Here is a 288,358-nt window from a genome sequence, read left to right on the forward strand (position 1 = left end):
CAGCTGTGACAGTGAGTTTCAGCAACATCCGTTCCTTCACATGAAGGATTCAAGTAAAAACCTGAGCAGGAGTCACTGCTGTCAGGCCACTATTCACACATTAGCAAGCATTTGAAGGAAATACATACTCCCTTCTTGCAGTTGTTTCCCTTTGCTGACATTAGAGTGAAATTTTCCAGCTGGGAAATCAAACTTCATTTCCCTCAGGGCAGCTCAGGTGAGAACTGCTTAGCCACGAGCAAACATTATTATACCAAGGGGTATTCTCCTGTTTTCCATCAAGCTGATTTTCCAGCTCTATTCTGTACCAGTCAATGCATTTGCTTCTCTACCTCTTGCTTGACAGCTGTGCTACACTGTGCTTCATGTGAAGGTGCGAGAACCATGAAGCAAAGCTGAGTGCTGCAGTCACCTGAAGGGACACAGACAGGGCAGATGCTTGTGGAAGTAATGCATGTGTTAAAATATTAACAATCATCTGGGCTTTGGGTGTGCTTTCAGAGTTCATGGCCATCCAGAGGCAATGATGCATTAGGCTGGAAAGCTATTTTATGTAATATTGGAAAGGTGGTTTGCCAGCACATAAAGGGTGGCGGACTCCTGAGCTTCACCACTGGCACAAGGACAATTCAGACAATTGATTGACTCCCAGTGTCCTGGCATTTTTAACTGAATCAATGCATGTAAGTAAAGAGATAGACGACTCTTTTCCCCCCAGTTAAAGCAAAGCCTAGACTTCACCGTGCGTACTCCACTTGCATCATTTCTAGCCACGACACTGCAATCACAGATTGTATCACAAGCACAACAAAGAAAGGCAGCCTGATCAGGGCAAGGATATGAGCATGGTTAAATCTAAGCTGGCAAGGAAAGTCACACATTAGCAGAACACCACCATTTCTAAGCAGGTAACAGGGCTTGGTGGTGCAGTGCAACAAGACTCAGCTCCCCCCCTAACCCATCACCATCTTCAAGCCTAAGATCGGGAATAAAGGGTCCTGCTGTTCTTGACATGTATAGGTTATATACCTAACCTATGTGGTTAGGTATAAGCACATAACCTAACCAGACACATCAGACAGTCCTGTGAGACAGCAGACACCATATCGACATCACATACAAACCTCCAGGGGGTAAATCATTTGCCCAGATCACCTAGAAATCTTGGAGGAAGATGGACAATTCAAGTCAGCTCCCCTAGACCCCTTCTTAGTGCTCCCTGCCCTTCCTCTGCACATTCCCAGCCTATGCCTAGAGAATCCTTGAGTCCCCCTCTCAGGGCTCAGCCCCAGGAACACAGAATAAGCGGCAGGTTCCTCGTAGGACCGCTGGCTGCTCTGCCATCTATTTGCCTTTTTATTACCTCTGAGGAGCTAAAAGCCTCCCAGAGCTGGGATTTTTCAAGACACTTCATTTTCATAGTGACTGCCTTAAAGGTAAAAGCCTCACCAGGGAGCACCCCTGAACACAGAGGACAAACAGCAGACTTGCTCTTCCCAACCTGTGTGTGTAAGCATTGCTCAGGCTGCTGGGTTTTTTCTTGGAGAGCCCAAATATTGACTGTGCTCAAGTGCCACTGAAATAACACTCAGTGCTTGTGCAATCACTTCAGGCTGGGGAAGCTCTCGGAGAATAAACATTTTGCTGCAGTGCTGCTTTAAAAAAAGCTATTAAAAACCCTTTGAGAAGAATCCAACCAGCCCACGGTCAGTTTTAGAGCAGGACCTGGGGACATGGAGACTGGTCTCCCAGCAAGGAGAATTCCAGAGGCCAGGGTAAACCCACAAGGCTGCAGATTTCCAGAAATAAGGAACTTCCAATGCAATGAGCAGGGCTGGTGCCACCAAGACCATCTAAGGAACCTTTTTGCTGGTACTGGTGCAAGCCTGATGCACAGCATCGCAGGCTGATGCATCCTTCTGAGTATTTTTGTTAAGTTAAAGATGAGTTTTAAAGAAAACTTTCAAGCAAAGCACGAATTTCTGCTGCTCCTGAGGCTCTCTAAGGCTCAAATCCTTCCCTTTGATGTACCAAGCAGAAGGAGAGGTAAAACAACATGGATAATGAAGAACAGGAACATAAATAATAAGGAACAGGAAAATGAATGAGGGAAATAATTCTTCCATTGTTAGAACAGTGCTAGTGGCAGCTTTATAGCAATTTATAATTTCTATTAAAAGCCTGGTTTGGGGGCTATAATCTCTCAGCTGTTTTCTGAAGCATCTGGCTAAAACTTAGCCTAAAATCTGTTATCTCAGAGATAAATGAATTCTTTTCCCCTTATCAAAACTGCAGTATTTCGGCAAGTAAACCAAGATACAGAGATCCACACTCAGGAGCGTTTTGATCACCTAAAGGCAATCTTCCCTTTCAAAATAGCTCGTTGAGATAATCTGGACATGGCAATGACATCCAATTCATCCTCGGTGTTTTTCAACATTATCTGTCTATGCTCTACAAGTGCCACATGTGAAGCCTCAAAGCGAGATGCTCTGAAACAGCCCCCCTAGAAGCTGCAGGACAGTGCTGTACCCAGGAGGACATCCTGCTGCATCCCCTGAGCCACTTGCCAGGGCTCACGAGCAGAAGCCCCATGGTCCAAGCTGAGGTCTGGCTGCTGTGAGAAAACAGCACAGCCGGTGCTTGGGAAAGCTTCTGGAAGGAAACCATGGGCACATCTGTGCAAATCCAGCAATTCACAGCTACTGCATGTGCTGCCTGGCCCTACCTTCCAGCTTTGGCTTTGTCCCAGGCTTACTTATTACATGGTCCTGGTCCTGTCACTTCACCCCTCTCACTCCGCTATACTCATTGCAGGGAAGCATTCTGAGATACCCAAGAGGGAGAGCTTTGCTGCACTGCTGCCACATGCTGCTGTACTTGCCAAGGATGGACAACACACTCCAACGTCCCTTCTTGCTCCATTTCCAGGCCATTACACTTGGGAGACTGCACACCCTGGAGGCAGCACAGGCTGGTTATGAGCAGCCCTGGGATACAGCTCTCAAGTCAGTGGCTTCTTACATGCTCTATCACCATGTGTTAATCTGAACAAGAGCTTCTTCGAGCCCTGCCCAGCTAACAGGGGCAGGAGTTACCACATACCCATTTGCCCCAGGAAGTACATTAACTCCCATTTCACAGGCTGGGGATGCTATAGCTCCGTTTTCATGCTTCACAGCTGAACATTCCTTTTTCCATTAAACCCTAGGCAGCTACTTTCTAATTCATTTTACATTTACTTGATTATTTCCATGTTCTGTACTGCTTCACCCCACTATCATCTTCAGCTATCCTTTGAGTTAAAGGTGTAGAGCTTTATCTGCTGAATGAAGTCTCTATTTTCCAGTCTGGACTTCAATTATGCAGCAAATAATACAGCTCAGTGGAGGAAGGATGTTGAAATAATTTGTATCTTTTATACAAACTGGTAATAAAAATTTAGGTTCTTGATGTATTTTTCTCCCTTAAACTGTAGTTATGTTTCCTTGAATAGATAAATGCAAGATAAATTCAATTACAGCATAATTTCTCCCAGGATGAATAACCTTTAAATCAGCTCTGATCTCAAAACACATTATGAGATAACATACTGTCCATTACATTGTTGAAATTGGGGCTATGGCAGTGCCTAGAGTTGTCAGTACGAATATCAAATTATTTATGTTCCTCTTTGCATCCTTGAATACCAAATAAGCTCAGGAACACTGACAGCAAGAAGCCCTATTTAAACACTGAGTTCTAGCAGAGGCAACGGGCACTTGCTTGACAGCTCTTCAAATTGCTGAGCACTATTAATCACAGAGATGTGCAGCTGCACCATGAGCTCCCACTCTGCTGTCACCTTGCCGAGAGCTTCTTCTCCTCTTGGGGAACAGCTCAGAAGAGAAAGCTCACTTAAGTCTTCCACTCGGCTGCCTCTATTGCTGCTGCTCGGAGCTGGTGCTGAAATAAAAGGGGAACCATTCAAACATTCCAAGTGGGCTCTCTGGCTTTGAGCTGTTAATCAAGAGCAGTCTTGAAGTCCACGCTTTTCCCCATCATCCCAGACACAAAGTTAAGAGTTCTTTACCTACTCTTCTATTTTGCAAGCCTGAATATGTAACACACCTATTGTCTGCTTTCAGAGGATGCTTTTGTCAAGACAGTATTCAGTCTGAAAGCAACATGCCTTAATGTAATCCCTCTCCAAGGTTAGCAGTGTCACACTCTGGAGCTTGAGTGCTCAAGGAGAGCTGCAATGACGCTGCACCATCTAAACACAGGGTGCTCTATGCCTTGAGATCTCCTTCCTGCAAATCAAGTTAACTCTACATTAAGCATTTACTGAGAACAAACAATCCACTGTGATTTTAAGTGCAGAACTGGGAGAGGGATGGGATTTCTCTTTCTTTATAAGCAGAAGATAGGCCTGGTTTCACTCAGGGCACAAGAGGAGAAGGGTCTTCTGCAAGCTATAAATCTGCCAGGTCACATTCTGCAAAGCAACCTCTCTACAGGTTTGAGACCTCTCCTTCTGGAAAGCCACCATCCCACAGATACCATTAAAAAAGGCAAAGCCATTCAGAGTTTTGGAGATCAAAATCTACATCAAAATAATAGCTGTGCTTGTCAGTGTTCTTAGTTTAAACAAGAGGAAGTTTAATAGTGCATTTCGCACCAAAAAACAGACCAAATAATGAACGTACAGCAGACTTCTTTTAGTGAGATGGATGGCCACCTGATGATTCAGTTTGGTCAGTGAGTGAAAACTAGAACTGAATTACTAACAAAACCTTACCAACCAGTGCTAGGACATGCTGGAGCTTTAGAAAGCAACTTTTTAGCTCTCTAGCAGTTGTTTTCCTTCCTAATTTTTAAGGCCATCAGCATGTCAAGCAGAAAATTCAGTCAGATTTAGACAGCTGTAAGTGTTACCAAGAGTGTTTACAAGAAGCTTTGATGGCAACAAGCCTCTTGTACAGGAAAGAGTTTACCACTGAAACAATGAGTGTCAAAGTCTCCAACTCAAGTGCCCGGATGGCTTGTTACTACCTAATGAAACAATGGGGCAGAACAAAAGGTGCTGTTAGAGCTGCTTGAGGCAAATGAGCATGAAAGAGAAGCCTTGGGCGAGGAGTGTGCATCACCAGCTTCACTAAACCTGAAGCACTGGCAGTGAGCTGAGCAGCCAGATCTGACCCCAGCAGCATTCCCCAAGCAGGCACCTGGCCATGAGAGCTCCCTCGAGTTCAGCACAGCCAAAAGATACTCCGAGCTTGTCAACAGCTGACCTCAATGAAGAAATTGTACATCAGTGAAGATGATTGTACATCATGCCAGCCAAGGAGAGGAAAATAATATGGGCAAAGGAATTATTAGTGAATACAAGAAATGCTTAGAGAGAATGGAGAAGGGCAGGATGCTTCTGGGAAGGAACAGTGGTTTGTTTAATGCTCAGACAAGAGGCAAAATGATTATTCAACACAAGTTCCTGAAAGCTCCTATTCCTGGTTTTGTTGCAATTTGCATTTTCTTTTGTTAAATACTTTACAACAAAAATAACCTCCTGGGAACTCAGAACAATTCAGGCACGCTATTCATGTGAATAAGGTTGCGCTTTACTTGCGATTATCCTGGATACCCATTAGATTTGGGTTTTCTTTTTAAAGACCCAACCTAAAAGTGAATTCAAATGTAAACACCCAACCCAGCCAACACAACTGCAGAGGATGGGCCTCCCCGTGGGCTCAGAGCACGGAGCTGCAGCACCTCTCTCCTTGGCCTCCTGAGACAAGCACCAAACACATCTGCCTCACTTGGTACTAGACAGCCTTCTGCAAGCCACTTGCAATGTGTTTGCTATCTCCTCCAAGACAGAGTTATCTCCTCAGTCAAAGCCTTGGTGTTTATTTCAATACATGCCTCTGATGCCACTTGCAGGGGGAATACAGGGTGCTCTCGGAAGAACACGCTGCAGGAGCTGAGCTTGACAATACAAAAAGCTCCTGTTGGACACAACCCAGCAAAAGGCCCACTTTTATCACTGGGATTTAGATGGTCCCATCTGACAAGCCTCCGAAGCGACTCCACAAATCACATTACATTTATCTGCCTTGTTCTCCTCCAGCCAAGGCGAGTCACTGTGTAAAAACAACAGCTGTTAGTCACAACCTTCCAGTCCCAGGGAGTCAGCATAAGTTATGAAATAAGCCTGCCGGGTGTCATTTACCAAAGAGAGAAACCCACTTACATTTCCTCGACACAACCAACGATCATCATTCTGTCCGTCTGCGTTTTATTAATATCTGTGCATTGCTGGTGATGATGTATGAAGGAGACAGCCGACGATGCTTTGAAGCTGGGAAATGAGGCTGGCCCTGTGGGGCTGAGGAAGTATCTGTGTCAGAAACACACATGTACCACAGAAGGTGTCGGTTTTATGGCACAGTGAAGCCTCTGTGACAGAAAGCAGAATTGCTGTGGCAGTAATCTTGCTGAAGAGACTCTCAGGTGGGGTGGAGAAGGAAGAGATCTTCTGATTAGATGGAGTCATTCAGCAGCTGAACCTCAGGGTATTGCTCAGAGAAAATACATTCATAGGGATCACCTCCACATGCTGTAAAGGCATTTTGCTCTAGGCCAGCTACAGGAATCCAAACACATTTTTGCAGCCAGAGGCAGCATTGCTCAAGGCATATGGAGAGGGCACAGGAACCAGGCACACCCCCTCATCCTACAGCAGCTCTGGACCATCTGATGCTGAGTGAAGTCATTTTGTATTTTAGCCTCAGTTTCCCTTCATTTTAAAGATGACAAACAGTTGCTTTTCATGCTATTTAATGAACTGTGTTTTAAAGCCCCTAATACAAGCATCTTTGCACAGGAGAAACTGAAACAGAGACTAAGCTGACCATGACACAAGGCTACAACCCTGGAGATAAACAGACAGTAAAGGCAAAGCCTGGTCTCAGGTATCACATCTGTGGTGCATTTGCTATGGCAGAGCTCTCACAACTGCCAAGAGGGAGTTGAGCATGAGCAAGGCTGAGGAATACTGCATAGAAAATAGTAGCAGATCACATCAGCCAAGCCAGAACTCTCCTGACCTTGGGGGGATTGAGCCAAAGTAGCCCCATGTAGCTCTGCCCTATTTGCACAAGTGATCTCCCATGGCCAGGCAGAGGTTGTGTACAGAGGGGAGCAGGCAGGCACAGACCAAGACCTACCCTCAGCATTTAATGCTCTTCCTTGTCACCTCCTCCATTCAGATGGGTGACTTTGGCTGCTCCAGCAGCTCAAGAGCACGGCAGCTCACACCAGGCAAAGTGGCAGTCTCTGCACAGAGGATGTGCTCAGCCTATGTAATTACACAGCTTTCACATCTTTGACTGGCTGAATGTTATATAGACACTCTTGGCATAAAGCATGAGACCAGACTGAAGCAGGGTCAGAGCTGGCAGACCCATAACCCTGCCTGCCCTCCACAGTATCTATTTTCCTCTGAGAAGGTCAGTCCTGTGATTAGGACTTCACAGGGAGGTCTAGATTCTTCCTGAAGCCACGGGAAAGTGACTTCCACTAACATCTGCCAACTTGTTAGAGACCTTTAAATCCTGCAGAGGAGAAAACATGATCAAAACCCCTTCCTACTCCTCTGTGTTTTGTTTTATTATGAGAAGCAGCAGGGGAGCTGCCTGCCTGCCTCCCCTCAAGCCTTCTTAATTCTGCAACAACCTCTCTGGGAAAAGCTTTCCTCCCGTGCATATCCCTAACGATCCACCAGCATCCTTTCCAGGGAGGTGGCTCCTGGGCATAGCAGTCATGATAGAGTAGAACAGCATGAGCCAGAGATGCCCAAGGACCCCACAAACGCATTCACTGCCTGAACCATCAGAGATCCCTAAAGACTAAACAAATAAAATACCCATAGAGTAATAAAACCAGAATCAAGCCTAAAGCATTCACCTGCTGCACAGAACCTATCCAAAACCATGCTCTGTCATGCTAGCCACTTGCTACGCACTGGAGAGGTTCAAAACCTCCAGGTTTACAATAAACAGAACTTTCCCAAACAGCTTTTGTTTTATTCAAAGTTTTGGTTCAAGGCAGGCATTTTTCATTCACGAAGATCTTAGATGCAAGCCAAGCCAGATTCAAAAAGGCACTTACTGAGGAAGCTTCATCAAGGAGAATTATACCTTTAGACAAACCATTGCTTTACTTCTATTACCTAATGCACCATTTAAGATTTAAGAAAGACCGTGTAGAACTGCCACTACAGAAATTAGTCTTCCTTATGACAGCAGATTGCTCTACAATCCTTTTCAGAAAGGACTTGCACAATAATTAAGCTAATACCGACACGACCAACAACACACCATCTATTTTATCCATTAAGTTGTTTCTCCTTTAATTGCCAATGTTTTCCATTCTTACTTCACAGCTATTTATAACACAAAAGGAAACAAACCCCAGTATAATATCTGCCACACAGAGCATTTGGCAGTTCCCTTTCTGTCTTGGTTACTAAACACAACAGAATCACTCTCCAAGAGCAGCCCTCTCTCTATGCCTGCAGTGTTCTGTTGCTTGGTTTTGGCAAGTTCTCTGCTTTTATGAGATAGGCAAGGGGGAACCCCACTATGCTGCTGCATGATCATCCTTCCCTTTGAAGGCAGTGCAGTGAAGACAATAGCAAAGTTTGGTATTTATTGTACATGATGATAAAAATATAAGTGATAGTAGACATCTATGAAAGTCATATGCAAGACTTGGGGTGTTTTGGTAAACCTGTGAGTTTTCCCTATTAAGGCAGTGCTGTAGTTGTGATCCTCAAATTGGAAATAAAGGTTTCTCATATTTCCAAGTAAATCTGGAAGCGATCAGAGATTTAGGACTCTCATTTCTGCTTGCAAGAGCCATTGAAACCATATTCTAATACTGCTTTGTACACAACAAGAAGGACAGAGCAAGATTTCTGAATCATTCCTGAAAAAAACCTGAAGTATTTCCAAGCAGTGGTGTGCTTCTTGCACCGTGGTCTCCTGGATCACTTTAAATTATTACCTCACCTCCTACATGATGCATGGCTTTCTCCTGGAATTGACAGAGCCTGTTGGATGTGTGCTGCAGGTGCACTTAGCCTCTGCCGCCCTTTGAGCTCAGCAGAGTTAAACGTGCATGTAACAGGGCACTGGAAGTAGATGTGGTTTATTTACCCTACTGCAAGCTTTCCAAACACATACAGATGTAGAGATAGAACCATGTGTGAAAGCACTTACAGGCAGTGTCCAGGGCAGAGCTATGCAGGAGAGACCAACACAGCAACGAGGATAACTGAATAGAGCCTTGCAGTAGTAGAAGGAAGGAGCCAGACAAATGTATCAGTGCTCAGGTCCCAGCCTTCATGTTCCATTATCTACAGGCACTGCCTGAATAATCCTGCCTATGACGCCCTTTGAAACACCCCAAGAGATGCTGTTGACAAGATTAAACTAAGAGCTGGGTATGGGGACAGAGTGGCTGTCCCCATAATAAGCCTCAAACGGTGACCAAATGTCGTAAGAACTGTCACCAAGGCTGGGACTCAAAGGCGGGTTCCATGTGTCAGAGAGGCTAGAAACAACACTGGAACTGGTGGGACTTCTACCCAAACGGCATCCAAATGTTTCAGCCAACATCTATATTCAAAAACCAAACCCCAGAAGGTTTTAATGGAAGAAAGAGAGTAAGAATGTAAAATTATTCAGGATTTTAGTCAGGAAAAAGGAGAAAAGAGATCCTAGCAGCTGGGGCAGAGATCAGATGATGGACATATATGAAGTCACGAAGATGAAACACAATCAACAAGTATTAGAAGTGGCAGCCAATCTTCAGAAGACTGATCACAGTTCAGTCTTCTTGAAAAGGTCATGGTATTTCTTTTACATTTCATACTCTGTCCAGTCCTGATTTGCCTCATTCTTGATCTTCCCTTCCTCTGTAACACAGCATCTCACTTCATTTGTTCCAAAGTTTGTTTTTTTCAGGTACCATGAAGGCTTGAATGCTGCTAGAGTACCCAAAGGAAAAAGCCTGCTCAGATATGTGGATTATTGTAGAAAAATCACTGCCCCCAGTTCAGAATACACAGTCACATACGCTCTCAGAAAAATTAAATCCATCCATTAGGCCAAATAGATGTTTAAGAAGGACTAAGTAGCTGTGAACCTGCAGGGAAGCCATGGGTCATCAGTGACACAGTTACAGCTTCAGCTGTAATGACAGAGTAGGGCTCTCTGCCATTCTACCAAGCAGACAGCCTAGTGGAAGCTCATGCTCTGCTGTAGCCTAAAGCTGACAAATCCTTGATACCCCAGCGGTGTGTTTTTACCATTACCTTACTTTGCAAGTTGTACTTCAGTCTGCTCACAATTGAGCTTAAAGAACTAACTGGGGGAGGAACTGTTTCTGTCTCACTTCTCCAGCTCATGAGCATCCAGGTATAATTGACATCAGTACTAGTTTCATGGAGCCTGAGCACATCTTCTTCTCCTCAAGGACCACAGCAGAGCTCCCTACACCCAAACCCTCAGAGGCAGCAGAACTATCCCAAATCCACTCAAAACCACAGTACGAGAAGCCAACACATGAGACTCCAGTAAGGTGGCACATTGCAGCTTGACGACTGTGCGATCCATTAAGAGCTTAATAAGTTGTGGGAAGTGCATAAGCATAAAGGGAACCCTGAGGTGTACAATCAGAGGCAGGCTCCCTGACGAATTAAGGGAAAATGAGATCTGCGTTTCAGCTGTCATCCTGATGCAGTGGCTTGGAGAGCAGCCAGGGATTCCCAGCGACTCAGCCACGTCAGGATGCTCCAATTAGCAACCCGGCTCTCCCACAGGCCTGGGGATGCAGCTCTGTCTGCCAGGGCTCTTCAATGCTGCCCCTTGCACTCCTGAGTAGGCAGAGGGTGAATCTGTGTTGAGGCATGGGTTTATATGTAGTCATTCAGGCTGTTTATATAGGGAAAACAGAAAGGAGAATTATGCACCCTAAGGAGAGAAGTGTAGCAGCACTAGAAGTGAACCCTAACCCAAGGCTGTTCCCCATGCACTAGCACACAAGATATCTCACCCTTGGTATAATCCAAGGCAGGAATTAGGGCTCTGGCAGCACTTAGCTAAACCAAGCAGTGATAAGAGGTTAAAAACACACAACTGAAGTTCACAGACCCACATTAACTTTGCAATAGGTGGAATTGGCTGCTCTGATGGATTACCCTTCCTGGGATTCCTCAGTGGGTGTGCTTGGATCTGGAGAAGGTTTCCAGAATAATAATTTGGAACTTAATGCCTCTTTTGGCTTAAGCTGATCTTTGTCCTTCATAGGTCCCAGCCTCACCAGCTCCTCATTCAAATGAGCCACTTGACCCGTCTTTACTCTGTAATCAGAGGAGTATGCGGGAATCAGAATGAGCCAAGGCTGCTCACTAGCTTTCTGTAATGTCAGTAAGCTCTGTGGTGTGATAAAAGGAAATCCATGGAATTGGTATTAGCAATACTGAGGCCACTGGCTGGCATTTTGTTTTCTTAAATTCAGCCTCAGAAGAATGGTTTTCAGATAGGAAAATTAAAGCATGACAGCACTGTGACAACGGGATTATGTCCCCAAGTACTGAAGGAAGAAGAAAAAGGAAAAAAATTAAGAGAATCATTAATATTTGGGCTTATGCACAATGGAAGCATCTGCTGGTAAAGGATGAGGGAGAGAAGTGCAGATTTGGCACTTTCTGGGTTGTAAATACTGCACAGCTGTGCTCACCCACATGGCCAATGAGCTCTGGACTGAGTTCACAGTTCTTTTATTGCCCCGATATGAAAAGATTAACTTATTCCCCTTAACTACAACTCTGCTTGATGCTGAAGGGCAAAAAAAAAGATTTTAATCACACTTGCAAAGCAAAATAAACCTCTTCCACACTCACAAACTTTATGTTCTTTTAGCTTAAGGGAAGTCTGCATGAACGGACCATAACGCAAGAGAGGAACAGTGTGGAGGGAAGTGGGCTGCTAAGGAGAGAAGAGGCACCTGTGCTAGAACTTCCACTGCTTAATCTCCAAGAAGAAAGGCTCAGTTACTCCTGGAGCATTCCCTGGGAAAACATCTGGTATGAAAGTTGGTCCTGCATCTCCTAGATTGCTCACAGCTGTCAATCAAGGAGTGGAATTGATGCTCCACTGCTGAGCAGTGATCTCTCGCATCCTGATCTCTACTGTCATGGAAAACCACCCGCTGATACACTCATGCCCCAGCCACAGCTTCAGGCTCTGCTCCATCGCATGCTTGAAACATAGCAACAGGAGATTCTGTACAGAAATCTATGCACGATACCCAGTCCTGTGTAATGTTTTCCTTAAACTGCTTACCTTCAGCCCTCCCCCAGGAGGATTGTACAGAGCTGTCTCTGTCACTGTCAGAAGTGCTCACAGTGTAGCAAGGCACCATCCAGCCCTGCACTATTTACTCAGACACTCCGTTTCTGCCCACTCCCCCTGCAGTTATTCCAGGAGATCACAAAGCTTGTATATGCCTGTTATATTCAAGGGGCAGCTATGAAGATTGACAGTACTGTATGCCTATGTGCAGACACAGGAATTACACTGCAGTAGAACCCTGCTATCCAAGGGCATATCCCTCTCTTGAAGAGATATGTAGTGATGTTAGAATTGTGCAACAAACCCCAAATCACTCCACAGAGCTTGCGAGACACCAACATAAATGTTTCAGCAATGACTTCTTGTTTGCTGAACTCCCCCCCCCCCATTTTTCTGGATCACAGACCTCTTTGAGGCATAAGGATGTAGCTGCTTATAAAACCTTAGGCTGTATTGATTACATAGAACTCTGTCAACTTTGGGTCTGCAAGTGCATAAACTATTACCCAATAGATCAGGAGCAAGCAGAGAGCACTCTGAAACATGCAGCATGCCATACTTGGAGTGCCATCTTCTGGCAAAAAGCACTGCATGCCTGCATCTATAATACAGAGCAGCTGTACACCACCAATGATGTCTTGACTGGCTAAACAGCTAATCACCTTTTAAGACTTGGCCAAGATTTCTGCTAGGTGAGCGCTTGGTATTTTCCCTTTACTGTATCAGGTTAGCACTTACATTCCCTAGAAACGCCTTCTTGGCTGTTTAGGAATACACCAGCTCCTGATCTTCCCCACTATGAGCCTCATTTTAATTAACCTTGAAATCTTAGGACTATCTTTTTCTTATAATAGATGCATTGGAATTCTTCTTCATAAACATCTCAATGACGGAAGCCCTGGATGGAAGCCCAGGACAGACAGTGCCTAGTCCTACAGGGCACTGCACAACGCCAAATGAATCCAAGCTCTCCTGGCTTGAAGATTTGCTGCCAGGTAATTGCTAATATTTCTGCTAGATGGAGAGCTCAGAGATGAGCTCAAGGATCAAGATTCTTCTGGAACTGAATTTTACTGACTCAGAACTGGGTTCTTGGCATGATTTTAATGATTTTCTAATAGATCACATCCTTGAATCCAGAAACACCAAGTTCCCATTTAAACCAAAGGATTTAAGCAATTGCAAGTGAAAGATTTCACATCTAAAACAGCCCTCACAGCATTCAGCAGCATTCCTAATGCACCCAAACTTTTATCAACAGCCCAAGGCTGAAAAGAGGCATCTCCTACAGCTCTGTGCTAACTGGAGCTGGAAAAGCCTACAAATTGCATTTTTAACCACTGTGTCACCAATATGGGAGGGAGATTCAGGATTTCCTATTCTTGCAGATTAGCAATGCTGCATGGAACTGAACTAATTAAACCAGTTTAATTAAGCCACGGGGCTCTGATGGGGAATTGCTAGCAAGCATATTTGCAAGCCTTTTTAGAAACGAAATTGCATCAGGCCTCGTTCAACCATTCATTTTCATTTAAACATACAAATGCAGTGGCTTGTGTGCCACCTCCACGTGACTGCTTCTCCCTGGGGCAATTCCTGCATTACCTGCAAATGAATTCCTGCTTTCCAATAAAGACTGTTTTGAATTGCATTATTATTTTGGCTGCCTTATCCTAAAGGGCCATAGATATATTTCTGACTCTAGGGTTCACTAAGGCAGCTTAGTGCAATGAAATTCCCTAGTCCATACAGATACAAAGTGGACAGAATTGAAGTGAATTTATTCTAAAGAGCAAGACAACTTGTTCTAATAAATCCAAACCACAAGCAATGGTATTACCTGTATTAGTTTCCTAGTTTAAGGCAGGAAATAACTGTTGGTAGAAAGATGCTTGATGAGAGAAGAGACAAATGGGCTAATTAGGTTAATACTTTTTCTTAAAGTGACTTCTCAGCATATGGAGATTTTTATGTCCATTACCTCAGCTAGAAGGCTGACATCAAGCTTCCTGGCTGGCCTCCTCCTCTCTGCCCTCATCCTGCTATCAGAGTGTTTCTGAAAGAACATATGCTTAATGCTAGCTGAGCAGGTTTTGTGAAGTAGAAAGGTCATTTATTATTGCCTTTGCTATGCCATGGAAGGATCCTGCTGACAGTGCGGTATCCTACTTCACAGAGACCCCTGTCTGGAAGCAGGGGAGGTGGGAAATAGACACCTTGTCTCCCTTCACACTTCTCTAAACATTACCATGATACCTGAAGACACCCCAGGTCACGATGGTCTCTGGCTCTCCTCCTTCCCCCATGCACACCCCTTTCTGCTATGAATGCATCTGTAGCACAGACTGGCATTTCTGTGTTCAGTAGCAGTACCTTAGAAGGTGACTTGAGGCTGGGAAATTCTCCCTTTCTCAGGCACCAAGAGGTCTGAAGAGAAACTGGGCTGTCTGCAATCCTACCACTGTCTCTGGAGGAAGCCTGGAGAAGATTCCATGGTACTGAAGGCAAGAGAATAGGACTGGGAGAAGAGAACAAGACCCAAAAGGACCATGTGTTTGAGGCAGATGCTGATAATTTCATGCAAGATACACACATAAATCAATCCTCTGCATTTGTCTGCTGTGAGGTACTTTCCTGGGAAGGCTTTAATGTCCTCTCTGTACCTACTTCCCATGTGCTTATGCCATTCACCAGCTTAAGGCCTATACTGGCCAAAGCACTGGTTTATGTCATCAGCAGAAAGGATTTGGCTTCCCCATGTGTCTTTCCAATGAGACCAACACAGCAATTCCTCTTAGCATCAATTTTACGCTGAATTTAATTACCTACAGGTTTAATTTGGAGAATTGTTAATTTGAATCCACTGATTTATGGATTCAGTTTTAATAGCACCTTTTGATTGCTGCATTATTCCATTCCAGTAGTTCAGTGAAATTGTACTGGATTAGTTTAGCAATATGCCTGTTCATTTTATATTTATTTGCTCATCTTTACAATAAAACCTGTAAGTACATCGACCAGGCTATATTATCAGAGCATAGCTTTGGATTTATGAACCAGGTTAAGGGCAATTTAAGCCAGGGTATTAAAAATACTGAACTAAAATAAGACATGACAAGCAGAACTTCTCTCCTCCTCCTGCCCTTTAGACACACGCTTTCACCTCCCCACTACTCCACAGTAGCTTATGCAAGTGGAAATGTTATGTCAACCTACTTAGGGACCACATGAATGCAGGAATATAAATACTGCAGCTGGCCATGCCTGACACAAGGAGCTGCCATGCCACTGCCTTGGCCCCATAGGTCCTGGGCTTACCAGGCAATCCTCGGATCACTGAAAATCTGTGGGGCATCCCCACACCAGCTCTGGTGGAAAGAATGGCACCGAGAAGAGGCACAGAACATAGAACCATAGACTGGTTTGGGCTGGAATAGACCTTAAAGATCATTCAGTTCCAACCCCCTGCCACAGGCAGGAACACTTTCCACCAGACCAGGTTGCTCTAATCCCCATCAAATCTGGCCTTGCTCTTGCTCTCAGTACCATAGTTTGCATTTGCTAATACCACCACCTTTAGCCTTGTCCTTCCAACTACCTTGGTTTAACTACACTAGATTTTCTAGCCCAGCTTACTCCCATGGGGGGGGGGGGTGAAGACACCACTGTGTGTTTAGCTTTTTCTAAACAGAAAAACTGTGTTTTGATCCGCTCCTATTACAGGTAGCAGGTGAATAAATACAAACCCTATTATAGCAGTTACTACATGGACAGATGATGCTGCTGACAGGCCTGCCAGGAAGGAACTTGAAACATGGAGGGCTCTCCAGAAACCTGTATTACAAGAGATTTGTACTCACAGACCTGCATAAACATGAAGCTCTGCTAAATGTAATGGGAAATGGTACATTTCACAACCATTCACTGCTGTGACCCACAGCACTCGCTCACAATTGCACATTATCACAGGTGATTATTCACTGCAGCCACTTCTACCAAGTGACACACTCATAATCCTATAGATTTTTAACTTCTTCCTGCCCGAGATGAGCTTGCTCTCTCATCAGCACATGCCTAGGATTTTCCCTTTAGCCACAAGTGTCAGGCCAGTGCCAGCTTGTATCACCACAGTCCACAGGCTTTTGTTCAGAGCAGGAACAAGGGCGGCCTCATGAGGGGTATATGAAGTCAGGACACAGGCATTCAGGCTCCCTCATCTCCTCGGAGACACTTCCAACTCACACAGCAACAAACCCCTCACTCACACATGCCTGACTGTAGCTACTTGGCTCCCACTGGTACTACCCGAGGGAAGGTGCAGGTCTAAAAACAACACTGCGGAGTTGTGGTAGATCAGAATGGACAACAGCACATCTTGTGCAGGGGAGGACAGCTGGATTTGTAATGGTTGTCTCTTCCCAGCTGGGAACAAATCCCTTTCGCTCCACATTTGGGGAAAACTTCCATTTTAGTCTGCTTGGTGGGTTTCCAAAAAGCCGTGAAGTTGTCAGTTATCAGACCCGCTCATTTTCCTCTTCCCCCAACATGAAATTGCATATTATTTTTGCAGTAGTAGGCTTTCAAATAACAAGACACAATGCACCACAAAGCAGAGGAGACATTCTTGGAGCACTCTAAAAAGAAGGATGTAAAACTCATGTCATGCTGATGGATGTGGTATGACGAACCTAGAGGCATGATGGAAAAAGTAAATGGCAGATCCCAAAATGCAGGGGTGGAGTGGAAGAATGGGAAATGGTGACTTGATTTGCCAAAGTGTTTCTGTTAAAGAATATTAATCTTTTCAGACAATCCATGAAAAGGCCCTGTAGCAATATCAAATTAAATCAATAGAGTCTCATCATTACGGTAACCTCAGCTCAGTTTTGTAAGATGTATAGTGTCATCATAACCAAAGAAGAGTCCCCAGATAATTCTACTCTGTAGCAATTGCTACTAAATGACACTGAAGTGACAATCGTTAGCTATGCAGCATTTTGGGTGTTCATCTGTCTCACATGGAGTTTTCTGCCTGCAGAAACCATCCAGCCAGAGCCTCATAAGCTCTACAATTCAGCTTGGGAACCAAAACCTTCCCCGTCATCAGAAAACGCACAATTACGACCTGCTCCTAGAATAAGTCTCCATCACATACAGCCAGATTATCAATTATATAGACAGCCCTTAGCAACAGCACTGTTCATCATATAGATCCTCACGTGTCAGCAGATTGTCAGAGTGGAAGCTCTGGTACCTGCAGTGCTGCTCCCACTCCATATAATGACAGCCAGGCAATGTTGCCAGAAGCCTCAGGGGGTGTGTGCAGATCTTACCCCCAGACCAAGACCACAACAGTCAGTGAAATTATACGTATGTTACAGAAACAAACTAAAATAAGGAATCGTAGCCTTTATACAACTGAAGTCTTCATCTTTCCTCTCCTAGGACTTTGCTCTCATCAGCTGTCCATGTCTCCATCTACCCTCCCCTTCCCCACAGTCCACAGGAGATCTGAGTAATGTCACTTTCTAGCAGTGGCTTTTCATCATTAATGCTGAAGGTTAAATCAGCAATCTCAGAAAGCTTAAAACATTGACCCTCAAAAGAAACAAGTACTGAATGAGCAGAGCTTGATACAGCTGACGGCACAACAGGCATTTCTCAGCCAGGTGCCTCTTCTGCTAGGCCATGTGTGAGACAGTGGCACAACTACCAAAAGCCTTCTGTAAGACTCCCCCTCCTACCCTGCATTTGCAGCCACACAGAAGTGCCCAGATAATTATGGTGCTGCAATCTGTTTATGAAGGATTCCAACCTAAACTGGGGATTCCAGGAATTCAGTTGTTACTCATGCTATTTGAATTCAGAGGGTTAAAGTGACCCTTGTGTATTGTAGTATCACAGTATGTTAGAGATTGGAAGGGACCTCAAAAGATCACCTAGTCCAATCCCCCTGCCGGAGCAGGAACACCTAGATAAGGTTACACAGGAACGTGTCCAGGCGGGTTTTGAATGTCTCCAAACAAGGAGATTCCACAACCTCCCTGGGCAGCCTGTTCCAGTGTTCCGTCACCCTCACTGAGAAGAAGTTTCTTCTCAGGTTTAAGTGGAACCTCTTGTGCTCCAATTTGTACCCATTGCCCCTTGTCCTTTCATTGTTTGCCACTGAGAAGAGCCTGGCTCCATCCTCATGACACTCCTCCTTTATATATTTATATACACTAATAAGGTCACCCCTCAATCTCCTCTTCTCCAAACTATAGAGACCCAGCTCCCTCAGTCTTTCCTCATAAGGGAGATGCTCCACTCCCTTAATCATCTTAGTTGCCCTGCGCTGGACTCTCCCCAGCAGGTCCCTGTCCTTTTTAAACTGAGGGGCCCAGAACTGGACACAGTATTCCAGATGAGGTCTCACCAGGGCAGAGTAGAGGGGAAGGAGGACCTCTCTCGACCTACTAACCACCCCCCTTCTAATACACCCCAGGATGCCATTGGCCTTCTTGGCCACAAGGGCACAGTGTCGGCTCATGGTCACCCTGTCATCCACCAGGACCCCCAGGTCCCTCTCCCCTACACTGCTCTCTAAGAGGTCATTCCCCAGCCCAAAAGAGTTGAAAGGTACAAGGCCCAAAAGAGTTGAAAAGCTACTCCAGCACCCACCATCTTAAATAGCCATAGAGCATGCTGGAAACTGGCTACCTGAAAAACCTTTAGACACAGGCTCAAGAGGGAAATAACCCTATCTTTAGACATGCTACTGAAGAAATATGCATGATTGGCTGCAACGTTCCTGTCTGTGCACAGAGCAGCCAAGGGGGTGATTAGTACAGAGCATCTTTGCAACTTGATATGGCTCAGCTGAACATCAGACAGATTGTCTCCAAGATGCTCACGACTGGCTTTGACACTGTCATTTCACACAAAAAGCTTTAATTCCTCAGTAGCATAAGCATAAAAAGAATGGGTCTGAGTTTTTCCAAAATAAGTAATCAAGAGGGAGAGTTATTTGGTAATTTACATCATTATCTCTGTCTGCTGCTCCATCTTTGCCAACGGCTTATTTTTAAGCACTGAAATACAGCTTAGGAGCCTCTCAAAACAAAGCAAACCCTTGCTGCTGTGTCTACTTGATCTTGGAACTTGGAAAGAAGAAATATAAGTGCAAACATTAGGGCTCATTATCCTATTTCCAAACCAGAAAGTTCAGTGTGGCACCATGAACTAACTGTTTTTCAGAAGAGCGAGCCTTTTTCATTTAATCCCTCAAATTTAATCAACAGAAAAGTATTTACAGAAGCTGAAGGCAATTCAGCATGCTCACTTGTTGAAGGACTTCATAGCAGTTAAGCCATGTCAGAAGGATTCATAATCCAGTTTCTAATCCAGGATATACCATGCTGACTTTGCACTATGAGGTGCTTCCTTTAGCAGTGACCTTCCCCATGCCAAAGACATAAGAAACACACAGCTTCTCTTGCTGGTTCCCAAACCTGGGATACTCAAACAAACAAAAAGACTTATCCTCCCCTTCAGACACAACCAAGTAACAAATAAAACACCCAAACAAAGCAAACTCACTTTTTCACCAAGGTGCACTCCATACCAGGAGCCTCACAGCACCAAGAGACTTTCCCTTCTCTAACCTTCCCCACTTCCTCCTCCTGCAACCATTTATCTCCCATCCACAGCTGCCTCTCATCAAACACAGCACCATCCCACCAAAGCATGGCTTTCACACCAAGCTCGAACTTCATCAAATGCTCTCCTTGCCCCACACGTTAGGCTCCTCATTGCTGCTTGCACCAGGTGATTTCACTGATTCTCTCCCCTAGCAGAGAACGCAGCCCTCACACAGGTACACTTCCTAGCCTTGAGAAGGGCAGTGTGTTCACTTGGCATGGTCTCATCTGAGAGAACAGGACCACTTGAGCCTGCTCACCTTTTCATCCTTTAGCAACCACTGGAAGTCACTGAGCTTCCCAGATGAAAGGCTCCCCTCTAAGTGCAAATTATTATTAATGATTTTCCATCTTGGCTCCTTGACAGAAGAATGTACCTTGCAGTGTGTTATCTCTGCAGCCACGCACCCCTGGCACTCATAGATTCCCTCACCTGGCACCTAAGGCGCATTGACAAGTGATGTTCAGAGCAGCTCTCTGCACCCTATGCCGCTGCCTTTGGAACTGCAGCACAGCAAAGCTTAAGAAATGTAAATCCTGACATTTGACCCAATGTGAATTTCTCAAATAAATGATATTTCACAGCTCAGTGCTTTCCTCCCTCCTGAGATGATCATTTGTGGTGGCTCGCTCAGAATTGGGCTTTGATGGAATATTTGGTCAGTGGAAGATAAATTGAAAAATCTCAGTACCTGCCTCTGTCTCTGAAGCACCACATTCTGTAGCTTCAGAAAAATTAAATGTGAAGGCAGGGCTGAGTATCCCTTTTTTTAATTCCCTCTGTTATCTCTTCAAATACAGCCTGTCTTCCTTCGCGAAGACCATGCAATTTTGAAGACATGGTCCTGTTCAGCCGTAAGTTTACAGGAGTCAAAATCAATGGCCTCTTCTAAGCTTCCTCTGGGCTTAAGACTTACAAAGAGCACAGTGAAGCACAGTGCCAAGATTTCCAGGGAAGACAGCATGCCCCTTGGCAGCTGAGCCAGCCTGACTGAGGCAGCAGGTACCTGCAGCAGCAGGAGATGCTCTCCCTGCTTTGTTTGAAGGAACATCCTGAACTGCCAGGCTGGCAGGGGTTAGTAAAGGAAATATCAAGATGCATGAAGCAATTTCTGATGCTGAGGAAGAGAGCAGGCTGTGCTAGGAGAGGCAGGCATTGCCCCGATCCCACTTAGATCTCCAGAGCAGTCCTGATAGCCTTATCTCTTTCTATTTTCATGGCAGGGGCAAACAAACCCCTCATCCTGGGAAGCACACAAATTCAGTTCTATCATGTGGTAAAACACCTTTAAAACTCTTCCTAAACAGTCTGGGACTTCTCATATAGATATATTAATTTAAAAGTCCAGCATGGCTCTACCAGATGGCTTCAAACCACACAGATTTACAACAGGGGTGGATACTGACAGAAATGCCATAGCTGTGACCAACAGAAACAGTTGAAATCTTGGGACTGGAGAGGCTTCCCAAGCTTTCCTCCCCCCAGCCATCACAGGCCTTGCATTATGTGGGCCTGTTAAAGACACTATGCCCTGTCTGAACATGTTTTCCACATCTCAACTACTATCACATATATGGTACAGAACCTGGAGCAGTGGTTCTTCTTCTTCTCTATGATTTGATGTCATATTACGATAGGCAGAACATCAGGTGTCTTCCTCTTACAGCTTTAAAACCTCACCGTGTTGCCAGTGTGGAGATTAGCTGAAGTCCATTAGTTGATAACTCAGGAACTAAAAGACATCAATAACAGGCATGTGTTAGTAAAAAAAACCACCAGAGAAAACAATTTGATGTGCTTCAGGGATGTTATGCTGCCGTTTAATTTGCTTTGGCCAAGTGACCACGCTGACTGCCCCGAGTCCTGCAGCATTTAAGAAACTGCGCTTAAGCCTCTCCCTTTGGCCATGCGTGTGCTCATGTTGGCAGCTGTGATTATCAGCTTTTGCAAAGTGATTATTATGATACAGACAAGATAAAGAGTAAGTCAGAACTGTAACAAATGTCCATGGTAATCTACAGTGTGTGAAATGCTGTATGTATTTATGAATGGCAAGTGTCCAGCCCAGTGTTAAAGGCTGCTGTCTATGGACATGTGCAAGCCTCTGAAACCACCCACTCTGGAGAGACTCAGCAGAAACTATATTTTCTAACTTAAATATAATGCCAAAATCATGCCACTGAGAACTGACACATGGCTAATCATCAATGAAATATTGCTCCCAAGGAGGCATCAGGAGTGTATAGGTCAAGGTCAATATAACAGAGAACTATACATACAGTCCACAAATAAAAAGCAAAAAATAGTGATCATTCCAATGAATACTGAAATAATGAATAAGATATAACTTTCCTATTCATGACAGAAGAGCTCTGCTCCTCTTTGGGAATGCTGAATCCAATCTGAGTTGCATTAATACAGGAGTGTGTCTTTCCACAAAAAAATTACATCACTGCTTTTGAAAAGGAATTGCAAAATAGTTTCTCATGGGAAACTTGGATTTTCCTCCACTTTTAATTTAAATGAAGACACATTTTTCTTGTTTGAAAAAGCACTTTTGGAGAGGAGGTGAATTAGGAATAGCGTTTTCATTCACTGTGGAATACTTTTCTTAGATAATGTTGTGAGATAGCGGGAGGAGACAGACATGCACATGTCACCATGGAAATACTGAGCAAGATGGATTCTCCTCACAAGGCTTTCCCTCAGTAGCCAACTTTTATGTTAGATAGAGATACCCTTTTCTCTTCTGATCCTATCAAGCCTCAGCTGCCAAAAGCAAAGAGCAAAGTCAGGGTGTATGGACTAGCAACACTGATGTAGTTATTACCCCTTTCCTCTCCAGCCAGTGCTGTACCTATATTGCAGAAAGCACTTGGGAGCACTGAGTTACTGGAGATGCCATTCTTCACACGTGCTCAGCACATTACTGCTTTCTTAAAAATGCACTTCAATTAGATCCTGTGCTACCACGGTGTATTATTTTTGCTCCATACTGTTTTTCTTGTTCCTCTGCTCTTGCACTTTGCAGCTCCGTGCTGTAAATGTCTTTTTTAGCTCAGAGACACCTGTGTTTTCCCAGGAAGATACACTGATCCCTGAGGTGTGGTTGGTGCATCACTGTGCTTAGCTTGTAAAGTAGCTTGGAGTCCTCTGGGATACAGGGTGCTTTGTATATGTCAGTTGTGATTCAGTGAAACTTGCTTCCATCTGAACCTACTGTATCAATCAGAGAAGCAACATAATTAATTATGACTGGGCTGCACCAAAGTTGCACACATCAGAAGCAAGAGTCCTGGAGTTGTTCATGCTGATGGTAGGCATGAAGATGAACAAGATGAATAGTGACACTGCCCTGAACTGTGCCTGGCTGCTGTCTTCTCCTGCCATCCATCATCATCACGGCATGTTGGGTGGGAAGGGAAAGCGGCTCACAAAGGAAGGGTCAGAGCAGGGAAAAACCTTCATACATCTCTATTCTCTCTGCAGAAAGTGTCTTAAGTTTTGTTTCAGCTGATAGGCAGTGGATGCAGTACTGCAACACAGAAATGACAGAAGGAGCACCCTCCCCGCAGAAAAGAGAGCTTCATTTGTCAAGCCATGTAAAGCATTTTAATTACAATTCGTATAACATGTATAAATAAATATTACATTCTTTCAGTCTACAATGCATACTAGGCATATCTTGTTAAAACGTCCATCTATGTTACTGGGTGGCAGGATTGATTTTGTCCAAGTAAAAAAACCCAAACTACTGAGTTTAGTAATAAAAATAAAAAAAAGAGATACATGGTAAAGACAGGACAATGCAAGTGCTTCTGGCTAACAGTCAGAACATAATACTGCTTTCCAAAAGGCTGGATATACCATCTTCCTTTTAGTTACAAAAGGTTTCGGATGACAGTGGCTTCCTTGTAGAGATTTTAATCTGTGTCCTCCTTTAGTGTAAACTGGCCCTGAGTCAACACAGTTCTGCCACTTTACACAACGGATCTACGTCTCTCTTTTGTATTCGCTTCAGATTTATTACTGGTTTTGTATTTGCTCATTCAAAACATCAGCTTTAAATCTAGTCTAAAATGTGCAGTCTTAGCTGGTCCAATGGCAAAAAGAAAAATATCTATAAAATAGCTCCAGATATTTCTTGATCTTGCTTCTGCAGTATTTCCCTCCCAACAGTCTGTCCAGAGGCCAGCTCTCCCAGGAAAAGGAAATAAAAGTTTGGGGACAATCAATGTCTTTCTGTCCATTCTTCTTCTTGCGTTCAGAGTTTGATGAGAGCTGGTGAAATCAGAATGAACAGAAAATTACAGCACAAAATGATGAATTCATGGACTTAGCAATAAAAGCCCCCCAAATCCAGGCTCTGTGTATTTGGCCTGTGATGGTCTCAGTTCCAGGTACGCTGAAAATGCACCAGTGGGGCACTCCCATTGATTGTTACTTCTAAAAGCTAACATAAAACAGCACCTTCTTCCCTTGGTGAAACATGGGAACTTTGGTTGTGGAAATTTAAAACAAACAACTAAATAACAATCCAAACCTGAAAGTAAAATGAATACTTCTTCCAAACAGAACATATTTCTAGCTAGGGGGAAACAATGGAGGCCTAACCTTTCACAAGAGACACCACATGGGAATTAGTTGTCAATACTTATCCCCTGAATTCTTTAAATGACAGGAGATTATTTATGGCTAAGAAACAAAATATTCTTGGTCCACTGTGAACTTAGTGAATTTCAAATTCTTCTGTTTTCAAGAGAGTTAAAGGAAAAATACAAGAGGGAAAATTATTCTGTTTCAACGTACAAGACAAACAGGAAAGCAAAAGTAAAAACACTTGGTAATTTCTTCCTCCTTCATATGTAATGCCAAAGACACGTCTTCTCTTCAGATGAGGAAATAAAAGAAATAGCTTGAGTAGCATTCTAAAGAGTCTCCTTGTGGGTCATATGTCCTTAATTACGATGTTTTATTAGAAATACAGAAAAATTGTTGTTTGTCTCTTGCTCATCCTTTCCATGCTCTTATATTCTCATTTCACAAATATTTTTGGTACTTTGAAACATTACTACCATTATCTGTATGACCCAATTGACATTTTTTCACAACCTCATCTTGCCCAGTTCATCCTACCGGTCATACCATTTCCTTATTCCTTTCTATTTATATTCCACTTCCTAAATCCATGAGTAGCAGAATAACTGCTGGAAAACAAAACAGAACCGAACAGAACAAAGTGAAAACCAAAAACAAACCATGGACAGTTTGGCAAAATTCTTTCCCTGATTATAAAAACTGCCTCATCATTTCTCCTGGTGATTCCTTCCCCTCCCCATCTTCTGTCCCAATATATACTGTAGAACTGAAGGCATCAAGGTGTGGTTAAATCCAGAAAACCAGCAAGGAGTTACACTTTGTCTTTGAACTTCTCCATGTAGTTTCGTATCTCTTTGGAGTCCCCCAGGTCCATGTCCTGGCACACCCACTTAATGTCATCGTCATTGCTACCTAGGATTGAGTTGACAGTAGGACAACCGTCGTCAGGGGGGATGGTAGTGAATGTTGTGAATTTTACCCGCTTCCGTTTAGATGTTGGCGAATGTAAAGGTTCAGATTTCTGTTCCTTTCCGTGCTTGCCCCCTGAGTCAGCACATCTGTGAACCTGGCTCTGGATGTTCTTCTGAGCACTGCCATTAAGGAGCTGGTTGCTCTCCTCGCTACCCGAGCCTCGGTCAATAATTGTTGTGTGCTCATCCTGCTGAGGTGATGAATCCGCTGTGTTCTCCAGCAGTTCTGCTTCATTTCCCAGCCAGACCCAGTCATGGGAATGGGTCATGGTGGCCTGTCCTTCCACCAGAACCTGCTTGTGACGGTACTTCAGTGCAAATGTCGCACAGTTTATTAGGAAAACTAGAATTGCCAGGCAGAAGACCCCAAGCAGAGCATACATCCCAATCTCCAAATCGCTAAGGCCCCTGGGTGTTTGCACAAGGTCATTTTCCTCCATGCCTGCATTGCCTTTTGGTAGGTCTACTTGAGCAGGGAAGTTGGTGAAGTCTATAGGAATGTTCTGCAGCTGGCTATCATCCGAGAGTTTGCCACCATCCAGCCTACTGTTTTTAATTACTTTATTTTTTATCACAGATTTTGCTGTGGTGCTGACTTTCCTGATGGCTCCTTCCTCTCGCTCTGCTGAAGAGCTACCATAATAGCGTCCATCCTGGCCATACCGCTCCTGATCTGACACTTTGTGCCGCCGGTCACTAGCATGGTTTTCAATCTCATCAGCATCATAATCTCCACCTGTATCGGAGTCTGCATCATTCTGGCCAAACTTGACTTTGATGTTGCCATTCCCCACAGCCAGGACACTTTTCCTCTTGGACTTTTGGCAGGCTTCAGAAATCATCATGTCCACCTTGATTAATGTGCCTTGACCTTCACCTTCTGCTGCCACAACTGGCCATTTTAAGGCAGCATTCTGGTGGATTGAGACAACACCTTCGTCTAATGATACAGCAGAAAGGGAGAAGTCCTTAGAGTCATAAATGTCCAGCGGAGTAACAGAGCTGTCACTGAACTGAATCCAGGTGCTTACTACAGCTTCCTGAAAGGAGAGTGATATGGTTAAAGACAGGGTCTTAAATAAAACAGCTCACACCATTGCAGCTCATCAATCTCTCAGCTCTGAACAGCAGCTGGAGAAAATGGAAGACAATGGCTCTGCACTGAATTTAAAGCAAACCAAGCTTCAACTGATGGGGCAGAAAATTGGTCATATTTTTCACTAAAGGTTCCACTGCTATCCTTCCTGCTAATGTTTTGCAAAAGAACATAGAAAATAATCAATATGAAATGGGTACCAAAGTGTACCCATTAACAAGCTACAATTTACATGATTTATAAAGAAAGTCATTCCTGTCATGCAAAAGCTGAAAGAGACAAACCAGAAAAATTACTACAGGCTCTTGACAGAACACTTATTTTCCTCATGTTCTCCATGTACAGGTGTCACAGGGAGCTGTCAAATTAAGCAAGGCATAAATATCTTAGCAGGAATAAGGAGCTACCACAGTATCTTGGAAATGGTTGGAGCAGAAGATTCAACTGAAAAGAAAAAGACTCATGGAAGAATTACTATTTTGCTGGAGAAACATTTATTTTAAGTAAAACACACTTTATCTTTGAGATAATTAAAAAGTCTACCACATTTCTATGTCAAGGAGGAGAGGCCGGGGTTTCTGGTATGATGTCTATGATAAAAATACAAATGGCCTGGATTTAATTGGACTGTCTTTGCTCTCTGCAGGTAGCACAGTTCGAAGTCATCATTAGACGAAAACACAAAGCTAGAGGTCAGCTCTTTGCCATTTGAAATCCCATCCAGATGATACAGATATTTACTTCTCCACGTCTCAGTAGCTTGCTTTGCAGGAGATTTCTTTAGTGTTTCATTTGCTCTCTGTCTTGCCTGTTTAGGCAGCAGACATGCAGGCAGATTGCCTGAGTGCAACTTCACACAAACCTGAAGTTCTTTTCTTCCCAGACTTAAACTGCAGATGGCCCTAATAACTTTACACTTGGGTACATCAGAACAACTGGGCTGAAAATCACCATCAGGGAAAAACACTGCCACCCTCCAAATGGCCAGTCATAATGCAAATTTACAACCTAATATGGTTTTCAATTGGCTACAATTTGTTATGCTATGGTTATAAACTAAGGGAATTGCTACCCTTCTAGTTAAATTTAAAGCTCTTCAATGAAAACAGCAAGGGGCATTTAGCTGTGCAGAAGGTTGGGCTGTACCGAATATTTAATTTACAAAGCACTATCAGCAAGTTCTTGAGGGACTGAAAGAGGAAAAATAAGAGGAAAAGTAAGTTGGCACAACAGGAAAGAAGGCAAAGTTCTTGGTGATTCAAATGCACTTCAAGCAGCTGAAAGAGCCAGGGTAGCTCAGAAGCTGTGAAGGGAAGGGTGAACTGTGTATGGAAATTAAAACAGATGATCTTTTGTTAGAGAAAAACCCTGAAATGGCTGAAGAGACAGAAACATAAAGCTGCAGGGCACAGCTTAGATTTATATCATAGAAATCTATATTAGAGCAAATCCAGTCATGGGAAAGTAAAGGATTTTTTTTTTCTAGTGGATATGCGTAGAGATGCATCTCCTCTGGCGACTGCCTCCCTTCTGGCTAAAACAAAAGGACAGCCCTGCATACCACTGGGGAGGTGTGTAAGGTACACTTGTTTTTCATCAGCCTATGGAAGTCAAAAACACCAGCATCATCTGAAACACACATCACAACAGGCTGGATACTACCTGCTAGTACTGCTCTCATTTGGAGAGCAGAATAAGATTAAGTGCAGAATTCTGTACAGTTAAGATTGGAAATTAAGGAGGCCTGTGCCTCCTCCCATCTCAGATGGGGGGGGGGCTTCCATAGTTCCACATCCTTACAAAAGGATTTACATTACTAAATCCTTTGTGCATTCCTTAATAGCCAAACACAGCATACCTAACACTGCAAAGCCCCACATCTGATTATGGCCCTTAATATGCAAATAGGTTTTACTAGTGGTAGAACAGCATCTCTGAGGAATCCAGGGTACCCATCCAGACCCTAGAGAGGAGCATGTCTGAGAAGCCACATATTCTTTCTTGCCTTCTTCAAGATATCCACATCCCTGTTTGGCTTTCTTACCTCAATGCCTTTCTGCTTTAACAGCCGTCAGGCACCTTCTAGGTTAAGAGAGGTAGCCAGCATGCAGAAAGTCAGTCCAAATGGCTAGAATTTGATGAAGTTAAGCAACTTCAAAACAACTTTTATTTTTCATACTATTTCTCCACTATTCTGCATTCCTGGTTTTTATGAAGCAGAAATACAGAAAAATGAAACAGCAAGTCAGCTGAAATCTGCAGGCACACATGTGATTTACTACAGGTAACAGAGGTGTGCAATAGCTTAGCCATTATTTTCAACCAGCATTGGCATTTTTTATTTCCAAGAGACCCTTTTTTTGTAGGAAGAACCAATTTTCTTGCAACACAACACAACACAACATTGTCATGCTTATACTATGGACACCATTAATTAAAGGGAAACAAAACAAACGAGAGAAAGAGGCAGGGAATTTAAAATCCTGCCAAAGTATATTGTATCAGGCAAATACTCTATTTGGCAAGAGATCATCTCCTCTCATTCACATCGCTAAAGGAAAGCTGAAAGCAGGGGAAGGAAGTGAATTTCTCAAATGATTATAAATTCTGAAAAGCTGTAAAGAAAAAGAAATGATTTAGTACCACGTCCTTCAAAGAGCTGTTTCTGCAAATCCTATGTACTGCATCAATAAATCCCCTCCAAATCTCTGACAAGGTCCTCCAATTACTATCACCAGATGAAGATGGATTGGAGACTACTTACCTGGAAAGTTGTTGCCCCTAGTTTGATACCCTCAGCACTGAGGTGACAAATACTTGTGTTCACTAATTAACAAGCATAAGCATTACTTCTGCCTCTCCAGTCTTTCTTTCCTCCACTTTTCCTCTTTCACATGTGCACACAGACATACACACATTCAGTTGCACTCCAGAACAAAAGAACCACTATTGGCCATTAGTGCCAGTGTCTCTTAGAGAACAGATGGTTTGTATGGTGACTGTGATGATGTGAAGTGGGTCAGATAATGTGCATTAGATCGTGTTAATGACAGCAAAATCCAGTCCAGAGGAGATGAAGAAACTGCTTCCTACAACCACTGTCAATTATTAAACATCATGCATACAAAAAACTTTATTTATCAAGACACGTTTTGTCTACATTTTCCCTTGTTTTTTTTCTGGTCCCTTCCTCTCTTCCAGGTATAACTTCAGCAAGTGGGCCAGTTCTTGATCTGTTGTAATTCCACCACCTTTTCTGGCCTTGAATTACATTGCTGCTTGTCAGTCCAAATATGCCACTTGATAAATTTTCTTCAATGTTGCATTTTGCTTTTTTGTTAAAATGCAAACAATATCTCCCTCATTATCCACTTGTTACATTTAGGTGGGTATAACAAAGGGGAAATTACAAGGGTACAGGAGTAACATGGCACACTAATGGAAACCAACAGTCCCCAAGGAACTCAGTGTTGCCTGACCTGGAATACTTCAAACCCTGCTGTATGAGTCACCACAAACACCATTGTTTGCTGTCTATGTCTGTTCCACCCAGATAAAACAAGGAGGCTCACACTCCAAAAGGCAACCTGAATGCAGGAAGCAGAGCTGGTTTGGAAGCTCAGAAGAAAGCCTGTCATACAGAGATCTAATGAGTCCCTCTGTGCTGGGACTCACACAAGTTACCTGTGAAAATCTGGGAGCCACACTGGTGATTATTCTGCCCTCTAAAGCATACAGCATTTGAAAATCTGCTTGTCCTAGGATGTTCCACTGAGCCCATCTGTAACATCAGAGTGTCCCCTTCAATACCTCCTCAAAAAAGCTGGGGTCAGCTTGATACCAGGGCATGCTATTTTGTATTCTTCAAACAAAAAATAGGGGAATAAAGTCTGTAGGACTGGTTGTATTTTAGAGAATTCTGCTGCTTAGAAACACAGATGTGAGGAGTTATCAGTATATTTGATTCTATTCCATGCTCAGAATAAAGAGGTCTTTTAATGGTCTCCATTCACTAAAGCACAAATAAAAGTATTTGTGAATAAGCCCTCAATTGCTGGGGTCAGCTGCAATAGTCCTGGAGTGAGGCAGGACACCAAAGGAAAGAAATGGCTGGCTGGATGGCTCTGCAGAAAACAAATACATCCCTCTCCCTAATAAAGGCAAGGGAATACAGTTCTCAGCAGCTTCTATTAGAACAGCTCTGATTGTTCTGTCTGGGGACTTGAATGCTGAAATGGGTTTCCCTAACAATTTTGTCACATGAAATATCAAAGTATTACATGTGCATTTATTTTTAAACTTGGGGGTTGTGTAGTAAAAATTGGGCTTGATCGTTACGATGTGGAAATGAAAGGCAGCCAAGACTCAGATCTTAATTCAAACCATGCATTCCCCTACTGTGTATTTCTTTCTCTCCTTTTTGTCCAATCTGCTAAAGTGACATTCCTTTCCAGTGGGAATTTGCTTGTATTTGCAAGGGAAGAATTCAGATTCTTATCTAACAATACATCCTTTCTCTCTTTCCCATGCTGCTTAATTCCTTTGTCATCCTTGTGAGCCATTACATCGCTCTGTCAGCTTAAAGAAGATATAAATACAATGTAAGTGTAATTTATACTGCCAGAATGTGGTAATGAATCCACACCATAAAAATGATCCTAATATCCGTTACTTAACTGTGTGATGCCAGTGAACCCTCAGAACTAGTTTGCGTGAAGGACGTAAGCTAAAACAGGACATACTGCATCGATCCAAGAGGCAGGGATACGCAAGTAACTCTAGCTAGTCATCTTAACTCAGGTAGTGGTACTGAGCACCTTCACCTATCAGAATGACAGCAGACCTCTGGGGGGACACTCCCTGAGGTTACAGATGATCTTGCAGGGTTGGCTCTTGCCACTGATGTCAACAGGAGCTACACATGTGAAAGAGAAGAACTTGGCCTTTAGGAAGCATTAGCATTGCTCTTTTCCCCAGAGAAATGGTCTTCAGTTTTCCAGTAGCACTGGAGATACATTAATGCCCACAGCTGTTTATTTAAGGCTCTATTTTTTCCTTTCTTCACTCTCCCATATCAGCTCATTAGACTACATGTAATACCCTACAGTGATGAAAAAGCCGATATATGACTGTGAGTTTCCCTGCAGAGCTGATTGAAATTTGAGAGTCCTTGAAGCTCACTCAGACCAGAAAACACTTAAACACTCTAGGTTTTCTTTTATTTACATTTTGGAGAAGTCTTTAGGATGGAAATACTGATTTTAGGAACCATCAGCAAGCCAAATGGAACAGCTTTCCTACCTGAGCAGATGGCCACTAAAACAAGACTGCTCACAGCCACAGATTCCAAATTTTCTGGAGATACATCAACTTTGCTATTTAAAAGTTGGTCAACCTGCATTTATTTTTAGGTACCTAAATCATTGATCTGCTTTCCAGTGCCAACTGACTCAAAACAAAAAGGAAGTATGGGCTCAGCATCCCTCAAGGTCATCTCAGGTAATTAGTTGCCCAACTACAGATAAAGTTAGCTCACTTACGCAGACATGGTGCGGCCATTATGATCAAGGAACTAATCCAGTCATTAAATTCATTGAAAGAATGTCACAGAAAAAAATACTGAATTCATTCCTATGATACTGAAAGATGTGTAATAGCACAACCTGTATAACACTTTATGCCTTCCATTGCACTCTGCCGGTGTCCTGCTTGATCTGTTAGGGACAATATTGTGCCTGCAGAGTACCAATTACCCAAGGACATTCACTAATCTGTATTGAAGCTTGGCTATTGAAGGTGCCAAAGTGAAGCCAAGGAAAACATCTGACTAAGAACACATTGGCTGTTTTTTTCCATACAGCAGTGCTGAGACATATGCAATCTTTCCTGAGAAAAATAAACCCTTCAGCTATCTGAACTGTTTTTCAGTTGCATCAGCAAGGTTTGCATGAGTTATCTGGGCCTTTTTATAAACTTGTTTGAGAGTAAAAGACACAAATAATGAAACCTTTGCAACATTCAAGTCAATGCTTACTTCTCGGCTGTCCCCTTGAAAAAAACCCTCTTTCAAAAGGGCTTGATTTTCAGAAAACACTCAGCACTTGCCTTCTGAAATTCCAGCTCCATGAGGATCTCAGCTGATACACTCCAAATCATGAGTCACTGCTTGCAAAATTTAGCCACAAGCATTCCTACCCTTGCATTAATTAATCTGAGGGCAAGAGACTTAAATGTTATACCCTTCATTCAAACTGCAAATTAAAAGATGTTTGTGACTCTAAAAGTGACTCCTGTGCTAACACTATTTCCTTTGATGCATTTTCCACTGTGAAATCTATTCCTGTCTTCTTATTTTAGTGGTGCAAATGCAAAGTCCCTAAGGTCTCTTTTCAATGCCCTTCCTTGGGCAAGCTCTGTCTACAGGCTGAGTAAGATTTAGGCCTCAGAACAAATGAATGTCTTATAATAAGGGAAGAAATGTGAATTGTACATAATGTGGAATTAGTTCAGGCTTCCGGGATGAAGGCATTGCCAAAATGCCCCAGTAACTAGGACTGTGCTCAGGATCCACGCTGACCCAGCACAACCAGGATCAGGACTGCAAACACTCACAGTGCTTGAGCAGGAACTGATCCTCACGAATTCCCCACAGTGAGGAGTGATGCTCCCAACAAAGCCTTCAGCTGGGAAGCAGGCAGGATGCTCCCCTACTCTGGTGAAGAAGAAGTGGTAGGAAGACAAGCACACGCAATGGGAGTGGGCAGGCTCCAGACTGGAGGAACTAGAAGGAGAGGCAGAGAAAGTGGGATTCCACAAGATCATGCTACTGCTCCGTGTCTGCAGGAAACTGGGACAGAAGGCTCCGTGCACTGAAGGAGTGGGAAAAACTGACTAATCTGGGACTAATGCTAAGCAACCAGATTTCTCTGGGTGTTCCGGATCCTTGCGTAGAGAAGGTTTTCCACTGCCTTCTAATAAAGTCTAGTCTCAGAATGACAGCCTGATATGCCCAGGCACTTCAGTACCAGAAGTGTGCTACTCTGAGGAAAATGGAATTGTCTTGCAAAATAGTACCAACTAAAACAAAATATGTCACTAAAATTGTTCCATAACACAGATGCTGGGAAAAATAATTCCAAACCAAACCACATTTACACATTTTTACTCTTTTGTATGACTTAATAACTTGCCAATTGTACTGATATATAATGACATGTCATATTATATTGCCATATCATAATACAATAGGAGATGTCATGTTGTGCACTACTGAAATGCCCTGTCATAATATGGCATAACCTGATGTTGATGAATATCTTTGCATACTCTGGACAGACAGTCTATAAATCTAAGAAGCTAACAATATATCTGTACAACCTTTCCAGATCCACAAGTTCTTTTATCTGCAATCAAAGCCATTATTCTTCCAATCATGCTGCAGGACAAATGGTGCTCTGTCCTACATAACAGAATTGGGTTAGGCAGGCTTTAGCTTTTGCTTTTACAGTCTTTGTCTAAAGACAATATGTCAAACATGGTTTCTAAGCCCTGGAGAAGGTTATAAATGGGTTAATTACATAAGATTCTTATGTTTACAGGATGCAGTAAATGGAACAGATGGGCAGCATGTCCTTCTAGTTTGGACGTTTTCCTGTCACTAAGTTATAAAGAGTCTGAATTATTTTTATGTTACAGAAAATTAGGTGGCAATAATGATGGAAATGAGTCATAAAACTTGAGATCTCTCCCTGTCTACGCAAGACAAAATACAGCTTCTGTGAAAGGAGAAGCTGTGGACAGACTTAACTGCATGGTCCCCAGTCCCACTCTTCAAGTTAACTGACTGAAAGAGCAATGAACATATATAGTTTGTTCCACTGCTACTGACCCTGGGTTTTAATCTGTTCCAGAGCAACTGTTTGCCTTGATCTGGGGGTGTTCTCCAATCTTCTTTTCCATGTGGGTTGTGACCTGAAACATGCTGCTTCAAAGACTCCCTTCACAGATATAGGAATTTGCTGGCTTAAATTAAGTAGGATTGGCACATGAACTGAATGATAACCCCCTATAAAGCCATCTAAAAAAATAGGAGAGAGAGGAGCCTTGCAATCTGCTGTGGCTCCAGGAGGAAAAAGAAATGTATTTGGCTATCTTCTGCCTCTGTTTCATAGCTCTTAAAAATATTAAGTTGTTGTGACACAGAGAGCTCTCTGCTCTCTGGCATGGAAAACAAGGGCATGCTCATATAGCAAACATGGATCACTGTCCAAAGACTGCCTGTGTTGTGAAAATAACAGATGTTGCATCATCTAAAGAAAAGGCATTAAAAATTTAAATGATATAAAATATATTTTGGTATAGCCAGAAATTTTGCTGCAGATTAAATTCATATCTGAAGGGAAGACATGAGAAGACAACTCCAGAGTACCTCTAGAGGAAAAACAACTGACATGGACAAGTATTACACCTACATTTTAAGTCTAACTTCCAAACTTTGTATGAATTATCATCTATATGTCATGCTGATAAAACACTGCCCCATCCCAAAAGGCAACAACAGTAAATATGGAGTATACACTACCTGCTTAGGGGTATGAAGCAACTCTTGGGCAACAGTTGTAGCCACAATAGCCCGACTACTTGATGCACTTGGCTGAAGAAAGAGCGAAAGCCCAGCCACCATCTGTACTCCAAGGTCTGTTATGGTCACTTTGTCATCTAGCACAGTCACTGTCTTCTCTGCCAGGATGGAGTCAGAAAGAGGAGACAAAACCTTTGGAGAAACACAGAAGAGTCAACTTAGGAAAATTAAAAACCCCTTTCTTGAGGTCATCATCCCTTCTCGTCTCCAAAGCTTTATGCACAGAAATGAAATGGCAGAGCACACTGAAAATGCAGTCTGATTTCATTAGCAGGGTCAGAAACACATTCAGTAGAGAGGCCATGGCCACGAACATTGCATTCAGTACCGAGAGTTGTACTATCTCAGTTGTGTTATTTGCATCACTTCACTTGAAGAGTCGACTTGAAACTTTCTGCCCCTGCTATTGTGTCCCAGTATGGTTAAGCTCATCACACATCCCAGTCACTGCAAAGGGAGGTTAGCAACATCTAGGATTTGTCCTTCGCTTCTTTGGTTGGAAATTCTTATTTCTCTGTCTTTTCTGTTTCTGATGGACCATCAAGGTTGTAGGATACTCTTCCCTTTAATGAAACTAAGGGCCATACTGATGTCTTTAGGGAACTAAGGATAACCACTTCATGCGCATGCTTGTCTTCTCCACCTTCCTCATTTCAGATCTACAGCCTACACTAGCGGTGCATTTATGTATTGACTTTAGTCAGGATTCAGCAGTGGCAGAACCGCGACGTGGTGTTGGCCATTTGTGCCTTTCCGGGTTATTAAACCAGGTTGTAATTTTCCCCCCTGAATTAATGTTTAAATAAATCTAAAGTAACTTGGCACAATCTAAAGATCTCTGTCTCAGAAAGTCAAAATGGCGCCCATCAGCTGACTTGTGGTAACCTACATCCACGTGGGGCAAGAGTTCTGCCTGGAAATGCTGCCTCTCCTAACCATCTCTGCAGGCTCTATGGCTTCCAGCTTCTGGCCATGCTGCATGCCTTGGACCCCCTGTAGTTTGAATCACTGTCGTTGGATAATGCTCTGTGTGACACTCTATAAGGTCATGGAAACATAATGGGAAATTACCCTCTTTCAAGACAGCAGAACACTACTGGATTTATTTATACCCCCCAACACTAGTTCTCTAAGGGAATAGCAGAACGTGGCAGTCTAGAGCACAGTACCTGCATCGTTGTCATTCCCACTTCCCGTCCAATCAAAACCCTGCCTTCCTGCAGCTTGGCAATGTGAGGATCTTCCAGTTTCATAAAATCCATCACCAGGTCTGTAATGTCAAACTGCCAATCCGAGCCCAGCAGGTAGTTCAGCTGACCCCAAGGGCTAGAATCCTCAGCTACAAATTGTGTGAGGACTCGCACCATGGCATGCTGGTACTGCAGAGTGCATCCTCTTCCTTTCCGCTCGTCTTCATCCTCATCATCACTGTCCCTTGTGGGTCTGTTTTCATAAGAAAATGAAGCGTAAAGAATTGTTTTCAAGGACATCAGTGAAAACTAACATTAAGGGTGTTCATGGAGAGTATCCCTTTAAATAACAGCCCTCCCTTCTGGTTTTTTTTGGACCACTGTTGATTCATGGTTACCTAACATGATGAAGAACCATACAAATGGACTAACCACTGGTATATGCAAACAACAACTACTCTGTAAGTGGACCTTACCAGAGTCCCACACTGTACTCTGTTGCACAGGACAGACAAATGCACAGAAGCAAAACTCCCACAGATTTTGAAAGCTTTATTTCATCTGCAGATGTCCGGTGCAAAGCTGGGAATTCAGTAATGCTGTTCCTCAGGGGAAGACGCTTCATTTTGGGTGCAGATCCTGCAGCTGTTGTTGTTTGCTGAGAGTTAAAATCAACTCCACTCATTTTACAAAAACACCCAAGAAATTTAACAACTCAAACCCACCTTCTGTTGGAAACAACTGGGACTCGCCAGCCTTTTATTTGGCTCAGTTCTGTGTCCGAAATGTCAATCTGAAGCGGCAGGCGTGGAACCCAGACTGTGATTTGCAGAGGAGCACTGAGATACTGATACGTGAAGTTCACAAGCGCATTCACCTTGCCTTTCATTTCTTTGCCATTGACAAAAACATAGTCACATCTGTCAGAAACCTAAGGGGGGGAGAGGGAAGAGAGAAAGAAAGAAGAAAGGGTAATCACTGTGCCAAAACAAGCTCAAAGTGTAACCCTGGCATCTCAAAATCCAAACCAAACAGAAAATGCTCCCTTCTCTTTATGCATGTTAATGATGGCCTCTTACAATGGGAGCAGCTGAACACAAAAATCCTTCATTGACTCAGGAGGCATAATTATGCTGGAGATGCCTAAAGACTGGATAGTATTTATGAAGCTGGTGGTTGATTTTCTGTTTGTTATGCAGTGAGCCACTAGCTGATCACAGTGCTGTGGAATTTATACTGAGCAAGGCTCCTTTGTGGCTTGGTCAAGAGGAGCCCAATAAACCAAAACAGGTCTCAACAGAGGCAAGCAGCAAATCAAAGCTCTACCCTGATGAGTACCTTCATCAGGGGATGACGCTTTCAGTCATCAAGACAAAGCTGCCTCTGGAGTGGATTTCATCCATTGAAGAGTAAGGGAAGTCTACTCACTTCCCCCACAATAAACACTATCTGTTTATAAATGTTTACATTTTGATTAAAGCTGTAATATATTTCTGAAAACTGCAGTAGATTTATCATTAACATGTAAATGCTGTCCTGAAATATAAGCAAGCATTATGACAGTCATGTAAGAGTTACATCAGTAATCACTTCTTTAATCAATGTTGTAATTTACAGACCATTGAATTTTCTCATTTATTACGTTACTGAGTACTAGTGATAAAATCACTTCTGAATATATAAATCACTAGGAGAGATGCAGATAGTATGAAGTGACTCCATGCTATAAAGTCATTGTCATATCTATTCCTAAAGGTGTCATAAATGTCTGGGGAAATCCTATAGCACATTCATCATACATTAACTGGCGGGCAATGAGAGCTGTAACAGCACTAAATGAGCTGGTATGCCTGCAGAAATTAACAGTAAACCCAGCAGATCTCAACTCCTACTCTTGCTCCCATCCTGTCAGAATTCTATTTCATCACCCATAGTGAATATCATTAGTGGTAGCAATGCATCTCTCCACTTGAACATATATTTATACTATCATCTGCTCCTTTTTATCCCCACTCCCATTCCCAATCTAATTTTATTCAAATGAAGATTATCAGCTGGAAATGCTTATGTCCCCAGGCTAATCAAACAGATGGATGTCCTCTGTGACCACAGACACAAAAGCTAAACTGTTCCCAGCCCTGTTTGTATCCTCTGTCAGGTTTAGGCACTGTTCACATTCTGGCAAAATATGTGGTGGCGAGATTGCAAAAAGGAAACTTCAGAGAACATAACACAGACATTTCTATGACTCATTCCCTAGGAGGGTTATGCTGTAACTAGGCTCTGTTGACTGAAAGCGGTACTATGCACTACAATACCTGACCCATCTGTCTGGTTAGGTTTCTCCCTCACACCATCCAAGACAGGTTTAAAAGTCTGAATGTGGCAGAAATGTCTTCATTTTATCAGTATGAACGGCATGACCTATTTTAACATCCATTAACTTGAATGGCAATACAGAAAAAGGTTTACTTCACACTAGGCTGTTTAAGAATGACCATTTCATCTCATCTAAAAGTACTATGCAGCAAAGGTCCATAATATAATACCATGCAGTAATTCAGAACTGTTTCATAGATGGGTTGCTCTTTTTTTTCTATGTTGCCATTGCATCAGCTTCACCCTGAGAAAGGAAACATCATTAATATGTTTCTCATGAAAACTCCAACTGCACAGGCAAGCAAGGGCTACATGTCATGAGTTACAACCTTGGCTTCCTGATCATGGAGACATTTCTGCCTACAGCAGTATACAGCTGGTAAGACATATCAGGGGCATTCAGCTCCTGTGTTTGAGCTGCTGATGTCTAACACATGCCTTGCTGCGTCTCAGTTGCATGGAAACAGGAATGGCCAGGGGGTGATTTTCCTCTCGTGATGCTTGGCAGTGCTGCTACTTCTCTCCCTGAAGCTGCCCGTGTTTCTCTACCAGAAATGGAAACCCTATGAAGTATCTTAGACCACAGACCTAATTCTTAGATGGCTAAAACTAAAAAGAATTCACATCTAAATAATATACCACATATGAATGCTACCTATGGCACAACATCCTCAACGAAGGTCAGGTACAAGGAAGTCCTGGCTGACATAGACCCTCATTTCTGTCTCGCTCTGTAACCTCAGGAAAGACAATTCAGTTCTCTGTCCATCTTCCCCCACTAGTGTAAATAACACAACCTAGGGAGCCTTGGTCAGCAACAGAGAACTTGCACTGCACTTGAAGCACTGAACAGCTTCTAGAGCTGAATGGGAGGTTGCGAATGTGCCTAGGGGAAGGACCCTGTGACTGGAACATTTGACAAAGCAGCTTCAGGTACAGCTCTTTGTTCTTTAGCCCTGCCTTCCTCTGAGCAGAAGCTTTTTGGAGGCTTGTCAGTAAGATCTATTGCTGCTTGGAGCAGCAGCCATTGCCATCCTGCACTGGGGTCCATCCCATTCATTTCTATGGAGTTCATCCCAAAGACAAATGAACAAACCTTCTGAGGTAGCTGTACAAGTTGCTTATTTATGTGCCTAGTAAACCACAGGCACATGCTGATAAAAGATTTCTAATAACATACTCAACTTCAGACTGACCAAGTCTGGTCTGGATGTATGATTTAATATTATCTAAAGCCCAGTGTTGTCAGAAGCAGAACAAATGCAACTGTCAGGGAAAAAAACCACAGTAACAATAGTAGTAAAACTGCAATTCCTAAATGGTTCTGGGCTCAGATCCAATCTCCATCTGTATTTGTAAAGCTGCTATATGCCTTCATGGGCATGTGACAAACAAATGGCTAAACAAATATATGCAGCATCCTAAGGAGGTGGCTGCTGTAGCTACCATGCAGCCTTTAAAATGGCTACAGGTTAATATTTATTACTGGACATGCATCAGCAATAGTGGCAGGTCTTTATGGGTTGCACTGAGAAAAACATTACTCTCTTCCCCAAGTACAAGCATTGCTAATGTCCTTACACATGCTCTTTCTTCTGTTCCTGTATTTCTGATGAAAAGGTAGCACACAGAGAGTACAGGAGGAGCGAAGCCTGTACTGTATTGTAACACTGTATGCATTTTAACTGTTGTGCTTTTGGGTATCCATTCTTGAAGCAGAACTGCTTGCTTCTGACAAAGAAAGGCAACAGACTTCCTAACTAGTGCTATACAGGGGATGAAAGGGAGAAAGTATCTCAGCGTCTAATTCAAATTGTCTGCGTGTGTGCTCCATATCTATGGGATTAAGGATACTCCTAAAGAAACATTCAGTTGAAGCTTTTCCGTAGTATACAGCTCATGCAAGCAATACAGCTTAGCTAAGGCTTGCTATAGCAGGCTAGCAGAATGAGTGCACATGGGTTTGCTTCCCTTGACCTTGTCTCACCCAGTGTCACTTACAAAAAAGTATTTCTCAGCTCTGTGTTTTCCTCCAGGGTTTTGACAGGCTTCTCAAAGGTCCAGTGCTCGGCTCTCATCTGTGAGCCCTGCCCACAGCAGTCTAAGGAAGTTGCTAATAGGAGCTGCAGACTGTGAGCAGTGATCTCTCTCCCATCTCCTGTAGTATTTCTGCTTTTACTATGAACACATCTTCCCTCTGAAAGCGCTGTTTATCTTTGGCATCAGAAGAGGAGAGAGACGATGAAGGGAAAGCCTGCTTAGCCACCACCTTTAAGTGGTTGGGGTTTTTCTACTCTGCATAGCAGATCAGCAAGAAGTTTTGCATTTTAAAGAGTTTTCTGACGCTATTTCAGCAGTTTCTTCCATTATTAAGCTGTATTCAGCTACTTTCCCCCTTTTTTCTACTTTTCTGACTTCTCTTGCCACATTAAAACTAAAATAAAGAATCTAGACAGCAAAAGACAGGACTAAGCATAATTCCCTAGAGGTTTCTTTGTCTTTCTTTTTTTTCTGGCACTGTATTTTTGTGCCCCTTTGTAACAAAGGCCATTGCTTTCCAAATGACTTGCATAGGTTCTCTCTGCAACAAATCATGTTTTATTGAACTGACAGAGAAAACTACTGCCTGGAAATCAAGAGTCACTCCTGAATCACTACCCATGTCACTATGTGACTTTGTGATCTGGGGAGTGAATGCACCTTTCCATCTGGTAACAAACGGACTAGCTGCCGTGGATAGTAAGCAGATTATTAGTGCCAGTTAAAGCAGAACCTCTGGGTCTTCCTTTACGTAGATTAAGGTCTTGATTCCACCATTGCAGACTTGCAAGAAGAGGGCATGAACTGCGTGAGGTCACCACAAAGGATGACTGCATAGTGCTTGGACTCTGCAGCCATCCAAGGGCTGTTGATACTTCTTTAGGAATCGGTTTTGCTGGGTTAAATTTTACAACAGATTCCTAAAAAAATCTTCATTCATCTACTGGTGGAGGCAGATAGTTTCTAAAAAACAAATTTCATCTCAAATACAGGCTAAGACTGTGTTTCAGAAGATGGTGAGCTCAAAACACTGTCTGTTCTGTTTCCTATCTGTTGTACACAGGAGTGGAAATAACAACAACAATAAGACCTAAAAACAAAGTGGTACTGGCTGTGTGAGCCTGGTCTAGTCTAAGCTTGTTTATTCTCCTGGTGGTTTTTCACCTCTGGAGATACCAGCCAGCCTCTGAAGGACAGTTCAGAAGGACAGAAAGAGAAGTTTTTAATACGGCAATCCTGTCAAGTTTATATGAACACTGAAAATTGGTGAGGCATCAGTCCATTTCCTAGGTAGGAGTCTGTGTGGTTTGACCTTAATTTGACACCCCGAGGTTTCAAAAGTCTCAGAAATTTGAGACTGAACATAAATGAGGAGATACTGTAATGGTAGATGTCCTGCTTGTATTCAGCATGTTCAAAATCTTGTATTTTGGTGTGTAAACTCATTTTTTCATTTCTGTTATACAAATGTAAATGCTGCTAAAATATTCAAAGGTTACATAGATGTTTAAATAATTACAGAGGCCTTTCTAGGAGCGAAAGGATTTTTTTCCAGTATCTCCTAAAGGAGTATCAATTTCAATGAAAAACGTTACAGGGTAATTGGTAAGGAATAGGGATGTTCAAAGCTTTTCAAATAGGAAAATACTCCTAGTATTTCAGCTCAGCATCATCACTCTTACACAGCAGAAAGGCAGTTGAAGCTTGTGGAGGTTAAGATTTGTGAACAAAGTCATTCATTCCATTAAGGAATACAGAGCACCAGAATGACTTATCCACTGAATATACTGACATGCAATATATAGCAAATATTAGGCAGTGATAATCCTTTCACAAGCTTTTTGGACAACCCTTTAGAATTTTGTAATATTCATGTCCTTGCTATAGAATTTCTTCTGAGATATTTTTTAAACAACATCCTCTGTAGAAAGGGAATTATCCTCTATTAAATTCTGGATGTTTTGAGAGAGACTCCATATAGCTCTCTGGCCTTGATTCCAATTAAACACTATGGTTTTATGTATAAAGGAAATCCCATGCTACATGAACAGCAGGCAATGGCAACGATTTCAAAGCCTGCCTACATAAGCCTGAATGATCAGTAACTTACTACTTGAGAACGGAAGGTGTCCCAAGGCCCACACTACTCATTTTTTCATGTTAAACTGCTGAAGTCTGTAAGAGTTAAAGCTTCAGACCTGAGCTCTTCCAGGATCTCTGAAATTTATATTTACAGTTTGGTGACACTGTCTGAGCAGCCTTTAAATTGGAAGCATCCATTAGAGGAGCTGCTAATTGCTAGTGTGACTTGGCTTACCAGAGCCACCCCTTCGTTCCCACTGACTACAACTGGAACTGACTCAGTGATTTGGAAAGTGAAGCCAAAAGCCCCACACACAGGGTGAGCATAAAGGTAAATACAGTAACGCAAGCTTAACACTGATAGGACTGTAATCTTAATAAATGAAAGGTATGATTTTTCACATTATGTGCAAAAATAACCCTGAGAGTTGTTTTTACCTATCACCCACCAAAAGAAAAAGAATGAATTTGCTTCTTGTATAGTTGAGGAATAATTACTCCCATTCTGGAAGCTGTAATAAGGGAGTAGAGCAGGCACTGCACTTTAATAACTGATTTAAGCCTTATTCTGCCTTGCTTAGAACTAACTCTCCATAGTTTTCAATGGATAACACAGCTTGTGCACTGGTGTTGCTTTGTGCTTGTAAAAAGCTGCCACATTCCAAATGTGGTTTCAATCCCTGCAATCAGTCCTCAGGCAAAGATCCCAGCAACCCACACTAATACCATCGGGATTGAGCCCCGAGTGCTGGAGAACTCTGTAAAATCAGGACCATAGTTTAGAAGCAATTTGGCCTCCCTCTGATGAGAAGGGTCTGCATTTTCAGTATCGGCAGCCAGATTAGCAAAACTAAGCAGAAAGCCCCCAAAGCTAGAGAGCATTTCTTAGGGAAAAGGCTGTACATTATCTAATCTCATTACAAGGATTTTGCTGGCAGCTTTACAGAGTAGAAGCAATACATTTAACTAACTGAATCTCATTCACTACGACAGAACTGAGAGAGTAAAAGGGGCACAAAATGCCAGCTGAGACCGGAGGGCATCTACTTGCTCCCAGATGACCAGCTTTTGAAGCTGAATGGTAGCTGCAGTGAGGCACAGGAGCTCTCTGCAGCTAGCATTATCACGTAGACCAAAATCTGTCTTGTTTTGTGCACTCTTGAGTCAAGTAATTTCTGAAAATGGGGCTGAACAGAGAGTTTGGCTCCTACTCACAAGGGATATGCCAGACTATATATGGAGCGTGGGCCTAAATAATCTTGCTTGGCAAAGCAGGATAACAGGGTGAATGCAGGGACTTTTAATTCCATCTACACACTTTGGACAGTAGTTGTGCATTCGAAAACATCCCAATGCTTTAATATTTCTAACTTGATATGTATCTACAATATACAAATATACACTATGTAAATTACAGCTTTCAGCAGAGAAGGAAAGGAGAAGCAAATCATTGTTTCTTCTGACTGTATTACTCAAAAGGCCTGGATAACACTGTTTATCTCCCCAACATATCTACAGCTGTCATAAGACTAATGTTATTTCTTCCATTTTCTTCCCCAGTCTTGATCTTGCAGCTTTGAAACCATTTTCAAAGCACTTTCTGTGGAACTGGGGGCACTGCTCTTGCCACTCCACTTTGTTTTCTCATTTGGGATATATAGGTCCTCCCCACTGACATCAGTAACACAGGTAGTGAGCTGGGCTAAGCCATGTGATGATGGGGAAAGAAATCTGCAAGGATACGGTTCAGAAGTCTCTTTAGCTGCCCTTGAAGTTTTTGCATATTGTGTGATGGCAAAGTAGTTGCAACTTTTATTGCTGAATTTGAGTACCTCAGACCATGTCGATTTTGAGTTTCAATTTCCGTAAAGGCTGACTTCTTGGGAAGCAGTGGTATACATTAATGATACATCTCCCAAGAAAGCTCCATGTATTACTGGCCTATGTGCTGTATTTGCATCTGACAGAAACATGTACTAAAGCTTTATTTTTCTAAAGCTCCTCTGAAGTTTTTCCTCTCTACTGATGTATATTGACCCCAGTAAATCACAGGACTATGAAGGAGTACAATGAGGTGGACTTCCTATTTGCAATTCTATTCAGAAGGTAACGTAACACATTTACCCAAAGAAAAGCTACAAAATCACAGGCCTTCAGAACAGCAGCATGATGTCATTTCCATGCTGAGATTTTCCTTCCTGTTTTTAATGCTTTTCAGTTTTTAACGCTTTTCAGTTTCACACAAACCACAGGAACACACAGAATCAGAAGAGGAAAGAAGAGCCACCAGAGAAACAAGTTGTGGGGTTTGGACGCACAGAGATACAGCTTTTGCTTTTGAGGACTTTCAAAGCTATATTTAGGGTATGGTGTGTAGGAACTGTATTTGCAGCTCATCAGCTACCAAATATAAAATCCAGGAAGGTCATTTGTGGTGGCCCCGGGGGTATCTGCACCATGGAGTAGATGTGACAGAGATCCCATGCTTGTTCTGAGCCTGCTGGTGAGTCCCTATAGCCCCTGGCTCAGGACCCAAAAGCAGCGTAGCTTAGAATGAACACACAGGCACTTTACAGGTAGTCCAACTTTTCTACATTCCTTCTAGAAAGTTACACACCGCTTTATTTATTAAAATGAGAGCACTGCTACAATTCTGACTGTGTGGGCTGAAGCACCTGAAAGATGCATCAGCCTCCCATGAGTAACTGCCACGTACCACACTGGAGGAGGACTGGCTGTAGCAGCTGCTGTTTAGATTGACCCCTCATGCTCTCACTGAATCTTGCAGGACTGCCATAAAACCACAGAAGTGAGCATTACATTGAAGTGACTGCACAGAGTATGGCCTGTCTATTATTAGACAGCACTGGATTCCTGGAAACCCCATCTAGTATGACTTCTCATTTCTCCCTTTGCTTTGCAATGGGGGTCGCATTAGGAATGAGACTGGTTTTAATTGGAAGTTTATCCACTTCCTCATTATTCAGCATGCTCATCTGTACAACAGTTGCACCTAGCTAACAAACTCCAAATAGAGTTTTATTCGACCTAAGTCAAAAATGAGCAATAAATCAACTGCATTGTATTCCCTGAAGGATCTTTTTATTGGAAGTTAGTGTTCTCCTTTGATCAAAATAGCTGGTAGAAACAACCAGATCTTTCTAGACAGCCCCTTGTTTTTATTTTCTCCTATAACCTGCACTAAAAGAATAATGTGAAGCCTTAAAGCCTCTGAGTTTTGAAGGCTTTGCAGTAAAACACCATACAAAGAATATATGTGCATGCTGAGGTGCAGAAATGTGATGCAAGTTTGGACGCTTACCCTGCTGTATGCAGCAGGAATTGAAAGGTATGAGGGAAGACGTAATGTGCCTGTGGCATGCCAGGGTTTCTAATGGGATGAGATCTTCTGAAACCCCGCTTCCCCTTGAAATCACCATCTGTATCACACTTCATCACAAACCACCACATCATTTTCTGCCTCCAGATGCTGCTGGTCCAAAAGGCACAGGGAAGAAGCCTTAGATGCTATGGGAAGATTTGTTTTAAGCAGGCTTAGTTTTCCTGACAGACTCTTATGAGAGTCCTTATTTTCATATTTGGCCATATCTCTTACAATGTTTTGCTGAAGCAAGTACAATTACTTCCAAGCTTAGACTAGAACCAGAAGCACCGATTCTCTATGAGATCAGTTCTGCAATACTCATGTAATACCTTAGTGTTGAGAAGAAAATGGCCAGATCTTGAATTACCCTTGTGGAAAGCAACATACCAGACATTTAGGCCTTTCCTCAGCAATCTCAAGCATTTCCATATTCTTTAGCACTGCAGTACACCAGGTAAGGGCAGGCACATCCTGATTGATATACATCTTCATGCAGGTTTTGACGGACCAATGCATTTTGGCGCTAGCACTTTCTTTAACATAACACTTTACACTTTTCCATCATGCCAGTGTTTCTGTCATCACCTGTCCACATCTCACCATTCCCTGGGCGCCCGTTTTACTCTCTCTTGCTTGCATGTTTGGAAAGTTCAAAAGGATCCAGGGACCAGTTAAGCCCTTCCAGTAAGTAGATCAGGTAGCAGAAACTGGTCCTGCAGCAGTGTATTATCACCCATCAGTCCATCAGCTGCAGGGAGAAGCTGATCCCCACTCAGGTCGATGTATTTACAAAGTATGGGGACCTCTGCTCTCACTAACAGCCTGGCTTACATGGATAACTGCACTTTTCCAGGCAGGGCTAATACAAATGATAGGCAGGATGGTTTCCCTTAGTGGTGCAAACCTGTTTTTGAATTACAAAGTCTGGAATCCAGCCCTATATCATCATAATTTTTCGAGTCATCTTTCTATTTGGTGACTAAACAATAAGATAAAAGGGCATCCCTAAATCTTATTTTTGATAAGGCTTTTTTTTTCTGGAATATCCATAATGAAACATCAAGGAGCCTGAGGGAATCTCCCCATACCACTAAAAATTCAGGGTGAGCTTTCCTGATGGCTTTTAGTGAGGGCAGCACTTTAATGAGTGCAGGACTGAGGCTCAAGAGTTCGATTCTTTAATAGCTGCCTGTAGCTTGGCAACTCTGCTTGGAGCTGTATTCAACCTACCAGCAGAAAAATGCACAACTCAACTGTTAATAAAAATACCTATGCATGCTGCCTATCAAAGAGAAAACAGTGCTTCTATATTCAATTTTAAGACACATTTTAAGGTTTGCAAGTATGGAAAAGCAAGGAAGAGCAGTGAAATTTCTTTGTGGTTAAATAAACAACCAAAGATGTTGAAGCATAGCTATTTGTGTAAGATTGGTTATATTAAGACAATAGCAAAGTAGCATGTAAACAATGAAGTGCTGATTACTTTTCATTAGGAAACAGGGTATTGTCATATAGTTCTAGAAATGCAATTTCAAAAAGAAATTCCTACTATTAGTATTTAACTATTTATTAAACTCTCATATGTCCATATGTTAGCTCCCTTATTGGCAAACTGCAACATTCCTGCATCACGCGTTACACAGCATCCAGACTGACCTTCCATCTGAACAGATTCACAAATGGACAGCAGACATTTCAACATGAGCATGTGTCTATTTACTAAAAATTAATTTCATTTCATAAAGCGTTTCCACCACAAATAGCAAAATCTCTGAAAAACTGCAAATCCTAAAAGACTCTTTCATCATGTGGGCATGTTCCCTGGTGTCAGTCATATTCACAGTAAAGTTACCCATGTGTGTAAATAATTACCGGACTGGCTCTTTAAACAGTATCTGTAACCTTGACAGGTATCTGTAAGTCCCATCACTGTTGCTTTGGAAGTGTTGATTCCAGCAGTAGTTCCAGTCTTTTCTAGCTATTCAACCATAAAACCCCCTAGGCAGATTTTCAGCCCCCAACAGTTCACTGCTGCTTTGATCTGGGATTTTGTTTCAAGTTCCTGTGATAAGTCAGGGTCAGCTGTGACACTCTGTCCTGGATCTCAGCTCCTCACAGAAATTCCTACCATTCTTGCAGTGGCCTTTACCTACGGTTAATGTCATCCTTTACTCATCAGTCCTTATGAAACCAGGATCCCACTGTTCATTAACAGTTACTGAGGGACATCTGAAAGGTAAGATTTGTGGTTCTGTTTCCAGTGACAACCACAGCAGCTGCATGGGCAGACTGCTGTTATCTGAATCCATGTTTTGATCTGAATACATCTCAAAGCTGTTAATGCATTTTAAAATGAAAAGAAGCTAGTAAATGAGGCCTTTAGAGTATGGGTCAAGGCTAATATACTGAGACTAAGTATCTAGCTTTTAATTTGCCAATCATAAATAACAGCAATACAAAAAAGAACACACTACCATGTATACAGCATCCTCTCGTGTAGCAACAGGATAAAAGCTTGATGAAATACAAACCCAAAATGTTTACAGTAGCTTCTGAAATACACACAACATTGAAGATTCCTGATTGTCATTCTCAAGTTCATAAACAAGAGTTTTCAAACTGGCAACTTCACAAGGTATTGCAAGTCCCCTAAAACTGTCCTCTTATTCAGAGCATGAAATCTCATCTGTCCTAGAAGCCATGTAACCCAGGAACCTGGAGCTGCATTTGTTCTTGAGCAAACTGTGGAAAAGCACCAGCAAAAGCAGTCACATTCCACTTGAACTTCCAAGAGATGAAAAGAAGCCTACGTGTGCAACTGCAACTGCTATTAATGGATCCAGATATATGGATCCGATTGGTAAATTCCAGCTTAGCAAAGTAAAATTTGGCTGTTGTTTCATTTTTAGTGCCATAATAAATTACGTGTCCGTTCTTAAAAGGTTGCACCACTGTGTGAAGGTCTAGAGCATTCAAAGACTTTTAAAGTTCATGAAATCAACTGTAAATTTGGCAACAAAGCACTGAAACGATGAGACAATAAAAAAGTAAAAGGAGTAGTAGTCAGCAGATTAAGACAGGACACAAACCATGCACTGAGCTGCCTCGAGACCATGCTATCACTGGGGAAACCGTTACATGGTATTTGCAGATATTCGTAGGTTTAGAATTCCACTGGGCTCTGTTACTGAGAACAATGTAACTGCAGCCAAACAAGGCACTTTAAAAATTCATATAAATAAGCTTTTATCTAATGGCCATTCAAATTGCTAGGCAGAAGCACTACCTTTAGGCTCTTTACATGAGCTATACAAATAGACACTTATTTACTCGACTAAATATGCCAAGCCAAGTGCTAATAGGCACCAATCATCTTCAACTTCTAGCCTAATTCTAGTATGTTTGCCTGAATCCAAAGTTACCAGGAGTTCCACACAACTGAAATCTGACAAAGATATCTGTGTGAACCTTTAGGTAATAATGAATCTAAATATTAAATAGCTCTCATCAATAACTCCTTTATTTTCTTAGTTTGTGGTTTAAATTATTGTACAGGTTTTCATACCTGTAAACATGTTTTGGTTCTGCTGGGAGAGCTATGCTTAGGAACATGAACTGGAAACACATATGAACATTCTTAGTTTAACACAGTATGATCTGTTCCCAACAGATATAATCTATGATGACTGGACTTCAAAAAGCCCCAACAAATGGATCAAAAACCAGAAAGGTTACTTCCAACAAGGTCTCTAAAACAGGTTTTACAAAGGAAGATGATTTAACATAAAAGCTTGATGAGGAATTTCAAAATGAATTAAGGATGAAAGGCCTTTGTGTTCCATCTGAGGCTTTCTGAGTGCTTTATAAAAATCAAAACCACTATGAACACCTCAATTTGACTTGAACCCCAAACTTCATTTCCCCATGTAAAGAAATCTCCCAGAAATGGGAACATTCTAGATGGAAAAAAAGCCCTTTTTCCTTCATGATGATATAACCTTTTTGTTCAAAGCATTTCACGGAACTCTGTTTTTTAAGTAGCTGTATGTTTTATAGCAGTTAGCAGTCATGTCACAGATGCACTCCTCCAGAGATTCTGCATGTAGTTCTAAAGACACAGAAGATAGTTCTCTATTTATCTGAGCAATTTCAAAACATTGCTGAAGAGAAAGAAATTACACATGAAAAACTTCTCTGTCTGATTCCAATAAACACTGTGTGTCAGCCTCCAGTTATTTGTTTCACTTCCACTTCAGAGCGGCTAGACAGGGAGGCTTCTAGAAGCCACTTAAAAGTGTTCCACTAGTGCAAAAAGGCTCCATTTTAAGCAACCTTTTTAGAGGAGATAAATTATTTCTGTATAAAATAAGAGCAGAGCACCGCAGGGTCCCAAGTGCTAATCAAAGGACACAGGGCTTCAAGAAAACATTCTTTCCAAACAAATTGTTGGAGAACTGGAATAGTGCAGGCTGTACCGCACTTACTGCATGAACACTTTCTTTGTAAGGCTTGGGAATTTCACTTCTCCTCGATCAATATACTCCAGAGCTATAAAACCCAGGAGCCGCTTTTGCAGAGGGATTTTTATTTGGGAAATCACTGTGCTGTCATTTTCCATGCATCATCTGGTAACGTATAACAAATGCCCACCAGATACAGCTTTTTCCCCCCTGAATGGAAGAACTTAACGCTGGCCATTTTCACTGTTGGAAAGAATAAATCCCCATGGGGCTGGAATTATTTGGTGAACTTCTGTAAACTGTTTAAGCAAGATGGCTAATCTGGATGAGCACAGTAGCTCTTTTCTGAATTTGTATTTTTTATCTTGTGATTGCTACCTTGAAGGTTTTTTTCTTCCTCTGGAATGTGATTTCCAATAATGTTACAATCAGGATGATCCCTAAACTAAATTTCAGCTTCTGCTTTGATTTGTAGTTAGGTGGCTACCTTAGGAAAAAGGTTAATGTGAATTCTTTGAGATTAAAAGCTCTGTAAAGCAGCTGATATATGGGAGCACTTCAAGCTCCAGCACACTGGAGAGATTTGTTTGGCTCTGAAGGATCCACTGAAAGCAGAAAGCTTTCTGTAAAAGTCTTCTATAATGGCTTCATTAGTTCAAAGTATGACTATTTTTCCCACCTACTTGGTTACTGGTATAAAAAATGCTTCTACATAAATTCTACAATAGTGCAGCAAATTGCTAGATCCTGCAAACTGACCAGAGTTTTATTGCTTTCCATAAACCTACAACCAAACTGACTCTAATACATAACACTGCTGCAATGGTATTTGTATACTAGACATCAAGAGAGCTAATAGCATATTAAAGACACCTAAAGAATATCATCACAAAGCCCACTGCACTATATGCTGTAAAAAAATGTAATATAATACATACAAAGAGCATATAGACCAAGGGTAAAATCATCCTTGCTGAAAGACCATGCATCATGGAAGTCCTGTGTGAAAAGTGCAAGGGGATTCATGCAGAGCATTGTCTTTGTACTGATTCCCTGCAAAACTGTGAATTTCCTTGAGGTCTTTGACTACACAGTCATAGCAGAAAAGGAGCTGTGTTGCCTTAAGACAATACTACTCCACTGGTGTTTGCTACTATGCAACATTAAGCTGTTGGTGCTGAATTGATGGACCGGCCATGTGAATGCTTTCTGGCCACTTCTGTGCAGAATCAAGTTGTCAATTCAAAACAGCTCTCAGCAGAATGTGAAGTCAACCAGGATGACTTTGCATTGCAGTTGCTGGGGAACACTCATCCAATCCATTTCACTGCTGCAGCTGTGGAGGTGATAATCACAGCTGGAAAGGTGACAAGAAACATCTGGAGAGGCAGGATTAACAGCAGAGCTGTTTTTGCAATGAATTAACTCTGTGCACAGGAGACTTGAGGTGACATTACCAAAATTTAGAATTAGGAGATAAAAAATAAACACTGAAATTCTACTGAAACTCAGTGTGATGGCTGTACTGTGGCACCTAACTCTCTTCATAAAAACCCCTCTCTTTTTGAAACAGTTGTTCCCAGGCTATTATCCTTCTGTGAATAAAAAGACATGAAATTTCAGAAGCCAATACACGGCATGAACTTACTTTAATGACGTCTTCATCAGGGGATTTGCACTCAACTGATTCAGAGATGTCTGTGACAGCACTGTTCTCCTCAATGGAGACCACTTTGACGGGCACTGCCACTGTTTTCCCTGTGAGAATCGCGGTGTTCAGGATTTCCGTGTCCTGTACACAAAACAAAGCACAGTGCTGATTAGAGATGGCCAAAGAGATTTCCAAAAGGCAAGTGTCAGCTCTTCAACTGGAACTTATACTCAAGAAAGATGCATTATTTCTCAGTAGTTAATGATCTAGTCTCATCTTCAAATAGGTGCAACTTGGTAAAACATAGTAACCCCAATCTATTTTATCTGCTACATAAACACGGCTGCATTGCACACTGTTAAACAGTGAGCAAAGTGACTGCAACTAAATACAGTCCAGGCAAGCACACAACACAGATAGCTTCTACATTTTAAGTATGTAGAACTTTTCCCAGTATTTGCCTTCCAAAACGTGAGTTCGGAGTGTTTACAAAACTGGATTTGATTGGCAATGTTTGGGACACGATACAAAAGCCTCGAAAGTAATATCGTTCTTTGAATCTAAGCCCACTGTAAAAATGAAGCCTCTCTGTGAACTCCATACCTGGAACTGTTTCAAGATTGTTTAATTTCCTTTGATATGGCCAATGAAGCAGTGTAAGGAGTCCAGAAGGAGTTAGTGATGCTATTAACTACAGGGAAAATAACAAGGAAATTTCAAGTCTAAACTTGGGCCATGGCATATAAAAGCCCTTCAACGCACCATCAGCTAAGCTAACTCTTCTAACTCCTGAACTGTTTCAGCATTGCTGTATTCCCAAGATTCCAATGCAGGAAGAACTTAGCTGTTCACTCCAACTTCTAATTCTATAAAGTGTATAAAATATTCAGCAAAATCCTCAGCACCAAAGCCATGAGGACTCCAGCCACTGATGCCAACAGCAACAAAATGAGGCATGGATGCTGTGGATACTGTTTTCAATTAAAGCTTAATGAGTTTGAAATCTTGGTCAGATTTTGCTTTCATCTGGAAACTTGGTCTCTCTCAGGTTCTCCTACAGCTCTCATAAGAAATCCCACCAAACCTAAAAAACCCTCCAAACCTCTTAGAGAAGCAAGAACTCTAAATAAATCCTATGGCATACATAAAAACAAAGCTACCCAACATAGTAAATCAGATTTACTGGAAATTGGAAAGCCTAAGGCCGTTCTTGGGAACTCCTGACTTTCAAAGGTGGAGACCACCACCAGCCATCCCCAACACAAATCCTGCCAGGTACATAGCATTTCTGAGCAAGGGTGCTGTAGTGAAATGCATGGCTTTTGGAGGTTGTTCCACCAGTATTTATTTCCATGTATTGGCATTCTGATAAGCCCAGACACGTCTCAACATTTGTGAAATGAACTCGGTCACAAACCCAACTACTCTTCTCTCTGCAGACTTCCAAAGCAATAAGCACTGAATAACCCACATAAGTTCACCAAAAGCAGGTTTAAAGATACTTTCTGTTGTGTATTTGGCTACTGCAAGTGCTGTATGTCCTTTTAAATTAATCTTCTGCCTCGATCCCTTTAAGCCTTATATTTTGTGACTCTGGGTGTTAAACACTGCGAACTAAGGACTCAAGGGCGAAGGAGCAGCAAGGAAGTTTGTGGAAGTGACAGGGCAGCTTTTCAGGCTATCTTAGCTGTGCTTTGAAATGATTCTATTCGGATTCAGTTTTTCCTTAGCAACTGATACGTATTACTGATAGAGAAATCTAATTTAAAGAGACAGGTGCAGAGGAAGAGAAATCCTATAAATAGAAACAAGTTTCTGATATAAAACCTACCTTGTGGCATGGATATTTACCTATATCTGCATTTAATGCTAATTTATTAAGTTCAAGACAAATTAGAAAACCATACACAAAACAAAACCAGAAACAAGCCCTGTACCACTGCCAAGAGGATAAAAACAGAGACCTGATTATGCAATGAGGTAGAACTTCTGTGCCACAAGCAGCTGAATAAATTCATCATCCAGGTTTAGCTTTCAACAGACTGCCTGGGAGTCACTAGAACTCCCTCCAGCTCAGCTTTGCTCATGTCTGCAGTGTTGAGAAATCAGTGGCTTCAACATGAAGTGAAATATTAAGCAATACAGAAGAGAAGACAAGTGGGAAGCCCAGCAGAGACGACCACAAGGCACTCTGGCATGCATGTTGATCCTCTGCTCCGGATTTCCCAGCCCTGCATATCACCAGGATGAGAACAGCTGCTCAGTGTGCTCTGGCATCACCCTGGGTGATGGCGAGTCTGCCAGCAGCATCATCTAAATCGTGTTTGCTGCTCCACCAGCCAAGGCTGCAGCTAAGCTCTTAGCCTGCACCACAACACCACAAGAACACCAGAGGATTAAAATCTGGTACTGGAGATAGGGTTTAAAAACATGGGATGCAATAATGTTAAATGCAGATTGCTTCGTTTCTGTAGGAACAGCTGATCTGACAGAAAAGATTCAACAGGAAAAGTGGCTCTCAGATAAGCATTTGGGACCTGTAGTAGATCACAAAGTGAACATAAGTGAGCAATTGCATGCTGCTGTCATTAAAAACCAAAACCAGATCAACCTAAGAGTCCTCCTGTGACAAACTGTATACAGAGGAGCATCATCTGTAAGATGTGAGGTGCTCCTACTCAGCACTAGCAAGGCTGCGGCAAAAAGACTATGTCTGATTCTGAGCACTCTACTGCCAAGAAAAACTTTCTTAAGTGAAAACAATTAAATAAGAACAAGGAGAATAAATCAAAGACTAGAAAATAAGATCCATGAGGAATGACTGAAAGAACTGGGATTGTTTAGTTTAAAAAACATTATGGGGGAAGATGATTACTGTCTCCATATACATAAAAGTCTCCAAAAAATGAGGAAGAATCAATTACATTCCATGTTCATGGACAGGGCCTGAGGTAATGGGCTTAAACTGCAAGGAAGATTTGTTTGACATTAAGGCAATCTTTATTATAAAAATGGTAGAGACTTGACAAAATAGGCTGTCTGTGGCAGAAGAAAATGTACAGACTAGACTAATATCTTGGAAGAATTAGCTGTAGACATGGATCAGAAATAACACAGGTTGAGTCAGGAAAAAGAGGAAAGGGAGCAGATGACCTCTTGTGGTTCCCTCCATCCCTTTATATCAGTCTCATTTTTTTCCAAAACTGAGTGATAACACGATAACCTATGTATCTTGTATTTGAAACAACCCTATCCTGCTTCTCCTATCCCAAATAAAATGATCCTTCTTCACTGGACAAAATTACCTGTATCTTCAAAACGGAAAAGCCTGGCAGGCAAATGTCACTGATATTCCTGTTTTCTGCACTACACAGAGCAGAGCTAATGTACCAATTGTTAAGTAATAATCTCTCACTTCTGTTTCTCTCTTTCCAGTAGGTCATTATTGCTGTATCTGAATTCTAAGTGGCTTTGATATAAAGCCATTATTAAAAAGGTTAAGAAACCTTTTCAAATTTCCCAAGACCTTTCTGGAGAGAAGACAGAAAATTTGCCTACTGGCACATTATCAGCAATTAGAAACCTCAATCCTCTGCCCCTTGCTAATGGTTTCATTAAAGGAAGTACTGTGCATTTGAATGAATTTATTTCCATTAATTACTTCAGAGATGCATCTCCCTCAAAACTGTAAAAGGCGTCATCTGCCATGATTAAGGGCTACTGTAATTTTACATCCCTTCTCTGTAGCCCAATATGAACTTCAGGAATTTCAAACTTGTGACGTTCACAAAAGAGATGGAAACATTGTGGATGTTATCCTACGGCCTCATAGCTAGCACCATCACAGTCACTGGAGATGCTCAGCACTGGGAAGCCACCAGTAGCCACCCACCTACAGCTTTGAGCAGAGATGGAAAGCTTCATATTTCATCTCCACTGAAAGTGCTCATAACTCATTAGTACTACAGAGATTAAGAAATACTGAACTATAAGCAATTAATATATTGCACACTATATTAAAAGCAACCTTGAAATCTGCCACTTCCCTTACTCAGTCTCTAAGTGCCTCATGCAATTCAACTGTGATAGGTAAAAAAAAAGCCAAAGGACAAAGTCCTGATTCCACTGTCTTTTTGATTAGAACTAAAATAGAAAAATGTGTCCCCTATATCCCTGTATACGGAATAGCCTTATGGCACAACTTCTGCCTCCTCTGTGTTTCCTTTATATTGCTGCAATAAAGCCAAAGGCTTTAATGTAACACAGAATTGACCCATTGTCTGCACCCATACACAAGCTGTTAGGCAGAAAACTCTAAATAATGTATGAAAGGATCCATGGTCCAAGGCTCCCCAAAAGCTGAACTGAAAGTCAGAAATAAAAGCAGCTTAAATAGAACTCTGTCCATCCGTCTGCTCTGCAATGCTGAGCTCTCTGAACGTGCACCACAGACAAGAGGGCTCTGATTCAGCAACGAACCCATTTCCCTTGCATTCTGCACCTTCTGGAATACCCTTGATTATCCACTGATAAGCAGAAATAGAAGTTGAATCATTAAGGATATGTCAAGCAACATTAAGAAAACAGTTGTTCTCACATTAGAACAGGAAACACAACAGCTGATATAGGTGGTGATATTTATGTTCTATTTTTAAACACAACATAGTATTCTGTTTGCAAGCTAATTTGGGAGTATGCAAACAAGATTACTAAGAAACCTTTGGAGAGACTAAGAACTCATTTAAAATGCAGATGCTTTTCAAAATCATACTATCTCGGCCATTTCCATGTTCTTTAATTTTTAAAATCCCCCAAGAACTAATCTACTTTCTGTGCAAGCAGCAACTCAAGTTTCAAAATCAAATCTATTTTTGTGTGACAAAAGACTGAAAGCATCTGATAGCAATGCTTGGACTTGCTTCCTGTAGATTAAAAAATGGGGAAAGCAGTGTAAACTGAAAAAAACCACCAAAACCAGAAAAAGGATGAGTGATAAGCATCAGTATCCAAGTTGGAAAGAAGTTTCTGTAAGCATATTACAAGCTGTAAAAAAGCAAGGGCTGCCATTTCAAAGTCAAAATGAAGAACTATACATACAATTCTTATTGACATAAAAGGGAGATTTGAGCTCTGAACTTCTGCGGAAGCCTCAAACTGTCTCTGCAGCACAATGACCGAATTCCAACAACATCTGACTCTGATATTGCAGAGGGTTGGGTTTTTTGTATGAAGGACTACCTAATCCTGATTAGAATGGTTCTCTCTTGTTATCAGGGCATCCCTTCAATGAATAAGGCATATGAAGGAAATAATTACTATTTAAACATATTTAACTAGCAAACAGTAGCACTAAAGAACCTTTTTTCTTGTTCTTCTAATGGTTAGAGGAAGACTTCAGAAGTTAGACATAGGCTTTAATCAAAGAAGATATTCAAAAACAAACCATTGAATTGTGTAAGAAATTACTTCAAAAGTTTATTGGTGAGTTTTAACATCAAGCTAGATCTCACAAGCAGAACTGAGTACATGTCTTTACTGAACATAGCATTTTCATTACCCACTAACAAAACATCGACTCTTTCCCAGCCCAGACAATATCTTGTGTACTAGCTCAAATCAGCACTATATTTGCTCAAAATGCCAGCTTTTGCAATGGCCCTGAACCATCAGGCTCTGCATCAAGGACACAGAATTATACCTGTCTACACAAACCTTCAGCATGCTTCAGAAATGAAGGCATGAGGTCACAACCTGATACCTACCACAGATAAAGAAAAGCCTCTCTGCTGACATATATACAGCAAATCTGGTACACAATGTTCATTGCAGGAGCAGCTTCCACTGTTCACAGTTCTATTAGCCTAGTGGTTTGGAACTCCCTTGTGTATGTCTGCAGCAAGTTACCACCATTACAAATCTTGCTATTACATTAGAGTAGATCAGAAAGAGATTTAATTGGCATCTAAGAATTAAAATGGTGAGATTGGAGTCAGGCAGGGAGGCAGGCACTACATTATATCACACTAAGACCTGAGCTCAGTGAGACAGCTCTAACAGGGCTTGGTGCAAGTATCACCATGCTACAGGAATCAGAGTTCCATCAGAGTTAATTTGGATAAAGTCCACTAGCAGTAGTATTGGTCTAAACATTTTCTTCCACAGCAGCACTCATTGTGCTACTTCATCCAAAACTCAGCAGAAGTGATTTTCATAAAAATCAGTAGTCTCTTTTGAAAGGGAAAATAACATCCATAAAGCTAATGTATTCAATACAGAGCTGAGGAGAAGCGTGTGCTCACATCTGGTCATTTGAAGTTAGGGAATACTACAGCTGACTCTTCAGGAATCTCACATCTTACTCCTTCCCTGTTACAATCAAGGAACTTCCACTGATGTCCGTGGGAGTTGTGTGCAAAGAGCAAGAATACAGGATATGAGCCTTAGTTACTAGAATTTAGCTGAAGAGTAAACCTTATGTTCATCCAACCTCTCAGTTGTAAGAAGGCAAGCATTCAGCCATGACTAATTTAGGAACTAATTCAACATTAAATTGCAGCAGAATGAGGAAGCAAAGTGACAGCTGTTTAATTAAACTGTAAATCCGATTAGATGGTGTTATCAAGAGAAATCCATGGGAGCCCGAGGTCATGAGAATGGTCCTGTTTACAGGCTGAAAATTCTCCTAGTATAATCTCATAGAATGATGTTAATCATAGCTTAGCATTGTGATTTCTCCCTCACGCAAACATACCACCCCATGAGTAACAAACCTATGCTTGTAGACCTGAAGGAATGACACAGTTATGCCAAATACGTTTTAATTTATAAGGAAAGTTTCTTGAAAAAGTCTGTGGAAAAGAGGCAGTTGGGCACTGCCTGCCTTAAAATCAAACCAGTATTTGTCTTAGGGAAAAAGGATAGAAGCCAGCAAGTCCCTGCATGCTGCTGACAGCACTTGAATCAGTGGAGACAATGCCTATGCAGGAGAGCTCCAGGAGCTGTACTGTGCTTCCAACTACTGTTCAACCCATCACCCTTGATGAACAGTGACACCTTGGCAACACAGTTACAAGAGAAAAAGATGGAGATGAGTGAGATAGAAAGTAAACTCCACATGCGCCAGTTGCAAACACCATAAATAGTCTACTGATGAGCACTAAGTTATGCATCACAAGTTTCCAGGGCATCCTAGTTAGAGCGAAGCACAGGGCTGTACTGCACTGCAGACAACTGTTAGGTTGATCGGTGGGTCTAATAACACAATGGTTGCAGATTTGAGTTATTAATACTACTAAGATTACAGCTGATTAACAAAATAACATTGTTAGGCAGCAGGCTGTTTATCTACATAATCCTATGATTAAAAGTGAATTATACACTGTGCTTTCTGTCAACTGGATTTTCTGAAACTCCACGTTCATGGACAGTATATACAAGAAAGGAAAGAAGCTGACATTCTGTTTGCAAATTCTTAGCACACATTTCAGAAGAACAGGATTGTTTTTACAGACCAAAGAATGCACGATTGAGGACTCCCCTGAGGCAGTCACTCCATAGCAGGCAGTGGGGAAGGGTAAATTCTGTTGGTGGGAATATGATTTGCTCTTTCTTTCACTTAAGGTCCTTTCCAACCCTAAGTATTCTATGATTCCACTTGTACTGCCCATCACATGTAAATCTTGCTCTGCTTCCCTCACCAATTTATAACATGGTAACTTTTACTTCATGAATACTATCACACTGCAAAAGAATTTGTGTAATGCCATTAAGCAGTAAACCCAAAGGGGAACAACCTGCTTACTTAATCCATCCCTCAGTATTCAAATATGGATCTAAATGGAATCCAGGTTACTCCATGATTCTCAGATTCATACTGCAAGGGGAAATGTAAACTAATGAACAAATCAACAGTGGTGAAAAATTAGGCCATTCAAAATGTGTATATAAAAGAGACAGACTTATTCAATAAAAGCTGCCATTTCTGCAATCTTGTTTCTGATGAAGGCAACGTAACAAAGGATCTCAAAGGTTCTCTTTTGGATGATAATTCTTTTCGACACATGACAACACTGCAAGGTATCTTCTCTTCATTAAATCTTTGTTAAATGGCCAACAATGTACATGGCACAAAAATTAAGGACAATACCTGCCCTGAAGAGCAAATAATGCAGAAGTCAAACAGATAAAACATTACCCATGGGAAGACTCAAAGGTGGACACTGGCATTGTTCTGTCCTTAGCATGCACAACATTTGTTTGAAGACCTTGATCAACATGATGTCTGTAGGTCTCAACGAGTCTTAAATGGAGGAAATGTGGAAACAAGGACATAAGGAAGGGATTCAGACTCGTATTTCTCACCCCCCAGAAGAGTGGCTTTGACCATCATCACTACACAGGTAAAACAGTAGCAGATTCCCGAGGCCAGAAGGAGAGAAAGCAAATGGCACTCAGCTGGCATGGAAATGTCCTGGACCCAGCACAACCTCATCTGTAGTTTTTCTGAACCATGTAATTTATGACAAAGATCTGAGTGTCTTCAAAATGGGAACTCGGTGTTCTGCAAATGCAATGTCTTTTTAATCAATGATCTTGTCTCTGTTCAGTCTCCATATTGAGATAAATCTTACTCACTGGCCCCCTACATTAGCAACAAACTGTTCCATTTGCTTCCTTGTTTGTGCAGCTTTCAAATACCCTGCTAGTGGAATTTTTGAGTCTGATAAATTATGCTCTGCAGATAGAAAAGGGGAATGTAGAATATATTAACGGATAGGGATGCAGAAAAATATCTTTGGATTATTGGATGACTAATCTACACTTTCCTTGCAGTGAATCTACTGTTAGCATTCAAACATGCAAAAGGGAACATAGCCAATGATTACTTTGATTTAACGGATGAAGGCTGTATTGCTAAATGTAATTCCATCATCACTCAAAAGTGAGCATCTCTCTTTAAAAAGGAGAAGCTGAACAGAATTAACCATGCCTTTAATTGCTTTCCTCTGTTTACAGTCAGCGAGGTAAAATGAAAATGTTAGAAAGCCATTACTCAGATCTGTGTATCGGTACAAAGGCCACATTGACTTAAGGTCAGGTACAGAGGTCTGGACTCTACCCAGATAATTATGGCAACAGGATATCACTTCTCATTGCTTATGATTTTGAATAAAAATGTAAAATCTGACCAGCATAAAGTTCCCATTTGCAAAGCCCATGAACAGTATTCTGGCTAGCAGAAAAATGAGCAATAGACATACCCTATTTATAATAAGGATTAATCCTCCAAAAAGAACAGTGAGAGACATTTTGCTTCAAGCTGCAGGCTAACGAATGCCCTTTCTTCAGAGCTTATGGAAACCGCAATTATACTAGCAGACAAGGTAGCTTTCTGTGACCTGCTGAAGAGGGATAACCAGTCTCTGTCTCTTAATTTCCTACGGGTTTGAAAGTAGAGGGAATAAAGAAACCTTATTAGCTAGTAGGTCCAGACAGGTGTAACACCTCCAAAGGTCCTGTCACTGCTGCTTCTGACCAACTGAAAATCAAATTCATATTTCTTGTAAAAAAATTGTTTCTGAACCAAATATTTCCTTTACTGTATTTGTCATACTAAGTTTATCACATGCAGTTCATAATGCCAATTCAGAGCTTCATGTCAGAGCTGTAATAGTTTGCCACAGGCACTGAGACTAACCAAGAAATCTTATTTCCTCTCCCTTACGGAATCAGGATTCAAGCGTTTCCATTAAAACTTCTACCAGTAAGGTTCCACTGTCTGAATATTAATGCTACCTGTATTTATTAATTCCATAATAGTGACCCCATTCCAGCTCCACATGATAGCTGGATGTCAATATGCTGAGCAGTGACTGTAAAAAGAGACTGCTTCCACCCCAAATAGTAAAAAAGAGCAACCAGATCAACTGATTCTCAGCACATCTTGGTGAGTAACTGATTCTTCTTGTTTTCTGAACAGATCTAGGAATGAGAAAAATCATTTCCACACCATCTGACACAGTTTGGGTTTGGTTTTCTTGCTGAATAAAATGCTCAAAAAATACTGAAGTGTTCTAGTTTTCTTTCTATTTCATTTTCAAAAAAGATTTGGGGAAATATATAATCCCAATGTTATATACATATAAAATCAGATTACTTTTATTTATAAAATATTCAAATGCCATTTTGGCTAAATGGGTCTTGATTTGATCTCTTATGGCTGTTTTAATTATTTTATATATAAACCCTTTGTTTTGTCTTATCTTACAACCTGTCTTTACCTAGCATAAAGCAATGTGGAATGAGAAATGTATGGTCCTTTTCCCACAGACAGCATCCATGAAGGAGCTTAGCAGATCCAGCTACATAAAATGTGAGGAACTAAACTATAGTTACCAAGTATGCTGGAGAGACATTCCCTACAGCAGCCTTCTGCAAGGAAAGAGATGTCAGGCAGATTCCCCCAAGACTGAAGACAGCAACTAGAGTGAAACAGAGTGTCTTAAATTCCTTCTTCCACCTGTCACAAGAACTGTTACGCTGCTTGAACCAGGCAGAGTAACATGCTTAGCTCACGCATGATGATGTATTACACCTGCAGTCAACACTGCTTTCAATGAGTCAAGTCCTCAAGAAATAGCTTCAAACCATTCGTACCACCCTAAATTACTCCAACAGAAGTCTTACTATATAATCTAACCCTATAGGTGATGGAAACTGCAAATTAATAAGGACATGAAATAAAAACAACTGAATGTTTTCATGCTTGTGCCTTCCTGTACCATCTTAAAAGTGGCAAATGCACAGTGTGTCCTTTGCAAGTGTCTGTCATGATCAATGTGTATCAACAGTAACTGAGTCTCTAGCTGGGGGCCTCTCTGTTTTGCAGAAGCTGTGACAATAAATTCAACTAGGAACAGCCCAAGTATTATGTTAAAGCTGTCTCTATTTCCTGTTTATTAGAGCAGATCTGTCAGGATCCAGTGGCCAATATGCATTTTCAAAGAAAGATGGTATTTCCTGCTGGGTGGAGGAAGAGTTTGTAACTGAAAATGACTTCAAAGGGGACAATTCTGGAATCACTTAAAACATAGAAAAAGTTTTAAGGACCACTGCAGGAGATGGGAAGCAGAAGCCCGCATTTCATCTTTCTATAACCACTTAGAATGCAGAATAAAGACACAAAGGCGACTGAAGAAGATGAGAAGCAGAAGCCTGCATTTTATTTCTCTATACTTAGACATAAATGAAACAAAAAAAATGATATTTTTAAAATATGTGTATGTGTAACACAGGAAACTACCTGCTCCTCTTGGTGAAATTTCATTCCTTACTTCCACTATTTTGCTAAATCGACTTAGAAATGAAAGCACTTACATAGGAAATACATTATCTAGAGAGCAAAAATTGTAGTTATGGGTTGAAATGCGAGTGATTACCTGAGCTATTCCACCTCCAGCACCACTATCAGTTATTTTGAGCATATAAAATGCAAACAGATGAAAAGCTGTAAAGTGACAGGTTAAAAGCCCTTATTCTGAGACAGACACAGTTGAGAACCATTGCCACTGTTGCTTTAGAGCACTGCTACTTATGGATGTAAGTATACTTACGAATACTTATGAATACATTTACACCTAATGAAGACAAGAAATAAACTGTCCTAAGTTCTCTTGAAAGCTTATGTTTCCATACATTTATGTAGTGCATAAATTATGCATATTTCATCTGTAGTAGACATATGACAACATCTAAAATACGCAGTCATATAAATATTTTTTTATCTAACAAGCACTCTTAGAAGAGTAGCCACTTGAAAAATCAAGAGTAACATATTAAGACTATTACTTCAGTGACTGTAGCCACTAACTGCCTTCCCAGGAAAGGATAAATATTTGCTACAGATACCAAAAGCTATGTCAATAAAATGGCCTCAGAAACTGCAACACATTCTATCCTTTGTAATCACAAAAATAGCTTTTCATTTACTCAAACATCTAAGGAATCATTGACCGAGAAAGCCTTCAGCTATGATGAACACCTCTCATGTTTTCTCCATTGCTGAATGGTCCTATTAAGTTTATCACAGCTGGGAGTGGAAATATTGGTAAAGCCTGAATGGAAGAGAAAGGCAATAGCCACCTGGTGATCTTGTAATGGAATAGTTCATGGATGCTTAAGCAGCCATGGATGGAGCTGTATAGTATTTTCTTGCTGAAATAATTTCATGGCTTACAGTTCTCTTTTGTTGCAAAAGGATTAATATGTGAAATTTGTCAATTCAAGGGCATTTTCTGGGCTCAAGATCTGTCAGTCATTTACTTTCCTTTTTCATGAGTCCAAGGAAGTTATTTGGAAATGGACTGTCAGTTAAATTGGGTTTGCTCCACCATTAGGCAGAACCAGCAGAGCTCTGGTGATGTCTCCTGTCTGTGACGACAGTGGGAATATAGCTGGTAGTAAAAAGGCAATTTTCATTAGCAATTTGAAATTCTTCCCATGTTCAGTCCAATTAAACCCGCGGCCCTGTTATATAGTTGGCTATATATCTATAATAATACTGCTGTAATAGCTGTAATCAATAGACAGTTGCAGATCAAAAATATACAAGCATATTAGGGCATATGCACGGATGCACACACAATTACACACTACATGTATATATGTGAGTAATCTATGTGCATACAAATACACCCACAATGATAGTGGAAATGAGATTAGGAGACATTCCATGTTAATAGAAGCCACATACTTGATTTTAGGCAGACAGGGGCAGTACTTTTAATTTCATCTATAACTCATTTCTATCTTCAGAAAAAAAACAGATTGATTTAATTGGCTGTTATGCTAACAAGATATGACAGATACCAAGGGTTTTCCGCCACTTAATGGTGATCTGGATCACACTGATACTTTTGTTGTTGTTTATCCCTTAGCATGTTGCAGATGTTCACTGTGGTCAATATGAAACCAGCATCATCACTGGCACTGGTGGAGCCTGTAAGGACGCAGTGTACAGCAGTAGCACAAAGTCATGCTGGGCAGCAGAGATGGAAATCTTAATGTGGTTTCTGAATGATGGGAGTCAAGAAAAGCTTAAAGAAGCCTTACAGTGAGGGTCTGATGTTTACAAATACTTATGTACACTTTTTAATTGTTTCAGCTTGTAATGCTGCATTATTCATCAGTAGCAGGAAAAGCTACTGATGTCAAGGAAGTATAGTTTGATAAATTAAACGATATGCTAAAGAGATCCACATAGGTGTATTTCTGAGGATGTGCTTCCCAACAGATCCAATTCACAATTTGCAGTTCTGGGAAAAGACTGAAGTGCCTAAGAACAGAGTGCTATTTACATGCTCTGAGGTATCATGCCTGGCCTCCAGATGCTCTTCTGTAAGGGTACAGCTCTCCTGTAGGTCCTGTGTCATACCTGGTAGTCATGGATGGATGGCTCAGGCTTTATAGCATCTTTAATGGAATTAAACACCTATACGTCTAATTAGACACTTGGATCACCTCTTTCTTCCTCCTCCTTGGATTACCTTGTTTCCAGTCTGCCTTCTTTGTGCTTCAGCTCCCCATTTACAGAAGGGCAACCGTGCTTACTCCATTTGTTTACAGCAGAAGTTGAAACTCTTTTAGAGTGAAGGAAAATATAGTGCCAACTCCTGGAATTTCAGCTGGAGTCCCCGGATTCTATCAAATATGAGCCGAGTTTTATACAGTGCTCCAAGCCTGCACTGATGATGACTAAACCTTGGAAAACTGAGGTAAAATCTTACCTAGCCTGATTGCTTCAAGCGAATGGCACAGCACTGCGCACTGTGTGGGGTGGCATGCAGTCTGTGCACCTATATAGTCTATAGGTGAAGCAATTTTAAATGCTTTATGGACTTTAAGGATTAAGTCCCAAGAACAATTTCTTTTTTTTAAGTAACAGGGTACTGTGCATGATACATGCATGATTTCTATGGCCGCTCTGGAGGGTTGTGAACTTGTTTTATTTGTGTAGATTAATATGTCATGGATTATTAATGAGTTACTTTCTCCTTCTAATAGGCAGTATTCATCTTCTACAAGTTATGTAAGGTCCTCAGCTTTTGGCTGTGGAGTGCACATGAGCACTCAGCTCAAGTTTGTGGATATCAGAACTATTTAAACAATAGTGGAAGTGAAGCAGGCAGTTTCTGCTATGTTATTTTGATTTAATTTAGTCACTTTCAAATCAGGAAAAGAAAATGTTTTCTTGCTCTTTTATTCTGGCAGTACAGTTTCAATTTTTGATAAGCAAAATGTGTAAGACACAACAAAGACTCTTACGGTCTGCTATGGAGAAGTAGTAATAAAAATGCAGAAAACAGTCATTATCATTTCCTATCCTTGCTAGAATGTTCTTCCTTTTCAAATAGTTTATTGATTTCACTGACTTCATAGCAGGTCTGCATAAGCAAAGCACATAGAGGGCAGGAATGAGATTATTACATTAATGAGAGCAGATGCTGAGCAGACATCAGAAACTTACTACAGTTAAAAAGATGAGAGAGTGACATGGGAAAATTAAATTATTGATCAGATACATGTCTAACAGACTGGTGAGCCTGATAATAGATAGGAAGTAAACCCAGCATATATCTAGATGAAGGCAAAGTAAATATATAAGGTATATATAATCACAGATGAAATCACTTCCTCCTTATTCAAGGAAAAATGTTTTACCTTCAGGGTTTGCTTTGCAATATCATGCTGGCTAGAGGGTCATGGCTAAAGAAACATCCTTGAAATAGGTTGTTATGACCATTGTATAGGTCAGTGATATGAAGGACAAAGGGATCAAATCAATTTGTTTAAAGCAGTATTATTATTTGTTAGTATAACCTGGAGCAACCACAGTGACATTACCTTTATCTGAGCATCTCACAGCAACTTACTCAATTGAAAGTGGCTTGAAAAAAAGATCTGTGTGCTTAAAAGCATGGCTGCTTTTTCTAACTCTGTTGGATGGCCTAATAAAAGACATCACCTCTAGCCACAAACCTTGCTTCACTTACGTTTTACTCTTCTGGACTAGAACAACATTGCTAATATTGAGTAGAGGAAGACTGACATTCATGTTTAAGCAGGGAACTGTCCTTTCTAATCAGCAGCACAGAATGATCCATAAACCAAATAACTTATGAAATATTAACTACTGTGTCCATTGCAAAGATGAGTGAACTGCTGTGGACCTGAGTATTGCCAAAGATTCCAAAAAGGCAGAAACTAACTCCAGACATGTGGCTCCCAGTCCATCGGACAATTCCTATTTTTGCCTATCGGAATTTCCCAGTCCTTAATGAGCAGCCCATACTTTGAATGAGGTAAGAGCAGTGAGGAGGAATTACTGAGTCTCCAATGACTTATTTATTACCACACGAAGCTCACTCCTGAAGCTTCCAGGCATTCTTAAAACATATGCCGCAGGATACCTCGTGCCAGCTGGCAGCTCCGCTGTTAGTCACTGCTTTTCAATGCCTGCAATTGACATTTTGTCCCAGATCCAGAATCTAAAACATAGTCTTCTCTGCTGGCTCAATTGAAGCTTCAAGCCATATAAAAACTTCTTGGTATTGGCAGACAGACGTGTAGTACCCTATACAAGATGATTCCAAAGTACATCCAGGTCTTAGACTGATCGCTTTAGTTTCTTCTACTGACATAATATATGCAGCGGGAGGCCTTCTACCTTCTGTTAGCTCTCCAAAATGAGAACTCAAGATCACAAAGAGGTTATACCAAGCCTTTTGGATTCCATTCAGTTGTGCACTGTTTCAGGACATAAAAGGAAAGGAATTCACCTTTAAATCACACAAGGTGATTTTGTCCACATGCTCTTTCCCCAGCTAAGCCCTGGTAAAATCTGGCTTGTGCAAATGAAAATAAAAGTGCTATGCCAAGGTAACAAAATCTCCACATTAATGAAAAAGAAGGTATCAATTAGTTCTCTCTGCAATGGCATATTAATGAGGAACCTGAAGGTTTGACCTGTCAGAAGTAGTTTGGGGTAGAAGGTATAGATAAACAGGCTATGCTGCAGAACCATACTATACGTAAGCACATTATGTGGTGCAGTTACACACTGATGTGATTTTCCAATACGGAATTTAAAGGCTAATGTTTCCCTCTATCATTTTCTCAAACTCTCCAGTGAACTTGAATTACTTTCTTACACTTATTTAGTTTAATCGAAATACTAATTTTACCACTTCAAAACATTCACAGCTCTGGTCCTATAGGGCCTTGGAGAGCAGAGTACAACACAGTCACTAATCCTGGCAGCTGCAGTCACCATTCAATACTCAACTACTGTAATTAGTAAAACCGTACTGTTGATATTTTTCAGTAATAGAGGATTTCCAAAAGCAAATTACAGCCATAAATTACATCATTACAGCCTAGATTAATGTTCTGTGAGGTAACAAATCTTGCAGAAAGACAATCAGCTTTGCTAGAGAAAAAAATACAGAGGACAAACTAGATGACTGGGACCTGACTAATGTCAGCTGTACTTCTGTTTCCATTTGCTGCTGAAGTTCCCTCTCTTGCCAATGTGCTGGCTTGCTGATGCTCGTGCTATGGTGCTGGTGCTTTAAATATCAGCCATGATTTGTTTCTGAGGGGAAAACCAATCTTGATAGGCTCACAGTCTGTGTTGATTCCCACTGCCAGGCCCTGCAGTTTAACTATGGTCTGAAGCACACACCACAGCAATGGGGCGCTGCCACAGTGTAGAAGTTTGGGTCTGTTAATTCATTTAGCATATGTGCATCGATCTGGACAGCTTGGGCACTGCAGAAAGACCCCTGAAAACAGCCTCTCTAGCTTAGCAAAGTAGATTCTGTTAGTAGTCCAAGCTCTGGTATGCTCTTTGTACCCTTTTGGTGCTGGGACAATGAATAGTTCAAATCCCATCACCACCGCTGCTCCCCACGTCCTTTTAGCAGCTGCTACACAAACAGAGCCAGAAGCAGAGTGCTAGCTTTCTCTCCAAGACTGTACTGAATCCTGTCCTAGCTTTTAGTGTTTTACCTCCCTCAAGCAGAACTACTGAGTTTGAATTAGATAGTCCTAAAGTATTCCATGACAAACATCCTCAGTGATGAGAGTCTGGCTAAATATGGGAATGTAAACTGAAAGCAGGGTAAGGCAAACATGCATCTATAGCAAACTGAAGGTGAAAAGTTGCTAGTATTTTTAATGCTTGAGGTAGCTCATTATAACACTGAGGCTTATAAAAGTCCTGGTGATTATTTTTCCCCTCATGCTCACTCATTACCTTCCATTAGAGTAAAGCATATTCCTGTTGTCTAGACAGGTTCACTGTCCAAGCTGGAGCACCTCAGAGCCTCATTAAGAGTCCAGCCTAAACAATTCCTGATTCTGCTAGGTGAGTATTTCACCTGATTGTGAATGTGAAGAATGAGGTAATCCCCAGAAACAGAGAAGCTTTATGGATCAAAATCATCATTAGAAGCTGCCAACTATCAGAAACTGCTCCTGTTCTTCAGTGTAAGTCACAGCTAACCCACTTCATGCTCAAGCTGGCTGTTTGCAGACACACCTGCTCTGCTCTGCAGATGTGGTTCAGCCTGTCACTCTTAAGTGACAGCATGCGAAGGTGGAAACCGTTCACTGTTTAGGGTAAACAAGTTTGTCTCCTGGAATAAGCTTGGGCAGTGCCTGGACTTACATTTATCAGTTAAGACAACTGAATGTTACCTAAAGCTAATGAGAAAGCACTAGTTCAGATGCAAACTAGTACTTCCATAAGTGAACTTGCATAGTATAGAGCATAATCTAACAATCAAGACTGCTGTGTTCAATTCACCTTCCAGCACCTTGGGAACAAAGTCATCAATGTTCTTCCATTTCCTTTTACCTTTCTTTCCAATCGTTCACAGTGCTGGGGGAGGTTCAGAATCAGACACAGCATTTGCCCCATTGCTGGCCATGGTCAAAGTCTGAACTGCTTAACAAACACACTACAGTCTTACAAATTGGTAACTTTTCTGCCTTGACATTACAGCTCTGTTTCAGCTGCAAACTTCTGCTGAATATCAGCCTCTGAAACAGATCTCCTGCTGAGAAGTGTTTCTCTGCCCTCCTCTATCCGATCTGGCAGTGAAGGCAGCAGGGGAGGGCACACAGGGTGAATACAGTCCTTAACAGCTACAGCATCAAAATACACAGCCCTGGAATGTCCCTCTTAAGCACTGTCAACTGGGTTCTGAGCTTGCTTTCTGCTGGCTAGTCATTTTGGCTCTGCATGGGCTCTGCTCACATGTGTATGGCAGCTGTGAAATTGCCTTTGTGCTTGTGTTAAACAAAGAAAATTTTAATCAGCTGTCATTTCAAATATAAACTTGTTATTTAAGATATCTTCTTCTGATGGAGCAGTGTCACAAACCGGAACCAATACTTAAAGCAGTCCAAAATCCTGCCCAATAAATCACAAGGATAAAAGAATCTCTGGACAACGCAGTGCCATGAAAGAGTATCAAAATAATCTGCAGCAGAATGTGGGCTTGACTCAGGATAACCTGCAGTGCTGAGAATCAGCATGGAAGCACCTGACTATCTCCATGCAGCCCTGCACTGTGCCATGCTGTCAGAAGGAAGAGCCCACAAGCAGTACTCTGCTAACACACGCAAGTGATCAGCATCCAGCACAGACTAACAGCATCCTGTGTCCCAGTGTCAGCTGTGCTGTCCCTGCTTTCCTGTTAGTGGAGCTCACTTTCATCCAACCTTGAACAACACCTTGACTTTGATTAGCTTGGCTTGCAGACTGAGAATATTCTAGAGGTTTCTGACCTGTCAGTCATTTGTTTGTGCAGCATTTGGTGCTGTGACACACTCCTGTTCAGTGTTCAGGGGAGCATTCAGGTATTACCACAACACCAAGCATCCAATAACTGAGTCACTGGCTGTCTGATGCTCATTATCATTGTTCTGCAATTTTGCATTTAGTTTGCAGGATATCTCTCCCGACAAGGCTGAGAAGCACATCTATTAAGGCTCATATTAATATCTCTCTACTACAGACAGGAAAATCAGCAAAGAAACCCAGAAGTTTTCTGTATGTCAGGGATCTTTAAAAATCTGGAAGCTAGCTGACCCCAGCTCTCCTCAGCATTTTAAAAATCTCAGAATAATCCATTCAACAGCATTGTCAGATATGAGGGATGCTGGGAGAGGAAATGATACATATTGTTGTGCTGCACAGAAAATGACATACAACTCGATCCAATGGAAAAATTAATTCCAGCCAGCTGAGATAGCCTTATTGATCCATTCTCATTTCCTGAAAAAAGGTAGGACTGTGTGTGTTTGTAGTAAGGAAAAGGAAAACAGAAGCTAGAAGCAAAAGCACAAGGGTTGTAGAAATGATAACTGGGACTTAAGGCACCATTAAATTGAGCCATATTGAATTCTTTATGTTGTCTGCATCTTCTGACCACTTTAAGATCAATGAGCAACAGTTCTTTTTTTTTTTTTTTGCTTCTGTTTCCTGATGAGCAGACAACAAAAAAGCCAATTCTTAACAGATAAGATTAATCGATGAACATTGCTAGTCACAGCTCAACGCACTACGTGAGGCAGCCAATTTATAAGCAGGTATGCATGATCCTGAGTTCATCTGCTATAAATACAGAGCAATGACACAAACTTTAGTGGAATTACAGCCACCATAAATCTAAAGAGGGGAATGCTATCCTCATTTAAACAATTGCAACCTGCCCTGATGGAAGTTGTAGGTATACAAGTGATCTCAGTTACTGCTTCTCCCTTAACAACAGAAGACTAGAACTCTGGTCTTTCACGCAGAGCACTCCATCTTGTAACTGAACTATAAAACCTCTTGACTTCATGGTATTATTTAGGGCTTCACAGTTCATTTAAGTTGTCCCAGTTATTAACAATAATAGGATGGTTTTACATCAAATAAGTTTCCCTCAACTCACAGTGTTTATTTGATGTGATTCATAATTAAAAGATCTGACACAATACCTGTCAGCTGAAAAGCTGATACGTAGACTACCTGTTTCTTTGTTTGTCATAATCAAGTCAGGAAATGGATGGGTTTATATAGCCTCAGCTTTTATCTTCTGGAACATTCCCAGTGCCTGTTGCATCCTGCTTAATTCAAGATTGAAAGATTAACAGGAGGGAGAATTCTGCACTTCTGTGACCTTGAAGCAGTTAGAGCTTTACAGTGGGAAGTCAAGAGTGTGCAGGGATAAAAACTATTTATTTAGGTCCATATTTTAAAATGGTGTTACAGGGACTTCATTACAAAGAAATACCTTAAAAAATCTTTACTTTAGGGAACATCATACTCAAATGTGCTAAATATTTGATCCTCTGTGTTTTAATGGAGAGCAAGTTAACAAGCATACATAAAAACGTCCAAAAGTGGTTTTGGCTGAGTCACAGCTCTGCATCTTTCATGGCATTCACTTACTTATGCAGCAGAACTGTCAATACGCTGAGTTCTGAATATAAAGAAAGATACATGGAAACCAGGCACTTTTTTGAAGGACTACCACTTTGGTTTTATATACAGGGATCCAGACAGTCTTGCATAAATATTAAACCATTGATTCCCCATCTTGCTCCCATGAAGGAGTTCTCCTTTAATATTAATGTGTCTTCCTGGCATCAAACAATGAACTTATACGTAGGTCTTCTACTTTGTTCTATGCCAAAGTAAAATTTTATAGTATTAAAAATACATATTATACATTTAAAGCATTAAATTTCTTGCCAGATTTCCTAAAACACGGACTCGTGTTGGACACAAACATACAGCCTTCTTCAGTGGGATCTGTGTGTGTGCACGTGCTAGAAAGGTGAACAATTTTGGGTTTGCTTTTTAATCTACTCAAGAGGTAAAATCAATATAATTGGCTATATTTGCTTGTGTCAGGATACAAACTGCGGGAACATGAGGAAAGCAAGGTAACCTGCCTTCTACACCTTAACTGACAAGTTCTGACTTACTTGTGATTAATGGAGGAGGTTTTCAAAAGCAGCTTAGCAGACGATTAATTAAGTTCCTATGAAAACACCTTTCCTAATTGATCCTGCAATAAGTAATATGAAGTAAAAAATGCCAGAACAGGGCATAACTCATGCAGTAGATTTTCCCTACTGGAAGATTGAATCTTTGGGGTAGATTTTTCCTGCCAGCAGACACTGGGATATATTTTCCATTTTGCCTTAAGAAATCTTATTTACTTATTTAACTCTCATACCTGATGAATTTTACTGCCCCTAGTTTCTGTAGCTATTTCACACCTGCTATGATTTAAGTGAGTCAAGAGATCTGAAGGAAGGATTGTGTGCCTGAAACAGCGCCTATCTTTTTCCGTGTGTATCAGATGGTCTAATAAATGACATTACCTCTTTGCAATTCTTGCCTCAGTTAATTATTGCTATTCAATGATGGAAATATAACATACAAATCTCATCTTAGAAATCCATATTTTGAGTGAGACATACAGAATCTGAAACAGCCTGCATGAAAGAGATACTGAGTGGACGGTTGCACCAAGTGCCATACTCAAGAGTTTGGTAGTGAGAGCACTACATATGACTGACTAGGATCTATTTTTGATGCATCACTTCCCATAGCAATTATTTAACTAAAATTCTGGTACGTGAAAGTTAGAAAGCAGCAGAATCAGACAGAATTACATTTTTCTCACTTTTCTGTCTCATTTTTCTCCCTAAATACCTTGAAGGGTGAAATGTCCTCCAAAATTACTCGGATTGACTAACTTCTGAGCTCAGGAAAAAAAATATACTTACCTCAAGTGTACACATCTTTTTTTTTTTTTTCTGGGAAGAAGTTATTACACTTATTTTTCACCCAGTAGTTTTGATATCTCTTGCTCCTTTTATTTCATTGCAGTGTTTGCTGTAGTAGCATCAATGCATTGTTGCTTCTTGCGTACACTATTTAGTGTAGTAGTTAGGCACACAGAATACAAATTCTACTAAAACCATCTCTTTTGACTGTATGATACATTCCCATTGATATTTCAGCAGCTGCATCCTATCACTTGCTCCAGTGATCCGAGTAAGGCTCTTATAACATTCCAGGTTCACTTCTTACTGACAATGTCAACTCTCTGATATCTTTCATTCCAAAATACTGTAGCAACAATTGCACTAATCTTTTGAAGACCTGCTTGTTTTTCATCTTACTACTTGTTGGTAACGTAATCAGGCATAGGGCAATAAGACATACATGATCCTTCTTGCTTTGTAAGCTTGGAATGGCTCACAAGAGACATGCATTACTCTGTGGGTCAGAGACAATCCTCATGCTATACTCAACCCAAGCAAACATTAGCTGCTTTCATCCTCAAAAGACTGACTAGGGTGCCCGTCAGGCTAATGGCAGAGACTCAGTCAGTTCCCTCCATCCTAATCCACTACAATATCTCTGGGCAGCTTGTTCTTCCCCTTTATTTGGGGATACCAGATCTTACTTTTGATGTCAGCAGTTTTGCTGTAGGAACACTCTATGCTTAAATCAACAAAATCTACTTTACCCTCTAGAGGATTATGAAACACACTTGCTGATAAATGCTGAAGTCTAATTTCTGTGCAAAATAATGTACTGTTGCTTTACAGTGTGTAGTTGAGATAAAGACTGTGGTCTGACTTCTTAGCAGATACAGAATCACCCTCTTACTTTTCAGTGTGACTCTTGTTTCAGAGCAGAACTGCCAGGTAAGCAGCTCAGCCAGAGATTAATGCCTAAATAAAGAAAGCACCCTGGCTGGATATGCCATGTTAGCTAACAGGAAACTCTGAAAATTCCCTTTATCTACTAATATCCTGCTAGCAAAGCCAATTTTGCATTAGTATCCCATCTGACTGGATTCTGTTAACACAGTATATTTTGGCTCCAGCCGAGTGTTATCACAAGGTACAGAAATGAGATAAACAAACACAAGAAAGCTTTGCAAAGAGAAAGGTTTAATGATTTCAGTGGTTGAACCCTTTGCACAACCCAGAGGGCCTAATGGTGCACCTGGTGGGAACAAAGGATCTTACTTGACACGATTTAAACAATGCTAAGATAATTCATTTAGACCTCCAGTTCTTAAAGGAACCCACATATACAGAAGAATTTTAATCTAGAATAGACACAAGTCTGCAGGTAAATCTCGAACCTTCTATGCAAGTGCAAAAGCAAGAGACCCTGATAGAGATACTAGATTCCCCAGCTGCTGAATACAGAGTAGAAGATGTTAAGTCTGCCAGTAGACAGGAGTCTATCATTTGGTACTGGAAGGCACCTATCTCAAAATAACATCTGACCAGAGAAGCTTACACACATTCTCAAGTCTATAGAGGACAGAAGCTCAATTATGTATTCCCTGTTCAACTCTACAGGTAATGAAGACAATTATTACCCTCTCAGATCTACAACGTAGCACAGGCTTTCTGCTGACTTCACAGACTTTGGATCAGGAAATTGCTGGTCATGATCTCATTTGATACGAGCAGCAGTTTTACTCATCAAACGGAAAGACTATATTGAGACTAGGACTTCCAGGAAATAATACTCATCTAATTATCTGCTGCAAACCACTGAAAACCCTTCAAAGAAAAGACTGCCAGAATCTCCTCACCAAGATTATGCACAGGAGAGGCAAAATTCACAAGTGAGACAGGTTTAACTCCTCTCCCAGATCCAGAGCTCTAATGATAGGATGTGCAGCTCCTCTATGAATTGCCACCCGGTGCCGTTCTAGGCAGCTTTGCGCTTCTCCCCTTTTCTGAGCTTTGTCAGGACTTCCAAAATAAATGCTCTGCACCTACTTCACCTGTGAGCATGGAAAAAGTTCTCAGCATGTACTGAAATCCTATAGAAAATAAAATGCCCACCCAGCAGTGCACCTGAGATGCTGAAGACTCCAGTGAAATTCCTTGTTTGCTTGACTCAGAGGCAGGGAAATAATCCTAGGTTGTTCACTCACAGGAGGGAGCACTAACTGATAAGTCTCAGTGCTCCCACAGTCCCAGCCTTGCTTTGCAGTACTAACTGCATCTTCACTGGGCTAAAGAAAAGGTGACACTGCTTCCACAAATCATCTTGTAAAGATAAGCAACAGGTATGATTTCACAGGGAGGAAGGTAACCCACAAATGGTGCTACAACACTGAGCAGAGCACATATTTAACCCAAAGCATTTTTCCATATGAAAGTCTGTACTACATTTTTCTTAAGTACATTATCGAGGCTATTATTATTTTCTGTTTCCCTTAAAGCCACAGGTTCTTACACTATTAGGGAAACAGTCAGTAAAATCTGTATCAGCCTCAGCCTACCAAGGACCAAGCAAGCAAAAGGTGCTCTAGGCCCAATAAAGTTTCTCTACAGCTTGCAAGTTGGACCTATGTAATGTCAATTAGAAATAGGAATGTAAATCTACTTGGCTTTTCCTTACCAGCTGGTGGCCTGGAGGGAACCATGGGTGTCAGAAATTCAGGATTTAAAAGTCAGAGAGATTTTAAAGGTGGCAGCATCCCTTTCCTGTGTGGTAAGTTTATAAGAACTGAAACAGTGTGATGTGTACAGACCATTAAATGAGGGTATGATTTTAGCAAGCAAGGGAGGCAGGGCAGACAGCACTCCTTTGCCAGTCTCTCTGAGGCCTGGTATGTGTTTTCTCAGACCACATACAGATTGTATGGAGCAACATGCTAAAACAGTTTCTTACCATTGCCAGTGGAACAATTCCAACAAGATCCTTCTGGCAGATGAAGATTTCAGACAAGGTTATGTCTGTTGTCCCCTTCCGAGGGTATTCCACCTGCCAGGTGATGGGCTGTGTTCCAGAAAGGCTGCTGAAACTGGCTATTTCAAAGTTCATCTGCACGACCTCATTGAATAAACTGTTACTTCTGAAAAGAGGAAAACAGGGAAAGGGAAGAGCTATTACTTCCACTGAAGAAGGCAAATGAAGTGAATCATATTAGCTACTGGAAAATGCAGCTATTTATATGCAGATAGAACACTAGGCCTTTTCCAATCTTCAACTTCTTCAGAGCATACAAACTGGAATTACTCAAAATAAGTCAGCTGCTCTTACTATGAACACTATGTGGAGGGATAAAATCCAGGATATTGTATCAGGTGAAAGCAAAGTATACTTATTCCATTACAAGTTTTTTATGATTTTACAAGTATGATTCAACCCAACTGCAAGATAGGTTTGACCCAAATCAACCAAACCCCAGTGCCGCTCACGGAGACTGAAGAGCCCAAAATTAGTGCGGACAAAAAGAAAACCAAGATTCACTGTATACGTCCACTATCAAAATCATATAAAGCCTTAGGAATGAAACTCAGTGTAACTGAAGGTCTTATATACTGCATGGAAGCTGTTAAAAATATTAACCTGATTAAATGGCAAAATGACAAGATTAGTCTAAACTTAGAGGTAAGCTTTGGTATTAAGAAACCCAACCAGCTGAGACCAACTAGGAAGAACAAATCTATGGCAGGTAAAATATACTATGAAGTCAGGAGGCAGAAGGTAATATGAAAAGACATGCTGAAATTTCTTTATATCAGAAATAAAAAGATTCTATGGAAGAAACTGGCCACACTATCTGCCAGTTTAATTAAAAAAACCCCAAACATAAAACCCAACAAATTACCTGCATCAGAAATTATACATTGATTTTTCTGGAACTTTCCAAAAGTCTTCCCACAGTGTAGAAAGTCTTACTATTTCACAGAATATTACTTCAACCTAACTCTACACTGTAGTAATTTTAAAATGAAGAGGAAGACAGGCATCTTCCTAGCTTCAGTAACCCAATCCCAGCTTCATCACACCTTTGGATGCATTCATCATATAACAGCTTCAATTTTCCCTCTTTTTTTATGTACAATATACAAAGGCCCATTTCTGAGAAAATCCATCGAGAACTGATCATGTACAAAGCACTTTTATCTTCAAGTGCTAGACTTTCTTCTTACCTCCGAACAGAAATCACCATTTTTTATTACTTAAGACATATTCCATGCTTTACTTTGCATGATTACTTTGAAAGCAAATGCATTCCCCTGATAATTATTATTTTGATTATGGGTTTTCATTTGGATGGCTTGCTCTGAAAAGTCTTAATATTGGCCAATGCTTTAAATTTATTTCCTTGCTGTTTTCTTGCTGTGTCAAAAAGAGACATAGGAATACATATCTGCAATAGCGGTATACTTCCTCCATGCATTTAAAGAGTGATTTTGTGTAGTAATTTGATAGATGGATGAGTTTAGCAATTCATAACTCAAGATCAGGCTATTCCCATTTGAAGAGTTCCTACTAAATAAATCTTAGAGCTTGTAAATATAAGGCAACTGTGCTAACTGCAGTTTACACACTTCTGGGACATCTCAAAATGAATACATACTGGATTGAACTTTGCAATTTATTTGAAAGCATGATTATATGCAAAGACACCTGAATTACCTGAGCTACAGTGTTCATTTAGCTGTTAAAGGCACCATTATGCCTCAGATTAATGACACCTGAAATGCCATTATTTTCACCATTTCTAGATCTGATGCTTAGTAACTGACAGAGAGAAAGTTTTTACATGTGATTGACTACCTCAGTGCTTTCAGTTACGCTAAATAGAGAATACATTTTTGCACATATCAAAGCAGTTCTAAGAGATGCTATATGTCATTAAAGTTTTCCTGATCAGGAAGTCTGCACTTCTCTACATAGCCTCTGAGCAGATGTGAAATGTGCAGCTTTACAACAGAAGACCCACAACTCTCCTAGCAGGATCACAGAGCTCTAGTTGTGAAGCTGAGGTTCATTTCCAGCCAGCCTACTGATTCCTGACGCTCTGACTTAGGTGAGGACTGATCACCTCTCTGGATCACAGCACTCAATTCGTACCTAATTTTCCTTGGTCCTTCAGACAGTTCCTTAGAGTTGCCTTGTGTTCTGCTCATGAGCTGTCTATACTGTTTACCAGCAGCACACACTCGAGCCTAGCTTTGAGCTACCCAGGGGAAAAAGCCAGAACAGAACCTCTGGGCATCCTGTTTATGTGGTGCATTTCACAGCACACCTAACTGCAGTGTGGACAGATTTTGATTACATCAATCAAAGAAAATGTCAACGTTCTTTTATCTATTACACACACACGTACACATTTGGAGAACTTCACAGCAAACTGCACAAGTGGAAGAATATAAACCACACTCGGCTGCTATTGCCTCAGTTGCACTCTCAGCAATATTAGCTTCACTGGAGACACAAACAGCCCGCATCAATAAGAAGCACTAAACTCCACCATAAACAAGTCTGACATAAACTGACTTCCTTCCTCCCAAATGTAGAATTATCAGAATCAATCTCCCACCACTGACAGTTGCATCTACCACTGTGTGATCTTCTAGGAGTAAAATGAGGGACTTAGCGCCCATGCTCTGTTTATACACCATCTGTTGCAGTGAGGCTTGAGGGTCATCCACTCCTAAATCTCTTCTCCATTCTGCTGTAGACATAGCTATCTCAATTTTGCACATGAGGGCTGAAGGAGAGGCACTGTGACAATAACGAGGTCATACAGAAGACTGGAACAAGGCAAGGAACTGATCTGTGTTTTTCCAAATCTCTTGTTAACCACTGGACCATCATTCCGGTATCAGTGGAAATAGGAACCACAGCACTTGATTCCAGTTTTAAATGGCCTTCAGCGTATCCACCTTTTATTCCACCATCATTCTGTACATGAGGCATATTTTGATGAGCTGTTCTGTGGAAGAAATCACTGCTATTGCCTTTCACAACGCTGCCTCAAAACACATGTTTAGTTTGGATTTCCAGTTCTCACTGAGCACTTGGTACCACTCACTGAGCTATTTCAGCCAAGTATCCTTATGACCCAGGACAAAGGTAGGCTGCTTCTTCCCAGTGTATCAAGCTGTAGTGGTGAAGAGATATAAATACCAGTACTAAAATTCTTTTACAGAATTCTGTATAACATGGGTAAATTATTTCTTTTGTAAAATAAGTGATAGGAAAATGCTCAAAACTGCATGGTGTAAGATAAAAGGTTTTACTGGCACTTTTTCAGGATCACCTGCATAATTATTTCAGCGCCTGCATTTGTGAGTAATGCACCCATCTCCCTCCATAGTAATAAAGCCTTTATACAATGTCACAGTATCATCAGTTTCCTCCTTCTCTCTTCATACAGAAGAAACAGAGAGATGATCAACAGCTGGGAAAGCATCCACTTGAAAAAAAATATGCCTTCAGAGATGTGTAATGGCTGAGAAAAAAACTTCTCATGAAGCACATTTAATGTTCAGAGCTTGTTCACTGACTGAAACAGCAATTCCTTAATATCTAACATTTAGAACTGCTCAGCTGCTGGAACAGCAAGTAATTATCAAACTTTTCTAAAGTACACAGCACGTAGTGATTACAAATGAAGCTTCATGAAGGCAGGGTTTCCAAGGAATTGCTCTGGGGTGGATATATGAGTCTAATTTGATTGGATTGAGAGCTCCCCATATTTTAATTTATAAATATGCTAATCATTCAGCGTTAGACTGGACCATGTGCTGGCACAGGGGAGTAAGGACTCCCTTTGATCTGCTAAACAGCCACTCTGGCTCTGGGTCTGAGCACACAGGCGTAAGTGAGGAGCACTGAACCCATAGTTATTCCTTTGCTGGAGCAGATGGGCAATGATTAGGAACTACTTACTGGTTACAGTGGCTGAGCCAGCAAGTTAGTGATGGGGTTAGTAATTTGCTACTGGCATAGGCTAGTAGTAAATTACTACCCCAGGAGAATGAGGAGGAACTGTGCTGCAGAGCTGTGTGAATGCTTCTGAGGAGCAATTTTAGCAAAAGAAGGTGGAACAGAAATATTCTGTTAATGGAAAGATAATAAAAAATGCATAAAAGGCAAAACAAAAGTGACAGAGGGAGAAACTGCCATGGAAGTCACCAGCTCTTGCCAACACTATGAACAGAACACACACTTTTGATATCAGCTACTGTTAATTTAACCAGGATTTTTGATTTTAGAATATTTTTGAGTATGGTATTAAGCATTCCTTTGCAACTGCTTATGGATCACTCAGATGTTCAGTGCCCTGAGAAATATCTACCCTTGGAAGGAATTTTTTCTTGCATGGATACCCAGGACTGGCTGCATCAAAGCTGTATTTAAGCCTCTCTTCAACACAGGAGATTTAAAACATGGTATCATGGACACACAACCCACACGTAAGCCCACAGATAGACGCATAATGTGGGTAATACTACAGATGCTAGAATGCAAAATAGATTCTGTTTCTCTGCAGAGGTCTAGTAAGGAGTGGAAGGATGTTAAACCTGTCAATGCTGAAATGCTTGTGCTGGCCACGCATGGCCAGGGCCCAGCTGAGCCCAGAAACAGTGAACCACAGGCCCAGTGCTGCAAAGGCTTTCACAGGGTGCAGTGGAGAGGAAGGCAGATAATTACTAAGAAAAGCAGTGCCCAGATCTCAGCTGATGCAAGATCCATAAACAAACGGAAATCTTTGTTGAATGCCCGTCTGTATGTGTGGACCAATAATCTCTGATGAGAGATTTCAAAGTGTTGGGTTATTGCTCTGAGTAATAGAGCAGTTTCGACTCTTAAATGAGTGAATCTTAGGAGTGCTACAGGCAAAATCAATAATTTTGATTTACTGCAGCGGCTCTCAAAAGAGAAATTTTAAAAAGCCTAGATTAAAACCATTTTTTAGCCATCCTTTATTCCAACAGATTTTTACTGGAAGTGCCTAGGGATCCAAGAACACTTCGACCTGCTGAAAATTTAGCAACTCCTTTCCTCTTTAATGCTATCCAGTTTGACAGTGACATCTTAATGCAAGATCAGCACTTACTCAATGACATAATATACCGAAAAGAGGACAAACCCCATTATCCCTCAATTACACTGCACATCTTATTCTTCACTAAAATTAATGTCTTGATGTATGTTATTACCATGTACAGAGACAAACTCTCATCAAAACCCAACAGTCAAACTGAACCCCAGAGAAATCTGTACTTCAGCCCATTTTGATGTATACACCAATGCCTCTTCCCATCTTGGAAAAGATTATAATGGGGTACAGGGCACATGTTCCCCTATTTCTGCCAGTTTCAAGTTCTTGTTCCTCCTGCACCTTTTCCTAATCACATCTGATAACTGGGCCATCTTCAAAGGACACACCCTCAGATCAGGATGAGTCACAGCAATTTAAGAAAAAATAATAAAACACGGGAGATTAGAACCTGATCTGGAAAGTGACTGATGATAACTGCGATGAAATTACGTGGGCAGCTCTTTACACATCAATTAACGTCCATATTCAGCACTCAATGCTACCAGTGGGTGGGTCATTAGCAACCCTTTGAATCTGGTCCCTGTGAGCTAAATGCTGCAATATCCACCACTCAGACCTTAAACCACCAGTTTTCTTTCTGAAACACTTGATCAAATGGAGTACAAATGCTTAATGTAGGTTTCTTTCAGCAGGTCCTTCATACGCGCTGTTACGAAGTTAATCTCATTGGAAAACTGTAGAAAGAAGGCAGTAATTAAGGAAGAATGCCAACTACGAGACACAAATGCAGTTTAAATTTCTTATTTTGCAGTATTAGCCTAGCTTTCATCTTTCAACCATAAAAGCCAGCAGAGGAGAAAGAAATGGATGATCTGTTTTGGCAATTAACAGATAGAGAGGACATAATTTCATGGAAAACTACCACATTGAAAGTATTATGAAGGTCTTCAAAGGAAAATATTCAAGATACAACTTAGCAAACTCTTGAGCAACATAATATACATATACATCTTCAAAAGGATGATATAATGCTGCACTTATTTCTTCATACAGTCCAGATGAGAGTTAGATTAGTTAATAAGGTTTCTTAGCTTTCTTGTCATAAGCTGTGATATAAAACATAGCTTTTTGATTAAGGTATTGGACTGAGACAGGAAATCTCATTTTACTTCCCAGCTCTTCCATAGCACCCTTTAATGACCTCAGGCAAGACATAAAGATACAGGTCCTTACAGCTAAAATAAAATCAATAGGAATTAGGTATCATAGAACTTTAAGAAAAGAGCCCTGGTGCCTGTCTGCTACTTTAGGCACCTGAATATGGTGCCTTTACCATGTCAGCCCTGAACCTCAGGATGTCTGCTGGGCTCAACCACATGCCATGAAGGAAAGAGAAGACCACTTATGGCTCAACTGGGCTACGTTCCCACTTGCAAGGGAAATTCTTAGCTGACAAAACATGCACTATCTGGGTGTAAGGTAGAAAGAGTCTGGTCTTTCTGTGCCTTTATTTCCCAGTTTAATAAGGTCAATAATATTTTTTTCTTCTAGTCTCAAAAAAAACCCTCAAACCACTAAAGGGCATGTGGTGCCTATCTGACTTCTTTGTACAAGCCTTGCCCACAGATGCTAATCTAAGTGCTACCCTATGACAAACAGCAAAAGTCAGCTTGCTAATTAGAGTAAATAAAGGCAGAAATGCTCCTCCCTTGGACAGGCTGAAAGCTGAATGAGACTGTCCCTAAAGGAGGGAGACCTGACTGGGGATTGCAATAACTCACCAGTTTCTTCATTTTATTCAGAGCATTTTTGTGGAGTCACTAATCACTAATAAATGCTGCAGTCAGGGTAGCAGGCTCATTAGTCTTCTCTGATACAACATCACATCCAGGCACAAGGTAGATAAAACTGTTTTTTCCCTTTCCCAAAGGAAGCAGGCGTGCCACCCTCTGCCTCAGACTGCTGGCATCATAGAAAGGCTCCGTGCGCATCCCAGTAGTGAGCTACCATCATCTCCCACCTTTATTTCATTTTCCATTCAGTTTGCGCAAGATATTAGTCTGCTAATGTCTTCATTATAATTTCAGATAACAAAAGGCATTGGCAGATTGGTCAAGAAATAAGTTTTCACAGTGATTCATCATCTCTTCCTGCCTCTGAGAAGGACATTTTCTACTTAGTATTCATTCAGTGCTGGAATCTCTCCAGAATCACTGTAAGTAAGCAGTATTTTCCTCTTTTGGAGACAGCAAATGTGTAAGCACTGAAAATCTTCCAAGGGACGCCACTGGAAGAGAGACTCTGAGCAGAGATTTTGCGAGAGATTCACTCCAAAACCAGCGCTTTCAAATGGAGAAAGGAAGTCAGAGTCATTCCCATTATCAGCATTAGATTATACTGCTCTTTCAGCCTGCTAAAAGCAGCAAGCAGAGATCAAATACACAAAAGCATGTTTTATTATTCATTATTAATTGCTTGCTTTAATAGTTTGGGAGCAGCTAGTGAAATAAACATATTCAGAGTCAGGAGAACACCTTTGAAAAACCAGCTTATGTAACAGATTTTTCAATTACAGATATCTGGCATGGGTGCTTTATTCCATTTATGATCAACAGTACCCCTGGAATTGGTACAGAACAAGGCCCTCCATTTGCTAAATCCATTTATGAGATGGACAGACTTGGCCTCCTGGGTCTGATTACTGGAGTAGCCCCAAACAGGCTACCCCTTCTAGTGAAGAGGTGTCAGTTGCTGTTGACATGATCAGTCGATTTCTGTAATAACTGGTTACTAATACTGGACTGTGCCAGGCATCTGTGGTCTGTTATGGTCTCAAATGAATTGAGAGAGATGCAGCCTAGCTGCAGATTTCTATGCCTAACATCCCTCCAGGTATTGCTCACACAGGTCTAAGTGTATCAGGCATTTGCACCTGTGTTGAAACAAGCTGAAGATGAAACTGCATTATGAATCAGGTGGCAAGACTAATCACATTTATGTATATGTATTTACTGCATATGTAAATCAGATGTGTGATATACCTACAAAGTTAACCAGGCATATAAAGCTGATAAAAAACCTGCATTTTGTAGAGGGCAATGGATGGAAAGAAAGCACACATTTAAAGGCATAATAAAGGGGAAAAAAATCCAAAACATAAAAGTATTGAATATTATGATGAATAAAAGAACCCAAAGGTGAACTAAAGCACTTTTTCAAACTTGCTGGCTAGAATAAAGTCTGTGGGGCAATGATACGTCAAGCCTATGGGTGAGAGCCCCATGCTCTTCCCTATGTTCCTTGGGCATGATTGCAGCTTTTCAAGTTCAAATGCACAAAGAAGGTAAAGGGATTTTTCAGATCAGAGGCAAACTGGTTGGTAGCAACTATCTGAAGGGACCTCCAGTTTAACTGGAGACCTTTTCGAGGTGTCCGTGAAGCTGCTTGAATAGAGAGTAAAAGACCTTAAAATGAGCTGCATCCTTTGAGAAATCAGCTCAACGCCTGCAATTTCATCTCCAAGCAAACTCAGCTTGTGTGGAGTCCCTCAGAGTAGAAGCTGCAGAGAACTGAACAGAACAGCGCACAATCTAGAGTGAGAGAGTATCAGCCTGGCGGAGGCAGAAAAGCAGTTTTCCAGAAAGTCAATGTATTTTTCAAGCTTCACTAAGGAGCAGTCTGCAGCAGGAATATATTCCTTTTCCCCAGTCTCAAGTCGTATCTCCTGTCTCAGACCATATTATTGCCCTTATTAGTATTTGTACAACATATGATATACTCTTTTAATTCTACCCTTTCCTTGCAAATTCTCTTTAACATGGTATGCTGCTCACATGGTCTTTACTATGCTAAAGTAAAATACAATCAGGGTAAAGCAGAAACCCAATCTAGTCTAAGGAAAAGACAATATGAGCAGTAACAGCAGGATAAATATTGAGCTCAGCTGAAATTCCATGTAAATGGGAATGACATAGGTGAAAAGTGACAGGAGAGCACAGCTATAGTAGCCTAATTCAGATCTACTGGTTATTTATTTGCAGGTATACATACACTTTAGGACACTGTCCTGGATAACTGTAAAGACTGATCCACTCTAAATACATATACTCAAAAGTTGTCATCACAATGGTGAGTAACAGCATTTTGTTCCTTCACAATCTCTGTAAACTGGAACTATTCAGCATGATCTTGCAAGGTCAGCCTTGCAACGGAACATTTTACCATCTCTTGGCATAGCTTTGCTGCAGTGCATTGAAGGTTTATACTGTAAAACTGTGACCAGCACTGTAAAACGAAGGCGTTGCATGAGAAGTGTGAAGGACAGGAGGGCAGGGGAGTTTAGAAAGTGTTGCTTACATTAAACTTTCCATCCCCCAACTCACTCTTTTGGCATCGCCAAGCTGGCCTTTACACAATGGCTGTAAGAAAAACAAGGAAGTTTAGGTATCCAGGAAGAACACACGTTTAATATCCCTCAATGTACATTATGCATGCAGTTTACCAGATGTGTCCTCAGAAGATATGAAAGGAAATAAACCCAACCCAAAGCCAGAAGTGTAGGATAAGATGCACACTGACTTCAAAAAACTCCACCAAGATGGAGTAAACAGTAAGGTGTCACTTCTGATGATGCAAGCACCCCATCATAAGGAGGAAAGTTTCATAAAGTAAGATAGAGGCAATATAGATTAGACAGCAATAAGAAAGGAAGCTTTATCTTCTCTCTGAAGAAGAGTTAAGAGGGAGAGGAAGTTGCAGGAGCCATCTTAGACAAAGAATCTCCATTTTGAGTTCACAGTAGAAAATCCTAACACCCAGTGGCTGGGATGTTTTATTCCACTTTCCCTTTCCCTTCTTCTTTCCTGTCTGTTTTCCCTTCCCCTTCTTTCTGCATGTTTAAAACAAATGCATGATGGAGTGAGCTGCTACTAGTGAATATCCTGCAGAAATTAGACGAAAACATCTTCAGTCTGCAGACAGAAACACAGGTTTTATTCAAATTTACAGAAATCATGGGCCCCAGGGTGTTCAGCATCTGTAGTTCTGCCGTCTTATGGACAAACCTTTATTATACAGTTCATAAAGCAAAGCTTAACAACACTGCCTTTCTAATACCATCCACAGCTCTCCCTCATTGTGATCTTAAAAAGAAGCTTATTAAAAGCAGAACCAACATAAATATAGGAGGTAGGTCCATCACATGATACAGTTATTTGGTGGCTAGCTCAGGTAGTTCACTTCTGTTCAAGGATAATAAAAGGAAAAATGTCCCCATGACACTCAGTGGCAGAAATGTCATTGCTGAAGTGCCTATGATGTGCAATTAACATTTTTAAGGAGTCATTTAAAAGGATACTGTCAAGAGTGATAGATTTGAGATTATACCAACTATCTGTTTGGATTCTGCGTAATTCAGCATCTCCCTAGCAAGCTCACTTTCTTTAACTTCTGGATTTTTACAGTCTTCTATCTCTTTATATCTAGTGTATTCAGGGTACCCTACGTATTTATCATTGACTTCTACCCCATTGTGACACAATAAAGCTCTGTTACAACCACCAGAGTTTCCATCCAAAAAGGTTTAACTTTTTAATGTTTTGCTTTTCCCTAAGCAAGTTCTAAATTTTGTAATTAAAAGTATTTTGGTTTGGAGCAAAAAAGTAAGTTGTGGAGCAAAAGCAGTTCAGTGGTAGGGTGGAGTTACAAAAAAAGTCATTCTGTACTGCTAATGAAGACATTGTCACCAGCAGGATGGAGACTTCTAGTCTAGACTCTGTGCTTGCATGGAGAAAAGAAGTCCTGAATCTTTGTTTCTTGGCAGTCATATCTGACACTTCTCCTTAATAAAAGGAAAAGGCAGGAAAATATGCAAGATATTCACTATAGTAGAAAAGCTGTCTTTACCCAAAGTGTTCATCAAAGTTTCTCAGAGATGCAGCTACTTTTTAAAGATTTCATTGGATGACAACAGAATGTTTGTATTTGCAGGTAAAATGAGCTGATAGGGGACAGCAGCTTTCAGGCAGAGTGCAGACGTTCCTGTCTGACTGTCAGGCACATGAAGAGCAATGTGCCCTCAATATTTCAAGAAGACAAATGAAGGAGACACGATCCTAATGTTAAATGGCCTGTGAGAAAAGCAAGTGCCTACCGGACTGACAAAACACTTACAGATAAACTCCAAGAGCAACTTCGAACTGATGACTCTGACATCTTTGGTTCAGTCCAAAGCTGGTTTTTCCCTACAACACCTCAATTAGAAAATAGCTATGTCTAATTTGGTGGGAAGTCTCTGTTTCAAATTCACTAAATGAGGCCCCAGTTCCAAGGAAGAAAATACAATGGATATTGCTGAGGCTTTTGAGAGAGATGATGCTTCACAGAGATGACTTTCCATCAACAGGAAAAAATGTTCATCTTAACTTGACCCCCAGGAAGACTGGAGGAGTGCTAGAGGGAACCATAGGCTGCACGATATCAGAATACTCTTTCAACACCAGCGAGCTTTTTACTGCAGAAAGTAATAAACAAGAGTCTAGCACAGAGTCTCTCCATGCACCATAGAGTTATATGTTTGTCTCGCAGCCCAAAGCAAAGATTTAAAAATCTAGTGTCAGTTTTTTCCAAAGAAGCATTACTGCCTTTTTATACCCTTCTTTCCATGTCTTTCTGCACTAGGTGAATTGAAATAGGTTTCTGTGTAATTATACAAATGACATTTAGGGGACACAGTCAAAAATAAGGAATAAAGTTTCTACAGAATAAGCCTTCCCTTTGTTATTGAAGTTTCCAGCAATATTAGTCACCACTCCTGCTCTTTGCTGACTTTTTTGACATTTGTTTGATCAGACAATTGGGATTAGACTGATTAAAGCCCAGCTTTGCCAAGGTTCCAAAGAAATGCAAAGCCAACAGCAAAAGCCCATCTGCACACATAGCGTGCGCATGTGGGATGAGAGGGGTGCAATGCTCAGTGAGGATGAGCACAAAGAAGCAGGAGTAACCATATTCACAAGGAATACACACATTTAAGATAATGTACCTGTGATAACATTATTTCTTACGAAACAGTAATCTGCCATCAGAAGGCTGGTGGCAGCACAGCTCTGAAATAGCTAGCTGGAATGCATGGAAGAAGTAGTGGAAACGAAGGACTTGCAGTCATGTGGGGTGAAATTCACCACTGTGTGAATTTGTCCTACCCGAATCCATGTACCAGAGCTGAACTCTGAGAGTCGGACTGCAGGGAAGGAGAACATCTGCTGACTCACTCCTGAATCATGGATCGGCTTCCTTCTGCTGCTTCAATCTAACCAGTAGGTAAGGATGTCCAGTTAGTTTAATCTCAAAACTAAAATTGAGGGTTGTCTTCTTTCTAAGTGAAAATGGAACAGGAAAAAGTAGAAAATCAATCCTAGAGGGAATTCCTGACAAAAGTGGACATTATCAGATTCACAGTCCTCTTCTGGAAGGCACTTGCAGGAGGCGATAAAGCTTGATGAGATTCGCAGGGGTGAGAGTGCCACATGCTCAGGCTCTTTTCCAATTTCTAAGGGTGAAGTTTATTTTCAAAGCACTGCCCATGTCCCACTCTGCACTTTACACTGTAGACGGTCTGAAATGGTGTGAGTTTCATACAGAAATTTTCTTTTATTTAGAAACAAGATTTAATTTGGATGAGTGGAAACTACTTGCTAATGAACTTCCTACTAAACCTCTAGATCTCAAATCCTATCTTTCTATCAGCCATCTCTTGGCCCAATCTGTCTGTCTGTACTGCTGCCTCAACTGCTTTGTCAGGGAGCAAAAGCTTGATGCTATTGGACACTTTAACAATTACAAAAGTCATTAATAATTTCTTTGTTAGCCTCAAGCCAGAAGGCTTGGCCTTACAAGTGCAAACGACCACGTTCCTTTGGACTGGTGCAGTAGCACAGGTCAGCTGAACCCCAGTAGCTCATCTCAGCATGCAGTTCAGCTGGGGTAATGCAATTGCATTTACACCTTTGTCTGTACGTTAGGAAATCTTCTTACACTTATTAATTGCTCCTGGATGAGAACACCAGCAGAACTGACTCCACAGCTGTGTGAGTATCAGATAAGAGAAAACTCTTAAAGACAACCATTAGACGTCTGTCAGCCCAAGCTGTGCTACACTCTCATCTGAAGTGCCAATGGGAAAACACACGTACAGCTGTATGCAGAGAAAATCCAAGAATGCTGTCATGGCTTCTTATTTGATAAAGCAGCCTGCTAGGAGCATTATGGAAAAAAGGTTAAAAGGGGGGAAGGATAACAGTCAACTAGACAGGGTGGTCTTGGAAATTAACAGCACAAATATAAAGGAGTTTGCCCCTTCCGGCCTCTTCCCATCTAGTTCAATTTTCCTGGGGTAGCAATCTGTCAGATGCATCCCCTTCAGAACAAGATTATAAAAGGAGTGAATCATGGCCACATTATTATTCCCTTCAGCATGCGGCACTTCTTCTTTAAATAGAGGAACTGTAGTGTGCAGGAAATGATCCATCTATTAAAATCTGTGTCAACATCTCTCCAAACTCTCGAAGCTGTACAGCGAATACCGCTCACCGTTCTCCTGTGCCTGAAAAAGCAGCACGATGACAACACTGAAATATGTTACACTCGACACTTTGGTCCTGACCTTACTTTTACTCAAGTCAATCGATGTTCTACTTTTGATTTTGATGGGAGTGGGGCCACTGTTCCATTGTCACCTCGCTTGTACCCTCAGGCACTCTCTCCAGCAGCACTGTCAACTTAGAGAAGACAGGGTGACTTCAAAGTATTTTCTGATGCCCAAGGCAAACCAAGAGATGACCTTTTCCACCAGCAGAGAGCTGCTTATAGGCTGCTATTGAATATTCCACCAACTGTAATGCTCTGCTCCCAGAGCTGACCTGGCTGCACTCCCCAGGAGATGGGTTTTCCCTCTCCTCCCCCTAACTCAATGAATTTGGGTCATGGTCTGATTCTCCTCTGTCTTGCACCTTTGTTATTACCTTCACCTGGGATAAGCCCTATGCTTTAGCATGGCTTGGCAGATTATTCAACATCAGGCTGCAAAGGACTGGACAACAAACAGGAACCCTTTCTTTGGGGATTATTTCAACAGAGATTTCAGGAATGCACATGGCTGACTGAGCATGGTCCATGCTTGGCTGTCAGAAGTACATGTTTGTGCCCAAAATTTTTCGGTCACAAAATAAGGAAACAGTTGTAGCTGAAGTGACCTGAATCATGAGGCGACCTGAATTGTTCAGGTCACCTGGAATACCCATCAATATGATGCCTTGTTATCACAACAGAAATGCAGGTGGTGTTGGTTCAATGGAATTCATGTTAAAATCCCTGAACAAAAGCTTTCACTTCCAGAGATTTTAAATTCTGGCTAATGCAGAGAGAAAAATCTCTGTAGAGCAACCTGACATTAAGAATTGAATTTTCAGCAGGGTTCAACTCTGCTGCTGTGAGGAGGGAGCAGTGCTAAGCCATCATGGTACATATACACTATCAAACACAGCTTATAAATCACTGCAAATATCCTGCTGTTGCTGTTGCAAAACATGCAGTTTGCACCAGAAAGGAAGAGGTTGATGTCTTCTGGATGTTCAGCATCTGTTATACTTTCTAACCGTGCTCATATCTACATGACATTCAAACTAAAAAAAGCCTTGAAAATGGGCAAATATTTTCTTAATAATTTTCAGCAGCATCACCATCTCTTCCAAGAATTCCATTTCACCAGGAAGTTAGCTGTTAGTTTGGCAGATTTGGTGACTCTGCTATCCAGTTATTTCTATAAAGAGACTTGGCCTTTATGACTAATTTAAAGGGTTTCCCAAAGCAGATGGAGCATTTTGAATATAGAAAAAGGGATTTACAGGAATATTGAGCTCCAAGTACTCAAATATAAAGACAAAATTGTGTCTAAAGTAATACTGTGAGGTAAGAGGTGCTCTGGGCTATTGGAGATTGTCTCCTCATCCTCAGCAGTTGTCACATAGTGTATACTGACATTATTTCCTGACATCAGTGGATTTTTATTTGATTCCTCTTGCTGATGATCTGGTTCACAGAATGAAAATGTCTTGGTGAAATGGACAGAGAAAGGGAAGAGAAAAAACAGAGAATATCTTAGCTGGCTGTATTAAATTATCGTATTCCATTCCATGTTCTACCTATGCCAGCAGGCAAAAAAAAAAAAGAGGCTTCTGGAATCATTGATGTAATTTACTGGCAAGCACAAAACATCTGTGACAAGCCAAAGAACTGAGAGCAGAACTTGTGAATGAAATGCTGTGTGTATGTGTGTATACATATATATACAGCAGGAAGTAATAGAGACACAAGAAGGCATGTTGGACAGGCTGAGTTTGTCAAGCTTAAATTACACTTACATCCCTTGCCCATTCTCAGTTCTCAAATTCTACATTAGATTTACGTTACCCTTAGCTAGCCAAGATCTACCGTCAACCTCCTATGATATTAACCACACAACCTGGGCCCCTTCCATGCAGGGGAACATTGCCAAAGGGGATTCAGAGCAGAACTTCTATTTACAGATGAATTCTTTTGCTCACTTGCTGCCCCTTTCTCTCTCCCTACTTCAAAGCTCTGTAACTAGCCCTGGGTTAAGCGACAGGAATCTCTGTTAGCTGTGTGCTGCTGGCTTATGAAGTACCACGTGGTCTAGTGTTAAGAGTCTGTGTCAAAGCCCTTTCTGGGGTCATGGACTAACTGTATGATCTCACACCAGTCATTTGTCTTGCCTGTCCTTCTATTAAAGCCTGTCAAGAGAATTGGCTCAATAAAAGAAAAAACAGGAGCTCCTTAAAAATGTATTGGCACATCTAAGTTGAACTTTTTTGGGTGAAGAAGCTATAAAAAATGACTCTGAAGTGAACTTTGAAATACCAATTTGTTAAAGAGGCAGTGATTTCCCTTCCTGAACAATGCTGCTCATGGTGTGAAGACTTGCCAAGGGAAAATGAGGTGCATTTAGAAACATTTTCAGAAGTAGTTCTATGAAGGACTGGCTGATGAGAAATGTTTCAAAACCTATTACGGCTGCCTAAAGATGTGCTCTCCAGCAAGCCCAAGTTACACTTTAAATCCTGGCAACATATTTATCAACATTTTCATTCCTGCTGCATTTCCTGACATTTATGCCAAAACAAAATTCTGTAAAAGGTCATAACAGGACTCAAGTGGTTTTCAGTGTAAGATCCAACAAACAAAACAAATGACCTTCATTCACACTTGCCTGATCATTCCATGAACTCACAAATAATAGATCCTGACCACTTGCTCAGACTCAAAGAAATATCCATCTTGGGTGAAATCATCCATATGCAGAGAGTCAGCAGAAGCTTTAAATGCCTCTACTATACTTCAAAGCAGGACTGAATTATGGCTTAGGCTCTTTGTAACTATTTTCTTTTCTTTCTCTTTACAGTATTTTGCTGAATACTGGCACACCATTGTGCTAAGTGGTATATTAACACAGTAAAAGATGGTTTCACAGAGCACAAGACCTTGTGGCCTGCACGGACAAAACAAACAAGAGGAAGAGTGAAAGGGGGTTTATTAGCTGCACTTATAAATGGCAAAATGAGGCCCAGGGAAAATAGAGTGACTTGTTCACAGCAGCAGCTAGAAACTGGACCTTGCCCTCATTACTGAGCCTGGATTGCAAAGGCTGCCCCTTCCTTACACACTCCTGACTAGCACTTACAAAGTTAACACAGAATACCTGTGGGTAATGTGCAAACTGAAGCTCCATCTTCTAACTCTGTTTGGTGCCTTTGCCACAAGACTATCCTTGTACTTCCTTTTCCATTGGTACACTTAACTTCATTTCTCCCACACTGCATCTCAGACTTTTGGGAAATTTCATAATACCCCACCAAAAGCTCCCAATAGCAGCCAGAATTGCTTTTAGTGCTGTTTAACTCAGTATTGAATTTAAATAGCTAATGTATATGACTCTCTCACACATGAATACAAACTGCTGCATAGCAAAACTTTAATTTATCAAATTAAAATGCACTATAGCACGAATTTATTGTATCAGCGCTCGTAAATGTTTTTATGAATTTGATTTTTTTTTTTGCCTTTTATGGCTTTGGCAGTAGATGGAAAGCAATCAAGGTTCCATTTGAAGCAGCCGTGTAAGCAATTCTCATTTAACAGAAGACAATGAAAAATTAATCTAAGATGAGTGTAACTAAGTTTTCATAGAAACAACAAAACCACTCAGACATTATCATCTTCAACAGCTGTTTACTGTCTTCATTTACCAAATTACCTGTCAAATTCTACTATTTTCTCCAGGAGAAATAAAAAAGCCAACCCCAAGTGCCTCTCTGAGTTAATAAAATGTTCCGCATGTAACAGGGATATTAAGGATCCCTTTCTTGCCATCATAATACTTAGCAGGGATGATTGAGGTGAAGTAATGTTCAACACTCCTTCTACTGCAGGTTTCAATTTTACACTTTCAGTTACAGGAAAAATGATCAAACTTGGGTGACAGGTAAAAGCCTGGGTATTTTCCTGTCTCCTACTACAAGGAACATCTGTCTCATCTTCTCAATGGGCAAAGCAACATTTGTCATTCCTGGAAAGCTGTTTACTGCAAAACGATCACAACTTAACATAAAATGAAAACACTTCAAGGAAATACAAAAAGGGATAATAGTAGAACAGAATATTTTTCTAGTGGAAAACTTTATCATCTGGGGATGCATCACCCAGTATCAGTTTGTTTCAGTGATGAATTTGGGCTGAAGAGTTTGTTTAGCTGGGAGAACACATGCAGTTGGTTAATACTATACAATGTGTATGATGGGAAAGATGCCAAATAGACATCAGAAGGAAACCAAAAGGTGCAGGGAATGTGATGCCTGGAAGCCTGATCCCCTAGCACAGAGGTCAAGAGGGGATGGTACTTTCGGGTAACTGCTGCTTAGCCAGCAACAACAAAGTCAGCAGCTTAGCATCTCAGGGAAGTACCTAAGAAGACAAATGCAAACTGGCTGAATTAATTGTCCCTCACATGCATATTCCCAGGCTGAATGCTCTCAAAGGCTGTCTCAAGTGCTGTTGCTGTGCCTGACTCCATATTTAGGGGATGGGAAGGAGTTAACTATTGAAGGGCAGCTACAGTGAGCGGGATGCACAGCTCTTATTGACTTCCTTAATGGTGGTAAAATGTGCAAATCCTGTGGACTGTAGCGGAATTTAAATTACAATGATTACAAAATATAAAGCCTAAAAAAGAGGATTTATACATGAGCAGATTTAGCAGAGACACAGGCTCCCTCAAGACCTACATTTTGTTTACATGCAAAGTAGACTATGCTGCCTGAATGACTTTAAATCCTGATGGCAATTATTTATATATATATACCCACCCTCCTAACATGGTTCTGAACCATAATTCCCGCTGCTAAATGCCTTGGGGAACATCTACTACTTATAGGTTCATCCCTATTTTCTGGCCAATGTCCAGCAAACCACTTTCATTGTGTAAACAGTCCTGCTGCCTTCGGTGGGTCTACTCATGTGATGCATAAGACCATAAAGGACATGTTGCTTAAATAGATATATCAACAACAATAGCAATACCTTTCTCTTACTGCTTTTGGACAGAATTTTTATGCACAGCTCTTAAGAGTACAGTACTATTAGCCTATTTTATGATATGCAAGCTTGGGAAGAGATAAATGAAGTGACTTGCCCAAGGTCATATAGGAGTTCATCAGAGAAATGAGGACACAAACAGTAAGTGCATGTTTAAATTGAGTCCTGAGGATTCTGCAGAGCTCTGCCTACTTTATGAGCGAGGCTTTGAGGATTCTGACATTATTATCAAGGAAATCAGTGATGTTATATAGTAGGAATCAAATCTTTTACAAATAATTTACATCTACTATTATGTTAATCAGTCCAGATCCATCTTATCCAGAAAGTGTAATGAATATTCAATTCATGTTAAAGCTAAGAAATCACAAAACAAAGGCTGTTATACACTCCTGATCCAGCTGCAGGCATAAGATTGAACACTTCTGTGGTTCTAAATTCCTTAACAACAATCAATATACAATTAATTATAATGGATTCAAACAAACAAACCAAGCAGTACCATTTTTAAACAAAAAACAGTAGCTTAAAAGGTTTTAAATGCTGAAAGTGGGAAATATTTCTTCAGAAAATGGCAACACACTCTCACAGCTTCCTACAAAAACATTTCTATCCACAGTCATATCCATATGGATTTTATATTCTCTCTCAACCACACTTACCAAAGGCTTTGTCTATGGCCAAGCTGACTGGTTTGGGAAATGTTAACAGGAAAACTGCTACAATCTAGGCAGTAAAATGAACCAGAGGTAGACTGAGACCACTGCTCTGTCTGGCTTCCACTGTCATAGTCCTGTAATAAGCCTTGGCAACTTGTATCCATCTCCTCTGGATCCAGGATTAAGAAGTGAGCTGAAATTTGCCAGCTGAGTTTTTGTCTTTAAAAACTGCACTGGCATCAAATTAGAGCTGTTTCCATCAAGCATTACGAGCATATATATATATTAAAAAAAAAGCTCAAAATTGTATGGACTTCCAGATTTTATTGCCTTTTTGGTAAAAGAAAAGCACAGGGGAGAACCAGCAAGAAGCTGCTGCTGCTGCTATTTATGTTTTTGACAAAACTCTCTACAGTCTCCCAAGCTTTCAGAACAGACACTTCTCAGCAGCATCAAATCCACTCTTAAACTGAAAAAAGGAAGGTGACATGATCCTCTAAAGTTATGGAGACCATCACAAATAAAACTGAGTATGGAAACATTACAAAGCTAGACCAGGGCACTGAGACCTCTCATTATGAGTCTCCCTTGATGTTAAACGGCCTGAGGATGGTTGTTCAAATTGCACTATGTGCTGTTTCCCTGGGCTACTCATTTCCTTCAAGGCACAAAATTAAAGTATGATGGATGGACTACTCTGCTGTTTATTTGGTCCAGTTTCCAAATGTGGCAGCGAGGAACCGTTGAGCTCCAGTTAAAACAAAAGAGGTGCAATAAGAAGTTTCTATGAACATCCTGATTGAGCTTAAAGGAAGAGTTTATTATTGCTAAGTCACACAGCAAAGAATGAAAGATGAGAATGAGGGCTGTCACCTGCTTATACTGGAAAGGAACAAGAACAAACATGACTATTGTTTTCACATTCACTTTGCTATTTTGCAGCTGCCTCCCTGCTTGATGTTCCCAGTGTGGACATCAGCCAGGGCACTCTGGGCAGCCAATGCAGGAGTGATCCACTGCTCCCAGAGCCCTGCTTTCCCCATGGCTCCCTGTGGCAGCTCCAGAGCAGGCCCCTGCATCTCCAATCTTACTTCCTCCGTCTGAAAGGCACAGCTACTTCTTTGAGCTTCTGCTGCTTTGATTCATGTGGCTCCACCTCTCATGCATCTCATGGATGTTGCTACCACTTTTCCTAAGCTAGACTTCTAAACCATCTATTCTTTTATGTCCTCTACTCCTCAATCTCAAGTCTTCTGTTCTCTCTTGTTGTCAAAGAGCTCTTAATACAAAGTTCTTCCCAAATGATTCTTGCTGTTCATCCCATGCCAGAGCACTGATCCAAGGCTGGCATACTCTATGCTGGACTATAGCCGTATCTGCATTTCCTGCCTATGTTCACCTTAAACCACTAAGAGAAACAGCTCTCCTGGTGCTCCAAATGCCCATATTTTTAGTCTCAGCTGTGTCCTCCCTGAACATTCTCAGAATCTATAGACAAATTTGTAATAGGAAGTTCCTACTGTATGTGTGACCACCTTATATCTCACTTTTCAACCCCATTTTAAGGAATACTCCTCACTTTCAGGTTCTGTTGGTGTTGTCAGACATCTGGTTAGGATGACTGGTGAAATTTCTGGAAGTACCTCAGCTCCACTTCCAAAAGCAGTAGGGTAGCTCTGGGGTTTTCAAAAGCACAAGTTCCTTTTAAAGTCGGATTGCTTTCAAACACATCTGCTTTCTCCCAGGCAGTGGGTATTTGAGGCCCCAGAACGTCTGAAAATTCTAATAGGTGTCAGGCTGTTAGAATAATTGCTTTTTTTTTCTAAATTTAGGAACTACAAACTATAGTCATCAAAGTATTTATGCATTGTTTCACTAGGCACTGCAAAGCCTAAGTGAAACAGATGGCCAACTCAGGTTTCCAAAAGTGACTCAGATACTCAGGAGCCCAACTCACACAGGAAGTCAATACCAGTTAATCGTCTAAATGTCAAATGGCACTTTTGAAAACAGCACTTTCCATTACCAATAAGGACCTGAAACTTTGTGCTTTTTAAATGTTTGCTTTGTACCAAGTAATACCCCAGGCTCCACCTGTCTCTTTGTGTTCAAAGGACAAGTGAGTACTTGAGTAATGCAGTCCTCAGGCAGGTCACCAGCAAATCAGCCAGCTCTACAAGCACTATACATTTTTTTCTTCTAAAGGGCGTTTTTAGGCAACAAGCTTAAAAGGCTTGGTGAAGGGGAGAGAGCTAAAGGACATATATATTTTGAATTAGCAGCACAGCTTTGCCTTGCTTGCCATAGCTTTAGTAGTAAAGTGCAGAGGCTACAACCACCCCACATAAGAGCAAAGTTTTTATCTATGGGGGCTTAACCAGTGTTCAACAGAAATTTAAGCTGCATGAGGGCTGTGTTAGACAAGCCTGGATAGCTGTAATGACAATGGGTCATTAATACATGGGCACTGCTGAGTCTCCTTCTGGATCCCCTGTGACATACAACGCAGCACAACACTTCTTCTGTAACACAGCACTCCCAGGGCATGGACAGCTTTCTGGTCAGTGTTTCACAGTGGCAGATGCCACGACTCTGATAGGAGAGGTTAAAACACTAAGAATTAAGAAATGTTTGGATGCTATACCCCTATGCAGCACCTAGGAGAAAGTGCATGGGGTTTACAGTAAATGTTATGGGTACAAGATACCAACCATTTCCCCCCTGTGACACCATGCAACCTGAGAATGTCGCAGGCCAAAGCTCTGCTTGTGATGGAGAGTTCCCATGCATCAGCCATTAGATGATCTAGAGGTCACCCAGGCAGCTTCCATGCTGCAAACAGGTAATCAATCAAATCAATGTTCTCCCCAGAAATTGACTGAAACTAGAGGGAGAACTGACTTGAGTGCATTTGGCATTTTTAACCTGGAATGTCAAGCAGACGGATAATGGCCATTATCTCCAGTATAGATCTCAGAAGAGGGAGAAGTTAGGGAGGTGATTTCTACTCACATCAGTAAGTCTAAGACAGAGTAAAAAGACAGATGAATGTAAAGACTGGTTTACAGAAGAGACTAGAGGGACACCAGTCCTACAAAGACTTTGAAGGTTAACCTTACACACTGTCAGGAAACTCTAGAAAAGCCTTCAAGATCCAGACTTGCAAACTTGACTTTTCAGGTATCACCACAGTTTATTTCATTTTCAGTGGAAACAGATTTGGAGTTCGATATATACATTCCTTTGTACAGATGTCAAAATACTGTCAATGGTTGCAACACGGGAACTTCATTTCCAGAGCCTTGTGGGTAGGAATGCACAGAAGGAAGCCAACACCAGAAATGGTATACTATAAAATCATGTATTTAAAGTATATATATATATATATATCTTTAATAACTTAGATCTTTATTCTTTACTTAGCACCATGCTGATTTTCACTACAAAGAGCCTTATGGTATATGGGGTATTAGATCGAAGGAGAAATGTGATTTCCCTTAAAAAGAAGAACAATCACTACAGTTTTGGATTCACTCCAAAGAGTAGTAATTTCAATACCTTCTTCTAAAATTAAAATTACATCTAGTTAGCAAAGAGACAATGACTTTTGGCATATTTTTTCTGCATCTAATAATCACTTCTGTGCACTATATTTGTCCCTACAGAGTATTATTGTCATTAAGCTACTCAGAGTGTGACAATAATTGAGAGGTTTTGGCTATTGCAGTCAGAAGCATTAAGATTTCAGAAGGAGCAATAGAGAGACATGGAAGACAGAAGCTGAAATGCTCACATGATCTACACTTGATTTTAATTGGAGACAGAAAACTTTTAAAGGCTCAGGAGAGTCTTGGTCTGCATGAGCATCTCTTCTCTCTGTCCTACTCAGTTACAGAGTCCTCCTCCTTCCTTCCTTCCTGCCCGCCAAGCCTGACCACTTGGTGACCCAGCTAATTAGCCCCTCATTGTTTTTTTCCTTCAGTTCTCACTGTTGAGATGAGGTACAGCAGGGCTGGTGACTTAGGGCACAGTTCAGTGCTAATCCGTAGAGCATCTTAGGCTCTGAACTGTGGAAAGCCTTGGGATACGACGACCCAAGCTCTGAACTCTTCGTTTAGTGCATGTTTTGTACAGTGAGAAGGATGTAATGCAGGCAGACTGCAAGCAAGTTTCCTGTAAGCTCCACAGGGACTGTCAGAGCTGTCTGTTTCCTGTCTTTGATCCCTCATAATCATTCATGCCCATCTTCTCTCACGTCAGTGTTTCCACACATGAGAATTTTGACTGTTAGATCCCACAAGAAAACAGATAGCACTTACCCACCAAGGTGTTCACAAGGAGCACAGCCCTGCTTTGTACGTGTGAAATGAGGGAGCTATGTTGTTGGAAAGAGCGGGTGTCCCCTAACAAAGCACAGATCAGAACGGGGTCCTACAGAAACAAGGTGGTGACTACTACCAGTAGCTGGTAGCCCCTGAAATTTAGGGGCAAGGACCTCAGCACTTCAGAGACTAGGAAAATCTCATCTCTTTCCCTGCTTAAGATGAAAAACTGGCAGCAACTACACAAATAAATAGAAGGGTTACAGACTTTCCTGAATCTGTCTTCAGGGATATCTGGAATAGTTCTAATAAACATCACTGACTAATTATATGTATAGATGTTTAAATAGCAGCATTCCTAAACCTTGTGGGGTACACAGTGTAAAGCTTTCAATTTGCATAGAAAGGAATCCTCAAACCCTCTTTAACATCTTTATTGGAACAAAAGATCTTTCTGTATGCTCTTTGGCGTTACTCAGGAAACAGCAAATTATCTTATTAAACTGGATCATGAGTAAAATGGGATGCAGTGATCAACCCTTTAGAAACCAAATCCCTGTAATGAGAGGATTTATTAGAAAAAGTGTTCACTATGTAATAAACTCAGAAATACACAGAAATAAATAGAAATGTTGGGAAAGTAAGAAAATATAAGAAAAAGATAAGAAAAATATTCTTAAATATAAGAAAAATTTCTCATGCAAGACTGAGCTACTCAGCAGTCATTAACATTACAAAGGGATGACATCTCCAACAATCTGAGCAATCTGAACAGTTAAGTCACCCACCACAGCCTACAAAGACGTGGCTTGAAAGTAGGGAGGATTAATGGTCTTGCTTCCTGGCAAAATGAACTCATGTTTGTATATATGTGAATAATTTTACAGAATGCAGGAACAGCTATAATGGAGCCTGACACATACTTCAGTCAACTGTTTGCTACAAATAAAGTAGGCTTTCAATCTTGAGTGTCGCTGAAATTAAGTCTTCCCTCTGGGGAACTGAAAGCTGGAACCACAGAACATATGATAGATATTGTTGAATACAAATGATTTACTACACTTTGGTACTTAAAGCATCTGTCCATCCTATGTGCGGGTCAAGGCTAAACTGTGAGGCCTGGAAACACTGTCTTGCTTGTGTGCCTGCACATGCCCATTGCTCATCCTTGCTCCACTTGGGTCAGAGTTTGTGACCCAAGGGAAAATCTTTCCTTCTGTATCCAAATTTTACATGGAGTGATCCAGGCCACAGGCCAGAAGAAGCCTATAATGTGCTCCAGTCAGTTATCTCACCTTGCTCATGAGACCCTGCCAAGAGCTGTGTGTGCTTTCTTAGGAGAACCCCTGTGTGGGTTCAGACGGTCCAAGAGGAAAGGGATAAAACACTGGGCTCCCATAGTTGCCGATGATCTCCCCACAGGAGCTGCTGCCAGTGGCTCCATGGTGCACACTGAGGGTAGCACTAGACACCTGATTATTCTTCAATGCAAAGGTAAATTTGCAGAGCTGTAGAAGCCAGGAATATCCTTTCTAACCTCAGAATTACTTGAGAACTTGGCAAAGGAACAAACAGATCACTGGCATGATGACAAGTTGACATTATAATCCTTGCAAATACAAATAATAAATATATGTATAGTCAAATACACAAATCTTAAAGCTTCTAATGTGAAAGGCATGTTGCTGTATTACTTACATGAGGGGAAATCACCACAAACTTTTCCCCCCTTCCAGGATCCATAATTCCAAACTAAGAGTTGATTAATACTGTGAAAGAACTCAATGCAAGTATCTAAGAGGACTTGGGTAGGGAAGCCTGAAGAAAACAACTGAGAGTTGCTGAAGGATGTCTTTTTCATCTTCTGTCCTTTAGGTAGCAATAACTTGTCCTCAGTGGTGTGCATCATTAGCAGTTGTACTCTTAAACACATTTTAGAGCAGTACAAGCTGTTCTAAAGTTGTTCAAGAGCAGGACAGGACTCAAAACTAATGGACAGTCTTCTCCAAACTTCACTGAATGCTGAATCAGGCTCCAAATTCAAAATGCAGTTATTTCTTTCTGTCTTGATACTTGGGTATTAACTCCTATTGCCAATTAGAGACACATCTTTGCAAAACCAATTGCTGAAGTGTAGCACTCAAAGCAAAGCCTTTGAAATCAGTATTCCTCTGGGGTGGGTAATGGTGAAGAATTCCCACTTTTGAAACCATTTACAAAGCCAGAGCCTATTTATTCACAACACGGTTAGCAGGATCTGTAAAAACCACTGCTCTTGCATGTCCTGGGTTCTGCTCTAAGTGGAAGTCTGTTCTGTGACTCTGGGTATCTTGATTTTCCTTTTTAAATAAACCCACATGGTTAATTTATGTGATCCACAGAGAACCACGACAAATCTCTACTGACTTGTATCACTGAAGGATGCGGCAATTATATTGGATGACTACGTGTTTCGTCTCACCTCCACAATTCTACCAGCCCCAGGAACACTGAAAAGAGCAGGAGAGGCTTCCTGTCAAAGTAATTAACAGAACTTTGATTAACAGAACATGGCAACAATCCCCTTCTCAGATGCTTCTGCAAGTAACGTTAGGAAAAGCTGAGTTTCCAGCCAATTCTTTGTCATCAAGTCCCCTATGCTTACCATGACATTTCTAGGTTAACTTTTCTAAGTAAGAGTACTGTTGGGAATAGCCTATATTTACTATGCATTTAAACAGAGTTCATCTGTAATGCATAGGAGTTTACTAGCTCGTCGGGAGGAAATCACAGCAGGTAAAACCAAACTGCGGAACTATGCATGTATAGGTAACAAACAGATATGCAGTTGTGGTTTGAAATACACCGTCCCAGTCAGTCTCATTACATTCCTGAACATTTTTCAAGGTAAAAATTGACAAACAGCATCTCCAAGTGGAGAGCCACATCCTTCTATTGCACTTGTCCAGAGACGGCAAAAACACCGTAAGAAATAACAACCAAATACAGTTAAAACCTCTAAACCTAGCTGAACAATTGCTGAACTAATCAGAGAGACTGTATTCTTTCGGGGATTGCCCATGGTATTTGCTGAGCTCTGATGTGGCTGCAATCTTGAAGTTATAATAGATTATTTCAGGAAGATCAGAAATTTCTTCTGCTTAATACATTCTAATGAACACTGCCATACAGAAGTAATGTATTTTGGGCAAGAGGAGATAAAAACATCTCAATTCTTGTTGTCTGGTCTATCAGTAACACTCTGACAGGGCACTTTGCTTTCAAGCCAAGTGAACCAAAGTGACAGGCACTGCTAAACATGCCATTCTCATTAAAAATAGTCGGAATCGGAATGAAACCAGTGGCTGAGGTCACTCAAGTACTCTGGCAGAGTCATTATTGAATTTCTAGTAGTGCGATTATGAAGAGTGCATGCCCAGTCCATTAATTTACAACACGGAAACCAAAAGTCAATGGGGTGCTACTTCGAATTCCTTTTGTAATGATTACCGTCATGTATGCAGGTATACACATGGAAGGGGAGCACATCAGCCGCTGTTTGCAGCCTTGAATAGGGAAGAGATTACCTAGCTTTCTGAGCTGTACATCCCAGAGAAGGAAGGAGAGAAGAATAAAACTTTAGCCTAAACTTGGGGTGAAATTTTGCCATTTGCTTCAGTGAAGCTAAGGTTTCTTCCCTGGAAATTTAACTGGAACTGAAATTCCTGGCAAGCAATCAGGAATTCAGCACTGATTTATCCAAAAGCTCTCTACAATAAGCGTATCAGTTTTCTTTAACAAACTTCCTTCCCCATGAAACTACCAGCATCTTGGTAAAGTAATAACAGGAAAGTTGGAGGAGTTCTTTGTGAATGAGAGTGCAACAAACTGGTATATGTTGTTTCAGCAGACTAACACTGATTTATACCAGTCCTTGACTCCCCTCGTACTGACCCTTCAAAGAAATAAGGTCACATCATAGATGTTTCCAGGAATATGTTAAGGATTTCCTTAAGGAAAAAGGACATTGAAAAAACATTGGTAACTTGTAGAATACTGTTACTCCTATTTCATTTTTCATTCTTAATTTTGGAAGTGTTAGAAAAGAATATATGCTTACAGATCTTAATTGTCCAATATTGTCCACTCAGAGAAACAGAACCTCAGGGATCTTATTTAGCCAGGATTTGATGGAGTATAACCACTGCATTTGAGATCTCAAAGACCTTTCAAAAGAGAAGACCACCTCTACCTTGTTCAATTGCCAGGAAATACACAGGATCCCGCAAACACTTCCTATGTCCCCTCTGACCCACAAATTAATGCAACAAAACCCAACTCAAACCAGGTGATTTGAACAAGCACTTGACATAGCAAGACAAATCCTACATTTAAGGAGCTGTAGCTGCACAGCCCTGAAAAAAAAAAGTTGCCTTTTAAAATGTCAGATTTTGCTGATACTTACCATGAAGTGATAGTGAAAAAACCCAAGATCTTCCTTCAGTCCCAGAATGTGAAATACCAGAGGTCTCCCTGCAGCATGAATTGTAGATAAATTATGACTTGCAAATGATGACTTATAGAAACCAAAAGAGTAACTACTCATTCTTGTGCAAGTCAGTTACGTGTGGAGAACTGCAATGATCTCTGATACAGGGTTGTTTTTCAGACTGCAGGAGTTGCTTCACCTACACAACAGGCAAAGATTTTTACTTTCTAAGCTCATAAAAAACCACATATTATCTCTACATACTATGCAAAATGTGCAGAGGGAATTGAATGGAATCCATCATAACAGGATGTGAGAAGCCCATGGTTTTGCTGAGTTATGTTCTGTCCAGCTTGAATTATGTAAACTGTTGTGTTTGCTGACAGTGCTCATTTGCTGTAAAGTGTCTGCAGAACAATAATGATGCTGCTTCGTTCAGTCTGGAGCACTGGCAACATGGCCTATTAGTAGCTATGCAACAAATTACTATTATCTCTGTATCAGCCTGCACAAGTTTAAAACATGCTTCACAGCAGGAAATGGATCCATTCAACTATTTTCAGGAGGAGACACAGAACTAACCAGATAATGCAGCCCAGCTACTGCAGCAAACATTCCCCTAAGAAGGTAACTGAAGAAGCACAAGGTTTCCTGAGCCCGAGATGTGTCTCAAAGACACAAACACACCTGGATGGATGCATTAACACCACCTGACACATGAGGTTTGCTATTCAAACCAATGTATTTGGAATCACAGAACTGGATACTATGAATGAGTTTAAACAAACATCTTATGATTGTGTAAGGCTCGATCCTGGTTTAAATTACAAAAGTGAGAATCAGTAGATTAATTTCATTCAACTCAGTGGAGCTAAACCAACACAAAAATGGTGCTAATGAGACAGTTAGGTCTGCCAAGTGTTCATGAATACTCAACTTCCTCTATAAACACTGTATCAAACATCTAAGTGATTTTAAGTGATAATTTTAACGTGCTTATAATGTTACTTTTTGTTACAACTATCTCCAACTGGAGGATACGCAAAGGAATGTAATGGCAGAGGCTAATGAAATGCATTTAAACTCATGAATTTTTAAAAAGGTGGAAAAAATGCAGTGTGTAAAACCCATCCAAGTTCTGTCTTTCTATTATTTAGGCCCAGTGGGATGTACAACAATAAAAGACAAACAATGTGGTCTCGAAATGAAAAAGGCCACAGGAGAATAGTGTTTAACCATCCCTCACTGGAGGTATACAAGTAACATCACTTATTTAATTACATACACAAGTCAACAGGGAACAGAATTTAACAACCTGAACCAAAGTGACAGCCAGGAGTGATGATAGGGGAGATCTCTGCTATGAGCAGGGAGTAGGACCCCAAAGGACCAGCAACATGCTGTAAAATCCTCCAGGTCAGCAGTCACCAAGATGTGCTGGTTAACTCATAAGACTCACCACAAAGACAGCATCTGTATTATAATTTTCCACCTGTTTCATAATCGCCCTTATTGTATACCAAGAAAAAAATAGAGAAGAGACTTCTATCTGTACTTTAAATAAGCAGGAACACATCAAACTAAAGTAACTTTGAGTGGGAAGGCAAATCTTGGTAAGCCAGCGCAGAAACAAATGGTTCACCTGCCTAATAGATTGTACTTTGTCTAAGGAAATGTCTACATTTCAGATAAACAGTGATACTTCACTGCTGTCAGTTACCTGCTACTGATCTGACAGAGGCATGAGATTGGAACAATGTTTAAAATCATCTAATTCTCTTTATGAGACTGTAGCCTATTTTCCAGAGGTCTCTCTGGACCAGTTTTAAGTATCTTGAGTTCAGAGGGGTTTTGTTATCATGAAATTCCTCAAGCAGCAATGGTACACAGGGCTTAGGTGTGTAAGAAACATATTTCAATTTGCTCTGCCAAATACTAACAAAGATATTATTCACTTTATTCTAGAAAGGTTTGGCTTTTGGCACTTTTTCCTGAATTTTATTCATTCTTTATTGCCTGACTGATTTATTTCCTCTGCTGTGAAAGTTACAGAGGAAAGCAGAGTTGTTTGGCAGCATGATGTGGTATTGCTGAACTCAGCTGTTTATGGCTTTCAGCAGATATTTCTGCTTCAAAGACAGTGTGAGAAAAAACCACACATACACAAATTCCTCCTCCCCAATTCTGCATCTTTTGTCTCTTATCTCCCACTGCCTCCAAACTGCAAGGAAAGCTACATTACAATAGCCGCTAAAACGTCCAAACCATGCCAACTGTCACGGATAAAGAAGAGCTGACCTCACCCCAAATCAGAACTCACGATTTGAAGTGCAAAGAGAAGAAAGTTAACGGATGAGTCAGTCTTTGAATGTGCTACACCAGAAGGAGATTTTCATGGGTAACTTCACTATGAATTACAGCTTATTAACATGGAAAGTAATAGGGATTGCTGTGTGCAAGAGGCAAGAACGCAGTGGGACAGCAGCCTTTCCTAGTGCATATTCCAGGAACTCTGCAGAACACATGCTGAGACATAAGTAAAAGGCTCAAGAGGAGACTGTATGTTTCGTAGTCACTCTCTGAGAAATTATTACTTTGTCAGATACCAAAACCAATCTCACTCTGGACATCAGGAATTAATGATTATTGAACCCGTCTATCAATGTGGAATGGATATAAAGCTGTTCCATTATTCCACAACTGCATATCATTCTATTTAATGTGTGGGGCTCTGCTCTATTTATGGAATAATGCAATAAAACAATATATCCAACCTGACTGGAAAGCAGGGAAGCACCACCGGCAGCTTTCGCAGCAAGGCTGGGTCGCTGCACGCATTGGCTAAGCCTCCTGCATTTGGTTTTGATAAGCATGTGAAAAGCTTTTCCAAACTATGCAGATTTGCTGAGCAAACAAATTTGGCGCTTTCATTTGGGCAAGAAGTCTGTGACAAATGGCCTTTCTCTTGTTGCTTCAGCCCTTCTGCTTCCCAGTAGAGCCAGGAACTCCAAAGAAGACAAAAAATATAAAGAATTCATTTATTGCAACTGGGCTGGAAGCTCTGTAGAGATCATGGACTGATCTGGTTTTATGCATTTTCTTATCTCAGTTAATTAATTTTTTTTTCTTGGAGAGAAAACTCATGGGAATGCCTTACATCTTGGCTAATACTACATTATGTTATCTAAAAAGACTAATGTAGTACTTTTAGAATGGTCAGGACTGAGTCTAACACTTGGTTCTGTTGAAATCCAACAGGAAAATTGATTTCAGTAGTAAATCTAACAAGAGGCTTTCAAAACCTCATCTTAGATTATAATACCTTGCTTTGAATTTCAAACAGAAAGAGAGAATGTTGCAACATACTTGATAAGAAAGAAAATACTTCCCATTTAGTATCTTCCACAACACTTGTGCAGACCTTGTTGGGTTTCTGACTTAGCCTTTATCTGTTAGAAAGCAGGTATTTAGGCTGATGACAACTTAACCACAAATTTCTACTGAAAAAATTGACTGATAATAATGTTGTTGGATTACAGTAGGGCCAGTGCTGTAGTTATGGATGAGGGTCTTGCTGCGGTAGATGCTAGATGAAAACTAGACAGACGTCTGTTGTTGCCATGACAATTGCTATAGTTATCTCAAATTTGATCTTTCTGAACTTCCATTACTGAAAGTATTGAAAAGAAAGGGTCCTTCAGGCTCAGTGAGAGTCCTTGTCCATGAGGGCTCCCGTGGAATTTTCTTTTCCTTAATGCAAGTGAGTGCTGCCCATTAAGTCTAAACCACTCAGGATTCACAAGGTTCAACAAGTTGCCCTGCTCCCACAAGTACCTGGTAAGACACTAAAGTGTAAGAAACAAATATTCCCTCTCAAGACAGTTTACGCAGACACTTGCTTAGACGCTGCGGCAGACAGTGAGTGAGGCAACAGCAACAGAGCATCCGCCTCCTTCCTGCAGGCAGCCTACTCCTGAAAGAGACACGAGAGACATTCTTCACCCTTCCTCCCTCCCGAGTTCAGGGCTTTAATAAACACTCCTGACATTCAAAGCAGCAAGAGAGGAGCCATATGAAAGGCTCCTTTGGGAAGCAACCTTCTAACCCAGTCTTCTGTGCCCTAGAAAAGATATTGTTACAAGGCACAGCTGGCTGATCCTGCACCATATGTGCAGATGTCCAGTGTGTCTTTGGCACTTACACTCTATGATGGAGACATCCGTGCCCTAATTTGACCTGAAACAGGCATCCTAGCATACAGTGAAATCTTAAAAGTCTGCAAAAAGCAGACACAGATAAATTATTTGGGAAATTAGAAAAGAAAGGGTGAAGGGAAAGGATCTTTAAAGCAGTAAGTACAGGCTTAGCTATATTATATATTACTCCTGATACTGTTATTGACAGCTGCATGCATACATTCCCGTGTGTCATTTTAAGCAGACAGATGCACATCACAAAATGACTCACCTTGGAAGCTCTGAGGGTTGCGCTGGTAATTTGCCAGCAGACTAAAACAGTGCAACTGATTTGCACCAAAATACACATGATGCTTAAAACAAAATACTCAGGAGGCCATAATGGTAGAGTTCTTTAGGTTAGGAAAGATATTTAAGATCATTCAGTTCAACTTTTAACCTAGCACTGCCAAGTTCGCCCCTAAACCATGTCCTCAGGTGCCACATCTATGCATCTCTTAAATACCTCCAGGGATGGTGACTTTCCTGCGCAGTCTGTTCCAAAGCTTGACAACAGTTTCAGTGAAGATTTTTTTCCCTAATATCCAATCTAAACCTCCGCTGGGCAACTTGAGGCCATTTCCTCTTGTGCCATTGCTTGTTCCTTGGAGCAGAGACTGACCCCACCTCACTACAACCTCCTTCCAGGTAGTTGTAGACAGCAGTAAGGTCCCCTGGGCCTTCTCTTCTCCAGACTAAACCCCTCCTGTCCCTCAGCTGCTCCCCATCACACTTGTGCTCCAGGCCCTGCACCACCTCCACTGCCCTGCTCTGCATCCGCTCCAGCACCACAATATCTCTCTTGTATGAAATGAAACGAATACAGGATGCAGGATGCGGCCTCACCAGTGCCCAGTACAGGGGGACGATCACTGCTCTGGGCCTGCTGGCTACACTGTTGCTGATACAGGCCAGGATGCTGTTGGTCTTGTCTGCCTGGGCACAAGCTGGCTCATATTCAGCTGGCTGTAAACCAACACCAAACCTCTGAGTCCTTGTGAAAATCCTGTCCCCTGCTCAGACTGGATGGTTTTCAGGTCAGCAGGCTACACTGCCACACTGCTGAGCTCTGCAAACCACTGTGCCAGGGAAAGATGACCCAGATTCTAGAGAATTAATAACATCTATCCTGGTCATAATGTGTGAATACTCTTCTCTGTGTCCATATATTGGGCACAGAATGACTGTCCTCAGGTATAGTCAGCCACACACACTGCACGACTTCTGGTTTTTCCAAGTCAGAGCCTGTTGTACACATATGCTTTACTTTTATTTTTCAATGGCAAGACAATTCACTTCACTGACATCCCTTGGCAGCATATGGTGCTGCCAGACAGGGGAGGGACCCGCACGGAACTGTAACAGCTTCGTTGCTTTTCTCCATGCCCCGATGATATGAAACACAACGTGGTAAGCTCATTAGCTGTCTCCATGTGAATGTAATGATATCCAGAGAGTGTTAAAACAAAAAGGAAAACAAAAAAAACAACCCCCAAAAATGTGTGCACGTGTGGTGAGGGGGAATAAGTGATTGTGACACAGCCTGAAACATAAGCATTAACATTGGGAAGCACTCTTCCCCAGTCTGTCTCTTTATCAGACAGATGGCTGGAGAGCTGTGAGCGCATGGGCCTCTCAAAAGGTTCAAGACCAAGAGGATAAAGTGCTACATCACAGCAGTTTTCCATTATGTCAGTTTTTCTAAATGCCTCTTCACTCTCCAACACTCCATTTCTCTACCCGGCTGACAGGAATCAAAAGTGCAGGGTGACTCCATTCCTCCGCAGACACAGTACAACACCCACAGGCAGAAACATCAGCCTAAGAACAGACTGAAGGCAGCTTGCTCCAGCACAATTCCAGGTCTCAAGGAGCAAGGGGAGTTAGGCCTAGATTAGCTCTAGTAGTTGCTTCTTAGTTCTTGATACCGTAGTTACAGGATGCTCTGGCTTTGGCAGAGCAGCTAGCCTAACTGATTCTAACCCTCCTTGCTCCTACTCTTAATGTATCTGTCTCATCCCCACATTTGACAGCATACCAGCTGGTGGAGGTATGCTGTTAAAAAAAGACAATGAAAATGACTTTGGTTAAAAATAAACCTTACTCTGTATTGGAATAGCTCCTGTACCCTGTGGTGGCAATCCAGAATGAGCTACACAGCAAATGAACTACACAGCAAATACGAGCCCTTTCACTGAAGCTGTTCTCAGGGAAGATGTACATCATAAATTAACCACATCAGCCTTAGGCTGGAACCAGAGGTAGTACTAGGAATGGGAATGGTTATAATAATAACCAAAAATATCTCTTGATCTACTCTGAGGACACATTTCACACCTACCAGCTTTCCCCCAGAATAGGAAACAAGGGAAAACAAGTGACCAAGCAGCAATCTAAGGCTTGTTTTCACTAATCAACACTGTTGTTATCCTCATCAATAGCTACTTGAATCTCAGAACAAATTGCATTATGAGGCACACAAACATTGCTGATTTCCAGCTGTTTGCAGTTACTTGCTGTAGTGTTGCAGTCTTTTTGAATAAATCTAAGTTCAGAAGCTATGGCTCTTGGCTTCAGCAGCACAAATTCAAAAGAAAAAGAAAACTTAAAACCTCAAAATGTAATGCTCAACAGTTACTGATATGATGTATCTAAAATATGTCCCTTGAATTTTATTGTTTAAATGTGAAAGGGATATTAGATGCTAAGTCGTGTGACATTCAGATATAAACTGCTTGTTTCAAAGTGCTTACAATGTAATTATATCCATAGACTAATAACAGTAAAAATATGCAAAAGAAAATAAAAGCAACTAGGCAAAGAAAAAGAGTACTTTTGAGTATGGGCATTTGTTTCTAGGACATGAAGGGGAAAGAATGAAATGGCTCTCCATGGTACACCAGGGAGATTTCCAAGTAAATAAGAGCACAAAGAGAAAGGCCAGAATTTCCTGTTCATGTGCTTAACAACTCCACAGGTCACTCTCCCCATTATGACCAGAATGAATCCTGGATCCAGTTTTATCTGGCTACTGCAAAATACTTTGTAGGAGGCAGCACTCCAATACACTGAGAATCTATTCTGAATTTAAGTAATATCCTGACTTACTCCACAACCAGCTGGGGACCTGTGACAATTGAAAGAGAGAACCAAATTACTCCTGTTGGTTGCAAAAGAAGAATAGGGCACAGCTACAGAAGGTTTTTCATTCTCCTTTCCTGCTAAGCTGATTCTCTGAGCTGTGCTAGACATAGCTGGTCATGTAAAGAAAAATAACACATCATCATCATCTTAACACGCTGTGTGAATGTTCATAAAGCATCCAAGAACTACAACCTTTCATTTACTTGATTTTCAGAAGCTCCTTTGCAAAGACAGTGGAAAACACCTCCCTCTGCTTAAATTAGCCAAGATATTTATGAGTTGGCTGAGTTTGCTGCAGCAGATCAGCCTGTGTTGATGCTGGAACTCCGGAACAGTACCTTACATCAACGCTGACCTTGCTACAGCTTGCACATCACCCAAATGAACTGCACTGCTAAACCAGCCCGAAAAAGCTGGTGGCAGCACAGAAAGATCCCATTAGGGACCTGCAATTCTCAACTAAATTAAATTAGCTTAATAGAATATTTGTGCTCTGCACAGAGGGCTTCCAAGTGACACTTGGAATCTCAGTAACTGTATGCCCACAACATCTATGCTTTCCCACTGGGATCTCAGTACACACACGCCCAGGTTTCCCTATCCAGCTCTTCCTTGTACATAGACGTTGCATTCAAGCCTCGGTTCGTCATGCTTTCAGAAGACAGAAACTATTTACATACACAAATGAAAGAAGCACTGAAACATTGACTTTTATTCCTGTAATTAGTACTAAAAATATTTTTATGGTTTAATTAGACTTTATGCAAATTTGATTGAGAAGATTTAATTTGGGGTTTGATAACCTGACTATTATAGTTCTGCAGTTGCAAATACACTCAAGAGTTCCATGCTGTTCTAAAGCTATGTCCTCCCCTTCAAACTGTTTTGTTTTTTACTTCTGGCAGGTTTAAACAAGATATTTTTCCTTTCCATTTCCACAGGGTACAGTCCTTCAGCAACAGACTGTACCAGTGCGGATTCCCTGCAGGGTCCAAGTCCTGCAGCAAACCTGCTCCAGCGAGGGTTCCTGTCTTCACGGGGCCACACATCCTGCTAGGAGGCTGCTCCAGCAGAGGATTCCCATGGTGTCACAGCCTCCTTTGGGCATCCCTTGCTCTGGCATGGGGTCCTCCCCAGGCTGCAAATGGATATCAGCTCCACCAGGGACCTTCACGGGCTACAGGAGGACAGCCTGCCTCACCCATAGTCTGCACCACAGGCTGCAGGGGAATCTGCTCTGCTGCCTGGAGCACCTCCTTCTTCACTGACCTTTGTGTCAGCAGAATTGCTCCTCTCACATATTCTCACCCCCCTCTCTGCATTTCCTCCTGCTCCTTCTTAAATACCTTATTCCAGAGGTGCTACCACAATCAGTGATGGGCTCAAGCCTTGGTCAGTGTTGGGTCTGTCCTGGAGGTGGCTGGCAACGGCTCTATCAGACATGGGGGAAGCTTCTAGGAACCTCTCAGAAGCTGCCCCTGTAGCCACCCCCACCACACTCCACTGCTACCAAAACCTTTCCATGCAAAACCAGTACCCACCCCCAACTCTCCACTGAAAATCTCACTAACTGCAATGACATCCAGTGTAAATACGTTGCATCAGTGAGCTGCTCATGTCAGGAGGAATTTCTGTACTTTACAGGAGTCTAATATTTCCCAGGCACTCTGACTGGGAACAGAACACAAATGTTAAAAACTGCTCAGGTTTTCTGTGCCTGAAGATAATACAAACCAGCTGAATGGGAAAGCAATAACCAACCCAGCATCCACCAAAGATTTTATGATACTCTTCAATAACCCTGGGTGTGAGGCTAATAAGGGAAGCACTGGTCAGATCTGTGCAATGAAAACACTCTGTGTGGACTAACATACAGCAGTGTGGTGAGAATTTGTTAAGATGATACCCAGCAAGAGCAAAACAATTTCCACTGAAAGCAGCAATACACAACTTTAGTATATGCTGTGGAAAACAATACTTACCAAAAAAGCACTGCTTTTATGTCTCAGTCGCAGTAAAACATGCAAAATAGGAAAGCAGGAACTGGCAGGCCAGTTCAAACCATGCTTTGCCTCTGACAGTTACCAGCATATGATTTAGCAAAGGAACCTCCATTTCTACAAGAAGTAACCATTTGCAAAAGGGGATTCTTTTGTGTTACATGGAAGACACTAAAAACTGAAAGGTTTGAATTATCCTGTACCAATGCTTGAAAGTTGGAGTGGCTCACTGTAGAAGGATTCATTGCTTGCCTAATGAACCAACCACAGAGGTTGTGATATGTGCAGAGAAACAAGGTCGAAAATATCAAGCAAAAAAAAAAAAATGTTCAGTAAAAGCCTTTAAAATTAAGGATATTCATATTCATGCCAAATGACACTCCCCCAGTCCCTCCTTCCAATGTAGGCCTATTCTATTCATTTTTTAATTTAAACTGATGAATTTTATTACCTGGAAATTGAGATGCCCTGTTACAGATCAGCAGATGGTACCGTAGTTAACATAAGTGTCTCCAGATTTCCAGGCTACAGCTTTAATGGCTATGAGTAGTGGTAATATGAGCCCTAAGTCTTTCAACCAATGAATGGTATCATGGATATAAATGAGCTTAATGTGCCGAGAATATGAGGTTTCATACCTGTTTCTTGAACTTGGTGCTATCCTTTGACAAATAACTGTTGTGGTCGAATGCTTTCCACCATTCCCCACCTCTTGTTTCACGTCCCACTGTCGGGGGTCACTTGTCTTTGCACTGAGAATGTTTACACCTTTCTTCACCTTTGCCCTGTTGGAAACAGCAGTTGGAAAAAGTTTACAAGAGAGTCATTCAGGACCATGATCTTCTGACTCAAGATTCTTTTCTCTATTCTGGCAATAAGTTTTTCCAAAGAGAAACTCATCCCGACCCAGAAGACTCAGGCAGGTTCTGCTCATCTGTATCAAGACGAACTTGTGCTACATCACTGCACAGAGAAATACTTCACTGCAGTTTTTTAAAGAACCCATTTTTATCCCATATGATATCCTTCTGGATATCAGTGGACTGGTTGTTGCTCTTCTGCGGGGCAATTCCCTTTGGGATTCCAAAGGCAATTTCCATTTGAAATCTCCAGCCTAGAGAGAATACAGATGTTGGCTAAGACGAGACTTTGTAACTTGGAGATGTTCTTATAGGATACAAATTTCTGCCACTGTTAGTTGTTAAGCCTGTGGAAAAGTTACCAGGCATTACCTAGTGATGCTAATATTGCTAATGACATCAGGAGTAACTGAATGGAGGATTAATTACAGAGCACTTCCTTTATTAAGGAGCATTTGTATAAAGATCTCCCAGCAAAGAAGTTATTTGGGTGCAGAACGCTTAACTGCTGATCTTCAGGTCTATTACAAAGTATCAGGAATAAGGAAGGGAGATATTTCTGCAGCTTTGCTCTTCAAAAGACACTGAGGGACAAATTCCACCACCCCACCAGTCACACAGGACTATGAGTATGAGGAGAAGGATTACAGTTAGGAGCACATGGTCTGTCAGTAGCTTGGCCTCAGCCTTGGATGGTGAAGGCAAAGGGCTGCTTAACTTCATGCTGTCAGAGTACAGTTATCACGGCCTCTACCCAGCAGGAGCTGCTTCCCCATAGCAAAAACGCTAAAGCATGGTGAAAAACTGTACTTTTAAGAAGTACTTACGCAACACAAAATGTTAGTTATTGAACAAATATCATCATCTTGTCAGATGTCGATATCTTCTTGACATTTATGAGCACTCAGCACCTAAGTTCCTTGTAAAAAACAGTCTTTTTGCATCTTTAGACACTAAAACACTTTAAAATATAGTCATGAATGGTTGAGAGTATTTGTCTTCTTGTTGCAGTTTTCCAACAGCGAGACAAAACACAATTAGTGAAAGGCATTGAAAAAGAAAACATTTTTTTTCTCAGTATTAAAGTGTAAGTGCTTAATTCTCTCATTTGTAACAGGAAACATCGTGGAGCTTCACAGATTACTGTCTTGCTCCAGCAAAACCAGCACAAACCTGATGCCTCTCTAATGCTTTCAGTTGAATTACTCAGAAATGAAAACAGAAAAAGTAAAAGGAGAACCAAACCCATTATTGAAGGTTCATTAAAGCTTTAAGTTCCATTAAGTTTTCCTGCATATTACAGTTCAAATAAATGAACAATAAATAAACATTTTGAGTAATAAGGAAACACTACTACCGATCTTGGAATCTGTATGGTTTTGGTAGTATGTATTTTAGGTGATGTTTGCATGTATGTTAGGATATACTGGAGAGAAATAAAAACTGATCATTTAGGCACTTTGTTGAGTTGTTCCTTGAGAAGGGCTCTGAAATGTCACAACATCAGTGAAAATGAGGTTCCTCCTGTTTGGATTTTCAACAGAATTACAACTTTGCCAGGAGCTGCAAACTCCTCTTTCACCATGTAGGTTGACATAGTCAATACCTGGGCTCCTGTTAATTAGGACAGACATTTTGTATAGCCAAGGTTAGTGGTAAAATACACTGCCAGAGGATGAAAGACCATGGGTACAATGCCATTTTGTTAATTAACTACACTATGGGGCGTTAAGTTGAGTGGTTTTCACATATGCCATTATATAAAGCCCATTAAAAGGAAAAAAAATCCCTTCATCCCAGAGTAAAGTAGGTTATGTTTAGCGAGAAAAAAATCAATGTTGTGATTGCACTTAGCACTGGAATTAGGGTATGAACACCCAGAAGATTGAACTTCCTATATAAATATGCAGAAGCACAATTTGCAACTCTCTCTCTTAAAAGGGCGTTGAGTTTTACATAACAAGGTCAATGGATGAATCAGAATTAAGTCAGTACCGAGCCCCGTACATTTTTAAATGCAGTCTGTACACACATGCTACAAATGTTTTCACTTAAATTTTTATTTACTTGGTGTTTGAGTGCCAGCAAGGAAAAGTCTATTTAATTCTTTACCCAAGATTTGTTGACCTTGTTGTATGCTTGTGATTAAATATTAATTTTTTAAATCAATCGTGCCAACTTCATACATAAAAATCTGCAAGTTACATTACCTCAGTAAACCCGGAGCCTGAGGACCTGGAGGCCAAATTACTTGACAGCCTCCTGTATTTACCCACCTAATCAAGGCAGTATATATACATTTACCATGTTTGCTTAAGGGAGGCAGGCACGGTGACAATAAATGGAGCTGACAAACAGCTGAAGTACTCCAGGTTTCCTTAGTGTGCGGTTCCCCACTCCAACTGGAAATCTGTCCCCTTTGCCATGCGTGCTTACTCATGAGTAGATGGTTGGCCTTGCACAAAGGCTTTGCTGTACAGCTTTACAACCTGCAAGCACTCACTGGCTGTAACTTGTCAGCCTGGACTTGAACCCCGAGTGGACTCAAAATCTTCCCCTCAAATGTTATTCTCCAAAACTATGGTATTTTCTGTGGGTGTTTCTAAACTGCCTCTGTCCCTTGAGCTATGTGCACTCCATGGTAGTAGTAACTAAATCCCAGCCCCAGGTCCACTGCCCAGTAACAAAACCCATCTAAGAATCCTGCTAAGCAAGTCACCTACATATGCACAAAACCTCAGGGCAGCAGCTCATTTATTTGAGTTTGATTGATTGTCTATGTGCTGAAAGTTAAGCACAGTTTTTGATCTTCTGACAAAAGCAGACCTTGCAATGGGAAGATGAAGGAGAGACTGTCATTAAGAACGGCACAGAATGCCAGAGGTCAGCTTCAATCCCACACTAGATAGAGGACTCCATCTGAACAGGGTTTTGAAGCTTTATGAACACATGCTAGCCAGATCAGTGAGACTTTCTTGCTTGAACGTCTAAGGTTATTAATTCATAACACAGGAAATGTCTGCCTCAGCTTTGTCTCCAAATAACTGTCTCTATAAAACTCTCAGATGGAGAATTAAAACATTGTGCTGGCATGCAGAACAAGCAGCACCTCAAAGACATTACAGAAAGTGTCTCTAGCAGCACACCTAGAAATCATTACTTATTTTGTTTCAAGACCAAGTAAAAACATTTAATTACACAATCTCACAGCACTCACAGCAAATCATTTGTGCAAACGTGCAACTTTCAAGCAAATATTTCGTTTGCAAATTGAAGCTTTCAGTTGTATACAAAGATTTCCACTTAGCACTTTATCTTCCTAACACGTCAAACTCAGAAATGATGCTTCTAATGAATACATTCTGATCAAGTACAGATGAAAATGTAGCTGTTCCATTTCACCGTCCTCAAATTACAAGAAATCTCATCAGTATTTAGACATAATACTATATAGCTGATAAAGACAGTAACTGAAATGCAGTTGAATCAACAACAGCCAGAGGTGGAGATGTGATTTATGATTTAAGGAGCTCAAACTATAGTTTCCTATTTCAATTTAAATTTTAATCTTGAAAAACTGCTATGGCCATAGAAGGGTCCTGCTACCTGCAGCAGTGCTAGAGAGAGGGTAGACTGCTGAGGACTCCACAGAGTTCTTCACATGCTCTATGATTTTGCTGATGTACGCTAAGCCTAGAGAGCATCATCTCTCTTATCCCACCGAAAGTCATCCTCAAAGCACTGATCCAAGTAGGGCTGCATTGCCTGGGTGTGCTGTGATACAGATAAGTAATCCACCAGCAAAGGAAGAATCTGAAGCTACAGGTAAGCTAACACTGCTGATTAGGAGCCCCTGACTCCCTCATTCCCTTTAGCCTAGCGCTAACAGCAGCTGAATCACTGGCCAGCTAAGTTGGTAGCATTAATCAGTGAATGATTTAGCTTCCTTGATGGCTCACAGCAAGATCAAATAAGCAGCAATGGCAGTGCCAGGGAAGCACAGAAGCACAAAGTGAGGGACAGAAGGAAGACCTTCTGCAGCAGCAGGTACCTCCTACGTGGGCTTAGCAGTATTGTCAAACCTACATAGCCGTGTGGGTAGACAAAGCTGCATAAAAGAATAAAAAGGTAAATCAGTACTAAATTCCTATAATCGGTGAGCTCCATAATATCTGGAATAGTTTTTCAGACACTAAGCCTTCTGTTTCCTGTAAGACTGTTTTCAGAGGCTTACACTGAGCTGTGCATCTTCTGTGCTCCTCATAAATGCCATGCTATTGTCAGCAGGCTGGACTTTGATCTGAGAGCAGTCTGGTTTTAGATCAGTGACCACTGCTCTATACAGACAGACTCTTGAGCTCACATCTGTTGTCCAAGCTGCTGTGCTGGAAGACTTTCATTTAGGAAGCATTCAGAATGTAAATATTAGAGACAGATGTGGGCTCAGTCTCACCAGGGGATCGGCTCCTCCATAAGGTAGTCCCTGGGTCACACAAGCTGAGCATGGGCATGCTGTCTCTCACCATGCTGGGCAAGGGAAAGGATGCTCTTGCTAAATCCTCTGCATTTCCAAATGAAAATCCTTGTCTGTTTATATTTGTCAAGTTGGTTTTTCAGCTTAACAAATACTGACCCCTTTTGGTCAGTCTTCTCTGGAGTCTCAATGTATTTGCAACTGCTAATCCTCCCTTAGTTGCCCAGACTTGTAGAAGACCTTGACATTACTGACTGTAAAGGTCACGTTGTAAGATATTACTGTATCTCCTGAACCCAGTCAGCCTCTCCTGGTGGCTGGTTTCTGGGCTGCACTTTACAGTAAGCCTCCAACCTTCCTGAGTTCTGCCAAAAAAATTTCAACTTCCTGCCATGATTTAAGTTTGCTCCTTTCCTTCTTTGTTCCCAGAGTAAATCAGGAGATTAAAGCCAGCTGCAGGAACCCATAAAATCCAGGCAGGAGACTAACCACAGCAATTAAGCAAGATTTGTTTTATTAAGTAAATCTTTTTCCTTTCATCTTTCTACGTGAAACGAGTTGATAGATCTCAGCTCAGGTCTGAATGAACAGGGCAGACGTCTGCCTGGCTAAACAACGCTCATTAGAAGCCTCATTGCTGGCTTTAGGTGAGAAGCCAAAAGCAGAACGGTAGAATATGACGTGGTTAGCCATGCTGACCTTTCAAATACACCCCTTTGATTTGCAAAATACATGGACGGAGTAAGTGTGATTAAGTAGCTATGGGTCTGCTTAGGGAATATGGGGGATCAAGTATCAGCATGACTCTGTACATGCCCTCGGAGCCCTGTTTGCCTCCGTCCTACTCCAGCAAGCAGATTTCCACCAGTGTGTTATGTGGCCACCTCATCTCTGCAGAGGTTTTCATTTACAAGCCATATGCACAGGTAAGCAGCAAAAGAGAGCTCCATCTCAATGGGGGAAGAATTTAGGTACTAAATTTATTAGGTAATAAATCACTGCTGATAGTAGTATTTCAGATTTGATTCCCATTAAGAAGGTCAGTACAAAGGGCCATCCATGCAAGCCTTTTGTTTTCTTTGATTTCTACATTTACAACGTGGGCTAACCATTAGCAAAAGCGAAGATCTTGCTCTTCAGAGCACACTTTTCTCCTTCAGGCATTTTCTTTCTCATGGAGTATCCAGAAAAGGCCTTTAGGAAACAGCTTTTGCAGAAAAGGGAAAACCCCCTGTCCAAACAGCTCATCTCTAGGTATTTTGTTCTTATTCTTCACTCTTTCCCCTTTTCCTTTCACTTCTCAGCACGCTGATCTATTTGAAACAACTCTGAAAAACTGACATGCCAAAACAAAAAAAAAAAAAGAAGTATTTTCCTTTGAAAACACAGAAACCAAATCCTGAAAAACCTCCAAAGCGGAACACTTAAGCTTCCGGAATATAGGTGTAATTCCATGAGCAGCTGAGCCAGATTTCAGTATTTCTGAAACCTCCTCTGTCAGCTGAATTGGACTGAATTCAGCTTTCCTAAAACAGCATATTCTGGTGACTTTACTGTCCATCAAAATTACATAAATTCCCTTCCATTGCCAGTGAGGAATTCTGGGATTCAAAATTGCGCAGGAGCTGTTCTTTTGTAGTGTTTCTTACATAACTGAAATTCCCTGAGACCCTAGGAAAAACAGCTGTCTTTCATTTCAATGGAATAGGTGCTTCGTATCCATTAGGAAGCTCTCAAGAGCTCAGCTGCAAGGCACAAGATGGATGCTGTCAGCTGGGTTTTGTTCTCCCCTAAAAAGAAATCCAGCGTGCTTTAGGATGTTCCAGTGACAGTCTGGTTTGGGCTGGTTTCTGTGGTTAACTCTTTGTGAGCATTACAGTCCTCTGCAGATGTCAGGTATTCCATTATGTATTTGAAAAGAAAACGAAAGAGAGATGCTTTCTGTGAAGCTTGGATACCATTACTTATGCCACAGAGGTAGTAATTTTAACCTCCTAATATATCTCATGGCAAAGCTGCTTTCTTCAAGCACTGAATGTTAATAGTTAAGGGATTATAAGAAAGGCAGGAGGAATAAAAACTAAAAACTATATAAATAAAAGCAGGAGGGAACTACACAACACAGGGAATCTGGATTTGTCTTCCAAGCTGAGAGGAATCCTACTCTGAATTTACAACCTGCTAACACTCTGCCTTCAGCAAAGATAAACACTGTAAACTCCTGACATTCACAGAATTTGTCACAGTGCTGCTACTGCATTTAACTCCAGCTCATCCCGTTCTCAGAGACACGATCACATTCTGGCCCAGATATTACTGAGGGATTCTCAATTCCAGTGGTTGGGTTGAGTATCTGAAGCTGAAAAAGGCTCATAGGAGCTCAAAACATAGCTCTTGCAATGGCTACCAGAAACTCTACTTGCTCTCTGCTCTGGCTAATTGCAGTTATGGGGCCACTTAGGTGCCAAACCCACCTAAGTGGCCCCATAACTGCAATTAGCCAGAGCAGAGGGCAAGTAGAAACCCACTGCTATCAAGCTCAAATTATCAGAGGAGTTACAAGATAGGAGACAAGATGTCCCAAGGGAGCAAACACCAAAATCATGCGCCAAATAACTCCAGTTCAGCTTATACCTTCCTTTTCAAGAACTCCACTGAACACAGCAGTTGTCACCAACTCCTACAATTTTACATGAAGTATTGCAGGGTTCAGATATTTTTTTTAAGCCTTTCATAATTTGAAATTCAAAGTAACCAATAGGTACAAGTCAAAGATCCATCTCAAGGACTCTGCAAGGAACTTAAAGAAGTTGGTCCATAATCACATCTAGGTAAAGTCCCCAGTAAGTCTTTGCTACAAGATAAGTATCTGAGTGTACTCTCATTCCTAGATTCTTCGTATGAGGAAACTAGACACCACACTGTCTGCTTTGCTGTCTGTTGAGAAGTGAGTTGGAATAAGCATCTGTCTCACACCAACACATGCTTGCAGAAAGAGGCATGAGAGAGACAGCAATGGGTGTTGAGTAAACAAAAACCTACCAGGGTGAATCCAGAGTGTAGATTCACCTCCACAGATCTATTTTATATAACCAGAGACACCTTTTAGGTAAGTAAATGCTTTCAGATTGTATTCCCTACTACTTGCAGTTTGTATTCTTAAAAAGAAGAAATCTCTAAGCTGCATATTTGTGACATTCCCCCAGCTGGCAGAGCAGTAGCAGTGCTGAGGAAAACGCTTACTGTTTGCAGTGGTTATTAGGATTATTACCTAGACCCCAAGCAACATTCTAAAGTAATCTTCCTGTGCAGTCCCTTTGTGGTTTTAATCCCATCCACACTCCCCCCTCAGCAGCTGTCATGAATACAGTTTTGCCATATGAGAGTTGTGTTTCCTTTCCCCTTACAGAAATATAATACTGCTGAGATCAATTGTTAGAAAAAGGAAGGGGCAAATATCATTAAAACACCAAGAGAGAAGCCATTCAGGCAAATAATTGTTTCAAATGTTACATACTACAGTAGGTATTTGTACAAGCGATGAACGAAAAGACTGATTATCAGGTGGTTCATCCCTAAGATGCAGCACTGTCTCTGTTGTACTCTAATAAGTCTAATTTAAGTTGACTCAAGGATGGAGCATGTTACAACTTCCCTGGAGAGAGCTCCTTCCAGACAGTTGGGAGTTTGCTGACCCTGTGGGTGCTATAACAACATATGCTTCCATTAGTTTAGACCACCTTCCTCTCCCTGTGTCTTTGAAGCATGGAGCAACACCAAACAGGGCAATGTTTTAGCACAGAAGAGTGCCAAAACTGTAATCAACAAAGCATAAAGACAGCTAAGAAAGATAACTGTAGAATAAAATAAGAATTATGGCAACATGATTCGTTTATGTCCCTCATACTGTGACTCCAATGTTTGGTAAAGATTCTTGCTTTGCTCATCATAATCCTCACACTTTTATTTAGTCACTTTGAGGCACATTAACACTGCTGCTATTCTTGACTTTGTTTCAGAGCAAGCACACCTTGTATTGTAATCTGCATGCAAGAGTGTGATAGAAATGCTACAAAGATGGTCTAGGGGGATACAGCAGACAGAACTGCTAGCTTTTATGTTTGAATTGAGTCTTAATCTAGTAAATGCTGGCAGTGATCTGTACTACAGCTTCCAAACTGGGCTCTTTCATGCTTTAAGTGTACCCAGCAATAGCAGAAATCCTTGTGCCCTGAGGCAGCTGCTGGTAGTTTGTGGATTTAGGTAGAGATCTGAAGTCCCTGAGACTCCAGTAAGTCAGCAAAAACACTCCTGCTGACCTCAAGGGCCTTGGATGAGATGCATGAAGCACACATGGGTTTCCAATGGGGTCACCACCTGGCCTGCCGGAGCCAGTGGGCACTGTCAGCAGGCAGGGCACGTGGTGGAACCTCCGGTGGCTCAGGAGTGAGAAAGCAAAGGTAATAAATTGCAGATGGGCTGTGGCTCAGGGACTTGGGGTTATGGAAAAAACCGCTCTCGTCCTCCTGACACTTCTTTTGTAATTTAAACAAATACTTGTAATTTTGTCCAGAAGTGACTGAATAGAGACACAGATATCCTTTCCTGTTTATTAAGAAATACCTCAAAACTTGGTGGTTTTACCTTATATGTACATGTATACACGTGTCCACAGATACAACTTGTCCACAGACACAGGGTTTTCTTATTTCTCTCCACTTGATTTTTTTCCATGTGTGTCCCTCTGCATTTGCTTTCTCTTGGCTTTCGATACCTCTGCATCTCCTCTTGTAATGCTCCTTTTTCACTTCTCTCACATCTATTTTCGCCTTCCTCTTTCATTTAGAAATGTGACTAAACCAGCTGAGTCACCACTGAGTTCCAGTTCTAATTCCAACCCATCTATGCCCTTGCTGCCCTTTAGCAGCATTGAAAGGACACCCTGAATCCAGTCCTAGATCTTCAGCTTCTCATTTGTCTGACCTTGGTTTGCAGTTATGCCACGTGATAGTGCAAAGGCTTTCATTTTATTTTATTTTGCTCTTCAAAAGAAACAGTAATGCCAAAAAATGATGCTGTTTTCAATAAGCTGGACTCATGGCCAGATGATATCTGATGCTGCCAGATGATAAAACCTCAGACAATGAGGGGTCCTCTTTAGAGTGGGAAGTTTTCATGTCCAAAAGCATTTGCTGAGTTAAGTAAGTAATTTCTCTCAACCCCTAAACAGTTCATTGTTGGAGAACCTATGTCTCCACCTTATGATTACACCTCTCTCAGCTACCTGCTCCCCTTCAGGATGCCTTGTTTCTGGCTTTGGGATACACTGGCAGAAAGCTGACTTGTCTTGGCCAGATCTAAACAGCCTTGACTAATGTACCTCAACAAAGGGAGCCCCTTAAAGTCTTTCCACATTAGGTAAGTGGTGTCCAATTCCTGTTCTAGGAAACCACGAATAAATATCAACTGTAAGAGAAATGAGCCTCAACAGCTGTAGGACTGTTACACCAAAGGATTAGGTACAAGAGCTAGGGCAGCTATTCATTTGGAAGTTGCTTCTGCTTTTGCCTGATTTGTCTTACTTCAAGTACCTGATTGTAACAGCAATTACTGCCACAGAGCATCTCAACCAACTTCTTCTCTGCCCACATAGGGCTGTCAAAGCCATCTTTAATACTAATGACAGCCTATCAAAGAAAGGGTCTTTCCTATAGAAACTTTCAAGAAAGGGAATAACAACTGCAGTCAAAATAAAGTGTGACTTGACACGTTTTTAAACAAGAAACTCTTCGCCCTTTTCAAAAGGCTGAAAAGTTTTTGCATGGAGGTGGGCTTGCCTTAGGAGTGAGCAGGCAGATGTCCATGCATTAGAAACCATGAGCCTTCCCTTCACTGCTGTACAGGTGCAGGACCAAGTTTTTATACCTTTAATTTCCCAGGCCTGGATTAGGTCATTGATATTATCTCAACAACCATTGTTGGACATGCCCACAGGCAACAGTTCCCTTGGGCTATCATCAGCCATTTCAAAAGGACTATTTAAGGACCCTTTTGAGACTGAGCCTGCTCTTGAAACCATAATGAACAGAGTGAAGTCTTGAGAGATCAACAAACTGCTGAGCTCCTTTGACATATTGCAGGAATCAGCGGGAAGATTCTGGGATGTATCAAAAGAAAACCAGCTGTCGGTGAAAGCCAGGGGCAACAGCGTGTTCCTGGATGCAGATATTAAGGTCATTATACACTTCAAACACAAAAAACCACCCATGAGATAAAATCGATCAATACATTCGTAATCCTCATTGTGCTTATTCCTTCTGTTGGTGAGGATTACAAACCAGAATAAGTCACATTCCCTTTATCATCTCCTGGGGAGTCTTTTCCTTTCCTCTCGACGACTCTCCCCAAAAGTCATTTCAATTCATCCAAATGCAGCCAGTTACTGACTGCAGGGATGAAAATCATTTTGTTTCAGCTTGATGCAGCAGAAACGCACTAGACCTAAATAGCATATGACAGGGCACAACACAAGCACCTGATTTAGGACAGCATAGGCTTCAGCAGCAGCAAAGGATTTGCTTGATGAAAATGCTGAAGCAGCTACTCCCAACACTGTCTGTATCAGACTAATAACATTCCAAACGAAACACTGGCTAAACAAGCACATGCATGGATAGGTGAGTACACACAGAGCATCCCCTGCAATCAGACTTTAGTGCTGCTACAGAACCTCAGTCTTAACTTCTTCAACCTCCTGTGCATATTCTGGTTATAGCTAAAGCCATCTCTGGAGACGAAAGTCTTATCTGGAGATAAGGTTGGAAATGTCATGAGTACATTACAGTGGTTCAAACAGCAGTCACTGAGCATAAAGAGCACTAATACATATCATTATACACCCTCCTGCTGCTCCCTTCTAATCTGGGGCACCTGATTCACAACTTTCAGATGCTCAGGACTGGCACAGTTGCTGCACATTCTTTTTTTGGGCCAAAGTTCAAAGAAAAGCAGTGTGGGCTTGCAGTGATCCACCACCTCATTTCTATGTTACTCTGCCAAATACTTCTAGAAGCAGGTGAGGAAAGACTTGGTCTACAGGTCTCCTCTTGTTATAGTAACAAAAAGCCTGTTGTAAAGGATGTTTTAGCAGTGGCCCCTGTCTACCAGAAAGCTCAACTGTCATAAAGGATGGTGTTGTTACTGGATTTGCACATTCTGTATGCCAGCCTCGGTAATGCCTTCACAACCTTCTGCTCATCTCCTAAGCCATTCACTTCCTTCTTTGAAAGGCCTCCAAGAGTTATAGGGTGTACAACCACCAAGGATATAGAGAAATGACAAGAACAAAGAGAGGAATATGAATAATATACAGCAGAGGCCATTATTCTATGTGCTGAGGGAAAGTGTTTCAGCTCCTTAAAAAAGGAAGGATTTATCTTCCCCTGGATCAGAGGTGACAAAGCTAGAATGTTAATGCTAGAAAAACACAGGGAGGGCAGGAAGAAGGCTGCCAGCAATTTTGCTTTGGTTTCATCAGCCGGTCATGCAATTATACATTCACTTCTTTGTGAGCAGCAGACACTTTCACACTTGGGGTATCCCAGGGGAAAAACAAATTGCTAAGTCTCACAGATCTTTCTCTAGAACTCCACACATATTTCAGTCAAGCAAGACAGGAGTGTTTTCAATCTTCTGTCCTTTAGGCCTGACACAGCTCGTGTTATTGACTTTAAAGGGGACAAGATTGGTCATCAAGTACTAAGTCTTCCCTCAGGAGTGAAGTTTCATGCAGACAGAATTCAGGTCCAGCTCTGATTCTACCTTGCTGTGGATGATAATCAGGTCAGGCCTTTAGTACCTAAGCTCCCTTAAAATTATAGTACCTTGTCTCTATATATCATTAGGTCTTCTACTCCCCTGCTCTAGTCTGTATGTGCCTGTGAACATGCAGCTGGGGATGCTTACTAGCACTCAGCAATGTCTGCTATGTCAGAAGCCACCACATAAATGCAATTTAATAATTCCATACAAAGCTATCTCATATACACCACTATATGCTCTGCTTTAAGGCTCACAGCACCAGGTTTAGTGTAAATGCAAGCACGTTAGAGTGAGGATACTTTCAGCAAACATAGAGGTGATATGGCAACCCAAATGAGAGTGGAGATCGAACCATATCATTATCCTTAGCAGGAATAGCAGCCTCAGAAGAGCTAAAAGCTCTGCTATGCTGTCATACTAATGCACTATTAGGGAGTTTGTACCCCAAATGGGTTTGTTAAAGGGGCAAATCACACCACAAATTGCTGGATGACCCCTGATTTTGGATCAAACTACTTGCACATGGGAGTTCAAAATCTATCACAATGCCATAAACCTGTTGTTTCTGTCACCAGCAGGGAAAGCAGGTGCTAATTTTCAGCATGGAGAACCACTAGCCCAAATAAATATTAACAGTACAACTGCATTATATGGAGCAAAGCTGCCATGCAGTTAATATGCAGAAAGTGTGCCAGCCTTGCAACGAAACGATATTGCTATGTTGTAATCCTGAACTAGCCACAGCAGTGTGCTGGTCCACACGATCATTTGTGACTTCATTTTATGGCATATGCTGGGAGGCCATTTCCCTCCTTTTTATGATATTTTAAGGCCGCTTTTTCACCATATAAAAAGTAGCAAAAGAAAACGAGACAGACTATTTCAAATGTTTAATTATTGTTACTGAAAAGTAGTAATGGAAAGTAGCTGAAAAATCTCTCCAAATTAACACTGGAGTAAGTACTTAAATTGGACATGTAAATTTAGGACATCCTCCCTAGCACCAAATAGATGTATCTGTGATACAGGACTGGACTGTTGGATTGGCTTCTTCATCAGCCAGCTGAAATACAGCCACTAAAGTATGCTTTTAGTTGTCATCTAATTTAGTCTTTCATTAGCAATCTGCTCTCCCAATCTAACTTCACTAATTTTTAAGAACCTTTGCCCTCCTAATCCTATTACATTGGTGATTTTAAAACAGATTTTGCAGCAAGTAATCCAGAAAACAATCCCTACCCCCTGCCACCTGCTTCTCCTCTTTCTTCCCCTAATCAAAATGATGACTTTCCACAGTGACCCCAAAAAACTCTTCAGTGCTTTGGAATGTCTTTGAAAACAGATGCTTATTTTTGCCTTTTTGTACAGCCCTTCTAGATGGAATTTCCCAGCCTCTGTTTGCAAGGGTGGCATTTGGGAGACGAATGACCTACCTTTTATTTTTCATTTATACCTCTGCTATTCCCAAAGCTTAAGGCCCCAGGATGAATGTATCTTCCCCAGATCCTCTATTGGCTAATGATGATTGTCTAAAGCTTGTGGTAAAAACAAGGACTGTGAGTGAGCAGTAGTAATACCAAGGGTAACATGAGGATCACAAAGGCAATAAATCCATCATGGGAATGGTACTGCAGAGATTTACTTGTTTAGGGACAAGGCAGAGAATTGAGAGGTTATGAAATCACTGCTGGATGAGAGAGGGGTTTAAAGGAACAAAATAGTTGTATTTCTACATTTCTATTAGAACTTTTACAAATGGAGGTGAATGAGGGAAGAAAAGCAGGGAAATAGTGGTAGTAAGTTTCCCAGAGCTGAATATTCATAGTATATTATGAGGACTTTTCCTCTATAAACATGTTAAATAATGCTTTGTAGCTGCAGAAATGATGTGAACCTTACAAAAAAATGAAGTCACCTTGCAGAGGTGGAACAAAGCGTGTGAGCTGATCTGTGCCTTCTGCATTGTGATTTCCATACGAGAATGAAAAGTCTGCTTTCAGAGCCAAGGCTAAGGCCTACGGGCTCACAGCCTGAAAAATAACACCACCTTTTCATTTGTAATCCGAACAAATTTAATGTAGGAGCTATTGTCGGAAAATGAACTTGGAACCTCACATTTCTATTTTTTCCAGGGTAGAACTGCACTTTAAGTCACAGGCTTTATTAATAGAATAAGTGCATTTGTCTCTTGCAGGCCTGAAAAATAAGGCACTGAGAAGTAACATATGGAATATGCCTTGGGCAAGAAATTTTCTTCTGGTATTGCTGTTTTCCTAATAAAACTGGAATCATGGCATGAGTGCACATGTTCCTGTAAAGTGTTTCACAGGGGCTGGCCTAAAATAGAGGCACCGAAAAACCACAGACATCTTTTATGATATTGCTAATCTCAACTGTTCAAAACACAATGATCCAGGATCCCCAAGCCTATGAGATGTGGAGTGTTTTTGATTTCCTTCCAAGTTTTCCACTTTTGAGTCTGGTCTTCACATCAGATTCTTGGGGAAATTTTCCTGAGTTTCCTCTGTAAATAGAAGGGCTCAAACCTTCATTTTATAATGGGAAGATGCAATCCTCCTGCTATCCCACACCTGTAGCAGGGGATGCTCCTATAAAAAAAATCACTGAGATTGAACTCCTTAGGAATTGTTCAAATTATCAATATTAATGTAAAAAATCATAGTGGCTACAGACTTAGAAAGCTACAAATTCAACTGAGCTTGTTTCCAGGTGCCTTAAACTGGTTCTTTGGCTATTACCACTGCATAGACGAGCAGACCCCAGCCTAGACACACACATCTCAGCCTGCCTGTATCAATTTAAAGCATCCCACTAGTGCCTCTTAGGCCTTTGAACGTTTGGTCTAAGATTCAAAGATACAGAGCTATTGGTATCTCTTCTGCTTTAGGCAGTTCTCTGCCTTCATTCTCCCCATGTTCCTAAACGTAGAGTTTCACTACCTGACCTCAGAGCTGTGTTGCAGTCTCTCAGTCAGTATTCATAAAGAGCTTTAAGGCAGAGGAGTGATAAGCCCTGTAAGCACAAGGACTACAGAAGAGCATCAGGCAAAGAGATTACCTTTACTTGGGAACATCTCTGATGCTAGGTCCTGGACAAGCAACATGGTTGTCTTATGCTCAGTAAAAATGTATGTTCTTCTATTCTTGTCCCCATATATAGCTAAGTCTAAAACTGAACAACCTTGAAAAAAATTATTCCAGTAGGAAATCTGTGACATTCAAGAGGGTTTTTCCTCTTGAAATCAGCAGTACAATGGGTCTGCCTGGTTAAAAAAAATGCCCACACAAACCATTTAACTTCCAATGAGTCTGTTTCGGTTTCAAACTCACAATGTCAACAGTTGCAAAGGAAAGTGCTTTCTGGTTTCTTGTTTCACACTTACGGAGTGGCTAATTGAAAAGCTAGGCAGGAGAGAACTGGGAGCCTCTGAAATGGTATAGAACAGGAATGTTTTGCAACAATCTGACAAAACATCAAAACCATTTAGAACTGCAGTACATATCACCAGCTTTTGTTTCAGCTGTTTACACACAGGCCCTACAATTGCAACATGTCTCTGCAGATTTGCCTTTTAACTCTGGACAGGGAGTTATTCCTGGGTACACTGTTGCATTGATATATAAATTCAGTTTTCAATGTTAGAAAACATGCATAAAAATGTACTGAGCAGAGACAGAAAAGACAGGGGTTTGGAACTGTTCAGCCCTCAGGAAAGGAAGGAGGTTTCATGAAGAAATACCAGATATAATACACTGTCATATTTATGATAGCTAGGAGAATGCCATCTAGCACCAGTAAAATCCAAGCATCATCCAACACCAAGAAAGAATACTTGTCTGCGCTGATGCATAATCTGCAAGAGAACTATTTAACTAACGAGCCAAAAAGCTGGAATGCAAGTTTTGCCCCTCAAGGTTTTCAAACTCCTGGTTCTAATAAGATATAGAAAAGTGCTTCCCCCCCCCATCTTTATACTATTAGCATCAGGTTGCTCAGGAAATACCTAACTTATTTGATGATTCCCATGTACTACTAAGCGCCACAAGGTTGAGTTTATACCATATGTGGATCTGTGGGTACCTTATGTAGAATAGTTAGCATCAGCAAACAAATCTTGTGAACTGCAAAGTACAAAAACATTCTGTAAGTGTTTTGGCAGTGAAGTATGTTTTGCATAAGCTCCAGATTCCAGAAGTACATATCACTACCTGGAAGAGCATGTGCAGTTCTTTTGAATTTGAAGCAAAATGTAACTAATTAAATGGAGGAGATGATGAAGAACAAACTTTAACAAGCCCAGTTGCGATTAATGTCCTGTTCTCTTCTGAGAATTTAGGTAATGAATCTGATTTTACACTTCATGTTTTCAACAGTATCTGCAGAGATAAAGTAATGGAATGTCCATTACCCTAGTGTAGAATTGACATATTCTCATAAAATGCTTTGTGATTGCATAAATAGCACGGGACATTCAAAAATCAAGACCATGTAGCATGTATAAAATGTCCATAGACACCTCATTTTTTTCTATTCAGCAGGAAGCAGCAATGCAAGCAAAGAACTGGAGGGTATATTAAAAGGCATTTGTGCATTTCAGCATTTTTGCTTTACCTGGAGGTGCTTGATAAATCCAATGGATATAAATAAAAAGGAGAGGGAATGGAGTACAGACAATCCTTGGTGCTGATGCTGACTTTTCATTGCTAAGGTTCTAAATTCAAATATGGACCATATTAATATTATTTATAGCTGATTATCAAAGGTGTAGCACTTGCAGGCAGGAAAAGCAGTTTTATTTATGATCCAAGACATGCTAACACTGTTTCGTAGAGGGCAGGCAGCTCAGAAAGGCTGAATGACTTACCCAAGGTCACACACTGACTAAACTGGAAATAAAGGAACAGAACACCTAACACCTGATTTCCTATCACATGCTGTCTTCACACCATGAAACTTATGTTATCAAGTGACTGGTTTGTATATTTGATTTGGGAGTCTGTCCACTTACAGCAGGAAACATCTCCTGTTTACTGGACTCTCCAAGCAAAGGTCAAAGAGCAAATGAATGACAGAGTTAAAGCGAGACCATTCCACTTCAGCTATGAAATGCCTGAGTGAGATACTGTTGATTCAACTTAAAGCTTTCCTTCATCACACTCTGCAGCCATGTAAACAGATAAAGGATTCCAGGTCAGAGCCATTTCCCAAACCAGTTGTGCAATCCCAGACACAAACAGTGAAAGCTGAGCTTTGTGATAGCTCTACCAGTCCAGAATGCTTACCTGGGTTTTGGTTACAAGTGGTACTGCCATGGTAATTCTCTTTCTCATTCTGCAAGTAACTATTTATGAAACTGTCATGTCCTTCACGGCACCTGCAGCACCTTTTATAAGATGGAAATTAAAACTGTCTAGCATGTCAACATCAAATATATTGTGAATGTAGTTGCATGATGTGGCATTTCCAAAAGAAGCTTTAGAAATCATGCAATCATTTCACCTCCCCATTTCAGGATAGGATAAGTACAGAATTGCTCTAGAATAAGCCCAGCTTGTTTCAGAGGAGACTTTAACTCACCTGAGTGGAAATTCATTCCCCTACACACCACCAGCCTGAAGCCTGTTCACCATTTAAGTCTTCAAAATAGGATTAGGGGATTTAAGTGGCACGGAAGGTTTACACTTTCCATCTAGTTCCTTAATGAATTTTTGTATTAATGGAGTGAGAATTACAGCCATGCATATAAGTTTCTCAACAGGGCTGTGCCAAGCCTTTGCAGCAGGCAGTTCTAACCACAGAGAATGCATAAACTCCCCAGTGTTGAGCAGCAAAATGTTTGCTTCTGTGCTGAGAGAGGGTATGAACTCAAACACCCAGAAGTGAAAATGAAGTGATGAGTTTTTCCCTCCCTTTTTACTATTATAAGGGATTCTTCAGCTAGCTGTGTTTGAGTCGGTACTCAAAACAGTCTTGAATATCTTACTACATAGTATCTTTTAAATATATCTAACTTAGAAGCAGATCTTGACAGTCTCAGCAGCCCACATCATATAAACAAAGCCTTTTAAGAGCGAGAAATGAACAGCCCACATTAATTAGCAGCTATTTACTCCTTTTAATAAGCAGACACATAAAAATGAAAACTGGAAGTCACCCCATCATCACAAACCATGGTAAAGTCAGATATCCAGCTACACAAAAGTTTACAAACTACATTTCTTGGCACTTCATGCATGCATGTAGGCGGACTTTTATCTAAGGATCTGAACACAGTGTACAAGCATTAGCTAATTAGATTTCTTGCAACTACTATAATATCAGAAGCCTTGAGAAGAAAGAGAAAGGTAGGGTTAAACCACAGATGCAGGTCTCCTGAGACCTGCATATCAAATGGAGCTCTACCACAGGCTGCCCACACAACTGCTGGACTTTGTGTTACCAGCTCCATCACAGCGTTTTTTCCAGCTTTCATCAGAAGTTTTGGTTCTGCAGTATTATATGCCCAGAGGCACCAGTCACAGTCAGCACACTAAACAAACAGGTAGGAGGAGAAATGTCTACCTGCACATTAAGGTGGTAAGGCCACAAGATACAGAGTGCTGTGCCATGACCAGAGAGATTAACTGCTTTGTCTAACTTGCCCAAGTCTGCAAAAGAAATGCAGACTGAACCCTGATTTCCTATGTCCTTACATGCCAACATCAAAGAATCTGGAATGCCTTGGATTTGCCACATGTACACAAGTGACCTGTGCAAGTACATCCTGATTAAGTCTGACACAGACACATCTGCTGATGCGTTGCATGATGTGTATGCGTACAGAGAATAACTGTTTACCTAGGGTGCATGAAAAGCCATTGGGAACTACCTCTTACCATTCATACAATGAAATCTCCCAGATGGCTGCTTAATGCTTGGATGGGAGTAGAATGGGAAGGAAAGTAGCAGGTACATGAAACACGTAAAACCAGTAGCTTCCACTCCCGACTAGTAGAGATGAATTGTACGTCTAATCCCTTAAATGTAGCATCAGTTTACTGTCATTATTTCAGATTTGTAAAGCGTTAGGAAATACTCTTTTAGGAGCTAAAATGCAAGTACAAACAAGTCTCACTAATTTGCAATTCACTGAAGCTGAGGCTTAAAAAGGAGAAGTTAAGGAATGGGACAGCTAGGAACGGAATGAGGCTGTCCTAGTTCTCCTCTTCAACTTCACAGAACGTTTGAGAAGAAAGAAGAATGCAGTATGAGCATAAGAATAAGGAGGTCTAGTCTCCAAACCAGACATACACCTGCCTCTCATTAGAGTTCCTGGGAGATGTAAGCAAGCATCTGTCAGGAGAACCAGACCCTATGAAAAAGGAGTGATATAAAATCCCAGATCACTTCAGAGAGGCAATAAAAACAATATGGAAAATTTATAACAATCCAGTGTAATTGTTCAAAGGTAACTGCTTCAAGGACTCTTATGAGGCTTGTAAAGGTTTTTCAACTGATAAAAAAGGCACACCATTTTTAGGGTGGGATAATTTAAAGCACTGTTCAGCACAGCTCTGCAGAAAAATAGCATACTGAAGAGCATATGTTGGTTGCTGACCTTCTACTGTAAATTTAAAGAGAAACCATTCTTGCTAATAAGATACTGTGATATTTAATTTTGCACAAAGCATTTTTAAACAGTAGATCCCTTCAATCCCTTTATAATTCAATAGTTAAACCCTCAGCAATATGCTTGCAAGTCCTAGACTGACAGCTTCATTTGGTTGGGTGCAAGAAGACATCTACTGTCTCAATCTATGACATTTCCAGAGCTATATGCAAGAAAGGTGTGACATGCACCCTTATCTGAGTACTACAATGGAAGCATAGCATGGCATGTTTATAGGTCAAGAAAGCTCATCTTTGATCTCACAGGTCAGGGAGGCTTCACATTTGGTAGCTGAAGCCAGGGACTGTGAATGATGTGCTCTGTCCTTTTTCCGCTGTTTACTCACCCTGCAACTAAGTTGTTTCACCTTTTTAATGCACTGGTCTATCCTTTAAGTAGAAGAGGTATGAACATAACTTTAAATAGCATAGAGGTGCATCGCTAAGAATTAAAAGAAAACATTTATTTTTTAATCAAAATTCGCTATAATGCTGCCTACCAAAAATCTGAAAATTATCATTATTTGCAAAGAGTCCAACCCATTTCGAATTCTCCTATGTGCTTCAAAACTGTATTACTACCTGAATAGTAGTTTTACAGGTCTATTTTATAGGTTATATAAAACATAATTCCTAGCTTCAGGAGATTTAAGTTTAAGACGCTATTTTTCCCTTGAAAGTACTAATTTCCCTCTGAATATTTCCGTAGTCTATTCAATTACCTCAGAATTTTTCTGTTATTAACAATGCACCATTCAGCCTCATTTTTGTTTTAATCATAACAGAATCAGGCCAGGTGTCTGTGGCTTTATCTGATAAACTTCTTCCTTCAATATGTGAGTACATAAATATTAGACAAACCAGCACAACAACTATTTCTATTCAACAAGCAGGAGTAAATATTGTAGGCTAAAATATCCCTTACTGGAAAGGAACATCAATATTGAAGGCATAAAACATACAATGGGTCTTTTGCAGCATGTTTCATTGCAATAATATAGTTGTCACGTTTACTTGTTTATGCCTCCTTTGAATATTCTGAAATTACTGCTGGAAAATGTTAAAGCCAAAAACGTAATTACGATCACCAGACCTTGCCATCAATGAGTCAAAGAAAGGGAGCAGGCCTGTAAATTAGAACAGCTTAAATCAAGCTCGGTCCACGAAGAGTAGCATAAACTGCAATCATATTCCTTGGCCAAGCAACAAGGTTGGGAAGCAAGACAAGTGTTCTCTGCAAAAGGGCCAGTGTGCTGCAAATAGGTGTTAAGGTGTGCACACATTTTGGTGAGGCTTTGTCAGCATCCTTTGCTGCCCAGTGAGCAAGGACAAGAATGATGTGCAGGGGGTGTTACATGTGGCCATTGGTGCCAGCTTTGGGAATTGGCAGTATGAATACAAAAACCATGAAGGTGCAGAGTCACCATTGAAATTGCGGGAGCTTTTATCTCTCCACCACCACATGCTACTGCTGTGGTCATGGCCATGCACTTATCTGCTCACTAGGGATGCAGCCCAGATTTAGTGGCCACCTCTCAACATATGCTGGAAACCAGAACTCCTGTGCGATGGATTAAGTGTTGGATAGCTAAGGACCAGTATCCCAAGGGACTTTGCAGGGAGACAAAAGCCTGTCACTTTCCTGCTGAAAAGTAAGTCTTTTATGTGCTGAGAATGTCAGGTTTTAGACTGAACTACTTAAAATTAGAAACACAGAAAGCCAGAGAAAAGACACTTAGATCATTAAATCTTTATAGGTACATTAAAATTCTATTGACAAGAAGTAATACAGATTAAAAAGAAAGTATTGAAATGCGGTAGCCAACAGCCACTGCATCATAGTCAAAACCAAAGAAAGGGTCGGAATTATTTGCAAAAGTCATTAGTAATTCCTGGTCTGACTTGACTTACTGATCTAATTTTCATACTCATTGGCAAAAGAAAAGATGATGCATTAAGATAGATAATACTTAAGTGATCCATATTTTATTATAGTTAGCTTTATGCTCTCTTATTGATTCTGTACCTACATACTCACATTCCCCTTCAACCTTCTCCAGAACTCCTTTCTCATTAGTATTCTCACCATAGCATCACAGACCAATACAGGTTAAGGGACCTTGGGAGACATCAAGTCCAGTCCCCCCCTCAAAGCAAGATCAACACTGAATTCAGACCAGGGTGCTGCTGGATTTTGAAATCCTCCAAGGACAGAAAATCTATCTCATCTTTAGGCTTCCTTTTCAATCTTTCTTCTTCTCCAGGCAACACAAGTCCAGGGCTGCCATGCTCTCCTCTCAAAGGCTACTGCACAGGAAACTGATTTTCAGTACTCTCCAGCTATAGCCTTATGTCCTTATCTCTTCTGGTCTTTTGCTTTAATGCCTACAGTAAGTATGAAGACATAGCAATGTAGTCAAAACAGAAAAACTCATTGACTGTATATGGAAAATGCTGATGATGACTCTTAGCCTGTTGGCATGCATCAGAAATACAGTGGCACGCTGTATTTGAAACACACTGGTTTGAAAAACTCTAGAAGCAGCACTGTAAATAAATAACTGCCCTGCCTGCACACAAGACATCTGATCATAGACTATGTTTGAAAAGCAAGCACTAAGGTTGAGATCAGCTTTTTGACTCTGTCTAGATGAAACATTGTGTTGTCTGTTTCTGAAATGAAATCAACCAGTAGCGCATCAACACCATCTTCCAAATGTGAACTGAAATATCCGAGTCCTCTGGGAAGGCAATTTTGTCTTGACTCAACACTTGGCTGTCTAGCCTTGAAATGCTAGATGTTGTAAATATGATTTACTGCTCCTATAAAAGTGGGGGAAAGTGTCTGAAATTCAAAATGAGAAGGCAGTAGGAGGAGGATTTCCCCCATCTTACTGCTATATCATTCTGATACTTCAAACTAAAATCCCCAAACTTGATCTTGCACTACAGAAGTAGTCACTGGTACCTATTTGAAATTGCCAGAGTCGATATATAATGTTATTCTCCCAGTCACAGTACATTTCACATCCCCTTTGCCCAGATGTAAAAGTATTAGTGAAAACTTGCTGCAATTAATGGCCATCCAGTCAACTGTGGAAGCCTTTGGAGCAGCAGAGGTATTGCACAAGGAAAAGGATTCTCTGGATACATCTGAGAGAAGCAGTAGTTCATCAGTTTGGGATTCTTCTTTCATATTTCATATCAACAGGGTATTGTAGCATAATCGATAGTCCTAGTGCTGACTTCTTTTGTTAGCAGCTCACCTATCTGAGCAGTGAAAAGTCTGTGCAGCTCCTATGTTGAGCATTTCCTCCCTCACAAGTTCAATGCCTTACAAGATATGCATGAAATCAGAAAACAGCTAATGGTGCTGGGCTTGTCCTCTTGATGTCTCCAGTCTTTGAGGCAGATGCTAACAGAAATGACTACACATCTGTAAATGTACAGTGATGGCTTTCTGTGCCTTTGTTAAGCATCTTCAAAACAAATCACCATTAGACCTTCCTTGAAAGCCTGTAAAAACAATTAAAGTCTTCGAAAATATCACATCAATCATTCTGCATTACATTGACTGAATAGCAACATTGCATCCATTGAGAGAGTTTGGTCTCTAATAATACAAAGAGATCTTTGTGCTTTATTATTATTTATTTGATATTCAGGTTAGTGATGAGGAAGTTTGACCTGAGCTATTAACTAGTATGCATCATATTCTCAGAGTGTCAGAATTCAAGATAATATCCTTTATAAATGAAAGGAAAAAATCCATCTTCTCAGCAGGAAGGAACTGATGGATGCTTTTATTGGCCTGCCAGATGTCAGTTAATACAGACACTCAAACAAATGAAGATTTAACTGGTCCAACCCAGGGCAACTCACTGTCTGATTCTAGAGATCCTTATGCATTTCTTTGTGAATCACTTTTTCCTGTTCATAATCTGCTAATAAACATATTAATACTTCTGCCAAACGGTTTGAGAAGAAAAGACTCAAACCAATGACAGGAAGGAGACGTGTTACTGCTTAGGCCTATTCTAATCATGATTGCAGCCTCCCTGTCACAATTCTCTGAGACCCTACGTGACATTCACTGCAGAGCAGCTGTTACTTTAGGTATTACCAGCCCCAGGTGTTTGTTACCACCCCAGTACTGGACACTGGGTGCTCTTCTGTAGGATCTTGAAACCAAAATCACCATGTGCTTCTAATGCAAGCCCTATTATTCTTACTCTCTTCTCAAATTGAACCCAGCAATGAATGACAGAAAAAAACATTAAATGACCTTCAGAGAACACCTCAGTTAAGTCAAGAGAATAATGGGCATATTTGGGGCACCTGTTTAGAATGACTGATCACAAACTGCTAAAAAGCTGTATCTGTTTGCCAATTCAGGGCAACAGATGGAGAAGCCAACTGAGAGGCACATTCCTCTGTAGCACAATAAAGGGTGAAGAGATATTCTTCCATTTAAACATAAAGCCGAGCAAAGAACAGGGAACACACTAAAAAAGGGGGGCCACAGTAAACCCTTCATTTCCCCAGGAGTGCAGGTAACCTCCTTGAGAAAACTTTCTATAAAAAGAGGATGAGTTACTCTCAAGAATGCTTAACTTGCAGTTGTAGCAGCTGCTGCTCAGGGCCATGACTTGCTTTGGTGATAGTTTAGGAGGAGACTTTGTCATTGTCTATAGTAGACAGTAAAATTATGGATAGTACTGATGAGTCAGTGATTGGCATTTTGTAATACCTGGTGCCTCTCTCAGTGCACTAGAAATGCTGTATGAATATACCAGAATACCAGCTGTAATTTTGAAAATACATTTCTAATCTTCATAGCTGGGCAGATAGTGCTTGAGCACGTAAAATTCATGTATTCCAAAGACAAACCCAAATCCAAATACACAGTGTTAAAAAATTACCCTCAGGCCAATTTCATTACTTTGGGGGGTCTGAAATCTTTGTTCAGAAAAGCCTGAAGTAGGCATTAACGTATCATACTCTGAAAGGGAATCAGACAAAGCTAAGTAGAACAACTGCAGAAGTTAAATACTACATACCGTCATGGCAGGAGAATTTGCTGTTTCAAACACCTACAGAATTGCCAAGGTTTCCTCCTACTGAGGAGACCCAGGGATTCAGAACTACACTGCCTTAATGAGATTCAAATGCTCCTGAATTTTCCTTATATAACCTATATATTCTCCTGTTCAACTGCTAAAGGCTGCCTCTTGCTTTCCTCCCCCGTTCTGTTATCACGAATGCTGGAAGCAAAGAACAGAAAGCAACAGAGAGACCTGCCCTGAGTTATTAGAATATGGTTTTATTTCAAAGTGTTTGCTTTAGGATAGCAGAGAGATTCAAAGCCCAACTTTAAAAGAGTCCCTGGGGAACAGTTCAGACAGTGTGAGTTTGCACAACTCACTTCCAGTTAACCTGATTAACACAGAATTATCTCAATGGAACCAGTAAAGGTCGACACAGAAAACTATGGCATTTCAGAAAAAAAAAAACCAACCATCCATTCTGCTTCTAACTACTGATTCTCTCTACAAAGCACAGAGCTAAAAAGATGATGAACCAGAACAAAGAGGCCAGCTTTCAACTACCCTACCCCAAATGCAGGACCACAACCCTCTTTATTGTCAGAACGACTTCAGTTTCTAAACTTCTGATATTTCTTCTCCCCTTATTGCACAATCCCAGAATAATTCTCAGCTATCAAAGAAACTGCTATGGCTGTGTGTGCTGAGCGGCAATTAGCAGAATTATTTATTGAAATAGGACAGGTTACATCCCTGGTGTACTCCCTGCCTCACTTTTTAGACTGGTCCATAAGCAGAGATAGATGTACATGTGCCTATAAAATGGCTGGAAACTTCCCTACAGCAAAAGAGTAAGAACAGTTTGAAAGCACATGAGCTGGGTAATCATATGATACAGTCTTGAACCTCCCAGAGCCAAAAGACACACACAAAACAAGGGAAGATAGTCACAGGAACCTGAGGGTCATTCCCAGAGCAAGATAAGCCATCTATTACAGCACTGGTCTTCTAGAATGCCATCTTGTGCATGTTTGCAAAGCTTGTTGGAAATCACAGGCTGCTTGAAAAAGGAGCAGAAAAATCCCTCCTGAAATATACTGCTTCTTCAACGCTGTGGATTCTGCACTACACATTTAAAAGTTGAGGAGCAAATAGAAAGTTCAGTGGAAAATGGTTTAGGAAATAGAACAGCCAGCATGTCAAAGCTGAAACGGCAGCAGGAAAGCCAATAAGAATATAAGAAAGTTTGGTTTACTGCCACAGGTCTTGCCGGTGTCAAACCCAGGAAGAGCAACTACATTCTCTAATCCTTGGCCTAATTCCAAAGCAGTAACAATGAATTAGCCATAACAGTGACTTTATATGGGCCTTATCACCACAATCATCAATAGATTCAGTCTCATTAAATAGTTTAGTACTGTCATATTAAGAGACAAGCCCATGAAGAATAAAGGCACTCAAGAGATTTGTTAAGTATAACACACAAGTCAAGTATAACACACAGGTAGCAAGACAGGAAAATAAGATAAACTCCCAAATTCCAGGTAGGTCCCAGATGATTCCTTCACACCATTTCTAAGTCCAGTTTGAAGAAGAGAGGGCAGAGGGATCACATGCCTTTCACAGAGCACAGAGCTGCAACCAGTGTTAGATACTTCCCAACAGAAGCAACCGCAGTGCTAATGAACTGCAGTTCTGATTTTGCTGGTTTAATCTAACTACATCTGTACCTTAAGATCGTTTATAAATGGACAGGAATCTGATGTGGAAACCAAACAAGCCTGCTGTATTACCAGGTTGTTTTCTTGCTTATGAGTAGTTCTGGAATTTGGCCTGAACTTCTGACTTTAAAAGTTGCATAAAGTAATCGGTAGGGAAAAATCCCTTTCCATGTCTGCATAAACAGCCAAATAGCAGCACTGTCAAGAGAGACAGAACAGCAGAATTCCTTACTGGTCCCAAACCATCCATATGATTTGATCTTTTGACTTGTGCTCCAGTGCTGAGATCCATAAACAGGCAGAACTGACTGCTTGTGCTGCTCTATCCAGCCCTTGAATGGGAATTTCTGATACTGGATCCAAAATTCAAGTAAAACTGCTTAACCTCTGTATTTTACTACCTGACCTTCAAAGCTGATAAAAGCATATTTTTTCCCTTGGAAAGAAATAAAGCTATTAGGGAGCCAGGAAGTGCTTCATCTTCATCTCATGACTCTCATCCAAAAGCTTGCATTATGTTTTATTTCTCATTTGTGCCAGTTTGGTAATGTGATTAAGGGATGGCATTACTGGCTCAAGCATGGCCACGACACAAAACAGCAGTCACTTGCCCTGCCTTCCAAAAATGACATTGGTCTGAAGACTCAAAGGGAGATTTTGTAGAGGTTTTACATCACTATGTGCCAATATAATGGTGCTGAAGTAACAGCATTTACATTTTTTTCCATGCATAAGAATCAACACAATTCTCTTACAGGCTAATTGCATGGTGCCAGCTGTAATGTGATTCATATACAAAAGCAGTTTCTTCCATAATAGGTTGTATTTTGTACACTCAACATGTTACAAAAAGCAGATATGAGTGCCTTCAATAAGTAAATCTTACATTTAATTAAAAGTTTGTAATTGTGTAGGGGAAGGTAGAAGGGTTTAGACTTCCAAATGGTTGTGTTTAATAAAGAAAAATCACCTGCTTTGAGGAGAGGGTGTAATTTGCTGTGAAACAACCTACCTCCTGCCATTCTAGAGCTATCACCTTATTTCACTGCCCACCAAAGGCCAATGAAAAGAAATCAATTTTGTAGGAAAAACAGAGTCAGAAAACTATTAGAAGAGTTTGGGTAAGTTGAATCGATGAAGTAGAGATGGGTTTTTTAATCTTTAATTAAAGGAAATGCCCACTCATCAGGAAGATAAACAAGAATCTAAAAATACTCTCCCAATGACCAGCACACATTATGCAACACTCACACTGAGTTCTGTAATGTCTGGTCCTCAAAACCAACAGCCTGCTCCTGTGCATTTCTAATACTCAGCTTTTTGGACATGGAAAGTTCATCAATCCTCACCAGTGGCAGGACAAATCATGTCCATGTGACACAACTGACCACTGGGGGTAAAGAAGCCTGGCTCTGCTGGAAGCAGGATTTTATTTTCTAGTTTATGCATTTGTCTGTTGCACATCTGAACCTCTACCTCCTTCAGAAGATTTCAAGGCAATGTCTCACTTAGCATTTCTATACCCTCCCTCATCATGAGTTCATGTTCATTAATTTTAGAGATTCTTTGTCTTGCTGAAAGTTTCAATCAGAATACACAGACCTTGCATCCTACTCAGGTTTCTACTCCATGCTGGTCCTTTTTGTTCTTGTAGATACTGCTTTACTCCAGGTTTTAGGAGGTTTTGTGCCACCACCTGGGATACAAATTTTGATTTGCTGTTTTGCTGGGGAGGTTACAAAGATGCAGGTTTATCACTGGACTTTTTTCATCTCTTCTATGTTTAGATTATCTGTGCTGTTACAATCTCAAATGCTGAATGCTCTCTGCAGCTGCATAAAGCAGCACAGGTGCACAGTAAGCTCCTCTCTATATAGGACATTGTGACACAGCACAGTGCAGCGGATAGGAAGCTATTCCTGGATACGACACCAACTTCTTGTGTGACATTGGACGAGGCCTCTTAACCTCTCTGTTCCTCATCCTTCTCTGAAATGCTGATGATAATACAAACCCATTTGATTGCTAAGAACTTTCAAATCAAAGGAGGAAATTTCAAAAGAAATGCTATTTATTTCTCTACCAAAACATGCACATCTGTGATGAAAGAAGACACCTCCTTATCTCTGTGTCCACCACTCAGTACCGAGATGCTGGGGTTTTTCCACCTCAATTTTCTCCTGAGCTCTCTCACTTCCTTGGTCTCCCCAAGTATTGCTATGGACTTTAAGAAAACCATGAAGGCCAAATTTTAGAAGAGCTGTAGAAACATCTGGACTAAACTCCAGTAAACACTGGACCCCACTTAGCACTTTATTATTCAGACCAGTAACCTAATTAAATCCAGAATCTGCTATACTTATCACATTCATTGCTAATATGTCTGTTTCACAAAAGCCTTATCAATGCTCTTCAAAGTCTGCAGTAGCACAGCATGCACAAAGGAACCAGAATCTGTCCTTCAGTGCTCTGATGCTGGAGAATGAAATTTTGACCTGGCTGCACAGCAGTTCGGTTGGAAGACCATGAAACCGAAACACTTTCAGTTACTGGGATGCTGCCCCAGAGCCATGCACAACTTTTCCCTCTGTCCTGGCTACAATACCAACCCCATAAATAGTAAATAATACTCCGAAACCCACTTAAACCAAGGAAACATGACCATTTGAGTGACTCCTCTGCATTCTAAACAGAGCCCTTAGCAAAAGAGAAGCCTATTAAAGTTTTACCACTCTTCGCAATATATAAACTATCACCTACCAGAAGTCCACAGGACATCACCCAGGTACTCAAAATAGTTCAAAAAAGGATTACATGGACCTTTACAAAGAAACTGTCTTGTAATTTCTTTTATCGGGACATCTGAGTTTTCTCTACTTCAGTAAGCCCCCTTGTCGAGAACTCTAATGACCAAGAAAGAATCAAAATAATACTTGAGAGTCCACATAATCTCACTTAAGAAAATTGTACGTAAAGGCACCCAGATATTTTTAATTTGCCATACTACCTCTGAAAATCATTCAACATTACAGAACTCAAATGGGTCTGCTACACAAGTTCAGACACGACAACGCTGAAAGGTAATGGCTACCTCAGGAGAAAACCCTGCTTGTCAACTAGGCGCTCTGGTCAAGGTATAGTTCAACTGCCTATGCAAGGGTAAATGCAGCTGCTGCTGCATACAGTCATCAGATAACCAAATTAGGCAGGTAAAAATCTAATAACTGCTTTGGAAGTCCATTAATATTTAAGAAGATGGACAACTACATGAAAACAATCTTTAAAGTCACTGGGATTTGTAAGTGAACGTATGGGAAAATGAAAAATAAAGTGTGCTGAGCAACGATAAAGAAATAGAGTAACTTTTTCCAGCCATAATCAATGAGAACCTGGCACAGCCAGGGACTCCTGGGCCAAATTATATCTGCATATCAACCCTGGAATGGTGTCTCTCATGCTTCAGTTTAGTTCCATGACAAACATGAAATGGAGCAGACTTCACTGACTTTGTTCAAAGTCTTGCTAACCTGTCTTCTCTATTCAAAGGCTGTAGGTTTCCACCACACTTGGAAACTGTCTTCTGGCAACAGGAAGTGACTTGGAAAAAAACCTCAGTGCATAAAACTTATATTCTGGGAGCAGCAGGAATACAACTGCAAAGACAGTGGTTGCCCCAGCAGGATACCTTAAATTGCAATGAGAACTCACAGCATTGTTAAAGGATATTAAAAAGTAAAAGCTCAGGAATAGAACTTCACAAGTAACTGATTTGGGGTTCGCTGGTCAGACTAAACCACTAAAAGGTGAAAATACTACTATCAACATAGTTTGGGGGGTTGATGCTTATCAGAAAGAGGAGAAAAAACGTTACTGAAGTGATTTTATTTCCCCCCTTTTTTAATAAACTGAAAGGCTCTGCTTCATTTTCAGGTTGTTTGGCTCTTTCTTAAATTAAAATTTGACATATTAATATCTTTGGCTGCCTCAAAGTTGTATTCTACACTGAAAACATCATTTTGCCAAGAGTTTCAGCCAAACTCAGCTCCTAATAATCCTGAGCTATAAACACCACAACAGTGACATTTTTTCCGTTACTGGAAAGAGGGAACTCTATAGCAATTCATAGAAATAGCATTAGAGATGAGAACAGAACTGTTTACAGAATTGCACCTACAGAAAGGATTTGGAGAAAATAAAATATCTGAGGTATCAAAGACATTAACACACTACGTCTGTAAAAAAGCAAGAAAGCTTTTAAACAGCCATAGCTAGTGAGGTTTTAGATTGCATCTCGCCTAAAAATCAGCTCCTATCCTGAGAATTAGACATTTAAATATACTAGAGGAAAAAGGTCTCTCTCCTGATGCTCATATATGGTAGAGGACTCACTCATTTATTCAAATAGTTCAACTATATCTCATTGTATTCATCGTAAGGCAGAGAAAGCTCAGACTTATTTTTAAGTTCTCTGTTCTCATTTACAATGCCAGCCTCCATTTTTTTTGCTTCTGTGGTAGACCATGAACTGTCCTAGGAATGGTATTGCAAAATGATAAATACTTGGATCTGGCATTATGTATCAGCCTTTGCTACAAACAGAACAGTTTTCTGTAATTGTGAAATACATTGCTGCAATCTAGCAGACATGGTCATTTGTTCAGTTCAAAGCTGCTAATAAAATACTCATACTTTGTGTCTTTTCTGTTGATGGTGTCTGAACTAATCCAATTTTCATCTTATCTGTGCCCTATGAAACAAAACTAGCCTTCAGACACATGAATTTCCAGTCAAGATTTTTCCAACATGAAAACACGGATTCACAGCCCAAACACTTTGGTTGGCACTATACTGTCTTAAAATGAAGCTTGGATTGTAGTTTACAACCATGTAAAAACTGTACATAGATACAGGTTTCACGCTGGACTCAAAAGTAACACAGAATCCTGCTCAGTCCTCCTAAAGGGCAACATCACTTTATTCTTAGTGTTTATGCATATGAGATCACCGCTTTGATGATTTAATTATTTTAAAGCATAGACTGACTCTTACAGGGTGACTGCTGCAAAATTCAGTTCAGAATTGTCTTTTGCTGGCCTGGAATTAGAACAACTGGTGGTAACACGCAGGTTGCTCCTTTACACATCCATCATTTTCTCTGTGAATTTCTAGCTGCATCTGTATTGCTGGTTTTTACAACAGCATTTCAGAGCAGTTTCCTACTTGGAGGAAAATAGGAGCTTTTCAAATGACTTTTAACTGAGAAATGGGAAAATTAGTTGTAGCCAGAGGAGCAATACTGACCATCTGGGGCATGGTACAAAATCCTATTGCTCACAGAAGGAAAGTAATTTTTGCAGTGAGTGAGAAAACGACAGTCCTGACTTCTCTATCATCATCATCAGACTAGTAAAGATACAGAAGCAGGTTTCAGTTCTGAGCTTACATTTGAATAGCAATTTTACAAGATAGATGTGGCAACTATTTCATAGTAATTTAAGAAAAGACCAGTTTTCTGCGGTGATGATGCACATGAGATACCTAAGCTGAAACTCTTCCTGTGGGAAAAAGATAGACATTAGGGAAGAGATGCTACAATGCTAGATTCCCTTTAAGTATGTCTGATGTTAAATGGAGAGATGAATGTGCCAACACTATACTCTGGGAGTAGCTGTACTTCTACTTAGCAACTTCTTCCACGTCAGTTCTGTCAGGTACCTTGCTACCTCTGACCCTAAGTGTAAGGTAGTATTCCACACCCTTCTCTCTTATTCCTCTATTTGTACTACAGATTTTTTTAGAGTGCTTTTACCCCTTGGGAAGAGAAGAAGGAAGGGGCAAGCAAAGTAATTTTATGTGGCACCTACTCTGAGTGGCATGCTCATTTGTCTTTTGTTACTATGGAAATCACTGCATAAAGAAACTGTGCATGGGAGGCCAATTAAAATGTCAATAAAAGTAAATACTTTTAAAGAGGTCACGTCCATGCATTATGCAATGAGGAAAAAGAAAAAAGGCTTCTATTTGTATCATGCTAATTAAATTGACATGGTTATTGCAAATCATTTTGTTTCACCTGGAGCTGTAATTAAACGACACCACTTAATGAGAAGGATCCAGTGCTGACTGAATATGCTTCTGTAGTAATGCTCCTCTGACAATGAAGGATGTTTCTGTTTACATCTCTCATCATTTCACATTCCCAAATGTCAATGACTTTTCAGTGAGGTAAACACTGGTTTTTAACATAAACCATTACAGGCACATGTAATTGTGGGCAGGCTTTAACCAAGCTTTTCACCGGTTATTTTGCATCCTGGAAAATCTGTGGTGCTATTTCTCCTAAAGACAGATTGTAAAAAGTAAAGCATCAAAGTAATCAACACAAAAATTAAAGTCATAATTGCCTTTCCAGTATGATTCATTTAAACAGGATATACTAGGCCAAATTATTTTCTTTTTCATGGGGATTTTACCGGGATTATTCTACATTTAGAGCAGATAGATACCTCAGATCGGTCCCACAACTTCCAAAAGAAGTTAGTATAGCCAGAAATTGAAAACTTTTGGTAGTAAGAGCTTATATAGTATCCAGAGAAAAGACAGAGACAGATACTAACAAAGATCACCGTTACTATTTCTTTCTACTGATGCCTTTGCTGTAAGCTACAGCCTTTCACCTGAACACAGAACACACACCACGTTTATTTTAAGGTGCAGCAACAGCTTCTGCTGACATCTCCTGCCACTATGTGGAAGTGTGATGGATGGCAATAAGGCGACACATAAATGAGGCTTCAAAGGATTTTGCTGGCATCAGCCACACCAACCATATGTCCCTGATTTGCATAGCCAAACTTGGCAGAATTCTTTTATTACAGTTCATTTTGTGGTCTCTGCAGATCCCATAAATATTTTCCTACACAGAGAAGCCTTGCCACATTAATTATAATAGGATTGCTTTGCTAGGCAAATGGGAACACAGCCAGGATCTGATACTTTGGCACCTTGGTGCTTAATATTCAGAACAACTCACATACGAGATGGATCTGGAATGCCTACTGGATCTTTCAAGTGCACCATCAAATTTGGATCTCCAATGATTCTTTTTTCTCTTTATGCTTTAAAACTTGAAAGTGAATTCAGTGCTTTTAGAGAAAAAAGGATAAATAGAAATGCTCTGAGCCAGGAAGACTGTTGGCAGGGTCTGTGAAAACTCTTTCACCCATTTCTGTGAGAACGATACTATTTTTATCCTGGGCTGTGCTTAAAAAAGCCCATCCTTCAGGTTTAGTGTGTAATGCAGTAAGAGCAGGACTCAGAACAGAGTCTGATAGATTTGAAATTATTATGTAAATCATATTTCCTAAGCAAAATCTAGGTATGTCTGGAGAGAAGCCTCACTAGAAAAAGGTTCATTACAATGCTTCATTCTCTTTATTGTTGCTCCTAGAGGTAGCTCAGAATATCTTCATATCTCCATGTTAGCAGGAGTGAATTTTCTTAAAGCCGTCTTTAACTGAAAGGCTGAAAACCAATACTGATAAAATGCAGTTGTTATGACTGTTATGCCACCAAGATGTATGTATCTGAACTAAAGTGAACAAAGACGAGACTCAACTCTAAGGAACCCTAAAAGTGAATTCACTCTTAAGGAAGAAGCCTGAGTTCCATCACTCAAGGTAAGAAAATTCTCAAATACAGATAACAGTTGTGCCATTTTGGACCCTGAGGGCCCAGATGTCAAGATCTGTAAAACCAAAGTCCAGCACTTTCCAAGTTCAATACAGAAGACCAACCTCCATTTTACATGAGATCTGCACACAAACATTGCCTCCATGGCAGACTACTGCATCTTTCAGCCCTTATCAGTCACTCAAATCATGGACATAGTCCTGTAAAAATAACAAAGACAAAATGAGATTTTAGGCCCTACAATGCACCGGGAGGTCCACAGTGGATGCATACCTTAAGTTGATTACGAGTCATTTAATATCTGCTTACAATATGGCACTGTCAAAAGTCAGAACAGAGAAATTCAGTCACTTCATTACCAAAGGTGGGTAACCAATGTTCTCACAAGACAGTCGCCGTCTTGAGATCTGTCACTGGCACTACATGCTAAAAAGTGCTCACAACCATTCATCTTCACAGGCAGGTCTCTCTGCTGTCTGCAAATCACTAAGCAAACTGGCAGATAGCCAAAGCCTCTGCTCTTTCTCTCCCTCCCTTTTTTTGGGTCAGAGAAAGGAAACAATGCCAAGAGAACCTTGGCAATTCTCCCTGTTTGTCACTACTATCTCCTCTTTCAGCCATTGAAGTATTGCAACATACATACAAAGGCAAGAACAGCATCGGCATGGAGGTGAAGGCAAATGCTTTGACCCATAAGACCTATTCTTTGCCTAAATCCAGTCCCAAGCACTAGACAGCATGTTGATAGAGGGATCCAAAAGTGGTGTCTGAGGAATATACATCAGCCTTTTCTAAACTTACATTAAGAGGCCACTTTTGGTGCTTCTAAAAAAATACATATATATTTGTATACAAGTATATACATTTATTTTAGTAAGTACCAAGGTAAGGATAATACAGACCAGGAGACTGAAACCATTCCACTGCAGTCTCAAGGCTATTATTCTAGCCATGAGCTTGCCCATCTTTTTACACCACAGCTTTCAAAGGTTTGTACCAATTCTGTTGACTGTAATCCCCTGATGACAGTCACAATCAGTATTTTAAATGCACTTAACTTGATTAGGTCTCAGTGGATTGTTTGCTTTTCCAACTACCATATGCTTAGCAAGAGTGGAATATAAGCCTGGCCAGCTCTCAGGCATTCCTTTATTGATCCTGGCTCTCCCATCCTGAAGGCACTGAAGCTCCCACTGACATCAATGAGAGCCCTTTGCTGTGTGAGAGAGGAGTGTGTTGTATGTTTGTTTAAAAATAAACAAAGTGAACTGAATCAAAAAGAGAGGTGGGTGTTACGCATCGGTATTTGAACAAAAACCTGAGCTTTCTTCCAGCCCACAGAAGGCACCAGATCAGGAACAGTTCAGTGACTAGGGCCTGATTTGACTTCAGCCTTCCCCACCTTCAAATTTCAACTCTGCTACTGGATATTTTTCTGGAAAGCACAGTGAGAAAGGATTCCTAAGTTACTGCTACCGAAATGTTATCTGTAATATCCAACCAGCTTTAATAATGACTTTCAATAACTACAAACCTACAAAACCACTACAAAGTGGTTTCAGGCCCACTGCACCCTACAGAAAGTTTTTATAGTATAGCCTGTCACCAGTACCCCTGCTCCTATATACAGCAGAGCCATTGAAGAAAATGTCCTCCAATTGCCTTGTTCTTCTTACTCTAAACAAAGCAATAACATTTTTTTTAATTAACAATCCCATTTTAAGCTTAAAATACAACCAATAGGAGGAAATAAAATAACTACAAAAGGCAAGTTAGAAGTCACACGGCTGAAACTAATAGAGACCATATTTATGTAAGTATGTGTATCTAAATGTTTCAGGTTTAGGATAAGAACCCCTTTGCCAAAAATGTGGCAGCTATACTTGCTAGCCTCCATGGGAAATGTTATAAAGAATCAAAAGCAAACAAATTTTCCTTTCAAATAAACTTGACCCGTATGTTTTAGACATGTGTTTCCTTTTGAATCCTTGTCCTTCTTTGATGGTGCTACATACTTTCCCCCATTTAAGAGCAAATACTTTGTTATTACAGCAATACTTTCCCACAATTCTGCTATGAGGGCCTCCCTGGTTTCTGAAGCCAGGGCTTGAAAATCATCTTCACTCCTTGCACACATCTGCTCCAGGCAGGATGCCCCCAACCCCTCTCTTACAGCTCTGCATGCAAACTTTAGCTATTACACTGCAATCACAGTAACCCACTCAAACGAACACATTGGGCAACAGGTTGCTAAAGCACCACACTGGAGTGTTCAGCAGGACTGAACACAAGACTTCCAAAGCTCGAAGTAGGAAATGACAGCTACAAAAGGGATTTTACCTGTTGCTTGTGATAAACACCAAATTTGGGCTTTACTGTAAGGTCTGCCATAAGGCTCACCGCAATGTACTCCAGAACTGTAATCACTTATTCCATGTATCTTCTGCTAATATACTTATGGATCTCTAATAATATGCAATTAACAAAAACTTTATGGTGGTGCTTTCCCCAACTTACTTCTCTATCAGATCTCTCTCACCTCTGTTCAGCCTCACTGTACTTCTGCCCTCATAAGCACTCTTGTATGAACAACTCCATGAGAAGTGTGGCACTTCACAAGCTCCTTCTCCTTCTGGACAGGTCTTGTTTTAATTGTCTGTTTTCAACAGCATGACTAATTGCCAAAAGAGGAAAGTGTGATAATCAGGAGTTGGAGTGTGGTGTTGCAGGCTATCAGTCCTTAGCACAAGTACTCAGTTATCACCCTGATCTTTCAATGGGAGCTTTGACACAGATTTAAATTGCCACAGGATCAGATTTTGGATCAATTTGAGATTTGTGTCATTAACTGCGACCTTTATTGATGCATTTACATGCATCAATAGCTGAAATTTATGGTAGTATCACAACACCCCAAAACACCTGGGTCAGAAATGGGTAAGGTCATTAGCCTGAAATAAATCCTACCAATACCTACAACAAGAATCTATCACTATTGCTAAAGGACTAACACAGAGAATGTGGCAAAAGTGATTATAAAGAACCAAGGTGATTACATTTAATGGAATGCCATTTTTCTCCTCCATCCCCAACACTTCATCTGTTTGGAGTTGTCAACTCACACCTGGGAATTTCATGCTTTCCCAGAAGGCCAACTGTATCCTGGGATGCATCAAAAGAAGCGTGACCAGCAGGTTGAGGGAGGTGACTCTGCCCCTCTACTCTGCTCACCCGGAATACTGTGTCCAGCACTGGAGCTCTCAGCACTGGAAAGGTATGGACCTGTTGGAGAGAGTCCAGAAGAGAAGCACAAAAATTATCAGAGGGACAGAACACTTGCCTTCCCATCTATTTGCACTATAATCTCAAGGAAGAGTGTTCCTTGGAAATGATGATGCCCTATGCATGCGGGACAGCCACGACTACAAAGAGATAGGATTTAAATATGAACACTGACCCTGGAAAAAGAACATTAGCTTTTGTCATCTCTGCTAGATCTGTTCTTTGTGCTTGCACATTCTTATTTGACTGTTCAAGTACTTTATTCTTAAGCTATAATTGATGTAATATATAAAACATTAAATAAATACATTAAATTGTATTGTATCTTATATTGTATACAGAAATAACATTAGTCTGTCTGGCCAATCATATACTCTTTGGCTAAATTTTCATTCAGTAGGCAAATAAACCCAGAAAACCCCAGGAAAACCTCACTGATAAATGTGCCTGCTCACAGGGCTTTCACTAGCTGAGTTCAGAATGACAAATGAAAGACTTCAGATCCATTTTTTGTTTTCAATAAAAATCTTGTTTAACACTGTCATGAATATTCATGTGCTTGGCAGAGCTCCAGATTAAGCAAATCAAACAAGAAAACAACAGTCCACTTGGCTCCACGAAAGGATGCACTGGATTTTGTGTGCTAAAGCACGTGCTTAAAGAAAGGTACAAATCAAACTTTGCTGTGACTGTGCTCAAAGGGAAATAAAATCCCCTGACTCCAAAAGCAACCTCTTTGCATGCAAAAAATAACAACATTAGGCAGTAGCTCCTACCTGATACAAAGTCCACTGGCATCGGTCATGTGCAATATATTTACATCACAGGAGTGTAAAGGTTGAGGAGCTGCTGCTCCGCAGCTGCTGCTCCTGATGGCAGTGGTGGCCAAGGTGACCCAAAGCAGCAGCTTACGGAGGCCCCTTGGCTATAACAGTTGTGTGGCACCTGGCAGTGATGCAGAGCAGTCTGGAAGGTGCTGCCTGCAGACCCCCAACTCCCTGGTGTAGGGGACAGCATTGTAAATTTTGCTTCCTTGGGGGCAGCCCAGCAGCTGTCTGTGGTGGCCTCAACCAGTTGTCCTATTTGGGTAGCTCAAGGACTGCACTTGCAACTAAACCTTGTGTATCAATAGGAGAAAAAAGATTACATCTACCACATTTCTGGGGTTTTTTATTTCCTCCAAAGTCTTTATATGCTTACATGGAAGAGTCACAACCCATCTCAAAAGGATCACCAGAAGTGTTGTGAGTTCAGTTTACAGTCCCAGTATGCTGATGGATGTGAGACATGGAAGGATCAACCAAGTGACAGAAAACTGCAGTCTCATCTAGCGGCTCTAGGGATGGTACCTTAATCCATGACCTACTGCTTTACCCATTACGTAGTACCACTTGTTCCAAGGGGGTATACTTTCATATTTATGAAGTAAGCAAGTAACACACTTCATTACAATCAAGGACAGGAGAGAACTTCTCAAGTAATAATTTCCTAGACAAGTCAGTCATGCTCACTATTATTATTTTCAAACCTGACCACATGGAAATTTAATATACAAACACTGAAAGTGTAATAACATTTTGTCCTTTTAAGTTATTATTACTCCTGTGTAAGACAGCCCAAGCAGTATCATATCAAATGCAAGTCTCACATTGTGTTTAATCAGACAAGAGAAATTACGGCACCAATCTCCATATATCTCTCTCCAGTGAAAAAGTAAGGAGTGGAAGGTGCAGATAAAGCAGAAAAATGAATAAGTTGCTTAAAGGAAGAGAGACAGACCTAGCCACACAGTTGGGTGTTCATGCAATGTAAATCTCAAGTTCTAGCACAACCAACACTTATTCACTTCCATAAATTTACTCCTATCAGAGTAACTTAAACTAGAAGTTAAACACAAGAACTGAGGTTCAACTTAGGAGAAGTTGGAAAGCATCATCCTGTCCCTAGAGTGTAGAAAAAAGTATAGATTTTACAGCTGCTGTTTCCAAGTCTCTGCTCCCCACATCCATATCTGACAGTTACACTCTGCAATGACATCATACTTGTGTCTATAAGAAAATCTGTTCTAAATACACTTCACAGCAGGGCAGGGGTCCCAGCAAATGTTGCTCAGGGACTTGTGGTAAGTCTGTCTCAAGCACACACACACATGGCCATTTGCCAGGTTTGAGTGGCCAGAAGGCAGCAATACAAGCTCCTTGCTGGGGCAGCAGTGCAGAGACAGCTTCACACACATGCACATTTTATGCCTTAGATAGCATACTAGGAAGATGTAAGAAGCATAAACAGCCAGATTTAATAATTCTCTACCAAAAGCAATTCAGATTCTAGCTTTCTCCATAATACTTATGTGGAAAGAATTCCCACACGGGACTCTTTTCTGCTCTGAATGATGAAGTTCTAAAACTGAACAGTTTGCCCCCTCCAAATCATAAGAACATGCTCAGACTGAGTTAAACTCAATCTGTGTTTCTTCTTTTTCTGTCCTTTTTATATTTATAGAAAAGAGAAAGAAAAGGTAAAAGCAGTTACCCTTTGGACAAACACTTGAGTACATGTATGTTTCAGAGAGGCAATTGTGATTTTTAGTACAACTAATTTTCTTATGTTTGTAAAGACTCAATTACTACAACCCTCTTGCATTTTCTTCATTTTTTCATATTGACGACTCTGAATCAGTTGAGTGTTTGCTGAAAAGACAAGTCACAGAGCAAATGCTACTAGCCCAGGCAGCCCTTAAGCACCATTTAAACAATTATCAAAGTAACATTATTCCTTATCTATTGAGACTTTTCTTGAGCGGAGAAGGACGCATGGATGTGCACTTGCTTTTGCCATGAATCTGTTAAATTTCCCCCTTGAATAGCTAGGACTTAAATAAAAAGACATAATAGAAATGAACAGCAGTGGGATATGTGGAGGCGGATATAATTATGCAACACAACAGGACAATCATTGCCTTTCTGAACAATCAGAGCTTCCTAGAACAAGAAGTTCTTGACCAATTCCCATTCCCAGGAATCGCTCTTACATCCAGCCAAGATCAAGACATGACTCACTCTCATTTAGTGCTATGAGAACAAGAGAGTTGCTGTGGCTCTTTCTATTCAGTTCTCTTACCTAATATGCCTACTGCATATTAGGCAAGGCATTCCCCAAAATGACACCTTCTGGCGTTAGTTTCACTAACATGGGAGAAACCAGAATAATCAGTGATATTTAAAATGTACCTAACTGTACGATTCTTTCATGCTAAATAAGTGAAGAACTAGGAAAGCATCATCTAGTTCATATCAAACAGGTAAGCAGTTAGACCCTTTCAACAATATCCACTGCAGTACAAAACACACTCCCATCTGCAGGATCAAATAGCATTTCATAAAGCATGATCTTGATTTTAAAGGTTACCACATATGTTTAACTTTGGCCACAGCATATACAGCTAAGTGCCTGAACAGTCTCTTTGCAGAACTGGGGCTTACAGCTTTCCATCCTGCAAACACTTCATCCATAGCATTTTTAATGTCATTGTTCCCAATAGAATGGTCTATTCGACTAAACTGTACTTGATTTTAGTGCAAGGTGGTACAGAGTCATTCCCTCCTGGGAAATCCCTTTAACAGTTAATAGATATGAACCTAACAGGGCTGTAAAGATGGTTAATGAGGATCCATCTAAGTCACTCTGAAAGCTTATAGAATGTCATACAGAACATGCAAGCCTCTTCTTGTAGATAAGAATTCGGTACTTTTTATTTTTAAACTCTAAGCCAAAAAGAAAATTGCCACATTTATCAGATAAGTGTGATAGGGAGGAGGGAGAAGCCTAGAAAACACCTGCAGATGGACCTTCCAACAGCATTTTTCCATTCAAGAGCCAGACCACAGAGCTGCCCCCAGTTGGGTGGCACTGGCGTTGCTGAGTGTGGGAACTCAAAGCAAATCACATCCCTACTGCAAGAGAGGAAATGTTAACACTTCCTTTTGCATCTGCATTGCTCTACACAGGTTTGGAGGAACCAGTTCTGAAGGGAACCAGGCAGCAGAGCCTTGTGGATGGGTGCCACAGATTCATACAGCTTTTCCTAAGACAACTGGTGTTTTTACAGCAAGAAAACAGAAGTACTAACACAGGAAAAGTACTGCTACTCCCACCATCAGCGTTCAGACAAAGGATGGGGATTTTGAACAACTGCCAGAAGTCCGTGGGATCAATTCAACTTCAAAATGAAGCTGTTTAAGAGCAAAAACAAAGTTAGCATACCTCATCTGCTATTAGATCTCATTTCCCTTAAGTACTCACCAACACACAGTCAGGGGCTGTTTCGACCCTGAAGTATTTGAAATCTAATTAAACACGGGTAGAAGTAAAAACAGAGTTGAAGTAGCTGACATGAAATTATGCGTGTGTTGAAAAGTAAAGCCAGTTATATACCACGGCACTAGACTTTCAAGTTTATTGCTCTCTATCCATTACAATAATGACATATTTGCACAGCTATGGCATCTGTTAGGTGTACACGACGAATAAAAGAACACATTACAGTGGGGTTTATGTCAATGTTTACTTTGAGTAAGAAATCAAACCAACTGTTACCATAGCAATGGACAAAGCACCCATCACCTGAGATGTTATGGAGATTAAAGAATGTGAAGTATGGATGACAGCACAGCCATGTATTTAACACTGAGAGATGAGGCACATTAATTTCTAAGCAAGTATTCAGGACTTCTTTAAAGAGCTTTCAGAAAATATTAAAATTAACCAGCTCTCACTGTGTGTAAGCAGCAGATAAGATCTTCACTCAACAATGTCAGTATTTGTGCCCAGTGTTAATTACAATAGCATTGTCTCAGGCAGATAAGAGAAAAATTCTAAAGCAGTACCCTAGAGTCTTAGAAAATGGAGATTACACATCACCTTCATGCCAGATTGCAGCTTGCAATATCCTTGCTAGGGCTTTGAACAGCTTGATTTGAGATACTAACAGTTCAGCACAAAAAGTCACTAGGGAATTGCTGCGAAGCTCAATGTCACCCAGCTCAGACCCCAGTGGACCACAAGGCTGCTGCTACTCCCTCCAGTGACTCCGTTGGGAAGTTGAGCTCTTTAGGTCTGGAATCACTACTTTCATGTGTCATCATGAGCACAGCAGCACTCACTAGTAAACCAAAGTTCAGTGTCAAGAATCCGTCACATACTTGAATGCTACCATGATGTTACCTGCAATACTGAGTGACCCTCCTGACATTAGAGCCGATTTGTGTAGTAACACTGTCTGCTTCTCTTTGCCCTGAGCCTCTCTGTTCAGACCAGCTCTTCACAGCATACTGTGTAGACAAGTGAATTGAAACTTTAACACCATCCTTTAACCACCTGCTATCTCAGAAAACAACATTACAATACATGTAAGTGCACGCTGCCCACTCCCATCAAATAACCAACAACTAAGTACAGAAAAAAAGTTTTGGTCATTTGCTTCTACTGGAAAACTGGAATCAGGCTGCTATGGAAGTGAAAAGCAGAAGCTGGTGCTAATGTGACCTCTCATGAATGTTTCTAATCCTGAGGAATAAAAAGCAGCCTAAAGCTTGTGAATATTCCCATTACTCATCAGGACTAAAATCGGGTACGTTCCTAAGTGACAGGCTCCTACCGTGGGCTGGTGTTTCCTTTCCAAAGGAGGAACTCTCTCTGCAATCAGGGCTTTCACTAAGCTAGACATAACCTCAAGCAGAAAAATATTTTTGTTGCTACTGGTGGTATTTCTACAACCTGCTGAGCCCAGGCACACAAGTGACTCAGTGACTCCAGCAATTAGCAGCACAGCACCTCATTTTTTACAAGCTATAGCAAAGCTCAGACTCCTCTCTAAGCAGCCATGCAACCCATAGGAAAAATTAGTTTCCCCAAAATGGGATTCACAAATGTCCAATACAGCAAATAAGAAACCCCCTTAAGGTGGTCAGCAACAACATTTGTGCTTTAATGATCACCTGAAGGGCTGAACTGCCATCCACACTACTCATGGGAGGAGTGAAATACTAAGTATGACATTATGGTGTAGCATGTCAGGCACTCTCAGCCACAAAACCAAGTTGTGATTCATAATCCATACTATTTATGTGTTCTGTTTAACGACTAACTAGGGAGGTTGAGGAATTGGGCTCTAGGCTTTGGTGTGAGTACCACATATTCCCTTTAATGAGCCTGTCTCTCTTGTACAGAGAGCTTAGTCTCACAGCACTTTGGAAATCAAGGCTTACAACTTAGAACCAGAGCTTGTAAGAAAAAGCAAATCTTTCTGAACAGCCTGACAGCTGAAAATACAGAGGGATGTGTCTGAAATGCTTCCCCCCATTTGTCTTCTTCTTTCTTTTTTCCCTCAGATACATACTATTTCTCAAGCCTTCTTTTCTCTAGTCTTGCTGATCTAAGCAGCCATATGAAAACCTAAAATGATGCTGTTGGAGATGATTAGGCTGTTAGTGCAAATTAACCCCCTGGCAGCTTTGCTAATAGAGACATTTTGTAAAACACCAGGAACCAGACAAACAAACATAAAAGATGCTGAATTCCTTTTTAAGCCAGTCTTATCTAAACTGTGAATTAAACAGATTTTCTGTGCACTGAAACTCTATAGAAATGCAACTTGCTTTTCAAGAGGGTACCACACACAGCAGCACACACCTCTTTCTGAAGAGGCAGCATACACAGTGCAGAGTGGGAATTCCAGGAAATACAGAGCACCCAAATGCATTTCATGAAGGAACAGTGACAAAAAATGGATTCAAACACCCTGTACCTTTTAGGAAAGCTCGGTATTGTGTAGAAATTCTCTCCCAAGTGCAGAGTAGCACTTCCCAGCATCCCCATGCCTTCTGTGGAAGTTTCAACTGTGAAGCGCCCTAAGAGCATATAACCAATTTGAATGCTTTGTGTATGCGCTGTCATGAATGAGAAGCAGCAGTATGCCCAAACAGAAACTTCAATCAACCCGACAGTTTCCATCTTAAATAATGAGACCCTCAAGTACCAATGAAACAATACAGATAAGCCCGATTTTACAGTTCTCCTGAGCCAGGTACCTACTCTTGGATTACTCCTCAAACTTCCATCCCACCTATGACTTGCTGCTGTCCCTCCCAGCATCACTCCAGTGAGCTGCTACTGCTTTTACAGCTTTAACAGATGCACTAGGTTTTAAAGCCTTGTCGCATAATTTTCTCAAGGATACTAATTTTCATTCAGACCTACAGGCTCACACACTTTCTTGCTTACAGTAGCCTTGGTACCCAACAGCTTGTCAGATAATCACACAGAGAATTCCCAGGAGATTCCCTAATGCATCAGATCACAGCCTTTTTCAGACAGCCAGAAAATATCTACCTTGGTTTAACTAAAATATACTCCCACTAGTATGAAGTTTCCCTCACTACTGCTGGTTTGGGAAGACTGGGATGTACATGGTATGATCTTTTAATGAGCCACCATTGTTTCTAATTAGGCAAGTAACCAGGGATTTAATTAACTGTGGTAACTTGAGTCACACAAATGGCTAATAGTCTAAACAGAAACCAAGTAGAGGTGCCTCATCTCATCTTTAAGCAGCCTTGCACATGCACAGGCATTTGCAAAGGTCAGGGAAAGCAGAAGTTAGCAGGAGACAACTGCACCTCAGAGCAAGATCTCAAAACAGAAAGTCAAGAGCCAGAGGCACCAGTGCGCATTTAGCAACACGTGCTGCAGCATAGCTGCAAAGAAGCCAGGAATGACTTCACCAGTTTGCAGAGGCTAAAGGGGATGGGAGGGGAAACTGCTTACAAGGGGGGTTTTAACAAGATACCTCAATATGAAGTTTCTGAAACTAATACACACATGAGTTTGCCAGAAGTTAACCAAAACCTTCAGCTCCAAGCAGCTGAAGCAGCACTGAGAGCTAGCAGCTCCCTGGCTGACTGGTGAGGCACCGATTTTGTTCTCTTCCATTTATGGCCAATCCCTTTGTGATAGAAAGAATATTTCCACCAGTATTACACGACCAAATTAGTTAATTGCAAGACTCGGCATGATGTGATTTACACTTAACAGGCAGCTGACCACGGTGTTAAGCATAATATTTTCAAAAGGGAGGCTGTAACTTCTCATCCTCAACACTGAGGAGTCTACGGACATCAGCATCATTGAGCTTTAATGCTCAGCTCCTGAACGTGTCATGGTCTGAAGCCTCGTGTGGTTCAATGATTGCAAAGCTGTGCTTCAGTGACTCACTCATGGTCAATCTGCATCTGACTTCTACAGTAAGGAACACAGACTCAGCCCTCTAACAACAGTCTATTCTCAGTACCAAGGAGTTACATTGCACTGGAGGCATCAATAGAATTGCTCAGGTTTCTCAAGCACTATTTTGTAAAGGCTTTTAAAGAGGGTCAGAGGAAGAGCTCCTGTTTTCTCCTTTCAATTTCCAGTCAGCAATCAGTTCCTTTTAAAACATTACCAATCCTGACTCACTGCTACCATAGACTCAAGCAAGCTCTACACATCTTCACTTGGTTCTGGTAAGAAGCACCTTTTCTCAGTCTCTGTTTAAAGGTCACCCTCACCAGGCTTAGCATTTTGAGGATGAGTCATTTGTTTGTAGGGCCCAGCTGCTCTGGTACAAGAGTGATGTCCATGAAGAATGCTTGCTAAGAGTTAATGAAATTAAACTAACTGGAGTATGATGCCATCCTCTCAAAATTCTATTGACACATTTGCCCAAAATGCTTTGAGGAAGCATTTTTTACATCACAAATGCTTTTTAAAGTTATATGGGAAATAGTTACCCTTTTACTGTTAGTCTGTCATATTCACTAATCAATGCCAATTAGGAGTATATTAACAGACTATCTCCCCATTGCTTACTGAAGCAGAACATAAGAAGCGATAGCATGACTGCTATGAATTTTTAACCATGCTTTTACTTTGGAGTAATTTCAAAGCACTTGGCAAGGTGCTACTACATTTTGTTACTTGCAAAAATCAGAATCCCTACAGTGTAACAGCTTTTGTATGATTTACTGTCACTTATATTATGTAAGACACAAATGCCCTATGGGGACCAGAGACTTGCTATACTGAATGGCGCACACAGAGCACTGCCTAGTCTCTTCCCTGAACGAAGATGAAGGCAGGAAAAAAGTGATCAGCCTAAAGTAACACAATGAGTCCTGAACAGATGAAAGAAGAGAACTCTGATCTCTTGGCTTCCTAATTAGTGCACAATAAGGACTAGATCACTACCTTTCTTTCATTAACCTGCTCCTCTGTAGATTTGTAGCTGAATTCTCACTAATCATTCTATAGAAGGGGAAACAAACAAAAAACCCCAGAAAGAATTAAGTTTCAGAAGGCTAAATGCTACACAATGAAATATATAAACCCTTCATCAACGCAATACATAAAGCCCCTTCAAACCAGAATTCACAGCTCTGAATGATTTTGCAAACCACCTCTGGCCTAACACCTGCCTTTGCGGGTCCTATCAATACCATAAAATAACTGGGAAACTCCTTTGAGGGGCTGGAGGACTGGGGAAGAGATTCTTCAGTTCCTCTGAACCCCGATTAAAAGTTCCTATGCAAGCAAATTGCTTTTATTTTCCAGTCTTAATAACTGACTTTACTGAAAAAGAGAGACAAAATAAAAAATGAACAGAATACTGACTCTGCCAGCAGGTTTGCATTTTGTTTATTCAAGATGGGAACATGAATGGGGAAACTATCTCAGGCGAGAACAAACAGCACTTGGCTATTTGGACTGCCTGTCATGCATGCTTTATTTTTATACAGTGTAAGAATTAGCCACTTAAAAGTTTTATCTGTGCCTCAGGATACAAGATGTATGTCTAAAGAGAAGGTTTAAGGCTCTATAAATGGCAATCTAGCTATCATACACAACATACGTGTTATTTTTTACAATCATTCAACAGGTAAAACTGTGGGTCTGAATTTTAGAACTTTTCAACTGAAAATGCACCATAAGGAGACAACAGAACCAAGAGTGAGGTCTTCAAACTTCTCTCCCTTCACATGTCAATTGAAATGCTTTTGTGCAGTGAAATCACTTTTAAATATTTAAGTAATGCAAAGCTGCATAGGAAATGAAAAATGTTTTGTTGCAGTTCACACCTGGAGCCACACATGCACGCCCAGAAGAGCATCCCACCAAATCATTCCATCTCTCTTTATTTCACTCAGCTGCATTAGTTTTAAAATATGAATCAGCATTACAAAAGTGCACACTTCATTTCACAGCTGGAAATCAGCATTCCATTTACTCTGGAAAATAGGTGCTTGCGATATTATGTCCCAAACTGTGGGTTGACACAAGACACAGAGTGAACTCAGCTCTGGTTTTGGTTTCACATAGTGTGGTTGACTTCAGCTTTAGTTAGTCATTACAGTGTCACTTGGGTTTGCAGTGATGTAGCATTAAAAACTAACAAACCAACAGTTAAACACAGGTAAATTTCAGAGTACTAAAGGCTAATCTTACCTATATGATGAAATGCCAGTACCTAAAATAGAACAGTAATTGCTTGAAAATGTTATTACTTTTGTTTCTTTTACATAAAGCAGACAAAACAGCTGAGGGCAGTACCAAGCCTAGACTGCTCCTCTTGAGTGGTTTGCTCCCTAGGAAGGCTCAAATAGGTCTTCCATGAAAAATAGGTGGAATTAGCACTGGAGATACACCTATTTCATGGCCAAGTATTCCAAAATGGCTATTTATGGCTAGATAACAATCCAATCTTCAAAATACTGGGATTTATAAACATTCAGTACACAGATGTTATAACTACTTTTTCTAGCTATGGGTATTCTGTAGAGCTACCTCATGTGTGTATCTTCCTCTTGGTTTTCAGCTGTTCTCAATACTACCCAACATAGCACTGCTGTCAATAATCATTAGGAATTTACATATAAAGCTGCTCAGCTGATAGGCTTAATAGCTTTCCTCACTGCACTTATCCTTTATCTGTCTTCCAACCTGTAGATTTATTATCGCTGCTAATTATCCATTGTCTTAGGTTGATTTAGTTTGCAGGACAAAGGTAATTCAGTAACACTGTTTACAGCCTACACCCCTTCAGAGGCAATGACATGCGCTGCAAAATCTTTAATAAGAAGCCGGGGGGGGGGGGGAGCACCCTATGTCTTTCACTTATTTTTGCTAATCAGGACAGATTAACAACTTCATCCTTTTTCTTTTTACTTATCCTGCTCTATACCTCCTGTAAATCGGGTTATCTGGTGGCTCAGCACCTTCTAGAGTCAGTTAGAGATTAGCTGCTTCCCAGCACTCCCACATCTCTAGCTTTTGCCCTGTGCTGAACAGTGCTCTGTCAGATCAAATGTGGCATGTCACTCCATGAAACAGATGGAAGGATCCTTTAATGGTGTAGTAGCTGGAAAAGTATTTAGAGCTACAGAACAAACACAGCAATGCGCACAGGCCAACCTTTTCAAGCTGCCTAATACACTCAGCTTACCAACTCCCCAGTACTACAAATAGAAATTGAGTGCCCAGCTTCCTACTTGCCTTCAAAAATCTCAGCATATACATGCAGCTGCGTGCTACTTTCTGAAAGTTACTTTCAGCATGGCTATGATTTTCCCCCCTTATTTGTAGCCTGCTGGCTGCAAGGGCATCTCGTAAAAGCATTCAAGAACAGGGTCCTGCCCTAAGGATTTTGCTTTCTAATCCTTACAGACAATACACCCAAAATAATGAGTAGATAACAAGAGTGTGTGTACACAGCAACAATCAATCATGGCACCTCTGCTGAAGCCAGTGGTGTTAATTTATAACAGCTTTGGGAAGTGCACATAACACCTATTCTTTACTTTAAACATTGCTAGGGTTTTTTCACTTTTCTGTCCTATACTGATGCTACTTTTCTTCTGTTCATAGTTTACCCAACTGCTAGAGGAGGTATCAGTAATTTCCCATTCTGAGCAGTCAGCAGGCCTAGAAATCCTTCTCCGTGGCAGGAATGCAGTGAAATATTCTCTTCCGTCTTCTCTGTTTCTTTAGCTCTTTAATCAAGATTCTCATTCATATTACTGTTGATAATATATGGCAAACCTGAAACCCATTCCCATCAGAGGAAGCCAAGGTCTTTTAGGAGCAGGTCTGAAAACAGGTTTCCCACTCCTGAGAGTGATGACAACCAACTATTCTCATCTTCTATGTTACATACAGAAAATGCCTGTAAAGACTTACCAGACGTGACACAGCAGGACAGGACCTGTAGCCTGTAACCCATTAGTATCCTTTGAACTGCTTTCACAATAGCCCTGTGCTTGACTAGTTGCAAGAAAAGAAGATCTGTGTTTATTCAGACAGTGCTCCTACTGCTCTAATGTACTACCATGCATAATGCACTTCACTCCCTGTCACATTAGTCATTCTCTTTGACTTTACTGGTGTTCTTGGGCTGATAAATTTATAGGTACAATAACAGGATTCTGAATTGAGACCCAGCTTAAGAACATGGTTTCAACTGCAATGATTTGTGGGTATGAGGTCATTTAAACCAGTCTGCTTTCCTTTTGCCAGAGAAAATTTGTTGCTATTATTCCCTCTCCCCTACCCCAGCAATGATCACATACTGTTTGCTTCAGCACTGGATGTTGCAATACTTCGATGAATAACATACAAGAAGCAGAAAATAAACCAACTCACTGTGCCCGGGGACAATGTGTGGTGTGTTTTACTTTAGCATGATTAAATGTGAATGCATGTCACTGAATGTAGGGATTGCTCTGCTGGGAACCCCTGAGCATGAGAGTATTCAGCCTTCTATCTATCCAGGCAATAGCCACAGAGAAGGTTAAAGGAGCCCTTAGGCAGACCCAGCATATGCACTGGCTACTCTCTGGCTCCTGTATTTGCTTGGCTTTTTTTCTCCTGAAAGATGCAGGCACTTCCCAGATTCCTGGGTCAAATCCCATACTCTTTTGCACCTAGGAATTTTCACTGAAGACAACAGATTTCCACCATAGAACTTAAGGTGGCTTTGCCAGCCTTTCACCAGCCCTCAGCCACTAAAAGTACGAAAGAAACCTTCCCAGACCCAGAACAAGCCATGCAGATCAGGACTTGTAGGATAGTGCTGTATGACTTTTGCAGTGGGGCTCAGCTGTCCCTTCCTCTTGAAGTGTCAGGAAAACAGTTGAAACTATTTCCTTCTCTTTCATATGTAATTATCCCCCTGGACACCCTGAGCAAAGCTTCCACCTGATGCCTTAACAACTGCACGGATCAGCTTCTTTGATAGATACAAGAGACTAGCAGACCTGCAAGACAATGTTTTCAAACCCAAGATTGCTCTGGATTATCTCACGTTGATTTTCTTGCCTTTGGCTGAGGAGAGGAAGAAGCACACAGAACAGTGCTGATTTTTAGAACATGAGCCAGCCCTATACTCCATCTCAAGACAGTGACAAACCTGTCCATGTGTACCAGAAGCAAGCAAAAGCCATTTCAAAAACAATCTTGGTCTCTTCAGCCTCATGTTCTTCTGTTTGGTTCAAAGTAATTTTATAATTAAATTAAAAATGCAAACCTTCTTTTCTCCAAAAGAGTCTTTCAGCAAGAAAACACGGCCTGAGCTCTGCATGTGACAACAGAACCACCAACCTATTAACAAATGTCAGATTATTCCCTTCAAATAAATCTGTCACCTGTTCTGAGTGCAAATCCATTTTGTTCATAACAGCAAGTCACACAGGCAACTACTGATGTCCCACATTAGTATATCTACCTATTGCACCTCTCAGCATGCAAATGGCATTGTTGCCTTGGCAGTCAGACTCATTTCTGAGCAAAGAAATATATCAGCAGATTTCAACAAGCTTATTGATCTTCAGCTCACTTCTCAGGATAATAAAGACCGTGACACAGACCTTCAAAGGGCAATCCCCTCCCATCCACCCAGCAAACATCCAGTTCATTGCCTTTGGATTTCTTCTTTCACCACAGCTACGCCTGTTATGTGGAAAACTATTCTTTTCCTACTACTCTGTGAAAAAGGATTTTCAATAAAAGATAAGCAGCAACGTTAGAAAAGACTTCTATAGCAGAGGTTTCACTGAGCAAACAGGTGTCTGGGAGATTATCTCGCCAATTTAACCAAAGCTGCAAACATCAGAACGATTCTGGGATGACTAAAATCCCTCCTTTCTAAAATAGAAGCCTTTTATCTGCCAAGCGACACTTCCTGTTCTAAAGGCTATTCTCCTCGGTAGTTGTCAACTATGTATTAATCTAATTCATATAAGCCTTAGAAATAAATACTTTCATGTGCAGAATCTTTCAGGAAACTCTGATTCCCTGAGGCTTTAAAGAGCAATTGTTGCTTATCACCGTGGAAATTTTCCTTGAATTTAAAGCCTGGTAACAAGGAAAAAAGATACATCAAATATTTCAGTGATTAACAAGTTTCCCAGTCATCCTCAAAGGATTTTCATCTGATCAGCAGGGAAACCTCTAAAGAAGAAAATAAAAGGGAAGTGATCTGACCCAGTAAGGCAGTTCTTGTGTTCTCAGGTCCTGTATTCACCACTCCTGTCCAAAATAATGGTACTCACTTTTAACAGTCCTTTAGAATCAACAGCAATATCAAACACATTAGGCCTTAAATGGTGTAAGTAGTGTTTCTCTTTGCCAGCACATAGCTACAAGTAGATAGTTAAACCCCTCCCTAAAGAGGTCTCATAAATAAAACCACTCTGTGAGGGAGAGGCCTCTGCCAGAGCACTTAAAGAAAAGCAGGTAATTGAAGTTTTGCCATGTTTGAACTTCATGCCTATGCAATAGAAGCCTAATTTTAAAAGTGCTGTAAAGCAGAGAACTTTCCTTGCACTTTACTGTCCACCACTGTGCAGACATGGCCTCACTAAAGTATCAAATTGCCATGTTTTGGGCACTGTTGCAGAAAGCGAGCGTGCGACAAATATCATGGCATACATGTTAAAAGCTTTCTAGTGATGGAGGCTTTCAACCCTCTTTGCAGTGATCAAAGGGGAAAAAAGGTATTTCAATGGCTAGGAGCAACTTTCAGTGTGGATTTAATATCAAGTTAGTTGAGATTTATGCCATGTCTCCAACATCTTTGTGTGCTACTACATTGGAAACATGCAGAAACAATCTACTATACCTGAGTATGAACTGATCCACTGTAGAGTTGTTGGCAATTGTCACATAAACATTCACCACCTCCCCTTGCTTGACAGGCTTTGAGGGCAACCAGACAACAATATTACCATCCAGCCGTAGCTCTGTTAGCTGAGAAGTCTCCTGGCCTCGATAGAGGCTGACAGATCCAATCCTCTGTAAGTGGGACATTGTTTCATCCATACCATCTTTTCCTGGCCGAATAGCATTCCCCTTCCTTATATCCTCAGCGGTACACTCTCCCTTCTCGTCTCCCGGTTGAATAGTATAGTAAAGCTCCACAGGGCTCCCATCAAATTGATCTGGTGGCTTCTTACGGCCTGTGACAACCACGGGAGGGTTAAACCAGCTTGGCAGGAGCTCCAGCTCTGCCACACACAGCCCCAGGTCCCCTTTCAGCCTGCAGCTGCCTCTGACTTCCCGCGTCTCTCGGAAGGCGAACACCCGCAGGCAGGGCAGCCGCTCCGTGGTGCTATAGTCATCCCAGTCCCTGCCCACGATGTAGAACAGCACCTGCACTTTGGGCTTGCTCAGGTAAATTTTGTTGCTCATTATGTAGGACTGAAGTTTCCAGTTATAAGTAAACTTGTTGGCAGATCCAAAAAAGTTGGAAGTTAACATTAGATCCTGCGGCACAGCTTGTTCAACAGAAAAAGGTCCATAGCTGGCATTTAATATAGGTGGCCTCTTGGCTTTATATGGGAAGAATGATTCCACCCTGGACTGCAAGCTGGAATTTCTCATGAAGTCCTGGTTGGCTTCTTTAAGAAAGAAAGATGTCTCAGCACTGAAGATACGATAGCTCACAGGTAAGTATGTTGGTAATGAAGAAAATCTCTGATTACCGTTCAAGACCCCTCTACACTCAGCCACTGTTAAAAGAAAAGATGATATGAATTAGATCACATCTGCTTATAGGTTCAAAGGGACTACAGCTTTAGCAAAGCTACCGGTAAGTCAGGGACAAGAATTATTTCATGCAAAAAATATTCACAGTGTAGCTGATTGGTCAGATGTAGCCAACTTCGTTTGTTTCATTACATTCACAAAAGAAAAAAAAAAAGAAAAGACAATCTCTAGTGCTGCTTTGAGTTTCTCTATGACAAACGTTTAGTCACACAGGTGATGTACAAAGGGCTGTCTGCAGTGCGATCAGTCGTTCATACACACAGAGCGAGTAGGAAGAGGAAGGTTCACAAAGCAGAAACAATGCTTGTTCCAATAGCCGTTTTACATGGCTGAACTCGACTGCAGCAGTGCTTTGCTAATACGCAGCAGATCTAGAAAATGTTCGTTGAATACTTTGACTATCACCTGGATGAGAAATAAATAGGTTACTTGTCACTCCTATGCAATGTCTCACCTCCCTAACAAAGCATCAAGCAAACGTGTATAACTTTGCACACACCAATCCTCTTAAGGACCTGCCACAAATCAAAGTTAGTCTTCCAAAAGCAATTCCCTAAGTAAACAGGCTGTCTTTTAAGCCACCCACGTGCTCACCTTCCCTACCCTTTTTCTGGTTATACCACCCTCTTCTAAACTTTCCACCCACTTAGGAACTTCCCTCCTGTCTTTGTAATCCTTCTGTTCAGTTACAGCATGCATAAGGCATCCAGTACATCGGTATGGTCCACTGAACCACAGCCCCCGAAGGACTCCTAATCACCAGCCCTACAAGAACACTGGCCAGGAGATCAAAGATAGGTTCTGCTCTACAGCCAAAGAAAGAAACTGCTTTTCTAAGAAGTGATACACACACCATTTCACATTCTTCTTCTGTCAAGAAACCTTGCTCTTGCATTACTGTTTCTAGCACTATGCTCTGTAATTTAATATTGACAGCTAAATTATTTAAATGCAGATGCACATCACAGGCTAGAAGTATTTCAACAAGTACTAATGCAGAAGATGCACAGAGACAAATTAGTACCTACTGGCTGATTTTGAGTTTCAGCTGAATATCAGGTCCGTTATAAAGATTAACAACACATCCTGCCTAAAGGTTAAATTTATTACCTAAATTAGGGTAGATAACAATGGAGAACAGTTATAGCATTTGGATTACCTAATACTCATTACCCTCTTCCTAACTTACACTAAAGAGATTAACTATTGATATACGATGCATCTAGTGCTAAACTGTCTTTAATACTTAAAAATAGACCTTGCCCTCAGACATATGTCAGTTCCAATGTCTTTGGGGAATCCCATCAGAGTTCAGCTCTTTATAGAAAGGCAACCTTAAAGGCAATGTATAATGCACAGATTCAGCTGAAACTCAGGAAAACCTGGAGATCTCCAGAAAGCCCTATAGAGACAGGCTCTTGCCAGCTTTCTCAAAAGACTGCAGCTTGAGCATTTTTGCAAATAGCAGATTCATTGTCCTCCAGGAATGCTAATTATGCAGCCAAATTTAATTAAAGGTTTTCAAGTAATAAATAGTCAGTATCTATCATTGCACCACATGACTGCAGCTGACAGACACCACCACCACAGTCCTGTTGAGTGTGCACACAGGTAGCTTGCAGGGAGAGCAAAGAGCTCTGGAAGGCAGGTGTTAGGCAGTTAAGGAAAGAGGAAAGCAACAAATGTGGAGGTGGAGGAGGAAACCAGAGTTTTTCAAAGGACAGCAGTCATCAATTTGAAAAAGGAATTAAGATACATTCACTCATGTTTAATTCATGCACCACCACTGGGTGAATCAGTTCTCATAGAGAAAAATGCCATGACTGGGCAAAAATTAAAATAAAATAAAATAGAAGGCAAAAATAAAAGAAACAGGCCTGTCAATGACAGCACCATCACACAGTGAATTACTAGCTCAACACACTCTGCCAACCAAGTTCATGTTTAAAATATAACATCAGTTTAGCACACTGTTACGATCCTGCAAGTCTCCAATCTGCCATCTCCAATGGCACGTATTTTAATTGTACTGGAAAGGAGTGTACAAATACCATCCCCTGAGCTGATAGATTTCTCCTTAGCTGAATCAAAATATTAATCTGTTGGGGTTACATTCCAAAGTGCTGTAACAATAAAGAGTGCAAAGAAGATCCACTTTGGACTATGAACCTTTCAAGAAAACAGCAAAACTTACATATTTTTTCTTGTCCAGAAGCAGAACAAGAACTCGGTTTACTGAAACAGCAGCAGTTTGGTCCCACTTTCCTCTCTAAATCCCTTCACCTGCCCTGAATGAGCCTGCTGTGATTTGATCAGCTGCCTGCAGCCCCTTGCAAAGAGCAGTTGTGTGCATTTACGTGACAGGTAGCATCATTCTTTTCAAAAAACCTGGTTTGCTACACAAGAAGTCAGCTTCTTACTGCTCGGTTTGGCTACTGAATTTGACTTCACAAATCATTAGCATTTCTATATTACGCATCTTCATGTTTCAGGCCAAGAGCCTTGGAATGTTCCAGGGCAGCAAGCTCTAGTCAATGACAGAACATAAGCACTTCCATGAATGTCAGCATTACTTGCCTTATGCACACAGGTACATTTTGCTCAAGTTTTCAATAAAACCAAACCAAACCAAAGCCCAAACAGAAATAAACTCAGCAGGCTGCAGAGACAACTGAAGTTTCAAAGGGTTGTTCATCAGGATCTATGCTTGACACTTAGCAGCTGTTTTTCTGCAGTTCCCAGGACTTTTGCTCATACAGACATACCCTCATACAGACAGTGGTCTCATTTTCACAGGCACTCCATTTATCCCAGATCAATCCCATGGATGAGGTATGTGGGACTTGGCCCAATAGTAAGAAAAATAGCCATGCAACTCCTGCTTTAACGAGGCAAGCAGCAAAACCTCTGCAGCCAGACTGACAGCAGAAAGAAGAAAAAGCTTCACTTTTCTATTGAAGTCTGAAGATTTCCACCCATTTTCATACCATACATAATGGAGTGCTATATTTCCATAGTGATGGCTGTACTTCAGACAACTTATTTAAGCACTTTAAGCCTTCTACTGATAAATCAGTAGTTCAAGTTGTCTATTTTATTTTAGAATCTGCACCATATGACCAGAAACTACAGGCCGTCACTTAAGGGATTTATTCTATACTCTTCATCTCTACCCAACAACCTTCATGGCCTGCCATAATTAATTATATGTTTCCAGAGAGCATTTCTGTATGCTCCATCAGCTCAGCCACAAAGTCCTTTAATTTATCAGAGAATTTAAACAAGAAACCACATTTTTTCTGAGTTTCATAGCACAAGATGTTATTTTAAATAATCATTAAGCACAAAATTACTTTGACTATCTCCATTTCAAACTTTTTTCTGCTCAACCACTGAAAAGGTTCATGTTAAAGCGAGGTGTAAATTTAAGTGTTTTATCCCTATGACAGAGTAAGTTGTGGGAGCAATTATTTCCCTGCCAGTTCAGCCCCTAATGTGGGCACAGTTTTACCAGTGATATTAATCTAGGTCTCTGGGACAGGAGTGTTCTAAGCCCATTTATACAAATAAAACTCACATGATGGAAGTTGAACTTCCTCAGTTTAGCTAAAAGGTATAAACATCCCAAGAAAACCCTGGATAATTCATTCAAGAGTCCTGATCCTTAAAGAAAGATGTTTGTTGGTCTTCCAAGTGGGTTCAAACAAGTGAAACTCACCTTTCATGTGCCTTTACAAACTGAAATGGCAATCAAGAATACAGCCAAGGGTGAGACAGGATACACAGAAACACTGGGTCTGTACTGGTGACTCACTCTGATTACAGGAGGCCTGACTCACAAGTAGGCAGTAAGTACTTTATCCTTCTACATTATCAGACAAGAGCTGCAACTTGTCCAGAGATGAAGTCCAGCATAGAAAAGATTAAAAGCCATCAAAGCTAGCATTAGCCAAGAACAAAAGTTAAGGCTTACAAGTAATTACTCCTCCTTTCTAACAGCCTGGTGACTTCTTAATCCTTCTTCTGGCATCATATGCTTCTGCAGCACTTCATCTGAACCCAAACAGGCATCTGTTAAGCACATTACCGGCTCCAGTGTGAGAGACCAGCTCAAATTCCTATAACCTAGTAAGTTCATTTTTGGAGCTGGATATGAAATGGTGAATTCCAATCTGTATTATTACTTCTTGGATTCCAGTGTAAGAGGAATTTTCTTTGAGGGGAAATTCATACAGAGCTGAAGCCCTGGGTGCTGGCTTCACGGCAAGTCATAAAAGCTGAGTATTTTTAAACCATCCTTTTATGAGGTTGCTTTGAGACAACTCTTTTGGACTGGGAATTAAGGGTTTAGATTGTGGGTGGGAGATTACTGGCCAATGGCCATTATCTTCACTGACTGATGTTTGATGAGCCACTAAGCCTTCAAGGAAACCATCTGCCTGTCCCCTCAGCCAGAAGGCTCCTAGCCAGAGCAAGCCAGCAAGAAGCAGAAGACATCTGCCTGTGCAAAGGAGTAATGTGAGAAGCTTTCTCTGCACCTTGTATGGCCCTCACAAAGGCACATTTATAATTACTTTTTCCATGAAACAAACCACATGAAAAGTGATAGACAAATTTCTATCCTTCTGTGCTCTCCTGTTACCCCTAAGCACATCAGTACAGCTGAAGCTGCCATCAAGACTCCTGTACCTTTTAATGCAGGCTTGTCTTCTTATTTAACAGGATTAGCCACTGCCTTGTTCCTCCATTCCTAAATGTAGCTAGAATGAATGCTGTACCAGACCTATTTTTTTTTTTCAGATTCTATGCCACTGGTGTTCTAAGTTTTAATTAAATCACAAAACCTCTAATATTTGTTATAGCACCAGCACCAAATATCCTGCAAATCCTGTAAATATCATCCTCCCCTCCTTACATAGGCTCCCATTCCCATGCTGCCCCTGCACCCAGAGAGGCTACCTGTACTGTAAGCACATTATACACACCATCCTCTCACAAATGTCCCCACCCTTGAATTCTCTTCTGTGACTCCATCTTCTTCTACAATCCTGTCCTGCTTTTGCACAGCAAATCATATACTCCAGAAACAGAGAAAGAATAAAAGTAGAAAAGATGCACTTGTATCAACACAGATGTTTCCTTTTACCATAAAATGTCAACAGTTATGTTTTCTGATTCACCTTCCCTTAATTTTCTATACCAGCACCACGTTTAGTGACTTCAGAGTGTTCAAAATCTTTGTAGCATAAATTTTGCTTAGAATTAGAGCTCAGCAAATATATTCACTTATAGCTCAAAACAACCTTAGCTGTACTCTCATTCTCTCCAAGCTCCCTCTTCTTAACACCTAGAAAAGGGAATTTTGCTATTAGAAAGGCTGAGTGGAACTAAAAACCAAATAAGCACAAATTCAGAACATGGAACATTTTTAACTATGAGGTTGATTATCTGTTCAACAACAGGAGCAATGGTTTGTCCGTGTCTTCAAGACTGGAATCCTCTCTGAAAGGTACTTTTTCTCAGTACAAGTTACTGCTTAAGCACAGGGATAACTGAAGCCCCGCCACTTCCTTCTGGCTTAAAATCTATAGCTCTATGATCATTCAAAAAAAACATCATGGGAAAACCTACATGACAGGGCAATTGCAGAAGCCACGTTTTCTATTCCTCATGCTTTGTCCTTCAGATATGCCTTCTCATCCAGCGAGAACAGAGACTCTTTGACTAATTGCACATAGGCGATGTCAAGTGTCAAGTGCTTATGGTGAATGCTTGAGAGCAATTTGTGAAGTTAAAAATAAACTATGGAAAAAAAATCTGCCAAAGAAATCCATACAGCGAACATGTGAGGGAATCTGCAGCCTGTTCTCAAATACCCTGCGAACACCCAACGAGGCAAGTTTGTCACACAAATTATTCTAACAAAATTATCTTCTTAGTTCTTTTTAGAATCCAGGTTTCATAAACTCAGACCTTAAGTCCAAACATACATTTCTAATTGCAGTGTTCTGTTGATTGACCTGGGATGGTATATTCCTACTTGCATAGGAGTATACGCACCCTTGGTAGCAAACCAGACATATTTTAAGTCCAGATGTAGATAGATCCTTATTTAGCCTAGATCAGAGTTCAGTTAAACCACATCACATACAGATTGTCAGGATACATTTTAATCAGTTATTTTTAACAAATGCCCTATTTTATTTCAGTGGGACAGATGAACTTATTTCATGCTGTATTTGTTAAATTAAAAGCTGCAACAATGATTTATTAAATAGGCTTCTCTCACATACTGAGAGCATATCCTTAATGAAATTTTCCTTTGTCTATTACTGCAGCCAGAATCTCCACTAAATCTCAACAGACATTTGTGGATTTAGTACAGAACTGAACGCTTCCCCCATCCTCCTCCAGCAAAGGCAAAACACAGTCCTTTCAGAACTGCCAGGAGAATGACAAGAGCATGTAAAACAGTGAATCAACAAAGGTACACCAGAACTTCTGCACTTTAGACCACACAAACAATGGGACAGTTACTGAAACTAAATGATGGGAATTTAAAGTGTGTGATTAGGTGATAGAGCTCATTGCTAGAGAGAAGGGTACAGTGGCCAGGAACTTACCCAGACTTAAACTGATGATTTGAATGTTTGGAAAGATATGCAGTCCATTTAGAGTAATGTCATTAACTACATGTAAAACTGCATGCTTTAGTGTTTTATCTATGAGAAACCAGGATTAGACCTCTGCATTATAAAGCATTATCCAACATCTGTCAGGTTGTTCTATTTTCCTCAGGATTACTGACACGATAAGCACATGCGTATAAGTCACAAAGAGATGTTTTGTGATACACAGCTTTTCCACAAACAGGAAAGAGAATCTTGAAAGTCTAATATGGAAACACAAGAAAAACTTTCAGGAAACTGCATGTTAGAAATGCATTTCTGATTTTTTAATGATAAACCACAAAGCTCTGATTTTTCATGGCCACAGTTCTATATATCTCATCCTTTGCAGAAGTTCCAAAATACCCTCCTATATCTTCTCTATCTCTCTCAATTTCTTTAACCAAGATGTGTTAGTCAAAGACTGGCTGACATTCAGGACTGAAATCTATAAACCGTTTCCTCAGACTGGCTGATGACCTTAAAAGTCTGTAAAACAACAGTGTATATGCAAAGGTTAGTGAAGATTTCAGAAATTCATTCCTGCTCCCAGTGCTGACATTACCCATTGCCTGTGCTGCTGAGCCCATCTGACATATTTAAGCTGGCTCACTGTTTAGAGCAGAAGATAAATATCCAGAACTCAAATTTCTGCTAATGAAAGCTTTTGTTGAGAGATAAGGTTTGGAAAACTTCTATATAGACACCATTCAGGTACTCAGGCTTTCTTCCCCTTGCCAGAAGCTGCAAATGTCAGTGTCCTCTGAGCAACATACAGTAGGTAAAATGTCATATGATGGCCTTTCATTCCATTGCTGTTTGCCTTATTGTGGTAAACTCCATGGATTCTGCATTCATTCATTGTGTCAGCGCTACAAGTCAAAAGCAAATAACACTTAAGCTGATCCTATCTGATAGCTGTAGAGAAGAGAAGTATTTAGGACACCACAGTTTATTCACAGCTCCATCAAAAACATATGGCAGCCGTAGGAAACTTCTGCAACTCAGTTTCTCTAGCAATGAAATGAGAGAAACTGTCACTGAATTTGATTGACTTGTGATTAAAAAACACTTTGAGTTCATCAGACAAAGACTAAAGACTAGGTGAAACAGTTTTGTTCTGGGGTTCTTTTGGTCTTTACATCATGCAAAAATAACACAGTGGAAGTTACAGAGTGGGGAAGAAGCAGACACCATGGCAATATGGTCAGGATTTTCTAACTTAACCGGTAACTTTTCATATTTGGATTATCTCCCATTGAAGAGACTCTGCTGAAGAGACCTTATTTTCACAGGAGCACAGTTGTGTGAAAGACAGGTCTCTGCAGAGGATGTTGAAAATTTCTCTCTACAAGATAGCTCATAAAAACCCCAGGGAATTTTAAGCCTAGGCCAGAATGTCACAGTGATCACATACATGAGTATCACAGTTAGATTTGACTTTTAAGTGTCATAAAAATGGGGACATGTAAAATATAAGTTACAAACAAGAAACATAGTTCTGGCCTTGGCAATGTAGCAATTCCTCAACCTGTGTCTCTCTATTTTTTAATAGCACTGTGCTTTCCTCTGCTGTTTAAGTCTTCGTTAGATGCTGATAGGCACTCACTCCACTGTTTAGACACAAAATTGCTTGGCACAGGGTCCTTGTTTTAAAAGGGATTAGGGTTCTAAAGCCCGAATGGTGCAATTTGCTCAGCACTCTCCACTGCCACAAAAATCAACAAAAAACAGGAGAGTACAGAGCTCAGCACAAATAGTGCTCAGATCTGTGCAGGATGAAGCTTTCATCTACATAAGTATGAAAAAGGACAGAGAGGATTCAAACTAATTATAAAGCTTTTCCCCTTAACACAGAGTATGAAAAAAGGCAAACAGTTTTCCCTTGTAAATAGGTACATTGAGAAGTTAACTAAAAATAAAGCTAACCTAGATGACCTTCAGGTCCTTTCCAACCCTAACCATTCTATGACAGAAATAGCAGGACTTTGTGTTACATTAGTGCCAAAAAGCCTACACTGAGATTCAGTCTGCACCGTGCTCTGCATGACGCAAGTATAAGAGACACAATTCAAAGACCAGGGTAGAACCTGGCAGTGAATAATGCCATGGCTGATCATGATCATCAGATCTGAGGCAGGCTTTCCCTGGGGTTTATAATATACTTTTAGCATATACCTTAACGTGTTCATAACAGGCATCTCATGTTTCAAGGCCTGTATTCTCAGGGTCCTGGATTGCACCAGGAAATAAACTCCTTCAGACCCACTGTCTCACCTCAGCAATTAAATACCTACCAGATGGAAAACTTTTTCCCACCATCTAGACAGGGAACTGACATAGTGTAACTAAATAATCAGGAGTTTCTATCAAAGCTAAGCACAGAACTCAGACATCTTTGATGTCATTATCCACAAATCCAATCCTTCCATTTCCAAACCTCCTTTACACAGATTGATAATAAACATGTCAGAAGCTGCACAAATTTTTTAGAGGTCATACAATTTAAACTTGCTCCCATGTAAGCCCATGGGAAAATTGCAGCAAGAGGAATTCCTGACCTGTGAAGAGAACGGCAGATTTGGGTATCACATCTGGGAAAGAACAGATTTCAAGATCATGTATTTAAAACACACCATGAAGTCCCACACCACTGGAAATACTGAAATAAGCTTTTAGCATTACATGTCCTGTTCCTTAATACAAGTATCCTGTGTTTTAAAGGTGATCCAAGTCATCTTTAGGCCAAACAACAGACCAACTGCCACATGGATTCTCTGAGATTGCGCTTACATGGTTGAGAGTCTTCCTTGCTCTTACAAAATTATGCATCATCAACCGTGAGATACCTGTGGCAGAGCAAAACCCCTCCTGGAGAACAGTTTCATTTCTTCATTAGCACTTTCCCTAGAGCTGTCATCATAATGAGAATGTTTACACAAGAGCACTGATAACTGACTGAAAGGGTATGTGACTTGGCTTAGGAATAGTTTTAAACAAATGCCTTCAATAAACCTTTCAGCTTCCCATGTTATGGTCTTGAGGGAATTTTACTTTTCAGGAGAAGAAAAACTTTATTAGCAAAAACTATTTCCATCATCCTAACCAGTATGTGTAGAATCCCTTTTGTTTGCCTTAATTTAGGTCCAGAATCTGCAAAGGTCAAGCTTGGTAGCAGACCCCTCAATGCACCTTTCGGTATTCAAAATCTACACACAGAGTCACACAGAAAAGATTTTGATGACTGCCTAAGGTAGTGTCACCACATGGCAAATGTGCATTCTGGGCAGATATAACACAGTAAAACACAGCTAAATCCAATCAGCTATATATGGCATATGAAGCAGGAGACAGGGGCATTACACTGCATGTGAATCAGGTGAAAGCATCAAAACAAGACAGCCTAGGAAGGTAGTATGGCATGACAGTCTTACCACTGGTGTGTGAAACTTGGCAAGAGAAAGTAGCAAATGCTTCCAAGATTAACTTTGTCAGCTTTTCTAAGCAGTAACTAAATGCTTCGGTCTTCACTACCTGGGTTCTCTAGGAATCTGTGCAAATTTGGTGTGAAGTATCTACTTTAAAAACACCATTGAAGTACTGACTTAGATCAGCTTTAACTGTTGCAGAATTCCACCCTTAGAAAAGTTTCACCACTGGTATAAATCAGTAGAGTTCCATAAAAGTCAGAAATCACTCTGTACTATCCCAGCAATGTCCCAGCCCCAAAGATATTTTTCTATTTGCTTCCTGGGCAAATAAAAAAGTTTATTATTTATATGAAAATCTAATTTAAGAATCTAATCTGTGAAGACAGATACTGACCCTTCTTCACTCTCTCCTCCTCCTCCATGGAGGAATCTGGAACAGTTACAGACATAATGCATGCACATTTGTAATACCTACATGTATTAAATACTTGCATGCATGCATGCTGTGACTTCAAACATGCCAGAAAATCCCAATATCCTGCCTCCAACCCTGCTACCCATCTCCATTTCAAAAATGGAATGAGGATTTATGAGGAGATTAATTGAGAAATGAGGCTGAGGGGGTGGGGTTCCGTCTTGCCCATTCAGGAAATGAACCCAGTGTCACCTTTAACCTCCAAGTAATTCTTTGTCACAAAGCACAAAGCAACTCATCATACCAGAACAGCAGCAGGACAGAAACCAAGTGGGAATTTATCTGCTTAAACACCTTCTTTCCCAGGGATTAATTAAATGGCATAGTTAGAGCACTGCTGTTACTGTGGTCATAGCACCACTAAGGGCTTGTTTTAAGGTGATACCATCTAAAAGATGATCTAGCCTCTGTTGCTAACAGAGCAAGGGACAATGGATACCAGAGTAAGCAGCTGTTCCCCAAATCCTGAATTGCTGTTTCTCCCATGTATCCTAGCCTCTGTTGCTAACAGAGCAAGGGACAATGGATACCAGAGTAAGCAGCTATTCCCCAAATCCTGAATTGCTGTTTCTCCCATGTATCCTGGCCTGACGTAAAAGCTTGTGGCTGCTCTCCACAGCAGCCACTGGCTGATCTGTTTGGTGACTGCTGGTACTGAGGGGCAGAAGCAGGAAGAAAGAGGGTCCTTAAGGCCCAATCCCCACCATAGCTGAACCTCAGCCATTCTCTAATCTCTTCTTTCCAGTTTACCTGCAACAGAGGAGCGGGTGATGAAATGACAGGAAAAGCAGAGCAGTACAGTGGTTGTGGTGGTAGTACTGGATATGGGAAGGCCAAAACTACGAAAGGAAGAATAAAATCCAAAAGGGAATCCTTCAGAGGGCATAAGCAGACCTGACAGCAGAATGCCTAATCATAGTGAGGAAGTGCAGAAGAAATATGTACATGTGGTTTTAATTCTGGTTTTAATGTTTAAGGTAGAGAGGATGATTTAGAAATCCCTCTCTAAAGCCTCTTTCATTTGCTCTAATTGTCTCATTATAATCTGCGTGGAAAGGGTCAAACCAAAGCACACCATCTGTGCCATACCTGAAGAAAGTATCTGGGAGAAGACATCTGGCAATTCCAGTTTTGAAATTAGGATGCAGGGGCCACTGAGACCAGGTTTCTCTTTCCAAGACAAGAGTTTGCAGCAAAGGAATAAATTCAGAAGTCAGAAAACAAGGCACATCTAGGATGAAGATAGCTAACAAGAACCTGGATCCAGTTTACAAAGCAGAGAAGCAGTCTGGTGAGTCTTCAAGAAGTAATCATGGATCACAATAATGAAAGAGGCAAAGTTAGCCTGCATACCTCTGAAAGTAGGAGAGAGTAAATGTGTATTCTGGGGCTGGTAGAAAACAGACTCCATTTCTAGGAATCCTACCTTAGTGTTGCTTCCCAAGTGTCCTGAAAGTCATTGCAGAAGACAAGTGACAATAATGAACACAAGTTTGTTATGCTGAGTGCCATAAAACTGCACGGAGCAAATGCTTGTACCATCTTTACAAGGGGTTGAATGTGTCATACTCCTAAAGTGCTGTTGTTCACGAATCAGTGAGACCTCCCTGCAAATCAATGAAATAGAGCTTTGCTATACATTTTGCAAGTTCTATTTTTGTCCTTTCCTAATATAACTTCCAAACCTTTCTTCTCCCCCATGTCCATGCCACAGAGCCCTAATTCATACAGCTTAAAGCACAGAGTACCTCCAATTTTTTCCAACAGATGCAGTCCTTAAAGATGAAATTAATTTTTCCCTTTCTTTGAAAATCATCTTCATTCAGCCAGGCTCCTAAGGGAAATTAATGAGTGCTCACTGAATATGTTTACATAAGATCTCCTCAGGATTTATGCTATTAAGCATTAGGCATGTTTTAATCTGCCCTCTAAGGGACAGAAAAGCTGATGTGGCTGGCTAACATCTCAATGCAAGGAATACTGTCCACTCACTCTTGGCAGCACTGCATGTGCTAACACACAGCAGGCAACCAGAGACTAGCAGCAGAGGATGAGGTTACAGCTGAATAAAAGCTACTGATTTAATCAGAAGTGTTCAGGGCTCTATTGTCAGCGAGATGCCACAAGACTGAGATACTCAGTGCAAAAGGCTACTGTAAGACCCTGGCTTTGAGCACAGCTCTCACTCCCCTGAGCCACCACTAACGGCTGTCCCCACTGCCAGCAGTGGTGATTCTCTGTGCTACCGAATAAGAGGGAGGCCTCTTGCATTCCTCCAGTAACACACAAACAAGCCTGTCACATGCTTCTGCATACCCAAACGTATTTTCCCATATTGCTCTACACTGGACCCCAACTGCTTGTTCCTAGGCATTGTTTCTCAGAGGTCTGCCATAGGAATTTTATCACTTGACTGTAAAATCAAGTTCTCAGTGTGCTCCACAACCAAAGCTTGGCACATGCTATCTGATATAGGCTTCTCTGGAGTTAGAAACATTCTTTTGCTAGTTCTTAGTTACGTAAAAGAAATCATACAGTTCTTTATGTAACAATAATAGTACGCATCATCATAATGAAATATGTACATGTGCAAACATACATGTAGTATGTATTTGCACACACATACATACAGTTCATTCTATATGATAAACTGGAAATTCCATTCTTGAACTAGCTCTCAGACCAATTGGTCATATCATGCCTGAGCAAGGAAAAAGCCAGATACCTTCTCCCTGTTGTAACTTTAGTGAAGCCAGATGTCTTGCATCAGTAAAAATTGTGGTCTAGCATGGCTGTTGGATCAAGACAATACGACTTCAGCAATGATTAAAGATGCCTGTGGCTTCTGGGCACACAGGAACAAAGGAAACCCTTCTGTTAGAAGATGGGTTACATAAAATTCACTGCTGCCTCCACATCTGCAGTTTTGTCTCCTTTGTTAGTTATGAAACAACAGAACCAGATTAATGAAAAGAAAAAGGAAACTATTACTATACTGACCAGCTTACAAAGCCTATCCTGGAGTTCATTTTGCCTCCTTGTTTCCCCAGGTAAAGCTAGGTAGCTAAAGCAGAGCAGTATGACAGCCACTGTGCCATGCAAATTCAAGAGCCAAAACTTAACTGGTATCATTTTTGTTTTCAATAAATAAATATAAAGCCAATGCCACCCTGAAGTTCCAGAGTACTGCATTAACACTCTTGTCAGCTGTAGGGCTTTTGGACTGCTATATATTTTTTCTTTCTTTTGTAAGTCTATTTAAACCTGTCTGTATTTCAGTCTGCTAAGGCTGCTTAGCCACGTATGAACTCCATTCATGGCCAGCTGTAATAAATGTCACATGCTGTAATGCAAGCAGGCAGTTGTGCTGGTTTTCTGGAGATCCTCATTCAGAAAAACAGATTAAGAGTAGTTTTAAGATGCTGTAAATGCTGACCTGCTCACTGTGAAAATGCATGGTACTTGCTCTCCACAGAAAGCAAAGCTTGCAAGTGGGGTAGGGAAGAAGCCTGCTTACACCAGCCCTCTCTGAGCTAACTTACTTGTGACATTTTAGTTTAGAGGCAGTATCATACATTTGATTTAAAAGACAGATATAAACATCTTATACCCCTGATGGACACAGAGCAGACTATGTAAAACTCCTGCCTCGTGGGCTGCATGGTAAAGAGCAGCACAAGTTTCTTCTTGGTATAAATTTAAAGGGAGGACCTACAATATGGAGAAATCTTCAAAGGCCAGTCAGGTTTCCAGTCCAACAACCCTGCCAAGTGTTGCTTTAATCCTTTATTTACCAGTAAATCTGCCGCTCTGTTCAGCAGGCTTTTACTGGTATTGGGTTTCAGCTTGAAACCCAAAAGCTGTAAGCATATGCTGTGTAGCCCTAATGAGAAACTCAATCTATTAATGAGCAGACCTTCTCCGCAGGACCAGGTCTTGGCAACATGAGTCAGTTCCTGAACTTTCACCTCCCACTTGGCAGCATACCAGACTAACTCCACATCTCTCAGCTGGCTTACATTATCAGCTCATTATTAACATACATCAGGGCCAGATCTCTTTTACATGCACCCAGCAAACAGGAAACAAGACAAGGGGAGGGCTCCTCATTTTTGTCTGACTCTGGAACTCATAAAAATGACTAATTAGAACCAGCCATAGTGGAGGCACTCTGCTGATTTGCTCCAACATTCTCTGCCTGTGCACGTTAGTCCTGACTTGGGATAAGCACCATAAAATGTCATGGTAGTCCCTAGCTGTCTGCAATAATCAGGCGTCCCTTCCCTCTGTCACAGTATCTTACAGTTCTAATCATCAAGAGCTTATGAGAAGCAGAGATGTGCTACTCTCCTTATTTTACAGTAAAGGAATCATGGTGCAGACAGAATAAAGAATTTGTCTAATGTTACACAAAGTCCACTGCAAAGAAAGCTGGGTTTCTTGAAATCAGCTCCTCTGCATGGACTCCCCCCTGCAGTAAAGAGAACTGTGGGAACTCTGTGCAGCCAATTTCAAAAAGGAATGGTGTATATTTTAGATCTACACGCTTGCATGGGTTCAGAGACCTAGGTTCAGAGTTTCACTTTGAAGTGGCCTGCAAACCACCAGCAATGTACACACCACACTTTGGGAAAGCGTTATAGGGAGTCTCTCATGGTGAGAGTTGTCTCTCATGAAGCATGGAAGATGATTCTCTTGCATAGCAAGCACTATCCTTAATGACCTGCTACTACTTGCTATGAGTCGTCTCTTTTTCCTTGCTCAGTTGGTACTCTTTACTTTTGTTCTCTGGTCCCTGCTCCTCACCAGTCAGCCTCATGCTCAGAAGATCTGGCAGAACAAAAGAGATTTTCTTTCCTCCAGATGCCTGGTTCAAATCCAGTCCAGCCAGGCAGTAACTGAAACTTGCATTAGGTTGATAACTGTTTCCGTATCATCTGATCACAGATGCCAGCGCACAATCAGTGCCCACATCAGAAAATGTAATTGGAGACACAGACAGCAAGAAAGGTCAGAAAAGTCTCCTCAGGTCAGAAGGGGGGGTATTAGTAATGTGGATTACACTAACGCTGTTACACAGCATTCTGTACCTGGCGTCATCTTTGATTAAGGTACATATCTCTTCTTAAGGCACAGAGCTCATACCTGTTTTGAAACAATCTTTCAAGAAAGCTAGCCTTAACATGAATCAATAGAAAATCTGGCAAAATCTCAGAGCCTACACAAGCCTACAATTTTCTTTGGCTGCTCAAAAGGTAGCAATTTATATTCCCTTTTTAAAATAAACTGTGGTTATTATTATTTTTTGGAGCTGATCTCATTTTGTAACTACCCTCCTGTTCAGACTGAATCTATGCACAGATGCTCAGAGCAAAAAATCTGTTCTCATTTAATCTACAGTAGAACAGGTAAAGAGTAAATATATTCCACACAGGTTCCTGTCTTGCTGCTTCAACCTCCCACAGCACTGCAGTAGGCAAAATGAACTAGGTAGCTGCTGATGACCTGCTGTTGCAAGAGGTTTTTGTCAGCTCTTTTCCTCTGAAATTTTTCATGCTGGTAACTAGAGAAGAAGCAGTACAAATACTCTTATGGGACCAAAGATCTTTCAAATGCAGAGGAGCTAGAAAGAGATTTTAACTATGTAAAACATGCCATCTTCTCCAAAACTACAGCTGACAAACCTGCAGTTATCCAAACTGAAGTGACTTTGTGGAAGCAATGGTGATCAGAAAAATCGAATGCTTTAGATCAAGCAGGCAAGAATAATTACAAGTAATTTTTCACTTGTAATTATGCTAAGATGGTAAACTTGAATTAAGATGAAAGTTTTGAGATCCACAATGTTAGGGCAATCCCTAACAAGAGAGACATCATACCTGCAATTCTCCTAGAACTGAATTACCATAGACCACTGATTTCTAGGTACACAGAGACCCCAAGAGTTCCTTTACAGAAGTAAATGCCTGGGGCCTTAACTAGTTCTCAAAAAATGGTGTGGGACCTTTGAAAGGGTCATTATGTAATGGAAGGTGGTGTTACTAAAATTATAAACTCCAAGACTGGAGCTTAGTCAGTCCAATGGATGTTTAGAATTGTACAGAGGCAGCACTGATGAAAGCGTTTGAGGAGTCACAGGTCATGATGGTAGATGACCCATGATTCAGACCCATATAAAAGCGTAGACAATACAATGGCTCTATAGACACTGATCTTTGTACTTTTCTTCAGGTGTTTATTGCACCAGACTCTTTTATGGAGTTTTCCGAAGGCTCTATATGCCTTTGCTATTCTGTTGTCTATCTCTTTGTCGATCGTGGCATCCGAGGAAATGATGTTTCCCAGATAGCTGAACTGCTGAACTGCTTTAGATTACCCAATTAGAAAAAACACTGGATCTTTTCCTTTCCCAAATACTTTCAAATCAATTAAAAAAAAAAATCAACCCAAAAACAACAACACAAAAAAACCTACATAGCAATGACTGAACAAAGACTGGTACTGGACAGAATCTGAAAGTAAATCTGCTGAGATTCAATTTTAAGCAGAAACAAACTTAAGCAAAGTGTTTACTGCTCAGCATTCCAAATTTTCACACCAGCCTTATCTTACATTTAAAGGTTTTAGAGGTACCTATGCTACTTTTCATTAGTATATATGGTGTTTTCAGTTTGAAAGCTATAACCCCTGTTCTTTGCTGAATAAGCTACTGAGTATCATTATTAAAACTAACTGCCCTTAACACCAAAGCCAAATACAGCAAACAAGGTGCTGACTCATGGCTGTCCTGTTACCCTTATCTCCTCAGTCTATCTTAGACCTTCCTATCACACATTCACTTCTGACACTGAAATGGCAAACAGACAGCTGATTTTGCAGCCAAGAATCTGTCCTGCCCTGGCTATCGGCCAGTAGCAAAGCCCTTTGAGTAACTTCATCAGCAACTTCCCTGCAACACCAAGATTTCCCCTCCAGCAGGCCACATGGCAAAATAAGTTGGTCGGTTTACTTCCATACCTCTGAATCTGACAAGTCAAAAAGAAAATGAACAAGTCTTGGCTGCAGCTAAGCAGAAAGTATGAGAAAATAAACATTAATCAATTTATTTCCAGTACCATATCCTTTTTCTATATGGTTGGAAATGTAAGGAATAACCTATGTGCAAGTCTTAAACACGTGAATCTTACTTAGCAAGTCCAAATTGACCAAGTATGTTACTGATTTCTAGAAAATTAATAACAATTGTCAGGGTTACCTGCAAACTTCCAGTACTTACAGACAAACTGGAGCTGTATTTCCTGAAAACTTCTACCAACCTCAACCACTCACAGCATAGATGACTTCTCCCTTTGTCATTCCATTCATCTACAGCACAGAAAGAATCCTGGTCCCTGCGAGTGTTGTATCAGATAATGTATGTGCTTGAAATGACAGGAATATACCTACTGAATATTTTCTGGCAAATCTCTCTGTTCCATACCTGCAGTTACAGGACCACCTCTTAGCTATTACATAAACCAGCATCTAAATCTGATGTGGGCTAGCTACATTTTCTAAGTTTTAGCTTAATTTCCTTTAAGAAAAACAAGTCTCCCAATTTTTCATCAAGCTGATGTACCTGAATTATTGTATCTCCTTAAGCAGCAACAAACCACAGCCGCAAAAGATTTATGAAACATTAGTGGCACTATTAAAGTAAATAAATGGCTTTCTGATAGAGTTTTTAAAGTTCCTAATACAACAGCATAAATAAGTCCTCTTGATGGAATATTAGTATTGTAAGTTGGCAGGAATCCATCTCATGATATAGTCAAGTAGGGAACTTCCTGAGCATACTTAATTCCTGTAACTAGCAAATAACAGCAAACAACTTTGTCCTGTTAAATCTCCTGCTTTACATCTTCCATTCGTTTCCTTCCAGCCTCAACACTACCACCAACTCAAAGAGCTTCTACTGAACCATAAGAAACCTCACAACAAAAACCTCAGGAACTAAAGATAAATGTTCCTTTGGCTTTCTAAACTTCTACAGTTCTCATTAGAAACGCTGTCAATTGAAACAAATCATTAAAGATGAGCACGGTCTCATGGTCAGAAACCCTTTCCATGACTGACATGTAGCAAACAATAAATTTCCTGCTAACAGGAGCTAATATACCCATCTTAGCCATAGCTCCATTCATGCTTTCAGCATGCTGCAGGAAAGAGCAGAGACACACACAGCACTTCTTCAGTCCTTTAAAGCAGCCTTCCCAATTGAAAAAATATGCATCCTCAGCAGGAAACCATCAGATCTAAACATTTCACTCAGTTAATTTTTTTCTAAACCCCCTCAAATCACACATTTTGCATATAAATCTTTATTCCCATCTCCCAGAATTCCCTTGCATCTACTATGAAAGCATCTTGAAACACTTGGGGGAGCAAAGCAAAACAGTTGATCAAAATCATGATTAAACCAACATGTTTCCACAGTAGGTTTAGATTTGTCTAGGTTCTTGTGACTACAGATATGAGGGATCAGACCTTACCAGATGTGACACTCGATAGCAAAGGAGAAGAGTTCAAGAAGCAAAAAGACAATTGCTTCAAGAAAGATGAAACCCAGCCCCATAAAGAGAGAATGAACTCGCAGCATGTCTCCTTTTTCAGTGTGTCTTTGAGGTTGAATAAGGCACTTTAAATGAATAATATTTCTTTCTGTTACAGTACATCTACTGAAGAATTTCTGAGAAATAAGCATTAAGTTTTTCGTTACTTAAGCATCTGAAAAGCAAATGACAGTAGAACCTCGCCCCTATATACTAAAAAGATTTAACTGCTAGACTGCTACCAAGTTAAAATCCTACATAGTACTCCAATATATTAAAACCAAATCAGTGGCTTTTTCACTTCTGCTGGATGGAGAGAGCAATGACATGAACAGCTTTCCAGAATCAACTTCAGATTTAATAAACATAGCCAAAAAAAAATGCAGATCCATTCTAGAACAGGAAAGAGTACACACTAGTCTTTTTTCCTGGGTTTTTCATTATTTACATCATCTTTCCAAGCTCCACACATGGCTACTGTTGGTGTAAATGCACTGGTATTTATTTACAAGCGCTGTTAATCATGCTAGTTAAATTCCAGTCATACACATTGTACTATTAGATACGTCAGCTATACTTAAGAAATGCAGACCTGATGCAAATACCTGTTATAACTCAGGATCACTTCCCTAGCCAGCAGAAGTCAGTGTCATTTCCACGGTTTTACAGGTGGTGAAACTAAGGAACAGATGAAAACTTGCCCAACCCACTGCAGTAACAAGACCAAAATCTACTAGAAGCACAGGATGGAAGAACTGACAAAGTAATTGCACAAGACATCAGATACATCGGGAAGAAAAAGACTGTTTTGATCAGGTTTTCTGTTATGTGAAGGACAATTATATTCATACATATCAGAAGAACTTCATTCATTTCAGATGTATCACAAGAAAACTTCCCTATGGTTTAAGACTACCTAGAGGTTAACAGGCAGATTGAAAAACTAAATCCCATCCCAATTATTTACACAATTTCCCTATTTCTTCCTTTAAAGATACATGAGATTACTGCTGCTCTAGTTCTTACCCCCACCAGAAACTTAGCTAAATTCTGTCTTCTGGGTATATAATCACAGCACATTAATGTGCCAGTGAAAAAGAAGGCTGTTCTGGTGTTAAATTCCCTAGTTACTCAGATAACTGCTTTCTCTGTTCATCTGCTAGCTGCTAGGAATCTGAAGGTTCAGTGGTAATTGCAGTGGTTAAGACTTCAGTGTTACTGGAAATGAAGCAAAGTCTCTAAAGTGCAGCACGAGGTGCAGACTGTCCCAGTGTATTCACTGCTTGTGTTGATAGTTCCCTCCCATCATTAATTACTTTGTTTTATTTATTTATTTTAATGGCAAAATGTTTGCTTGGAAATTTTAAGTGATCCCAGAAAACACAATAGCCTCTTGCTTCAGGAAGACATGCTCAGGAGATACGCAGAAAAGAAATATCCTGAGGGTTGAAAGCAATACCTTTGAACTCAAGGATGATATAATGATTAGAAGGAAAAGAGCATAACACATCATACATTTTACTGCTTATTTCTTATTATTTATATTACACCAGATTCAAATAGAAAAAGCTAGTCTCTCTGCAGGTTTCTAATGCATAAAATGGCATGAAAATGAACCTTCCCACCACTTTTAAAGTCCCTTCTCTTAAGAGCATAAAGGTTTTGAAGAGTCTCAATTAAAATATATTAATAAAAGGCTGACTAAACAGTTTTCCTCCAATTTCTTCCTCAAACTGAATAGTTTTGACTCTTCTAAATGTAAAAGTCATCCAGAGACAGACCAGCACTGGTACAGAAAAACTCACTTTGAATTCTGATGTATTTATTGACAAGAGGAAAAAGGTCCAATAATAAGAAATACCAGGCAGCCTCAACTCTAGATGGTGTTGCCAGGTCCTCTTAGAATTCATTAGCTTGCTCCAAGGTATCAAAATCACTGTAAAAGGAAGAGAAACCACACATACCTGGCCACTCAGGTGGGTATGACCAAGACTGAATGACTTTTCTGTCTGAAGGAGAGTTTTGTAATGCTGTCCCTTGCACAACATGCCTCTGCTACTACATTAAAATGCTGCTTAAGTCTGCTTCTGTGACAACTCTTTATTTCAAATGACTGTTTATGAAATTTAATAGCAGCAGTTCATTCCTGGGTGATGGTGTCTTTGACACAGAACACTTAATGTGAAATGTGAGTGGCATTTTAGTATGGCTCCTGTACTAAATATGATGGCATCTCTGGCTAATTAAAGTGCAGATGAGCTGTCATTAGGTCTGTATGAGCTCATTGCCCTTCTCAGGGACCAAAATTAAAGTTGCAACACACCTAGGGTGCAATCCTGCAGGCATTAACTTGCATTACTACACTTGGAGTCTAGTAGCAGTCGGTACCCAGAGGCAGCAATTCTGAAATTCAGCTTGCAGGGCTCTAGAAATATGATAATTTCTTCCCACATTTACCTGAGGGCTGAGCTCATTTGAAAATCTGGGTCTCTGGGACTGAAGTGAAATTCAGTCTGTGGTGTGAACTTCCTATTTGGCAGTTTAAAGTTGATGTCAATCATTTCACATACATTACAAGCAACTGACATCCAGGAAGTCTCCTACTACTAACCTTGATTTTGCCGTATCACTATTCATTTAACATTTTAGAAAAGGGGGCTCAGAAATATTGTAGATTACCTACACCTAAAATCCAAGCCTGAAACCTTTTCCTTCGGAACAGCTCGGTTACTCAAGTCTGGTAGAAAACCTGCATGTCCTGTTCCTAATCTAGAGGAGAAGCATGAAACCATCCACATAAGAAAAAGCTAAGGAAAAAATCCCTCCCTCCAGTACCAATAATCAGACCCCAATCAGCAGCAAAGTACGAAGAACCAGATGCAACAGAATGTACTTGTAAAATGGTCACGTTGTGACCATTTAAAAGAGGTGACCAACTCCACCCTGCTCTCTTCCCCTACATCTTTTCACTTGCTCATTTCCAAGTGTGAGTCTCTCACAAATGATACCCACAGAAAAAAAATAAAAGCATTAAATCACTGCTGCAATTGCTCAGGGTCTGGGCAAAGTTATAGACATGCAGATAGTTAACTGACTTAATACTGATGGTAGTTTCTTGATTATGAGCTACTTTAAAACAAAATGAAAACCCCTTTTCTTTCTAAATTAAGCACCTTTTCCCTTGGTTTGGGTGCTTACAGGATATACTAAGTCAGAGAGAAACACAGAGATGCCTGACTGCTGGTGTTAGCCTTTATAAGCTATATTAAGTGTCACCTATTTGCTGCCACTTTCAGTGGAATTTTAATACATTCATCTGCAGCTAAAACCACTTGGCTAGATTCATTCATTGACTTTTAGTTTTGCCTATAAGCATCTCTCTAGATGTCTGAAAAGAAAGAGATAAAGCAACTACTTGATTTCATCCTTAGGATTTTAGCTCTCAGCCTCGGCATGGTGCCTCTTCAGTGCTTGATTAGTGTCTAACTTCTCTCCAGATTAGAGAGGTTTGCCTTCTTTCTCTGTGCATTATACACATGGAAGAGAAAAGAAAAATCAAAGGGGTCCAAACTTCAGCGGGTATAAATCAGCTCAATTTCTGTCAGCTCTGGAGATGCTGTGCCAATTTACAGATGACAAAGATCTATTTAAAAATATTTTTCAAGCAGATATATACATTTAAGTATGCTATAAAACCTTAGCTACGATTTTAGAGTCTGAATTAATTCCACAATAAATAGCCTTTTTTAAAGACATGAATGTGCTCTCATCAAGTCAGCTTCTAGAATAAACTCCACAGGATGTTTTGAATCAGTGCCCCAGAGATCATTGACTATAAATTGGAAGAAGAGAAATGGTTTGCTCAATACATGAAGTAGGGCTGAGAACAGAAAAATAATTAGAGAAAGCTACTGTTGTAGTTCTCCAGTTTATTTCTGTCTCAAAGTCCTTGAATAATGATCCAAAACACACCACTAGTGATTACTGTTTCTCAGTGATTAATCAGCTGCAAAGTCGTCATCTTTCTTCTTCATCATCTCCCTGAGAACAGAGAAGGAAACTGTGCAGTGGCTTTTTGAAGTGAAGAATTTTGTTCAGCTGCTCTGTATGAATCCCACACAGGGGCCAGGCATTTCGGACTTCAGCTCCTCTTTCTGCTCTGAAATCCTTAATCTACGGATTATTTGTACAAATGGGAATTAAAAAGAATTTGCCCTTTTCCCCCAATCTCTTCAGAGCCTGCATTTTTAAGACAGCTTTCAGAAGCACTCCTTTTCTGCTCTGTAAAATGTATACAACAAATGCAACAAAACTTAGGTGTGGGAGGGAACGGCACAGATAAGAACTCTACTCAACAAATTCCAGTCTCACAAGAGAGATCAGAGCTGACCTCTCTAGCTGTTTTCAGATGTTTCTCCATCAGAGGGCTGTGGCTTAAGCATTTCTATGAAACACTGAGGACCCAATGCTTACAGGGCCCAGTTGGACTGGTTCAAAGGACCCCCCAACTTACAGCTACCTAATGAAAGATTACAGTAATAAGTTCAGATGTTTTTCTTTTCTGTGACTCTAAGTACCCACTTATCCTAGTTAACATTAACATTTTAACCTAGTATCAAGGAATTGGATACATCAGATATACTATGTAGGTATACGAACAGAAAGCACCAATCCAGTCTGAAGTTTGTAACAAGTACTCTATCACACTGATTCAAAAGCGTGTTTTTCATTTTTCAGTTTTTGCTGTGAATATAGTTTCACACTTCTTTTAGAAAGCTCACAAATGAAATTACATTATACATGAAGATGATTGATCTAAGTGATAAATGCAGCAATTGAACAAAAATACCTAGTAAAATGCAGAAAAGCTAAGTTTCCAATTCATTTTACTTAATAAGGAGTATTGTAAATGAACTTACACTGTATACGAACTTGTATTTGATAATTTGATTTATCAAATGGGATCTTACCGAGTTGAAACTAGATATCTTAAGATCCTTTCCAACCCTAACTATTTTATGATGGTACACTAAAGTGCATTGTGCAAACTTTTATTACAGGAGCTGGGGAGGCAGTTCTAATAGCATTCCTACTCAGAAACACACTTCAGCCCATACTTATGAAGCCTTTGCTCTTACAAACAAGAGAATTTCCACTGATTGAAGCTGTGTAGCATTTTCTGAATGGCTGTTAAAATTAAGAGGCTATAAATTCAAACTATAAAATCCTTACCTGCAATACAGCTTCAGACAAATAATGTGCATACCTGTCAGAGCTCAACCCTTAGCTTTGATGCCAACAGTACAGGCATACCACCAAAATAATAATGAAGTGAATGTTATCTTAAAAAGACATCTCTGACAAAACCACTCAAACCCATCCCTAAAGCACTGGCATTTAGTACTCTGCCCACAAGTAAGTCATATGTTGAACAGAACAAGCACAAAGTTAATGCCAAAAGGCAAGAAATCCAGACCTGAACCCTATGAGGAAAAATACAGGATGTACAATAATGAGAACTGTAAGAGAAGCCTGAGAATCATTTCCAGCTCCACAGTGCAGGGTTACCTGATGTTGGCAATTTCTTACAGCAATGGTTGCAGTTAACACATTCCAGCTGGGTATTAGTAGTAATGTGATGTTCAAAAACTCAGCCTTTGATTCCCTGGTGAAACAGATCTTGTATTTCTCTCAACATTTGGAAACCACCTTCACCAAGCACTGTTAGGTCCTATAATCAGTCAGTCCTTTTGGTCATTCCCAGCTAGGACCACAGTTATGTGGCTATGGGATAAACTCCCCTCTTATGCCTGGAAATGCAAAACCAATAAAGGTGTAATGTATGGTTAAAAAGAGAAAGATGGAAAAAACAAGGACTTAAAAAAGTATTTGCAAAATAATTAGAATTCTAGTTCAGCAGGTCTGTTAATAAAGTATATTATTTTGGAAGTAGGTTAGAGAGGGAATCATCTACAACACCGACATTAACTCCCTGACAAATACTCAGAGGTGTTGTATGTTGTAATTTAAAACACACATTTCAGCTTGCTATTCGTGTCCCTGAAACTGTGATCAAAACTGCAAAGCAAGAGTCTCCTGGCTAGCTGTTGATAGGGTTTTGTTTTCAAGACAGACAAATAAAAATCGTAGCAAACTTCTGTACTTCTCTCCCTTCCCAACACAACTTGACTAGAGAATTCAAAAGGGTCAGACCACACAAATACATGAATCACATTTGATCCTGGTTTATGTAAGTCAATGGAATCATACCACAGATGGCCTTTAAATCTGCTCTGACCTGAAGTCCTGATCAAATAGGCCGGTTGAAGTGCACTGTATACATTTTTGCCACTGTCACTATAATATTTTAATCTTGAACGTGCTTAGTTTCAAAGCACCCCTATGAGACTGTGTTATCCCTTTTTGCATCAGATGAACACAGACATGATTTGCCTAAGGTTACACATCTTGCGGTAGTGGAGTAGGGGAGTTATCTATGCCTTCTAATTTTACATCACATTTACAAATGTAATGCCAGCAGGGGCAGGTAAGACAGTTCTTCTTACTCATAGTAGTGATCCTTTATTCATAAAAATTGCTCCCTGACATCATACAGTTGATCTAAAGATCATGATCATGAGTGTACTGATGGGCTCAAGAGCATAGAATTTTTCATGTTCTTAACATGAGTCCATATTATAGTCTTTATTTAATATAACCTCGAGAAGGACTGCTCCAAACTCTAATTAGGATCTCCAATTCTATTTTTTAAGTCCATGTGAAAGCTGCTGAACCAGTTACAGGACAAAACTGTTCTGGTGTCACCCCCACCACAGCCCCCTGTTTTAAGCATAAGGGCAGGTCCCTCAGCTTTCAGTAAGAACTAGGTGACTATTTCTGTTAGTCCCCTTGGAAAATTCCACCCCCATCTTTTCCACAGGTTCATCTACTCAGGTTCCAAAGATTTTGCCTTCCTTACTGTCTTCAGTGAAGAGAGTACATATTCTTGAACTGCTCTCACCCCATTATCTATTGCTTTGAAAGTAGGGGAAGAAAAAACAACAAAACCCACAAAACAAATCCAGAAAAGCTCAGTTTAGCTTTCCCTTTTTAAATCCGCATCTTTCCTCCCTGCACTCAGCAATGGGAAACAGATTCAGACAGCCTTAAAACACTATCTCAGTAACAAAGCATGCAATGTGCTCCATCTCATCTCTCCACTCCAACTGAGTTTACAGCAGTGGGTGGTTTTCAAACCTAACATTTGATCAAAATGAAAACCCGGGCATTCCTTTCACCCCATGACAGGCAGGCTGATATAAATCACAGCCTTCCCAGCAAGGGTTCTTCTACAGACAATGAGTTGTGGCAGTGTCTCGGAGCTCAGTTCTGGCCATTGTAAGAGAAAGTTTCTCGTTTTTAAAGCAGGCCTGGGCTTTTTACAACAGTACTAAAACCAAAAGAGGGAGAAAATTTATGGTATGGTTGTTTGAAGGGTGAAGAAGGTGGTGTTTCCCCTTCAGCAGTTGTATTTTCAGTACATTGCTCTGGATAGGTTTCTGCCAGTTTCTGCTTTTATTACTTGTATTTCAAAAGCACTAAAATCCCCAAACTGGGGCAGCCTTACAGTATTTTGCGCACACACACACACACACACACACACACACATATATGCATCCACACAGTTATAGGGAAAGTCAGAGCTCATGCATTGCTCCTTCACTGTTTTATCAGTAAAACAAAACTGATCTGTTAGTCACTACTGCTAGGCAAAGCTCTCAGATCTGTCTGCTCAAGAAGACTGCACCACAGAGACCCTCTGCTTCTCATTTAGTAACACGGACAGAGTAGGTAAGCGTTAAGTAGTAACTATTAAATTTGTGTGTGTGAGCACAAGACTACAGTATCTGATCAAAGCAAAGCTGATACCATCCAGACTACCATTGCTTTTCCTTGCTTACCCAATAACCTATTAGAAATGCCCTCCAGTCTCAACAATTTTAAGCCTTGACATCAAAAGATCAGCTTATCCTTCAGGGCTAAGCTGACTGACAGGTGGGGGTCAGGAAGAAATCCAGTCTCCTCCCTCCAGCCTGGTCATACAGAGCTGCACAATTGGCTCAGCACGTTAGGGGGTTACTTCTGCATTCCTCAGGGACACTTGAAAAAAGCCACCTCCAGAGCTCAAACAACCTATTTGATGGAACACTCATCTGTTCCTCTATGCCAGCTTCGTGTAACAATAGCTAAGTTTACATGAGGCTGCACCATGAAGAGGCAAGAAGTTGGTGCTATCATAGAAGCTTGCTATTATATCATACAAGAGAGCTGCAGCAGTCTTGCTGCCGTTAGAGACCTACATACCTTCCAGAAGTGGAGGATGTAAGTGGGCTTTGAGCAGCACTGTATGTATCAGCTGGTCCCACTTAAACAGATGCTTTCACAAACCCTTGGGGAATCCAACAAGTATTCAAAAGGATGTCTATCCTAAAAATCTACTCTGCTACAGAACAGTAAGCACTAATAGCAGTAAAAGTAAAATGAGTATAATGAATGCAGATTAAAAGAGGAATGAAGAAAAGGAAGACAGCTTAAAAACATACACTGAAGAAAGAGGCAATGGGAAGCAAAAAAAAAAAAAAAAAATAGAGTGCCCACAGAGAATAGGGACACATGCCCTCAGTGCAAAGAGTTTTTACAGCCATGAAGAGGTGCACATGGAGAGGCATTCAAAGGCTTTCCCCTTGGGATATATGTATCTGTGATCAAAAGGCAAAGAACTACTCCACCAGACACCATGGTACAACTGTCTAACATGCTCACCCCCAGAAGGAGAGTCATGAGCTTTATACTCTACAACTTTGTAATGCAGATGACAGAAGCCACACCTGGTCAGCATTATTTTTTCAAAAGCATACAAACACCCTCCACCAGGAGGCTCTAACTGTACTTCACACACACACATACTCTTCCTAAAAAGAGGAAAAATAAGGGCAGGGCAAGAATCTCAAAGAGCTGGAGACTTACATGCACTGAGTTGTTCATCCATTTCTTAATGTCTTTTCTACCCACAAGTGCATCGGTCAACTTGAAACACTACTGACTAAGCAGAAGTCAGGGTTATATTCCAGCAACACAAGAGTTGTTTCTATCAGCTGGGAACACACTCCAATCTACCTCACCAGGTTTGGCTATGTTACTTGTATTCAAGTAACCCATTCTCATGTGAATGATTTGCAGTGCAAAAATGCAAGAGATGCAATAGTAGATATACGCCTCAAAGTCATTTTTCCCCGCAAATGGGATGCTACATTTCTCTTCATAAATTTTACCACTCAAGTCAAGCAAAACAAGGCTAATAGTTACCTAATGAACATAAAGTATTGTTTCTGAGAGTAGAATCCATGGTACAGAAGCTGGGAAACCAGCTTATCCATCTTTAGAGATACACATAAAACTGGCTTTAAAAGCATTTTCCGGTTTTCAGTCATGAATTTGAATTTCTGCAGCCCACTACTACCTAAATTAGGCCACAGCTTCAAATCCAATAGCCAGTTCATCAGTACCAGAACTTTCCAGACACTGGACTTCAACAGTGTGACAATTCTGTGAAGCCTCAGTGTTAACTAACGCAGGAATATATAGGCACAAGTCTTGGAGCAGCAAGTTTAGTGCCCTGCAATCACAGGCAGCTGAGCTGGAGTTACGCTAAAGGCCCACAGAATATTCATACGCCATTGCACATCAGCACACATTTCTAATAACTGATTTTTCATTTCTGAAAAATAAGCATGATGAGCCACAGGAGGAGAGTAGGAAAAGGAACAGAAGCATATTACAAAACCAAATGATCAATTTAAGTTTTGTGATTGTCAGTATTTTAAGACTTAAGGAACAAATATGCCAGGCTCCCTGAAAATTCGTGGTAACAAGGTAAGAGAAGAAAAAGCACTTGTTTGTACTCAGATTTAACTACGTTTTAAAATAATATTTCCTTTCTCTTATCAGCTTCATGTCAATACAATCTGGTGTGTGAACTCATGCCGATACACAGGACCAGATCCTCAGCTAATCTGCATCACTAATTTTAAATAACAATGCATGAGCAGACAAGCGCCTGTTTTATAGCATCTTCTCTTTCAGCTTTTCCCTTGTCTCAGTTCATTTCCTCATGGCATGCTTTGTTCTTAAAGCAGTCTTAACCACTCACACATCAAAATATTTAATCAACATTTCTTAGTCAGAAATTAATCCTGCTTTAGACTGATTCAGTGGGAGACTCTGCAGTGGACTCGACATAAAAAAGGGTCAGGATGCATTTCCGAGGGTGCTTTAGAAAAATCAGTGCTGACATGTTTTTAATGAAAATCAATAAGTGACATTAGATAATGAAACGAACATCCAGCAGCACTGCAGTCACGCCATTTAGGCAATCAGTTTCAGAAGTAAGCAGTGAGGCTTAGCACTTGAGTGTGCAAGTAACATGTGCTTAAATAAAGTACTACTTTTACCTGCAGTGAGAATTTTCAGATCTGTTTCCTGCGAACAATGACTCAAGGGCTTACAATTTCCCTTCTCCCTGTTCCCTCACTCACCCCCAACTCCAAGTAAATCAGCCTCAGGAACCAGTGTCATGGTTCCTCTAACACTGTCTCTCCATTGGGAACCACTGACCCGTGGAGCCGCCGCGAATGCTTTGACAAGCTGCAGCGCAGCCTCAGCAGGGGAGAGAGATCCATTAAAAGCTGAAGTTGTGAAACTCTTTAGAAGAAGCCTGTCCCTTCTCAGAGTAATTAATTCTTTGACTGCCACACTGAGATGCAATGAATGAACACATACTCTCAGGAGTAACAACTATGCTAATGGGGAGAAGCTGTGCAGACAAAGAGTACAAGTGCACACTTGAATCGGGCTAGACTCTCTATATGTAAACCAATGGTGCTATACACATGCCTGAAAAATCAACAAAACTCCATCGAAACCTACCTCATAGACCAGTATTTGCCATGGAGATTAGCTTACACTCGCATATTCTTTATCTAAATTCTGTGGGAGCCACCCACACAACTGACAATCTTTGCATCAGTTTCTAACCTATAAAGTACATTCCCAAAATTTTGGATGTAGGCACATACAAGATCTCTCCCAGTCACAAAGGATGGTCAGTTCAGTGGGACTACAACAAAACTACCACTCCAAACTGCATGACTTGTATGCAGACTTGCTGACTGAAGCAATGTGCTTGAAGAACATTGCTCAGGCCACTGTAGGACTCATTGCAGCATGTAAGTACAACAGGATTGGTCTCACAAGCTTTTCCTGTAGGGGAGGAGGAATTCCATTTACTTAGGGTCTGTGCATTTGATTAGGATTTCAATAAGTCATTCACAATACCAAATAGTCTCTGAACTCAGTCAGTATCTTCCTGGATCTAACTGTACCCATGCAAAACTGTGTTCTGTTTGCAAGTTTTAAACTAACACTGAAATGCAGTAAAACAACCAACAACAACAACAAAAAAATCAACTTGATGGCAGACAATAAATCAATCTGGGGAAAAACACTAATCAGAACACAGAAATAAGTGCTCATTATTAAATGACACCCCAAGAAAGCAGGGACTGCAAGAATAAACCTTTCCACCAAGAGACACATAGCAAACCTTCACCTCTGTGCTAGTTCTGTCTGAATCATAGCTTAAAAAAAAACCCAATACAAAAAAGAAAACTGAACTTTGAACAGCTCCAGTCAGTTCCACTGCTCTAAATCCCACTGTTCCAAAACTAACAAGGAAACAAATAAACAAATTTCCCTCAAGGGTATGAAGTATTCACACTTTCCAGGAAAGTTAGCAAATTGCATAAGCCCAAGCACAACTGTAGGCTGCATTGTATGTTTCAATGAAAGCTAGCAATATTTGAGGACAGATTTGGAACAAAAGCCTACCCATGGAGTCAACAAGATGACTGCAAGATTCATTACAAAGTCAGACATGGAGTTTTGGCTTCTGGCTGGACAGAAGGCTGTAGCATTAACACATGGTTCATTACAACAGAATTAGAGCCTGGTTATTCAGTACTGCAGAAATTAGGGATGGTACACATCAAACGGATTTTCCCATGAAAACACAGGGCCTTCAGACCAGCCCTAGAAAAATCACTAATTATGATGCAGAACCTATTTACATTCACAGAATACAACTTGTGTTTGGCAGTTCTTTGTCTTGATTTTTTCCACTGCAAAGGATTTCAAAGTTATCTTCATGAAAAGACATGACTATTTTTTTTATATTAGAGCAGAAATCTGAACAGAATTAAGATATAAAAATAGTCAATAATGTTAATTTAAAATTTTCTCTTAGCAAGTGTACAATGATGTTTTATTAGCAAAATAAATTACTTTGCACCTCATAAGCAACGTCTGTTTGAATTTAATCACTGTTGCAATTTAGACAGTTACATGTAATCAATCAGAGAAGTTTTTAAGTTGTTGCTACTTAATGGCTAATTCCTCAAAACACAAAGTATGCGAGTTCATGCAATCAGCTTCCTACAGAGTGAAAGTAATGAAGATGTTGCAAAATAAGTGAATGTTTGAAAGTAAAGAAAGCCAAAGATCTTGGAGGGGAAAAGGGAAGCTTCCTTGGTATTAATAAAACACTTCCAAAATACTTGTAATGAGTACAGTATTTTGCATTGATTTTGACTGAAGTTCTCATAAAACACGTTATGCAGCATAACAAACTCTGCAACCTCTTCTAGCAAGTTAGGATGCATTTGAAGAGTTTTTACTGAAAACAGGTCCAAGTCATCAAAAAACAGAAAACAAAACTGTACAAAAATGTTCATTTGCTTAACCACTATTCACTGCTGCTTACAACACGTAAATAACACCAATGAAAAAAAGTTCTTCCACTAAAATTGAAAAAAAAAAAAAAAAAAGCATTAAAATCACCCAGCTTTTTAGGATCTGTCTTATTTACAGTCTTTTATATAATAGCAGCTAAACTCCCCTAGTATTTTAATTACACACAAGGTTTTACTGAAGATACAGATAAATGAGGCAGTGCCTCAATTACATGTCTTGTTCTCTGTTTCCTTCTGAAAAGAAATGGATCCTGGGTTTGATGCTGGCTAGGAATCCAGTTTTTGCAATTCAATTTCCAGTGAGCTCATAAACCCACTTCTGAGTGCCACTCTCCTTAGCCTGAAATTCTCATCCACCTCCTGCTCCTCATTGACTGCGATGTCAGCTGGCCTGGATCCTCACTGACAAAAGTGGCATAAAAAAAAAGAGGTAAGGGATACAAATACAGGTGTTTCCATGATCCACACATGAGAGTATCAGGAAGTTACTTTGTACTTATAAGCCTTTAAAGAAGGTGAGAAGCAAGTAATAATGAGGGATGATTAACAATACAGAAAACAATATGAAAGGAAGCAATATGGGAGGACCTGGGAAGAAGTGGACTTAAACCCAATATAGAAATCTTAACCCTTCCAAATCAATCCACAGACAGGTATTAATATGAAAGTGTAATCACACTGCTAAGTGTAATTTGAAATGATATATTCATGAAAAATACTAGTTATTGTATTTGCTGTCACTGATTGTTTCTCTTTTACATGGGATACTTTATCTAGCAGCTCGGTCAGTTCTCTTCTTGACACTTGCTAAACTAATCTGATTAACTAAATGAATCCCCAGAAGCAGCTAGCACATTTTCGAAATGGTTGGCTAGCTGGAAGGTGTCTCCTGCCTCATTGCTACAGCTGACTCAGCTGGATGGATGGCTGACTATCCCCAGAGGACAGCCAAATGAATGGCTTTATAGCCCTCGTTCCCCTGGCAATCTGTCATCAAGTTCAAAAGCAACCTTCCAATTTCTCATCCCTACTGGTTATACACCAGTGCATCATTAAACAAACAAATCTGAAGTAACATCCCTGCTAATTTTCAACGTACAAACTTGTGTAAGCCAAATTCAAGTCAGACATAGAAGCAGTTCACCAAGATTGTTACACGTATTTTTACACATATATATTTTGAATAGACACACAAAATTTTTTTTGCACAAAGAAAAGGAACAAAAGGAAAAGTCAGGGACACAATTCGGGTATGTATTTTTAGTATAAAAAATGCCCAACAGCTAAATTAACCTACTGGTTTCTCTGACATAATGTATCTTGACTATACTAAAGACACATGAAGCCTCATCTTCTTACAAAAGAAAAAGACTGCTATAGCAAATTTACCTACTCCAGTGCAACACTTAAAGCATGCTCAGTCAATTTTCAGTTTAGGTTTTACTTTATTTTCATGTACCAGATAGGGAATGGCCCCATTATATTAAAACTTACTCCAAAGTGTCACTTGGTGCCACTCTCACCCATAGGTCCATGTGCAACCCTGGCCCTCTCTGATACAGGATTCCTGAGGTCAGACCCCCCTCAAAGCTCACTACTTTTCAGCATCAACTCCAAAGCTCTAGAGATTCATTATCAGCTTTGCAGCTCTACCATTTGCCAGCCTGGCACTATACAATTTTATTAAGCAGTAGCAAATACTTAATTGCACAAGTATGATAAAAGAAAATATGGTTGAGCAGGAGGAAGGAAAAGCCTGGAGAGACTTTCCCTCTTCCCTCCTTATCCTTAATAACATGACTCCATTTCATAACAGATCAAGAGGGACTTTACATGTCAATCTGCACTAACAAAAGCATAATGAAAAAGTCTGTCACTTCCTCAGTTACTGTGAGGGAACACAAATGAATTCCACAAAGGAACAACTCAAAGCAATTAGATTCACTTTCTGCACAGCTGGGGGAAATGCAATACTCTCCAGAAAAAAAAAAAAAAAAAGTATTTAAAAACAAGCAAACAAACAAAAAAACCCAACATCAAAACCACACTAAAATTTGCTTTCTTCAGAGCCATCAACCCATTTGAATGAAGAGTCCACCTTTCAATTACAAATTGGCAAAAGTAGCGAATCACCACAGCAAACGTGCTTTTCAAAGCTGCTATACAAGCATCCTGTAAGCTTTTCAGAAGTAGAACTCCTTCCACATCTTCAACAACCAACACACTCCTTTATCAACCGCACACCACTGCCCTTGTTTTCTTGCTGTGGCTGGGGAGAGGTCACAACAAAGCACATTGCAAACTAGATGCTCAGATTATATCCTGTCTCAGGACTATAGTTATTAGATCAATTTTCTTTGAGAGAAAGGCATTTGAGAGAAGCCTCCCTGACAACATCCTGCATCATGCGTCTGGCCATATCACACCATATATCTGTTCCACAGTTGAACATATGCGATTCTCAGTGAAGGCCTCTCTACACTCACTACTGAGTACTGCCCAAAGAGCCCTTCTACGCAATTCCATAAGTGCTCTTTTAAGGGCCTTCTGTACTTGGCAATTTGCTGAGAGCTGGATACTCGGCATCCCTTTAGATCACACTTTCAAACTCAGCAGAACACAAATCCCTGCCTTACATGTCATGAAGGTGCCTCACATGTCAGGAAGGGCTGGCTGTGAGGCAAAAGGCAAACAGCTGCTCTGTTTGGCTTTTTTTTTTTTTTTAATGTTTTGCATTAGGCTACTACTAATGCAGTTAGCCTGAAGCAATTCACCCAACCTCCTCACCCTCCCGAGTCACCATGTGGAAGAGCCGATAAAAAAATACATCTATAGAGCAATTAAACAATCTTCACTGACAATGACTGATACCTTGTCTGAGGTGTGCAGGACCTGACAACTGTTATCCAGTCTAGTCATGCTGGCAAGCTGCCTAGATACCCTAATATCTTCATACCATAAAGGTACTGAAAACCAGCAAATACAGACTTTCCTTAGAACTGCACCAAAGCATACTTCTTGATGCATAAACTTCCAAAAGAGGAATCAAAGGTCAGGGGAATAACTAGAATCCACTTAGCATATACAAAACTCTCAGCCTAGCTACACATGTAACTGTGAAAAGCACTCACTAATGGAATACTCCAAGGGAACAGAGTAGGCCAAGTCAGTTCTTCCCACTCTGAATTCAGACTTCACTAATGAATGCATTACATCTGGGACTGTAAAGAGTAAATCCCAGGCTGAGTGAGCTTCTCACCTTGACTGCATAGTTCCTATCACTATCTGAATTTCACCTTGAGAGAATATTCCTATCACACTTGTCTCAGATGGCAAATTTCTGAATCACAGTAAGAAAACCATTGAGCAGTCATTTTTAAAGAGAGCGCTGAAACACTTTTACCAAGAACCACAATACCTGTACACCAGGCACACTGGGGTGGCAAGCTAGGCCAACCAACTAAGTAGCAATGCTAGACTTTCAGAGGCCCTACAAACAATACACAAACTATCTTCTCATAGTTTGAGCCATAAGCCATGCACCTAGTAAAGAATTGGAAGGAACTGGACATAACTGAGTAGAAGCCTGGTTTGAGAGTCCATGGTAGGTAGATAAGTGATAAAAATAAAATAAAATACTAAATATCTAATCCCCACACAACTGTTCCTATTTCTCACATATAAGCAAAAAAGTTACTCATCTATACATAAGTTTCTGTAAGCAGGTACCAAAATTTTAACTATTATGTAGATTTTTCATTCTAATGTGAAAACCCAGATATGCATGGGCACAAGTAAGGGCAGAATAGAGCCTTAAATATTTAGTCTCTCTGAATCTTCCACACTACTCATTTAAACTAACCAAGCATCTTAAAAATCTATAGAATAGTCCAAAGCCTTTCTGTTAAAGATAGTTCTAAGGACACAATCAGTTCCTCTCCTGCTCTGACATCACACAAAGTGTCTCAGGCAGCAGTTAATAAATCTCAGCCCCCGAGACAGGTTTCATCTTCCATAGAAAAAGAAAACTGGAAAGGAAACAAAAAAATAAAAGAAGATCGGAGGAAAATCTATTCATTGATCAGGGGAATGAGAGTACCAAATTCAGCTGGCAAACAGCAGCCTGGCAAAGGACTCATCAAGATCACTTCCGAGTGTACTGTCACAGCTTTGTTCTGTATTGTATGAACTCAGTGAGAAACGCAGCATGTTTTTATATGCACCCATCCAGCACTACAATAGTCAGAACCTTTGAGATCCAACCTTTCTTTATCCATTCAAAATCCTCCTATACTGTGCAAACCCAGACAGATTCTAAAATTTCTCAATACCAAAAATTGTGTCACCTGCAATTGGCATATTGCAATGGAGAAATCCTCATGTTTCATAACAAAAGAACTCCGCACATAGTCACTTTTTTTTTCACTGATCTCTCTAAACAAATTTACAGTAATACCACATCTAAAAATATAATTGAGAAGCCATAAAGCAAGGCAGTCTTTTCCCTCTTCTATGGAGGATTACACATCAATTCAAGCACAGATATGAGGGGGGGGGGGTTAAAATCTATATACAATGGGAAAGAAGACTAAAGAGCACTACTACAGTTAACGTTAAAACCACTCATTTCAGTCCATTTGTGCATTCAGAGGCATTCTGGTCTTAATTTCCTTACTGAAATCAGATGTCTTCACTGATCATCAGAACACATATGCTATGGCTTGTAGAAGTACAAGCCCAGCTTGTCCTGGGCTCAAGCTACAGCAAGCTTCGTGGCTTACAGTATCTGAAGGGTGCCTATAAGGATGCTGGGGAGGGACTGTAGTGATAGGACAAGAGTTAATGGGTTAAAACTTAAACAGGAGAAGTTTAGTTTGGATATAAGGAAGAAGTTCTTTACTGTAAGGGTGGTGAAACACTGGAATGGACTGCTCAGGGAAGTTGCGAATGCTCCATCCCCAGCAGTGTTCAAGGCCAGGTTGGACAGAGCCTTCGGTGACATGGTTTAGTGTGAGGTGTCCCTGCCCATGGCAGGGGGGTTGGAACTAGATGATCTTAAGGTCCTTTCCAACACTAACTATTCTGATTCTATGATTCTACAATGCATCTGAAGAAAACAGGGAACTCAGACAGGAAGCAGCTAAATGCATAACCTGATGATTACCCAAGAAACACAGCTTTCAATGTTGAAATTATGAGGGTGGGAATGGAAAAGGATGAGAGCAGTTATGAATCCTGAGCAGCATCAAAGTATGAACACAACTGAAAAAAAAAAGGTACATAATCAAGAGACAAGGTTTCACAAGGAATAATGCTATATATTTGCTCTGTCATTGTATATAACCAAATAGACATTATAATACTGAGACAGCATGTTACATTACAAGCAGCACACTGCCTGTTATAATAATTAGAGATTTAACAAGCTCTAACACTAAATGCTACAACATGGCAGTGTCATGATCATCTTAATTCTCAAGCTGTCCAACTGAGAAGGGAGATCGTGCTTATATTAGCACACCACTTATCTGGTTTCTAAAAGCAGAATTAAAATCTTTTGCCATGTGCTGACAACTGGCTGCTGTCCAAACTCAATACTTCATTTAGTATTGTCACTGAAAAATGAATCAGCAAAAATGGAGGGAGCTGAGCAGAAAGACAGTTGCCCATTACTGTCAGTCCATTCCATTTGCCCATTCCTACAGCCTCCTGGAGACAGGAATGCTCCAGAAGTCACATGTCAAGAAACATGAAGTTTACTAAACTCATCAATTTAGGCTGATGGTCCCCCTTTCTGTCCCCAAAAGCTTAATCACAACATCACTTCTGCACAAGCAGCCTGGGTGTAAATTTAATCTCAGTGATGAATTTTCTGTGTCTCTAACACAAGTTGTGCATAACCAACATTCTTACAATGTGCTTCTCGACTTGAGAAAACAAGATGAGCATTTTCTGGAAATGTTAATTCCTACACATAGGCTTTGCGTGAAGTTTCAAACACTGTTTCTCACCAACTCCTGAAACACTACTCCAAGCACAGAAGTAAGATTTTCACCTCTATCCCAGCTCCATCCAGTGATACAATGGGAATTGTTCACTCTAGGCCATACTGAATGCAGTAGCTCAGTGACAGGTAACGGTTTCTAGATCCAGTAGCTTTTTTTTTTTTTTTTAACTTAACCACATCATATCTGTTTCATTCCTCTTTTCCATATATTCCCAGAAACATGGGAAATGAAGTGGTAGCAGAATTACCATTTAACTAGCTTGTGAGCCTCCAGCAGCCCTATTTTCCACATTGCAGAAGTTCCCAGGACCTTGCTAGAGCAGCACTGTTTTACATGACAAACCTAGCTAGAAAATGGAAACAGGAATATGGCTATTTGCTCACCAATTTGCATACATATCCAGTAAGGATAATATGAAAAAAAAGTAATGAACAAAGTAATAGCAGTCCATAAAAGACAAAGTGAATGAAAGATTGAGAAGGCAGGGTCATGTATTTCAACAAAGTTCCCTATCTGTTTATTAATTGAGACGGCATTTCAGAAACCTTATAGCAACAGGGGTTCTCATTTATTCAACATGAGCACAGCTTAACTGCTGAAGATCTCTCCCTTTCGTAAGTACACATAATGGTCCTTCACCAAGGGAAGGAAATCTCTTCCACTGTCAGCTCTGCACTACCTGACCTGCTAGATAACTTAGTCCAAGAATCTATCACTTCACAGTGGCCATTCCTGTATCCTTAAAGATTTCTAGAAGAGCAGAACCTGCAAAGTACATATACAGTAATACCTCTTTCCATCAGGAATGCCATTCATAGAGAAAGGAAGAATAATAATAAGCAGGACTTACCATTTATCATTCTTTTGACAGTCAAAGTAAGCTTGCAGTGCACTTCTTTTATCCAGTCCCACCCTTCCTCTCATAGGGTCTGGGTAATTAAAGTATTTTACTACCTGACAGTCCAGTGCTCCATGAGCTACAAGGCTATTAACAGGCATGCGTATTCTAGAAAGAATGTAAACAGAGCCATGGCAAAATATTCAGCAGTAACTTGTATCAGCATTCTGAAAACTCAGGGCATACTCTGCAGAACTTCCCTTTACCCCCTCTATTGATTTTCTTATTAAAAAAAATCAAATCCAGTCTCAAGTGAACAAAGATAAGACCATGAACGTTCTCATTTTCCTCTAAGCATTCAATTTGCTAATGCATTTTAGCTAAAATTCCTGCTTAGTCACGCCTGACACAATCTAGTCTTTTAGGCAAACATTCTCTCCATTCTGTGTGCTATGGCTGCCAGCCAGTTTTCAGTTGAGGTACCCAGTGTTTTTCTGCTTGTGTCCAAGCACAGTGAGATCTCTTAAACCTGCTCTCACACAGCAGTTTTACCCTTGCATATGCTCTCAATTTATAAACAAAGCATATGCATATTTATGTATAGGCAGGTCTAAATATGTGCACATTAATTTGAGAGATATCAAACAGAAAAATGTCAAATCCTCTAACTCGGGCTACACACAGGAAAGAAAACAACTGTCTGTCCTAAAACAAATAAATCTTTCTGTAAACAGCAAGAGGACATTATTCTTCATCCTGGAATTAAAGCCCTGGTGCAGGTTGATGTGAACAAAAGCCCCTGCTTCTGTGGAAAAATAGTAACAGAAAAGTATAATAATCATTATTTAAAAACCAAACCCAAAAAACCCCACTAAATAATGACCATCCTCACTACCGGGTCCTGCCTAACTTAGCTAGCTAGTCTTGGTACTAAGGGCAAGAGTGAGCTAAGCATGTTCAGAAAGAAAGGATAATTATTTTTTTTCCCCTTTTACCTGCAACAGTGGATGGTAGATGGCAAAACAGTTTCCAAAACAACTCTGCCACATCCATATAGGCAGGTGCAAATTGGAAAGCAAGAGCAGAAAGTCCAAGTCCAACTTGCAATCCACCCTCACTGATGCTGAAATGAAAATCATTAGATCTCAGTTCTCTTCCTGTGCTATTCTTAGGTTTCTCATGCCTGAAGCTGCAAGCATATCAAGTTTCCTTAGGTTGAAAGAGCACTGGGAATTTCTCCAAACACTCAAATATTTCTTCTCTTCAAAGAGGAGCAAGTTCTTGCTTCAATTGTGTCTGCTCAAGGTTTTTCCAGAAATGCAGCAGAATAGCCCCTGCTCTGGAAATCGTTAACTGTTCCCCAAAATATGATTAATTTTTGAGTGATTGTTTTGAGATAGCTGGTCTGTTGCCTCAGCTCTAATTACATTTCTCATGTCAATTAATTAAAACCATGCTAAATGAAATGCCAGCTTTTATTTAAAGTTTGGGGGGTGGGGGGGTGGGAAATCATGGGATACAATTAGATGTTACCAGACGTGATCTCAGCAGGTTTTCAATTATTCTATGTATAATAGGTCCCTAATTCAATACAAAGCTGTAATTAAGAATGTAATTAACTTGTGGCATTCTACTGATGTCATACACCACAAGAACACATAATGAGCTACAGTTTTTAGTGCAGAATTCTTAATGGATTGGTTTGTTTCATTGAGAATGAATTAGGTACATAAAAATAATTTACTATAGGAACCTGGCCAACCTAACAGCCACATTTAAAAAACAAGTGAAATATAAAACAAGAGCCAATACTTTGTCCTGTCAAGGACAATCTGGCCAGAACCCAAATCTGCACCTGGTAACCATGGCATGGAACTGGTGGACTTGCCTTCATAACTAACAGAGCACTTAATGGCTATGTCTGTGAAGAGATTGGGAAGAAGCACAGAATGTTTGCAGATGCATCTACTTATAATCTGCATGTGGGCAGCCTGTCTGAATAGGAATAGACGCAAATTAAGCTGCCTGATGTTTTGGTGATATACTGAGCTGTCTATGTACACAGCAGACAGAGTCCCATGTGCTTTACAGATCATCTTCCAGACTTGAATGAAGCAGAGCTTCTTGGTTCACAGTCTGCATTAAAATTCTGGATTTCAGTGTGAGTTTTGTAAGCTACCATGATGTATTCAATCTCTGTGCTACCACACCACTCACTGAACTTAGGAGAAACCCTGCAGGTCACTTCTGCTTATTAAAGGAAAGCTTGTGCTTCTGAAACACAGACTGTACTGCTGTACTGTCCAAAACAAGCCTTTCAGCTCTCAGACACAATTATTTGAACACCACCAACTCCTTAGATCTTTAATTTTTAGTAGACAACACTTAAGGGGAAAAAAAGTCAGAGTAAGAAAAGTTTCCTGAGAAAACTAAGACAGGCTTCAGAAACAGGCCATAAGAACTATAAATTACTGGTCTATGTTCATGCAGTGAAAAAAAAAAAAGCCTACAAAGTATTTCTTTTTCATCTAAATAATCCCCCTTGCAAGAAAGGTATGAGGATAAAAGCCTGATTTATTGTCTAAGGCATCTCCTCCACTATAGTTCATTGGTGATGTGTAAGTAAAGAGATGAAAATATCATCACATAAGGCACTGACAGGCACTCTAGGAAATATCCAGGAACTTTATAGCCATTGAATAGGCTTCTCTGAGTCTTTAAAAGACATCTTTTTTTTTGCTTTCTCTCTAAGCACTTATTTTCCTGTCTTATGGAAACAAAAATGAAGTAATTAATGGAGTGTCTTATTACTCTATTTCTGCAACCCACTGAAGGAAATTACCACTTTGATATTCAGAAAACAAAGTTTTATTTTGTATGCTGACTAAAAGGAACTTCTTCATACAACAGACAAAGCTATTCTCAAAATATTAACCACTAAATTCAAAAGTGCGTAAATAGATTCTCCCAACTCCACTCTTAACAGCTTAATTAGCAGGAATAGATACAAAGATCTTAATGGAAGTCTGACTGCTTGCTTTGGAGGAGCCTATAAAAGAAAGTTTAAATGCAGACCTAAAAACTTCATCAGATTAAAAACTGGGAGAGGTTCTTGCAGTATTTTTATCAATCACACAGGTCTGCCCCATTCTTGACCTTGAACATGCTTAGCCTTTTTTGCAGTGTGTTGAATCCTCACTCCCTGACAGCTGCAAAGAACTTTTAGGGGATTCTCTAGCATCTGGACTCTGGTGGGGGGGAAACTTTTCTTATGCATGCAGTGTGACAAACTGGAATGCAATAAAGTGGGAATTGATAAATAGCTGCACAGATTAATTCCATTAAATCTATGCATTTAAGTTCTTCAGCTCTTCCTATAATAAAGCAAGAAACAAGGACGCTTCCAGATAAAGTCAAGAGTCATCTCTCCGATGGCCTCAATCACTACCCTCTTTTTCTAAGTAAGGTAGCTCTGGAATAACATACCTCAGGTACCCCCTACAATCATCTGGAAAGAATCCACTAAGTAACCTGCTCAAAGATCACTAAGAATTATTATAGAACAGCAGCATTAACTGAACTTAAAGTAAGTCACAGACACTGAACTTTATTAGCTCAAGTCCAGTATCATGGTCACTGACTTCGGTAAGATCAAGTCCTGAGCTGCAGCTTCAACATTTGTGTTGCCACAGGATCCAATTCCATTCAGTCCTAGCTTCTCAGACTAACACCATCAGAAGCCATTATCACTTTTTGTGCAGGTCAATAAAGTTACACAGGTAAAAGACAAGGTTTTATCACGTATTTGTGTACAGTTTCTACTACTCTATCTGACCACAAAGATACTGAGAGCCATCATATAAAAAAATACCTAAATCGGATATACCTTTGAAACAACTCAGAGCACATACAGCAAGTCATAAACATGGCCACCTGATCAGTTCATACGGAAATATCACTTTGATTTTCTTTCTTTCCTGCACTCTGTTCAAAGGCCTAATTAAAAGAAGCCAAAAAGTCACAGGTTCTTCTCCCCATGACCTCTATGGCTGGTACATTTTCAAAACATGCAGTACTCCAAGCTGGCTGCACTGTGGGTCCACCACCATCCCCTACAGGCACACACGGTATTCTAACATTCTTTCACTGAACCCTTCACTTCCATTTTCTCTTCTTTCCTCACAACTTCATTCTCCTGTGACGAACTGTCACTTAGTGAAATAGAAACACACATTGACCTATCCTACACCAGGATATTAACCACATGAATGTCACTAACAGAAAAGTGTTCTTGAGCTTATTTGCCCATGGAGGATTTTTTCTTTAAGTAGTTATCACATACAGACATGTTCAAATGTTACTCAAGAAACCTTTCAGTTTCCTAAAATATCATTCCAATAAACCCAATCCAGATGCTGTCTTTATACATTTTGCTAATGCTGTCAGTTTTTAATCAAAATGGAACTGATTGAATTAATGGCCTTAATTAACAGTAAAAAGTTCTCTGAATCACAAGATGTGATTTCACATCAAAGTGGCACAGAAAGAGTCTGAGTTCAAATTTATTCCCATGTATCCAGGGTCTTTCTTCAGGATTCTTACTCTTTTTCCACAGCTCAAGATGTTGGCACTTCATGAATCAATCTCAAAGGATATTAAAAGCAGCAGGAATAGCCTACAATGAGCCAGAAGGTTCCTTCACAAAAAAAGAACGTTAAGTTTGCCAAGGAAAGCACTAAAAAAGTAATGAGGAAATCCAGACTTGAACTTAATTCATCCCAACATACATATGCATTAAGATACAGCCTTTAATGACATATTATTTCTTCCAGAGAACTTCTGCCTAAGGCTGACAAAACGGACAGCTGCTCACCATTTTTGCAGCATTATGTATAAGCCTATGTATTAATTCAAGACACAATATTTAAGTGTTGCATTGAATTCTTAAAACTCTGATAAGCTTTTGACACAGCTTATCACAGTACTATACACCAAACTTCAGAAACATTGATACATTTCCTTACACAACACTCTCCTGGAACAGAGTTTTTCTATAATTTTAAAAGGGTGAACTACAGCACAGCAAAATTAGTAACTACACTCTCAGAAGCATCTGCTAATACAGATGCCTAATTTAGAAAAACTGTGGCCTGATTTTCTGAGGAATTAAGTGCAAGTTCTGAGCAAATCTCTTGCTTATGTTAGGGACAGCTATAAAATGTATGAAAGCATAACAAAATCTGCCTTTTTTCAAGCATAGCGCTAAATCTGTGGCAGGAACAAGAACAGGGTATAAGTCCCCAGTGTTACAAAACTCCTTTTTATCTTTCTATAATCTTTGTTACTTCCATGAGACTCAAATCAGCCTGCAAACTTCTCCAGCATGTCTAGCTACAGCAAGTAAAAAAAAAAGGGATTCAGAAAATGAAGTCCTGAGTGACAAGGGAAGTTTGAGAGGTAACATAAGATGCTTAGAACCAGATATCCTCTTTCAATCTTCCTTCTGTAGGTTACATTTGGCTCATGAGGACACTTTTGCGGTCTTTGAAGAGCTATTTAAAAATATGTTCTAGGATGCTCTCACCAACACAGAGTTTGAAAAACAGTGACAATAACAGAGAATGCTTATGCTAAAAAATGACAAACTTCCCCGCTGTATAAATTTGGAAGTTAAACCCATGCTGAGCCTGTTACATCTACACACCTTCCAGCTTCTGTAACAAATGAAGCAGAAGACCACAGACAATAACCTCCTTCAGTACAAAAACTGGGATTTTTTTTTTCCCAGGAAGCTATCCATCCTGTGTACGAAATGAGACAGCCGTCCTGTAGATAACCACCTGTTCCTTAACCCTTGTCATACCCTGAGATTGCTTCCTCCTCCTTTTCTGCATGAAACAGAATAGAAGAAGGAGGCATTCTGACAGCATGTGAGAGCCTCTGCAGCTTTTGCCCTGGAAACTGGGCCCATGATGGCTTATAACAGTTAAAAGAGGAATATACCCAAGAAAATCCAGATGCAGCTCTGGTATCTGAGATGCAGTGTGTTCCACAAAGACAAGATTCTCAGAATAATGCTGCTGCCACCCTCTCAATTCTGCATTAAGAATAGACTAAAACCAATTTTCAGACTTAGAAGTCTGGCATCTTTGAATAGATCTTTCATGGAATTAGACCAAGAGCTATACAGCTTCAAAAATATTTTTATCCCCTTTTTTATGTGCCTTTTTTTAATTCAGGGTCCTGTTTGCAGGAATTATCTGCAGTCACAAATCTTGATTTAGTAAAAATGAATGCTAGCATTCATACATCATCATCACTTCAGAAAGAGAGATTAAGAAAAACACCATCTATCTTTGCCTGCAACAATGAAAAAAATCACAGGATTTAACCCAACCAGTGCTGCTCATAGAGGTGATTCTAGCTGGCTAGAACTTACAATTTCTAGCTGGCTTTGTTCTCAGAAACAACAGAATCACTACACAGAAACTTTTACAAATCAGTCAGAACATATGCAGCATGGAAAACTCCAGCTAAAACTGTTACAGCTTGAGAAAGTCTCATTTTTAAAAGGTATTACAGTGGAAAGGGTTGAACAGTTAATCTGGATGTGAATTCCTATATACAGGTATCTGCCACTTTTTAGATAGAAAAATTGTGATTAAACTCATTTATTAAACCACCAATTCTAACAAAAAAAAACCCTTCAATTTTATTGTACTTCCCACTTGTTTTTTAATATAACACCTATCCATTAGGAAGTATCACATCTGCAATGAATTAAACCACAGACCTTTCATCTCAAACTGCTTTGAAATGTTGCCCAGTAAGCCCACTAGAGTTTGTTTTTCCAGTGAAGAAAGATTTCTTCCCTACTTCTTCACAATGTAGTGTACCATGTGGTTTGCATTTGCTGCTTCTTCAAAACAGTTTTCCCAAAGCTCACACTGTTTGATTTCATTTTCAGTTAAGAGGAGCTAAAATCTAAAATGTCGTGAGACAAATTTAAAATTACAAGGGGAAGAGGGATGTCATATTCACCCTGTACTTATAGAGTGTTCTATTCACTTTTGTGCCATGTTAGTATAGAATTTAAATTTCAATATAAACCAAAGTATATTTCTTCAAAGATAATTAGAAATTAACAAAATCATAGGCTGGCAATCCACACCTCTAAGGGACTGGAAAGCTAGATGACATATTAGAGTAGCAGCTTTGGATAACCTAATACATAAAACAGCATATTAACAGGAAAATAAAGCTTTCCAGCTCCATGGGTAGAATTAAACTTAACCCATGAATGATGCTGAAATAGAACTATCTGAAGTGCACCTATCAACTATAAACACAGATTAATTAGCAGAGAATGGATTTCCAAAATCATTTCAACTCTGACATGGTCTAGTAATGCCAAATTACATCTGGCATCCTGAACTAGCTCTTCCAGCAAAAGAATATATATAAATGCTATTAAAGAAAAATTCATACAGAACTATTCTTTGCCTGTAAATAGCAATATGAATGTCCTCTTAATCGAATCTCTTTCCCTTCATAGGAAGGGAAATTGCATGGTAAATTGAGGTAGACTGAAGACACTTTACCAAGCAACCATGAATCATTTCACATATACACACACACAGACACACATGCATATATATACTGAACAACATATATATGTGGGTTGAAATCTTGATTAATTGCAAAACCTCTACTGAAATAAGTAGAACAAGGATTTTGCTTGCAATATGCAGGGCATGACAAGTGCCCACAAAGCAGAATCTGCTTCACTGTGAAAGAGCTAGAACTTGATCAGCCAACAGCTTATGCCAGTGTATTGGCAGTTATTCATGTGGAGGTTCTAACACTAAAATCTCATCTTTAATTTCAAAAAAATCCACAATCATAAAATAATGCTCCTACAAAAAGTCAACAGAAACTAATAAGCACTGGGGACCCAAGGCTTTCAATCTGACATATTCTTATTGAATTATAAATGAAGAGTAGGTGCAAGAGCCTGAAAGTGGAGAAAGGTCACAACATTCCTAAAGTGTGTGTTTGAACCACTGTTAGCTTGATTCAATATACAAAGCTGAGAGATCTATTAAGGGTCTAGATCAGGATCCAAAATCCTACAGACACTCACAACTGTAGATTCAAATCCAATCTTATGCATTTGTGCTACTGACAAAAGTGGATCTTTATCTTCTTCCCAAATAAAACAAAAACATTATAAGTACTCTTCAAATAAATAATTTGCATTTTGTGACTTCCTGAACTATATTGCCTAAAGGCATGATTTTTTACCTCAGACCAGTTCTGACATTAATGCACTCCATGATCATGTTTAAATGTCATCTGACGATTTCTATTAAAGTATCACAGTTTCATCACTCAGCTAATTTAATTCTAAATGAATTTGCAAAACCAAGACTAAAGTTCAATGGAAGCCTGAAGCTTAGAGGACTTGTGAAGCTTTGAGCCTGAAATACAGTGATACCCAACTTTAACCCATGAAATAACAATCTATGGTTCTTTGAATAAATGTGTAACATAATAAAGTAAGACCTTCCAGATGGGCACTGCACTGTAGGTACTTCCAAACAGCATTCGTCTTTCAAGACCAGTCAGCATCCTCCTTTCATCTCCACACTGCTTGTGACATTCCAAAGACAAAAAAGAGAATATACTAATTCCATTATGTTTCACACAATTCCTCCTACTAGTTTGCTGACATTCCAAAGCACAACACATTAGCTTATGGAATCAATATGAAAATATGACTAATTAGCACCTGCAGTTAATTGCTGAGTAACATCACGCGAAACTGATCTTTTATCAGTGTGTTTTTTCCCCTGGGTAAAAATGAAACAGTAATAATTCATGTTACTGTCTAATCTGCTGCAGATATTTTAAAAAGAACTTGCAAAGAATTATTTTTTTCTATCCACATCATAACAAAAAGGCAATCAAGAGCTATAGTTGTTCCATTGTACAGATGAACAAATTCAATCTGAGAGGTTACCTAAGCATTCACATCTGCACACAGAGCCAGAGAAAAAATTTAAGAGGAAACCCTACTTAGAATTTCTTGCTCTTTCCACTAAAATACCCCTTTTCTTGCTGAGATCTGACAAGAGGGCATGCTAAACAAATACCTGCAAAGAGAGTTACATATTTCTGAACTTTTTAATAGACTTCCTTCTGGAATTGTCAATGGTATGATTATGAACAACAGAAGCACGAAGACATTTAAAACAGTATGAGCTCAACAGCATCTCTCATAAAAGCCTGTCTTTTTGAACACCTACGAAAGATGGAAAATATGACAGTCACTCTGCCAAAGAAAACACAATTTATTGTTTGGTTTATTTTTTTTAAATAGCAAGCTTTGTTTTCTAAAAAGACTAAGCTTTGAAGATATGCAATGAAGACATAACAGGATAGACACAAGAGACCTAGTCAAGAATAATCACAAACTCATGTAATGTCACATCAACTTTTCCAACAGGCACAGGCTTTACATGTGTGTTAGGCATGCACAGCTCCCTTTGGCTACTAGTGCCAAAGCGTGTCACACAGAAATTCACTGAACAAGCATTTTATAGCACTGACGCTGTCTCCAGAAAATGTGGCGCCTTTTCTAGTTGTGCTACCCATATGCTGGATGACTCAAGTCCAAATCCCAAATTCAAGGCACACACAGGGAAGCACCTTCTCCATCTAAACAGTTCAGTACTGCACACCTGGAGATGTGAAACACATCACTGAGATCCAGAGTACCCACCAAAAGAGCAAAGCAGCTAAGAAACAAAGCCTAAATTAAACTCATTATTAAAAATGCAGAAATGTGAGGAACAACAATATACAGTTACGTAGAAGCGTGACAAAGGTGTAATACAACTTGCTCCTCTACACATTTTTACAGAAATCTGTTGCAAAACTGAAAGCCTCCTGAGTTTTCAGGCTAATACTATTCACAGGCAGGTATACACCCTCACTAGGGGCAGTCAAATTCAGTCTCTCTTCCCTGCTGTTCTGATCAGTGAAAATTAACAGGTACTGAGAAGTCAATACTGTATTACCTTCCCCACAGTAGTTACTTATTATATTTGCTATTCTTTATTTCATGCCAGCAGAGCGATAGGTCACTTGATTCTACAGAGCAAAAACATACATTCTGGCTCTGTCTACAGAGATATGAAATTAAAAAGAAAAAAAAAGACATCATATCAAGTGGGGTTTAAAAAAAATAAAAGATTAATAAAGCATGATTACTTTCTCTACCAGCACATACATACCACCCACCCATCAGGCAAATGCTGGAGGTGTCTAACAAACATGCTGTAACAACCCAGTAAGTACAGACCAGTGTTCAGTTGGCTTCCACTGTCCCACCACAAGTCTAATAGCATTGTACAATGATTAAGAGAACAATTCAGCTGCAGAAAACAAGATTAAAATAATTAATTAAGAAAACAGTTGGGTCTGAGTCTGCACTCACTGATGGCAACAGGAAGGTCTACCTGGTTATAATGGTCATTGAAGCAGGAACATTACAGTAGGCCTGCACCCCACCCATCCACCTCTATTTCTCCTCCATATACAACACATCACTACTGTAGGAATGCACTCTGCATTCCAGGCTCTGACCAAAACACCCACACTCTAGCAGCTATGTACTTCTATACCCATTTTGCTCAAGCCTTAATCCTTTTTTTTCAATCAAGACGTGACAAGGATTTCACACTGGACACAGATGGCCACTGTCCCTACCCACAGCTCTTATGCTATACCCAGGTCAGACTTCTGCAGTAAAGATCTGTAATTGCAAGGAAAGTAGAGCTCACCATAACATGGCATATGCCCACTGCATAGCAATTTTCATTAAATTTAGTTGTAAGGACACATCCTTGTCATGAGCAAATTAATTCTTTGCAACGCTGCTAACTTGACATCCCATTAGATCAACCACGGACTATTTTCTCAGAAATCTCACAAGTCTCCTCCTGCCAAGTTTCATTAGGATATCTTCTCTAAGAAGAGGTCAGCAATGCTTCCTAAACAAAGGAGAATCCACAGATTCCCCCCCCTCCACCAGCTCTGTTCTTGTAAACCACTGAACTCTTGGCTGAAGTACTGGAAAAGAAAAAATGTATTCAATCTGAGGCAGATGCTTGGCATGTAGTACTCTAGCTGAAACAGTTAATGGAATGGTTGGGGAATTTATACAAAACTAAACCCAAACTCTTTTAATGGCAATTCTAATTAGAAGCAGTGCTACTAATCCTGTTTGTAATAATAGTGCAATAAAGTTGGGGGTTTGGGCTCTTTTTTAGTGGGGATAGTGGGTGGGGGTAGTGGTGACAATGTGCATTTGGTTCAGAAAAACAGTTTTATCTTAGCCGTCAAAAAGTGCATTCTACCTGGAATGCATTCTACTACGGGAAATGACATTAATATCAGCCTCACTTTCATGTGTTCAAAATGGTACAGAATGAGCAGAATAAGAAAAACACACCCAATATAGAAATCAAAGCTGCATCATTTACCAAGTGCTTCTCATGTTCTCTAACCTCTCAGTGTTTAATATCCTGCATATATACATAATGTAATACATAATGGATATATAAGGTAAGCAAATCCCGTAACAATCTTTCCTACCGTAGTGTCCCAGGAACAAATTAAAGCCATACCACTGTAAGTGCTAGGCTGCAGTACCATACTTGTTTAAGCTGTCTCTCCACCAGTGGGACCATCCTCTTTTTTGCTTATACAACCAGTAAGTTGATCCCAAGGTGATAGAAACCTTTATAAAATCATTTTAAAAATAAAGGATTTTATGGGCTTTATCTGCCTAAAGCAGCTTACAGAGGAATTAGAAGCATGCCAGAGCTGGCACAAAAAGAGGGTTGCTCAGTTTGGGAGAGGGTAGAAACCTGGCAGCATCAATTTACATTGGCTCAAACTGGTAAGGAACTGCACCCTCAGGCAATACAACTGGCTGGAAAATGGAACTTCAGAAGGACAGAATACCATTTTAAAATTTTCTTTCGTTCTTAACCAGAAGAACAAAAAAAAAGTTGTATAATGTTAAAATACTTTTCAAAAGTCATTTGGAATGACAAATCTTTCCACAGCACTTACAAAGAGCTGGCTCATTTTTGTAATATCCAAACAATATTACAGAAAAATACTAACGATGTGCTCCATAGAGTATCTACACTTTTATCATTTTGTATTTGAAGACATCTACCAGAAGTCAAAGTGATAAATTTCACACAAAACTACACAAAGTATATTATCTTAGTAAATTTTAAAAGCAAGCACATTTTTAAAAGTAGATTGTTTTCTAAATTGTATGTTTCAAAAATATTTTTTAATTCAGAACTGCTTAGTTGAAAAATTCTACCAATAAAAAAAGCACAGCAATTATGTAAATAATACAACATTAGATGTATTGCTGGATGTATTTCGACATCTATACTCTGTGACTACATGTTGCAGTTAACAAGCAAAACCTAATGGACCAACCCCTTTGTTGCATTAGTATCATGGGATATCAGTTTACCTTTTATTTACCTCACATTTCCTCTTCATGCACAAAGAACTGACTTTTAGATATGCTCAGGAGACCATAAATTCTTTTTTTTCTAGCCAAAAGCATAAACTCTTTTCAAAGTTTTTTTTTTTTTTAATAATTAAGCAAGCTTTCCCTCCCCCCTCCTCTTTACGTTCTTATTTAACTTCAAAGTTTCCATATAAATGTCAAATTTTTAATCACTGTTTTGGGGCTTAGTGTTTGTTTCATAGCATTGAAAAGGGCAATTCATTTACAGTCTCCCCTTGCAGCAGGTTTGTGTTTCCTGATCTTAAAGAGGAACATACAACTAAAAAGCACCAAATGCAGAAATTCTGGTAGCATCAGACATTAATGTATTTTCAATAAAAAACATTAAGAACTTCACACCATCCTTCTATAAAATTACAGAAGCTTTATAACAACTGTAGAAGAAAATGGAAAATATTGTGTGAGAAGAAACAGGTAACGTAAGAGGTTTTTGACCTTACACATGACACTTGTTACACTACCAGATGGTAAAATCTGATTAAATTCATACTGCAGTATATAATAAAAGAAGTGTCCACTTAAGGAGACTCGTCTAGCTATTTATGTCTGTCAAGCTGCTAAAGCTGCAGTTGTAAATGAATGCTTTTGATAATGACAGTGCAACCGCTATTAGTATGATCTGTGTTAGTCAAGCAAAAGAAGTGCCAAAAAAGGTTGTTTCCAAGCACAAAGTTACTGACCCAAGATGTGAGTAATGCAATAGTAACACATTAGCACACTTTCTTAAGTGTAGTGGCAAAGAACCACTTAGTCAAAATGTACTTCCCTAAAGAAAAGTTCACCTAATTGACCAGTGCTGCAAAGATGCCTCTAATTCTAGTGATGAGGATGACACTTTGTTTATGGAATTCAAGCCCAACAGATTAATATGCTTTGGAATAGCAAAGAAAATAGAAGAGTAGACTCACTGGGTCATTTCACTAGATACAGTTGAAAAGAAAAATGGTGACCTGAGGCTGTGTACTCACCCAAAAAAATGTGAACAAATAGATAAAAAGAGAGTATTTCCATTTGCTAACTAAAACAGACACACAGGCACTACTGGACTGAAATTATTTCCAAAGCTAGACGCATCCGCAGGCTTTTACCAGATACCTCTAAGTGAGGAGACTGCAGAAGCTATGAACTTTGAATGCACCATTTGTCCGTTCCTGTTTCAAAGGGGTCACATCTGTCACTAGAGCCTGAGCCAGTCCACAGAACACAAAACAGTACAACTGCTTGAAGAGCTGAACACTGTGAAACTGTTTTGCTGGGGTACTGAGTCTGTAAGGAAGACTGAATAAAATATAAAGGACTCAGGCCTGTAAGAGCAAGTCAGGACATGAGTTTGAGCTAGACAAAACCAAGTTTCCTGGCCAAAAAGTTATTGCTTATCACTATGAAGGACAGAGCACTCAAATTTCAACCAAACACCTTAAAAGTTAACACTTTACAGCATCACAAAATATTGCCTGCATTTGTATCTGTATCTGCCTGCATTTGTATCTGTAACACTGTGGTGTTTAGGTACTACGCAAACAAAAAGTCCTCACTGGACAAAGTGGTCAAACCAGGATCATGTCTCTCAACAATGAAATGACAATCATACTGAATGAGACAGGGAAAGAAAGAAGGAAATGACTGATGAAAACAGCAAGACAGTGGTATTCCTGGCAGCAGAGACAGGGTCTAATTCCTGCTACACAGCTTTCCTGTCACTAAATCCACTAAATTTCCTTTTTGGTATCTTATCTACCTAGGATACAATAAATGCCTCCTTCAAACTAACGGAGAAGTACTATTTTAAGTCACCCATAATATGAGTTTTCTTTCTCTTACAGCCTCCTTTTATCTTTTTAACATTTATATTAGATGATTTTCAGTTACTGTCTTTACATGCTTTAGTTCTCTCAACTTGTTGCCCTTTCACTTTTACATCTTTAAACATAATATGTTTTTTTTGTCTCTCTCAAAACAGCTAGGACACATCTAGTGGAGCTTGCCAGATGTGAACTACTGCCAAAACTCAGTGTGGCAGCACAAACTTGCATGCAGCATCTGAGTAAATCAAAGGGTTTACACCAAAGCCTTGAAAAAACTGAGATTCAGCACAACAAATCTCTGACACCTCTTCAATGGCATGATCATAATCTGAAGATTTCAAACTTCCATTTATTTATTTGTCTCTTGATTAAATGCCTTAAATTGGCATGCTTTAACCACAGGTACTAAACACGGCTCAGAGATTCACTGCAGAGGGGCATTATCTTCTAAACTGGCCAAGAAAGTTTGTAAATTAACACTGCTAGCAAATCTGCCATTATTAATAGAGTTTTAGCTATTCCATATAAGCCACCTTTCCAGTAGTGCTGAACTACTGATTTGACGGGACGGTTTAAAAAAGAAAAGTGCAGAACTAAATCCTAATTCTCAATAAAATCCCCATCCTTTCATCTCAATGAAAATAGTTTGTTAATACTAATATTTAGCCATTTAAGAAAACATAATGGTGTGCTGTTTATTACCTCTTTTCATACAAATACTTAGTTCCTCACTTCAAAATCAAGACACACATTTATGAAGTAGAAATGCGATTACAGGTATGATGTTTTATATTAGAATCATGCATTTAGAAGCATTCTTGAACAGCCATTTATAATACAACTGCTGAGTATTTTACTAGGTAAGTACAGTGTCTAATAAACTTTCAGATCTACTATCAAATATGGAAAAAAGTGAATTAGAATACTAATAACGCAATCTACATTTTGAAAGTATTATATCCAAAAGAGATTAGCCACTTAAAAAACTCCATGTAGTTATAATTTCACATAATGCAGGTCCCCACTGTGTTCTTAGCTAGCACCAACATGATGAAATGAAGAAAGAAAAATTAGGAAGTTTTCCATAACACTAGGGTACGCCATGATACTGAACTGTCAAGATAAGATACATGAAACCTAATTTCACTGCTTAAACAATTTAAAACAGAAATGAAATTATACTCAAAATAGTCACAATCAGTTTCCACATCACTGTATATTGCATGATTGTGGCACAAAGAAGAGCATAAATAAAGCAGGTGCTATACCAACCTATGGATGCACAACTGTTTGCATTTGTGTTCAAACACTACTTCAGTACCTAAAATTTTGGTAACTCCACATACCTTTAACATCTGCTCTTATTCAATACTTTCTTGCACATACATGCACCTTATGCAAACAAATCAATCTTTTAGCTGTGCATTATTAACACTTTTTTTCAGACTCTAATATTAGAGTCTTCACTTCCAGTTTCTATGATTGTTATAATTCACAGCTAATCTGACACTGAGGATTCTCCATTATCTGTGTATTATACAGTAAGGTAAATCTGTACACTTGTGTTCACATTTAAGCTTTGATTCAATAAAACTATTAAAAATCTCACTTCAAGCTCATGAATACTTCCTATTGGCTATAAAGAGGCTTAAGCATATGCATTAGCACTTCGCTGAAAAGAGGTCATTTCCTGAAAGGAATATATATACACTTGGGATTTACTTATGTAAATATGATTTCACACACACACTCTCCACCTAGGGAACAGGCATCCAATAACTGGTATGTGAAACATGTGCTTACACCTAAATGCAAAAGCACACTGATTTTTTTATACACCATGGTCTAACGAGAGGCATGGCTTAAATTAAATGTCAAGCTTCTTTCTTGAGATTGAATGAATTAGCATTATTGGCCAGATAATAACCACAGCATAACGGAACACTGAAGCCTAAGGCAACATTTCAGGAGAATTTTCCTAGACAATCAGGCCTGATAGGAGATGCTAATGAGTTCCGAGAAGTAAATATAGCTCTTTAAATAGCAAATGACAACTTGTCTATAATAGTAAGTTTCTCAGCACATTTACAAACGTTTTCCCTTGCAAGCTATAAAGTGACTTTCATTTAGTTGGACTTTAGCTCTCAAGAACAATCACTATCCTAACATGCCAACAAAAAGAGTGCAAATACGTAAGGGGAGCACAAATGAAATGCTTGTTAAGGCCTCACAAGGAAACCATACAAACACCTTATTTAATAAGTTTAATTAACCAGCTCTTTTCAAAATCATACTGTGCCCAGCAATGCTGAGAGGCAAATTCCCTGCTCAGAAGCTCTGCTTTTCTTCCCCGAAGTAAGATTTTCTCTTTTATTCTCATAGAGCATAGCCCAGAACCCCCCAGCAGCTGCTGCTAGCAGTGGCAGCGCTACTGACTTTTTTTTTTTACAGTTGGAGTCAATGCTGACCCAGGTTCCAGCAGCGAGAGAGGGCTTAATGAGGTTGGGTTGTTTATAACCTCTCACCATAGCACTCTCTCCCACCCTTAAGAAGTGGCATAACCTATGTATTCCTCACAAAAATATTTTCATCCAGAAAATGCCCATATATCAGTGCCTAACTCAATATATTGAGTCTAATGCAAATGCTTAATGGAGAGGATGCATTTGTGACTGTCAAAGCTGTGTGGCAGACAAGACATGCTGCCCCAGAAAAACACCAGACCCTCTTTACAAGTCTTAATCTTGTGCAGTCTCTGAAGGCGAGCACAAAGCTAATATAATTCTTACCTCCAGGCTGCAGCAATCAAAACAGAAATTCGTATTTTAGACTCCTCACATCAGCACTTTCAGAGCATATAGAGTCACTGGGGTGTCCATTAATTTTAATGTATTATATTGAAATGACCGGCATTAAGAGGCCATGCAATTTTCTGCGAAGTACTTTGTTTTCCCTACCGATCACGGTGCGAAAAGTCCCGTTATGAATTGCTACTGATTCTGCCCTTGATCTACTCTTGAGATACTTCTGTATACCTCACGCCTGCCTCTACAATCAACTACCCTGGGATAGAGGTTGGCAGGACTGACCAAACTGAACAACGAAGAGTCTTTTATTAGTAATCTTCTTATGACAGTCAAACAGCACCACTAATAACCAGCAGAATAAAAGGCATATTTATTTATTTTTATTCCTAGGGATGGCAACACAGTAAGAACTGCAGAGAGCTTAACAGGTTTCCACCCCCCAACCTCTAAAAGGGAAGAAGGTAATGTTTTTAGAAAACATCCACAACTATCATGGTCTCAGCAAGAAAACAGTAAGTGTGGAGAATGGCAGTCACTACTATTCTGCACAGAAATCCCTGTTTGGATCCTGCACAGTTTGCACCCGAGTCACTTTAAATGAGATCTGCCTTTGTCAAAGGGACCCTTTGATCAGAGAAGTTCAGCGATGAGAAAAAACAGCAGACCATTCAAATGACCTCTCTGCTAAGACAAACCTGTTCCTCAACTCTCTCTTTAATCAAGGTAACAAGACTCTTGTCCTGTCCAGGTAACAGGGCTTCTATCCAGTCTCTAGAGCTACCACCGCACAACTCCAATTTAATTTAAAGGACGGTATTCCTAAACGCTGTCGCTGTATTCCTGGTGCCTCTTCCAGCTTCCCATACTCCATTCCAAGCCGCAACTGGGACACCCTTCTCCCACAGAGATGATCCTCTTTACGCAATAATTGAGATGCATTCCTAAACACCATCACTTTTGAGGCAGAAAGAAAGGAAACTTCCCCCGTTTTTAGTCAAATGTAATCTTGCGAGGTTTCCTACCATTCAAATAAACATGAGAGAAAAAAGGGGATGAGGGGAAGCACATTTTAAAACGTCAGAGAAAGACAGCGGCAGGATTTAAAAGAAAAGGCAGCGGGGAAACACGGAGGCAGGAGCACTTCACACGCCGCTACGGTGGAAAACAGGACGCTTGCTTCGGCATGAGTTCCAGAGTTGCAGTCGCCGCCTGAAGCTGCAAAGCAGCGCCCGCGATCAACTGGTGACTCCGCTTCTCGCCCCAGCTCAGCGCCTGTCTCCCCCCTCCCGCACCCGGCGACAAGTGCCTTTCCGCTTACCTCCGCAGAGCAGGGCTCCGAGCAGCAGGCTAACAGCCGGGCAGCAGCGCCCGCCACCGCGGGCAGCCCCCGCCATGCTGAGGAGACGGGGACAGGTCCCGGGCGCGGCTCCGGGGGGGCTCCGCCGATGCCGCTAGCTCTCCCGGTCCGCCGCCGGCTGCGACCGCGCCATCGCCGAGCTTCGCACACAACACCTCCCTCCGAAGCGCCGCTCAGCCCCGCGGAGGACTCCTGCCCATGCCGGCTCCTCTCCCTCCCCTCAGCACCCTGCCCTAGCGCCGGCGGGCCGGGGGCGCAGCGCCCATGGCGGGCGGAGGCTGAGGGGTGCCGCGGCACTGCCTCGCTCCCCGGAGCAAAACTTTTCCAGCGGCGGGGAAAGGTCCGGGAGCCGGCGGGACTGGCTCTCCCGGCTCAACCCGAGCGCCCTCCGCCGCGGCTTCAGCCGGCTGCGGCTCTGCTCCTCGGTGCCTTTATCTCGGGGCCGGCGGCAGACGCGCGCACACACACACTTTCCCCTCAGAAGAGGGCGGGAGGGAAGGAGGGGGCGTGAGGGAGGGGGACCGTTAAGCGCGAGCCGCGGCCGTTGGCGCTCGCGCAGAGGAGGGAGGGGGAGCCCTACCTACGGCCGCCCTCAGCGCAGGGCGGGAAGCGCTGAGGGGACGGGCTGACCCCTGCGAGGCGGGGAGCGGGATCCGCGGGAGGAGGCTGAGGAGGTGAGACACCCGCTGCAGAGCGCTGGGGATGGGGAGGGAGGAAAGGCTGTGGCCAAAGCGATATAGCAAGAGAGAGGGGAGACCCGCTGTGGGGTGCGAGCTGGGCCGGTTGGAGGTAGAGATAGGGAGAGGGAAGCTAGAGTGAAGGGAGGGATGGCCCTGACAAGGAATCACCCCCCCCCCAAAAGAGCCATCTCGGAGCCCTGCTCCTGCACTCCTGCTCCGTCAAGTCCTCATGTAGAGAAACACGTAATAAAACCAGAAAACCAAAAGAAGAGAGCCTTGCTGAAACACGAGACTTTATTGTGTGCGTATGCTTCCCTCCAGAGAGAGGGAAGCCCACTGCAAGCCCTAAAATGAAGAAAATAGCTTCACGCACCTGTATTTCACCCAGCTTGTCATTGCCTCCTCCTGGATTTTCTCTTCCTCTTGCAGACTCCCTTGGTTCTATCTTCCAAACATAATACAAAGGCTGTATTAGTAATCCTGTTCATTTGATACTTGCTTCAGCTGATGTCTTCTTTTTTTTTTTTTTTTGTGTGGCAAAAAATGCACCTATCTGTGGCCCAGCACTAAACATACTTTTAACAGTCTTTGGCATACAGCAAGCAAGGTACAGTTTAGTAATGTATTGAGTATTTGAAGTATTTTAGTGTAAGTAGCACTGAGTGCAGAAACAAACCCACCAACCAACCAGGGAAACAACTCCTCACTCTGGCAAAGCAATGCCTTAAAATGGGGGCTTCTTTTACAACCTTCTGCTTTTATCCTGAGAAATTAGGCGCTGATCCTTCAGGTAAATATAGCCAGTCCTCTATGGGTAGCTAATCAACCAAAATTAGGGAGGTTCTCTTATCTGTGGTGTTACTGAAACAGGTGTCAAAGTTTATCATTAGGAATTACCCTAAATAAAGAAGTAAAACATGTTTTGGCTGATTTTAACAATGTCATGCAGGATGTTATTTCCAGTTTGATAGGCCAAGTCAAGAAAGACTCCTTTAATGCACAGATTTCTGAGGAGGACTTGCAGAGGACTTTGTCAGGAATATGTTTTGTACTGTCATGGTTTACTTGATTTTACTGTTAGTAGAAGCTAATTCAAATGTTGAAAAAGTAGAAGGAGGATATCCTATGGATGTGATTTTAACACATTTTGGCTCACAAAAGTGTAAAGGAGCATTTCTCAGTGACGTGAAATGTGTAACAGCTTTAGTCTCTTCTGCTTGATTAATTCTGCTGGACAACTACAGATACTTGTTAGATGACTTTAAATATAAGAATTCAGCAGTCAGCTGTAAAACACAGCAGCAAAAAAAATATTTATATCCTGCACTTGATTTTTTTGGTAATATGTGTATATAATTTGATTTACAAGAGAAAGCAGATACAGTGAAGGCAAATGCTATTTCTTTCCAAGGCAACTTTTACTAAGGGACCAAAACCCAGTCCTATCACCATTTGTAAACTGCCAACGTTTGTCTTCTTTGAATTATGAAGAAAATTTCAGTATGATCCAACTTAGATGGGATATGAGTTTATTGGGAAATACTGACAAGTAGGATATGTCTCTTATTTCTGTAACATGCTCTGAAGAAAGTTTTGGAAGTTGCAAGTAGAACCCATTGGCAAAGACTTTCGTGGATAAGAGATGGAAGTAAGTTAACAAGGTAATAAATATGGTAAAGAAGTCTATACAGAATAGGTGATGCTACAGCTATTATTCCTTTGAAATTTTATTTCTAATTGTTGTAGGTACAATATTTCAGTACCAGAATTTTCTGTAGAATCTATGCCCATGGTTTGTTTAGGCTAGCATTTTCAAATGAAACCAAAAGAGTTAAATACAGAAATCACACTTAAATTCAAAAAAACAGGCTTAACTTCTTTCTTACTACATTTATGATGAAAATATGGGTTGCTGTGAACCATATATAACAGCATAAGGAACACCAAGCACAAAAACAGAGAAAGGGTGTGTTTGAATGAGAATATATATGGAGTCCTGAAAAAGGAAACTGCAACACTGAGATTAAAAAAATACAGAAAATGTCATTACCTACCTTTGATAAAATACAGTTTATGTTGAATTCTGAATATGTTAAATTATGTGTAATCCTAAATCAGTTTGGATTTCTGTGATGTTTTATTGCTCCAGAGTGATTTTGTATGTTTAAAGTTAGATTCTGACATTTTATTCATGTTGATTATTAAGCTACTCAGATTATACCATTGAAGTTAAAAAAAGTTAGTTTTCAGAAACTATATAATATGTATGGATATGGATTTAGTCCTCAGAGTTCAATTCTGTTATCACTGAAGTTTATGGAAATTTCATTTCCAAGTCCAGGTCTTACTTCATCAAAGGGTTACTCGTGTGAGTAAGGGGAACTGGTTAGGTGTTCTTGTGTTCAGTGATTTTTAGCACTGGTTTAACCCTACTTTTCAGCACATCCTACACATCCTTGAAATGATGTGTCAAGGTATTTGTCTTGAATATATGTAATGCAAAGTATGAACTTCATTTTGAATAGTACATAATGTAATTTTTATAGATTTTGTCACTTTTTTTTTTTTGCTTGTAAATATTTCATCAACAGACACTTTTAATGTAGATATATGACTGTTTATTTGAAGGAATCTCAGGAGTTTAAGTTTTGAAGTCTTTATGGGCTTTTGTAACTTGTAAAAGGCAAAACTGAAATTTTCATTTTTACATGTAGCATCCCTGCAGTAAGTGTAAGGAAATAAGGAACATGATCAAAAACAAATAGAGTGACAGTGGCCCAGAGCTAATTTCTTAGCATCAGTCAGCCTCCCAAAAGTGTCAAAAGTACCATACAGTGTACATAAGGCTGAAAATGCAGTCCACATTGAGGTCTCTCATAACACCAATCACAGTGTTGAGGTCAAATGACACAATTCTCTGACCCCATGCTAAAAAATTAAAGCAGAAAAAAAAATCAACTCAAAGCTCTTATCAGCATGTGCAGATAGCAATTGGTAGTGGAACTTTCCAACCTGTGTGCAGCCATTGAGGTCTTTTGTTCAATTTGTATTTTGTTGATGCACCTGTTGCATCACCAACATTTCTCAGATGAAAACATGATCATATACTTTGAGGAGTAACATATTGTGTACGTGGTTGAGTGTTACAACAGGTACTTACAAGTATCCCAATTGCTATTTGTTTGTTAGAGAATAAAAAGCTGTAAAGTTGTCTTATACAGAGCATGATGATGTATAACATTCATCATAAAATGGAAATTAGTTCAGTGCAAGATTTTACACTTTTTTTTTTCTTAATGTGAAAAGGTGGGAGTTTTTAAGGCAAAAAATTACCAAATTTTGTGCTATGTAGGCTTTCAATAACAAAAGAAAATAAAAGACCTGTCAACCAGCTGTAAGACTGGAGGCATAAATGTGTCACAAGGAATGGTCCGATAGAACTTTAGAAAACAGATTGGGATTGTGATGTTGCCAGCAGGTTAGCACTCGTGACATAAGTGTGTATAATAGACATTGCAGCCTGTAATCTTGATTTTAATAATTTTGTAGTGCAAACTAGTATTTGACCACTACTCTGTAATTTATCCCAAACCATAGATTGTCCTTGATACATGAGAGCTGGTTTGGATGTGATCATTTAGCACTGTGTCTATACTCAAAGGTACATTTAACTCGTCCTCTGTTCTTGTATTGTTATCCTTGGCGCTATATCGTATAAGTGACTGTCTTTCAGTGCAACCTTAAACAAGCCACCTACTCAATCCCTCAATGTCCTTATATATGTAATGAGATGACACCAAGTAGTTCCATCAAGTACATGGAAAAAAGCTGCACATAGATTCTACCATACTATAAAATTACTGGACCTAGGTGAATAAGTAGCTTTCTCATTTAATGTGTGCTTCTCTGCTCACTCATTTGTAATTATTCAGAATTACATTTTCTTAACTCGTTTTCTTCAAATATAGAATATAAAATCCTTGGAATGTGGTTGTAGCCAGTTCACAGTAAGTGTCCATACCAAAACTGATTTCTGTACTGTTCCATGTATATAGAACAATATTCCATATTCCAAGATAAAGAAAGGGAGAGTGGTGCACCCCAAATTCTGCCAGAAATCTGAGATCACGTAAAGGAATAGGGTGAAAAAAATGGTTTGTGCCACCCTTGTACCTGGGTCCATTATCATCTCTCTTCTGTCTTCTATTCTTTGTTTTGCAGTTAGGAGTATTGCCATTTAAAGTGATTTTATTATGCTTCACTGTCATCATTTATCCTTGAAATAGAGATATAACTTGTATCTCTTACAGTTATTTATTTGTGCTCCATGCAGACAGCATGGCATGGGTTTATATTCCTTACACCTGAAATGAATTTTTCTACCATAGTGCCTGGCATTGTCATCTTTTTGGCTGACAAAAATGTTTAACAAGGACTTAGGATCACAAGATACCATTATTTGCAAAACGAGCTGGCTCCCGTAGTCTTTGTGGTCTTCCCTAGTTATTGTACTCATGACTGTAAGCAACGTACGCAGTATGTATCTATTACATGGATCAAATATTTGCATACCCTTCAGGTTTTGATCTGAAGATACGGCTTTTTTACCAGAAGATGACTTCTCAAAACACAACTGAATACATAAAATCCCATATTCAAATCACTGATATCAAAGGGACTAAATATGTGGCCTTCTGTCCTGCCTTTCAACACTGCTACCAAAATGAGGTTTAGTAACATAGGGAAAGCATCTTTCCTCCGACTCGTCCCTTTGCCAAATTTATCAATGAGAAGCTTCATGGAAACAGGTCCAGGAAAGCAGCTCAAGGTAAAGGGCATATCATTTAAAATGTGGCATTTGATAAAAAGCATATAGAGATCTGTAAATCTTTTCAACATTTTAATTTCTGGTTGCAAAGGCTTCACCTTATACATCAGCTTTAGGAAAGCCATGCCATTGGCTAGATGTGAATTTAATTTTCTGCACTTATGTAAAAGAAAAAAAAAAATATGTGCATGCAAAAGCTTTCCCAAAATTTTCAATTACTGAAATTTTTTAAAAATCAGGTCTTTCTTCTTCAATTTGCTAAGAATCTCTATAATACTAGCCACACTGAATCAGGCCAGAGGCTCACCTGGATTGTTTCTGTCAGTGGCCAAAACTGGATGCCTTGGGAAGAGTACAATAGGGCAAGTGTGCAGTGAAAGTCCTTTCCCAGGGGCTGAAGATTCTAAGCTCAGAGAATTCCAGAGGCAACAATTGTATTGTTGTCTTCGGTGGATTTCTCCCACCTGAATTTCTCCAATAGTTTTTGAGCCCATCTATGGTTTTTGACCATCCGCAAATCTGGTGTCTATTCTAAGGCCAAATACCTTATATATTTTATAAATAAACCCTGTATTTTTTTAATACATAAACAATGTATGTGTTTTTATACGTAAAAAGTGGTGACATGTTCCTTATCTTTTTTAATTCCAAAACTATAACTATGATTGTAATATTTTCAAGATGTCCACACTTGTAGAAAATATTCTAATTGCCAGTAGCATTTAGGACTATTCACTTCCAGAGAAATAAAATGCAAATATAACTTCATCATTTGTGGGAAGCAAATGTGAGCAGAATTTAAACAGAGCCAAGACTAAGTATTTGTTTTCATATAGCAATCACTAAAATCCCTGATTTTTCCATCTGTAATGTTTATTCTCTTTGTTTCTCTATTTTATCCAAATATTAAGACCTGATACTACATAATCTTAGGAGTCTTTAGAAGGACCATAATGGTATAATTATGATTTCTAGTTTCTATTGCCATAGAAGTCTGTAAACAATAATGCCTGTGTCTTATATAGTGTTTTTTACATGTATGTACTGTAGCATTTGCATATATGGATAACCTCTGGAACAATTAATCTGATCCTTCTTATTCCTTCTGTCATATCTGCATGGATAAAGTGAAGTAAATCAAGATGCCTTGATAAGCTTTAAATATGTATACCATGGATCACTCTAGTATTTGTTCTGCAGTGTGAATTAGTTGTCTTAATATGTATGTACTTAATTATGAAACAAAAATTCTCTCAGAAACAGTGCATTTCAAAGGTATTCGTCACTTCATATTTTGATTTCCTTGAAGTTAAAGCTTTGAAATACTCAAGACACATCTGTTGCAGGTTGCATTCTGAAAAGGGATAGCTACTTCAAAGTGCTGTGCCCAGGATAAATTGCTAATCCCAGTGAACCCTGTGACACTTAGCTTGAGTTCAACCATTACTTTAAACACCTGGTAACAATTATTAGACCCTAAACTTGTATTCCACATACCAGATCTGTTGTGACTGTACACAAAAATACAACATTAATCTATGTTCTCGAACAATTGTAACTGACATTACAGCATTTGAACAGGAGTTAAGAGAAATGCCTTTTAAGCTCTAAATTCTTGTGAGTGACGTTTTTTATAAGCTTTGGAACCCCAGGGAGCTTTTCCAGCCTGGCTCTGGCTTTGTGGAAGGCCAGTGATTCCGTTTGCAGTGCGAGCAGTGCCCCCTCGCGCATCAGCTGCTTCTTCCAGCGTCGTGCCAGAGGGAGCAGCCAGAGCAGAAGGTAGGCTTGCAATTTCTTCCAGTGCATCTGGTACTCAAGAGCAATATAAAAGCGCCAAGTCTCATTAATGTAGCATACAGATAAACAATTTTAGGATCATTCTATGATCATGATGGATTATTTGGTCATAACAAGCATATTATCCTTGCTTAATGAATGGAACATGCCATTTCTTCCTAGCCATTGTCAGTCTTTGATACAGTACAATTAGCAGAGGTTCTCATTTAATTACCTAGCATAATAGGACCTAAAATGCTGAAATTCAATCCTTCATACAACTACTGCTTTTCAACAGTCCTCTAGGCTAATGAGGATAATGTTCCAACCTAATGCATATATATTATTTATAAAGAAAATGTTGCAAAACAAATACAGTCTTACAGGAGTATAATACTTCAGATTGCTTTAGGAACTGTTTGATTACTGTGTCCAATAACTGTTGTAAATTGGTGAAGATGCAATTAAATGTCCAGCTTAAAAATTAATAATGATCTAGCAAGGAATAGGAACTTCTAGATGTTACTTCTCCCTGGGATGTTTTATTTTAGTTTCCCAATCAAATGAAGGAAACTGACAACAAGTAGATTTGTCACAACATTTTAGATATAGCTGTTGTTTTAATGATAATAATGCTGGATGCTGACTCTCGTTTGTGTTTTGATTTTGAAGTGACACCAATCCCTTAGAAATCACTGCTATCGAGTGTAGGAGGTTAAAGTAAGGGAAGAACTTAACCCAAGAAACTTTAGAGAAGCAGGTCATTAGATCAATGGACTACAATCAGCTCTGAACATTTCTTGCAGAAACCACCATCATTGTCACCGTGAGACTTCTATTTAAAAACGAAAGGCAATATGACTACAGATGAGCCACAGACTATTCAGTAGTTTCCATTAAATATTTGTGGTCTGAAGACCACAGTTCAGCAACCTCTGACATCCACAGAGTTATGACATACACTTCATAACATCCCCTGAGATCAATAGAAACTCATGAGAGAGTATGTAAGTCCATCTGTACTTCCCTCCTTAGTAGCAGATACATCAGACTTTGTGGTTACAAAAAGCAGCTCAATTTCCTAAAGTCATATGTTTTATTTAGATTGAGCAGATCAAGGCTGAAAGCTCTCCACATAACTCTTCTGTCAGTGTTCCCTGCTTTTTTTCAACACATTTGCCAACAGGAGTTAGTAAAAAAGAAACTTAAAGATGCCCCGAGAGAAATAGATTGAGCTTCTAGCTCTATGGCTAATTTTTGATGCTCTAGGGTGCATCTATTCAGCAAATTGTTAAGACTTCTAACTGATAGCTTGATAGGGCCATGTGTGAAGCAGACGTACTTTGTTGAGCATCAAAGATAAATCACACTGTCAGAACAGGAGGTCTGTAGTACCAAGATGGAAATTTGGCATTTTAGGCTGAGCATTGTCTTTCCATTGAACTATGGTTCCTGCATTTAATGCCAGAAATAGTTTGTACATGAAGTAATTTTTACCTGCTAACCCAAATACTACCTTTATAACAACTCATGGATGAGCTTTTTTAAGCTTCCTTATTTTAGTGTCTGCTCAGAAATTTAGACTTAAGGTGACATAATGATTTCTATAATATCAGGAGAGTTGTTCCCCTCCCTTCCTATATACATATTGCACTGGTATCTACAGGTTGATGACATGTAATATTTGTCCTCGATGGGTTATAAAACTATTTGATAAGCCTTGGACACAAAAACTTGCAATCAGCAGCGTAAGAATCAGACTTTGACTTCTCTAATTTTCTGCTAGAAGGCATCTGTTGTACTTTCAAGCTACTCAGTGTTCTGATTTCAAGTATCAACTGCATTTTCTTGTCCAAAACACAGTAACTTTCATCCAGAGGAAACAAAATCAACTGCATACTCATAACATGTCTAGAAACAGCATAGACAATAAATATCTTTTGTGCAGAACTTTTTCTGTTCTGTGGGATGTTTTTGCTTAGCAGAACAGACAGTAGAAATTTTCAATGCCCCTTTCTTTCTCCTTAGAATGTATCAGTTTCAATCTTGTTCTTAAAAACATAAAATCTACCTCCAGACTTACAAGGATAGTAGCAGGTCTGAAATGTTCACCATTATCTAGAATATCAGTTAGCAGACATTTGTCATTTAATTCACAAAAGGTTATTAAAGAAGTGCTCTTCTGATTGGTGACAGTGAGTTAAACCTCATGTTCTGCTGAATTCCTATGCTTACTGCTTGGGTGAGGAAACCAAACCGGTCATTGGTTTTGTTGTTTTATTGCTTTGTTTGCTGTTTTTAGCTACCCAATTTTTTTTATCAAAGGTTTGATAAAAAGAAAGCTTAACAAAATATTTCAGCATCTTCGTTCCATTTAGGTACTAAATTAAAAGGAGTTTAGTTTTTCAGTGGAACCATTCTCTACATTATAGGAAGCAGTAGCTTTCCTTATGCTACCAGATACTGCAGATTCTGTTGAGAAGCTTGCAGGTACTATAGCAGTTAGGGCTCCTTATAAACTTCAGATTTCACTGGAGAAACAATGAGAAGAGAGCATGATTGCCTTTAATCATCTTCTAGTTTCCTTTCTCAGCCTCAGCAATTGTCAGCGGTAGAGAGAGTCATTAAAAATTCTGCACATGCATTGTGCCAAGACCACTGTTCAGTCATGTTATGAAGTAGGAGGAGTTTTTTTTAATGCAGATTGAATCTGAAGTGCTAGGAACATCAGAACTGTATTTCAGTGAAAAAAATGGATGTATTTGATACTAACAGAAGGGGGGGGAATCACTGCTTATGCTATCAGTATGTAGTCTGAGCATTTAGATAGCTGCTTAATGTAAATAACACCAATCCCATGAAACAGCCATATGAGAGAAAGGAAATTTGATTTGGTTTAATTTATGATAGTGAAAAGTGCCTATACCTTTTAACACATTCCAGCCAAGGTTAATATTACCTACGGTGCCTTACTAAGAAGCTTAATAGCAATTCAAAGTGAGAAGCTATTCAGACTCAGTGGTAGTTAAGTACTTTCTTCCAAATCAGACTTTTAATTGGCTCTAACTGTGGAAAAAAAGGGTGAAGGAGTATAAAGAGAGAAGAATAATTTTGGTGCATTGACTCAGTGACCAGATAGAGTAATATTTTTACATGTAAACATAAAAACATAGCTTTACACTGGAGATTGTAGGAGGTGGTGAGGTATCTGTAGGGAAACAACTTTCTTAGCTGTACACAAGCTGTATGAATAAAGGGAAGACTAATTAAGACTGCAGTGACTGGTGTTCCTTCGTATCAGGAAGATTATGACAATCTTCTGCATTTCAGATCTATAGAATTACTGTATTATCTAAGGCAAAGGATGCTTAGTCAAAGTATGTTTTTAATTTGTCTTCACTAGAGGTTGTTAATGTGTACAGTACTAAGCCTTTCCTCTGTGAGATCCTGACACCCACTGAAGCTGCTGAACGTGGCTGGTAAGCAGAACAACTGCCTAGAGCCACCAAGCAGGCAACTACTTTTCATAACAGATTGCTCATTGCTGGAGGTGCAGCAAAAGACCCCAGCCCGGACACCTGCTTTGGTTATGCCATACAGTCATTGCTCCAGCAAGAGGAAAGCTCAGGCTGGGTGCATGGTGGGAACTTGTCCCAGGAAAGAGGCCAGAAGGGTTTGCTCCTCCTTGCAGGTGCAGCAGTTGCTGTCTCCTCTCCTCACATCTTGCAGAACAGCAAGTCTTAACACCCCGCAGCTTTGTTTCCAACCATATTTTCATACCAACCTCACTTCTTTTCTTCACCTCTGCACTGCATGTCCTTGCTGGTTCCTTCCACTCAGGTGGAGTTCAGTGCCCCCCTCACTAAAATGATTCAACTCACAGGAGGAGCAAGAAGGAGGAAACCAAAAAAAGAAAAAAAAGGTGATAAAGAAAATGCAAATATTTTTCTGCTTGGCTGACAAATTGAAGCAGTTCAGTGAAGATTCAAAAAATGCACCAAAGCCAGTGTAAGGGAGACACAGCTGTGAGCAGGCAGATGAGAAGGTGGAAGCAGAGAAGGAAAGAAGCAGCAGATCTGTCCTTTTCAGGTACAGCAGGTTGTTAGGCTGCCTCAGCAGTACTGTGGAACTGTACCCCAGGGCACAGGAGAGGTCAAAAAAGTCCTTTCTGCAACTGCTATAATGGATTTATATGTGTTGACAGCAGTGTACCAGCAGTTCATAAATACAGAAGGACAGCAATTAATTGTGATACTAATTGTCAATATTTTTTTTTGTTCAGAGTTCCTGTTCTTCTAATTTCAGAGTTAAGGGAGAGAAATGTTTTCATCTCTCCTAATTGGATTCAGAACAGGAGCTGAAGTGAGAGAAGTTTCCTCTTAGGAGGGATCTTCTTACTGTGCATTCCAGGTGCCTGTTCATTTTTCTTTTGATCATGTGAATGTTTTACTTCAACTTTCATAAACAAACATTTGCCTTAGATAATATAAAGAAGCCTTCCAGTATTATGAAAGAACATTCCAGCACTACAGTGCACTGTGAATGGTCACATTTACAAGGTCAAGCATTCCTGCCAAAAGACCAAAGAGACATATATTATTTAAACAGAGAAACAAAGGGTGAAAGAGCTCAGGCCATTGAAAAGGCTATTGTCTCTCTTTCAAGGGACTGTGGAGTTCAGTTTATGAAACAGAAATCAGATCAGACTGTGATCAAGCCAGATGGCTTTGCCACCTGACAAGGTTAGGTGATCTGTCTGACCTTGTTAGGAACCCATAGTGAGTGGTAAATAATGCCCACTTGCTGCTTGCTCCTAAAAAGGTTTTTAAACAATTCTGAAAACCTAACATGTCAATTATGCAGCTTACACTCCTAGAACTAATGGGAGGATAATTTTACTAACCTGCTATGTTTATTCCATTATTACCATGAATTGCACAGCAGAGGGCCCTGTAGTACAGCTGCAGATTAAGAATGATATTTTATAAAGCTCTGTTCATATTCTAATGCTAATTGAGATTGTTGTTTCAAGCAACTGGAGGCTTGCTTGTATTTGTCCATATACAGTTGTTTTCTGTCCTTTTGGAAACACCAGCCATTAGTAAAATGATGAGCAACTGAAGTTTTATTCTATTAAAATTCATTACTCTGTTGAACAAATAATGTTTTCTGGCTGTGGGAATTCAAACTGAGCGCAGCTTCTCTAATTATTCATGTAATCTTTTACACCAATGCAGAGTATATATATAGTGTTTTACAAAATCAGAATAGTGATATTATTCCACCTTACCGCATGGTATAAAAAGTTACAGAGAGGATAGAGGTTTTGAAGTAACAGTGACAAATCAAAACTAGGCTGGAACAGCTAGAAAAATATTTTTACAAAAAAACCCCATGCAAGCATATGAACTAATCTATCAAATATTGTATCTGAAACAACTTCTGACTTGTGTCCCAAGACTGGAATTTTACAAAGCTTATGGCTGTCAGAGAGGTTACAAAATATTCTTTCATATATTAACTGGAAGAATGCAAAGAGACTAAAATGGTCAAAATCTGAGGTTTCGAGAATTGTTTTGGAACATTGATTCCAAAGTTTCTATGCCATGTTTCTTATGCTACAACCAAAATATATTCAGGGACCATTTTTGTTCATCCGCACAGAGTTGTGGTCATCCGAGCCCTTGCTCAGAGACTCATCTGAGTCTCTGGGGTGAAAGATGGTGGGTTTACCAAATTAGAAGGTAAAGGGCAGAAGGGCATCCTAAGTAGACATGCCAAACATCTGAACCACAGTGCAGAGTACAAGAGTGCATTCCAGGCCAATGGTGTGCCTGTTCAGACCATCACCCACAAGTGGAGATGAGTGTCTAAGGCAGACACACTTCCCAAGATTAGGCCAAGAAAATTAACTTGGGGCTGTTGTGTACTGTTTTTATGGAGAAGGGAAAGGAAAAAGGAGATGTGGGAAATTGAGCTAGATGAAAAGGGTTACTGCTCCTGTCTACCCAAGGTAACAGTTTAGACTTACTCTTATCTGGACTTTAAAGGTTTTGGGTTTATTTTTAACCTGAACATATGGGAAATGACCTCATACTGCTCCAGTTAACCCTTGGTACATGCAAGTGAATTCAAAGGTAGTGTGTAGAGTTCTGATAGCTGGTTGCTTCTCAGTGAATGAGTGTTTTAGATCTGTGATTCTATTTTTCTCTTCCTTGCAATTTCCTTTTTTTGTTGTTGCACAGATTTTTTTTCTTTTGGATTTCTTTTCTATCTCTTCCTTTCTAGTTATAGGTAACTACCACATTCCAGATTTCTTGTTTGTGTTAGCATCTCAGTCTGCAGTTTATCTCCTAACTATGATGTATTATTTTGATGCGCTCACCACCCAACTGTCTGATTCAGTGCATGTAATTGTATTCACAGGCTTAGCTCTAATGCCTTTAGTGTGAATTTGTATTAAAGAAACACAGAAATTTCTATATGCATCTGGCAATGGGAAAAAAAGTGTGATTTTAGTAAATATGGACATGATCTTGCTTCCTGACAGAGTTTGGGAAGCTGCAGTAAGAAAAATCTGTAACTACAGGTCCAGAAGACCAAATCCATTACATTGTATCGAACTACTCTTGGCCACAGAGTGTGTCAAACAAGCTGAAAATATTGGTGCTTAGGTTCTGCCACTCTGGGACAAAGTAATGAAGCTTCCAGTAATTGGTAGATGTCATTAAAAATGAAGTGAATCATTACAGCCTTTGGATACTGAGGAAAGGACAAAACCAATTTCATTGTTGCATTAAAAAATTATTTAAAATCTTTGTACTAATACATTTCCATTCTTAAAGGTGCTTGTTTGGGATCTCAGTGAGATTACTAGAAGGTTAGGATCTATACTGTGTGAGAAGGTATGGGAGAATTAAATTTTACCAACATCTCTTATTTTCTCATACTATGACTAATGGTCCTGATTAAGACTGAGGTACCATGTTAGCTGGCAAGTTGAGTTTACAGTTGAGTTATGTCCTGGGTTCAGCTGTAGCAGTTACTTTTCTCCTTCCCAGTAGCTGATGCAGTGCTGTGTTTTTAAATTGAGTCTGAAAACAATGCTGAACCGAGGACAAGTTAAAAGATGTCAAATGGAGAGGAGAAACAGGGAAGTAAAGTACCTTCTTCAGGACTACACAGTATGTCAGATAAATCTGGTGAGAAACTTGATCCTGTTTCTAAGTGCAAGGATGCAGCCAAAAGCCTGGCTTGCATCCTTGGAGCAAAGATGAATGAAGATCAGAAAAGATGTATGTTTTTTCTTGGGGAATGTGAGATTATGATTACTTACTAGTTTGGGGCTGGAAATGGCTTCTTGTATGCTGTTCAGTGCTCGGTAACAGATTGTTTGCTCAGACTTTTTGGAAATGTAGCAATTGCTGAAGTCTTCAAATAATGAATTGTTCAATTTTGTTTGATAAGCACTGAAAACCCCTAAAAGGTTGGGACAGAGTTCACTTAATGGATGGAAGACTTCTCATTGACTTTCAAAACCAGTAGATCAGGTCTGTAACTGGCATCAAAATTCGTCCCTTGAATGCATATCTAAGTTGATGTGCATCTGGATTCTAATATACTTTTCATTATGCAAATTTGAATAGCAAGATGTATAAATTTGCAGATGGAAATAAATAGATTCTAGGCTATTATTTGTTAAACCTTTGCTCATAAGACTGCAGCTTAGCTGCTTTTATACAGAGCTACAGCTGCAGAGAGGCCAGAAGAATTCAGCAATCAGATAACATAAGAAGAGTGATTTCCAAATCATCACTGTAGATGCCCATTTTACTAATTTCTCTTCTTGTATATTCCATTAGCAAGAGCATCAATGGGCTTGGATTGGATTCCTCTCTCCACCTCCAGAGGAAGTGGCACTGGTAAAAACAGTATGGCCATTCCTTCACATTTTTCATAACGTAAATTTGTTATTGATTTGTGGAGAACAAATCTGCAGAAACACACTTTTGCTTGCCTAGGGCCATTGATATTCCTTTTGTTTCCAGGTTTCAACACTGGGTATGAAGTGGACAACTCAACTGCTGGGTTGAGTTGTCCACTTCATAGTGGTATGCAGCATGCTTGGCAGAAGTGCTCCTCTGTGCTTTTATCAACATGTCAACTCTTCTAGGATTGGAAGGATCTCTTCCAGATAAAACAAACAAACGAAAAAAAACCCCACACTCTTCCTTCAGTTTTTGCTTTTTTAGTCTGGTACCTTTATTGTCAGTTTCTAAATGTGATTTTTTCTGATGTGGAGACTCTTTATAGTTCATCAATATTTGCCCAAAGCACAAAATCGCAGGGAAAAAAAAGAAAAAGGAAATTAATCTTTTTTGCATTGTACTGCATGGGCCATGGATCAGTTTCCTGGAAAACTGATACTCCCAGATAATACCACATAGACAGAAAAAGTTGCTGGCCTCTATTATCCTGATGTTACGTGTGGAAGCCTTTCTGCAAGTGGTTTTGCATTAAGAGGTGCTTTGCAGATAATGCAGTATTGGTATTACCTCAAGCTCTAGTCACTCTAGCAAAGACATTTCATTTTGTAATACAGAAATAACTTTTTTAAGAAGTCAGTAATTGCCAGAGACATGGATAATGTCTGAGATGTCACTGTCACCACTTATTCTGAGCACACTGTTATTTAGTTCATGGCATACTGGGAACTCACAAGCTAACAGCTAAGGCAGATCACCCACAGTACAAGCTTAAAGATCTCCCTTGCCTTCTGATCCTATCTTACAGCTGTCCACAGCTGGTGAGCACTGGTAAATTATTGTGTGTAGAGTACAATGACATTGGTGGCATGTGAACAAGAAAAGAAACACAAGTTGTGTTCTGGCTTGAAAAGTGTATCTTAGCCATCAGGAAGGAGGCTTGTGATCTTTTGTACTTCAAAGACATGAAAATAAATCTCACTTTTTAGGGATTATAGTAAGTATCTTATGGATACCAGGGACAATAGGTCAGGGGATTTAAAAAAAATAAAAGGAAAAAAGACACCAAAATAAGGAATTACTGTTATGAATCATTAAACAAAATTCTAGTTATGTTTTATGTACTGTTGAATAAAAAGCTCATTGTTTTTTATTAAACTACCATCATTACCTGATAAACCCTGTTAGAAGAGGATGGATTTATTATTGTTCCTGTTCAACTAAAAGGTTAACATCCTTCTGACTGCAAAATAATACACTTTCAGCTAATGAGAGCATTTAGCATTGAGTAGAGCTGTGGAAAATGTCCTTGATATTTATAAATAGACCAATACAATTTTTTAGGGCCAGCTCTGAAAATCTTCAGGCACTGAGATGATATTTAAAGCTTTTCTCAGTTAGTTTATCTTGAGTATTCTACTTGCAAGTATTAAAATATTAAAAAAATCAAAAATACAGGCTCATATTGTTTCAAAATTTCTTTCAGTGGAATTATAAGCAACAAGTCAAGTTGAAAAACATACTTCCTTTTCCTACAGGTTTTTTCTATTACTACTTTTTATAGGAATGGTATGTGAGGTGTCATGGCAATGATGAAACTATTAGTGTTACTCTTTAGATAATCTGAGTAGCCAGGGGAAGGATAATAGACTATTTACTGTGAATTAATACCATTATAGTAAAAAAGCATCTGAAGAAGGCATTTTCAGAATGTTAACCTGTCTGTAGGGACTCCAGTCAAATCCAGCAGCAACATCTTGAACTACTGTTCCAGGCATAACACAGTGATCTCAGTGAATAGACGATAGGGACTGTTTTATCATAAGAAAGATGTAATAATTCCTCTGATAACAATTGTAAAGAGTTTAAAAAAAAATAAAAATCTTAAATAACAGCTATTTTATTTACATCCTCTGGGTAAGACCACTGAGATAACCAGATCTGTCCAGAGCAGTGAGAGTTCCTGGTCTTACTAATTCAAGAGAGATAGGTGTACCTCCTGTGGAGCTGAAATTATCAGCCTAAAATTATTCATCCTTACATTAGAATTCAGTTATTAGAAGTGATCAGTGTCACTTCTGTTGCACTGTCTTGCCCAGCCTGTGTTGTCTGCTGATGCACAGCAGCCTGTGAGGTATACCAAGTATCCTCTCAAACATTCTTCTTTCGTTTTGTAAAACAGTCAACAAATTTCCTACATAGATAATGGATGCAAGTAGCTGTGTCTTTTCTACAAAATGAGTTCATATGCAGAACCCTGGAAATACAATTCTAAATGTGAAATGCTTTGACATCAACAGTTCCAGAATCAGTATCTATTTTCTTTGTTTCTTTGTCATGGAAATTAGTGGGTATTTTTTGGTAGTAGACCACATGTTGATGGAGTACAGATATCTCCTGGTATGTGTGGAAGAGTTTAAGAAGAAAATCTGATGAAATATGTATATTCTTTCTGTAGAAGAAAGAAAGAAAAAGAGTCTGTCTGGAAGGATTTTTACTGTCCTTCAAGTTGAAGAAAAGGTACATTACTTGAGCCTTTTCTCCTGCAGCCTTCTTTAGAGGCTTAGAAGATGAAAGTAGGATGTCTTTGAACATGAAAAACCTTCAAGTTAAACATGATTGTTTGGTATTTAGTAAAAGAATTTAATGAACTCCTACTAGTGCATTCCTCATGTACCTTCATTTGAAGCACCTGCATTATATCCTAATATATCCAGAAAAAAGTACTACATGTGTTCAAAAGAAACTGCTTTCCACTTTGTACTTTTGTATGTAAATTAAATTGCCCGAGCCATTAGCATATTGGAGAAAACACTGGAGAAGATAGTTTTAAGTAAGTTGCAACTATTAGTTCATTCCCATAGGCATTTCACTGAAGTCTTTTAGTCAGTTAAAACCAGGTACTTCAGTACTGTGTAATTCTGTCCTTGTTTAAAATTCTAGTCTCTATTTTTAAAAAATGTGTTTCCTATTTACTCTACATTCTTTTATTACTGCAACAGTAGTAGTCATAAAGCAAATATGTATTTGCTGGAGGTAGAGCTAACATCTGATATAGACCATGCATAAAGTATGACTTGATATGGTATCCAGTTGGAGGGAGCTAATTAAATGTGGGAGAATACTGCAGAAATTATTTAGCTGCTTAGTGAAATCAGTGAAACATTTTATCTACATATTATAAGAAAGTTTGGCCTTGTGATTTGCCCGTCCCTCGTGGATTTCTGATACAGTCTCAGAACAAAGACACTACATTGGCTGGAAGCCCTGCCAAGAAAAGATGTCAGTTGGGTACAAGGAGAACACTAGTGAAACTAAAAATGGTATTCTGGGGATGAAAGAAGCTTCCCTAGTAGTTGTCTTTTGAGAGACATGAGGCCCAGAATGAATTAAGAGTGTTCTATACAATTGGTATAGTTCTCTGGTTAAAATCCTGGTGATTTCCCTTTCTTTTGATGGTGAAATTATTATTCTTAAGCTGTCTTTATAAGAGAGGTATTCTGCTGGAGTTATTCCCTGTGGAAAGCAGATATTCTGTCACCTTTACCTAGTCCCAGAGAGCATCTTGAATCTTGAACTCAACCACTGTAAAAGTTTCAGACAGTTGTTTCATAACTAACATGCTTAATCCATAGAGGGAAGAAAACATGTCAGAAATAAGATAGTGTGGTAACTGAAACTGTACTGAAAAGTCAATTAGTGACAGAAAGCCATTTTCTTCATGACTAGCCACCATGATGATGACAATAATTTGCCATTCACACAGCCTCCTATCCGAGCCTTGTACAGGGAAGGACACATTCATCAAAAAAGCAGCATATTTAATCAGTTTGCGCTATCTTCCACATTCTACTTGATGTAATGCTTTAACATTATGGTGTAACATAGTCACACCCATACGTATAATAATTATTGAATAATTTATTTTCCATAGTGGCAGCCATAAAAAGCCAATAGCCCTCAATGTGCAATAAAAGCAAAGATATAAAATGATATATAAAATTTCCTGGAAAGGGAACTGATCCTGAATTTTTTGAAGGTACTGACAAAATTACCTTGATTTAAAGTAAAACAATGTTTAATACTTGATTCTAATAGAGAAAATGTTTATGCCTATTCCTAGCACCAATATACACACCAAAATGCATTGCAAAGATTACTAAACATTGTCATCTTATTTTCTAAATGGGAAATCCCTTTTACAAGCAGTGAATTAATTCCATTTTTATTTTTCTGCAGGAATGAAACCATGGATGTTTATGCCGGAAACTGTGAGATAGAAACCCAGCTCTCTGATTTGGAGACAGTAGAAGACTCAACCTTCTTTCCAGTGAAGACAGAGGTATTCCACTATATTACATATACCTTTTAGCTACTATGTCACAGCAATATATCAGCTCCATCACAGCAAAGCAATTGCTCATAAGGGTTTTCACTCCTGCACTAATCACGAGAGAGAGCAATAGGAAAAATGAGAATCAGGATTCCACAGGAGGTCTTTAGCCAACTTTGAATTTTTACTGCCAAGTAAACAGCTCACAAATCCTATGTTTAGACAATTTTAGGAAAAGACATTAAAGCAGACGTTTTAGAAGTGAATTGCCGATTCCTTTGAAGGTGATGCCTCCTGACATAAATAACATGGGAGACTTGTTTTGATGGTATTCATATTTTTTTAACTTATAACACAAATGCTTCTGCAATTATTGTCATATAAACTGGATGCTGCTTCACCTTGGAACAGTAATCCTGTAGGTATTTCACATACAGCTCAATGCATAATACAGTGAGGAATATTTATCTATGCAGTTTGAAATATAAATTTTAATTTCTCCATTTTTCTTTTGCTATTGTAACTTTCTGTATTAATTCTATTGACTAAGAAATAATTTGTCTTTTATGAGTGCAAATATTTATAGAGTCAATCATTCATTCTCCCACAGGCAAAAATCACTTGAGGTCTGGGGAAAGGTACAAAAGGGCTAAATCTCTCCTGCACTGAGTCTAATGTTGTTACTCAAACAATAAGATAAGAATGAAAAAGGTATTCAGTCATCTCTACTCACTGCCAATTTTCAGATTTTCTTGTGAGATCTATACAGTATATATTTTAGTTAAAGATTTAAGTATTTCTGTTATTCTGGTCTTATGTTTCTTAGGCTTGCCTTTTACACATTACTGTGGCTTTTTTTTTGTTATAGTACTCAAGATTTTGTTTTGCTTCTACAATTTTAATAGGTCTAGCTAAACCTCTATTCCCTTTATGATTTTACATGGTCAGTTTTTATCTTTTCTGTAGTGAAAATCCTAAAACTTTTCACATTTCTATATCTTAGTCTATAATACTGAGATATCAAGCATCCCCATGAAAACTGTGGCTGGACTCAGCATTTCTGGTTCTTCCATTCTGGGGCTTGTCATCAGTGGTCATTTTCTGCAGGAAAGCTCAATAGCACCAGATGTCAAATTCCCAAAATAAGGATATCTGCTGAAGAACCCCATGGCTCATTTTTGGCTCACATGCTCAAGTTTCCCTTCCAAAAAAAGTGGGATTTAGAGGTAGTGTTTGTCCAGGTCTCATACTGTCATCAAGTTGGGATGTTGCTGGGATGTTTGCACAGTCCAGACTGCTATTTCAAAGTAGAGGCATGTCCATTGTGACCATTTAAACATCAAAGTTTTCATTTTACTGACAGGAATAAACCATGCAAGGAAAAAGTCAGCATGCTCATAATTATTTTGCTGAAATTTAGTACAGTGCATTGACCTAAGGTCTTCAGACATTTCACTGCTTTCCTGTGTTAGCTTGAGCTGCTGAAGTAGCTTCTATACAGCTGTTCCTCAGTGAACAAAACAGGGGGAAGGAAAGATCTGAATCCAGTTAGAATCCCTTAGTTCTCGTTAACTCCAGGAATTTTTTCTCAATATGTCTGAAAAAATAGGATAGTCTCGGCAATGTACTGAGTTAGACTTCAGAGCAAGTTCTGCTACAGTCTCATAAACACCAGTGGCTTGCTTAGGACTGCCTTGTTTGAAGCCATTTTCCTTCACCTCCTCTCAACTGTTTCTTTTGGTTCATAGAATCATAGACTCACAGATCATATAATATGATTCTGTGACTCATGAATAAGTTGTTTACCGAGTGTCATTCTGATAGTTGAAATGTCTTTCCTAAGACCAGCATCCAGAAAGAATATTTTTATCAGTGTCTATTTTACTTGCCTGTTTTATGGCAGTTTAGCTTTCTTATCTCAATATCAACAAAATATCTTTTCAGTCTCTTTGAGTTTTCTACATCCTACTCTTTCTTGAATTACCTGTGATGAAACACTGTACCCAACACCAACTTGTCACATTTTGGAACCTAGCATGTAAACTGCACTGCCTGGTGTCTAAATTAGTCTTCATCATAAAGCATTGTTCGTTCAAACTACTGCTGCAAACAACATGTCATTACAAAGCTCACAGTATCCCATCTCAGACTTCATTAGATAAGGAGTAGTGCCTACCTGTGACTTTTGAACTTTTTAAAGTCAATAGCTTACACTTTGAAAATGTTTACAAACCATCTGGCTCATATTTAATTTTAATCAGACCAAATCTGTGAAAATAACGAATGTTTCTTGTAATTAATTTACCTAGAAGAACAACACTGACAAAATACCAGATCTTACAGACACACCAGTGCCTTCTTCACACCTAAAGGGGACATTGCAAATGGCTGCAGTTGCTTAGAGATTTTGGATGGTGTTTTCAGAACACCTTAATATTGTCTGAAATTTTCTTCCCTGGACTTTTAGAGCTGATTTTAATTGAAGTGGAGGGAAGGCAGGTGATGCTCAGATCTATTAAAATCAGACATTATTCTTGTTCTTTCTGAGTTTCTCTTCCCTGTGGCTGTTTTGCTGACCTGCTTGGGTTTTCAGTATAAGATTGCCTGAGCAAGGACTGCATATAGTCCTCATGACTGAATCCAATAAAAGAACTCACTAGAATTCCTGATCCTGATTTACAGAACTGTTGGGATTTGTGGAGGAAATTTACTCATTAATGATTTATATATGATTACAGCTTTATGAGAATCTTACAATATTTTAAGAGGCACCACAGAATTCGACCACACATGTATGTATGCAGAGAAAAGCAAGCCAAAGGGTCTGGTCTTCTAGCTCGTATGCACACATATGTCTAATCTCAGACCTAGTCCAGTTTAATGGAAATCATTAAGCACTCCCACCTACCTGTCTGATTTCATCATTACACAGGGAAGATGAAACAGGTGTTGGAAAGAAGAAAATATGTTTTTTTCATCTGGAATACATTTTGTGTCTTAAGTTGGTTCATTCCTGCTATAAATGTTTCCCCATTCAATTCAGTATTGCTTCCTGCCTGCGTGGAGAGAGTTAAATCAAAGCAGACTATAAAGGGGTTGTTAAAGGACCAAAGAGGAAATGTAAAACAATGGCACAGATAAGAATAGCTTCAGATACATGGCTTCAAAGTAGTTAAGATAATAATGGCTGGGTCATCACTTGGACAAAAGCTAATGAGCTGGCTCCATCTAGGCTAGAATGGGTTCTCTTCCCAAGGCTAAGTGGGGGATCAAAGAAATCTTAAACCTCAAATAACTAGAAAAGGAAGGGAGCTTTGGGTGAGCCAAGAGAGGTTTCCCAGAATGTGTCAGTTACAGAGCTGACAGGCTGGGAAGACTCACAGACAGAAAGAATGTGCCGTAAGCAATGTAGGTTGTTCCTCCTGAGAGGGAGACTAATCTGGATTTATGTAAATTATAGAGTGAGGAAATTTAGACTGGGAACATGCACATAAAGAAAAAGCACTGTTTTGTGCGTCAACACCTGAGCCTGCAATCTTTGTTTCTTTGAATTAGTGAACAAATAATGTTTTGCTATTAAATAAGTGTGGTTTGGATCTTTCTGATTAGCCTCTCTAGCAAAAATCCTTCAATAACTAAACCCCAGTTGAACGTACTGAAGTAATCCTATGGTTATGCAGGAACTGTTACCCAGCTACAAAAAAGCGTACTGCCAAATTTCTGCTTAGGAAAGTAAGTACCCTGGGCCTGACACCACTGTAAGGACATGACCTTGAGAAGGAACAACGTTCAGTAACTATGAGGCTTTCTAACAGTAATGGACCAAAATGTGCTATGAATTTTTAAGCAGATCGTCTATGAATGAGGAGCAGTTCTACAGTAAGGGATGGTGATAGCCCAGCAGTGATGCATGGGTATGTCTTGTTAGGCACACACAGAGAATTTATTCAAGATACTTAAAATTTTTCATGGGGATTTTTATCTCACATTCACCACATCTTTTAAAGTAACGGAGACTGGTGTAGATAAGAGATAATTGTGAGCTTCTTCCAAAGGCTAAATGATGACCAAGGAAGGATCAGTGAACACAGCAAGGATGTGAGTATTCAGTGAGCCATTTCAGTGAAGCATTGTTAATTTCACAAATACTTTCAACTAGAAGAAGGCAAATAATATTATTTGAAGAGAAAGAAATCTCCCAGGAGAATGATCAAACTACAGAGAAGAAGTGGGGCACTTTGAAAAACTCTGTGTGGTAAAAAAACCCATACTTTGTGTTAACCATCATACCTTACAGGGGATCAACAAAGTCTTTTCCACTTTAGCACTGACAGCAGCACATACTAAACCACACACTTACGGTGCCAAAATACAATAATGCCATGACAATGCCAGGTAAAATATGCAGCCGCTCTCTCCATGATTTCTTTTTGAGAATCCAGTGCAGTCTGTTGATATAAACTAACCCTTGGATGGAGACTTGCCAGCACAGCACGTGCCTCAAGTGAAACAAATGAGCATTGAAGGACAAAAATGCAGAAAATAACTTTTTAGACTTGTTATGCTATTGCTTGTTTGCTTTTAGGGTTTGTTCATAAGTAACCTATTTAGAGAATCCCAAGTATGACTGTTACAATTGTACAGCCAATCTGAGATCAGATAAAACAAACATCAGTGATTTAGTCATTATTACTTGATTTTTTTAAGCAGTCATTGAATCTACTGAATGATGCCATTATAGAAGCATCTGTTTTCCTGGATACAACACATTCCTTCTATAGATCACTCTTTTTTCACTGGAAGCTTTTTGTAAGTGACAGTGACTCTGACATAATGCAGCTTTTTTTTCTAATTGGATTTTATTTAGCATTGTTATTATAAGCTTCTGTAGAGGTAATGTTTTTAATAGTCTATTCTATTTTAGCTCCATAGCCCATGCCTCAATTCTATTAAAAAATGGTCTGCAGGGTCACCAGAGTATAAGAATCTGATTAGAAAACTTGGTGCACTTCTTTTTAGAAAGTATCTTTGTGTTCTCCATAGCAGAGGAAAATTAACTATCTAGTGAAGTTATAATTCACAAACTTGATTAAAAATTCCAGTGACTACTCACTGAAATGGCTATCCCTAGAGAGAAGAACTGAGCAAACTGGTTATAGGTAGTCATATAATACCCTTATATTCCTATAGTGCCTTTCTTGCCAAAATACTTTACCAGTAGATACAACCTGAGGATTGTGGAAATGGAAATTATTTTAGCCCAAATAACACTGCTTTCAGTGGGACACTAAGCAACGACAAGGAGACAGATTACCTTTATTTTGTGAACCTGCAGTGGGAGTTAGAGAAGGTAAGGAAATCGAAACAAAGCAGTTGAGGTTTCCACATCTTCTGTAACAAAGTGCTCTGAAGAATTTGTTGACCGTAGATGGTAAGGGTTTTGTTATATGTCTTATCCAGAAAGCTTATTATTGCAGCACAGTATCCACAACTTGAAGACCTTGCAATGACTGTACTAGTCTGGCTTCCTCTGCCTCAGAGATGATCTTGTAGGGAAACCATATGAATTGGGAGCATGGCAACCAGGACTTGTAAGTTTGACTTCAAGAGATGCTGTGAGGAAGACAAGTGTTTCACTGTCTTCTATGAGAGGGAATATTTTGAGGTACAGCTTTTTGGCCCAGGGTGCATAGAGGGCCCTGGTGTTCACCTGCATTTGGTATTTTACAAGAGTGGTCAGCAAATGCAGACCATCTGAGCTTTCTGACTAACTGATGCATAATTAAGCTGTGAGTCTATCACTAATTGCTGCAAAATAATAGCCCAGTATAGTCTTAGCCTAATATAACAGATCTACTGAGACTTTGACAGGGTGACCATCAGTACAGCAAACTGGAGAAAACTGTGTACAAGCAACTCTTGTCCTCAATGCTTACATTTATAAAGTGACAAACAAGTTAGATAAAAGTATACATTCCCCCAGAGCAGTATCATTTCCCTATAACTCGCTCCTAGAAAGAGAAGCTACACACTATGTACAGTCTAAGCTCCTTGCTTGCTAGAGCAATTTTTTGAATGTTTCTTTCTGCCACCTTTCCTTCCACAGTTTCAGTCCCCATATTCCTGAGCACTGAAATACGTTCTGTCTGGGAAACCAGTGTTTAATTTTTCCTTCTGATTTTTTTCCCCAGACTTTAGCATAGACTTGACATTGCTTATCCCAAAGTCACATATCTGGTTGACTGACAAGTATAGCTATAAGAGACACAAATTGGGATTAATCCGTTTCTTTGCTCTGGAAAAAAAAAATGCCTATTTTCTTAGATTCTGACCTTTTATGCTAGTTTCTGAGATGAATGAAAGAAAAGGTTTACAATTCTTACATCTTACACAATCTTAGGCAGATGTAATTATAGTGGAATTACCATTGATTTACTAAAAATACCCTTCAATCTATTGCAGTATTGTACTGTCCAAAAGGTATTAAGAAGTTGGCCACTCTAATACAACACTTGTAATTGTTGGTGTGTTAGCCTTCAGCACTACAAGCTATTGGCTGAGTGAGTCAGTACCTGAATAATAACTTGTTTAACAATATTTTGTCAACTGTAGTATCTCATCTGGAGGGTTATCATAATAAAGACAGTAATTGTTTCTTCAAAGTAGCCATTAGAGAATTCTGTATCTGCTAGCATTCCAATTAGAGCATTCAAGATTAATTTCAAGAGTAGCATTCCCAAAGAGTTCAATCACACTCATTTAGAAAGAAATAAAGTTGTTGTCCGTATTTATAAAGCTGGTCCCCATTAGACGTGTTACACACTTAATAAAGCAGAATAGCAAGTAGAGAGAAAATACTGAGCTTTCTTTTCCAAGGTCCTTGGTCTGCCTGGGAACTGAAGAATTATTTCCTTTGCATTGTTCAATGTCCAGTTTACTAAGATCTGCTGCATTTCAGCTGTGCATCCTTTGAGGAAAACACTATATTCTGAGAGTGCAAGGACTGCAGGTGTACCCTCTGGGAAAGAGCCAAGCATCAGAGTGGGTGACAGGCAACTTTTCCAGATGTACTTGGTATAGGCTGATCAGAAATCTGCTTAACATGTTAAGATTGATTTGCAAAGGCAGTTTCCTTCTTTTTCTCATGCAGGCCAAGTTTGATTTCAGGGAAAAAGATACAAATCAGCTTCCTTTTGAAAACAAAGCAAACCCCAAAATTGTCAGATGTGGACAACTGTGATATCACTGGGAAAGAAGCAAATGGCATCATTTGTTCATGGTGAAGAGTTGGGACAGAGTAGTGGAAATGACAGGACGTGACCATTTCACACTGGGTTAATATCTGTGTACTAACTTCTTTAATCTGCTACACTGACCATAACTATAAAATCACCGAGAGACACCAGATGGTGCTATTGTAAACGGTCTTGCTACTTTTGATGACCTGCTGATATGATGGTTTGATTTTGGAGAAGTGTTTATGGTCAGCTGGGCTGCATTCAGTTTTGGAAACTGAGTATACTACTAACAATAGTCTGTTTTGTACTCATCAGTGACAGAACACTTAAGTCCATGGAGCAATGGCCTAGGAGCCCAAATGAAATTCCTGACTTCAGATTCCAATGAATTTAGGGGAAGCTGAGATCCATGTTTCAATCTGAAGCTTACTGAAAGAAATCTTTCTTCTTGGTATGATTCAGGACAATGTAATATGTACAGAAACCCAAGTCAATTCCAAAAACCACAAAACTGGTTGCCTTCTGCTAGTTGAGCAAGTAGTCTAAATGCTTTTATTGTTTTAGGACTGACATTGTATAAGCCATTATTTTAAAGTTGACATGCAAAGCATTTGAGCAGCTTGTGGCTGCACACAAGCTCTGGTGTGTTCCTGTCACACTGCCTATCACTGGAATACAATAAATACTATCCACTGAGAAATAAATATTTTTATATCAGCAAGTGTACAAGCTAAATACATAGTGATCCTCTTCAGAGTGCTGGCAAATTGTGCTTTATCATGCATGAAGGTGTTCATATTACTACTCATCGTAGAGCACATTTAAAACAGCCTTATTCTTCTCAATAGCTCTCAATTTTCAGTTTAAATGCAGAAGACATGCACACTAGCACTGCCTTAAGTTTTCTACATATGCTGTGCTGACATGCTGCCAGGTCCCATTGCCTGAATATTAATCTCTTTTTTGATGTGTGAAATTTTGCAGTTCAATCAGGGGGTCTTATTTCCTCTATGACCAAAGTTCTCACAGTATTCACTACTGCTTGCAGTTGACTCTTCCATTGGTGTTAATTCTTGAATATTTTGGGGGGGACTTCATTAAAATTATACTTCACCTTGACTCTTGCTTACTCTCCCACACCCCTGCAACCTGCTCTAATTCTAGTACATTCAGTGAGGTAACTTATCAGCTGAAGAGGATGCTGCCAAGAGTATCACATTGTACCTCTCTAGAACCGTTATCTTCTGATAGGTGAGCCATTTCAGCCAACTTATTATCAACAGGAAAGGAAGAAACTCCGTAACAGAAGTTTTTATTTCAACATCATCTTATTCTAGCAATGGAAATATCCTCTCTCTGGGAACTGTTTTTGGTGTGCCTAAATCATTAAATGAGCCATAAGTAAAAAAAAAAAATGAAATTTCAGGACTGGAAAACAACACAATCATGGTGTTATGTAGCTTCTTTCCACTGTCTGATCTCACAGGATAGCAGCAAATAGCAAATATAGTTGAAAATGATTCATCACATACCCAAAACAGATGTTCCTCAATTTGAAATATATCATCTTAGCCAGGCAGAGAGAACTACAGTGGATGTCAGATACAGTTACATTTGCCTGACAGATACTCCACACTTCAGAATAACATTACTGCTAATGATAGCCTACTGTTGATGCGTAGTTCTTTATTTTGTTATTGATACAGAGCAGTCAGGTCTGCTTGGTGCATCCATTAGCAATAAAGCTTTGTGTGTGTGTGTGTGTGTGGTATTGCTAAATTGAATTATAATGCAAAACACAGCATCCTCACTTCATTTTTCAAGTGTTGCCTGTGCAGTCTCAAAAACAACAGTTAACAAGGCAAGTTACTCTCCTCCATAGAATTAAGCCATCTGATTTATTTCCCTTTAGGATAGCAACTTCCTGTGACTGACCTTTAAGCAGAGCTGAAGTTACATCCCCATGCAACAGGACAGCCTTTGTGTGTGCCTGCATCCCTGTCTCATGGCTGGTGCCAGTACTAGGGCCAGCAGCCACTGTCACCTCTCAGAGCTGTAAAGATTTGTTGCTCAGGCTACTAAATAATAAAATGCTAACCTCCAATTGCTCCTTTACAAAACGCTATCCTAGCTTTATGTATTTCCCCAATGGGATTTGATTTCTTCTCTAAAATAAAAACCCTTTATCATTAAGTTAAGTTACCTATTTTCACAGCAAGCAACAGAGTAGATCTAAAAGTCTGGATGCTGGACAGCTACATGGATGCTAAGATTCATCAGCACAGTTGTCCAAAACTGGAGAGAGTTTGAACCCAAGATTGAAGATTTATACTGGAAAATGCGTTATAGGGGTTTTATGAGGATAAAAGACAGAGAGCACACAGGAGCTCAACCTTAGTCTTCCTTGCTTGATGGGCAAAGTTTGGTTGACATCTTTTTCCCTGTTGGCTCTTAATTCTCAGGCTGACACGAGCAAAAGTACTGGAAGTATTTACTATGAGTTATAGACAAAAATTACAGCTTTGCCATTCCTCTCCATGTTAATAATAATAATAATATGTAGGAGTGCACATAGCTGAAGTTAGAGAAGTGGCAAATCAGGAAATTTTGGCTTCATTTAAGATTATTTACCTTGCAGGGCAATATTGAAAGGTTATGGGGGGTTTGTAGTGTTTCTCTATAAGGAGTACTTGCAAATCTTTGTGGGAGATGCCCTTAAAGAAATTCTACTGTTTGCTATGGAAGTTAAAAGAATGCAAATGCAATTAACTACTTATTTAGTTAAACGTCAAATGTTGAACATTTTCTGTCATTCAGTTATTCATCATTGAAGAAAATGTGTATTTATACTGGCTAGTAAAATTGACTTCTACTGTGGATGAGCAGTATGTAGAATTATAAAGGTGACTGATAGCCAGAGGAAATTAAAAGGACACATGTATTGTCAAACTGCTTTCTTTAGCAACAGGTAACTGCATTAAGAGTAGCCTAAAGGTATGGGTTGGCTTGTTTTGATTAGGCATAGCAATTTGCTATCTTACATAGGGCTCTAATCACTTGTAACTGCAAATAGACTGATTTGCTAAACATACTGATGGCAACAGGCAAAGTGAATGCTGAGAGACTGTCAGCTTCAAAATCAGCTTCTGGAAGTAGAGAAGTTGCCACTTGTAAGTTGCACCTTCTTTCTTATTTGCACACATACACATGCCTTCCAGCTAATATAGTGAATGAATTAAAGAAGATCAGAGAAGCTTGAAGAGCATTGTTTTTCTCATGGGAGGACCTATATGTTCAGTTCTTCATAACATCTGAAAATGAAAATGACTCAATGTTCCTGTAAACTGCAAAGTCTCATGAAAGTCTTTAAATGGGGTTAAAATGAAGCTAAGGAGAAAAAAAGAATTTATTTTTTTTCCTAACCATAAAAGGAACTTCACATCGAGGAATAACATATGAAAACGGCTGCTTGACAGTTTAACATAAACAATTCCAGTGATGAAAACACAATATGGGGATAATTATCTGTTCTAATAAATCTGCTCCATGCTAATGAGCATTTGAACAATCCATTAAGCAGCCAGTTTTTTCAGTGCAATTTTCTTTGGTAAGCAAAAATGACACATCCAAAAGTTTTATTAAGTATACAATTTCTCTTCTCTATCTTCCCATCTTTTCCAAGAAGGCACTTCGTCTGCAGCAGAAAGGACACAGAACTTATTCCCACGTATCAGCTTGACAAAGTGACAGCTGCTAGAGCTAAAAATCAGTTTAAAAATGACCCAGTGCTTCACACTGGTGTTGCAGTTTGCAAATGTAGTAGTGGGGGAGAGACCACAGAGCCCTTCTGTGGAGGTTTTATCGTGGTGAATGAAGCAATCCTGTATGACTGTGCAATAATTTAACTAGCTAGCAGGTATCCCACAATGAGTGGACCTCTGTCTCTTCCTTCATCCAGTCCTGCTCTACTCTGTGTTTTACTAACATGTCCTCTTAGATGTGGTCAGTGAGTTCTTCCTGGGAGAATGTCCACAGTCACAACTGTAAAAGCTGCCCTCAAATCCAAGGAGTATTGAGCAGTTCAATCACTGGCTGTGAAACATGAGGGTAAGAGCTGAGAGGAAAGTAATTTTTCATGGAAGTGTGGTCCTAATATCTGTTATTAAAGTACAGCAACCCAAAATACACAGAATTCATAGGATGTCAATCAGATTTAAGTGGTGTTTAGCTACATATTGCAAATATTAGGCCATTTCATTCAGTTGTCCATCTTCTGATAAATTGTCTTCAAAACCCCCAGTTTCAGAACTTGTGGCAATGGCAATTGAATGCTCAGAAATATGTGCCCAAAGAGCATTTTTTTGGTTGGTTGGTTTCCTCGTTTTGTCAGACAAAACAGAAATTTTAACTAAGCAGTCAAAGACCCAGAAACAATAAGCCATTATTCAGGGAACCTGTTACATATGGTTATGATAGAGAGGGTGACAAAAATTCATGTAATATCCAAAATCCCTAATAAATTGCTATGAATATTAAGCATACAGTAGTTGGGACTGGACTCCACAGGATTTCTGGGCCAGGAGAGGACTGAATTCAGAGTTGTGCCTTACTGTATGGCATTTCATCCTCACGTAGGATAGGGATTTGCTTACCATATGAATACCATACAGTAGCACCTTGCTTACCTTCAAAACTGTACAAAGGCTGAGTTCTTGCATTGGAGGGTACAAGTTTTTCTGCAGAGTCTCTGTACGTACTGTCACCAGGTAACCTTGTAAAGCGCTGGTTTCTTGTGGGTACAAAAAGAATTGGTTGCATTGTAAAGTAACCTTCAAAAATTATGTTAGTATCTGTAGTATGGAAAAGCCCTTTCCTTAGGCAAAGCCAAGTGCTGTGCTCCTAACTGCTTGTTTGGCTCCTGCTTGGTTTTAATATTGTGTGTTATTCCAGAAATGAACATGTCTGCGGTACCTGCTGTTGGGTTAGGAGAGGGTGGACTATTAATTAGATGGTAGTCTGTCTATCTGGTCACCTGAGACTTCTGCTGTAAGAATCTTTGGAAAATGATCTGTTAGTTCACTTGTATGTGACTTCAAAAAATGGAAAAATCAATTCCAAAATTATCAGTGCAATTAGTACAATTTCCATGAGCACTAGATGTGGAAAATAGAAACCCTAACATGAGAGCATCTCCTAACTGTTTCTTTGGGAGAGTAAGAGAAGTTATGAGGCTAAAGATCATAAAAGCAGCTATGTACATGTTGGAGGGCAAACAGATTTTAGTGAATCAAGGATTGTGAAGGGGATGGTGTGAATGGGAACATGATAAAGCATTAAAATGGAAAGGGGTGGGGGAAGCATGCTGTGTCTATTTTTATATGCAAGTGACAAAATAGTGCCAGGGCTGTTGTATTCCCTTGAAGAGCGGAAGGGTTATCGGTTCCTTTAGAGAGGCTGATTGCCACAGGCAGTTATGCAGCTGGCTGTCGAGAGAGTTGGCAAGCAGGAATGGTGGCATCTCTCCCTAAGTTTGCTGTTCTTCTTTATTTATCCAAATACTGTCCTAACTTAGAGGCAGCATTCGCTGATTTTAAGCACACAGTAGCACAATGATCAGAGTGGCTCCCCTGACTTCAGTGGAGTTCTACCAGCTGACAGAATGGCGGGGAAGCTGGATTGAGCACAACCTATTATTCACAATTAAAAAAATACGCTGGTTTGCCACCTGTAGATGAAAATCTGTATTTTGTTTATCAGCCCAGAAAGCGGAAGCCTGCCTTTGGCTCACAAGTGGTCTCCTGAATGAATGTTTTTTAACTACTGCCAGTATAAATCCATTTATGTTCCAGTTCTTGGACACACACTGAAGCAGCCATATATTTAGACTACATGAAGCCTTTATTTAAAAAACCCTGCTCTTTCTGGGAGCAACACAATTCAGCACTTTCCTGAATAGTATGTGGCATCTTCCAAGTGGATTTAGATGAGATTATAGTAGCAAAAGCACCCCTTTGATGCTCAAGAGGTGCAGATAGGAGTGTCAGCTCTGGCCTGCAAGTCGTAGAATGACGTGCTGTTCCTGACTGATGAGCAGTACTGAGAGGTTGGCTGTATGAGGTTAAGCATAGTAAACATCCAGTGTACAACCTGCACAGCTGATACTACTACCTGTAACTTCATCTCCCAAATTATCCCTTTTCTAGTTTCTGTGGGCAAAGTCATGGCTTCTTCTCATCTCTTCAGCCATGCTGAAGACGTGAAGAAGCCATGAGACACTGGGTTCTCTGCAGTAAAAGGGTAGTGTGTGCCCCCTCATGTCCATACTTGCCCCTACAGGTCTACCAGTACTGTAACTAACACTATGGTAACAAAATGGCAAGGACTTGGGTTTAGGCCCTCAAGTCACACTGGATTGGAATCACATACTTTGCCTGATTTCTGTCCTGTCTGCTTGGGATACAGGTAGAAGAATTTGCATGTATGTGTACAGATGCATAGATACATTTTTTCACTCAATTTTGAAAGTTATCATAGGACATAAATACATAGTCCTTGCAGAGGGGTGAATTTCTCTGGATACAGTGTTGGTTTTTGTTAGCTACTGCAAAGGTATATGGTAGGAGCCTTGCAAGTATACCCAGCTTCATCTAATTCCAAAGAAAGTTAAAAGCTCTCATAGCTGAGCAGATGAGACTTTTTCCTCTTTCTGGTTAAACCAGGACAAGCCTCCACTGGTTTAACGTACCTAGAATTGGATATAGATTTTTAAGAATTGGATATAGATTTTTAAAAGAAGCTTGAAAGATTTAATTCTCACCATCTCCTTGGTCATAAGGAGCTATTTGTTACAAAAGAGAGATAAAAGATTTTTAATCAATCTCTGAATTCATTTCAAAATGCATTTTTTTTCCTTACATGAGAAAACCCTTTTTCTCTTTGCTTGTTTCACACTTACGTTCAGGAAAACTGCCTCTCATGGAGACTCAAACACTGAAATTCCCTATGCTGTGATGATTTGGTTACATAGAAACCTCACTTACCGTAACAACTAATGAATGCACTTACTGGAAAAATATTTATAGCCATTTCTTTAAAAAGGCAGCAAAAGCTTAATAACAACTTGAACTTCTGTTAAGGTGAGTTTGTCAGATCTGCAAGTGCATGCTCTAAACAGTTTTTCTCAATACTGTGCCCTGGAGATCTAATTTGCTATTATTAAGCATAGTGAGGTTTGCTTGTTAAAAAATAGGATAAAAATAGCTTTTCAGCATGTTATTGCTCTGGTATTTTTAGGTCTAAGAAGTATTTATTCCTCCTACCAATTTCTGCTTTCTATTAATTTTCAGTGACAACTTCATTTTATCTTTTGTGGCTTGATTCCAAAGAAGTTTTATTTTGACAGATTTTGGGTGTTCTTTTATCAATGGTTACACCATGAAAAATACCCCCAAAGTTGTTCTGCAAAAAGAACAATACTTTTGGTGATCAGCTGCTCCTCATTTGTTGGGGAAAACACCCAAGGAATCCAGGCCAACTCTTTACTAGGAAGGCAGGCATACTCCAAGCAGTCAGTAGGTTTTATTGCCTCCTTATGGCAGAATAAGTGACCAGGTGAGAGCCAGTGTTATCATGCTATTGTAAATCTCAGTTTTACTTGGACTGTGTTTGCATGATTAAAAGCTAGTAATAATACCTTGATCATTGCCTTATTTAATGAATCCACTTGTGCTTAATAATTTCTGAGAAAGCCTATTTGAAGGGAAAAATTATGGCTATTATGTAGGACCCTGAGTATACCAACAAATTATGAATCCACCTAGTCTGGTTTCCAATAGCCAGCCAAACTCTGCTGATAGGAGAAAGTGAAATTGCTCAACTCATTTACAACAGGAAAGATCCAAATCTGTTGTATGTGCTATGTTTAGCAGGATACTAAACCTGCTCAACTAAACATCTGAGCATTGTGGACTTGTCATTACATTGAAGTGAGTTTTGATCAGTCTCCTGGGAAATGCTGAGGTTAACTGGCCATGCAGAGTCTAGCACAGAACTGATGCTTGAGAGTTGCAGAAGCAACAGTTTCCAGTATGTGGTTGTCTGGCTGAAGTGCTGCATGCAAGGGCACCTGTGCATTCAGGCTTCACACAATCACTCTCTTGTGTCTAACCAGGCTTGAGTGTTTTAAAAAACAGTCAAGATCAGCTGTCCTGAATCACAGCACATGGGGATCATACTTAGGATTCTGTTCAAAGGACTGAGATGGAAACACTGGAGTGCTTAAATTGAGGGTTGTTATGCTGATGAATTTTGATAGCTGAATAAATTGACAGCAACTTGAGAAATGCTACCGGGAATCCAGTTCCATTTCTGAAGTATCACCTAAAACCCCTGAGGCAGCTCAGGCTGCCTTTTTTTATGCTTTTTGCAAGAATAATTACAATATCTACAACCTGATTTTTTTTAGGTATTTATTTAGTTTTGTGAAGATCATTTTCTCTCACTCTTTCACTGCATGCTGCTATGTAAGTCTCTCTTCTAGAGGACTTTAGGACTAACACTTGCTCCTACTCTTGGGTAAATAGGAGTTTTCCCCTACTGAGATATTTCACTAATGTCACAAAGTTGGGATTTTTTAATAGTCTATTCTCTTGCAGGCAAAGTGGCTTAAAAACTGGATAATTCCAGAGCTTTCTACTGCTCAGGAGGAATTGTTTTTCTCTCTCCTAGTTCTAGTAGCTTTTAAATGACATTTTTGACTCTTGTTATCCCTTATAATCATTTTCTCATTCACTGGCAGAAGTTTTAGCCATCACACTTTTTGAACTGTGAATATCTTGGAATGAATACCACAAAGGATTCTCCATTTTCTTCAACACTTCTTATTGTAGCCTACTTCCAATTTACTAATTTCTTTGCATTATCTAATCTTTCAATATGGTGTCTTGTTGTACTTGAAAATCTTTTGCTCGTACAAGCGAGATTGCTGCTCACTGGCTCTTGCCTTTGTTTGGGAACATTTGTGCTGCAGCTGCAATGGCCTGAGTCCATTTCAGTCTTCCATTTGTTCTAGCTGGAAGTTGTTTAGTGTACTGGACTCCTCTGGAGCACAACAAACTGGGTTGAGTGACCACAGAGCTGGCAGAGAGATCATACCTGACAGCCTTCTCAGCCAGTGCAAATCATTCAGCATGACTGGAATTTGCTATTCTTTGTCATACACATGCTGACTTCAGTAAGCTTTTTAACTGCATGTTTTGCTTCCAAAGAAACTATCCATCCCCTGTTCAAAAGGACCTGATTTAATGTACATAGAAGCTTGAAAGGAGAGGGATGAGATCATAGAGATGAGCAGCAAATTTTGAATTACTCCAGGGATGGCTATTGAACAGTGAGGGTTAGTTGTAGGAAGAGAAAGCAAAGTTACCAGACTGTTCCACCCTGTGCTCAGTACATACCAGTTTGTGCTATGGTAAGGTTAGGTGGTTACCCATTCCAAAACTAGACTTGATTCATTATATTAGTGTTACAGCTAGAATTGGTCAGTAATCTTAGAACAGAACTTTTTCAGTGTAAATTTGCATTACATTTGATTGTCATAATTTATGAATTCATGCTGAGTTTGTCAAACTGCCTTAGCTAAAAGATTCATCAAGTCAAATAATTTTCATTTTGAAAGGTTTCATACAAACCAGATTTACATATTTCCCCACATTTTTAAGCAACCTTTTTCTTTTTTACTTTTCCAGATGCATCTAAGTATTTTAAAACTGGTTAATGCCTCACCAGGACATTTTTTTATAGGGAGGGCAAACAATTTTTGCAGTATCTCTGTTTAGGTAAGGAAATAAAAAAACAAACCAAGTTATTCACACAGTAATTCACACTTTACTGAGTTGTAAAGACATGTAGGTGGAGGTTACAGCTAGCAGGAGCTGAGGGTTTGAAATACCTTTATAAAACTTTTCCAGAATTCCCAAATACTGTTGTACATGACAGTACGTTTAAAAGAAAAGCCCTGTTCTGAGACACTTTCAATCTAAATGGACAAGGTAAATGGTGAAATGGAGACAGTGAGAAGATGTGATTTATGGACAACAGGAGAGAAATGACAGAAAGGGCAAGAGCCAAACAGAAAACCTCATTTAGGTGAATCACATAACATGCTGTACATACTGCTGCAATGTACTGTAGAGGAAGAGGTGCAGCCCTTTATTTCCCCTCTCAGTCACCTATGACAAACTGGTTGGTTGGGAATGGTACTCTTGGCTCCTTAGAACAGGTAAAAAAAAATATGAAATGATCATAAGAAAATATGTGGAAAAGGCAGTAAAAGACTTTCTCCTTTTAAAGATGCTCAGCAACTGAGGACTAAACCTTGAATTTTTTCTTGTGGTGTTCTGTGATGAGAGCAAGGTGTAAACCCAAGCTTACCTACCAAGTGCTTGCTGTACTTGCTCCCATTTTTTAGCCTTTTAGACCTAAATACTAACAACTTGGTAGGTCAGGTGCTTCCAGCTGCCTCAGCTGCAAGAATGAATTCAGCCTCAGATGAAGGCAACTATGTTGCCTCAATCAGGATGAAAACATAATGAAAGAACCATCTAAGATATACAGTTACCTGTGAAGAATTGTCTGTCATCATAATCAACAAATGGCAAAAATGTTGCTTTGCTGTTCATCTGAGGTTTGTTGTTATTGTTGCTGTTATTATAACCTGTAAGAGAAATCACCTTTTGTTTTCCAAGTACCACATCAGAGACCCAAGGGTGCCATAAATCTTCTCAGCTAAATGAGCATTCACTACACCTGCCCTTTAACAAGGGTTTTACATAACCCCTATTTTAGATGTGGATTGGGATGAAAGAGTTGTAAGGGGTTTTAAACCCATGTAGTATCTTTAGCCAGTGCAGGCTTTTAATATGGCTGTATAGCCACTTGCCCCCTGCTTCAAGTAAAATCTCATCTGTGTCTCCCAATGCCTTTGCAGTGCTGACTCAAGGAGTAAAAGGCATTTTCCCAAGCTCCCATGGCTGGAAACACATCCTGAGGTTCTGGCTTTCATTGCAGACTCAGTACAGTGTGCTGCCCTCTGAAAGCTGGGCAAAGCCATGAGTAATGTTGAGGTGCCCCATAAATGCCAGCCACAGGAGAAATTTTCCAATTGTTTTTCACTGAAAGGAGAGGTTATTACAAGTCAGGGGTATTTAGGGAGTACAGGGGCATTTAAAGAGAAAGGTAAGAGAGGCTGAGGGCAAAGGAAGAGAGATCCTGAGAAAATTGACTCAAGTTTAGCGAAGTGGCACACTGCTCCTGTGATAGCCAAGGTTGCTGTTTCAGTGCTTACACTGATAGATCAGGAGAAGAATAATTACCTCTTCATGTTGTACATCTCTTGATCTGCCAAGCAGAAAACAGAATCCACAGGGCATTTATCCCCAAGGGGAGAGCTGAATAAACAACTGCAGTTGGCTCTGCTTCCTTTTGCATTTTGTTTCAGACTCCTTGCTGCACCAGCAAGTGTCACTATGGTCTTTGCTATATAGCAGCAGAGATAAGAATGTGAGTTCTGGAGCAGAAAAGGGAGAAATAAAAACCCCCAAACCTAATCATGATTATGAGTGTGGTTTTGACACACCTTTATGTGGAGTCAGTAACCCTGAGTTACAAACTCCCTCTTTTTCAATGGCAAGCTGACCCGAAGTTGTTTGTTAAATCTTCCAGTCTGGAGACATTGCAATGGTAGGATCATGTGACAAAATCTAATCCTTTCTCTTCCTTTTGCTCTTTTGGGCATGATTTCACCTGTAATAACCATTGTTTTATTTTCAAGATTGTCAGCTTGCTAAACCAAATTTTCAAGTTCAACTTGTCAGATTTGCTTCTATGGGAGTGGAAGTTCATTGGGATATATTGCTAGTTCTCTTGATAAGAATTAGAAAATGAAATATTGATTAAGTTAGAAAAAGGAGTGAAATGAAATCTGTGACTATAATTTTATTTCTCCCCTGCTTTTTCAATGTTGTTGAATATTTTGGCACCATTTTCAATGTATTTAATGTTAGATGGGGAAGTGTGAAAGTGGAAATGCATTGGAGAAATGGAAAAACACCAACATTCCTGTTACTGAAACAAAACTAAATTATTATAACAAATATTATCATGAATATGGAAAGACAGCAAGATTGTGTTTTGTTCTCTAAAAAACAGCCTCGCTGCAATTTCTTGTTCCACAAATAGGAAATTCAGTAGCACGCCTGTGATGTTGAAATATCAAGCTCTGAAACCAGTTTTGTGTTCAGAAGATATACAGCTCATTAAAAATATTAAAATGCATTTCTCCCTTCTGGAACTACATCTTTATTTTTAACCCTTTGTACCTAGCTGGTTTAGCTCATCACAAAACCCTAGAAATTACACCTAAAATGCCTTTTCATTCCTGCATATGGGGGATCGACGTTTGGTTCACATTCTTAGCTTGCTAAAGTGATGAAGGTGATTACTGCAGATGGTCTCCCAATGAGTGGGGATTCCACACTTTATTTCTTAGTCCTGTGCCCTGTACCTTTTTCTAAATCTTCTTGAGTGTTGAATGAAGTAGGTAGGTACAAAGAAAGGGAGGGATGTCAGCTGGGGTAACAGTATGCAGTGGCTTTGCAAGAGGAATGAATAGCTTAGAGCAGTCACCCACTCCCCAGTGAAGTTCTGGATGTAGGAACCATGAAACTGAACTCCCTCCCACATTTGGAATTTCCATAGCCTTTACTTTTAAGGACAAGTCTGACCTGGGCATGAGTTTTGGCTTTCAGACTGCCATCATTTTCGGGAAATGAAAAATGGAAATGGATGAATGCATTCACTCCTTTTAATTTGTTCTTTCTTGCTATAGTCGTATGTTCTTTCTTGCTATGAACTGACGCAATCTTGCCTTTGCTAAGTAGACTACAGAGTAACATTGACAACAGGAAGAATGACTAACTTCTGGGAGGAGAATTAGAATGTTTGACCTTTCATAGTCTCTTTTCATCAGCTATACAGAAAAGAATATCATAGCTCAAAGCTCTTGTTCCCTCAGGTTTCTTTCACTTTAATAAAATTCCTGCATGGATGTAATAGAAGTCTCTTTTCTGGTGAGCTCACTTTTCTGCCTTCATTTCTACTTACCATTCTTGACTTCAGAGATCACGATCAGGACAACTCATAAAATCTCAGCGTATGCTGGAGGAGCCAGTGGTTTTGTCTTAGCCAGAAAGTTTTCCATTTCCATTGTATTCGCAATAATGTGCCTCATAAGACATCTGATCTGATTGTAGAGATTCAGAACTTCAGTGGGTATCTTTGAAGAAACAACTCAGTAATCTTCTGTATTTCCAAACGCTGCTCATTACTACCCAGAACTTACAAGCTTTGCAAAGCCATGGAATGATGCTTCTCCTGCCAATGAAATATCAAAACAAACATTGGCATTAATTTCTCCTGCATAAAGGTGTTTTGTGGTGGTACTTACTCTGCTTGCTAAGCAGATTGTTATTGTCCATCAGTCACTGTGCCACTGAAACCTACACAATACAAAGGCATGAAAAATGTCACTAATAATTTATTTGATTTTAAGCAGTTTCCTTTTAGAGATAATAAAGTATAGCACTGTCAGCTGCAGCAGAATTAGGGAAAGGAGTTTTCCTGCACATTTTCAGGGAAGATATTACACCTTTTGGAGATGGTGGCTGTCATTTTTCAATGACAATATGGGCTGTGTGTACTGTGAGCAACGTGAGAAAATTCTTGGGTTTTTTTTTTGCAGGATTTAAAACAGGAATTAGACACAGGAACTGTCAAAAAGTTGTCTGTGATATAATGGTGAAGTCTTCATACTTCACTACTATTGGCAACATACAGAATATGCTGATTTTGAAAATCAAGCCCCAGATCAGGATTTGGGATCCTGGACATAGAAATCACAATAGTTTAATGTTGTATATCCTCCACATTGGTAGTGACTACTTAGGATTGTTCTCCTTACACACACACAGACACACATATATATATATACATATTTGTTTGTTCATAATTTTTTTCCTTTATTTTGAATGGATGTAGTTCTCATTGGTCATGAAGAAAAAGAAGGCTGTTCTTTGATACTTGCTTTGTGGCAGAGAGGTGTAAACATTCAAATAAGATGTTCTTTTACATAGTTAATTTGAAATAGTTTCATTTCTGCCCTTTTTATGAGCTTGCTCCTCTTGCAATAGAATGGATTGTTGTTACAAAAAGCTGTTCATGTATAACAAGCAAAAAGAAGCATGGATTCATTTATGGTCAGTTTATGGAATTCATCTACTGAGGAGGTCATAAAATTTTGTCTACTTGTCCTATTATGGAAAAAAACTCAGTAAAAATTAGAAGTGTTAACAGAGAAGATCTCAAAATGGATTTGTTGTTTTTGTCTTCTCCCCCTCCCTTATAGGAGGACATTTGCTCACTGCCCCCTGCAACTTGGAATGTCTCAGTACTATTTCTGCTCATGCTTTGACAGAAAGGAGCTAAAATTATTAGGCTCTGTCTAACCCCTGAAACTGCAGTGATTTTAACCTGGTTTGGTTTAGAGCAATTCTAAATTGATACGAGCTAAGCTGAAGGACCTGACCTTCTTGATTGGCATAACTAAATGTGTTTAAAAACCAAACTCGTGTTACACTGGCACTTTTCCCTCAGGAATAAGACATAATGTCAGTATTTCTAGGTATAGCGTGACTTCTGGATCACATAGCTTATATGACTATCCTTTGCCTGACTTGGCATATTTTTCTGTGTAAAAGGCTTGCTGTCCATGATGGGTTCCAGGTCAAAGGAGTGTCAGAGCATTTCTGATTTATTTTTTTTTTACCATCATATTTTCATAATGCATGGCATATGACCTTTAAAAAGCTGCAGAAAATGAAGCAGTGTTCATCAGCTATTCTGCGCTCATTGTACAGTCTGAGTAACTGCTTCCTGACTTATCCTGCCCATCCTAGGACCGCAAGGCTCCCTGGCAACTGTGCTGGGTATGAAGAATATAATTTCCATCATGCCACACTCCCGTGGTGAAGTCTTAAGGTGGAGAAGGCAAAGAGAGAAGGGACATCAGTGATCATATCTTCTTGTGAAGTACTCCGAGATCGACTCCAAAAATCTGGTCAGCTGGCAAGGACACATTGAATATGCTGCCAGATATGTCCAGTTGTGCATGTGCCACCTGCAGCTCCACATGCCATACAGGCAGGCTGCCATTTGCATTGCCGGTGGTGTGCTGAGATGTATGAGAGGGTATAGCAGCCAACATCAAAGGCAGGAAACTTCTCTCTTCTGTAGTCACAGATTTTCCTTTGTTGGTTAACTTTTTTGCATAGATTGTGGTATTTTTTTCTTTCTTCTCAGAACCTTTACTTTACAGCACGAAGAGCCAGCTGCTTATGGGGCCATTTGGAGGTCTTAAAGTGTTTCAGAGCACACCAGAATAGTTTCCTAAAATTTTATTTCATGTATCTGGAGGAGTGAGACAGTTTGGCACATCTGTCTTACACATATTCATCATAGGCTAACATACGGAAGGCACCAGCACTCGAAACAGCAAAGGTGTTAACACAGCTGACGCTTCCCTGCACTCACATAGTGAGCAAAAGCTGCTCATGAGACAGAACATGTGAAAACTAACCAAAACTCATAGGGTTGGGTGCTTAAATCCTTATTACTGGTAAGCTGTAGCAATAAAGAAACCTTGTACTAAAATTAAAGAAGTATTCTTAACAAGCATCATAGCATGACCTCCAGAGTGTAACAGCAAATGTGGTTTCATAGCTGGAACCATTTTTACTTGCAAACTGATACTTTGTAAGATGTTTTAATCATTTCTTATCTATAGAGCAATATTATGCCATTTGGATCTTAGAAATCTCTATAATAAACATACTAGCAGCTCATTAAGTCTTACTAAATACTCCTGTATTAGATAAGAGTTATTTTATATTTTAGATAAATAAATGGGCACAACAGGGCCAAGTGACCTGTGTAACACATCATGTAATACATCATGTCAGCTGCTTCCATGGTAAGCAGAGTGACAAGTCCTCTCTGCAAACAGAGGACACTGATAGATTTTCATAACAGGAACATTCTTTTTTTAACCCCCAGCCCAAGGAGTGTAGAGTAAATCTGCTGTTTAACTGTGTTCGTTCCTTTTGGCTGGTGCTTAGAGGACTATGTCACATATAGTAAATTACTGGAAGAAGAAATCTCCACCAAGGTAACAGGTGCCAAATAAAATATATTAGTCAATAAAAAAACTATTAGAAAGCAAGTCCTTTTAATGTGATTTACAGTAGGTTGAAGTTACAAAACAGCAAATGGAACGAAAGAAAATTACAGCATGAGTGGTAAAGAGACCACTATTTTTATGGTATGTATTGGAAAATGCAGGAAGAGCTATAAGTAGGTGTTGACCATGGCCTGTTAGCATTCATTCCCTGGGGAAATAGTCTGGAATTTGAAAGGGTAAACACCAATGAGGCAGAGAGATTTATTTACTGTGGACATAGTCTCAAGTATAGAGGCCATTTTCTGATTACCTTCCCTTGCTTTCCACTGAACTGTGTGATCAGAAAGCTTTTTGTGGACTAAGTTCCTATTTGATGTGTATAAGAACATGGGGATTAAGCAGAGGAAGCGTGATCAGTTAATAACAACAGGACAAATTAACACTATTTAACAGATAGCTGCTGTTTAGAGCTGCTGTTTGTATTGAGGAAGCTAAACTCGATACAGCATGGTTGGTTGCTGAACCACAGGACCACCATTAAGAAAATACGGTTTCTGTTCACATCTGGGCTGATGGGGGTGACTGTGGTAATGCCACTGGGACTCGGTTTTCCCACCTGAAATGTTAGTAATCCCCTTGGGGATATGAGAGTCAAGGGTAGAAGTTATGTAATGGCCAGGTATCTTTAAAGAAGGGAAACATTATTATTTCCAGGATCTGTAATAAACCCAAACACAAAATGCCAGTGTTGACGAAAGAGATTTCTACTGCTATGAAATAAAGGCTATTTGCACGATAGCTTAGAAGCAGGAAATCTCCCAGAGGTGATGCTGATAAAGCATGTGCATAAGGAACATGTTAGTTTAGCTTCTGGTCTGTGGCAGATCTCACTCCCTTCATAAATTCACACTCAAAAAAAAAAAACCCAAAAGAATTGAGAAGGCTGCTTTGAAAAAAATTTGTGTGAACTATGTCGGATGGTCATGGGTGGGGGCTGGAGGGTGGCAGGAGAAAAGGAAGGCAAAAACCTTGTCAGATTTGAGCAGCCCACTTTGTACTCTGGGAAAGGCAAGTGTCTTGCATTTTGAATTAGTGCCATGCTACTTGAACAAGAAGATAGCATGGTTTCCTGCAAAGGAAGGCAGCGCAAAATATGTAATCTATATATTGAACTGCTTTTCTTGTTTACATCCTGCATCATTTTATAGTGTAGCAAAATACTGCCAGAAGTACTGCTTTGTAATTAAGTGATTATTTTACACACATCTGCACTACAGCACCTCTATTGTTACAGGACTGATATCCTCATGGCTTGAATTTATGTTAAAATACTTAAGTGACAGATTAGTGTTAGTATATTTGAGCTTTGGAGGTAAAAAATGTTCTCATGCATGTTTCTCTTAAAATTTGCTACAGCTAATCGATTTATTTTAACTAACACAGTTACAGTAAAAAGAAAAGAAAGGGGGGGATTTTCTATTGAAATATATGGATAATGGAACAATAGTTCATCTGTGATTTGATGTTTTCACTGCTGGCTGTTGCCTTAGCTGAGTTTCACACTGTTCATCATGAACCAGTGGGATTTAGAAGGAACATGGAACATTTGCCTCAGCTGCTGAGCAGGATTCTCTAAGAGCCAAAGTCTGCTGCCAAGCCAGAGTCAACCAATTCTTGGATGGCAAAATGCCAGTTCCTCTGGTCTAGCAGGGATTGCCTGCATGGGATGGGGAAAGAACTGACACCTGAGCTGGTCTTGGAAAACAGGGTGACAATGGCAAATGGCAGGTTTTTAGAGGCACTTACTAATAGCTGATTCTGTGGAGCTGCATCCATCACAACCTTCGTAAAGAGAAATTCAGGAAACAATTGTGTCTGTCACTGTTCCAGTCCTTTAAGGATGAAGTAGTGGAGAAAGGAGAGGAAAAGTAAAGTAGAAGGGGAAGGAGTCTGGGGATAAAGTATGGATTGGGGAAGAAAACATTATGAGTGATCAACACTGCAATTCTGTCTTGATACCTCGATCTGCTTAGTGACTGGTTCTGCATGACTGTGGGGCTTCCTTGGGGAACCCTACTGAGGGTTCTTAGGTCTCACTGGAGGCATGAAAGTCTGTCCCAGGAAGCTGTTTGCCTCATTCCTGGATTAGCGACTCCAGACACTGGGGTATTAAAAAATGTCCCTTCTTAACATTGATATCATCATATTACAAGGTCATTGATAGATTCCCTTGGCATCCTTACCGTAGAGAAGCCCTTCAGAACTTTCCCGTATTCTCTAAGCAATCTCCTTTCTCTCCAGAAAAGATCTTGTAGATGCCTTACAGTATTTGGCTTGTTTCAGTCTGTAAATCTTTGACATTTTTACTGCTAAGACACAGAAATAGAAATTATGATAAAAAAGAAATAATAATTCTCTTTCCTTAAATGTCACTACCTTCCATAACATATGTTTGTTTGCCAAGGGGCTGAGCACTGTTCTGATAGCATTAGAGATGATTTTCAAATACCAGAATGAACTGGCTGTATCAGTTGTTGTGCCCTTTCTTTCACACAAAAGGAAATCTTATTATCTATGCATAGAATAAGAGGGTATTATAAGCCACTCACCATTCTTGAGATATTTGCCTTTGTCACAAGAACTTAGAGTCGTCATCACAATTTAAAGTGGATAGCATGAGCTGGTTTGGGTTTTCTCCTCTGGGCTATTTTTGTAACATGAGAGATGAATCCCAGAGCTGCAGTGTAGTTACTGAACAGACTTGGGGGTGGGATGAGAATCTCTCTGATTAATGTCACATAAATAAAGCTAAAAACTTCATCTCTCCTGTACTAAACTTATGTCCTTAACCGAGTGTTTCTTCATGCTGGTGTCATGACCGTGTCTGTTTTGGCTAGAAATTTCATCCTGGATCTGAGAAAGTTAAAGCTGTGGTTGGTCCAGTGAAATGTGCAGATTTAGTGAAGTCTCTGTGATTCAAAATGATCTATCTTGCTCTAATAACAGTACTAGAGGGTATTATTTGGTGCATGGAATCTTTGACTCCATGAATACAAGCTTATCCATACTGAAAATGCATTAATGGCTCTTACCTCACCAAAAGAAAAGCCAGATCTCCTCTGTGGTGGCTAGCAGTGAAATTTGCAGACTATGCTGTCATGCTAAATGAGACTGGAGTGAGTGAAAGAGAGTGAGATCTGGTAACTGATATTCCTATGATCCCCAAGAGTAGCAAGGTGCAGGAAGTTCAGTCATGCACTTCAAGAGAATGTATCAAAAGTACGCGGAAGACAGATTATTGAGAGGTTGTACCCATTAGGATGTTTTTGCTGTGGAACTAAACGATGAATTTAAAAGTCTGACAAGCAAAATGAGTATAATATCTGAAATATTTTTAGACCAAAAGTGTCTTGGGAAACCAATTTTGAAAAGTGGAATAATCTGCCTCCGAGAAAGTTCAATTAAAGTCATAACATTTAGCATCAGAGCTGCGTATTCCCTACAGTTCAGATTTCATATATTGCACCAATTTGCAAAGTTGTCTCCTGATACAGAGGGAAAACAATATGCAAAGTATTTTATGGATGTGAAGGAAGCTTGAGATGATGTTAAAATAACTTGTAAATGAAGTGATTGTTGCCAGATGATTTTTTTCAGGTGGTCACAAATCCCACCAGAAGATGCAGAACTGAATACCAAAATACCATTTAATTTAATGGAAGCTTCAATTATTCTTGATTATTTCTCAGTGCTGTACCTGTTTCCTGATCCCAAAGGAATGGTTAGTTTTGTGGACAGATCTGCTAAACCAGTGTCGTGGTTTAAACCCATCCAGACAGCTCATTCACTAACTCCCCCCCCCCCTTTCCTCCCTCTTTCTTTCCCTCCCCCTACTCCCAAAGGGACAGAGAGGAGAATCGAAAAGAATGCAACTCCCACGGGTTGAGATAAGAACAGTTAATAACTAAGGTATAACACAAATCACTACTGCTACCACCAATGATAATAATGATAAAGGAAGTAACAAGGGAAGAGAATACAACACCTTACCACCTGCCAACTGATAACTCGCCCTCCCAGCCCGACCAAGCATCGACTGATACCTTGTCCAACCCACAGTCCCCTGGCCCTTCCGGGTCACTCCCAGTTACATCCTAGGCATGACGTGCTGTGGTATGGAATACCTCTTTGGTCAGTTTGGGTCAGGTGTCCTGTCTCTGCTTCCTCCCAGCTTCCCCTCCTCCCTGGCAGAGCATGAGGCTCACAAAGTCCTTGGCCAGACTAAAACATTTGAGTGGTAACTAAAAACATCGGTATTATCATCAACGTTCCCAGGCCAAAAGTCAAAACCACAGCACTGCACCAGCTACTAAGAAGGAGAAAAAATGACTGCTACTCCTGAACTCAGGACACCCAGTTTGACAAAGGGAAATTGATGCCTGTCTCTTGTTCAAATTCAGTTTCTGTGCCCTGAGAAGACATTTAGAATTGACATCTGTGACAATATCAGAAGAGATCATGAGATGACATTGCAGATTTTGGTGTCGCAGGCCCTCTTCCAGAACTGCTTCAAACCCAAGACAAAATATTTTGTCATCTTGGTATTTTTGCATGTGACCAACCACAGATAAGAAGCAGGACAGCAGGTTGGCAGGCAGGCTTGCCTGTATATCTCCAGCTGGAAAGGAAGGACCTTTTGGAAAACCTAGAAGAGCTACAGGCAGGAATTCAATAGTGAAGAGAGTGAGTCTGTGTGTCTGTAATTCATTTGGCTGTCCAGAGTACAAAGCCACTGTGAATATGTGATTATGAAGAAAAGTCAGGATGAAGCACAGGAACTTGGGGAGTACTGGGGAAGTTTGAGATGCTGCAGAGCAGAGAAGGAATGAAATGAAGCAAATCCCGTGGCAGGGCAATTGCTTTAGTTTTGCCGTTGATAGAATAAAGAATTTATATCTGGTAAATGCGATACATTGCACAAAGCATGGACTGTAAAACTTGGTATGTCAAACACCTATTTGATGTGAAAATTACACCTGGATTTTGTCAAGCACTACTGCCTTGGTTTTGATATAGGAATATAAGGATAATGATTTTCATGTATCTAAGGAAGCAAACAAATACAGAAAGGACATTTGGGCAAATAAAGAATGGTAAAACAATGGGGCTATCAGGATGATTTAGAGTATAGTCTTGCTCTTCTCAGAAGTACCGTGAAGATTGTGGGCCAGATCTTCATCTGCTGGAAAATGAATCAAAGAGGTTCTGGAAGCTGATTATCAGCAAAGCATCAAATTTGCCTTTCACTGCTTATCTGACATGGAGCCACAAAGTGATTGTATAAACACATACAACAAAGTATAGTATTTGCAAATAACTCTTGGGAGTTCTGTGTTGGTTATTTTGGAGATTTATTGACTGATGATATAAAGAGAGCCCAGCAAGCACTCTTGCTTCCAGTTTTGATCACTCCTTTCATCTTCAGACAGAAGAAAGTGTGATATGGCAAGTGGTTATACATGTTTGTCATTAGAAATGATAAAAGGAGGATTGAAAAATCTTGTGGTATCTTGTTGAATCTGCTGCCAGTGTTTGGCCGGATTAGAAGCAGGGTAGCAACTATGCTTGATAAGGAAGAATCAAATGCCCTTGAACTACTACTGACCAGTCTAAACATTTCCTTTCATTTTGATCCCTGCTGCATTAGCTCTTACATTTCTGCTCTGTGTCACACGAGTTTATTGGTTATTCTTGGGTCTTACACTCTAAAAAGTAGTCTTTATGAGGTCTTACACTGTATTAAATAGGCTGGTTACCTCAGTCTTCTCATTGCCAAGTCTAGAATGAACCTTGTGGATGTCATTGCCAGCAGTACAGCATTAGGTATCTTACACCTGGAAATGCAGCAGGATCCCAGAAAGTATGAAGGTGCAACCAGTATGTGATACATTTAGTATTAATCCAAGTGACGTGTTGATGTACAGATGCAAGGTAAAACTGGAAGGAAGTAGAATTCTGTGGCAAAAATTTGTCTTTAACTGCCCCATGTTATGCTATGAAAAATCCAGGCTTTCAGCCAAATTGGATACAATTCAGAGATAGTTTAAATGAGCCAGCTCTCTGTTGGTGCTGGCTGAGAAAACTATTGAAGTATAATCTGTATCGGCAGTATAGCAAGAACAGGGGGAAAAAAATTGTATTTGCAAGCTGTGATAGCCTTAGTGGTGCATGACAACATTGCCTTACGGCAAAACAACACAGGAAACACAATGAAATAGTGTAACCTTAGAATGATTAACCTTCAAAGGAAAGGAAGAATCTTTTGGGTATGCCGAAGTACGTCATTTTAAAGGAATTGAATATGATCAGTATTGTTCCTTTGAAAACCTTTTCATTGCACAGGGAAGAAAAATCAACTATAGATGGGTGTGAATTCACCATAGCCGTAGTTGAATGCAGGTTGAATCTCACATCTGCATTCCCAATACTGAAACAACAAACCCAGCTGTATTATTGTACTAGAGGTACACAACTGGAATGATGGGGGGATTAGGAGCTGTAGACAGTGCAGGGTGTAGATAGTGGGCCTTACTGTAATTCTGCTGATTCTCAGATTTGCTTGCTGTCCCCAAGGTACTTCTACTGATAGAGAACAGTGTTCTAACCTGTATTTTAAGAACATTATGAGACTTAAATAGCATTAGTGAACATGTTGTGAGGATTGTCTACGATTTTAATTCCTCTTGTAAAAGATACAAGTGTGAATTATAGTGTATATAAATATATAAAGGGGGAGTGTCACGAGGATGGAGCCAGGCTCTTCTCAGTGGCAAACAATGATAGGACAAGGGGCAATGGGTACAAACTGGAACACAAGAGGTTCCACTTAAACTTGAGAAGAAACTTCTTCTCAGTGAGGGTGACAGAGCACTGGACCAGGCTGCCCAGGGAGGTTGTGGAGTCTCCTTCTCTGGAGACATTCAAAAGCCGGCTGGACACGTTCCTGTGTAACCTTATCTAGGTGTTCCTGCTCCGGCAGGGGGATTGGACTAGATGATCTTTTGAGGTCCCTTCCAATCTCTAACATACTGTGATACTGTGATACTGTAATTGCAGTAATATAAATCACTTTAGCTAAATGGTAGACTAACATGATATGCTTAATATTTACAATGATCTTCAATAGGAAAATAGATAAAATATTTTAAAGAGATATTCACTTTGAAGTTCCATTTGTTTAAGAAATACTGAACACTGGATAAACTGTATTTTCATTTCTTACAAAATTCAATTGTGTGATTTTGATGCGCAGAAAAGAATTAAAGATTTGAGGCAAGTGTACCAGACCTTTGAGAATTCCTAATATAAATTCATGAATTAAGATGACAAGGGATTAGGCAGGTTATCCAGATTAGGTTTGTAATACAAAGCCATTTCATGAATATAAAAGCTTCTTTGACTCTAAAATTATTTACTAACATGTTCGGGTGGTAAGCTGCTGATTCTTTCTCAGTCAGTCTGTTTTAACAATGTCATCACATGTTGTATAAGCCTGGGTGAAAGGCAGGTCAGTTAAACATAGAATGTGTAACAGGTAGGAGCATTAGGAATGAAATTCTTGCAGTGCTACTCAGAAAACTGGAACGTTTTGTGCCACTGTCCCTGCCCATCCATTGACCTGTCCTGTCTGTTGTGCACTTCAGAGTGTCCCGTAAAAGTGGAGTTAACATCTGGCTGGACAGGGAAGGCACTTGAGTTTCATCTGAATTTCTATGGGCAGTGGTGTTAGGGCACATACCACTGAACGGTTATTTTCCAGCCTCTAGAGGACAGTGACATACACATGTACTCTCCAGGAAGGCAGGTATCACAGGCATGCTAATGTAATTCCCATTTACAGGGAAGAGTATGTGCTTTAAAGGACAAAGTACAGCACATCAAGCTTGTGCTAAGAATGAGAAAGATTGTTGTTAATTTCCTGTTGTTTAGCTTTAAAGTTTTTCTCTTATCTGCCTTGTGTTCTGCAGGTTTGGGGACAGCAATATTGCATTATGTATTACCAGAAAATGCTACAATATAAACTTGCAATCCAAGCACATGAGATTAGTTTTCAAACCAGCTGGAAACAGGGATAAGCGGATCTCACCCAGTGACCCCTGTCTTAAAGTCAGGTTGTTTTCTCATACATAAACAATCCTTTCTACCTCCCACTTCTGTCCCGAAAAACAGCAAAACCTCAGAGCTCAGTGAGTGACTCTCTTCTGTTCTTGTTTTACAGCAGCCTATTTAACTATGCTGGAGTGTTCTTCATTTAAAACTACTCCAGAGGTGAAAGCATTCTAAAATGGCATTATGAAAGTCTTCTGGAAATTACCTTTTGGTGTATCTACAGTACATAACAACTGCAGTAAATTCTGACAACCACTTAGTGGGGATTATACATAACTACTTGAAATCAGTTTTCATTGTCATCTGTTCTCTGAACAAGAGGAAATGAGATGACTAAGGTGTATGCTACAATATACATAGAGCTGCTTACTGCTTGAACTCTGCACAGTTTACTAGGTTGCTTTAGCTGGTATCTGCAAAGTACCACTGAGCAACCATGGTAAACGTTTTCACTGTTTTTACACAGTGTCCTTATGGTAGATTGGATCTCAACATTAATAAAACATGGTATCTAAGTGCAAGTATTAAGCCAGTGAAAGAGCTATTTGAAGATGTCAGACAGTTAGTCACCCATTTCTTCAGCTGAAAAATCTATTGATAGATTAGTGCCAGGAGTGTCAAATCAATAATGTAAAGCATCATGGGATTATAACAAAAGGTAGAGTTCTTAAAAAATGCAAGCATCATTTTGTGTTTTGTTATAATCCCTCTCTGACGACTTGGTCTTCTGAGATGTGACATCCTGCTTGTACACAGCCAAAGGCAGAATGGCCTGTGCTGAACAACAGCACAGATAGTTGCTCCTTCAGATAGCTCAGCTAGAAAGGAATCAATTCAGATCACCCAGAAACAACCTCAGTTAGTTTAAGAGCTATACAAAAGAAACCATTTAAACTGGGCATGAAGCAAACGTTAGCACTCTTATTACATATTTCTAGAATGACAGTAAGCAGGCATACAAACAGGAAAGCAGAATTACCCTGTCCCAAAGAGTTTTATACTGCTGGCCTTCATCAAAAGATTGTCAAAATCAATGCAATTTAATTAACAGGTCTGAGTGTAATATGCAATAGAATGCAATGATATCCTGAAGCCCAATATATTATTATATATATTCCAAGGAATGCCTTTGTTGGCTAATCTCTAGTACTGTCCTTTCAGAGGATGTTCCACACCATGGATAGGAACAGCGAAACTTGCTAAAGCCAGAAGGTTCTTTGGATCAGGTTTTCCTTGTTGTTAATGATTATCTGTAGTACTTCAGTTTCTGTAATTGTTTATTTTAATAATCTAAATTTCAAGTTTATTATAAAGCATGGTAGGTGCAAGGGCAGTGATTCTGAAAACCAAATAGCAGAGAAAAAACCCCTCTATAGTTTTTCTTGCAAGCACACATGAAAGGGAAAATCAAAAACAGCAGTTCATGAGCTACTGTTCTCAGTTGCCTCTCAATTAAAAAGAGCCAGAGTTTCTGTCTTACATGTTATTACACTGAAACAGGAGTAACACTAGGACACGAAGAGTTCCCAAAAGAGACTAAATTCTTGTTCAATCCAAGAGGAAGGCTGTTTTCATATTAGATTTGCATGAAGATCCAGCTTTGTATCTTAGATTATATGTCAGTTTAAAATATTGATGTGGCCTTCAGAAGATGCTGTCAAGCATGCCATATTGTAGTCTTTCCTACCATACTTCAATAAAACAGCTTCTATCTAATGTGGTATTATGAGTGTTACAAAAGTGCTTAGTGATATATGTGCATGTGATGTATGTGCATAACTCCATTAGCACTAATGGGAGTTAATGGGTATAGCCTACTAGAATAGAAGAGGCTATTTCTCTAAGTGTCAGAGACTAATAAAAATGACATTTCAATTTGGATGTCCAACCTTCAATTTAGGCAACAAGTGCTTCAGATGAACCTTTTGACAGCTACAGTGCCATAATTGACTTCAGACCCAAATTGAATTGTTTATGTTATTTCATAACATGATTTAAGACCTCCCTTCCCTACTGTAATTGATTTGCATAAACTTGACTTTCAGATGCCAAAGTATACAACTACAGGTTTCAGTTAAACCAGACTGGAAACTGCCGGTGAGTGCCAAAGATAGCAAGGCGCTGTCCCAAATTCACAGGAGATCCTGAAGAGCTGGGTGCTCTTCCCCACTGTCATACTGTATGCTGAGGAGACTCAGGATAATGTTGATCACTGGAACACAAATCTACCACATCAGTATTCAACATTACCAGCTCCCAAAACTGTCAATTCAGTTTAATGAAGGAGCAACAATTAATTCGTAAAATCTCTTCAGATTTAATCTTGGTCACTGCAGTTTGTTTACTCTGTGGCACATTCAAGAGTCTTGGGTCCACGGTTATGCATCCTGTACCCTTACTGCCAGGCAACATGCTCTGGGTGTGCCCTGCATCACCATAGTTACTGGAACCATAACAGAATATACCACAGCCTTCTCTGTCTACGTGCCTGGCTCATCTTTTAAAGGAGTCCAGGACAAGGAGGAGGGTAGTACACATCTGGATCTCAGAGCTCTGCATAATCCAACTGAATCACTGATTCAATGCCTGAGACTTTCACACTCAAATACTTCTCAGGTAATTTTGTTTTTTTAAATTCCTGAGCAGTTCTCTTAAAGGATATTACCTCATCAGAAAAAAAAACTCAAAACAAACCAACATTTATTAATGAAGAGGATTGCTCATATTTTATTTAATTCTCCTTGATGTTTCTCTGACCTTTGCTGATTTTTACCTAACAGACTTATGTGAAATGGGGTTGATTAACACCAGTGTGATTAACACCATTTGTATTGGCCATTCAGCTAATGAGAGTGCTTGAGGTGTGATTGTACTGTTGAACTGCAGCTGCCATTCTGACAACAGAAATGCCATTTTTCAAACTGGATATGTGGGCTGAAGTAGCCAACAGATTTTGTGGTGAGCTTTATGGATTTGATTACTTTAGCACTCGTGACACTAATTTTCATCCTCAGTTAAACATGTAAGGGTAACTAAGGTTCTAAATGTGGCTATTTCTATAAGAGAGAACAGCTCTTGGAATATCAGTTCTTCTTTTGTGATCCTTCCTCAGGAATTTTAGACAAACCTTGGACTTATAGAGGGTTATCTTTGAAGAACTGAGATCATTGTTCTTTGTGTTCAGCTATGAGTGTGTCCCTGCTCATGCTGAGTACTGCTATGATCTCTGCATAGTTCCAGTGGGTATCAGTGGGGCTTCTTGTGGAATAAGGCATTATTTAACATTCTGCTGGCAGAAAAATGAGGCCCGCAGGAAGTTAATCAATCAGCATTACAATATACCTGGGGAATTGACTTAGTTGGACAGTTGTCTCTCTTACACATTTCTGTTCAAGTCTGACTTTTTTCTTTAATGCAAAATGCTTTTGGTTGAGGATTCAGTGCTTTGCAGGCAGAGGCATTGTATCTGTTAGTTTGATGGAGGTACTTACATGGATGAATGTTTGACTCTGAGCTGGTGTTCATGAAATTGATAGTTAGAGAGAGAGATTTGGGCTCAGTTAACTTTTACATCCTGATTGGGAGTGACTGGGGATGTTTCAACCTGGGGTTATATACTAAGATTTTAACGTGTGTCATAAATTTGCCATCATAATGCAGCTACTGGAATAGCTGTGGGAGAGAGAAGGGAGGACTGAAATGAAAGAGAACATGTTGAAGAGTTGCCTGTGTGGTGCATACAGTTTCTGCCACTGTTCTCAGCCGATGTCCATTTTAATGAATATGTTAGGGGCTAAAGTACTTCTCAGAGTGAATAAAGGGGTATAATCTAATCCTTACAAGTTTTTCTGTGTCTGATGCATTTGAGCAAAGATTTCCAATCATGATAGCAGATCTATAGGGCTGGAGCAGTGGTTTATGTAAATCAGTGTAACTCTGATAATTAAGGGTGGAATGGAATTTTATTTTAACTTAGCACCATGCTTTGTACAAGGGAGCAAATCCAGCTGTGAGATAAGTCACATCCAATCAAGCAATAGGGATGCTATTTCACCACTCTAAGTAAAAAAACCTAAATCTAAATATTCAGCTTTAGTTGAACATGATGGCATGTATTATGAAGACATTGTGCCTTTCGTTAGACTGGGTTAATACATATGCAGAAATCAATCAACTTAAACATGATTTACTGTTGTTTTTACAATACGCAGTTGAAGGTCTCTCTCTTTTCTTCTGATAAGTAATGTAAATGAGCAGAATATTAAATCCTGCACTATATCCATTAGGAAATCAAGCAGTTAAACAAGTATGAGCAGTTTAATCCTCAGAGCAGTTTAAAAGCTTTTCCATTGTGTTATTAACTACACATTAGCAAAGAATAATGCTTAATGAAAAAAGCCTTCAGTATCCAAAATACACACATCTGTGTAACATAAAAATATTGGCATGGCTTCAAAATACTATTGAGCAATAGCTGCATTACAAAATGTATATGGGACCTCATTAATGAAACAGGCAGAAACTATGAGATCTTTAATGTCGTGAAGTTGACTAAGTGGAAGGAGCAGTGAATTGTGATTAAATAATGCCAGGGACCTTCAGGAATGCTGCCTTTTGCTGTTAATGGTGATTTTGGTTAAAACACCCCTACGCATGCATCTGCATTAAAGACCACCCTGCTTACTGCTGGAAAAGGACTATACAGTTCTCTTCTGGTATGTATGTATTTTTCAATTCAAGGTAAATTCTTCTGTAAAAGGAAATTCTCATCCCTGACAATCTTACTGTTAGAAGTTATTCTTTAGATTTTCTGCTCATCCCTGTGACATAGCTATCACAAAGGAGACTTTCTGCACCTCATTCATCAATATTACTCCACCATTGCATATCCTACATCCACTTCTCCCCTCCACCTACTTCCCACTCTTAACAGCTAGCAAAATAAACTAGTATTTCATATTAAAAATACCAGCCCAGTGGAGAAATGCTTGAATGTACTCCTAGACATGTGCTTTTTTTTTTTTTTCTTCCGTGCAGAATTAGGGCATGGAAAAGGATAATGAATGTTAAGCAAAGTTAAAAACAGATTTAGAAAGAATTAAAAGACAGAAATGTAAAATTAGGTTGAACTCACACTTACAGGGATTAAGAGACTTTCATTTGTCCTTTGATCTCATTTGTGTTGCTGCAAAGATCTTTAGGGTCAATGCTGTGGAGGATTAGCACTGTTCTAAATTATTGTTCGGATTTACAGTAATGGGTTACACGCAGAAAAATGGTCCTTCATGTGAACTGCAGACATACCTACTCATGTCAGCCTCCCATTTTACACTGCAGCTCCAAATCCCAGCCAGCGCTCTCCACTTAATTAGCCTGGAAGAGAAAGCTCCCACACTATGGGAACAAAAGTAATTGTTTTCTGCTTAGCTTACATGGTGGGTGAAAGCTCTGAGAAGTTACCTGGTTTCCTTGCACTTGCATAGAGCATAATCCAAGGTTTATAGTGGAGCAGTAAAAATGCAACCAATGGATCTGGCTCCCTTTTATGACCGTTGTCCTGGTGAATTTCACTTGTGAGAGATGGAAGAACTTCAGCATGTTTCTCACAGGAAAAAAGGTGACAGTGGGCTTTGTCCTGATCTGCTGTGAGTTGGCAAAATATCTCTAATGGAGTCACTTAGAACACCTGGCCCAGTTTTGATGGCCACAGGTTGCTACGGACATACTCCATTTTTCACAGAAGTGAATTCTAGGCACACAGGACAACCGGGTGTTGGAAGAAGTCACCTTCTTCAGTCATCTTCTACCCCGTGCTGATTTTCTCCCCTTTCTTATTATTTTAAAGATACTCTACCAAATGTTTCCTAATCTTTTCACTTCACTGCCTGTGTATGCAATATGTAGTACTAATTATCCAGTGTTTACCTCCTTTTTATGACTATATTCCCATCTCCTTTTTTTTTTTCTTTTTTTGACAATAGCTCAGAAAAGCATGTGATATTATCTAGCCACTGAGCAGGCTTATTTAATTGTATACATTTCACATTTTGAAGCCATAAAGCCATAAATTTGAATCCCTGGCAGGATCAACTTGCCCTTCATCTTTCAGAAGCAGAGAAATTGAATTCCATGCAGTTTAGTGTGCAAGTCATTTGGATGAGACCTTATTAAGCTAAGGTCCTGCCAGTTTTGTATAGTCATTACAGATTCCATAACACTTTCCATCAAGGTGGAGGTTTGCTTTACAGCCCCCAGCCAGATATTCATTCCTTGTCATGCAGAGTGCCATGTCAAATGGGTACTTTCATTTCACACCTAAAAGGTGTAATTTATAATGCCTGAATAATGATGTGGGTTTCTTTTAGAGGAAAGCTCCTATAGCTCTATCATCCTGTTTAATTGACCTGTTTCATTTTCTACATTGCCGCACTCCCAAAGTAAATAATCTCACTGATTTCTGGATAAAAAACTTGTGTTCTCGCTGAGGCATTATTGAAAATAATTAAAGTTGGATGTTTGCAGTATCAATATGTAACTAAATTGCAGTAAACTACAGGAAGGTGCGTTGACTGAAGAGTGTTCCTGTGATTCTGTACATACTGGTCAGAGCAGTAGGAACAAAGTGAGAGCAAAGGTGACATCAGGTTGGCAGGCTGAGTGCTTGCAGCTGGGAGCAGTCACACTCAGTGGAATTACTTGACAGGAGTTAAGGCTCTTTCTGTTGGCACGATCACGACGGCTCAGCACAGCACGGCAGAAATTGTAGATTTTTTTTCTTTGTATTTTAATAGGACACAGAGAAAAAATTAGACACCGGTTTCTAAAATAGTCAGATAATACCTGTACATGGGAGCACCAACCATTATGTGTTGCTTTAGCTACAAAAAAGCTGAAATAGGGTATTCTCTGAACAGGTAGTTGGGGCTTTGATACCTGTTGTTTGAACTGAGATGAGCAGGTGTCAGGTCTACTCATATTTTGCCACAAAGGCAAGTTATTTCTCAACCATTCCCTGGAGCATCCATGTGAGGAATTAGGGTTCAGGGAGATAGAATTCTCTGTCTTTTCTTCCCCGTTGTTTCATGGAAGTTATACTTGCAGTCACTGACAGTATTCCAGGCTTGAGTTGGTTCAGATGATCTGGTATCCTGTTTGATTCCAAATTTCCTATGTAGTTAAGAGATGTGTGTGTGGGAGGAGTGACCTTTACTGATCACAGAAGTCACAGGCCAGATTACACTGTAGCCCACCTGAACTGGTGTCATTGAAACCAGTGAATCCCTTTCCATCCATAAGGAATACTCCTGAAAATTAGGCACAGTGAGATCAGAGCCTGCTTCTTGTTCTTCCAAGTAATTCTGAGTATACAAGTTTTCTTCAGTAAAAGATTCTAGCTGAAATGAATTAAAATTCCTACCTCATCCATGTGCTATTTAAAATAACTTTGATTTAAAAGCAGCAACTGATTGGATCCTGCCACATTTTCTAAGCAATCAGTCTTCTACTTTGTGATAGTTTCTTTCCCCTGCACTTAAAGCAAGGACAACTAGTGAGCATGCAAGTCAGCCTCCGTCTCTTAACAGCTGTATGCCTAATAATGATTGCAGTCTATAAAATACATATCACAAGCAAATGCACAGAACAGATTGGCTTAATCAAACTTTGGAAAGAGCTGGAAAGTTTCCAGGTAATATGGGTTTTTTGTGGACACGAAGTTTGTCAAGATAATACTTTGAAACCTCACGGAGTTAAGAGATGATTATACAATGTGCTGAGAACCTACTGATCCCCTGTCTTAGCATTCTGTGACCTTTATCTTGCTGAATTACTCAAAGCATTAAAAAGCTGATAGGTAGACATGTGATTTCTCTTTCTCTTCAAGCATTTAAACTATGAAGCATTATATGGACAGTTAATTTGCCTGTGTACATTTCTGTCTGGATCGTTACTGGAGACTGGACTGGAGATGTCTGGGTTTCCACTCCAAGGTCCCTTTTAGCTGTACTGCAAGAATATAGCGGCTAGTTGAGACACTGAGAATGTCTAAACTCTGAACTGCAACAAAATGTGAATGGGAGGGTGGTGGCAGGGTATGAACTACAGGCCTTATGAATATTGTAAGTCTTCATGTATGGTCACATAGGGTTGGCTAGTATCGGTTCAGTGGTTAGCATAATGTGAATTGGATCTATCTTTTTCCTGTTTTCTCTCCTGTTGAATTATAGGAGTAGCTTGTAGCAGTTACAGAACAGCAGTTGTCCATTTTACATATGGATGCAAAGAGTAAAATGGATTGAAAAATTACTAAACCAACCCAGAGGACAAAATTAATGGTGCCTAGCCTTTAGAAATGGAGTCACAGACTATCAAAGTTAAGCAAAAAATGCCTTATGGTAACATCATATAATTGTATTGCAGGGCAGTACAGTACAAGCTTTCTGTGATCTTACCAGTATCAGACAAATTCCATTACATTTCCATTCTGTGTTTCAAACCCAATCTTTCATAACAAACCAAAGTGTTGATTCATAATTCTGGCCTGCTCGGGGGCTTGTTCAACTAACTTCTTCAATTACCAGGAGATGTTGATATGCTGCAGCTTCTAAGCCAGCTTTTAGGGATGACCTGGAAAATCAGCCTCAAACACATCATTTATTGTTTATCTTCTGTTTGGGGAAAAAGAAAAAAGATCTCACCAGCAGAGCCACACCACAGAACACACGTGCTGGGCTTGTAAAAAGGTCAATAAGCTTTTCCTGCCCTTTAAAGGCTTTAATATTTTAAGTGTTTGCCTGTCTCCTTGCCTGTTACTCAGGAAAATGCTGAGTCTTGATGAAGAGCTTACTGAAGCTTTCCAAGTTGTCCCCTCCAGGTTCCTGTCAAATCACCTGCCTCACCTTCTGTAACAGGGAAGCTGCTAAAAAACCAAACATGCTCAGGTGACCGTTGCAGAACTGAAAGAAAACGGTCAGAGTTTTATTAATACTGACACTTCTATATGATGTTCTGGAGATTTGGACAGTCTCCTGCCAAATACAATTCTTCTCCTCCCATTGTTCTGTTGTAAAATGGCTGCTTATCTGTTGATTTGGTTTTTATTTGGTTTCTCCACCCCTTCTCCCCCCCCCCTCAATTTAAACCACAAAATCCACTGGAGATTTTATTATGTACTTAATACATCAAGTATGATGGATCTCCAACTGAGAGCCTCTTAAATCTACCATAATAAAAATAGCAATTGTTCACTGCCTGTCCAGGAAAACATTATTTGCAAATTTATACTGATAGGTTTCTAGGAATCAAATCTTTACCCATATCTAACGCTTGCAGAATGGATATAAATGCAATGAAATGCATTTTCTCAGAAGACAGGGGGAAATAAATGTTTTCCTAATGAGTAACTTGTATTTGAGAAACTCTTACTGCCTGAAGAAATTGTTAATGTCAAGCTCTAGTAGGGAGACAGAAATGTTTTTCCAAGTTGAGGGTTCACTGTCTCCAATGTGCATTTTCTATTTCTAGTGGTTTCCATTGCTCTGACAAGTCGGTCCCTCTTTTTATTTTGGTTTTAACAGCAGTACTTAGGAAAAAACCTTCATTCTGCCACCCATTGTTGCCAGGATTGGTGGGAAATGATTGAGGGTAGAGGAAGGAGTTACTAAGAAATAAGTAGCTCAACTTGTTTTCCTTTTCTTAATCAACCCACGTTGTACTGGTAAGGCAGGTGATACTTATCGGAGTCTGTTTTTTCTGCAGGTTTTCAGGAAGGGGTTTTCCAGTGTTAGCTAAGAGAGACAAGGCCCCTTTTTCTGAGATTTAGGAAATCTCCCAGACAAACTCTGTTTAAATAAACAGACTGTGTACGAATGGGAAAAGGCAAGATGACACTAAGCATGCAGTTAGA

At 40.1% G+C, this 288,358-nt stretch overlaps 1 protein-coding gene across 3 annotated transcripts; it reads right to left on the bottom strand.

Moving 5' to 3' along the window:
* Positions 1-23,670: 23,670 nt before the first annotated feature.
* TMEM132C (transmembrane protein 132C) lies at positions 23,671-227,355 on the bottom strand. 3 transcript variants are annotated; one of them, XM_061355393.1, is made up of 9 exons: positions 227,116-227,355; positions 168,755-169,643; positions 115,625-115,771; positions 77,357-77,540; positions 52,573-52,716; positions 37,304-37,509; positions 36,558-36,831; positions 35,329-35,520; positions 23,671-26,691 (listed from the first exon to the last, which is right to left on the bottom strand). In XM_061355393.1, exons 1-9 carry the CDS (start codon positions 227,189-227,191, stop codon positions 25,492-25,494), a joined length of 3,312 nt encoding a protein of 1,103 aa, XP_061211377.1. In that variant the 5' UTR covers positions 227,192-227,355; the 3' UTR covers positions 23,671-25,491. The 3 variants fall into 3 exon arrangements, with proteins under 3 accessions (XP_061211377.1, XP_061211378.1, XP_061211379.1); XM_061355394.1 differs by lacking the exon at positions 227,116-227,355 and adding an exon at positions 194,414-194,524; XM_061355395.1 differs by lacking the exons at positions 168,755-169,643; positions 227,116-227,355 and adding an exon at positions 120,300-120,385.
* Positions 227,356-288,358: the final 61,003 nt, after the last annotated feature.

This window comes from Neopsephotus bourkii, unplaced genomic scaffold (assembly GCF_033783945.1).
Source record: "Neopsephotus bourkii isolate Nb327-2 ecotype Australia unplaced genomic scaffold, CSIRO-AGI_Nbou_v1 NB_795, whole genome shotgun sequence".
Lineage (NCBI taxonomy): Eukaryota > Metazoa > Chordata > Aves > Psittaciformes > Psittacidae > Neopsephotus > Neopsephotus bourkii.

Bases quoted from the DNA above. Each gene is read 5' to 3' on its own strand.
- TMEM132C (XM_061355393.1), bottom strand. From the start codon at position 227,191: ATGGCGGGGGCTGCCCGCGGTGGCGGGCGCTGCTGCCCGGCTGTTAGC. The intron at 77,541-115,624 runs GTATGAAACCTC...TCCTCTTTTCAG, and splicing joins GCACCAAGTTCAAGAAACAG to AAGTAACAGTTTATTCAATG. The intron at 35,521-36,557 runs GTACTGTGCTCT...GTTTCTCCAAAG, and splicing joins TGGGAATGACAACGATGCAG to GTTTTGTCTCCTCTTTCTGA.